The following is a 288,358-nucleotide window of genomic DNA, read 5'->3' as shown; positions in this document are numbered from 1 at the left end:
CATGCTTATTATTACAATTCTTATCCTAAAAGACTAATTACTAACACATTAAAATTTATCTCCATGCAAGGGAATAGCAGTAGAATATAAAATTTTGCATTAGCATATAAATAAGTAGAGCCGAAATCAAATAGTACATAATTATTCCTTTCACAAGTTATGAACATACCGGCAACTACATCTGAAGTCTCTGCTTCTTCCCCTCGATGCATGGCGTTCCCTCTTTCTAGTGTATTCCTCTGCTCGGGTTGGTCCATTGTGCGAGGATTACCCGAAGTGTTGTCTCTACTTCTGCCTCTGCCCATACTGACTATTAATGAGCCTCTAAAATCAGAACCTTGGACTAATTCCACTGGTGTAGTATGTGGCATAAATCGATGTGCGCTAGTATAATCTCGAGTGAAATGTCTAATTCCACCACAATTGAAGCAGGCTCCAGTGACCCTATGTCAAATACCCCCATGAAATTTTCCACAAACGTCACAGATACGGATAGGGTAGAAACTTCTGGTTCTTTGACGAATGGTTCTTGATTGCTTCCGCCCTGAAGATCCGCCTCTGTCATACTTAGGAGCTCGGGGTCCCTCAAAATCTTTTCTCTTTCTCAAATTACTACTTGAACTTTGACTGATGGGTTTCCCACTTTTCTCTTTTTCATGCTGCTCTTGAGGGGGTTGGGTTTGTATTTGGGCCTGGGCTGACAGATTATCAGCCATTTGTTGAAAGAACATGGCCATCTACTGGGCCGTTTGTGCAGTAATTTGTATAGGAGGGACTGGTGCAGTTGGACCTCCAACGCTCTGCTAAACTGGGGCCTCTCCTTGAATATTAGCTATATCAGACTGCTCTACCATTTTATCCCCCTTGTCCATATCTATTCACATGATTTTTTTTTTCTATTTCCTGTACAACCAACACAAGGAGATTTATCCCCGTTAGTTCATATTTATGATGTAAATGTACTATATGTATGAAACATTCGAGCAGTTGTACTTATCGAAAAATATTTCAAATTCACAGTTCAAAATTTACTTTAAAACCTTTGCTCTAATACCACTAAAATATGTAACACCCTACTCCTCGTGAGATGTAACATGCTTCCGTAGTACACCTAATGAATTACCGTACTTGGCCTACCGGTAACCCATTAAATATACTACAAGGGATTTTAAAACAATTTTCGTTTAGTTTTAAATTGGTGGGTCAAATTTTTTGCAGATATTAAAAACCTTTATTTAAAGTCCAAACATAAATTAAATTTCTAGATATTTAAAATCTCTGCAATTTTTATAAAAATTTTGGCAGAGTGCCGTCTGTATTTTGAGAAAACAGTTCTTCAAAACCTGAAAATAAAGACACTCCCAATATTTTTCTTAATCACAACTCCATTATTCAATCTCATTTCACAAATCAACACAAGCAACTCAATACGCAGTTTAAATTAAATCAAACATTGAAACCTCTCATTAAGGTAATGAAATTAATATTTACATTCATGGGATCATTAAAAATTTAGTAGTGCAAAACTTTATAAATACATAAAATCTCAAGATAACCTTATAATAATTTGTATTTCATTACAATCTAAAAATATATTACAAAAGAGTTGGTACAACTGCTCAAAGGAAATTTCATACATATTGTGACACCCCTTACCCGACTACAGTGTAGCCGAGCAAGTTATGCCACTCAGTGTGCCGAGCACTCTATTTTATCTTAATTCATTTTTATTCTTCCTTTTGAATATAACTTGTGAAATATAATTTATTTAAGCCATTTATCGAAATTATAATTTATTTGAGGTTTCGATAATTTTATAGAAAATCCGGCAGAGTACCGGCTAAAAATAGAGAAAACAGTTCTTCGGAACCTGTGAAAAACACTTCCTATGATCATATTCAATCATCTCATCACTCTCAAACTTCAATATCAAAATCTCAACATTTTTCACCATTCATTTCTCAATCATTTATCTCATGTGATAATCATGTACAAGTCACAGTTATGTATTCACTTTTCCTTTCACAAACACAATTTTCTTAACAATTCTTCTATTTGTCATTCATTCATTTCACATCATCATTAGACTCAAATCATAAATAAATTCTCACATGTGATTTATAATCACAAATTACAAGTACTTACATTAATACAAAATTATATTACATTTTTTTCAAATATACATGATAAAATAAGAGTTTAATTACAAAATTTACAAAAATCTCAAAATACAAAATGGGACCTAGTGTCCTACCAATGCACTGTGGATGGTGAGGTGACACGGACACTATGCAGAACTGTGAACGGCTTTACCCAATCTGTGGTCTACTGGGCCCTCTGTCCAAATCTTCAGTACCTACGGGTTGCAAAAGCGACGCGTTAAGCATAAAGCTTAGTGGTGCCAATAATACAAGAAAATATAATATGCAAATAAAAATAATAATTTCCTTGCTATTGTGTTCATAAGAGATGAATAATTACTAACTTATTGTTTAGTCGAGGGCTAATCATGTTTTATGATATTAACTTCTTCATGCATTTCGTTAATTATTTTCTTCATGATCTTGAGCTTCTTTGTATTTTTGTAATCATTCCTGATACTTAATTTTCGTATTTTCTTTAATAATCAGTTCAATCACATTTATACTTTTCCATGCCCAAGTAACCTATACTGGATGACTGGACTGGATAACGGGTCATTGGCACTGGACACCGCGGTGCCTCGGGCCGTCATACCATGGGACGCAGAACGTCAACCATGTATGCAGTCAATATGGCTAAAAAGCCATGATATCACATAATCGGGCATAAAAGCCATGCATACGGGCATAAAAGCCATGAATACGTGCATAAAGCCATGAATACAAGCATAAAGCCTTTCGCAGTACTGCTAAAATAATACCCTATTGGCATGCCAAACTATCCAAACCAATCACATTAGGGCTACTAGGGCATTTTACACTTTTAAGTTTCACAATTTTTGAATTTCAAGTCTTGGTGTCACTATTCACTTCATTGGTCAACAAAAAGTTGACTTTTGCATAGAAAATAGGTGTATTGGTTTTAACACCCCAAACATACCACATTTTGTATTTCAAACTTGTTGGTATTGGTTGCCAATACCATTTCTAAGCTTAATGCTAATTGAGCAAAATTTTCAGTTTTCATGCTTCATCTTTACTGTTCCATTTGTTATTTTTACAGTGGGAATTTGAGGAAATGGTAAACATGAAAGTTGTTCCTTATTTTGTCTAGTTGAATTTTCTTTTTTGAATCACTCCATTTGGAGTTTTGTAGCTCAAGTTATGGCCAAAATAAGTTTACTGTTCACGTGTACTGTTCATGCTGCACTTTTGGGTTTTGGCAGATTTTGGTCCAACTTTGGTCAGTAATTTGATCAAGTTAAGTTCATAATTTGGTCTAACTTTCTTCATATGAAATGTTATACCATGCCTTAGGTTTCCATCGGTTCAAGAATCGCCTAAATCTGAGTTTTCTAGAGAGAGTTATAGTCCTCCAAACATTACTGCTCAAATGAAAATCTGCAGAGTTGCAGGTTTGATAACTCAACTTTGCCCAATAATTTGAATGGGTTAATGGCATAATTTGGGGTGATGTTCTTCATGAAAGTTGTTTGTCTATATCCTATCTTGTTGCTGTAAACATTTCAGGTCAATTGACCATATCTACAGTGAGTTATGGCCAAATGAACAGTTACTATTCATTTGGTCATTTCTGCAGGTGCTTGTTGCAGGGTATCCGAAATGGGGCCAACTTTTGGTTCTCTTGCTTTGGTCTTTTGGGCATGGTTTCTTCAGAAAAAATGTGACATTACAAGCCTAGTTTCATGTCCAATTGGCCAAACACCAATTGGACCAACACAGCCCAAGATATGGCAGTCCAAGTGGACTGAAATTTCAGTCACTGGTCTTGCCCTAAGGCAGCCTACACATTCACTTTGCCATGCTACATTTCAGTCCAAATTGTGGTCAACTTACCTAAAATGGTCACTAATTGACCATTAAAATGTTCTTTAACAATTTCCTAAGCCAAGTCAAATTTTCACTTCTCAAAACCCTAATTTCCATTATGAATTTTCACAACTTACCTTAATTAACTACTAGTTCATTATCCTTATATTTATACACTTTAAACATGGTTTCTAGTTCACTCCAAGTCCATCACAAACACTCAATCCTATTCCTTCCTTAGGGCAGCCAAAATCCATGGCATACATACCCATAAGTTTCATTCATTTAATCCACAATTTCATACTCATTTTTAAGTCCTTAACATGGAACAAGAGATATACATGCATAATTAAGCACTAACCTCTTTAATGGCAGAATTTTCCAAGATTAAACTTCACTTTCCTTCACTTTCTAGGCTGCCAAACACTTCCCCAAGAGGTATGGACAAGTTTTAATAAAAGGTGTCTAGGGTTTAGTAGTGAAAATTCATGGGAAATGGAGGAAATGAAAGAAAATTTTCATGGAGGGAGGAAGAAGAGAAACTCACGTTTTTGGCTGAAGAGAAGGCAGCTGGTATTTTAATTCCTTTGGCTATGTTTATCTCTTTTATTTGTTAATTAATAGGTTGTTTAAATATGATTGGTTAGAACTTTTAAATGACATCATAAAGATGTCATAATGGGCCTTTTTCCTCATTTTCTTTTCCTTTCTTCACTACTCATTTTCAATTTAATTTCTAGTAATGTTTATTCATATTTTATGTCATATTAATTATTTACTTAACTGGACAAGTCGGCCAAAAATCACCTCTGAAGGCGAAATGACCAAAATGCCCTCCGTTTGGCTTAACGGGTCAAAATTGTCTGTACCGATTGAAAAATTTTTCTAAATATTTTCTTGGCATTCTAATGCCATAGGAACCTTAATGACCCTTCTCTAGAGTCCCAAAAATTATTTTATGAATTTTTACCCAGGTCTAGGGTTCCTAGTTGTGAGAACCACAACTTCCCTCCGGTTACCCATCGCTTGGGCACCGGCTCATTTGACTTAGTTGTATTTTATTTCTAAAATTTTTACTAAATTTTTCTTATTAATATTTGAGTTAATTATGGTCCCTCACTTTAGTTTAAATATTTTTCCGGACGTTCTAGCTGTCCGGACCGACACCGGTCGCTGGAACAGTAGAATGTACGGAGTGGCTACCGGGAGGGTGTTACACATATAATTACAGAATTACATCAAAATCTAAAGTACAAGGGTATACCTATGATATACTTGAAGATAGTCTCACTATGCCTTCAGTAATCTTGCTCAGCTGCTTTATATCTTCCTTCACCTGTGACAGCATACAAAGCTATCGCTGAGTGGTGAACTCAGTCGTGCACAAACTAATAATTTAAAACTTAATACAAGTTATGCTTGACAATTCATAAAAAATAAAATTTAAAATTTCTAAATTCTTCAAAATTCATAACATTCAGATATCAATATTTTCATTCATGCAAATTATTCATTTGAATAACATTTTGATCAAATAGTAACTATTTATCTACATTTCTTTTAAATCCTAAAACAATATAAAAATATTTTGAATTGACAAATTATTTATTTCAACCACAATTTATCAAATTATGCATAATTTAAAGGGCGTTGCCAACAATTCACACAGTTGAACCCATGACCCAAAATTCAAATAGATGCCGTGTTGTACACCATGACATTTCACACTCTCCCAATAACCGAGGCTAAAAGGGAGGAACAAAGACTGGCTAGTATATATGAGTACAAATTCAAACTCTTCCCCAACTGGTAAGCCAGAGAGGAAGGAACTCGCCCCATCTAGTGGAGGAGATATCTCACTAGACAAGCTAATGAGAATTCACAAGATATTTTGCCATGTCAACTGTGGTTTCAAATCATATTCAAAACAATTTCTATTTACAAAGTGTTTACAAATCATCAACATATTTAATCATCATAAATTCATGCTCAAGGTTGGCAACACATCAAACTTAAAATTTACAATCCTTAAAACCATGCAATAAATCCTTAAATGCATAAGAAAATTTACATTTAATTTATACAATTTCATTCAACAAATTAAAATCCTCAACACAACAAAATGATAAATCATAAAATAAACTTGTTCAAATCAATTTAGAAGTGAAAAGTAACAAAATAGTTAGTTGTGCACAAACCTTATACGAGTCGCCTCTCGGCCTTGACTCGATGTCTCGGGTTCTTTCCCAGTATTCTTTTCCACTGAAACACACAGTTTCATAGTGTTTCAGTATCACCATTTATCATAACTCCAAAAATAAATTCAAATCTACTTATACTTAGCTTTAATATGCTAAACTTGATGATCTTTAAAATTTGTATTTTGAGGTTACTATTCATGACACTATTCAAGTCAATTTGTTGACTTTCTAAGGCTTAATAGATATGGGAATTTCAACTTCACCCACATACCACATTTTGGTTACCTAATTTGTTGGTTTTGGTTATTTTCTCAAATTTTAAGTCTTTTAGGTAAAAATTGCAAATTTTCAGTTTTGGTGTCCTATGTTGCACTATCCCATTGGTCATGTTGCTGTTAGAATTTGGCTAAGTTTCCTTCACAGAAATTGTTCATTATTGTCTTAACTTTATTCTCCTTTTTGAATCACTCCAATTGGAGTTTTTTAGCTCAAGTTATAGCCATTTGAATCATAGCTGCCGGATTGGACTTAACCCAGATTTCTGGGCACCAAACTGGTTCTAGCAGTTTTAGGTCACCAAAATTGGGTGGCCAAATGACTTGGTTAAGGGCATAATTTGGGTTTTTGTTCTTCATGAAAGTTTTAGGTCTATATCTCAGCTTTCCATTGGTAACATTTCAGGTCATTTGGACCTACCTAGCCCAAGTTATGGCCAAATGAACAAATACTGTTCATTTGGTCATTTTTGTACAGGTCAGATTGCCTAATCCAGATTTGGTCAATTTGTTCACTAGGTTTTGGTCGCTTTTTGGGCATGATTCCTAAATGAAAAATGTGTCATTTTGTGTCTAGTTTCATTCCCAATTGGCCTCACACCAATTGGGCTTGTAAATTTCAGTTTTGATCCCTGAAAGGGACCTTGGTCATGCTGCCTGCAGAATGACCATATCCAATCCGAATTTCCGTTTGGTTCCAACACTTCCAACACACCACAATTGGACATACATGACCATTTTTCAGCTCATACATGGTCAAACACACCATTTGACCATTTCTCCAAATTTTGTCTCCCAAACCCTAGGTTCCAAAACCCTAACTCACTACTTTGTTACATTTAATTAATTCCAAACATACAAACACCATTTCTCAACTCATTCAAGCTTCCTAACACATTTAATTCATTCAAAACACATCATATTCTCATACATCCATGGCTGGCTGAAATTCACTAAAAGTCCCTCAACAATTGTTTCCTTTGATTTTTAGATCAAAATCTAAGTTAAATTAACTTAATACATGTGCATCAAAACTAAAATTTCAAAGTAAATTACTTACCTTCACTTGAATTCCAATTCTTCAATTTCACTCCCTTTTTCTCTTTCTTTTCTTCTTCAAATGCTTCCCCAAGTGAAGTTAACAAGTTTTTATAGATTAATTTGAGGACAAAATAAGGTTAAGTGGGTGGAATCAAGCTTGTATCAAGCTTCCATGGGAGTTGTTTCAATGGTGAGAATGGGAGAGAGTGGGGCGGCAAGATGAAGATGGACTTTTGTTTTTTTTTTTTTTCTTCTTTCTTTTATGCATTTTTAACCTTTTAGGAAGACCAAAAATTATCTTAAATTTAAATTTTCAATTATTAGGTTTATTGCATCATGCATGATGTCATCACTTTTTACTTTTTCTTTTTCTCATTTTTTTATTTATTTTTCCATTAGTTCTTTAATTTAATTCCCAACTCTGAAATTTTCTTTTCTTCGATTTTATTTGACAGTCAGGTCAGGAGTCAGCTCCAGAGGTCAATTGACCAAATTCCCCTCCCCGGTCTGATCCGGTTTGCAAGTTATTTGATATTTTTTTCTGGATCTCTGACCTAATTATTTGACCTGCTTAACAATTCTTTTTCATGATTTTCTCTTTTCTGCTGTGTTCACAATAGTCCTAATGACCGCAGCGTCACATTTTACGATTTAAAATTTGAGTTTAAATCGACTTCGCAGTCCTTCCCGAGAAGGTTACCTATCGCTGTGACTCTCGGCTTATTTAACCTTTTATGTTATGTTTTTCTTATTTTTACTTTTCTATCTGGTAATCACTATTTATTTTCAATCAGGGCTTTTCTAAGTGTCTTAAACACAGTTCTAATCCTCTTAATTGTCCGGACCGATATCGGTCACCGGAACAGTAACATATACCAGGCTATGCAAATAGGGGTGTTACAAATATGGCTCAACACAAATCAATTTTCTCAAACATAAGTCAAAATCAATTCAACATCACTTTCAGTGGTTTCAAAAATATAATGGAAAATGACTAAGTATTTCAAAGCTGAGATAATAAAATTATAGTACAACATTTTTACAGGCCAAAATAATTTATAACTTTAGTTTACAACTGCTCAAGACCAAGTACAATATATACATACAGTGCACATACATTACAATAATAATTACAAGGAAGTGGTATACTCAATATACCCGGCGAAATCCCAAAAGCATAGCACAAGCAGCCTACTTTGCTGCTTTATCTGTCTATCTACCTGCGACAGCAATGAAAAAGCTATCGCTGAGTAAAATTTACTCAGTGGTGCACAATAACAATTTAAAATGCGGTATATAAAATATTTATCGACAATTCACAATTCAAATGATTTACAATTTCATGTCATAATTTTCAAAGCTCATATAGTACAAATTTGATCAAACAATTTAATAACACAGTGTTGCCAATCAATAACACAACTTAGGTCATGACACAAACTTTTTCGAACATGCCGTGTTGTACACCACGACAAGACATACTCACCCCACTAATCGAAATCAATGAGGAAGGTGGCTAGCTAGCTAATGAACATCCATACTCACCTCAGACTGACAAGTTAAAGAGGGAAGAATATAGTATACCTACAGAGCACTTGCAGGCGTTACGTATCGCCATCCCTGCAAGCTCCTGAGTTCACGCGTGAGAGTTCCCAGGAATCGTAGACGTTACGTATTGCCGTCCCTACTTTGCTCCGATACCACTAAACACAATTTATCTCAAAATTTCCATTTGCAAAGTAGGCAACACAATAATTTCCAAATAAAATTCCCAAAGCCAAAAACAATAAAAAATTATTCATAAACTTTTCTCAAATAAATTTTCCCAAGTCATAAACTCACAACTCATTTCTCCAAATAAATTTTCTAGTAAAAGCAGTGAATATAAAAAGTATTGTGCACAGACTTCTGAAGAGTAACCTCTTGGCCCTGACTCAGTATTTCCTTCCCTTTCCTTGAGTCTTTGCTAACTAAAACACATAATTTGAAGTGTTTCAGTATTCATTTAAACTGTCTCTATCAATAAGGTTCAATAATTAATTTATTTAATTCTATTATTTTCTTTAGTTAACCTATAATGTTGACCCTTGATGCACTCTAGGTGAATTAGGTTTAATGATAACAATATTCACATTTTGCATTTCAATATGCTACCAATATAGTGCAATTTACCATTTTTACAAGTTGGAATTCATTGCCAAATTATTTCAAGCATCATTGTATGTAAATGTCAAATTCTCAATTTTTGTGTGCTAAATTTATCTAGTTTAAAGTCCTATTTCTCTTAGTTTTTAGCTTCTGGTCAAAGAAGCAAAATTGTAGCTCTATGTTTTATTGCACTCGGAGCAAAATTTCAGGTCATTCTGAGTTGTATAGACCAAGATATGGTCAATTTACTAAAGCTGGACATATTGCACTAAAATGACAACTTTAGTTCATTTATAGGTCATTTTTGGTTCTGGCATTTTTTTTATCCGAACTTGTGTAAGCCTTTTGACTTGCTTATGGTCATTTCTAGGTTTTGGTGTCTTCATAAGAGTTGTAGATCTATGGCTAATCTATTTATGGTAAAAGTTTCAGGTGATTTGGACCTATTTTGAGTGAGTTATGGCCAAAATACTAACTGTTGCCCAAAAGGATAAATTCATATCTCACTATTTTTTTTTCATTTCTCCTCACCAAAGTACTCACCTCAACCTAAACACAAGGTTTACTAAAGCTAGGGAGGAAAAATAAGCACTAAATTTTTTTTAGCTTCACCAAAACTTCATCAAATCCTCTTCTTTTTGCTTCCAACATGCTGGCCAAGGTGTGTGTGCAAGCTTTAATGAAGAAACCAAGTGGAAAGGAGACTTGAATCACGAGTGCTTGGTGGTGGAGTGAGGTTTGGCCATGGAGGATTTCCATGGTGTTTCTCTCAGCTGGTTTGTTTCCAAGGTTGAAGATAAACATTTCTATCCCAAATTGGCTTATATTTGTGTCCCAAAATCTGAGTTAGTGGAGCACTAACCATAAATTAATGATTTAATTACTTAAAGTTCCATAATTTGCACATTTACCTCATTTCTTTCACTATTTATATAATGTATCTCATTTTTATTTTTTATGACATTTTCAAAGTGTAATATCATTTATTTTGAATGGACATTGAGGTCAAAAGGCAACTATAGGTGTCAAATGACTAAAATGCCCCACTTCGGGTTATATTCTTGATTTTTCGGTAACACCGATTTTTGTTTGTTTCTCAATTTTTTTGTTTTTCTTTGTATTAATTTATTAATTTTCCTTTAATATTTCTAGTATTAATTACATGTCAATAAACCTTTACTTATGTCCCTAAATTTAATTCCGAGGGTTCCCCAAGGTCCTGGGGTTGGCAACGGCCTTCCCGGTGCGGTCACCCATCGCTATGGTGCCAGCTCGTTTAACTTAGTTTCATTTTCTCTCTTTTATTTTTCCTTAATTTTTCTCATCACATATTTCATTATTTTATGCTTGTTTACTATCACTGGAGTGTAGTTCCAGACATTCTGACTTTCCGGGTTAGACATTAGTCGTCGAAACAGTAGGACGTACGGACTACAAAAATGAGGGTGTTATAACTCTTCCCCTCTAAAAAGGAATTTCGTCCTCGAAATTCATCGGATTCAAAGAACTAAGAATATCGTTATCTCATAATTTGATTCACTCTCCCATCATTGTTTTCTTTTGCCGTTATTATTTCTACTCATGAAAGTCTAATATTCATTAGTTCTCTGATTTCTCATACTGGAATCCTTACTGGTCCTTCAGTCTCTTTTACCAATTCCAACTCTGTTAAATTACCCTTTGTCTAGTATTCTGCATTTATCTCATACAAGACCTTATAACTTGGTATCTTCATGCTTATTTAATAAATATCACTATACACAAACTCCATCAATAAAAGGTATCTATTCTTGCTTCCAAAGGGAATAGCACTACAACTTCTAAATATATTTTCAAACGCCTAAATCATTCTTTTCTGACAAAAATATAAAAATAATTATAAGACTCTATATCAATGTCTAGATATCTTTTCCCAACTCAGTTCAACGTACTGGTGTTCTGCACTTTTTCCCTTACAGTGTTTCATAGGGTACCGTTTGTATGCTAACTTGACACTTATTATTGTATACAAATTTTGTTAGTGGGAGGTATCTGTCCCATCTCCCCTCGGATTCAATGACACAAGTTCTCAGTATATTCTCGAGGGCTTATTACATTTTACAGGTTATTATTATCATTTCATTTTATTGTTTACAGAAACTCAATGAGTTTTAGAATTTACCTGAATTACTTGTTTCGACTGTCCATCCGTCTGAGGATGATAAGCCGTACTGATATCTCTAAACTTATAGCAATTACTACGGTACAGGTAGTTCACATTATTGTAACTGAGTTACTGACTCCAGCTACCTTTCAAGTGTAGTTTTTCGATAGGCTAGTTCTGAAGTTTTAAATTTTTTACTAAAATTTTCACATTTATTTTCCGTAATAGTACTCTATTCAGGCGTAACTGTATTAATTTATAGATTACTTACAAATATTCTTATTTGATTGTACCAAGAGGAAGCACGTAGCTCTACACAATAATCCCGTGTCGGTACTGTAATTTGTAGCTTACAATATAAACATCGAGAACATTACATAGTCACTACATTATAACCTCATGGACTAGGTTTTCTAACATCTTATCTATACACTTATTTCCTTCTCTGTCTTTTAAAGTCATATCAGTGGTCTCTTCATGTAATTATTTAAATTTAAAACTCATTACATATATTTATGCTCAAGTAACCTATCAAAGCGCTTGCAGGCGTTACGTATTGCCGTCCCCGCAAGCCCTTTCTCTGTCTGTTGTGGCAATTAAGGGTACCTATCAAAGCACCTGCAGGCGTTATGTATCGCCGTCCCTGCAAGCCCTTGGGTGGTACCTATCAGAGCACTTTGAAGGGCGTTACATATCGCCATCCCTGCAAGCCCCCTGATACTGATATTCATTATATTTTAAAATCATATTAACTATATATTGTCAATCCATGACTTTCCATGTAGGCAGTACTGTTATTTGTAATCCCTAATTGGTATACCAATCGATCCATACAATATACATAAGCCTAGGTTTACTTTGAGCAATTAAGCATTATCAATTGTCTAATAAAATCTTCATGTCCATGTATTATGGAAAAGGTGGGTCCCACATCACTATTTCATGTGATTTAGCATGTAGTGATAACGAAATTTCCATGTCAATGTATAGTGGGAAAGTGGTTCCCATATACATGTTTCAAGTAATTTAGTATATAGTGACTTAGTAAGGATAAGCCAATAATGTTTTTCAAGAACCTTTCTTTAGGTTCAATTTCGAGATTTTAACTTTACATATCACTTTGGATAGTTTGTGGCCACTGTTTGGCCCCATTTCCTAAAAAGAAATTATTCTTTTATGTCTTGCTTTTATTTTTCAGATGACTATTCGAGCTCTGACTCGTAGGTTTCTCCCTCTTCTCTATTTCACATTGCCCTTGTGGGGTAGGGTTTGTACTTGGGCTTAGGCTAACAGATTATCAGCCATTTATTGGGCCATTTGTGCAGTAATTTGTACAGATGGGGCTGATAAAGTCAGACTTCTGACTCTCTGAGGGGCTGGAGCGTCACCTTGTACTTTTGTCGTCACAGACTGTTCTATTGTCTTATTCTTCTCTTCCATACCTTTTCATAGGATTTTCTATTTCTTATACCACCAATGTCACACCCTACTCCTCCGTAAGGCATAATATGATCCCGTAGTATACCTAATGAATTATCAAACTTCGTCTATTGGTAACCCATTAAATACAATACAAGGGATTTTAAATCTTTTCTTACTTCTTTTTACAGTGGTGAGCACTATTAACAGGTGCTAAAAATTTTCTTTTACTGAAGTGAACCAAATAACACATTTGAAGTATTAATAATTTCTATAAAAATTTTGGCAGAGTGCCATTTGTATTTTGAATAAAACAGTTCTTCAAAAACCTGTAAAAAGTACTTCCAATATATTGCTCAATCCCAAACTCCAATAACAATTGAACAAAATAAATTTCTCAATATTTATCAACTCAGTTCAACAATCAATTTTCCAGTGTTTCCAAAAGCTAAAATAAGCGAGTTATGTCATAATATTTTTACAAGCCAAAATAATTTACAATTTTAGTTTATAGCCACTCAAGACCAGGTACAATATATACATACAGTGCACATACATTACAATAAAAACTACAAAATATGGTATACTCAATATACCCGGCAAAATCTCAAAATGTAGCACAAGCATCCTACTCTGCTGCTCTATCTGTCTGTCTACCTGCGATAGCAATGAAAAAGCTATCGCTGAGCCAATGTCTCAGTGGTGCACAACATTAAGAAAATACAATTTAAAACCATAAGCCATAAATCATATGAACTATGGATACTTAAAATCATAGTTAAATTCAAAAGACAGAGAATGTCATAAAGAATTTAAACTCCATTTCACAATATCACAATAAATATCAATAAATCACACACACAACTTAATCATGATTCCATAGTCCAATTCATCCCAAAAGTCGATGGCTAATGAGGAATAACATAGCTAGCAAGCAAATAAATGAGTACTCATCCTATTCGTCCTCAACTGACACACACCTCAACACTTCAATCAGAGAGGGAATTCAAAGCCAATTCGTCCCACTAGACAAGCTAGCGAGGAATTCAATCAATATACATGATAGCTGTGGTTTCGAACCATTTGCAATGTTTTTCAAGCAATAAGTATCCATCAAATATCATTTAAACAAATTTCCACAATTTAAACAATAACAGACAAATTGTTATAATTTATTTCAATTAAAAATTTAAAAGAAATAACTGTTGTGCACAAACTTTTGAAGAGTAATCTCTTGGCCCTGACTCAGTGCTTTCTTCCCCTTCCCTGAGTCTTTGCTAACTGAAACATGCAATTTGAAGTGTTTCAGTACTCATTTAAACTATCTTTAACAATAAGGTTCAATAATTAATTTATTTAATTCTACTGTTTTCCTTAGTTAACCTATAATGTTGACCCTTGATGCACTCTAGGTGAATTAGGTTTAATGTTACCAATATGTCACATTTTGCATTTCAATATACTACCAATATAGTGCAATTTACCATTTTTACAAGTTGGCATTCATTGCCAAATTATTTCAAGCATCATTGTACGTAAATGTCAAGTTCTCAATTTTTGTGTGCTAGATTGGTCTAGCTTAAAGTCCTATTTCTCTTGGTTTTTAGCTTATGGTCAAAAAAGAAAAATTGTAGCTCCATGTCTTATTGCACTCGGGGCAAAATTTCAGGTCATTCTGAGTTGTATAGACCAAGATATGGTCAATTTACTAAAGCTGGACAGATTGCACTAAAATGGCAACTTTAGGTCATTTTTAGGTCATTTCTGGTTCTGGCAGTTTTTATATCCGAATTTGTGTAAGCATTTTGACTTGCTTATGGTCATTTATGGGTTTTGGTGTCTTCACAAGAGTTGTAGATCTATGTCTAATCTATCCATGGTAAAACTTTCAGGTCATTTGGACCTGTTTTGAGTGAGTTATGGCCAAAACACTAACTACTGCCCAAATGGTCAATTTTCAGGCTTTCAAGTCACTAATCCGGATTTGGTCATTTTTAAGGTCAGTTTCTAGGCAGAATTTTGGCAACATTTCTACATGAAAGTTGGCCTATTTGGTGTCTATTTTCACTCTCCATTGGCCTCATACCAATTGGGTCCACAATTTTGCACTTATAATCTAATTAGGTACTGTCATCAATACACAACCTGCATAAGACACTTACACTTCCAATTTGACATTCCTTCTCCTCCTCATTACTTCATTATTCATGCATAGCACTTCTACAAATATTAAACACAATTCCAGCAAGTATATTGGGCAGAACACTCAAGTGCTCAATGCACATAATTCACCATTAAAGTCCAACATTCAATTTCCACTGAAATACCACATATTTCAACACCAATATTTCACATACACATCCAAGAAAACTATACATGCTGCCCACTATTTAACACCATCACATAGGCTGCCATTTTTTTGCACAATACTTCAACAACATTTCATGAATTTAAACACTTCAATCTTCATCATGAGGCTGCCAAAAATTACACATATATACCAAACTTTCATTTTCATTTTTCAACTTACAATCACACTTTATACATGGAAATCAACTTCAATACACTTAAACACTTAAATCAATACCCCAAATCACTAAATACATGAAAAAATAATATGTACATGATGAAGTTCCATGGCTACCGAAATGCTTCATCACCAATAATTCATCAAACCTCAAACTTCTTCCATAATTCAACTACCCTCAACCTTAGTTACACTTTTAATGAAACAAGAATTGAAAATAACCACTTAACTCTTTTGGACTTCTTCAAAACTCCACCAAAACTTATCTTTCTTGCTCCCTTATTGCTGCCTAAGGTGTGTAGGCAAAGATTAATGAAGAAACCTTAAGCATTGGCAGCTTGGATCATGGATACATGGAGGTTGGAGCTTGGACGGCCATGGGAGAGTTTAGGAGCTTTTTGGTTCGGCAATGGAGAAGAACAAAGAAGAAAAAGGTTACTTAGTGGAAGAATCTATCCCAAATGGCCTACATATGTGTCCATGAAGTGAGGTTAGTGGTGTCACACCCTACTCCCCTGTAAGATGTAACATGATCCCGTAGTACACCTAATGAATTATCGTACTTCGCCTATCGATAACCCATTAGATATACCACAAGGGATTTTAAAACAATTTTCGTGAAATTTAAATCATCGATTAAAATCGGGTGTTATAAATTTTTTTTTTTAAAATTTCGGCAAAGTGCCGGCTGTATTTTGAGAAACAGTTCTTCAATCCTGCAAAAGTAAATGCTCCCAATATTTTTTCTCAAATACAACTTCAATAACTTCATTTCAATTCACAATTCAATTCTCAATAAACAATCAATTCATTTTCAAACTACTTTCATCATAAAGAAACGTTTCATTGATTATAAGACTCAAAATTTATAATACAAAACTATTCAAGTAAATGAAATCTCAACTTTATATTTACGATAATTTACATTTAATTACATACCAAAATGTTTTACAAGAGTTTTTATACAACTGCTCAAATAATTTACATACATATTATTACATACATACATCAAAACCTATGTACATGGGTATATCTATGATATACCTGGAGCTGATCTGAATGTGTCTTCAAAGAAACTTACTCACTGCTCTATGCTCTTCTTCTTACTGCGACGACATAAAGCTATCATTGAGTGGTGAACTCGATCTTTGCACAACTATAATTTAAAACATAATACAATATACATTGACAAAATTTACAGTAAATAATTTGGAAATCTGAATACTCATCAAATTCCAAAACTCAAAATATTCATTGCCATTAATGTAAATCATTTATATAAAATGACTTTGATCACGAAATTCAATTTATCAAATCATGACTAACCATTTAAGGTAGTTCCAACAAAATCAATTATACATAAATCATAACTGAAATCACAATTCTTTACTGTTCAAAAACATTCTGTGTCTCAAAAGCCATGTTGTATCTCAAAAATCATTCTTTATCTCACTAACTATGCAAGACTAATCCGAAAGGGCCATATTCGATGTGATTCTAACTCCCTATGGTCGGGGAGGTCGAATCAGATTCTAACTCCCTATGGTCGGGGAGGTCGAATCATCATGCACAGGACCATCACAATAATGAATCTTCCGCAAGGGCCATAAAGATAAAATAAACTTAGATCTAACCTCAAATCAGAGGAAAATCTAAGCCTGTGCACGTACCATGGTAATCAAAACACAACTAACTCCATTGTCTTCTCAACAAATGAGAGAGATGGGTAATAACCTAGTCAAGCATCTATAGTGAGATATAAAACAATATCACAATCCTTTTAGTGAGCATAAATCACAATATAATTCGATTCAAGTTCAATTCCAATATCCAATAATTTTTATGCTCATCACAATTCAAATCATAAATTTGCATTTTTCCATGAAAATTACAATCACAATTCAAAACATGTTCTAGCACAATTTTCCAAAACATAATTTATTCAATCCATAACAATGCTTAATACTTGTGGAAATACCATTTCACAAAGCTAAATTCATACATACTATAACAATTTCAATAATCATTGAATTAAATCCAATGCTGGTTAAACATAATACATAAGAAAAGTATGTCATTTAATCATATGAAATATTCAAACAAAATCAGTTAAAAACTAGTTGTGCACAAACCTCTGATAACTATCTCTTGGCTCTGACTCAGTGTTTCCTTCCCCTTCTCTGAGTCTTTGCTAACTGAGAAACACAATTTGAAGTGTTTCAGTACTTAATTAAACTATCTCTAACGATAATGTTTGATAAATAATTCACTGAATGCTATTATTTGCTTAATCAACCTAACATGTCGACCCTCGATGCATTCTAGGTAAATTAGGTTTTAATGTTACTAACATGTCACATTCGATAGTATTTTTAGGGTTGGTACATGTTACCAAGTTCATTTCCGTATATACTGCATTTTCTTGCAATTTGCTGGATTCCGGGATACTAGTTTGACCTAGCCGGACGACCTAGTTTCCTCGATTTTCAGGTTTTGGTCAAAACTACAAACTTGTAGATCTATGTCTTATTGCACGCGGGGCAAAATTTCAGGTCATTCTGAGTTATGTAGACCAAGTTATGGTCATTTTACTATTGCTGGTCAAATTGCACTAAAATTGGTCATTTTAGGTCATTTTAGGTCAATTTTGGTTCGGCCAGTTTTTGGACCCGAACTTATGCAAGCTGTTTGACTTGCTTATGGTCATTTCTGGGCTTTGGTGTCTTCATAAGACTTGTAGATATGGGTCTTAACTATTCATGGTCAAAATTTCAGGTCAATTGGACTTGTTTTGAGTGAGTTATGGCCTAAACACTAACTGCTGCCCAAATGGTCAATTTTCAAGCCTCATTTGCACTTAATCCGGATTTGGTCATTTTTCAAGCTACCTTGCAAGCAGAATTTTGGCAAGCTTCCTTCATGAAAGTTGGCACATTTTGTGCTTAGTTTCACCTCCAATTGGTCTCATACCAATTGGAGCCACACACTTAAAGTTATAGGCCTAAAACTCAAACTGCCTTATTGCATTTCTTGCATACACATCAAGCATCACTTTTAACACTCACCAAACTTAACATTCAAACCAATTCTGGTTGTACCACAACCTAAACATAATTCACAACACATTATAGGTCATTTTGGCAGCTTACAATTACATTCAACATACACCAACAAGTGCAGAATTTTTCAATCCAATTTACAACAATTCAATCACCTTTTTATGCTCATTTACATGTCCCACTTCACACCACCTTACACACACTCAAACTGCCATAACAACCAACACATTTTAACATCATTATTCTATAAACCAAGCATGAATTCCAACATTCTTCAAGAGTTAGCAAACTGCCACAATGGTACACTTACATTCCATTACTTTCCAAGCTTTAAATCTCATTTTACATTTACATATACTAAGTATACATCACCCAAACAATTTCCTACACAATATACATTTAATCAATCATTTAATTCACCATTTACAAGCACAAATAAACTGCCTTCAAGATGCTTCCATGGCTACCAAAAGTACACATTCCCATTCAACATCAAAACTCAAAAATTTCTCCATAAATCAAACACCCATAATATCCTTACAAACTTTAACAAAGCAATAATCAAAAACTCAAACTTATCTATTGTTGGGACTTGCTAAATCTTCACTAAAACTTCTGAATATTGGTATCTACTTCTTCCTTGTGAAGTGGGGATAAATTTTGATGAAGAAACCTAGGTGTTTGGAGGTGAAATGAAGGAGATGATGAAGCTTGAATTTCATGCGGCAATGGAGGTTTTGGGAGCTCTTCATCTACGGCAATGGTGATTTCTAAAGTTGAAGATGATGTTTTAGTGGAGTAAGCTGCCCACTTAATACATATTATAATCCCTTAGTGGTCCACTCACATAAGAAATTGATTTAATATTATTTAAGTGCTAATTACCCAAATTTCACTCCACTTTTGGCTATTTACATTAGGTACCCCTAATTTAATTTTTCATTATATTTTCCAAGTGTAATATCATGTATTTTTAATGGACATTTAGGTCAAAAGACAATTCGGGATGTCAAATGACCACAATGCCCCTGTTCGGGTTGCATTCCCGATTTTTCGGTAACACCGGGTTTTGTCCGTTTTTCGATTTCTCACTTTTCTTTGTACTAATTGTTTAATTTTTCTTTGATATTTCTAATGATATTTATACTTCAATTGATGTCTCTTTAAGTCTTAAAATTAATTTCCAGGGTTCCCCGTGGTCCAGGGCTAGTTAACGGTCCATGCCGTGACTTCCCCGTGCGGTCACCCATCGCTAGGGTTCCCGGCTCGCTTAACTTGGTTGCATTTCTTTACTATTATTTTTCCTTTGTTTTTCTTGTATTTTCTTTTCTTGTATTTCATTATTTAATGTCTCCTCACTCATATCGAAGTGTAGTTCTAAACATCCTAGCTATCCGGACAACACTGGTCACCGGAACAGTAGAACGCATTACCGAACATAGGGGTGTTACAAGTGGAGCACTAATGTAAAAGAATAGTTATTTATTCCAAAGTTTCTAAATTCCCACATTTTTCTCATTTCTTTTACTATTTAGATTATGTACCACCATTTTAATTTTCATGATATTTTCAAGGTTTAATATCATTTATTTTTAATGGACATTTAGGTCAAACGGAAACTCGGGGTGTCAAATAACCACAATGCCCCTATTCGGGTTGCATCCCGATTTTTCGGTAACACCGAGTTTTATCGCTTTCTCGATTTCTCTTTTTTCTTTGTACTAATTAATTAATTTTTCTTTGATATTTCTAATGACATTTATACTTCAATAAGTCTTTAATTATGTCTCGAAATTAAATTCTGAGGGTTCCCTGCAGTCTTGGGGTCCGCTATTGCCTGTGCCGTAACTTCCCCGTGTGGTCACCCATCACTGCGGTGCTGGTTCGTTTAACTTAGTTTCATTTCATTGCTATTATTTTTTCTTTGTTTTTCTTGTATTTTCCTTTCTTGTATTTCATTATTTTATGTCTCCTCACTAATATTTAAATGTAGTTCTAGGCATCCTAGCTGTCCGGACAGACACTGGTCACCGGAACAGTAGAACGCACTACCGAACATAGAGGTGTTACAATTCTCCCCCCCCCCTTAAAATAAATTTCGTCTCAAAATTTTACCTGACATCAGTTTCTGAATAGCTGTGGGTGCTGTCTCCTCATGTCCTTTTTACGTTCCCAAGTAGCTTCCTGGCTTGTATGATGGTTCCATAGCACTTTTACCAGGGGTATCTGCTTATTCCTCAGTTGCTTCACCTCTGTCGACACCATATTTTGGCCGACCCCCCCGAAAATCAATAGGCTTTGCAGTCGATCCCCAGCACCAAGTCTCCATGTCGTTCAATTCATTTCTGATCTCTCTTTGCCAGTCAATTATTTTCGATCTCTCTTTAAAGAAATCGAACTGATACTAAGTCTCCCTATCATTTAAATCCTTACCAATCTCTCAAATCAATTATCAAGTCTCCTTGCCAGTCGATCACATTTCCGACCTCTCGTCAAACGAAATCAAACCAACATTGGGTCTTTGTGCCATCCAGTCTTATTTTCGATCTCCCTTTTTAAATTTTGTGGATAATCGTTTGATAAAGTTAAGGTTTCAATCCGATTTAATAATGCTTCCGATCTTAAGTGTTCAAATCAGGTTTCCAATTTTAATAATCTCAAATCCCGTTCGGTGTTTGTTCTCGGCCGATCTTATGCTTACAATGTTTTTCCGACCTATTATACCTAGACTAATAATCACTTATAAGTTTGACGTTCTAGTTGGTTCGAACAGTCAGGCGTTTGTGCAATTTAGATACTTTCCGATCTCTTCAAGTCATTGAACAAAAGAAAGAACTTCATTTCATTTCAAAGTAAAAATATATACAAGTCATTCGGCTGGAGGATCACCCCCAGCCTGTTCTACATTTTGCTCACCCTCTCTATCACCCTCAGCCTCCTCCTCGCTATCCTCTTCGTCTTGGGGAGCCAGATCCACCATCCAGGAAAAGTCCTCCTCAGGATAACGCTTCTTGAGCTCAGCCAAAAGATCCCCATGGGCATTCACATAAGCATCGGCCTCCCTCATCACTGCCTCTTCTTCTTTTGCTCTGAGCTCTTTAGTGAGGCGTGCGACATCAACGGCTCGGAGCGCCTGAGTTTCTTCAAGAACATGAGCCTGCTTGACCAATTTATCCTCGTAGAACTTCATCAGCCCCTCAATTTCAGTTATGTAGTTTTGGGAAGATGAAAGTTGGGCTCGGGCTGAAGCCGCTTCCTGACCCACCTTCTGGATCTCCTGCCTCAAATGATGAGCCTTTTCCCAGATGATATGTTGGTTCACCAAACTCTCCACGCTCAGGCTCATAGTTTGGGTCAGGATATCATCGATACTGTTCGGGGTCAGCCTATTCTGATCCTTCTGAAGGCAGATGGAGGCCCCCAAAACCTTAGCCAAACCCGGATTCTCCCGAACAGTTCGGTTCTTCTCCAGGGAGTGGATCAGCACCTGAGCACCGTGGGAAAGGGTCCTCGAAGTGGGTTGAGAAGGACCCCCTTTCGCACTCGAAGCAACTGGTGGAGGTGGTGGCGGCTCTTCATGTCGAGGAGGAGACCGAACCACTTCTATTTCAGGAACCGGCGGTCCTGAGGGCCGGGATGAGCCTCCTTGCATCTCCACTGAATCATGCCTGGGCGTCTAAGAAGCCTCGGCGCATTTCATCTCCCGTACTTTTCTGGAGACCTCTCTCTTCTGCTTTCGGCTCTCCTTGGAAGCCTCGCCCCTCGCCATGCCTGCACAAAGAAAAGGTCAGTGAGTTCGCTAAGGCCCAAAGATCAGAGATATAGAAAGTACCGAGGCCGAGGTCAGAGAGCTGAAGCCCGCGTTCTTCGCCGGTAATTAGCTGCATTGTCCAATGATGCAGTTCGGCCATCACCGCATCTAAATAGGAGAACTTCTGAGTGGCCGCCTGATCTTTCAGCTCCATCACCATTATGCCCTCTTCCCTATTCAGGGTGATGCGCTTTGGAAGTGAGGGGCCCAGATGCAGCTAGCTACGTGGGAAACCCTCAAAACCGTTCGAAATCTTGCTCCTCAGAATAAAGAAGCGATTCTTCCAATTCTTCAGTAAGGAGGGCAGATCGGTAAAAAGCCCGCAATGTGGCTTCGCCTAAAAGAACCAATACTCGTCGTCCTTTTGACGAGTTAGCCTATGTAACTCGACGAACACCTTCGCTGTTGGACTGAGTCCCTTAGCTCGGCAGAGGCCTCTGAAGGCTACTAGGATCCGCCATGAGTTCGGATGTACTTGAGTTACACATACTTAGTGGAATTTCAGAACTTTCTTGAAGAAGTCATCGAGAGGAAACCACAGCCCAGCTTTTAATTGTTCTTTGTATATCATGATCATATCATTTTCTTCGAAGAAATGATCGGCTCGAAGATCGCTATGGCATCTGATGAGTTCGTATGAGTCGGTCCGAAGGTTGTATTCTTGGCTAATCGTCTGTAGATCGGTTTCTTGAAGGATTGACGGTAGCTCATCTACGGGAAGGCTTTCTCTCCCTGAGGTATGCGTTCGTCTTGAGGGTGTCGCTTGACCACGGGCTGGAACGGAGGATGTAGGAGGTTCAGATCGCTCACTTGGGCCGACCACCTCAACCTCATCTGACGACCACGAGACGTGAATGGAAGGGGGGCTTGCCGCTCTCTGACCCTTGGCGCCGCTCATTTTCAAAGAAAAGAGAAAATTTAAACTAAAAGAAAGATCAAAACCCTTACCGGAGTGTGATCGGTGTCGGAAGAACTTGAAAAAAATGAGAGAATTTTGGAATCGCTCGCGAGATGCTGAAAATGACATAAGGGAGCAACTGGCTGACCCATCCCCTATTTATACCCATCTGAGCATTTAATGCTCACAGTGTCCCAAGCGGCGCATCGGTTAACGGGATTCGCCAGCTTTTTCTGACATGTCTCACGAATATTTCGAAAACTCCATAATTAAATTAGGGGAGATTGGCTAGTTAAAGACCGACAGATTAAGGTAGTTGTTTAGAATTATAGATTGGCGAAGGGCTATTCAGTTAGGAATCGGATCGGATAAACACATCAGAGATTAGAAAATAACCAATGCAATAATAATAAAATGATAATTGTCAAAATAAAATTTCATTTCCAACAGGTCAGATTACATCATTTGGGCGATCTCAAGAGATCGGATTACATTTCCAAAAGGTCAGATCACATTATTTGGGTGATCTCAAGAGATCGGATTACATCAAAGATCAGAGTACATCATTTGGGCAATCTCTAGAGATCGACGGTACATCTTACCTAGTAAAGGCCTATGTCAAAGCCTAGTCTTGTGGCTGAATCAAAAGATGTGTTTGATCAGGAAGCCAGCCATCGACATCGGGTAGATGTACAGCTCAGATGGGGTGACTATGACTCTCATGAGGATAGAAGAGGTCATCTTCAATGTTATCGCTCGGAACCGAGCCGCTGTCGGGATACCCAATGTGGTGAGAAGCCAAATGAACTTCAAAGTGCAGTCACCAATAATAGGAGGGAAATTAGCAGTCTTCTCGCCCGAAATTGATTCGCTGATTACATCGGTCGACCGATTCGAGGTCAACACAATCGATATTCTTGATCTGGGTTGGTAAATTAGTCCGGTTCTCTCACTATCATCAGAGGTGGCCATAGTAATTTTCTAATCATCGGGGTCATAAATTTTCAGTCGATAAATAAGGTGAACAGCCGAAAAAAGATCAAAAGCAGCTATCATGGCCGGGATTGTTGCCGGAGCGGCTAGAACAGGAAAAGTGAGAAAGCAAGAGGAGAAAATGAAATGCGGAAGGATTTCCCGTTGAAGGTATATATAGAGAAGGTCTAAGCATTTATTGCTAGCAGAAAACGAAGCGGACGCCTCGGAAACCAAAGGAATAAATGCTTTGACTGAACCAACTCGGACAGAGGAGAAGATTCTGGAATGAGAAAGATCGGGAGAGGGGCCCAGCATGAGAGATCAGAAAAGGATCTTATTAGAAAGATCGAAAGGGATGGGAGATCGGAAAGCAAGGAGAATAAGACAACTTCCAATAATTGTCGTCATAATCAGAGCCGAGGTAGTTAAAGCGCTGCAGACGAGATCAAATCTCCACCGCACGCCTCATTTGCAGAATCGCCCACATTGCTGACAGGTGCCAGAATATATCATGACAGTCCTGTACATCCCAATCTCCACTGTTGATCTTATTTGTAAGGACAAGCCTAGAGCCCTTGGATCAAAGAGAAGGCGACAAGATCGGCGCTTTTTATTCCCAGCCCTCAGATCTCCCTTGACAAGAAAATTTTGAGCCGTCAGATTAGAAAAGAGAAAGGACAAATATTCTAAAAAGGATCTCAGTCGTTCATTTTGATTCTCTTTAATTCTCAAGCATCAGATCATGTCCTTCAAAGTTCAAACCTTCCATCTCCCTCAAAGAAAATCCTGACCCTTCATTGGGAGCACCGTTCCCTATAAATACCTGCATGAAAACTGTTGAAAAAAAAAAGAACAAAAAAAGGGTGGTGATTATAGTGGAAAGGCTCTGAAAATTAATTCAGTTTTGCTACTCTACTATTTTTTAAGCTTTCAAAATAGAAAAAAAAAAACTTCAGAAACCAGTTTTCTAAAGTATTTTCTTTGAAGGAGTATTGGACATTGAAACTCTTTATTTTCAATTTGTTCATTGCTCTGCGATACCCTCTCTGAGTTTCAGTTCTGTTTTCATCACCTTTATATCCACTCTTATTTTACAAGCTCAATCTCATTCAAGCCCGATTATTTTCATTTCGCTTCAACTGCATTTTAACTTGGTACTCTTCATTACAAGGCAAGCATTAGTCCCCAGACTATTAGCGCGCAGCGTTACTATATTTGTGACTCCATAGTTAGTTCAGTAGATTCAACTCCCTACAGGTGAGTGTTTAGGCCATTTCTTTACCAAGTGCATCATTTTCTTTATATTTATTTTCTTTGTTTTCATGCTCGTAATTTTCGTCAAGCTTATGTTATGTTAAAAACCCCACGAAGGTGGTAATCCTCTTGAGTTTAATTTTTGTTCATCCGCTCATGTCATTTACTTTTTTAGCCTTTATTACCTTCAAATGTAGGTGTTTTGGTCCCGAGTAACGTGTAGGAAGCTGTTAAGAAAGTTTCTTCAAAATAATAAAAGTTTGGATAATAAATTAGAAGGAAATTATGAAGGTGAACCACTAGACTAGCTCAGGAGATAAATTGATATAGTAGGGGGATCGAGGTAAGATCGGGTCCCCGATTAGTGAACAGAAAAGATCAGATATTGCCCGTCAAGAGGTATTGGTAAGGTAATCACATAGGAGATCGAAAAGAAATTTAGTCTGTATCCCCTACATAGTTATAAGGTACTAACAGATTAAGAGAAGCCTTGTTCGGGCTCTCAGCGTCTTCGGATGTCAGAACCCTTAGTCTAAGGTCTTTACGACATACGATAGCATTAAATCTCAAGAGGTCGGGAAAAGTCCTTACCCAGCTCTCATTCCAACAAAAAGAGGTCGGAGGAGAGTTCTTATCTGGTCCTCAATCAAAATTTTTAATAAATACTTAAAGAGGTCGGAGGAGAGTTCTTATCCGGTCCTCAATCAAAATTTTTAATAAATACTTAAAGAGGTCGGAGGAGAGTTCTTATCCGATTCTCTATCCAAATTTTTAATGAATACTTAAGGAGGTCGGAGGAGAGTTCTTATCCGGTCCTCAATCAAAACTTTTAATAAATACTTAAAGAGGTCGGAGGAGAGTTCTTATCCGATTCTCAATCAAAACTTTTAATAAATACTTAAAGAGGTCGGAGGAGAGTTCTTATCCGATTCTCAATCCAAATTTTTAATAAATACTTAAAGAGTTCGGAGGAGAGTTCTTATCCGATTCTCAATCCAAATTTTTAATAAATACTTAAAGAGTTCGGAGGAGAGTTCTTATCCGATTCTCAATCCAAATTTTTAATAAATACTTAAAGAGGTCGGAGGAGAGTTCTTATCCGGTCCTCAATCAAAATTTTTAATAAATACTTAAAGAGATCGGAGGAGAGTTCTTATCCGATTCTCAATCAACTTTTAATAAATATGCGAAGATCGGAGGAGAGTTCTTATCCGAGATTCCTCACTCAAACTTTAAATAGATTATCCCCAGAGATCGGGAGAGGCTTTTACCCAGATTCTCTCAAATCCAAACTAAAATAGCACAGTACGCGAAATAACCCCCTAAACAAAAACTGATACGCAACTCACTAAGGGCCGTCCCATGTACTTATGTACCTGGGTAACCCGAACTAGTGAAAAATTAAATATTCCTTTTTATCAAAGGGATTAACATCTTTATCCTAACCCCCCTAACTTTCATTTTTGATTTATGAAGAGCATAATGTTAAATATGCTTGCCCTCATAGAGGGACGAGACGGGGTGCCTAACACCTTCCCCGCCCGTATACGGACCTCGAACCTAGAATCTCTGTTTTCGAAGTGGTTTCATTTTAATTTACATTTCACAAATGGTTTTCTTTAATTTCCCTCAAAATTAAAGTGGCGACTCCTCACTCTTTCCCACTTCGGTGAGTGTTTGTCGAAGCGACCGCAAAATACCTTGCGACAACCTCATATGCCAGAATTTCTATGGGTTCTTCCTCATATGAAAGGTCTGGATTTACCTCAATCTCTTCAACTGATAGAATGTGAGATGGGTCAGATCTGTACCTCTTTAACATGGACACATGGAAGACACTGTGTATCCTTTCTAGCTCTGGAGGTAATGCTAACCGATATGCTAAAGGACCCACTCTTTCCAGAACTTCATATGGTCCGATAAAGCGAGGACTCAGTTTCCCCTTTCTGACAAATCTCATAATCCTCTTCGAAGGAGAAACTTTGAGGAATACCTTATCACCCACTGCATATTCAATATCTCTTCTCTTCATATCAACATAGGACTTCTGATGGTCTGATGCAGCCTTGAGTCGATCTCTGATCAATCTGATCTTTTCCTCTGTCTGCTAAATAATTTCTAGCCCAATCATCTTCCTTTCACCTACTTCATCCCAATATAGGGGAGTTTTGCACTTTCTGCCATATAAAGCTTTATATGGAGGCATCCCAATGCTTGATTGGTAGCTGTTGTTATAAGCAAACTCAATCAAAGGCAAGTGTATATCCCAACTACCTTCAAACTCAATCACAGAAGCCCGTAGCATATCCTCCAATATCTGAATTACCCTCTCGGGTGGCCATGCATGCGTGGGTGGAATCTTTGTCTTTGAAGTTCTATCTAGTTCCTAGGGCTCTCTGAAGACTACCCCAGAATCTAGAAGTGAACCTAGGATCTCTGTCAGATACAATCGATACTAGTACTCCATGCAGTCTTACAATCTCATTTATGTACAATCTGGCCAATCTCTCCAGGCTATAGTCCATTCGGACTGGAAAAAAGTGAGCAGACTTGGTCAGTCTATCAACTATAACCCATACTGCATCATGACTATTCTATGTCCTCAAAAGTCCCATCACAAAATCCATAGTTATCCATTCCCATTTCCACTCTGGTACTGGTAATGGATGTAGCAAACTAGCTGAAACTTGATGTTCTGCCTTCACTTACTGACAAGTTAGGCATTTGGAAATAAAATCAGCTACATCCCTCTTCATACCCATCCACCAGTAATGCTCTTTCAGCCCTCTATACATTTTAGTTCCACCAGGATGCATAGTAAAAGGAGACTCATGTACTTCCTTCATAATGATCCGTCTTAATTCCACATCATTAAGAACGCACATTCTGCCCTGATGTAGTAGTAAACCATCATCTCTCACAAAGAATTCAGGTTTCTTGCCCTGCTGGACTTCATTCAGTAGCTTCTGATATTTTTCATCACTCTGGCGACCATTACGATCGATCGGTCAACAACTGCCGTACATGCCATGCAACTACTGTCTGTCCCTCATCATCAATCTCCAAACTGGCATGCTGTGCTTTCAACTCATGTACCATGGACAAAGAAAAAACTCTAAGACTTGCCATAGTCTTACGACTTAAGGCGTTAGCCACTACATTTGCTTTCCCTAGTTGATAGTCTATTAAACAATCATAGTCTTTAATCAGTTCTAGCCATCTCCTCTGCCTCAAAATCAATTCCTTCTGGGTGCCCAGGTACTTCAAGCTCTTGTGATCTGTGTAAATGTAGCATTTTTCCCCATACAAATAGTGTTTCCAGATCTTCAGAGCAACAACAATAGCTGCAAGCTCCAAATCATGTGTTGGGTAGTTCCTCTCATGCAGTTTTAGCTGGCGTGATGCATAAGCAATGACATTATGATCTTGCATCAATACACAGCCTAACCCATTGTGAGAAGCATCACTATAAACTATGTATTCTTTACCCGGTGTATGCAAAGTAAGGATTGAAGCTTTAGTCAAACACCTCTTCAACTCATTAAAACTCTACTGGCATTTATCCATCCATTGAAATTTTACATCTTTCCAAAGCAGCTTGGTCAGTGGAGAAGCTAACATAGAGAACCCTTTCACAAATCGATGGTAATATTTAGCTAAACCCAGAAAACTGTGAATTTCTGTGATATTCCTGGGTGGCTTCCAATTAAGGATAGCTTCTACCTTGCTAGAATCTACCTTGATCCCTTCAGCTGACACAACATGTCCCAAGAAAGAGATTTCTTTCAGCCAAAATTCACATTTTGACAATTTGGCGTATAGCTGTTTCTCCTTTAAAGTCTGCAGTACAATCCACAATGTCTATTATGCTCCTCTGCATTCCTCGAATATATCAAAATATCATCAATAAATACCACCACAAACTAGTCGAGATATGGTCTGAAGATAGTGTTCATCAGATCCATAAAAGTAGCTGGAGCATTAGTTAACCCGAATGGCATTACTAGAAACTCATAGTGGCCATATCTAGTTCTGAAAGCAGTTTTTGGAATACTCTGCTCTTGGACTTTCAACTGGTAATAACCAGATCGCAAATCAATTTTAGAGAATACAGCTGCACCCTTCAACTGATCAAACAGATCATTAATACGAGGCAATGGATATCTGTTCAACTGTTGATAGTCAATACATAAGCGAAGAGTGCCATCTTTCTTCTTAACAAACAATATTGGCACTCCCCAAGGTGACACACTAGGGCGGATGAAGCCCTTTTCAAGTAGTTCTTGCAACTGTACCTTCAACTCCTTCAACTCTGCTGGCGCCATTCTATATGGTGTTATGGAGATTGGATCCACACGAGACATAACATTAATTTCAAACTGCACCTCTCTTTCTGGAGGTAATCCTGGCAATTCATCAGGAAACACATCTGAAAAGTCATATACTGTAAGGATGTCCCTCAATGCTGGACTCCCCACTTAGGTGTTTACCACATGTGCCAAGTATGCTTCACACCCCTTTTTGATCATTTTTCTGGCTAGTGCAGCCGAAACGATGTTTGATGGCAATAGCTGCCTCTCCCCATGTATTACCACATCACTGTACTGAGGGAGACCAAAAGTAACTATCTTTAGTCTACAGTCAATCATGGCGTGATGCCTGGCTAACCAATCCATACCCAAGATGATATCATAATCTCTGAAGGGCATTTCAATGAGATCAGATAGAAAAGTATGTCCTTGGATCACCAAAGGACAATCCCTATACATTCTATTAACCTTGACCTCTTGTCCTAGCGGACTTGTTACTAGCACCTCAAAGTCCATTTTCACACACAGAACAGCAATGCAATCAATGATGCTAGTACTCACATAGGAATGGGTAGAACCCGGATCAAATAACACAAACACATCTTGATTAAAAGTTGAGAAGGTACCAGCCACAATATCAGATGTCTCAGCCTCTTCTCTCTGTCTCATTGCGTAGACTCTGACTGGAGCACTACCTTGCTCTGATTGATTCACAGTGCCTTGGCTGCCTGCTGGACTACCTCTACCCCTGCCGCTACCTCTGCTAGGTGGTTGTGAACCTCTAGTGGCAAGATTCTGAACTGACCCTTCAGCAGTAGTAGGAGGTGGCCCAACTCTTTCACATCCTACCTCTCCGTAAGGTATAACATGATCCCGTAGTATACCTAATGAATTACCAACTTCGTCTACTGATAACCTATTAAATACACTACAAGGGATTTTAAAACTTTTCTTACTTCTTTTTACAGTGGTGAGCACTAATTACAGGTGTTAAAAACTTTTTTGAACTGAAGTGAAACAGCTAACACGTTTGGACTATTAGTAATTTTTGTAAAAATTTTGGCAGAGTGCCATCTATATTTTGGATAAAACAGTTCTTTAGAAAAACCTGTAAAAAGCACTTCAATATTTTTCTCAATCTCAACTCCAATAATTAAACAACACAATATATTTCTCAACTCAAATCCACAATAGTTTTTCAAGGACTGAGATAAAAGAAATATAATACTAATTTTACAAGTCAACATAACTCATAATTTGCTTTACAACTTCAATGTACAATTTTAATTTACAACTGCTCAAGACCAAAAACAATATATACATACAGTGGTCATACATTACAGTACAAAATGCAAAATGTGGTATACTCATTATACCCAATAATCTCTCGCTGGATGTACTAGCAGCCTAGTCTATTGCCCTGTCCGTCTGTATACTTGCGACAACAATGAAAAGCTATTGCTGAAACAATGTCTCAGTGGTGCACAACATTAACCAAATACAACTTTAAATCACGAATCATAAATCATATAAATAGTGGATACTTAAAACCATAGTTAAATTCAAGACAATGAATGTCATAAGGAATTTAACACAATATCACAATAAATCTCGGTAATCAAAACATAGTTAAATTCAGAAGACAGTGAATGTCAATAACAATTTAAACTCCATTTCACAATCTTACAATACGTATCAATAAATCACACACAACTTAAAATCATGTTCCAAAGTTCAATTCATCCCAAAAGCCGATGGCTAATGAGGAATAACATAGCTAGCTAGCAAAAATATGAGTACTCATTCTATTCGTCCTCAACAGGCACACACCTCAACACTTGACGGAGAGGAATTCAATTTATCCCACTAGACAAGCTAGCGAGGAATACAATCAATATACATGATAGTTGTGGTTTCAAACCATTCTGATGCTTTTCAATCAATAAGTATCCATCAAATATCATTCAAACAATTTTTCACAGTTTCACAATTTAAAACAATAATATACAAATAGTCATAATTTATTTCAATTGAAAATAATTCAAAAGAAATAGCTGTTGTGCACAAACCTCTGATAACTGTCTCCTGGTCTTCACTCAGTGTTTCCTTCCCTTTCCCTGAGTCTTTGCTAACTGAGAAACACAATTTGAAATGTTTTAGTACTCATTTAAACTGTCTCTAACGATAATGCTTGATAATTAATTCACTGAATTCTATTATTTGCTTAGTCAACCTAATATGTCGACCCTCGATGCGTTCTAGGTAAATTAGGTTTTAATGTTACTAACATGTCACATTCGATAGCCTTTTAGGGTTGGTACATATTACCAAGTTCATTTCCATGTATCTTGCATTTTCTTGCAATTTGCTGGATTCCGGGATACTAGTTTGACCTAGCTGGACGACCTAGTTCCCTCGGTTTTTGAGTTTCGGTCAAAACTACAAACTTATAGATCTATGTCTTATTGCACGTGGGGAAAAATTTCAGGTCATTCTGAGTTATGTAGACCAAGTTATGGTCATTTTACTATTGCTGGTCAAAATGCATCAAAATTGGTCACTTTAGGTCACTTTAGGTCATTTTAGGTTCGGCCAGTTTTTGGACCCGAACTTGTGCAAGGTTTTTGACTTGCTTATGGTCATTTTTGGGCTTTGGTGTCTCCATAAGACTTGTAGATATAGGTCTTACTATTCATGGTCAAAATTTCAGGTCAATTGTGTTAGTAGTATGCCCTAGAGCATATCATTTAGTATGTATCTTGTACATATTTTTAATAATAAAAGGCATTTCCACTTTTCCGTTTACATAATATATTTATGTGTAATAGAAAAGGTCCATTGATATTTTGTTAGAAATATTATTCTTAAGTTGTTAAGAATATGAGTGACAATATTTCTAGCACAAAGTATCATAAATAGGTTCACAATCGAGGATACTTCATAATAAGGACATGACTTATCCAGAAAGATTGTATTCTTGTTTGTTCCCAAGTTATTTATATGAGATATAAATAAGATGGAATGGTGAGTCTCATGCCATATAACAAACATGATAGGCACTTATAAATGATAAGTAGGCCGAACCAGTGACACTTATGACAAGCACATGGAGTTTACTCTTGTCAATGTTTTGTCATAAATCATATCGATGCATATAATCTTTAGACTGAGATAGCCAGTTATCTTGTATATAGGTAGTTTGAGTTTGATTCTGCTTTCATACTTGTACTATGTATGGGTATATGGGCATGTGTTGGCTCCTGCTAGTTATATATGGAGGTAGGTGTTGATCAAGATGGAATCTGTTCCTCTAAGTAAATAGAGTTAAAATCCTATGTTCATTTAATTGTTCTTGATGTTTCAAGTTCCTGGCCAGGACAGATAGATTTATTCAGACAAGAGTTTCTGATGAGAAAAATCTTTTAATCAAGAACTGGAATTAAAAGAGAACATAATATTCATAGCAAATGGAGTTTGACATAAACCATGACTCGGCTTGAGTTGGGATTTTGTAAGAGAGAGATTCTAGTGCATGGTAACATATGATTATAGGTTCATTTAAGGTAAACCTTATTACTAATTGGGTGGCCATGGCATGCTATGCTAGGTGTTAACCATGGTCTATGAGGTTCATAAAATGATTTAGAGAAATCATTTATGGTAAGAAAGAGTTCTGATGATATTAAGAGTTGATATCATGTCTCATTGCCAATTAGTGATGAGCCTAGTAAGTCACACACATACACAAGTTATCACCTATTGAAATATGATTTAATTAATTAATTAAAGAGTTTAATTGATTAATTAAATAGATTTGGTTTGAAATTAAATTGCAAAGTCCTAGCATGACTTGACACCAAATCTAGATTATTGGATGTGTAGTATAAATTAAATTTATATTTAAAGTGTTTAAATATGAATTTAATTGATGAGAAATTAATTAATAGAGATTAATTAATTAATTTATATTTGATATAAATTAATTAGAAGAAGAAAATAATTATTTTGGGTTAAGAACTCAAAATTAAGACACAGGGGCATTTTGGTCATTTTGCAGTGTGACACGTGGCACCATGAGATGGTGACACATGGCATAACACATAAGCTTGCCAAATGTTTTTTAATCATGTAAGATGATTAAAATCAAGATTAAATATAGGTTTGACACTTGGCACAATGTGATTGGGTCACTTAAACCTAGAGCTAATCAAAAGGTGACATGTGGCTAGGGTTTAATGTGTTAACCTAGCTATTTAAGTGTGGTTATGAATGGAAAACATAACCAGCAGCCTCTCCTCTCAATTGTCACGCCACTTTGAGCCTCTCCAGCTATTTCTCTTCATCTCTCATCAATTCAAAGAGATTAGCCATCAATCTCTTGAATTAAGAACACTAGAAATTGTTTCTAGTGTCCTATTTACATCTCTAATCTCTTAAAAGGCAGAACTTGAATTTCTAATTAATAGAAAAGGCTTTAGAAGCTGTTCAAGGGCTTCCATAGGTGTTCTTGGTGTGGACAAGCTAGAGGGACAACATCCGTGTCTGAAGATGAATCTCAAAAGCGCAGATACGCGGCACATCAAGAGGTTAGTGTAATCGTTCTTGATTTAATCTAGGGTTCTAAAATTAATCTGATTAATTTTAAAATCTTAAATGGAAAATACAGATCCAAAAACATATTAAAAGAGTTTTAATATGTTGTTTATCATTGAAATCAAATAGATAAAAATAAATCTTGCATGGTGCATGTGACCCTAGGTGAAAATTTTTGAATTCAATGGTATAATCTTGTGTTTTCACGCTTCCGTTCCTTCAATTGGTATCGAGACACTATATTTGCCATTTAGATTGTTGATTATATAATTTAATTGTGTGTTTGATCATGAGATCAAGAGATTCATTGCTGGTTGGATCATGAGATGTGGCGTCACACATGGTGAAGCCACCATTGGTGGCGGCAACAATGGTTCCTTGGGTGGTTCAAGGTTTGGCTTTTAATTCTGCAATTGTTGTATGATCTAAGGCCTATTCTTTGACTAATTAAAGTGTTTAATTAGTTGTTTTAATCACACAATTAAATTATGATTCAAATCAGAATTTTAAAAATTGTTTGAATGTGATTCAAATCTGAATTTTAAAAGTTGTTTGAATGTGATTCAAATCTGAATTTTTAAAGTTGTTTGAATCATATTTAAATCTGAGTTTTAAAATTTGATTCAATAAAATTCAGATCTGATTTTTAAGAAATATTTGAATGTGATTCAAATCTGATTTTTAAAAATGTTTGAATGTGATTCAAATCTGAATTTTGAAGTTGTTTGAATGTGATTCAAATCTGAATTTTTAAATTTGTTTGAATGAGATTCAAATCTGAATTTTTAAATTTATTTGAATCATATTCAAATCTGGATTTTTAAGTTGAATATGAGATATTCAATTTAATTTAAGTATGTATGTTTTATTTAATTGTTAAATAGTGATATGCATGATGGATGATCATGGACTATAAAAGACCAATGTGATTGGATTTATTTCTTTTATGTTTCTTTGGGATTGTAAATTAATTAATTTATTTTAATTTATTTTGGGCATGTATTATTAAGTTTGTAATATTTTTGGGTTGTAATTTCATTTATTTAAGTTCTTGTAAATTCGCCTTGGTATGCCAAGGATTACTATGTAATATTGGATTGCAAGAAGTTCAAGGAGGTCAAGAGCATTGGTGGGACCAGTGGGAGGAATTCATTATCAAGTGTTGATTATGTACTCCTTCAGCAACTCTTGTAAAATGAATGAATGAAATGCACCTAGGAATGCCCTGATTCAATTCTTGGTGGCTCAGAATTGAATCCCTTAGAAAGTCCATGATCATACCATATTTACTGCTTATCCATGTATGCATGAGATGTATGGGAATGTATGCAATTATATGATATATGCATGCTAAATGGATAATGTGCAAAGTGAGACCTTAATAGTAATTAGGATGGCTATAAAATCTTCCAAACAAATGATTAAGTTGGAAATGCTATAATTAAAGTAATTATAACATAAGCCCTCCATTGGGGCAATTATTTTAAGAAATTTTAAATAGTTGCATGAGATGCAATTAATTTAAGAGATTTTCTTAAGAATAATTGTTAAGCATGAGATGTTGTAAATATGTAAATGGTTTGGTGGCCAATATTGGATGTACCTGAGGACATTAAAATTATTTGCATAATTACTGGCTCAATGGGATCAACTTAACTAATGCAAGATAAGTCAATAATGGATGTACCTGAGATTTTGAGCATTAGGGGCTAGGTAAAGGATTGAACCTCACATGAGATGTGATGGGCAAGGAGTTGCTCACTTATAGTTTATTGTAATTCCAATAATGGATGTACCTGAGGATGATCAATAGAATTATAAGAATTCAATCACCCACTAGAAATCCATCCAACTAGGATTTCCGTTTTCTACTTTGGAAGTGTAGGATTCGCTAAGTTAGTGGGAGGACCAATTTGATTAAAAGACCATAATCATTTTGGTTAAATACATGATACATTTACTAATTAATCTGGTTATTTTTATGAAGTTAATTATCTGATAAAAATAAGCACAGAACAACCACAATCAACCAATATCCATGCAAGCATACTTGATCACAGTTGTGAGGACCTAATCATGCGATTGGCTAAGAAATTTGAAACTTGTCTTGAACCTTGAACATATAGGATATGTTCTAGATTCAAATGTTCTGGTCCCTTACCTCCAGAGGCCACACCAGAGGAACATGAAACTTTGGACAAGTGGAAGGAGCATGATATGAGAGCTAAGTGTTACATGCTTGCTTCCATGAGTAATGAGTTACAGAAGCAACATGAGAACATGCAGAGTGCGAGTGAAATCCTCCTTCACCTACAAGAGTTGTATGGTGAGCACAGCAGGAATGCTAGGTATGAGATATCTAGACAGCTATTCCGTATGAGGATGTCTGAGGGACAGAATGTTGGGGATCATGTCCACAAGATGATTCGGCTTATTGAGCAGTTGGAACATCTTGACTTCAACATGGATTTCCAACTACAAACGGATTTGATCCTTGATCCTTCACGAGTCTTTTGGGAATTTTGTGACAAATTTCCATATGACTAAACAGGAATGCACCTTAGCTGGTTTACTCAACATGCTGGTTATTGCCCAAAAGAATATGCCAGGCAATAAAGGAAAAGAGGTAGCTTTGGTTGCATCTTCTTCTGCTGGAAAGTCCAACAAGAAGAAGGGCAATAGGAAAAAGAAACCTCAGATTCCTGGTCCTTCCAAAAAAAAATAGCTAAACAGAAAAGGAAGACTAAAGCTGATGGAGGCAAAGGAAAGTGTTTCCACTGCCAACAGGAAAGTGTTTCCATTGCCAGTAAAAAAGTGTTTCCACCGCGCAGTAAAGCAATCTAAATGAATGCAATGCCATGGTGAAAACCAACTCAAGTTCAAAATATATTTGACACTTAAGGTTATGTCATGTTGCAGAAGATAGGATTACAAAATTGGAGAAAATGGGGATTTTATCCTCATTGGGCTCTGAGCCTACTCCAACTTGTGAATCTTGCCTTCAAGGCAAAAATGACTAGATTACCCTTTGTTGGACAAGGGCTAAGAGCTGAAAATATTTTGGAACTAATACATAGTGATGTATGTGGTCCGTTTAAAGAAATGGCTAGAAGGGGTTTTCATTATTTTATTACCTTTACTGATGATAAATAAAGGTTTGAGTATTTGTATTTGATGAAATACAAACATGAATCTTTTGAAAAGTTCAAAGAATTTAAATCAAGTAGAAAATCAAGCAGAAAGAATATTAAAGCTCTTGATCGGATCGTGGAGGTGAATATTTGAGTCTTGAATTTGATGAATACTTGAGAGAGCATGGCATTGTTTCTCGGTGACTCCTCCAGAACGCCATACGGTGAATGGTGTATCTGAAGGAGAAATCGTACCCTATTGGATATGGTACGTAGTATGATGAGCTATCTTGATATGCCAATCTCTTTTGGGGATTTGCATTAGAATCGACTTTATATATTCGAATAGGATTCCATCAAAATCGGTTTCTTCCACACCTTATGAGATATGGCATGAAAGAAAACCAAGTCTTAAGCATGTTAAGATTTGGGGTTGTTCAACTTATATCAAAAAGTGAACAACGATAAATTGGAGACCGGATCGAGAAAGAGTCGATTTGTTGGATATCCAAAAGATAGTTTTGGATATTATTTTTATTTGCCTACTTCACAAAAGGTTGTGATAAGTAGAGATGCCACATTTCTTGAACAACGGTTTGTTCAAGAAGGAGGCAAAGGAAGGCAAATAGAGTTAGAATTGGAGAATTCGACCAACCAAGCAGATCGGATGGATATAGATCCATCTAGTCAACCTATACCCATTGATAAAACATCTACAATTTGTTCCTCGTAGAACAACCGGGTATCTCACCCACCGGTGAGATATGGTTTTCTTCATGAAGAAGAACAAGAGTTGTCTACTCATGAAGAAGTAGATCATGGAGATGATCCACTTACCTATGAAGAAGCTATATCGGATATAGACTCTTCAAAATGGATTGATGCTATGAAATCAGATTGATTCCATGTATAAGAATCAAGTTTGGGATCTTGTTGACCCACGAAGGTATTGTACCTATAGGGAACAAATGGGTTTTCAAGAATAAAATTGGTTACGATGGAAAGGTAGAGACCTATAAGGCAAGGCTAGTAGCGAAAGGGTTTCGCCAAAGGCAAGGAATAGACTATGAGGAGACTTTCTGCTTTGTTGCTATGCTTAAATCAATTAGGATTTTATTAGCAATAGTGCATACTATGATTATGAGATTTGGCGGATGGATGTCAAAGCGGCCTTTCTCAATGGATACATTGAAGAAAACATTTTCATGGAACAACCTAGGGATTTGAAACACAAGATGGTTCCAAGGTATGCAAGCTAAAGCGATCCATTTATGGGTTGAAACAATATTTGAGTAGTTGGAACATCCGTATTGATGAATCCATTAAATCTATTGGTTTTATCAAAAATGAGGATGAGCCATGTGTATATAAGAAGGTTAGTGACGTGCTATCACTTTCCTTGTCTTATATGTGGATGACATCGTTGATGGGTAATGATACGGTATGTTGACGACTATAAAGGTATGGTTGTCAAATACATTCTCCATGAAAGACTTAGGGAGGCAACCTATATTCTTGGGATTCGCATCTATAGAGATAGAGCGAAAGAATAATTGGTTTATCCCAAAGTCTATACTTGGAAAAGGTGTTAAAGAGGTTTAACATGATTGATTCCAAGAGAGGATTGTTACCAGTGAGACATGGTATCCACCTTTCTAAAGAGATGTCTCCAAAGACACCTGAAGAAAGAGATAAGATGGCCTAGATTCCATATGCTTGGCTATTGGAAGTTTAATGTATGCAATGTTGTGTACTAGGCCCGATATCGCATATCTTTGTTAGTTTGACTAGCGGTATCAATCCAATCCAGTTTGGAACCTTTGGATAGTATCAAGAATATCCTTAAGTACTTGAGAAGAACTAAGGATTTATTCTTCATTTATGGAGGTGGAGACTTGCAATTGGATGGTTATCGATTCGATTTCCAATCGGATATCGATGATAGAAAGTCTACCTCTGGATATGTGTTCATTTGTAATGGAGGTGCGATCGGTTGGAAGAGTTCCAAAGCGAGCACGCATTGCAGATTCCACTACTAAGGTTGAGTATATTCTTTGCATCGAGATCTTTGCAAAGGAAGTCGTTTGGATAAAGAAGTTCGTGTGAGAACTTACGGTAGTTCCTTCCATTGAGTCGTGGTTCCATTACCTTTGTGACAACAATGGAGCGATCATCTGAGCTAAGGAACCAAGGTCTCACCAGAAATCCAAACACATAGAAAGGCGCTACCACATTATCGGAGAAATAGTTGGGCGGCGATGTAGCCATGCAGAAAATAGCATCGGTGAAAATCCGGTGATCCATTCACTAAGCCTATGTCACGACTCGATTAGACCGACATCTTGAGAAGATAGGTCCAAGATATTGTAATGAATGGCTCTAGTGCTAGTGGGAGATTGTTAGTAGTATGCCCTAGAGCATATCATTTAGTATGTATCTTGTACATATTTTTAATAATAAAAGGCATTTCCACTTTTCCGTTTACATAATATATTTATGTGTAATAGAAAAGGTCCATTGATATTTTGTTAGAAATATTATTCTTAAGTTGTTAAGAATATGAGTGACAATATTTCTAGCACAAAGTATCATAAATAGGTTCACAATCGAGGATACTTCATAATAAGGACATGACTTATCCAGAAAGATTGTATTCTTGTTTGTTCCCAAGTTATTTATATGAGATATAAATAAGATGGAATGGTGAGTCTCATGCCATATAACAAACATGATAGGCACTTATAAATGATAAGTAGGCGAACCGGTGACACTTATGACAAGCACATGGAGTTTACTCTTGTCAATGTTTTGTCATAAATCATATCGATGCATATAATCTTTAGACTGAGATAGCATGATTATCTTGTATATAGGTAGTTTGAGTTTGATCTGCTTTCATACTTGTACTATGTATGGGTATATGGGCATGTGTTGGCTCTGCTAGTTATATATGGAGGTAGGTGTTGATCAAGATGGAATCTGTTCCTCTAAGTAAATAGAGTTAAAATCCTATGTTCATTTAATTGTTCTTGATGTTTCAAGTTCTGGCCAGACAGATAGATTTATTGAAAAGAGTTTCGATGAGAAAAATCTTTTAATCAAGAACTGGAATTAAAAGAGAACATAATATTCATAGCAAATGGAGTTTGACATAAACCATGACTCCGGCTTGAGTTGGGATTTTGTAAATGAGAGATTCTAGTGCATGGTAACATATGATTATAGGTTCATTTAAGGTAAACCTTATTACTAATTGGGTGGCCATGGCATGCTATGCTAGGTGTTAACCATGGTCTATGAGGTTCATAAAATGATTTAGAGAAATCATTTATGGTAAGAAAGAGTTCTGATGATATTAAGAGTTGATATCATGTCTCATTGCCAATTAGTGATGAGCCTAGTAAGTCACACACATACACAAGTTATCACCTATTGAAATATGATTTAATTAATTAATTAAAGAGTTTAATTGATTAATTAAATAGATTTGGTTTGCAATTAAATTGCAAAGTCCCTAGCATGACTTGAAACCAAATCTAGATTATTGGATGTGTAGTATAAATTAAATTTATATTTAAAGTGTTTAAATATGAATTTAATTGATGAGAAATTAATTAATAGAGATTAATTAATTAATTTATATTTGATATAAATTAATTAGAAGAAGAAAATAATTATTTTGGGTTAAGAACTCAAAATTAAGACACGGGGGCATTTTGGTCATTTTGCGGTGTGACACGTGGCACCATGAGATGGTGACCCATGGCATAACACATAAGCTTGCCAAATGTTTTTAATCATGTAAGATGATTAAAATCAAGATTAAATATAGGTTTGACACTTGGCACAATGTGATTGGGTCACTTAAACCTAGAGCTAATCAAAAGGTGACATGTGGCTAGGGTTTAATGTGTTAACCTAGCTATTTAAGTGTGGTTATGAAAGAAAACATAACCAGCAGCCTCTCCTCTCAATTGTCACGCCACTTTGAGCCTCTCCAGCTATTTCTCTTCATCTCTCATCAATTCAAAGAGATTAGCCATCAATCTCTTGAATTAAGAACACTAGAAATTGTTTCTAGTGTCCTGTTTACATCTCTAATCTCTTAAAAGGCAGAACTTGAATTTCTAATTAATAGAAAAGGCTTTAGAAGCTGTTCAAGGGCTGCCATAGGTGTTCTTGGTGTGGACAAGCTAGAGGGACAACATCTGGTGTCCGAAGACGAATCTCAAAGCGCGAACATTGCGGCACATCAAGAGGTTAGTGTAATCGTTCTTGATTTAATCTAGGGTTCTAAAATTAATCTGATTAATTTTAAAATCTTAAATGGCAAATACAGATCCAAAAACATATTAAAAGAGTTTTAATATGTTGTTTATCATTGAAATCAAATAGATAAAAATAAATCTTGCATGGTGCATGTGACCCTAGGTGAAAATTTTTGAATTCAATGGTATAATCTTGTGTTTTTCACGCTTCCGTTCCTTCAAATTGGACCTGTTTTGAGTGAGTTATGGCCTAAACACTAACTGCTGCCCAAATGGTCAATTTTCAGGCCTTATTTGCACTTAATACGGATTTGGTCATTTTTCAAGCTACCTTGCAAGCAGAATTTTGGCAAGCTTCCTTCATGAAAGTTGGCACATTTTGTGCCTAGTTTCACCTCCAATTGGTCTCATACCAATTGGAGCTACACACTTAAAGTTCTAGGCCCAAAACTCAAACTGCCTTATTACATTTCTTTCATACACATCAAGGATCACTTTTAACACTTACCAAACTCAACATTCAAGCCAATTCTGGTTGTACTATAACCTAAACATAATTCACAACATATTATAGGTTATTTTGGCAACTTACAATTACATTCAATGTGCACCATTTAGTACAGAATTTTTCAAACCCAATTTACAACAATTCAATCACCTAACCATAACACTTTTACATGTCCAACCTCACACCATCATACATACACTCAAACTGCCATAACCACTATCACAATTCAACATTATTATTCCATAAACCAAGCATGAATTCCAGCATTCTTCAAGAGTTAACAAACTGCCGCAATGGTATACCTCCATAATTGCCTTCAAACTCAAATTTTTCACTTGGTCACCATTCCATATACATGAAATTAACTTACCAAAACTTTGAATCACATTAGTCAAAGTTAATTCTCCACATTACATGTAATAATATTTCATTTAGTGTACAATCCCATGGCTGTCCATTTAGACAATCACGCATACAATTCCAAATTCAACAAAAATTTCCAATTCAAGTGTTCAATTTAACATACATCAATAATTAACCTACTAAACTTTGATTTACTTTAATCAACACTAATACCCATCAAATGCATGTGAAAATAATTCAAGTTCTTAAATTGCCTTGGCTGCCTAAACTAGTGCAATATAACAATTCACAAAACCTCAAAATTTCTTCATCAATTCATTCAACTCAAGCTTCCCACAAACTTTACATAAGAACTAAATCAATTTAAACACTTACCTATTGTTGGGACTTGTTAAATCTTCGCTAAACTCCCTTGATTTTGGTATCTACTTCTTCCTTGTGAGGTGGGGATCAAAATTAATGAAGACAAGTAAACAAAATTTAGCTTGAAAATGGGTATAATGAGCCATGCATTCGGGCGGCCATGGGAGGGTTCTCAAGCTTTTGATTTCGGCATGGTGAGTGAATTGAAGAAGATGAAGATGTTAGTGGAGATACACCTGCCCAATTAATGGTTATTCAATCCCATAGTGCTCCACTCATGCTAGGATAATAATTTAATAAGTTTTAAGCGATAATTACTCCATTTACACTCCATTTTTGCTATTTACATTAGGTACCACTAAATTAATTTTTCATTATATTTTTCAAGTGTAATATTATTTATTTTTAATGGACATTTAGGTCAAAAGACAACTCGGGGTGTCAAATGACCACAATGCCCTTGTTAGGGTTGCATTCCTGATTTTTCGGTAACACCAGGTTTTGTCCGTTTTTCGATTTCTCACTTTTCTTTGTACTAATTATTTAATTTTCATTTAATATTTCTAATGGTATTTGTATTTCAATAGGTGTCTATTTAAGTCCTAAAAATATTATCTAGGGTTTCCTGCGGTCTAGGGCTAGTCAACGGTCCACGCCGTGACTTCCCGGTGCGGTCACCCATCGCTAGGGTTCTCGGCTCGCTTAACTTGATTACATTTCTTTGCTATTATTTTTTCTTTGTTTTTCTTGTATTCTCTTTTCTTGTATTTCATTATTTTATGTCTCCTCACTCATAACGAAGTGTAGTTCAAGGCATCCTAGCTGTCCGGACAGCACTGGTCACTGGAACAGTAGAATGCACTACTGAACATAGGGGTGTTACAAACTCTACGAGTACTGGTGCAGTCCTTGGCAAAGTGTCCTGTGCCTCCACAGTTATAACAGGCTCCTATGGCCTTATAACATACCCCACCATGGCTTTTACCACAAGTTTCACATTGGCGGGGAGGGTAGGACACCAGATGGAGGAGGTTTCTGTCCAAAATATCTTCCCCTACCAGACTTTTTACCACCCCTGCTGTGTGCCCCGAAGTTCTTTCTCTTCCCAGTAGGACCACTGGAACTCTGATCAACTGACTTTCTCTCTTTCTCTTTTTCAGTCTTCTCTTATTTCTTTTTCTCTGGGGCCGCTTCTGACTCAATTCTTTCTAATTCCAGTGCTTGAGAAATAAGCTCAGAGAAGTTACTATGTTTGAATCTGACCACTGAAGGAACGGAAGCGTGAAAAACACAAGTTTATACCATTGAATTCAAAAAATTTCACCTAGGGTCACATGCATCATGCAAGATTTATTTTTATCTATTTGATTTCAATGATAAACAACATATTAAAACTCTTTTAATATGTTTTTGGATCTGTTTTTGCCATTTAAGATTTTAAAATTAATCAGATTAATTTTAGAACCCTAGATTAAATCAAGAACGATTACACTAACCTCTTGATGCACTGCAACGTGTCTGCGCCTTTGAGATTCGCCTTCAGGACACCAGATGTTGTCCCTCTAGCTTGTCCACACCAAGAACACCTATGGCAGCCCTTGAATAGCTTCTAAAGCTTTTTCTATTAATTAGAAAATCAAGTTCTGCCTTTTAAGAGATTAAAGATGTAAACAGGACACTAGAAACAATTTCTAGTGTTCTTAATTCAAGAGATTGATGGCTAATCTCTTTAAATTGATAAGAGATGAAGAAGAAGAGATAAAAACCCTCAAAGTGGCGTGACAAAGGAGTGTGGCTGCTGGTTGTGTTTTATTTTCTCATAACAACACTTAAATAGCTAGGTTAACACATTAAACCCTTGCCACATGTCACCCTTTGATTAGCTCTAGGTTTAAGTGACCCAATCACATTGTGCCAAGTGTCAAACCTATATTTAATCTTGATTTTAATCATCTTACATGATTAAAAAAACATTTGGCAAGCTTATGTGTTATGCCATGTGTCACCATCTCATGGTGCCACGTGTCACACTGCAAAATGACCAAAATGCCCCTGTGTCTTAAATTTGAGTTCTTAACCCAAAATAATTATTTTCTTCTTCTAATTAATTTATATCAAATATAAATTAATTAATTAATCTCTATTAATTAATTTCTCATTAATTAAATTCATATTTAAACACTTTAAATATAAATTTAACTTATATTATACATCCAATAATCTAGATTTGGTTTCAAGTCATGCTAGGGACTTTGCAATCTAATTGCAAACCAAACCTATTTAATTAATCAATTAAACTCTTTAATTAATTAATTAAATCATATTTAAATAGGTGATAACTTCTGTATGTGTGTGACTTACTAGGCTCATCACTAATTGGCAACGAGACATGATATCAACTCTTAATATCATTAGAACTCTTTCTTACCATAAATGATTTCTCTAAATCATTTTATGAACCTCATAGACCATGGTTAACACCTAGCATAGCATGCCATGACCACCCAATTAGTAATAAGGTTTACCTTAAATGAACCTATAATCATATGTTACCATGCACTAGAATCTCTCTGTTACAAAATCCCAACTCAAGCTGGAGTCATGGTTTATGTCAAACTCCATTTGCTATGAATATTATGTTCTCTTTTAATTCCAATTCTTGATTAAAAAGATTTTCTCATCAGAAACTCTTTTCGAATAAATCTATCTGTCTGCCAGAACTTGAAATATCAAGAACAATTAAATAAACATAGGATTTTATCTCTATTTACTTAGAGGAACAGATTCCATCTTGATCAACACCTACCTCCATATATAACTAGTAGGAGCCAACACATGCCCATATACCCATACACAGTACAAGTATGAAAGCAGTATCAAACTCAAACTACCTATATACAAGATAATCGTGCTATCTCGTGTCTAAAGATTATATGCTCTGATATGATTTATGACAAAACATTGACAAGAGTAAACTCCATGTGCTTGTCATAAGTGTCACTGGTTCGGCCTACTTATCATTTATAAGTGCCTATCATGTTTGTTATATGGCATGAGACTCACCATTCCATCTTATTTATATCTCATATAAATAACTTGGGAACAAACATGAATACAATCTTTCTGGATAAGTCATGTCCTTATTATGAAGTATCCTCGATTGTGAACCTATTTATGATACTTTGTGCTAGAAATATTGTCACTCATATTCTTAACAACTTAAGAATAATATTTCTAACAAAATATCAATGGACCTTTTCTATTACAGATAAATATATTATATAAACAGAAAAGTGGAAATGCCATTTATTAATAAAATATGTACAAGACACATACTAAATGATATGCTCTAGGGCATACTACTAACAATCTCCCACTAGCACTAGAGCCATTCATTACAATATCTTAGACCTATCTTCTCAAGATGTCGGTCTAACCGAGTCTGTGACATACGCTTAGTTAATGGATCAGCTGGATTTTCACCGATGGTATTTTCTGCATGGCTAAATCGCTTGCCCAACTATATCTCCGATAATGTGGTAGTGCCTTTCTATGTGTTTGGATTTTGGGTGAGACCTTAGTTCCTTAGCTCAGATGACTACTCCATTGTTGTCACAAAGGTAATGGAACCGCCGACTCAATGGAAGGAACTACTGTAAGTTACTCACGAACTTTTAATCCAAGCGACTTTCTTTGCAAGATTCGATGCGAGAATATACTCGACCTCTGTAGTGGAATCTGCAATGCGTGCTCGCTTGGAACTCTTCCAACCGATCGCACCTCCATTACAAATGAACACATATCTAGAGGTAGACTTTCTATCATCGATATCCGATTGGAAATCGAATCAGATAACCATCCAATTGCAAGTCTCCACCTCCATAAATCAAGAATAAATCCTTAGTTCTTCTCAAGTACTTAAGAATATTCTTGACAGCTATCTAGTGTTCCAAACCTGGACTGGATTGATACCTGCTAGTCAAACTAACAGCATATGCGATATCCGGCCTAGTACACAACATTGCATACATTACACTTCCAATAGCCGAAGCACATGGAATCCTGGCCATCTTATCTCTTTCTTCAGGTGTCTTTGGAGACATCTCTTTAGAAAGATGGAAACCATGTCTCACTGGTAACAATCCTCTCTTGGAATCAAGCATGTTAAACCTCTTTAACACCTTTTCTAAGTTTAGACTTTGAGATAAACCAATTATTCGTTTCGCTCTATCTCTATAGATGCGAATCCCAAGAATATAGGTTGCCTCCCCTAAGTCTTTCATGGAGAATGTATTTGACAACCATACCTTTATAGTCGTTAACATACCTGTGTCATTACCCATCAACAGTATGTCATCCACATATAAGACAAGGAAAGTGATAGCACTGTCACTAACCTTCTTATATACACATGGCTCATCCTCATTTTTGATAAAACCAAAGGATTTAATGGCTTTATCAAAACGGATGTTCCAACTCCTCGAAGCTTGTTTCAACCCATAAATGGATCGCTTTAGCTTGCATACCTTGGAACCATTTTGGGATTCAAAACCCTTAGGTTGTTCCATGAAAATGTTTTCTTCAATGTATCCATTGAGAAAAGTCGCTTTGACATCCATCCGCCAAATCTCATAATCATAGTACGCAGTATTGCTAATAAAATCCTAATTGATTTAAGCATGGCAACAAAGTAGAAAGTCTCCTCATAGTCGATTCCTTGCCTTTGGCGAAACCCTTTCGCTACTAGCCTTGCTTTATAGGTCTCTACCTTTCCATCAGAACCAATTTTCTTCTTGAAAACCCATTTGTTCCCTATAGGTACAATACCTTCAGGTGGGTCAACAAGATCCCAAACTTGATTCTTATACATGGAATCAATCTCGGATTTCATAGCATCAATCCATTTTGAAGAGTCTATATCTGATATAACTTCTTCATAGGTAAGTGGATCATCTCCATGATCTACTTCTTCATGAGTAGATAACTCTTGTTCTTCTTCATGAAGAAAACCATATCTCACTGGTGGGTGAGATACCCTGGTTGTTCTACGAGGAATAGCTGTAGATGTTTCATCAACGAGTATAGGTTGACTAGATGGATCTATATCCATCTGATCTGTTGGTTGGTCAGAATTCTCCAATTCTAACTCTATTTGCCTTCCTTTGCCTCCTTCTTGGGCAAATTGTTGTTCAAGAAATATGGCATCTCTACTTATCACAACTTTTGTGAAGTAGGCAAATAAAATAATATCCAAAACTATCTTTTGGATATCCAACAAATCGACCTTTTTCTGATCTGGTCTCTAATTTATCAGTGTTCAGCTTTTTGATATAAGCTGGACAACCCTAAATCTTAACATGCTTAAGACTTGGTTTTCTTCCATGCCATATCTCATAAGGTGTGGAAGAAACTGATTTTGATGGAATCCTATTCAGAATATACAAAGCTGATTCTAATGCAAATCCCCAAAAGGAGATTGGCATATCAGTATAGCTCATCATACTACATACCATATCCAATAGGGTACGATTTCTCCTTTCAGATACACCATTCAGCTGTGGCGTTCCTAGAGGAGTCAGCTGAGAAACAATGCCATGCTCTCTCAAGTATTCATCAAATTCAGTACTCAAATATTCACCTCCACGATCTGATCGAAGAGCTTTAATATTCTTTCCTGTTTGATTTTCTACTTCAGATTTAAATTCTTTAAACTTTTCAAAAGATTCATGTTGTATTTCATCAAATACAAATACCCAAACCTTGATTTATCATCAGTAAAGGTAATAAAATAATGAAAGCCCCCTCTAGCCATTTCTTTAAATGGACCACATACATCACTATGTATTAGCTCCAAAATATTTTCAGCTCTTAGCCCCTGTCCAACAAAGGGTGATCTAGTCATTTTGCCCTGAAGGCAAGATTCACAAGTTGGAGTAGGCTCAGAGTCCAATAAGGATAGAATTCCCATTTTCTTCAATTTTGTAATCCTATCTTCTGCAACATGACATAACCTTAAGTGCCAAATATATTTTGAACTTGAGTTGGTTTTCACCACGGCATTGCATTCATTTAGATTGCTATACTCTGGCCAGTGGAAACACTTTCTTACTGGCAATGGAAACACTTTCCTATTGGCAATGGAAACACTTTCCTGTTGGCAGTGGAAACACTTTCCTTTGCCTTCATCAGCTTTAGTCTTCCTTTTCTGTTTAGCTATTTTCTTAGAAGGACCAGGAATCTGAGGTTTCTTTTTCTTATTGCCCTTCTTCTTGTTGGACTTTCCAGTAGAAGAAGATGCAACCAAAGCTACCTCTTTTCCTTTATTACCTGGCATATTCTTTTGGGCAATAACCAGCATGTTGAGTAAACCAGCTAAGGTGCATTCCTGTCTAGTCATATGGAAATTTGTCACAAAATTCCCAAAAGACTCAGGAAGGGATTGAAGGATCAAATCCGTCTGTAGTTGGAAATCCATGTTAAAGTCAAGATGTTCCAACTGCTCAATCATCCAAATCATCTTGTGGACATGATCCCCAACATTCTGTCCCTCAGACTTCCTCATACGGAATAGCTGTCTAGATATCTCATACCTAGCATTCCTGCTGTGCTCACCATACAACTCTTGTAGGTGAAGGAGGATCTCACTCGCACTCTGCATGTTCTCATGTTGCTTCTGTAACTCATTACTCATGGAAGCAAGCATGTAACACTTAGCTCTCATATCATGCTCCTTCCACTTGTCCAAAGTTTCATGTTCCTCTTGTGTGGCCTCTGTAGGTAAGGGACCAGGAACATTTGAATCTAGAACATATCCTATATGTTCAAGGTTCAGGACAAGTTTCAAATTTCTTAGCCAATCGCAGATTAGGTCCTGTCAACCTATTTCGATCTAGTATGCTTGCAAGGATATTTGATGGTGGTTGTTGTTTTTTTCTCATTTTTATAGTAAAATTAACTGCAGAAAATAACCAGATTAATTAGTAAATGTATCATGTAATTAACCAAAATGATTATGGTTTTTTAATCAAATTGGTCCTCCCACTAACTTAGCGAATCCTACACTTCCAAAGTAGAAAACGGAAATCCTAGTTGGATGGATTTCTAGTGGGTGATTGAATTCTTATAATTCTATTGATCATCCTCAGGTACATCCATTATTGGAATTACAATAAACTATAAGTGAGCAACTCTTTGCCCATCACATCTCATGTGATGTTCAATCCTTTACCTAGCCCCTAATGCTCAAAATCTCAGGTACATCCATTATTGACTTATCTTGCATTAGTTAAGTTGATGCCATTGAGCCAGTAATTATGCAAATAATTTTAATGTCCTCAGGTACATCCAATATTGGCCACTAAACCATTTACATATTTACAACATCTCATGCTTAACAATTATTCTTAAGAAAATCTCTTAAATAAATTGCATCTTATGCAACTATTTAAAATTTCTTAAAATAATTGCCCCAATGGAGAGCCTATGTTATAATTACTTTAATTATAGCATTTCCAACTTAATCATTTGCTTGGAAGATTTTATGGTCATTCTATTTACTATTAAGGTCTCACTTTGCACATTATCCATTTAGCATGCATATATCATATAATTGCATACATTCCCATACATCTCATGCATTCATGGATAAGCAGTAAATATGGTATGATCATGGACTTTCTAAGAGATTCAATTCTGAGCCACCAAGAATTGAATCAGGGCATTCCTAGGTGCATTTCATTCATTCATTTTACAAGAGTTGCTGAAGGAGTACATAATCAACACTTGATCTTGAATTCCTCCCACTGGTCCCACCAATGCTCTTGACCTCCTTGAACTTCTTGCAATCCAATATTACATAGTAATCCTTGGCATACCAAGGCGAATTTACAAGAACTTAAATAAATGAAATTACAACCCAAAAATTATTACAAACTTAATAATACATGCCCAAAAAAAAAATTAAAATTAATTAATTAATTTACAATCCCAAAGAAACATAAAAGAAATAAATCCAATCACATTGGTCTTTTATAGTCCATGATCATCCATCATGCATATCACTATTTAACAATTAAATAAAACATACATACTTAAATTAAATTGAATATCTCATATTCAACTTAAAAATCCAGATTTGAATATGATTCAAATAAATTTAAAAATTCATATTTGAATCTCATTCAAACAAATTTAAAAATTCAGATTTGAATCACATTCAAACATTTTTTAAAAAATCAGATTTGAATCACATTCAAACATTTTTTAAAAAATCAGATCTGAATTTTATTCAATCAATTTTAAAAAATCAGATTTAAATATGATTCAAACAACTTTAAAAATTCAGATTTGAATCACATTCAAACAACTTTTAAAATTCAAATTTGAATCACATTCAAACAATTTTTAAAATTCTGATTTGAATCATAATTTAATTGTGTGATAAAAACTACTAATTATACACTTTAATTAGTCAAAGAATAGGCCTTAGATCATACAACAATTGCAGAATTAAAAGCCAAACCTTAAACCACCCATGGAAGCCAAACCATGCGCACCATTGATGGTATTTTTTCAAGTATGCCGCCAACTTGCTTTGCAACCAGCAATGAACTTTTGATCTCATGATCAAACACACAATTAAATCATATAATCAACAATCTAAATGGCAAATATAGTGGCTCTGATACCAATTGAAGGAACGGAAGCGTGAAAAACACAAGTTTATACCATTGAATTAAAAAATTTTCACCTAGGGTCACATGCATCATGCAAGATTTATTTTTATCTATTTGATTTCAATGATAAACAACATATTAAAACTCTTTTAATATGTTTTTGGATCTGTATTTTCCATTTAAGATTTTAAAATTAATCAGATTAATTTTAGAACCCTAGATTAAATCAAGAACGATTACACTAACCTCTTGATGAACTGCAACGTGTCTGCACCTTTGAGATTCGTCTTCAGGACACCAGATGTTGTCCCTCTAGCTTGTCCACACCAAGAACACCTATGGCAGCCCTTGAATAGCTTCTAAAGCTTTTTCTATTAATTAGAAAATCAAGTTCTGCCTTTTAAGAGATTAAAGATGTAAACAGGACACTAGAAACAATTTCTAGTGTTCTTAATTCAAGAGATTGATGGCTAATCTCTTTGAATTGATAAGAGATGAAGAAGAAGAGATAAAAACCCTCAAAGTGGCGTGACAAAGGAGTGTGGCTGCTTGTTGTATTTTATTTTCTCATAACAACACTTAAATAGCTAGGTTAACACATTAAACCCTTGCCACATGTCACCCTTTGATTAGCTCTAGGTTTAAGTGACCCAATCACATTGTGCCAAGTGTCAAACCTATATTTAATCTTGATTTTAATCATCTTACATGATTAAAAAAACATTTGGCAAGCTTATGTGTTATGCCGTGTGTCACCATCTCATGGTGCCACGTGTCACACTGCAAAATGACCAAAATGCCCATGTGTCTTAAATTTGAGTTCTTAACCCAAAATAATTATTTTCTTCTTCTAATTAATTTATATCAAATATAAATTAATTAATTAATCTCTATTAATTAATTTCTCATTAATTAAATTCATATTTAAACACTTTAAATATAAATTTAACTTATATTATACATCCAATAATCTAGATTTGGTTTCAAGTCATGCTAGGGACTTTGCAATCTAATTGAAAACCAAACCTATTTAATTAATCAATTAAACTCTTTAATTAATTAATTAAATCATATTTAAATAGGTGATAACTTCTGTATGTGCGGGACTTACTAGGCTCATCACTAATTGGCAACAAGACATGATATCAACTCTTAATATCATTAGAACTCTTTCTTACCATAAATGATTTCTCTAAATCATTTTATGAACCTCATAGACCATGGTTAACACCTAGCATAGCATGCCATGGCCACCCAATTAGTAATAAGGTTTACCTTAAATGAACCTATAATCATATGTTACCATGCACTAGAATCTCTCTGTTACAAAATCCCAACTCAAGCTGGAGTCATGGTTTATGTCAAACTCCATTTGCTATGAATATTATGTTCTCTTTTAATTCCAGTTCTTGATTAAAAAGATTTTCTCATCAGAAACTCTTTTCTGAATAAATCTATCTGTCCTGGCCAGGAACTTGAAATATCAAGAACAATTAAATGAACATAGGATTTTATCTCTATTTACTTGGAGGAACAGATTCCATCTTGATCAACACCTACCTCCATATATAACTAGTAGGAGCCAACACATGCCCATATACCCATACACAGTACAAGTATGAAAGCAGTATCAAACTCAAACTACCTATATACAAGATAATCGTGCTATCTCGTGTCTAAAGATTATATGCATCGATATGATTTATGACAAAACATTGACAAGAGTAAACTCCATGTGCTTGTCATAAGTGTCACTGGTTCGGCCTACTTATCATTTATAAGTGCCTATCATGTTTGTTATATGGCATGAGACTCACCATTCCATCTTATTTATATCTCATATAAATAACTTGGGAACAAACATGAATACAATCTTTCTGGATAAGTCATGTCCTTATTATGAAGTATCCTCGATTGTGAACCTATTTATGATACTTTGTGCTAGAAATATTGTCACTCATATTCTTAACAACTTAAGAATAATATTTCTAACAAAATATCAATGGACCTTTTCTATTACACATAAATATATTATATAAACAGAAAAGTGGAAATGCCATTTATTAATAAAATATGTACAAGACACATACTAAATGATATGCTCTAGGGCATACTACTAACAACCACTTGTAATCCGATACTAGGCTTCAAGCCGGTTTCAAACCTCTTACATCTTTCCCTGCTGGTAGCAAGGAGACTTCCTGCATAGTGGCTCAGGCGGGAAAATTCCCTTTCATACTCTGCCACTGATCTACTTCCCTGTTTCAGACTTAAGAACTCCTATAGCTTCTGGTCCACATAGGCATCTGGGACATATTTTTGTCTGAACTCTAGCAGAAAGTCATCCCAGGTTAGTACTGGAGGTTCCACCAAACTATGAAGAATGGTTTTTCGCCAGTCATATGCATCTCTCTGTAGTAGTGACACCGAATACTAAAATCTGAGCTCCTCTGTACAATGTAGTTTCTTGAACACCCTATCCATTCTCTCTAACCATTGTTCTGCCTCTAGAGGATCTACTGTCCCCTTGAACTCAGTAACCCCATATTTAATTAGCTTGTCATACTGCCTAGCTGAAGACTGTGGTTGTACCACTGGTGTCTGTAGTGGGACTTGAGTAGGCATGTTACCAGCCATCTGTTGGAACATTGCAGCCATCTGCTGTGCAAACTGAGCAGGGAACTGCGATATTGAGGGGACTGGTGCGGTTGATCCACTCACATTGTGTAGGGCTGGGGCATCCCCTTGTACCTCAGCCTCTATTGATTGATCGACTGAATGATCCCCTTCTTCCATAGTCAATTTGAGGATCTTAGACCTCCTGAACAAATAACACAAGGAGATTTCCTCCTGTTAGTGCATATTTATAATGTAATATACTGTATATATCAAACAATGACATTGAGCAGTTGTACTATGAAGAAAGAATATTCAAATTACAGGTCAAAATAAAATTTAAAAACTAGCTCTGATACCACTAAAACATGTCATACCCTACTCCTCCGTAAGGCATAATATGATCCCGTAGTATACCTAATGAATTACCAAACTTCGTCTACTGATAACCCATTAAATACACTACAAGGGATTTTAAAACTTTTCTTACTTCTTTTTACAGTGGTGAGCACTATTGATAGGTGTTAAAAAATTTCTTTTACTAAAGTGAAACCAAATAACACATTTGAAGTATTAATAATTTCTGTAAAAATTTTGGGAGAGTGCCATCTGTATTTTGAATAAAATAGTTCTTCAAAAACCTGTAAAAAGCACTTCCAATGTATTTCTCAATCCCAAACTCTAATAACAATTCAACAAAATAAATTTCTCAACATTTATCAACTCAGCTCAACAATCAATTTTCCAGTGTTTCCAAAAGCTGAGATAAGCGAGTTATGTCATAATATTTTTACAAGCCAAAATAATTTACAATTTTAGTTTACAACTACTTAGGACCAGGTATAATATATACATACAGTGCACATACATTACAACAAAAACTACAAAATATGGTATACTCAATATACCCTGCAAAATCTCAAAATATAGCACAAGCAGCCTACTCTGCTGCTCTATCTATCTCTCTACCTGCAACAGCAATGAAAAAGCTATCGCTGAGCCAATGTCTCAGTGGTGCACAACATTAAGAAAATACAATTTAAAACCATAAGCCATAAATCATATGAACTGTGGATACTTAAGATCATAGTTAAATTCAAAAGACAGAGAATATCATAAAGAATTTAAACTCCATTTCACAATATCACAATAAATATCAATAAATCACACACATAGCTTAATCATGATTCCATAGTCCAATTCGTCCCAAAAGCCGATGGCTAATGAGGAATAACATAGCTAGCTAGCAAATAAATGAGACTCATCCTATTCATCCTCAACTGACACACACCTCAACACTTCAATCAGAGAGGGAATTCAAAGCCAATTCATCCCACTAGACAAGCTAGCGAGGAATTCAATCAATATACATGATAGCTGTGGTTTCAAACCATTTGCAATGTTTTTCAAGCAATAAGTATCCATTAAATATCATTTAAACAAATTTCCACAATTTAAATAATAACAGACAAATTATCATAATTTATTTCAATTGAAAATTCAAAAGAAATAACTGTTGTGCACAAACCTCTGAAGAGTAACCTCTTAGCCCTAACTTAGTGTTTCCTTCCCCTTCCCTGAGTCTTTTCTAACTGAAACACACAATTTGAAGTGTTTTAGTACTCATTTAAACTATCTTTAACAATAAGGTTCAATAATTAATTTATTTAATTCTATTGTTTTCCTTAGTCAAACTATAATGTTGACCCTTGATGCACTCTAGGTGAATTAGATTTAATGTTACCAATACGTCACATTTTGCATTTCAATATGCTACCAATATAGTGCAATTTACCATTTTTACAAGTTGGCATTCATTGCCAAATTATTTCAAGCATCATTGTATGTAAATATCAAGTTCTCAAATTTTGTGTGCTAGATTGGTCTAGCTTAAAGTCCTATTTCTCTTAGTTTTTAGCTTCTAGTCAAAGAAGAAAAATTGTAGCTCTATGTCTTATTGCACTTGGGGAAAAAATTCAGGTTATTTTGAGTTATATAGACCAAGATATGGTCAATTTACTAAAGCTGGACAAATTGCACTAAATGGCAACTTTAGGTCATTTTTAGGTCATTTCTGGTTCTGGCAGTTTTTATACCCGAACTTGTGCAAGCATTTTGACTTGCTTATGGTCATTTATGGATTTTGGTGTCTTCATATAAGTTGTAGATCTATGTCTAATCTATCCATAGTAAAAATTTCAGGACATTTTGACCTGTTTTGAGTGAGTTATGGCCAAAGCACTAACTACTGCCCAAATGGTCAATTTTCAGGCTTTCAAGTCACTAATCCGGATTTGGTCATTTTTAAGGTCAGTTTCTAGGCAGAATTTTGGCAACATTTCTACATGAAAGTTGGCCTATTTGGTGTCTATTTTCACTCCCCATTGGCCTCATACCAATTAGGCCCACAATTTTGCACTTATAACCTCATTTAGGTACTGCTATCAACACATAACCTGTACAAGACACTTACACTTCCAATTTGACATTCCTTCTCCTCCTCATTACTTCATTATTCATGCATAGCACTTCTACATATATTAAACACAATTCCAGCAAGTATATTGGGCAGAACACTCAAGTGCTCAATGCACACAATTCACCATTAAAGTCCAACATTCAATTTCCATTGAAATGCCACATACTTCAACACCAATATTTCACATACACATCCATGAAAACTACACATGCTGCCCACTATTTAACACCATCACATAGGCTGCCATTTTTTTTGTATAATACTTCAACAATATTTCATGAATTTAAACACTTCAATCTTCATCATGAGGCTGCCAAAAAATTACACATATATACCAAACTTTCATTTTCATTTTTCAACTTACAATCACACTTTATACATGGAAATCAACTTCAATACACTTAAACACTTAAATCAATACCCCAAATCACTAAATACATGCAAAAATAATATGTACATGATGAAGTTCCATGGCTGCAGAAATGCTCCATCACCAATAATTCATCAAACCTCAAACTTCTTCCATAATTCAACTACCCATAACCTTAGTTACACTTTTAATGAAACAAGAATTGAAAATAACCACTTACCTCTTTTGGACTTCTTCAAAACTCCACCAAAACTTATCTTTCTTGCTCCCTTATTGCTGCCCATGGTATGCAGGCAAAGATTAATGAAGAAACCTTAAGCATTGGGAGCTTGGATCATGGATACATGGAGGTTGGAGCTTGGACGGCCATAGGAGAGTTTAGGAGCTTTTTAGTTCGGCAATGGAGAAGAACAAAGAAGAAGGAGGTTACTTAGTGGAAGAATCTGTCCCAAATGGCCTACATATGTGTCCATGAAGTGAGGTTAGTGGAGCACTAATGTAAAAGAATAGTTATTTATTCCAAAGTTTCTAAATTCCCACATTTTCCTCATTTCTTTTACTATTTAGATTATGTACCACCATTTTAATTTTCATGATATTTTCAAGGTTTAATATCATTTATTTTTAATGGACATTTAGTTCAAACGGCAACTCGGGGTGTCAAATGACCACAATTGTAACACCCCTATATTCGGTAGTGCGTTCTACTGCTCCGGTGACCAATGTCTGTCCGGACAGCTAGAATGCCTAGAACTATATTTAAATATTAGTGAGGAGACATAGAATAATGAAATACAAGAAAAGGAAAGACAAGAAAAACAAAGGAAAAATAATAGCAATGAAATGTAACCAAGTTAAATAAGCCAAGAACCATAGCGATGGGTGACCACACCGGGAAGTTGTGGCGTGGACCGTTGACTAGACCTGGACTGCGGGGAACCCTGGAAAATATTTTTAAGACATAATTAAAGACCTATTTAAGTATAAATATCATTATAAATATCAAAGAAAAGATTAATTAATTAGTACAAAGAAAAACGGGAAATCGAGAAAACGATAAAACTCGGTGTTACCGAAAAATTGGGAATGCAACCCGAACAGGGGCATTATGGTCATTTGACACCCCGAGTTGTCGTTTGACCTAAATTTCCATTAAAAATAAATGATATTACAATTGGAAAATGTCATGAAAAATTAAATTGGTGGTACATAGTTTAAATAGCAAAAGATAGGAGTTAAATGTGGAAATTTGAAAACTTTAGAATAAAGAAACATTAAAATGGGTGATAGTGCTCCACTAACTCCATTAAGTGGACCATTAACCTTCATTTGGACAGAAATAATCCATCTTCTTCAACATTTGAGACAACCAACCAAAATCAAAGTGAGAGAAACCTCCATGGCCAAAACCGTTCCAAGCTCCATGCAAGCTCCATTCTCCCATCTCCAAGCCAATTTTCTTACCTTTTCCTTCACTAAAGTTGTTCTACACAACTTGGGCAATAGATAGGCAGCAAGAAAATCAAGTTTTGGTGAGGTTTTGAAGAGTATCCAAATTGGCAAGTAGGTATTTTTGATGCTTGCTTCATTAAAGTTTGTGTGGGTGTTATGGGTAGTTGAATTGTGGAAGGATTTTTGAAGTTGGATGAGTTAAGGGAGAAGTATATTTTTGGCAGCCATGGAAGTAAGCTATAGTATATTAATAGATAAAAAGAGTTATGGAAGGAGAAATTTGAATAGTTAGTTCAGATATAACAACGAAATGTTACGAATGTGAGGAAGACTATTGACTAGAATGGTCAGAGGATCAATGACTAGGTAAATCATTCTAACATGACCTCAAGGGTCATTCAAGAAGGAATATGAACCGAAAAATTAGACAGCACAATAGTAAGAGAAGATTGGTGTTATACAAATAAATTAAATGTTGTATCAGATTGTTAAAAGTCTTATACAAATTCGAGGGAAAGAAGATTATACGATCATATAGAAAGGAGAAAATAAACGTATGATTATTGTAAGATGACTATTGGGTAAAATTTCATGGATGAAATTTATTTTAAGGGGGGTAGAATTGTAACACCCCTATGTTCGGTAGTGCGTTCTACTGCTCCGGTGACCAGTGTCTGTCCGGACAGCTAGAATGCCTAGAACTATATTTAAATATTAGTGAGAAGACATAGAATAATGAAATACAAGAAAAGAAAAGACAAGAAAAACAAAGGAAAAATAATAGCAATGAAATGTAACCAAGTTAAATGAGCCGAGAACCATAGCGATGGGTGACCGCACCGGGAAGTTGCGGCATGGACCGTTGACTAGCCCTGGACTGCAGGGAACCCTGGAAAATATTTTTAAGACATAATTAAAGACTATGGAAGTATAAATATCATTAGAAATATCAAAGAAAAATTAATTAATTAGTACAAAGAAAAATGGGAAATCGAGAAAACGATAAAACTCGGTGTTACCAAAAAATTGGGAATGCAACCCGAACAGGAGCATTGTGGTCATTTGACACCCCGAATTGTCTTTTGACCTAAATTTCCATTAAAAATAAATGATATTACACTTGGAAAATGTCATGAAAAATTAAATTGGTGGTACATAGTATAAATAGCAAAAGATAAGTGCTAAATGTGAAAATTTGAAAACTTTAGAATAAAGAAACATTAAAATGGGTGATAGTGCTCCTCTAACTCCATTAAGTGGACCATTAACCTTCATTTAGACAGAAATAATCCATCTTCTTCAACATTTGAGACAACCAGCCGAAATTAAAGTGAGAGAAACCTCCATGGCCAAAACCTTTCCAAGCTCCATTCTCCCATCTCCAAGCCAATTTTCTTACCTTTTCCTTCACTAAAGTTGTTCTACACAACTTGGGCAGTAGAAAGGCAGCAAGAAAATCAAGTTTTGGTGAGGTTTTGAAGAGTTTCCAAATTGGTAAGTAGGTATTTTTGATGCTTGCTTCATTAAAGTTTGTGTGGGTGTTATGGGTAGTTGAATTGTGGAAGGATTTTTGAAGTTGGATGAGTTAAGGGAGAAGTATATTTTTGGCAGCCATGGAACTTCATTAAGGGCAGTTTATCCTTGCATGTAAATGGTAGATTAAAGTGTTGATTAAGTGTTTATATGTGTAGGAATAAATTGGGTGATGTATACTAAGTATATGTGAATGTACACTTGACTTTGGAAGCTTGGAAAGCTAATTGAAGAAGATTACAATTTGGCAATTTGAAGTGTGGGCCAAAAAAATGTTGTTTCATGGTCTGGTTTATGGAATTTTATTGTTGAATTATGGTGCTTGTTATGGCAACTTGTATATATGTATAAAGGTGTGAGTTTGGACATGTAAATGAGCTAGGTTATGTGGCTAAATTGTTTGTAAATTGGACTTGGTAAATTCTGTACTATAAGGTGCATATTGAGTGTGGTTATAAGCTGCCAACAATGTGAAGTAAAATGTGTTTACGTTATGGTACAAACCAGAATTGGCATGAATGTGTAACTTGGTAATGTTAAATGTGTCCTTTGATGAGTGATGAACAATGTGCAATAGGGAAGTGTGTATTTTGGCTTAGAACCTTAAGTGTGTGGCTTCAATTGGTATGAGACCAATTGGAGGTGAAACTAGGCACAAAAAGTGTCAACTTTCATGAAGGAAACTTACCAAAATTCTGCTTGGAAGGTAACTTGAAAAATGACCAAATCCGGATTAGTGCATTTAAGGCCTAAAAATTTACCATTTGGGCAGCAGTTGATGTTTTGCCCATAACTCACTCAAAACAGGTCCAATTGACCTGAAATTTTTACCATGAATAGTTGAGACATATATCTACAAGTCTTATGAAGATACCAAAGCTCAGAAATGGCCAGAACCAAGCCAAATAGCTTGCACAAATTCGGGTCCAAAAACTGGCCGAACCAAAAGTGACCTAAAAATGACCTAAAATGACCATTTTGGTACATTCTGACCAGCAATAGTAAAATGACCATAACTTGGTCTAGTAAACTCAGAATGACCTAAAATTTTGCCCTGCGGGCAATAAGACATAGATCTACAAGTTTTTAGTTTTGACCGAAACCCAAAAATTGAGGGAACTAGGTCATCCGGCTAGGTCAAATTAGTATACTAGAATCTGACAAATTGCAATAAAGTGCAATATACATGGAAATGAATTTGGTAACATATACTAACACTAAAAGGCTATAAAATGTGACATATTGGTAACATTAGAATTGACTCACTTAGAGTGCATCAAGGTTCAACATTATAGGTTAACTAATGAAATGAATTGAAAGGAATAGTACCAAGAAAATTTAAATATTGGATTTTATTATTAGAAACAAATTCATTGAGTACTGAAACACTTTAAATTGTGTGTTTCAGTTGAAAAGGATATTGAGAAGCATAAGGAACACTGAGTCAGGGCCAAGAGGCATATATCAGAGGTTTGTGCACAATAGTTATTTCTTTTGAATTTTTCAATTGAAATAAATTATGATTATTTGTATTTTATTGTTTTAAATTGTGTTTGTGCACAATAATTTTAATTTCTCATTTTCTACTTAAAAATTTAATTGAACATTATAGTCTTAAATTGTTTCTGTCACAATACTTTTTATATTTACTGTTTTTACTAGAAATTTTATTTAGAGAAACAAGTTATGAATAATATTTGATTGTTTTGGCTTTGAAATTTATTTTGTTGCCTACTTTGCGAACGAAAATTTTGAGATAAAATGTGATTTGGGAATTGTATGAAATATTGTGATTTGGAATTATTTTGATTCACACTTGGCATGACACTGTTATTATATTCCTCCCTCTTTGACTTATCAGTCTGGGGTAAGTGTGATTATGTTCCTCCCTCTTTGACCTGCCAGTCTGAGGTGAGTGTGGATGAGTACTTATTATTTAGCTAGCTTCCTCCCTCATTGATTTCGATTATTGGGGTAAGTGTGTCTTGTCGTGGTGTACAATACGGCATGCGCGGAAAAATTGTGTCATGGCCTAAACTGTGTTATTTAGTTATTTGATCAAATTGTGTTATTGATGGGCAAAACAGTATTATTTAGTTATTTGATCAAATTGTGTTATTGATGGGCAAAACTATATTATTCAGTTATTTGGTCAAATTGTGTTATTGATGGGCAAAACTGTATTATTCAGTTATTTGATCAAATGGTGTTATTGATTGGCAAAACTGTATTATTCAGTTATTTGATCAAATGGGGTTATTGATTGGCAAAACTATGTTATTCAATTGTTTGATCAAATTTGTGTTACATGAACTTTGTAAATTGTGAAATGGAATTATGAATTATTTGATTTGTGAATTGTCAATAAAAGAATTATATATCGCATTTCAAATTGTTATTGTGCACCACTGAGTAAATTTTACTCAGCGATAGCTTTTCATTGCTGTCGCAGGTAGACAGACTGACAGGGCAGCAGACTAGGCTATTAATGCTATAATGAGAGATCATCGGGTATATTGAGTATACAATATTTTGCATTTTGTATTGTAATGTATGTTCACTGTATGTATATAGTGTTCTTGGTTTTGAGCAGTTGTAAATTAAAATTGTACATTAAAGTTGTAAACTAAATATGTAAACTATTTTGGCTTGTAAATATTGTGATATATTTCTTTTATCTCTGCCTTTGAAAATACTGAAAAATTATTGTGGATTTGAGTTGAGAAATGTTCAAACATATTATGTTGATTAAATGTTGGAGTTTGAGATTGAGAAATATATTTGAAGTGCTTTTTACAGGTTTTTGAAGAATTGTTTTGTTCAAAATACAGATGGCACTCCGCCAAAATTTTTATGGAAATTATTAATTCTTCAAATGTTTTAGCTGTTTCACTTCAGTAAAAGAAAATTTTTAACACCTGTAATACTGCTCACCACTGTAAAAAAGAAGTAAGAAAAGGTTTAAAATCCCTTGTAGTATCTTTCAATAGGAGAAGTTTGGTAATTCATTAAGTATACTACGGGATCATGTTATGCCTTGCAGAGGGGTAGGGTGTGACATGTTTTAGTGGTATCAGAGCCAGTTTTTAAATTCTGTTTTCACCTATAATTTGAATATTCTTTCTTCATAGTACAACTGCTCAATGTCATTGTTTAGTACATACAGTACATTACATTATAAATATGCACTAACGGGACAAAATCTCCTTGTGTTATTTGTTCAGGAGGTCTAAGATCCTCGAATTGACTATAGAAGAGGGTGATTGTTTAGCCGATCAATCGATAGAGGCTGAGGCACAAGGGGATGCCCCAGCCCTACACAATGTCAGTGGATCAGCGGCACCAGCCCCCTCAGTACCGTAGTTTCCTGCTCAGTTCGTTCAGCAGATGGCTGTAATGTTCCAACAGATGGCTGGTAACGTGCCTACTCAAGTCCCACTACCGACATCAGTGGTACAACCACAGTCTTTTGCTAGGCAGTATGACAAATTGATGAAATATGGGGCTATTGAGTTTAAGGGGACAGTAGATCCTCTAGAGGCAGAACAGTGGTTAGAGAGAATAGATAGGGTGTTCAAGAAGCTACATTGTACAGAGGAGCTCATATTTGAATATTCAAATCTCTGCTATAGAGGGATGCATATGACTATTGGAAAACCATTCCCCATAGTCTGGTAGAACCTTCAGTGCTAACATGAAATGATTTTCTATGGGAGTTCAGACAAAAATATGTCCCTGATGCTTATGTGGACCAGAAGCTGCAAGAGTTCCTAAGTCTGAAACAGGGGAGTAGATCGGTGGCTGAATATGAAAGGGAATTTTCCCACCTGAGCCATTATGCAATAAGTCTACTTTCTACCAGTAGGGAGAGATGTAAGAGGTTTGAAACCAGCTTGAAGCCTAGTATCAGAATATAAGTGGTCGGATTCAAACATAACAACTTCTCTGAGCTTATTTCTCAAGCACTAGAATTAGAGAGAATTGAATCTGAAGCGTCCCCTGAGAAAAAGAAATCAGAGAAGACAGAAAAAGAGGGAAAGTCAGTAGAACAGAGTTCCAGTGGTCCTACTGGAAAGAGGAAAAATTTTGGGGGACACGACGTAGGTGGTAAGAAGTCCGGTACAGATAGATCTTCTGACAGAAACCACCCCGATCAGATCAGTAAACTCAGAAGAAACCCAGAAATGCGCTGCCAGATCAACTTTGTGAAACTTGTGTTAAACCACATAGTGGGGTATGTTATAGAGCCATAGGAGCATGTTTTAATTTTGGAGAGACTGGTCATTTTGCTAGGGATTGTGTAAATCCATGTCGTTCTGGATAATTTACTACACCAAAGGGATCAACCCAAGTTTCTACCCCAAAGAGTTCACCATCAGTTAGTAGAGGCAGAGGTAGAGGTAGGGGTTGTACACCTAGAAGTCAGAGTACTGTGAATCAGCCAGAACAGGGTGATGCTTCAGCTAGAGTATACGCTATACGGCAAAGAGAAGAGGCTAAGACTTTTGACATTGTTGCTGGTACTTTCTCAATTAGTAACTAAGATATATATATATATTGTTAGACCTGGAGTCTGCATACTTTTATGTTAGTGTTAGAACTATATGTTCTATTGTTATTCCTTTACAGGGGAATAAATTTTGATGCATTAGTGATTAGTCTTTTAGGATAAGGATTGTGATAATAAGTGAAATTAGTTTTGAAAGAGTTTATAGGCGAAAAGTATTTTCTAACACACCATAAATTATAAAACTAATTGGCGAGCCTACTTAATGTAAGGCAAGAGGACGTAAAAGTAAGATGCGGTAATAGAATTGCTCTAGATGAAGGCAGAGATGTTACTGTTAGTAATTGTTAATGGATATTGTAATCATAATAAGTTTGGGATATTAGTGAATTCGAAAAGGATAAAAGATAGGAAAGCTTAATCTATTGGGATGTATCGTAGTAACTATGCAATGTTCATGATGTTTATATTGTAAGCTGCAGATTACAGTACTGACCTGAGATTATTGTGTAGAGCTACGTACTACTCACTAATACACCAAGATGAGAATAATTGCCAACGGCATCTGTTTTGGTATAGTTATACCAGGACAGAATTTAATTGTTAGAAATAAGTTTGAAAATCCTACTTAGGGATTTAAAACTCAAAAGTTAGAAAAAGGAAAGGTTATAGTTTAGTACAAAAGGAAGTAAGCTATAGTATATTAATAGATAAAAAGAGTTATGGAAGTAGAAATTTGAACAGTTGGCTCAGATATAACAAAAAAATGTTACGAATGTGAGGAAGACTATTGACTAGAATGGTTAGAGGACCAATGACTAGATAAATCATTCTAACATGACCTCAAGGGTCATTCAAGAAGGAATATGAACCAAAATGTTAGACAGCACAATAGTAAGAGAAGATTGCTGTTATACAAACAAATTAAATGTTGTATCAAATTGTTAAATGTCTTATACAAATTCGAGGGAAAGAAGATTATACGATCATATAGAAAGGAGAAAATAAACGTATGACTATTGTAAGATAGCTATTGGGTAAAATTTCGTTGGCGAAATTTATTTTAAGGGGGGGAGAATTGTAACACCCCTATGTTCGGTAGTGCGTTCTTTTCCTCCGGTGACCAGTGTCTGTCCGAACAGCTAGAATGCCTTGAACTATATTTAAATATTAGTGAGGAGACATAGAATAATGAAATACAAGAAAAGAAAAGAAAAGACAAGAAAAACAAAGGAAAAATAATAGCAATGAAATGTAACCAAGTTAAACGAGCCGAGAACCATAGCGATGGGTGACTGCACCGGGAAGTTGCGGCGTGAACTGTTGACTAGCCCTGGACCGTGGGGAACCCTAGAAAATATTTTTAATACATAATTCAACACCTATTGAAGTATAAATATCATTAGAAATATCAAAGAAAAATTAATTAATTAGTACAAAGAAAAATGAAAAATCGAGAAAACGACAAAACTCGGTGTTACCGAAAAATTGGGAATGCAACCCGAACAGAGCATTGTGGTCATTTGACACCCCGAGTTGTCTTTTGACCTAAATTTCCATTAAAAATAAATGATATTACACTTGGAAAATGTCATGAAAAATTAAATTGGTGGTACATAGTTTAAATAGCAAAAGATAGGAGTTAAATGTGGAATTTTGAAAACTTTAGAATAAAGAAACATTAAAATGGGTGATAGTGCTCCACTAACTCTATTAATTGGACCATTAACCTTCATTTGGACAGAAATAATCCATCTTCTTCAACATTTGAGACAACCAGCCGAAATTAAAGTGAGAGAAACCTCCATGGCCAAAACCTTTTCCAAGCTCCATGCAAGCTCCATTCTCCCATCTCCAAGCCAATTTTCTTACCTTTTCCTTCACTAAAGTTGTTCTACACAACTTGGGCAGTAGATAGGCAGCAAGAAAATCAAGTTTTGGAGAGGTTTTGAAGAGTTTCCAATGTGGTAAGTAGGTATTTTTTATGCTTGCTTCATTAAAGTTTGTGTGGGTGTTATGGGTAGTTGAATTGTAGAAGGATTTTTGAAGTTGGATGAGTTAAGGGAGAAGTATATTTTTGGCAGCCATGGAACTTCAATAAGGGCAGTTTATCCTTGCATATAAATGGTAGATTAAAGTGTTGATTAAGTGTTTATGTGTGCAGGAATAAATTGGGTGATGTATACAAAGTATATGTGAATGTACACTTGACTTTAGAAGCTTGGAAAGCTAATTGAAGAAGATTACAATTCGGTAATTTGAAGTGAGGACCAAAAAAATGTTGTTTCATGGTTTGGTTTATGGAATTTTATTGTTGAATTATGGTGCTTGTTATGGCAGCTTGTATATATGTATAAAGGTGTGAGTTTGGACATGTAAATGAGCTAGGTTATGTGGCTAAATTGTTTGTAAATTGGACTTGGTAAATTCTGTACTATAAAGTGCATATTGAGTGTGGTTATAAGCTGCCAAAATGACCAACAATGTGAAGTAAAATGTGTTTAGGTTATGGTACAAACCATAATTGGCATGAATGTGTAACTTGGTAATGTTAAATGTGCCCTTTGATGAGTGACGAACAATGTGCAATAGGGAAGTGTGTATTTTGGCTTAGAACCTTAAGTGTGTGGCTTCAATTGGTATGAGACCAATTGGAGGTGAAACTAGGCACAAAAAGTGCCAACTTTCATGAAGGAAGCTTACCAAAATTCTGCTTGGAAGGTAACTTGAAAAATGACTAAATCCGTATTAGTGCATTTAAGGCCTGAAAATTTACCATTTGGGTAGCAGTTGATTTTTTGGCCATAACTCACTCAAAACAGGTCCAATTGATCTGAAAGTTTTACCATGAATAGTTGAGACATATATCTACAAGTCTTATGAAGACACCAAAGCCCAGAAATGGCCAGAACCAAGCGAAATAGCTTGCACAAGTTCGGATCCCAAAACTGGCCGAACCAAAAGTGACCTAAAAATGACCTAAAATGACCATTTTGGTACATTCTGACCAGCAATAGTAAAATGACCATAACTTGGTCTAGTAAACTCAGAATGACCTAAAATTTTGCCCCGCGTGCAATAAGACATAGATCTACATGTTTGTAGTTTTGACCGAAACCCAAAAACTAAGGGAACTAGGTCATCCGGCTAGGTCAAATTAGTATACCGGAATCCAACAAATTGCAATGAAGTGCAATATACATGGAAATGAATTTGGTAACATGTACTAACACTAAAAGGCTATAAAATGTGACATATTGGTAACATTAGAATTGACTCACTTAGAGTGCATCAAGGGTCAACATTATAGGTTGACTAATGAAATGAATTGAAAGGAATAGTACCAAGAAAATTTAAATATTGGATTTTATTGTTAGAAACAAATTCATTGAGTACTGAAACACTTTAAATTGTGTGTTTCAGTTGAAAAGGATATTGAGAAGCATAAGGAACACTGAGTCAGGGCCAAGAGGCATATATCAGAGGTTTGTGCACAATAGTTATTTCTTTTGAAATTTTCAATTGAAATAAATTATGATTATTTGTATTTTATTGTTTTAAATTGTGTTTGTGCACAATAATTTTAATTTCTCATTTTCTACTTAAAAATTTAATTGAACATTATAGTCTTAAATTGTGTCTGTCACAATACTTTTTATATTTACTATTTTTACTAGAAATTTTATTTAGAGAAACAAGTTATGAATAATATTTGATTGTTTCGGCTTTGAAAATTATTGTGTTGCCTACTTTGCAAATGGAAATTTTGAGATAAAATGTGATTTGGGAATTGTATGAAATATTGTGATTTGGAATTGTTTTGATTCACACTTGGCATGACACTGTTATTATATTCCTCCCTCTTTGACTTATCAGTTTGGGGTAAGTTTGATTATGTTCCTCCCTCTTTGACTTGCCAGTCTGAGGTGAGTGTGGATGAGTACTTATTATTTAGCTAGCTTCCTCCCTCATTGATTTCGATTATTGGGGTGAGTGTGTCTTATCGTGGTGCACAACACGGCATGTGCGGAAAAATTGTGTCATGGGCTAAAATGTGTTATTTTGTTATTTGATCAAATTGTGTTATTGATGGGCAAAACTGTATTATTCAGTTATTTGATGAAATTGTGTTATTGATGGGCAAAACTATATTATTCAGTTATTTGATCAAATAGTGTTATTGATTGGCAAAACTGTATTATTCATTTTTTTGATCAAATGGTGTTATTGATTGGTAAAACTGTGTTATTCAATTGTTTGATCAAATTTGTATTACATGAACTTTGTAAATTGTGAAATCAAATTATGAATTATTTGATTTGTGAATTGTCAATAGAAGAATTGTATATCGCATTTCAAATTGTTATTGCGCACCACTGAGTAAATTTTACTCAGCGATAGCTGTTCATTGCTGTCGCAGGTAGACAGACTGACAGGGCAGCAGACTAGGCTACTAATGCTATATTGAGAGATCATCGAGTATATTGAGTATACCATATTTTGCATTTTGTATTGTAATGTATGTTCACTGTATGTATATAGTGTTCTTGGTTTTGAGCAGTTGTAAACTAAAATTGTACATTAAAGTTGTAAACTAAATATGTAAACTATTTTGGCTTGTAAATATTGTGATATATTTCTTTTATCTCTGCCTTTGAAAATACTGAAAAATTATTGTGGATTTGAGTTGAGAAATGTTCAAACATATTGTGTTGATTAAATGTTGGAGTTTGAGATTGAGAAATATATTTGAAGTGCTTTTTACAGGTTTTTGAAGAACTGTTTTATTCAAAATACAGATGGCACTCTGCCAAAATTTTTACAGAAATTATTAATTCTTCAAATGTTTTAGCTGTTTCACTTCAGTAAAAGAAACTTTTTAACACCTGTAATAGTGCTCACCACTGTTAAAAGAAGTAAGAAAAGGTTTAAAATCCCTTGTAGTTTCTTTCAGTAGGAGAAGTTTGGTAATTCATTAAGTATACTACGAGATCATGTTATGCCTTATAGAGGGGTAGGGTGTGACATGTTTTAGTGGTACCAGAGCTAGTTTTTAAATTCTGTTTTCACCTATAATTTGAATATTCTTTCTTCATAGTACAACTGCTCAATGTCATTGTTTGATACATACAATACATTACATTATAAATATGCACTAACGGGAGAAAATCTCCTTGTGTTATTTGTTCAGGAGGTCTAAGATCCTCGAATTGACTATGGAAGAGGGTGATCGTTCAGCCGATCAATCGATAGAGGCTAAGGTACAAGGGGATGCCCCAGCCCTACACAATGTCAGCGGATCAGCGGCACCAGCCCCCTAAGTACCGTAGTTTCTTTCTCAGTTCGTTCAGCAGATGGCTGCAATGTTCCAACAGATGGCTGGTAACGTGCCTACTCAAGTTCCACTACCGACACTAGTGGTACAACCACAGTCTTCTGCTAGGCAGTATGACAAATTGATGAAATATGGGGCTATTGAGTTCAAGGGGACAGTAGATCCTCTAGAGGCAGAACAGTGGTTAGAGAGAATAGATAGAGTGTTCAAGAAGCTACATTGTACAGAGGAGCTCATATTTGAATATTCAGATCTCTGCTACAGGGGGATGCATATGACTGGTGGAAAACCATTCCCCATAGTCTGGTAGAACCTTCAGTGCTAACATGGAATGATTTTCTATGGGAGTTCAGACAAAAATATGTCCCTGATGCTTATGTGGACCAGACGCTGCAAGAGTTCCTAAGTCTGAAACTGGGCAGTAGATCGGTGGCTGAATATGAAAGGGAATTTTCCCGCCTGAGCCATTATGCAATAAGTCTACTTTCTACCTGTAGGGAGAGATGTAAGAGGTTTGAAACCGGCTTGAAGCCTAGTATTAGATTACAAATGGTCGGATTCAAATATAACAACTTCTCTGAGCTTATTTCTCAAGCACTAGAATTAGAGAGAATTGAATCTGAAGCGGCCCCTGAGAGAAAGAAATCAAAGAAGACAGAAAAAGAGGGAAAGTCAGTAGAACAGAGTTGCAGTGGTCCTACTGGAAAGAGGAAAAATTTTGGGGGACACAACAGAGGTGGTAAGAAGTCCGATAGAGATAGATCTTCTGGACAGAAACCACCCCGATCAGATCAGCAAACACAGCAGAAACCCAGAAATGCGCTGTCAGAACGACTTTGTGAAACTTGTGGTAAACCACATAGTGGGGTATGTTATAGAGCCATAGGAGCATGTTTTAATTGTGGAGAGACTGGTCATTTTGCTAGGGATTGTGTAAATCCATGTCGTTCTGGATAATTTGCTACACCAAAAGGATCAACCCAAGTTTCTACCCCAAAGAGTTCACCATCAGTTAGTAGAGGCAGAGGTAGAGGTAGGGGTAGTACACCTAGAAGTCAGAGTACTGTGAATCAGCCAGAACAGGGTGATGCTTCAGCTAGAGTATACGCTATACGGTAGAGAGAAGAGGCTGAGACTTTTGACATTGTTGCTGGTACTTTCTCAGTTAGTAACTAAGATATATATATATATATGTATATATATTGTTTGACCTCGAGTCTGCATACTTCTATTTTAGTGTTAGAACTATATGTTTTGTTGTTATTCCTTTACAGGGGAATAAATTTTGATGCATTAGTGATTAGTCCTTTAAGATAAGGATTGTGATAATAAGTGAAATTAGTTTTAAAAGAGTTTATCGATGAAAAGTATTTTCTAACACACTATAAATTATAAAGCTAATTGGCGAGCCTACTTAAAGTAAGGCAAGAGGACGTAAAAGTAAGATGCGGTAATAGAATTGCTCTAGATCAAGGCAGAGATGTTACTGTTAGTAATTGTTAATGGATATTGTAATCATAATAAGTTCGGGATATTAGTGAATTCGAAAAGGATAAAAGATAGGAAAGTTTGATCTATTGGGATGTATCGTATTAACTATGCAATTTTCTTGATGTTTATACTGTAAGCTGCAGATTACAGTACTGACTTGAGATTATTGTGTAGAGCTACGTACTACTCAATAGTACACCAAGATGAGAATAATTGCCAACGGCATCTGTTTTGGTATAGTTATACCAGGACAGAATTTAATTGTTAGAAATAAGTTTGAAAATCCTACTTAGGGATTTAAAACTCAAAAGTTAGAAAATCGAAAGGTTATAGTTTAGTACAAAAGGAAGTAAGCTATAGTATATTAATAGATAAAAAGAGTTATGGAAGTAGAAATTTGAACAGTTGGTTCAGATATAACAAAAAAATGATACGAATGTGAGGAAGACTATTGACTAGAATGGTCAGAGGACCAATGACTAGATAAATCATTCTAACATGACCTCAAGGGTCATTCAAGAAGGAATATGAACCGAAATATTAGACAGCACAATAGTAAGAGAAGATTGGTGTTATACAAACAAATTAAATGTTGTATCAGATTGTTAAAAGTCTTATACAAATTCGAGGGAAAGAAGATTATACGATCATATAGAAAGGAGAAAATAAACATATGACTATTGTAAGATGGCTATTGGGTAAAATTTCATGGACGAAATTTATTTTAATGGGGGGGGGGGGGGAGAATTGTAACACCCCTATGTTCAGTAGTGCATTCTATTGCTCCGGTGACCAGTGTCTGTCCGGACACCTAGAATGCCTAGAACTATATTTAAATATTAGTGAGGAGACATAGAATAATGAAATACAAGAAAAGAAAAGACAAGAAAAACAAAGGAAAAATAATAGCAATGAAATGTAACCAAGTTAAACATGCCGAGAACCATAGCGACAGGTGACTGCAACGGGAAGTTGCGGCGTGAACCGTTGACTAGCCCTGGACCATGGGGAACCCTGGAAAATATTTTTAAAACATAATTAAAGACCTATTGAATTATAAATATCTTTAGAAATATCAAAGAAAAATTAATTAATTAGTACAAAGAAAAACGGGAAATCGAGAAAACGACAAAACTCGGTCTTACCGAAAAATTGGGAATGCAACCCGAACAGGGGCATTATGGTCATTTGACACCCCGTGTTGTCTTTTGACCTAAATGTCCATTAAAAATAAATGATATTACACTTGGAAAATGTCATGAAAAATTAAATTGGTGATACATAGTTTAAATAGCAAAAGATAGGAGTTAAATGTGGAAATTTGAAAACTTTAGAATAAAGAAACATTAAAATGGGTGATAGTGCTCCACTAACTCCATTAAGTGGACCATTAACCTTCATTTGGACAGAAATAATTCATCTTCTTCAGCATTTGAGACAACCAGCTGAAATTAAAGTGAGAGAAACCTCCTTGGCCAAAATCTTTCCAAGCTCCATGTAAGCTCTATTCTGCCATCTCCAAGCCAATTTTCTTACCTTTTCCTTCACTAAAGTTGTTCTACACAACTTGGGCAGTAGATACACAGCAAGAAAATCAAGTTTTGGTGAGGTTTTGAAGAGTTTCCAAAGTGGTAAGTAGGTATTTTTTATGCTTGCTTCATTAAAGTTTGTGTGAGTGTTATGGGTAGTTGAATTGTGTAAGGATTTTTAAAGTTGGATGAGTTAAGGGAGAAGTATTTTTTTGGTAGCCCTGGAACTTCAATAAGGGCAGTTTATCCTTGCATGTAAATAGTAGATTAAAGTGTTGATTAAGTGTTTTTGTGTGTAGGAATAAATTGGGTGATGTATACTAAGTATATGTGAATGTACACTTGACTTTGGAAGCTTGGAAAGCTAATTGAAGAAGATTACAATTCGACAATTTGAAGTCTGGACCAAAAAAATGTTGTTTCATGGTTTGGTTTATGGAATTTTATTGTTGAATTATGGTGGTTGTTATGGCAGCTTGTATATATGTATAAAGGTGTGAGTTTGGACATGTAAATGAGCTAGGTTATGTTGCTAAATTGTTTGTAAATTGGACTTGGTAAATTCTGTACTATAAGGTGCATATTGAGTGTGGTTATAAGCTACCAAATTGACCAACAATGTGAAGTAAAATGTGTTTAGGTTATGGTACAAACCAGAATTGGCATGAATGTGTAACTTGGTAATGTTAAATGTGTCCTTTGATGAGTGATGAACAATGTGCAATAGGGCAGTGTGTATTTTGGCTAAGAACCTTAAGTGTGTGGCTTCAATTGGTATGAGACCAATTGGAGGTGAAACTAGGCACAAAAAGTGCCAACTTTCATGAGAAAGCTTACCAAAATTCTGCTTGGAAGGTAACTTGAAAAATGACCAAATTCGGATTAGTGCATTTAAGGTCTGAAAATTTACCATTTGGGCAGTAGTTGATGTTTTGGCCATAACTCACACAAAACAGGTCCAATTGACCTGAAATTTTTTACCATGAATAGTTGAGACATATATCTACAAGTCTTATGAAGACACCAAAGCCCGTAAATGGCCAGAACTAAGCCAAATAGCTTGCACAAGTTCGGGTCCAAAAACTGGCCGAGCCAAAAGTGACCTAAAAATGACCTAAAATGACCATTTTTGTACATTCTGACCAGCAATAGTAAAATGACCATAACTTGGTCTAGTAAACTCAGAATGACCTGAAATTTTTCCTTGCGTGCAATAAGATATAGATCTACAAGTTTGAAGTTTTGATCGAAACCCGAAAACCGAGGGAACTAGGTCATCTGAATAGGTCAAATTAGTATACCGGAATCCGACAAATTGCAATAAAGTGCAATATGCATAGAAATGAATTTGGTAACATGTACCAACACTAAAAGGCTATAAAATGTGACATATTGGTAACATTAGAATTGACTCACTTTGAGTGCATCAAGGGTCAACATTATAGGTTGACTAATGAAATGAATTGAAGGGAATAGTACCAAGAAAATTTAAATATTGGATTTTATTATTAGAAACAAATTCATTGGGTACTGAAACACTTTAAATTGTGTTTTTCAGTTGAAAAGGATATTGAGAAGCATAAGGAACACTGAGTCAGGGCCAAGAGGCATATATCAGAAGTTTGTGCACAATAGTTATTTCTTTTGAATTTTTCAATTGAAATAAATTATGATTATTTGTATGTTATTATTTTAAATTGTATTTGTGCACAATAATTTTAATTTCTCATTTTCTACTTAAAAATTTAATTGAACATTATAGTTTTAAATTGTGTCTCTCACAATAATTTTTATATTCACTGTTTTTACTAGAAAATTTATTTAGAGAAACGAGTTATGAAAAATATTTGATTGTTTTGGCTTTGGAAATTATTGTGTTGCCTACTTTGCAAATGGAAATTTTGAGATAAAATGTGATTTGGAAATTGTATGAAATATTGTGATTTGGAATTGTTTTGATTCACACTTGGCATGACACTGTTATTATATTCCTCCCTCTTTGACTTATCATTCTGGGGTGAGTGTGATTATGTTCCTCCCTCTTTGACTTGCTAGTCTGAGGTGAGTGTGGATGAGTACTTATTATTTATCTAGCTTCCTCCCTCATTGATTTCGATTATTGGGGTGAGTGTATCTTGTCGTGGTGTACAACACGGCATGTGCAGAAAAATTGTGTCACGGCCTAAACTGTGTTATTCAGTTATTTGATCAAATTGTGTTATTGATGGGCAAAACTGTATTATTCAGTTATTTGATCAAATTGTGTTATTGGTTGGCAAAACTGTATTATTCAGTTATTTGATCAAATGGTGTTATTGATTGACAAAATTGTATTATTCAGTTATTTGATCAAATGGTGTTATTAATTGGCAAAACTGTGTTATTCAATTGTTTGATCAAATTTGTGTTACATGAACTTTGTAAATTGTGAAATGGAATTGTGAATTATTTGATTTGTGAATTGTCAATAAAAGAATTATATATCGCATTTCAAATTGTTATTGTGCACCACTGAGTAAATTTTACTCAGCGGTAGCTTTTAATTGCTGTCGTAGGTAGACAGACTGACAGGGCAGTAGACAAGGCTGCTAATGCTATATTGAGAGATCATCGGGTATATTGAGTATATCATATTTTGCATTTTGTATTGTAATGTATGTTCACTGTATGTATATAGTGTTCTTTGTAACACCCTCCCAGTAGCAACTCCGTACATTCTACTGTTCCGGTGACCAGTGTCGGTTTAGACAGTTAGAACGTCCGAAAAAATATTTAAACTAAAGTGAGGAACCATAATTAGCTCAAATATTAATAAGAAAAATTTAGAAAAAATTTTAGAAAAAAAATACAACCAAGTTATATGAGCCAGTGCCCTAGCGATGGGTAACCTAGTGAGAAGTTGCGGTTCTCGCAACTAGGAGCCCTAGACCTAGGGGAAAAATCATAAAATAATTTTTGGGACTCCAGAGAAGGGTCATTGAGGTTCCTATGGCATTAGAATGCCAAGAAAATACATAGAAAAATTTTTCAATCGGTACAGACAATTTTGGCCCGTTAAGCCAAACGGAAGGCATTTTGGTCATTTCGCCTTCAGAGGTGATTTTTGTCCAACTTATCCAATTAAGTACATAAATTATATGACATAAAATATGAATTAACGTTGATGAAAAATTAATTTGAAGTTAGTAGAAAAGAAAAGAAAAGAAAATGAAATATAATGCAAATTATGACATCATTATGATATCATTTAAAAATTCCCACCAATTACATTTAAACAACCACTTAATTAACTAATAATTCCCACCAGTAGACCACAGACTGGGTGAGACCTCCTGCAGCTCTGCATAGTGTCCGTGTCACCTCACCGTCATCAGTGCATTGGTAGGACACTAGGTTTTATTTTTATATTTTGTAATTAACTTTTATTTTCTCATAAGTAATTGAAACTTATGTAATGTATTTTGGTATTAATGTAAATAGTAGATATTGTGTTTGTGAATGAAAAAGTGAATATTTATTTATGACTTTTACATGATTATTATATGAGATGAATGATTGAGAAATGGAAATGTTGTTGAAAAACATATTGAGATTTTGTTGATGAAATGGAGTTGGGATTGTTTGGAAATGATTATTGGAAGTGTTTTTCACAAGTTCCAAAGAAGTGTTTTGTCCATTTTTAGCCGGCACTCTGTTGGATTTTCTATAAAATTTTCGGAACCTCAAATAAATTATAATTTCAATAAATGACTTAAATGAGTTATATTTCACAAATTATATTCAAAACTATAATAAAAATAAATTAAGGAAGAATAAAAATGATTGAGATGAAATAGAGTGTTCCGGTACACCGTGTGACATATCTTACTCGGATATACTGTAGACGGGTAAGGGGTGTCACATTTAGTGGTATCAGAGCACGGTTTAGGCGTTTCTGGGCCTAGATTGAGTCCATACCATGCATTGCATTTGTAAGAGTTGAGGTGACACTAATGCAGATCTGTTTGTCTTTGTTATTTTAATAGGATATGGACCCTACATCTCAGAGGGCAGTTGATGAGGAAGTGGAGAGTCATGCTCCACCTGCTGCAGCTGAGACTGGGGGTAGGGGAGAACCTGCTCCACCAGCTCCATCAGAGCCTGCTCAACCTCCACAGGCCATGTTTCAGCAAATGGCCGAATTCTTCAAACAAATAGCTAGGGTAATGCCACCACCACCACCTCCACCTCCACAACCGAAATCACATCTAGAAAAATTGAGAAAATTTGGAGCAGTGGACTTCTTTGGTAAGAGAGAAGATGATTATGTTGCAGCCGAAAATTGGTTGAACAGAACAGGCAGAGTTTTAAAATAACTCCACTGCACTCCAGAGGAAAATCTAGAAGCTGCTGTATCTCTGTTGCAAGATGATGCATATGAATGGTGGGATACGGTGACCAGTGAAGTACAACTAGAAGTAATAACTTGGGACTTCTTCCTCTTCGAATTTAAGAAGAAATATGTGGGTAGTGTATACTTGGAAGAGAGAAGAAGAGAGTTCATTAATCTGACGCAGAGACAGCTGTCAGTGGCCGAGTATGAAAAGGAATTCGTCAGATTGAGCCGCTACGGAAGGGAGATAGTCCCTAATGAGGCCGAAAGGTGTAAGAGATTTGAAGAGGGATTAAATGACAACATAAAGATCATGATCACTGCCTTGGGAATCACCGACTTCACCAAGTTAGTGGAAGCTGCAATAAAAGTTCAAAAAGTAAGAATAAGCGAGCAGACCAGAAGAGAGAGACAGCAGAAGAGGGGCCCGGGTCAGTTTAGTTCATCTCCTGCATCTGGGAAGAAGTTCAAGGGTCCACCTGCACAGAGTTTAGGTCAATCACAAGGTCAGGGTCAGTCTCAAAGGCCCAGGCCACAGTTTACCCCTAGGAGAGGTCAGTCCACACCATTAGTGGGCAACTCTCCAGGGATGGGGTTCAGGGGACCAGCCCCAGCATCTTCTGCATGTCCACATTGCCTGAAGTGGCATAGGGGGGAGTGTTGGAGAGTGCCTGGTGCCTGCTTAAGGAGTGGGTCAACAGAGCATCAGTTGAGAAACTGTCCACGCAGAACTACTACAGCTGCTCCAACACAAGCAGACAGACCTGCTCCTGCACCACAAAGAGGTAGGAAATCTGGCAAATCTGAGGTAGTGGGACCATCATAGAGGCCTGCATCTGAGCCAGTAGAGAGGCCTGAGGGCAGACCACCTGCCAGAGCCTATGCCATGAGAGCCCAGGTGGAGCAAGATGCCCCGGACGTCATCAGGGGTACGTTCTCCCTCTACAATACATCTGTGCATGCATTGGTGGATCCAAGATCCACTCATTCATACATCTGCATCAATCTACCCGTAGAAAGGGGGATATTAGTAGGGGAGAGTGACCAAGACATTCTAGTCACTAATCCATTGGGCCACAGTATAGTGGTGAACAAAGTATACAAGGGTTGCCCGTTAAGGATTCAGGGGTATGAATTCTTAGCAGACCTGATTGAGTTGCCCTTCCACGAGTTTGACGTGATTTTGGGAATGGATTGGTTGTCACGTCATCAGGCAATAGTTGATTGTAAATTGAAGAGAATTTCTCTAAAAACTCCTGAGGGTAATGAGATCACTGTTGTGGGTGAAAGGACAGATTTCCTGTCCAATGTTATCTCATCCACAGTTGCAAGAAGAATGATGAGAAAAGGCTGTGAAGCTTACCTAGCACACGTGGTTGATACTAGGCAAGTTAAGCCACACCTGAGTGATATACCTACAGTAAGAGACTTCCCAGATGTATTTCCTGAAGAGTTGCCTGGTTTACCACCGGAAAGGGAAGTCGAGTTTGCTATTGAGGTAACGTAGCAAGATCTGACACCCATTTCCATTGCTCCTTATAGGATGGCACCCACTGAATTGAGGGAGTTGAAAACTCAGTTGCAAGAGTTGCTGGATAAGGGGTTGATACGCCCCAGTGTGTCACCATGGGGAGCTCCAGTGCTGTTTGTGAAAAAGAAGGATGGGACTTTAAGGTTATGCATTGATTACCGGCAGTTGAATAAAGTGACAGTGAAGAATAAGTATCCGTTGCCTAGAATTGATGATCTGTTTGATCAGCTGAAGGGAGCAGGAGTGTTTTATAAGATTGATCTCAGATCAGGGTATCATCAGTTGAGGGTGAAAGATGCAGATGTGCCAAAGACTGCATTTAGGACCCAATATGGGCATTATGAGTTCCTAGTGATGCCCTTTGGCCTAACAAATGCACCAGCAGCATTCATGGACCTTATGAACCGTATCTTCCATCCATACCTAGATCGGTTTGTAGTGGTCTTTATTGATGATATTTTGGTGTATTCCAAGACCAAGGAAGAACATGATGAACATTTGAAGATTGTTCTGCAAACCCTGAGAGAAAAGAATCTGTATGCTAAGCTGTCCAAGTGTGACTTCTGGTTGAATGAGATTGCATTCCTTGGACACATAGTGTCAGCTGATGGGGTTAGAGTGGATCCCAAGAAAATAGAAGCAGTGATGGAATGGAAGCCTCCCAGGAATACAACTGAGGTCAGAAGTTTCTTGGGGCTAGCTGGGTATTATAGAAGATTTGTGAAGGGATTTTCCTTAATAGCTGCTCCAATGACCAAGTTGTTACACAAGAATGTCAGATTTGACCGAGAGCCCAGTAGACCACAGACTGGGTGAGACTTCCTGCAGCTCTGCATAGTGTCCGTGTCACCTCACCGTCATTAGTGCATTGGTAGGACACTAGGTTTTATTTTTATATTTTGTAATTAACTTTTATTTTCTCATAAGTAATTGAAACTTATGTAATGTATTTTGGTATTAATATAAATAGTAGATATTGTGTTTGTGAATGAAAAAGTGAATATTTATTTATGACTTTTACATGATTATTATATGAGATGAATGATTGAGAAATGGAAATGTTGTTGAAAAACATATTGAGATTTTGTTGATGAAATGGAGTTGGGATTGTTTGGAAATGATTATTGGAAGTGTTTTTCACAGGTTCCGAAGAACTGTTTTCTCTATTTTTAGCCGGCACTCTGCCGGATTTTTTATAAAATTTTCGGAACCTCAAATAAATTATAATTTCAATAAATGACTTAAATGAGTTATATTTCACAAGTTATATTCAAAACTATAATAAAAATAAATTAAGGAAGAATAAAAATGATTGAGATGAAATAGAGTGTTCCGGTACACCGTGTGACATGTCCTACTCGGATATACTGTAGACGGGTAAGGGGTGTCACATTCTTGGTTTTGAGAAGTTGTAAATTAAAATTGTACATTAAAGTTGTAAACTAATTTTGCAAGCTATTTTGGCTTGTAAATATTGTGATATATTTCTTTTATCTCAGCCTTTGAAAATACTGAAAAATTATTGTGGATTTGAGTTGACAAATGTTCAAACATATTGTGTTGATTAAATGTTGGAGTTTGAGATTGAGAAATATATTTGAAGCGCTTTTAATAGGTTTTTGAAGAACTATTTTATTTAAAATACAGATGGCACTCCGCCAAAATTTTTACAGAAATTATTAATTCTTCAAATGTTTTAGCTGTTTCACTTCAGTAAAAGAAACTTTTTAACACCTGTAATAGTGCTCACCACTGTAAAAAGAAGTAAGAAAAGGTTTAAAATCCCTTGTAGTATATTTAATGGGTTACCAGTAGGAGAAGTTTGGTAATTCATTAAGTTTACTACGGGATCATGTTATGCCTTACAGAGGGGTAAGGTGTGACATGTTTTAGTGGTATCAGAGCTAGTTTTTAAATTATGTTTTCACCTATAATTTGAATATTCTTTCTTCATAGTACAACTGCTCAATGTCATTGTTTGATACATACAGTACATTACATTATAAATATTCACTAACAGGAGAAAATATCCTTGTGTTATTTGTTCAGGAGGTCTAAGATCCTCGAATTGACTATGGAAGAGGGTGATCGTTCAGCCGATCAATCGATAGAGGCTGAGGTATAAGGGGATGCCCCAGCCCTACACAATGTCAGTGGATCAGCGGCACCAGCCCCCTCAGTACCACAGTTTCCTACTCAGTTCGTTCAGCAGATGGCTATAATGTTCCAACAGATGGCTGGTAATTTGCCTACTCAAGTCCCACTACCGACACCAGCGGTACAACCGCAGTCTTCTGCTAGGCAGTATGACAAATTGATGAAATATGGAGCTATTGAGTTTAAGGGGATAGTAGATCCTCTAGAGGCAGAACAGTGGTTAGAGAGAATGGATAGGGTGTTCAAGAAGCTACATTGTACAGAGGAGCTCAGATTTGAATATTCAGATCTCTGCTACAGGGGGATGCATATGACTGGTGGAAAACCATTCCCCATAGTCTGGTAGAACCTTCAGTGCTAACATGGAATGATTTTCTATGGGAGTTCAGACAAAAATATGTCCCTGATGCTTATGTGGATTAGAAACTGCAAGAGTTCCTAAGTCTGAAACAGGGGAGTAGATCGGTGGCTGAATATGAAAGGGAAGTTTCCCGCCTGAGCCACTATGCAATAAGTCTACTTCTACCAGTAGGGAGAGATGTAAGAGGTTTGAAACCGGCTTGAAGCCTAGTATCAGATTGCAAGTGGTCGGATTCAAACATAACAACTTCTCTGAGCTTATTTCTCAAGCACTAGAATTAGAAAGAATTGAATCTAAAGTAGCCCCTGAGAAAAAGAAACCAGAGAAGATAGAAAAAGAAGGAAAGTCAATAGAACAGAGTTCTAGTGGTCCTATTGGAAAGAGGAAAAATTTTGGAGGACACAACAGAGGTGGTAAGAAGTCCGGTAGAGATAGATCTTCTGGACAGAAACCACCCCTATCAGATTAACAAACTCAGCAGAAACCCAGAAATACGCTGTCAGATCGACTTTGTGAAACTTGTGGTGAACCACATTGTGGGGTATGTTATAGAGCCATAGGAGCATGTTGTAATTGTGGAGAGACTAGTCATTTTGCTAGGGATTGTGTAAATCCATGTCGTTTTGGATCATTTACTACACCAAAGGGATCAACCCAAGTTTCTACCCCAAAGATTTCACCATCAGTTAGTAGAGGCAGAGGTAGAGGTAGGGGTAGTACACCTAGAAGTCAGAGTACTGTGACTCAGCCAGAACAGGGTGATGCTTCAGCTGGAGTATACGCTATACGACAGAGAGAAGAGGCTGAGACTTTTGACATTGTTGCTAGTACTTTCTCAATTAGTAACTAAGATATATATATTTGACCTGGAGTCTGCATACTTTTATGTTAGTGTTAGAACTATATGTTCTGTTGTTATTCCTTTACAGGGGAATAAATTTTGATGCATTAGTGATTAGTCCTTTAAGATAAGGATTGTGATAATAAGTGAAATTAGTTTTGAAAGAGTTTATCGACGAAAAGTATTTTCTAACACACCATAAATTATAAAGCTAATTGGCGAGCCTACTTAATATAAGGCAAGAGGACGTAAAAGTAAGATGCGGTAATAGAATTGCTCTAGATGAAGGCAGAGATGTTACTGTTAGTAATTGTTAATGGATATTGTAATCATAATAAGTTCGGGATATTAGTGAATTCAAAAAGGATAAAAGATAGGAAAGTTTGATCTATTAGGATGTATCGTAGTAACTATGCAATGTTCTTGATGTTTATACTGTAAGCTGCAGATTACAGTACTGACTTGAGATTAATGTGTAGAGCTACGTACTACTCAATAGTACACCAAGATGAGAATAGTTGCCAACGGCATCTGTTTTGATATAGTTATGCCGGGACATAATTTAATTGTTAGAAATAAGTTTGAAAATCCTACTTAGGAATTTAAAACTCAAAAGTTAGAAAATCGAAAGGTTATAGTTTAGTACAAAAGGAAGTAAGCTATAGTATATTAATAGATAAAAAGAGTTATGGAGGTAGAAATTTGAACAGTTGGTTCAGATATAACAAAGAAATGTTACGAATGTGAGGAAGACTATTGACTAGAATGGTTAGAGGACCAATGACTAGATAAATCATTCTAACATGACCTCAAGGGTCATTCAAGAAGGAATATGAACCGAAATATTAGACCGCATAATAGTAAGAGAAGATTGGTGTTATGCAAACAAATTAAATGTTGTATTAGATTATTAAAAGTCTTTTACAAATTCGAGGGAAAGAATATTATACAATCATATAGAAAGGAGAAAATAAACGTATGACTATAGTAAGATGGCTATTGGGTAAAATTTCGTGGATGAAATTTATTTTAAGGGGGGGAGAATTGTAACACTCCTATATTCGGTAGTGCGTTCTACTGCTCTGGTGACCAGTGTCTGTCCGGACAGCTAGATTGCCTAAAACTATATTTAAATATTAGTGAGGAGAGATAGAATAATGAAATACAAGAAAAGAAAAGACAAGAAAAACAAAGGAAAAATAATAGCAATGAAATGTAACCAAGTTAAACGAGCCGAGAACCATAGCGATGGGTGACAGCACCGGGAAGTTGCGGCGTAGACCGTTGACTAGCCCTGGACCGCAAGGAACCCTGAAAAATATTTTTAAGACATAATTAAAGACCTATTGAAGTATAAATATCATTAGAAATATCAAAGAAAAATTAATTAATTAGTACAAAGAAAAATGGGAAATCGAGAAAACGATAAAACTCGGTGTTACCGAAAAATTGGAAATGCAACTCGAACAGGGGCATTGTGGTCATTTGACACCCTGAGTTGTCTTTTGACCTAAATGTCCATTAAAAATAAATGATATTATACTTGGAAAATGTCATGAAAAATTAATTTGGTGGTACATAGTTTAAATAGCAAAAGATAGGAGTTAAATGTGGAAATTTGAAAACTTTAGAATAAAGAAACATTAAAATGGGTGATAGTGCTCCACTAACTCCATTAAGTGGACCATTAACCTTCATTTGGACAGAAATAATCCATCTTCTTCAACATTTGAGACAACCAGCTAAAATTAAAGTGAGAGAAACCTCCATGGCCAAAACCTTTCCAAGCTCCATGCAAGCTCCATTCTCCCATCTCCAAGCCAATTTTCTTACCTTTTCCTTCACTAAAGTTGTTCTACACAACTTAGCCAGTAGATAGGCAGCAAAAAAATCAAGTTTTGGTGAGGTTTTAAAGAGTTTCCAAAGTGGTAAGTAGGTATTTTTTATGCTTGCTTCATTAAAGTTTGTGTGGGTGTTATGGGTAGTTGAATTGTGGAAGGATTTTTTAAGTTGGATGAGTTAAGGGAGAAGTATATTTTTGGCAGCCATGGAACTTCAATAAGGGCAGTTTATCCTTGCATGTAAATGGTAGATTAAAGTGTTGATTAAGTGTTTATATGTGGAGGAATAAATTGGGTGATGTATACTAAGTATATGTGAATGTACACTTGACTTTGGAAGCTTGGAAAGCTAATTGAAGAAGATTACAATTCGGCAATTTGAAGTGTGGACCAAAAAAATGTTGTTTCATGGTTTGGTTTATGGAATTTTATTGTTGAATTATGGTGCTTGTTATGGCAGCTTGTATATATGTATAAAGGTGTGAGTTTGGACATGTAAAAGAGCTAGGTTATGTGGCTAAATTGTTTGTAAATTGGACTTAGTAAATTCTGTACTATAAGGTGCATATTGAGTATGGTTATAAGCTGCCAAAATGACCAACAATGTGAAGTAAAATGTGTTTAGGTTATGGTACAAACCAGAATTGGCATGAATGTGTAACTTGGTAATGTTAAATGTATCCTTTGATGAGTGATGAACAATGTGCAATAGGGCAGTGTGTATTTTGGCTTAGAACCTTAAGTGTGTGGCTCCAATTGGTATGAGACTAATTGGAGGTGAAACTAGGCACAAAAAGTGCAAACTTTCATGAAGGAAGCTTACCAAAATTCTGCTTGGAAGGTAACTTGAAAAATGACCAAATCCGAATTAGTGCATTTAAGGCCTGAAAATTTGCCTTTTGGGCAGCAGTTGATGTTTTGGCCATAACTCACTCAAAACAGGTCCAATTGACCTGAAATTTTTACCATGAATAGTTGAGACATATATCTACAAGTCTTATGAAGACACCAAAGCCCAGAAATGGCCAGAACCAAGCCAAATAGCTTGCACAAGTTCGGGTCCAAAAACTAGCCGAACCAAAAGTGACCTAAAAATGACCCAAAATGACCATTTTTGTACATTCTGACCAGCAATAGTAAAATGACCATAACTTGGTCTAGTAAACTCAGAATGACCTGAAAGTTTGCCCCGCGTGCAATAAGACATAGATCTACAAGTTTGTAGTTTTGACCGAAACCCGAAAATCGAGGGAACTAGGTCATCCGGCTAGGTCAAATTAGTATACCGGAATCCGACAAATTACAATAAAGTGCAATATACATGGAAATGAATTTGGTAACATGTACCAACACTAAAAGGCTATAAAATGTGACATATTGATAACATTAGAATTGACTCACTTAGAGTGCATCATGGGTCAATATTATAGGTTGACTAATGAAATGAATTGAAGGGAATAATACCAAGAAAATTTAAATATTGGATTTTATTGTTAGAAACAAATTCATTGAGCACTGAAACACTTTAAATTGTGTGTTTCAGTTGAAAAGGATATTGAGAAGCATAAGGAACACTGAGTCAGGGCCAAGACGCATATATCAGAGGTTTGTGCACAATAGTTATTTCTATTGAATTTATCAATTGAAATAAATTATGATTATTTGTATGTTATTGTTTTAAATTGTGTTTGTGCACAATAATTTTAATTGCTCATTTTCTACTTAAAAATTTAATTGAACATTCTAGTTTTAAATTGTGACTGTGCACAATACTTTTTATATTCACTATTTTTACTAGAAAATTTATTTAGAGAAACGAGTTATGAATAATATTTGATTGTTTTGGCTTTGGAAATTATTGTGTTGCTTACTTTGCAAATGGAAATTTTGAGATAAAATGTGATTTGGGAATTGTATGAAATATTGTGATTTGGAATTGTTTTGATTCACGCTTGGCATGACACTGTTATTATATTCCTCCCTCTTTGACTTATCAGTCTGGGGTGAGTGTGATTATGTTCCTCCCTCTTTGACTTGCCAGTCTGAGGTGAGTGTGGATGAGTACTCATTATTTAGCTAGCTTCCTCCCTCATTGATTTTGATTATTGGGGTGGGTGTGTCTTGTCGTGGTGTACAACACGGCATATGCGGAAAAATTATGCCATGTCCTAAACTGTGTTATTCAGTTATTTGATCAAATTGTGTTATTGATGGGCAAAACTGTATTATTCAGTTATTTGATCAAATTGTGTTATTGATTGGCAAAACTGTATTATTCAGTTATTTGATCAAATAGTGTTATTGATTGGCAAAACTGTGTTATTCAATTGTTTGATCAAATTTGTGTTACATGAACTTTGTAAATTGTGAAATGGAATTGTGAATTATTTGATTTGTGAATTGTCAATAAAAGAATTATATATCGCATTTCAAATTGTTATTGTGCACCACTAAGTAAATTTTACTCAGCGATAGCTTTTCATTGCTGTCGCAGGTAGACAGACTGACAAGGCAGCAGACTAGGCTGCTAATGCTATATTGAGAGATCATCGGGTATATTGAGTATACCATATTTTGCATTTTGTATTGTAATGTATGTTCACTGTATGTATATAGAGTTCTTGGTTTTGAGTAGTTGTAAATTAAAATTGTACATTAAAATTATAAACTAAATTTGTAAACTATTTTGGCTTGTAAATATTGTAATATATTTTTTTTATCTCAACCTTTGAAAATACTGAAAAATTATTGTGGATTTGAGTTGATAAATGTTCAAACATATTGTGTTGATTAAATGTTGGAGTTTGAGATTGAGAAATATATTTGAAGTGCTTTTTACAGGTTTTTAAAGAACTGTTTTATTCAAAATACAGATGGCACTCTGCCAAAATTTTTACAGAAATTATTAATTCTTCAAATGTGTTAGCTGTTTCACTTCAGTAAAAGAAACTTTTTAACACCTGTAATAATGCTCACCACTATAAAAAGAAGTAAGAAAAGGTTTAAAATCCCTTGTAGTGTATTTAATGGGTTATCAGTAGGAGAAGCTTGGTAATTTATTAAGTATACTACGAGATCATGTTATGCCTTACAGAGGGGTAGGGTGTGACAACAATGCCCCTATTCGGTTTGCATTCTCCATTTTTTGGTAACACCAAGTTTTATCGTTTTCTCGATTTCTCTTTTTTCTTTGTACTAATTAATTAATTTTTCTTTGATATTTCTAATAACTTTTATACTTCAATAAGTCTTTAATTATGTCTCGAAATGAAATTCTGTGGGTTCCCTGTAGTCCTGGGGTAGGCTATTGCCTGCGCCGTAACTTCCCCGTGTGGTCACCCATCGCTGCGGTGCTGGCTCGTTTAACTTAGTTTCATTTCATTGCTATTATTTTTCCTTTGTTTTTCTTGTATTTTCCTTTCTTGTATTTCATTATTTTATGTCTCTTCACTAATATTTAAATATAGTTCTAGGCATCCTAGCTGCCAGGACAAACACTGGTCACCAGAACAGTAGAATGCACTACCGAACATAGGGGTGTTGCAACCAACATAAGGAGATTTCTCTCCATTAGATCATATTTATGATGTAATGTACTGTATGTATCAAACATTTGAGTAGTTGTATTTACCGACAAAATGATTTCAAATTCACAGTTCAAAATTTACTTTAAAACCATTGCTCTGATACCAATAAACGTGTCACACCCTACGCCTCCGTAAGATGTAACATGATCCCATAGTATACCTAATGAATTACCAAACTTCGTCTACTGATAACCCATTAAATACACTACAAGGGATTTTAAACCTTTTCTTATTTCTTTTTACAGTGGTGAGCACTTTTGACAGGTGTTAAAATTTTTTTTAATTGAAGTTAAATCACATATTAGGTTTATAAAAATTTCGGCAGAGTGCTGTCTGTATTTGGAGCAAAACAGTTCTTCAAAAACCTATAGAAAACACTTCCAATATATTTGTTTCTGTCCCAAACTCCAATATCGCTCAACACAAATCAATTTTCTCAAACATAAGTCAAACTCAATTCAACATCACTTTCAGTTGTTTCAAAAATAGAATGCAAAATGACCAAGTATTTCAAAGTTGAGATAAGAAAATTATAGTACAATATTTTTACAGGCCAAAATAATTTATAACTTTAGTTTACAACTGCTCAAGACCAAGTACAATATATACATACAGTGCACATACATTACAATAATAATTACAAGGAAGTGGTATACTCAATATACCCAGCGAAATCTCAAAAGCATAGCACAAGCAGCCAACTATGCTGCTTTATCTGTCTGTCTACCTGCGACAGCAATGAAAAAGCTATCGCTGAGTAAAATTTACTCAGTCGTGCGCAATAACAATTTAAAATGCGGTATATAAAACATTTATCGACAATTCACAATTCAAATGATTTACAATTTCATGTCACAATTTTCAAAGCTTATATAACACAAATTTGATCAAACAATTTAATAACACAGTGTTGCCAATCAATAACACAACTTAGGTCATGACACAAACTTTTTCGAACATGCCGTGTTGTACACCACGACAAGACATACTCACCCCACTAATCGAAATCAATGAGGGAGGTGGCTAGCTAGCTAATGAACATCCATACTCACCTTAGACTAACAAGTCAAAGAGGGAGGAATATAGTGTACCTATCAGAGCACTTGCAGGCTTACGTATAGCCATCCCGGCAAGCTCCTGAGTTCACGCATGATAGTTCCCAGGAATCATAGGCGTTACGTATCACCGTCCCTACTTTGCTCCGGTACCACTAAACACAATTTATCTCAAAAATTCCATTTGCAAAATAGGCAACACAATAATTTCCAAATAAAATTCCCAAAGCCAAAACAATAAAAAATTATTCATAAACTTTTCTTAAATAAATTTTCCCAAGTCATAAACTCACAACTCATTTCTCCAAATAAATTTTCTAGTAAAAGCAGTGAATATAAAAAGTATTGTGCACAGACCTCTGAAGAGTAACCTCTTGGCTCTGACTCAGCGTTTCCTTCCCCTTTCCTGAGTCTTTGCTAACTAAAACACACAATTTGAAGTGTTTCAGTACTCATTTAAACTATCTCTGTCAATAAGGTTCAATAATTATTTTATTTAATTCTATTATTTTCCTTAGTCAACCTATAATGTTGACCCTTGATGCACTCTAGGTGAATTAGGTTTAATGTTAACAATATGTCACATTTTGCATTTCAATATCCTACCAATATAGTGCAATTTACCATTTTTACAAGTTGGAATTCATTGCTAAATTATTTCAAGTATCATTGTATGTAAATGTCAAGTTCTCAATTTTTGTGTGCTAAATTGGTCTAGCTTAAAGTCCTATTTATCTTAGTTTTAGCTTCTGGTCAAAGAAGCAAAATTGTAGCTCTATGTCTTATTGCACTAGGGGAAAAATTTCAGGTCATTCTGAGTTGTATAAACTAAGATATGGTCAATTTACTAAAGCTGGACATATTGCACTAAAATGGCACCTTTAGGTCATTTTTAGGTCATTTTTTGTTCTGGCAGTTTTTATACCCGAATTTATGAATGCCTTTTGACCTTCTTATGGTCATTTATGGGTTTTGGTGTCTACATAAGAGTTGTAGCTCTATGTTTAGTCTATTCATGGTAAAAATTTCAGGTCATTTGGACCTGTGTTGAGTGAGTTATGGCCAAAACACTAACTGCTGCCCAAATGGTCAATTTTCAGGCTTTCAAGTCACTAATCCGAATTTGGCCATTTTTAAGGTCAGTTTCTAGGTAGAATTTTGGCAACATTTCTACATAAAAGTTGGCCTATTTGGTGTCTAGTTTTACCCTCCATTGGCCTCATACCAATTGGCTTCACAATTTTGCACTTATAACCTAATTTAATTAGGTACTGCCAAAAATATCCAACCTGCACAAGACAATTACACTTACAATTTGACATTCCTTCTCCTCCTCATGACTTCATTATTCATTCATAGCACTTCTACAAATACTAAACACAATTCCAGCAAACATATTGGGCAGAACACTCAAGTGCTCAATGCACACAATTCACCATTAAAGTCCAACATTCACATCCACCCAAATTCAATGTACATCAACACTTATTTTACACATACACTTCCATGGAAATTATACAAACTGCCCACAATTCAACACCATCATATTTCATTAATAAACTTCATATTCTCACACACAAATTCATGATATTATAGGCTGCCAAACATGGTAGTTTGCCAAAGCATCAAGGTCCCATTTCAAACCCTTAATTCAAGCACTAACATGCACATATTTGGACATTAACCTACTACAACTTTTATTTGAGTTAATCAATCTTAATTCCCATCCATTAAAGGTAAGAAAACTCAATACCACAAACCTTCATGGCTACCGAAAATGGATAAATTCATATCTCACTATTTTTTTCATTTCTCTTCACCAAAGTACTCACCTCAACCTAAACACAAGGTTTACTAAAGCTAGGGAGGAAAAATAAGCACTAACCTTTTTTGAGCTTCACCAAAACTTCATCAAATCCTTTTCTTTTTGCTTCCAACATGCTGCCCAAGGTGTGTGTGCAAGCTTTAATGAAGAAACCAAGTGGAAAGGAGGCTTGAATCATGAGTGCATGGTGGTGGAGTGAGGTTTGGCCATGGAGGATTTCCATGGTGTTTCTCTCGACTGGTTTGTTTCCAAGGTTGAAGATAAACATTTCTATCCCAAATTGGCTTATATTTGTGTCCCAAAATCTGAGTTAGTGGAGCACTAACCATAAATTAATGATTTAATTACTTAAAGTTTCATAATTTGCACATTTGCCTCATTTACCTCATTTTTATTTTTCATGACATTTTCAAAGTGTAATATCATTTATTTTTAATCGACATTGAGGTCAAAAGGCAACTCTAGGTGTCAAATGACCAAAATGCTCCACTTCGGGTTATATTTTCGATTTTTTCATAATATCGATTTTTGTCTATTTCTCGATTTTTTTGTTTTTCTTTATACTAATTTATTAATTTTCCTTTAATATTTCTAGTGCCAATTACGTTTCAATAAACCTTTACTTATGTCTCGAAATTTAATTCCGAGGTTTCCCCAAGGTCCTAGGGTCGATAATGGCCTTCCTAGTGCGGTCACCCATCTCTATGGTGCCGGCTCGTTTAACTTAGTTTCATTTTCTCTCTTTTATTTTTCCTTAATTTTTATCATCAAATATTTCATTATTTTATGCTTGTTTACTATCACTGGAGTGTAGTTCCAGACATTCTAACTTTCCGGGGCAGACATTAGCCGTCGGAACAGTAGGACGTACGGACTACGAAAATAAGGGTGTTACAAATTCAATCACATTGCCATGCCTACTGTGGTTTCAAATCATATTCAAAATAATTTCTATTCAATGGGACGGGACGACTCAAAATAAATTCTATTCAATGAGAGAGAGACAATGGAACGGCTCAAAGGCGGAAGAAGACCAAATAAAATTTTCCTTTTTAATTTGTAATTATCTCATTTTATTCTTATCTCAAAATAATTTAATTAAATTATAAATCTTTATTATATCATGCTTACCTCACTATGATGATGTCATAACCCTTTAATTTGAATTTTTTTCTTTTCTTTTCCATTTCTTTCATACACTTCTTTACCTTTAATCTAATTTTTCAAAATTTTAATTTCCTATATTTTAATGGACATTTAGGCCAAGAGTCACCTCTAAGGGTGAATTGACCAAATTGCCCCTTACCAGTCTGATTTGTTTTTCTAATAGTATTAAATTGCTTCTGAAACTCTGGTTCAATTATTTGAGCTGGTTCTCTATTCTTTCTGTGATTTTCATACTACCATTAGCTTCACAATTTTCCTTAGGCCTGAGGTGCCACAGGGTACCACACGAAATCAGGGTAGCAACTGAGCTCGTAGTCATTTCCCGGTTTGGTCACCCATTGTTATGGCCTCGGCTCATTTAACCCATATGCTTCGTAGAGTTCACCAGCAGTTGGTAGAGGCAGAGGCAGAGGTAGGGGTAGTATACCTGAAAGTCAGAGTACTGTGAATCAACCAGGACAAGGTGATGCTCCAGTGAGAGTGTACACTATAAAATAGAGGGACGAGGATGAGACTTCTGACATGGTTGCTGGTATTTTCTCGATTCTTAACTAAGATATGTATATGTGTAAAAAAAAAAAAATCAATTTTGATATGTTAGTGACTAGTCTTTTAAAAATTAATTTTGGAAGAGTTTGTCAGTGAAAAGTATTTGTTAGCACACAAGAATTTGTAAAGTTAATTAGTAAGCCTAGTTAGGTAAGGCAAGAGAACCTAAAAGTAAGTTATAGTAATATAGCTACCTTAAATGCGGGTAAAGGTATTACTGCTGATAGATGTCAGTGGGTACCATAACCAAAATAAGTTTAAGATATTAGTGGATTTGAAAGAAATAAGATAAGAGAAAGTTTGATCTATTGGGATGTATCATAGTAACTATACAATATTCTTGATGTTGTGCTGTAAGCTGCAGATTACAGTACTGACTTGGGATTTATTGTGTAGAGCTACGTACTACCCAATAGTACACAAAAATAAGAATAGTTGCAAACGGCATCTGTTTTGGTATAGTTATGATAAGATAAAGTTTTCTTATTGGAAAGGAGTTTGAAAGTCCTAACCTGGGGCTTAAAACTCTAAAGTAAGAATATTGAAAGGTTATAGTTCAGTACAAAAGAAAGTAATGAATACACATCAGTGCAAAATAAGCTATAGAATATCGATAGATAAAAAAAGAAGAGATTACAGAAGAAAATAATTGCTAAAGCAACAGTAAGAAAAGATTATGATTGTACAAACAAATCAAACGTTACATGAAATTGTTAGATGTCTTACACAGACTCAAAGAAATGAAGATTATAAGGTTATGTAAAAAGGAGAAAAACTTAGTTCTCATTATCTAGGATCACTTGAGGTCCTAGAAAAAGTGGATCCGTTAGCACACAGATTTGCTTACCTCTAAAATTGAAAAGAAATTGAATCTAACTTATGATAGAAGCTTATAAGAAACTTGACACACGAGGTAACCAATCGATGAGTAAATAGTATTGGTTAAAGTGCTACGGATCATTATTTCAATTATGAAGCTACGTAGAAATGTGAAAAAAACATGAAAAAACAAATGTATGACTATTTGAGGACAGATAATGGACACAATTTTGAGGATGAAATTTCTTTTAAAGGGGGGAGAATTGTAACACCCCTATTGGCATAGCCTAGTATATTTTACTATTTCGGTGACTAATGTCGGTCCGGATAAGTAAGAGAAGTAGAACCACGTCTAAGATACCTAGGGAAGCCTTGAATACAAATGATTAGTAATTGTCAATTAGTTAAGTATAAATAAGAAAAATAGAACACAAGAAGTTAAATGAGCCGAGAGTCATAGCTATGGGTGACCTTTTCGGGAAGGACTGCGAAGTCGATTTAAACTCAAATTTTGAACCGTAAATGTGACGCTGCGGTCCTTAGGACTATTGCGAACACAGTGGAAAAGAGAAAATCACGAAAAAGAATTGTTAAGCAGGTCCAATAATTAGGTCAGGAATCTAGAAGAAATATTGAATTATTTGCAAACCAGGTTGAACCGGCAAGGGAGAATTTGGTCAATTGACCCCTGGAGCTGACTTCTGACCTGACTGTCAAATGAAATTGGAGAAAAGAAAATTTTGGGATCAAGAATTAAATTAAAAGAATCAAAGAAAAATAAATGAAAAAGAAAAAAAAAAGAGGGAAAAGAAAAAGTTGAAAAAAATGAACAGGTTTATTACATCATGCATGACATCATGCATGATGCGATAAATTTAATAACTAAAAATTTGAAATTTTCATTGGATAATTGTGGATTAAGTTAGATTAAAAATGCATAAAAAAAAAATGAAAGTTAAAACAATTGATGACATCATCATGCATGACATAATGCATGACCTAATAAAACTATAATTTTAAATTTGAAAATTTTGGATAATTACTTATAAAGTAACCAATTAAAATTAAAAAGAGAAACTTTTGTCATCTTCCATTTCATTTTGCCGTCCCTTCTTCATCCTCACTCCTCTCTCTCATTTTTCTTTTCCTTTCTTCCATTAAAGCTCTCTTTGAGCTTTTGAAACCCTAAAACTAATCCAAAATTGTTTTAATTTCTCCACCAAAAACTCTTAAGTAGACCTAGAAAAGAAGATTGAAGAAGGAATTGGGAAGGAAAGTGGAGAGATTTGAAGATTTGGAATTCAAAGTGGAGGTTAGTGATTTTCCTTCAAATTCTTTCTATTTTTATGAGTTAGATGCATGAAATAAATTGAAATTGATGAAATTATGTAAAGAGACTTGAAAATTTATTCATTTATGGACTTATGGGAAATTTTAGCAGCCATGGGAATAGTGGAGTTTATGGTGTTTTAGTAGAGTTAAAGGTGAATGGGAGCTTGAATGAGTTGAGTGATTATGTTTATATACTTTGAATGAATAAAATGTAACAAAATTAGTGAGTTAGGGTTTTGGACCTAGGGTTTGGGAGACAAAATTTGGAGAAATGGTCAAATGGTGTGTTTGACTTTGTTTGAGTTGAAAAATGGTAATATGTGACCAATTGTGGTGTGTAGGAAGTGTTGGAATTGAATTTAAATTCGGATTGGTTATAGGCATTCTGCAGGCAGCAGGACCAAGGTCCATTTCAGGGATAAAAACTGAAAATTTACCAACCCAATTAGTGTAAGGCCAATTTGGAATGAAGCTAGACACAAAATGACACATTTTTCATTTAGGAATCATGCCCAAAAAGTGACCATAGCATAGTGAACAAATTGACCAAATCCGGAAATGGGTGTTCTGACCTGTACAAAAATGACCAAATGAACAGTGTTTGTTCATTTGGCCATATCTTGGGTTAGTCAGGTCCACATAACTTGAAAGTTTACCAGTGGAAAACTGAGATATAGACCTAAAACTTTCATGAAGAATACAAACCCAAATTATGCCCTTAACCAAGTCATTTAGCCACCCAAAGTTGGTGACCTAAAACTGCCAGAACCCAAAATTTGCCCAGAAAATCTGGGTTAGGCCAAATCGGCAGCCATGATTCAAAAGCCTATAACTTGAGCTACAAAACACCAAATGGAGTGATTCAAAAAGGGGAATAAAGTTAAGACAATAAGGAACAATTTCTATGAAGAAAACTTGGCCAAATTCTAACAGCAACATGACCAATGGAACAGTACAAAATAGGACACCAAAAATGAAAATTTACAATACTGCCTAAAAGACTTAAGTTTTGAGAAAATGACCAAAACCAACAAGTTAGGTGACCAAAATGTGGTATGTGGGTATAATTGGATTTCCCATACTATTAAGCATAAGAAAGTCAATATTTTGACTTAAATAGTATCGTAAATAGTAACTCCGAAATGAAAATTTTCAAAAACGTTAGTTTAAACATATTTGGGCTAGAATTAAGTATTTATGAATTAATTATTAGATTTATTGTGAGATAAGATACTGAAACACTATAAATTGCGTGTTTCAGCTGAAAGAGACCTGGAAAAGGATAGGGCAAACTGAGTCAAGGCCTAGAGGCGACTCACATCAAGTTTGTGCACAAAAATTTTTAAATTATAGTTTTTACAATGAAAATTGATTTGTTATACATTGTGAATGTGTTCCGTTCATTATGAATTTTGAGAATATTGTGTTTCCTATTTTACAATAGAAATTTGAAATGAAAATTATTTATTGATTTGTATGAAATATTTGAATAATATAGTTTTGAATTTGTTTAAGCATATTTGGGCTTGAATTAAGTATTTATGAATTAATTATTAGATTTATTGTGAGATAAGATACTGAAACACTATAAATTGCGTGTTTCAGCTGAAAGAGACCTAGAAAAGGATAGGGCAAACTGAGTCAAGGCCTAGAGGCGACTCACATCAGGTTTGTGCACAAAAATTTTTAAATTATAGTTTTCACAATGAAAATTGATTTTGTTGTACATTGTGAATGTGTTTTGTTCATTATGAATTTCGAGAATGTTGTGTTGCCTATTTTACAATGGAAATTTGAAATAAAAATTATTTATTGATTTGTATGAAATATTTGAACAATATAGTTTTGAATTTGGTTTTGGCCTTCGAAATTTTATTTGAGAATTTGTGTGTTGCCTACTTTAGAAATGGAGATTTGAAATGAAGTTTGTTTAATTGTTGTATCAATTATAATTGAACATCATAGTTTTAAATTGTTTTGATTTACACTTGGCATGGCAGTCCCTTATTATGTTCCTCCTCCATTTATGGGATGAGTTTGACTATATTCCTCCCTCTTTGGCTTCCCAATCAGAAGGTGAGTTTGGATGAGTACTCATTAGCTAGCTAGCCACCTCCCTCATTGATTTCGATTAATGGGGTGAGTTTGCCTTGTCGTGGTGTACAACACGGCATGTTTGGAAATTTTGTGTCATGGCTTAAATTGTGTTATTGATTGGCAACACTATGTTTATTAAATTGTTTGATCAATGTTGTGTTATACTAAGCTTTGAAAATCATGATTTGTTATGAATGTGATTTGAAAAATTGGGAAATACGATTATGAGATTTTTGAAATATAAATTGTTCATAAATATTTTATATTCTGCATTTTATACTTTGTTGTGCACCACTGAGTATTTTTATACTCAGCAATAGCTTTAACTTGCTGTCGCAGATAGGGAAAAGGACATAGCAGCAGAGTGAGCTGCTACAGTCAGAGAGGAGCACAGTTGAAGAATTTTTGTACGGGTATTTGTCTATACCCTGGTAGTTTAGTTTGATATAAATATGATAGTATGCATATGTATCTCTGTAATTTGAGCAGTTGTACAGATAAAATTGTAATAATATTATTTTGAATTTTCTTTCTGTATATTAAGATTGTGTATGTAAAATTAATTTTAATGCCACGTTTATGAATGAAATTATTTTAACAATATTTTGAAAAGTGAATTTTGATTTAAATTGTGGTTGACTGTATTGTTGGGATATTATTGGAGATTAAGGCTGTGAAATGAAATTATTTGGAAGTGTTTTTTTTTTCAGGCCTTTAAAGAACTGTTTTCTCCTAATACAAACGGCACTCTGTCGAAATTTTTATAAAATTTACGGAAAAATAAATATAGACAAAAATCTTGACTAGTTTTTAAACTTCAATTAAGTTTTTAATTTCTACCAAACGCTCACCACTTCTAAAAAGTAAAAAAATGGTTTTAAAATTCCTTGTAGGGTACTTAATGAGTTATCGATAGGTGAAGTTCGGTAGTTCATTAGGTATTCTACGGGATCATGCTATGCCTTACAGAGGGGTAAGGTGCGACATCAGACCCAACCCATGTCATCCCTATGGAGACAATTGAAGTGTAACCAGATTTGACTTATGAAGAGGAACCAGTGGCAATTTTGGCTCGTGAAGTGAAGGAACTGAGAAACAAGCAAGTTCCACTGATTAAAGTGCTATGGAGGAATCATGCAATTGAAGAAGCTACTTGGGAAACCGAGGAAGTGATGAAACAATAATATCCCCAACTGTTTAATTAAGGAACAATTTCTAATTTCGAGGACAAAATATCCTAAGAGAGGAGAATTGTAATGCCACGAATTTACAGACCGTATTCAATATATTTCAGTGAGAATTCAAATATTAAATATGGTATATAAATTGGATTAAATGAGGGGTTAAATTAAAAATTTGAAAAAGATACATATGGACTTTGTTGCAAAATTAATGAAGTTTAAGGAGGAAAATTAAAATTTTCCAACTTAGCAGATAATTGAGTTTAATTAGAATCAGTAAGTATGATTTATTAAGTTAATTAATCACTAATTAAACAAGTAAAAAAGGGGACTAATGGCAAGGAAACACATGTAAAGAAGAGATAAAAATCTAAGCATATAAAACAAAACTTAAAGTCTTATTCTTCTTCTTCAAGATTAGCCAGCCATCTCTCTCTCCCTTTCCTCCATTTTCTTTCACCCAAACTCAAATACAAACCCTAATTCAACAATCTAAGATGCTATTTTATGATGCAATTGAAGGAATTGAAGAACAAGCCATGAAATCAAAGTAAAAGTGAATAAAGAATTTAAGATTTGGTAAGCTGATTCAAGGAGGTAGAATTATTAGGGTGGAACCAAGGTTAAACACTGATTTAGCTTGTGGATTTTTAAGGAAAAGTGGTTGCTATGAGGAGTAATTTGCTGGAACTAAGTTGAGGTAAGTGCTTGTCTAATGTTGTATTAGAAATTATTACTTTATGCACCCTTGAATGGTGACTGCTAGGATAGTATATTAGTGAGCAATCTGTACTAATTTGGTTATAAGTTGAACTATAGAGCTCTAATTAAGATGTAATTTATGCTAAAATTTTCTTAAGACATAGACCTATAATTTCTATATTTTGACTGGTCCTAATTTTTAGGGCAAAGTGATTGAAATTTTAGAGAAATTTGAAATTGCGAAACTGGAATTCCTGGAATTCAGCAATTCAGCCTTGTGACCTCTGTGTAGTAAACAGGGCATATCTTCCTCTGTACAACTCCAATTGAGGTGATATAAGATACTTTGAAAACTTAAGACATAGGCCTAATATTTTGCTTTAGAGACTCTTTACAAATTCTAGGTGTAGAGTATTTGAATGTTGAGTGCAAATATGAGTTGGAAATCTAGAATTCTCAGGACTCTATATCCGTGAGTAGTAGGTTGTAATTTAGCTATAACTCATGATTTAGGCCTCCAAATTAGGTGATTCTTGAACCATTGGAAACTTAAAACATGTAGGAACATATCTTATGCTACTTTGATTGAATCTATCTTTACAATGGTCAAATTGGCCTATGAATAGGAACTATGAATTTTGATTGTATCCAGACCTGGTTAGGTAAAAACTGGACAGTATGTGCATAGCTTGAGATCTAGACTTTGAAATGGGGTGATTCTTGATTTAAATGAAAGGTAAGACACTAGGTTGTAAATTGTATGGAGACCATAGGAGCAAATTCTATCTTTAAGGTGCCCAAAGAATTGATAGAAAACAAGATATCAGATTAGTGTCCCTCCTGAAATGATAACTCACCTTTTTGAACACTTTGTGAATAAAGGGTTATAAATGAATTTCTACATATCTAAATGCTGATCAAATTGATTCCTAATGAAAGTTAAGACATAAATTGACATAGTTTATATAAATTGACATATTTTATGAAAGGAATTGATCTTGAAAATATCTTTCTCTAAGTCTAATTGTGGTTGCAATATGAGTTGGGAAAGCTACCTGTTGGAATGTGATTTGATTGATTCTAAATACTATGGAATAATATGCTACTACTTTGCCTGTAATGCCCTAAATTTACAGACCATATTCATTATATTTTAGCAAGCATATTAACTATTGAATATGGTATGTAAATTCACTTAAGTGAGATGTTAAAGTAAAAAGAGGTAAAAAAAAAAACACCTATGGACTTAGTTGCAAAGTTACTAAAGTTTGAGGGCAAAATTTAAAATTTTTTAACTTGGCACATAATTGAGTTTAATTATCATTAAGTGTGATTAATTATGTTAATGAAGTTGGATTAGTTCAATTAATCGTGATTATGAAAAATTAAGCATAATTAGTTAAGAGTCAAGTTTAATGATTAGGAATTTCTAAATATTTACAAGTTTGCCATTTTGAATTTAAAATACTATAAATATCTCTTATCTCTTAGTAGATGACAAAATCACTATCTTCTTCTTCTTCTTCTTCTTCATGGTTGGCTGAACCATCATCTTCTCCCTTTTCACCATTGTTCTTTCTTCCAAGCTTGAATTCTCACCAATTTCTCAACCTCCATCACTTCAAATAGTATAATTAAGCTTCAATTTAAGCAAGAAATTCCAAGGATTTAGGAAGGTTACCAAGTAATTAAATTGGGAAAAAGTTCAAGGTAAGGAAAAAATTGAGTTTAGCAAGCATAAATTCATGTTATAATGTCATAATCATGGCGTAAATGTGATTTGTGATGAGAAGTTTTTGAATTTCTTGAAGGAGGAAGTTCGGTCCAAGCTAGCAAGGAATAAGGGAAGGCCAATAAAGTTGATTAGAGGTGAATTTGAAGAGCTAAGCAAAGATTAGAAGCCTAATTTTAGGTATGTGCACTCTTAATACCTCCTTAAATTATTACTTAGGGTTTTCATGCCATTTAGGGGTTTTGGCTAAATTGAATATAAATGTATAATTTGTAGATAGAAAACTAATGCTTTGTGTGTGTAAATAATGTAGTGCCTATTGGGAATCATATTGCTTTGTATATGTTGAAGTATGCATTGTGTATAGACATGTAAAGCAATCTGGTTGAATTTGACCAGGCTAGACTTTATATCCAAATGACCTGGATCTTATGGCAAATTAAAGTTAAGACATAAGGCTAAAACTTTCATGGAGGAAGCTTGGTAAAAAATTGTGTAAGTAACCTTAAAATTTATTAGAAGACAGGGCACAAAATCTAGAACCTAAGAGCAGTGCGCTTTGAACAGTCCAGAGTAAAATGGGTATAACTCATAATAGGAAACTCCAAATGAGGTGATTCTTGATTCTTTGAAAAGCTAAGACATAAAGAAACAACTTTCATGAAGAACAAAATGATAAATTCTAATTGCAATGTGTTTAAATCCGTACTCCAAAAACTGTTTAGAACCTATCCTGTGATTAGTAAAATAGTACCTGTAAATACATCCTGCTTATTTAGACATAACTCACTGTATAAAATTCCAAATGAGGTGAATCTTACATTGTTGGAAAGCTAAGACATAGAGGAGAAACTTTCATGAAGACCAATTTGACTAATTATGATTGAAACTTGACTGAAATTGAGTTCTAACACCTATCCAGAATCTGCCCTGTATTCTGGAAGAAAAAGGCAGATATGAGCAGATCTTACTTATTTAGTCATTACTTGTGATCTATAAATTAGAATCAAATGATTCAAAAACCAAATGAAATTTGAGACATAAATCTAAAAATCTTATGAAGAAAGTATAGGCTAATTCTTGCATTTACTTGGTTCAATTTCTGATGGAATACTGTATATGCATTCAGGAAATTGCAAGATTTTATCATGTTATTCATTAATGCAAATTGCATATGTATTTAGTATGCTTGAATGCAAATACTATGCAAACATGGAAATGGCATGAGGATGTTGGCATACATGTTTTAATAATTATGTAAACAAAGAATGTTGAATTAATGTTAATTATGAAAGTTGAGCCAAGTAAGCCTAGACAATGAGTATAGGATTGGATAGGTGGGCTTGCTACCAATCAGAGCCACCGACTGGTCAGTACTGAGAATGAAAGTCAGTGTTATATCGGCCAGAGCCACTGAGTGGTCAATACCAAAAATGAAAGCTAGTGTTATACCGGTGAGAGCCACCGAGTGGTTAGTGTCACGAGTCCTATTATCCAATCTATATACCGTCTATCATAGGTTACTATGGGTACTGGAGTAAAGCTTCCAATTGTGATCATAAAGACAATAATTTCGAATAAAATATGATAAAGGCTGACTGGTGAACATAAAGGAGTGTTGAGTTGATAAAGTGCATTTAACCTCATTAAATGGTATGATTAATAAGTATGGATTTATTGACCTATATTTATGTCATATTGTTATATAATTGTTTTAAAACTTTTAAATACTCTCGTAGGAATATTATGAGCATATTATATATTAATGTGCATAAGGAAAATTATTTTGTTTTAAATTAAGAGTGCACCACTAAGCTATTTAGCTTAGCATGAAGATTTGTTTTCTCGTGCAGGTATAGTAGATGAAGTGTAGATTTTGGCTGACAGGAGGTAGATGAGATTTGCAGAAAAGTCTAGAGTCACATTACCTCAGACTTTTAGGTAGATGCATCATCATCATCCTCGTTGTATATTTTTACTCATATGCGAGTGTACATTTATATTGTAAACAATATTATATAAACTTTATTTTTGCAAATTGTAATCATAAGTATGTAAGTTTAATTTAACCACATGAGTTAGTTAATAAAATTATAAATTAAAGATATTTCTTGTGAGTATGCAACCTGGGTGAAGAATTGATGTTGATGAGAAATTTGATGATTATTATATAATAGAAATGATATAGTAATTGAGGATTTCATAGATTATGAATAATGTTTTAGCAGGTGAATTGTGAAAATTTGAGGGAAACTATTGCAGTTTCTCCATTTAACAAAAAAAAAACAGATTAATTATTGTAAATCAATTTGCAAGGAATTTGAGGATAATAAAAAATAGCACAGAAATAGGTGCTCAATGCACCAAACGTGACATCTCCTTACTCGGTTTCACTGTAGTCTAGATAAGGGAGTGACATTGCCAAATGAAATGATAAGTTATATAATTATGTTCTTATTGGAAATATGCAAATGATTATGTGATGAAAAGGAATAATGTTATGAGAGTCAATATCTTACTTAAATTAAATGACATGTTACATCGTTATGTCTTTATTCTAAATATGTAAACAATTATGTGATGATGACAAATGATATTAAAATGATGAATGACAATCCTTTGTAGATCTATGAATGGTTGAATTATCTAAGATCAAGTTATGAGATTGTTAAGGCCCAAAATTCCATCTAGCTTGAAAATAGAAATCGGACAGTTTGGCATGCCAAATAGGGAAGTAAGTTGGCAGATCTGTAAAACGCATTGAACCTATATCCTTGATGATTTAAAGACAGCATCTGAAAGATAATGTCACAACATATATACTAATTTTAAAACAGGCACGTAAGACGACATCTGAGAGAAGGTGTTGTAGTGGTGAAAAGGGACACGTAAGACTGAAGGAGTGGAAGCATGTAAATGGTTAGATTAGAGTATTGAATTACAAAATTTTCTTCTAGGGTTTCATGCATCATGCCACATCCATTATGTGCCTAATTAATTTCAATGCTCAATTGCATATTAAAACACTTTTAATATGTATTAGGATCTATGTTTACCATTCAAGATTGTGAATTAACAAATTAATTCATTTAAATCCTAGTTTAAAAGAGAAGTTAAAGCACTAACCTCTTTGATGCAATATGGATGTGATCGGCACCTTTAGGAAGCACTTAGGACCCCAAATGTTGTCCCTTTTGCTTTTCCACACCAAGATCACCAATGGGCAGCCCCCAATCTTACTTTTCAAGCCTTGCCAACTAATTATAAATTGGATTTTTGCCTTTAGAGAGGTTATAGATGTGTATAGGACACTAGAAACAATTTCTAGCAATTTTAATTCAAAGAAATTTAGGCAATTCTCTTTGAATTGATGAGAAAAGATGAAGAGAAGAGGGAGATGAAGAAGTGCCGCCACCTTTGAGAGAATGTGAGAATGTTGGCTGATTTTATTTTCATATAACATCACTTTATATAATTAGGTCAAGTAATCACTTAAACCCTATGTCACATATCACCATCACATTGCATCCTATTTTTAATTGACTTAATCACATTAAGCCAAGTGTCAAAGCTAGATTTAATCTTGACCTTGATCACCTTGCATGATAGGAAGATAAATGGCAAGCTAATGTGGTGCCATGTGTCACCATCTCATGGTGCCATATGTCACCTTGTGAAATGACCAAATTACCCTTATGTTTTAATTTTGAGTTCTCCACCCAAAATCATTATTTCTTCTCTTTAAATCAATTTATATCAAATATAAATTAATTAATTAATCTCTATTAATTAATTTCTCACAATTAAATTCATATTTAAACACTTTAAATATAAATTTAACTTGTACTATACATCTAATGACCTAGATTTGGTTTCAAGTTATGCTAGGGACTTTGCAATCCTATTGCAAACCAAACCTAATTAATTAATTAATTAATTAATTAAACTCTTTAATTAACAATTTAAATCACATTTTACTTGGTGATTATCTTGTGTATTTATGTGACTTACTAGGCTCATCACTAATTGGCAATAAGATATGATATTAACTCTTGATGTCATCAGAACTCTTTCTTACCATAAATGATTTCTTTAAATCATTTTAGGCATCTCATAGACCATGGTTGACACCTAGCATAGCGTGCCATGGCCACCCAATCAGTAATAAGGAATACCTTAAATGAACCTTTAATCATATGTTACCATGCACTAAAATCTCTCTATTACAAAATCCCAATTCGAGCTGGAGTCATGGTTTATGTCAAACCCCATTTGCTATGAATGTTATGTTCTCTTTTAATTCCAGTTCTTGATTAATTAGATTTTCTTGTCAGAAACTCTTTTCTGACTAAATCTGTCTGTCCTGGCCAGGAACTTGAAACATCAAGAGCAATTAAATGAATATAGGACTTTATCCCTATTTACTTAGGGTAATAGATTCCATCTTGGTCAACACCTACCTCCATATATTACTAGTAGGAGCCAACACATGCCCATATACCCATACACAGCACAAGTATGAAAGCAGTATCAAAGTCAAACCACCTATATACAAGATAACTGTGTTATCTCATGTGTAAAGATTACATGCACTGATATGATATATGACAATGCATTGACAAGAGTAAACTCCATGCGCTTGTCATATGCGTCACTAGTTCGGCCTACTTACAATGTATAAGTGCCTATCATATTTGTTATATCGCATGAGACTCACCATTCCATCTTATTTATATCTCATATAAATACCTTGGGAACAAATATGATTACAATTTTTCTGGATAAGTCATGTCTGGTGTGAAGCATTGTCACACCCTACTCCCCCGTAAGATGTAACATGATCCCATAGTACACCTAATGAATTACCGTATTTCGCCTACCAATAACCCATTAGATATACTATAAGGGATTTTAAAATAATTTTCGTGAAATTTAAATCATCGATTAAAATCTGGTGTTATAAATTTTTTTTTTCAAAATTTCGGCAAAGTGTCGGCTGTGTTTTGAGAAAACAGTTCTTCAAACCTGAAAAGGAAAACACTCCCAACATGTTTTCTCAAATACAACTCCAATAACTTCATTTCAACTCACAATTCAAATCTCAATAATTAAATCAATTCACTTTCAAACTAATCTCATCATAAAGAACATTTCATTGATTACAAGACTCAACATTAATATTGCAAAACTATTTATGTAAATGAAATCTCAAATTTTCATTTACAATAATTTACATTTAATTACATATCAAAATATTTTATAGGAGTTTTTATACAACTACTCAAATAATTTACATACATATTATTACATGCATACATCAAAACCTATGTACATGGGTATACCTGGAGCTGATCTGAATGTCTCTTCAAAGAAGCTTACTCAATTGCTCTATGCTCTTTTCACCTGTGACGGCATACAAAGCTATCGCTGAGTGGTGAACTCAGTGGTGCACAACTATAATTTAAAACATAGTACAATATACCTTAATAAAAATTACAGCAAATAATTTGGAAATCTGGATACTCATCAAATTCCAAAGCTTAAAATATTCATTGCTAATAATATAAATCATTTGTATAAAATGACTTTGATCACGAAATTCAATTTATCAAATCATAACTAACCATTTAAGGTAATTCCAACAAAATCAATTATACATAAATCATAATTGAAATCACAATTCTTTACTAATAAAAAACATTCTTTATCTCACTAACTATGCAAGACTAATCCGAAAAGGCCATCTTCGGGGTGATTCTAACTCCCTATGGTCGGGGAGGTCGAATCATCATGCACAGTACACATCACAATAATGAATCTTTCGAAAGGGCCATAACATAAAACTTAGATCTAACCTCTAATAAGAGGAGAATCTAAGCCTGTGCACGTACCATGGTAATCAAAACACAACTAACTCCATTGTCTTCTCAACAAATAAGAGAGACGGGTAATAACCTAGTCAAGCATCTATAGTGAGATATAAAACAATATCACAATCCTTTTAGTGAGCATAAATCACAATACAATTCGATTCAAAGTTAATTCTAATATCCAATAATTTTTATGCTCATCACAATTCAAATCATAAATTTGCATTTTTCCGTGCAAATTGCCCATCACAATTCAAAACATGTTCTATCACAATTTTCCAAAACATAATTTATTCAATTTGCAACAATGCTTAATGCTTGTGGAAATACCATTTCACAAAGCTAAATTCATACATACTATAACAATTTCAATAATCATTGAATTAAATCCAATGCTTGTTAAACATAATACATAAGAAAACTATGTCATTAAATCATATGAAATAATTAGAACAAAATTAGTTAAAAACTAGTTGTGCACAAACTTGATTTGAGTTGCTCCTAGGCCTTGACTCAATGTTCTTTATGCTTCTTAATATCCTTATCAATCGAAACACACAATTTAAAGTGTTTCAGTACTCAATGAATTTGTTTCCAACCATAAAATCCTATATCTAAATTTTCTTGGTAATATTCCCTTTAATTTATTTCATTAGTCAACTTATAATGTTGACCATTGATGCACTCTAAGTGAGTCAATTCCAATGTTACCAATATGTCACATTTTAGAGCCCTTTAGTGTTGGTATATGTTACCAAATTCATTTTCAAGTGTATTGTATTTTATTGCAATTTATCGGATTTGAGTGTACTATTTTGACCTAGACGGACGACCTAGTTCTCTCAGTTTTCGGGTTTCAATCCAAACTACAAACTTGTAGGTCTATGTCTTATTGCACGCGGGACAAAATTTTAGGTCATTTTGAGTTGTGTAGACCAAGATATGGTCAATTTACCAATGCTAGATAGAATGCATCAAAATGGTAACTTTAGGTCATTTTTAGGTCACTTTTGGTTCGGCCAGTTTTGATACCTGAATTTGTGCAAGCTTTTTGGCTTGGTTCTGGCCATTTTTGGGCTTTGGTGTCTTCATAAGAATTGTAGATCTATGTCTTAACTATTCATGGTAAAAATTTCAGGTCATTTGGACCTGTTTTGAGTAGGTTATGGTTAAAAAACTAACTACTGTCCAAATGGTCAATTTTCAGGCTTTCAAGTCACTAATCCGGATTTGGTCATTTTTCAAGTCACCATCTAGGCAGAATTTAGGTAAGCTTCCTTCATGAAAGTTGGCACATTTTGTGCCTAGTTTCATCTCCAATTGGTCTCATACCAATTGGAGCCACACATTTAAGGTTCTAAGCCAATACATACACTGCCCTACTACATACTTCTCATCACTTACCAATTACATATTCAACACTTACCAAATTACTTCCTTCATTAATACCTTTAACAACACAATTCTGGTTTGTACCATACCATTAACACCTTTAACAACAAATTTTTGGTCATTTTGGATAGCTTGTAACCATTCTCAATATGCACACTATAATACAGAATTTTCCAAAGTCCATTTACACCATTTAACCACATGAACATGCCCCATTTACATACCCAATTCCAAACCATTATACACATATACATGCTGCCATCAATAACAACATAATTCAATAATAATTTCATGAACTTAAACACTTCAATCTTCTTCATGAGGCTGCCACAAGTTTACACATACCCATTAACTTCCATTTTCACTTTTCCAAGCTTACAAATCAAGTGCACAATCACACATACACTTAGTCTACATTATCCAAATTATTTCTATATACATAAACACTTATACCAACATCTTAAACAACCATAAACAAGTAAAAACAAGCTACAATAGTGAGTTTCCATGGCTGCCAAAATGGTGTACCACTATTCAATCATCAACATCAAAAATTCTTCCATAAATCAACTACCCACAACCTTGGTTACACTTTTAATGAAACAAGAATTAAAAACACTCACTTACCACTTTTGAAGCTTGATCAAAACCTCACTAAACTTCTTAAAATTGCTATCAAACTCTTCCTTGCAAGGTAAGGAGCAAAATTAATGAAGGAACCTAGTGGAAAAATTGGCTAGAACATGGTGAACTTGAGCTTGGAGTGTGGACGGACATGGAGGACTCCCATGGAGTTTCGGCTGGTTCTCTTCCTAAGGTTGAAGATGAGTATTGCACCTCCCAAGTGTCCGTTTAGGTGTCCAAATGCTGAAGTTAGTGGAGCACTAAGGTGAGTTTATGATTTGTTTAATCCAAAATTTCCAATTTCCCACATTTAACCTCTTTTCTTTTACTATTTAGATTATGTACCACCATTTTAATTTTTCATGACATTTTTTAAGTGTAATATTATTTATTTTTAATGGACATTTAGGTCAAAAGGAAACTCGGGATGTCAAATAACCACAATGCCCCTATTCGGGTTGCATTCCTGATTTTTCGGTAACACCTAGTTTTGTCATTTTCTCGCTTTCTTGTTTTTCTTTGTACTAATTAATTAATTTTTCTTTGTTATTTCTAATGATATTTATACTTTAATAGATGTTTATTTAAGTCTTAAAAATATTTTCCAGGGTTCCCCGCGATCCAAGGCTAGTCAACGGTCGCAACTTCCCGGTGCGGTCACCCATCGCTATGGTTCTCGGCTCGTTTAACTTGGTTACATTTCATTGCTATTATTTTTCCTTTGTTTTTCTTGTACTTTCTTTTCTTGTATTTCATTATTTTATGTCTTCTCACTAACATTTAAATGTAGTTCCAGGCATTCTAGCTGTCCGGACAGACACTGGTCACCGGAACAATTGAACGCATTACCGAACATAGGGGTGTTACAATTCTCCCCCCCTTAAAATAAATTTCATCTCGAAATTTTACCTGCCATCAGTCTCTAAACAGCTGTGGTGCTGTCTCCTCATGTCCTCTTCCAAGGAGAAACTTTAAGGAATACCTTATTCCCCAATGCATATTCAATTTCTCTTCTCTTCAGATCAACATAGGACTTCTGACGGTCTGATGCAACCTTGAGTCGATCTCTTATCAATCTGATCTTTTCCTCTGTCTGCTGAACAATTTCTAGCCCAATCATCTTCCTTTCACCTACTTGATCCCAACATAGGGGAATTCTGCACTTTCTGCCATATAAAGCTTTATATGGAGGCATCCCAATGCTTGATTGGTAGCTGTTGTTATAAGCAAACTCAATCAAAGGAAAGTGTAAATCCCAACTACCTTCAAACTCAATCGCATAAGCCCGTAGCATATCCTCCAATATCTAAATTACCCTCTCAGACTGGCCATCTATCTGTGGGTGGAATGCCGTGCTGAAGTTCAATCTAGTTCTTAGGGCTCTCTGAAGACTACCCCAGAATCTAGAAGTGAACCTAGGATCTCTGTCTGATACAATCGATAGTGGCACTCCATGCAATTTTACAATCTCATTTATGTACAATCTGGCCAATCTCTCCAACTATAGTCCATCTGGACTGGCAAAAAGTGAGCAGACTTAGTTAGTCTATCAACTATGACCCATACTGCATCATGACTATTCTGTGTCCTCGGAAGTCTCATCACAAAATCCATAGTTATCTGTTCCCTTACAATGTTTCATAGGGTGCCATTTGTATGCTAGCTTGACACTTATTATTGTATACAAATTCTGTTAGTGGGAGGTATCTGTCCCATCTCCCCTTGGATTTAAGGACACAAGTTCTCAGTATATTCTCGAGGGCTTATTACATTTTACAGGTTATTATTATCATTTCATTTCATTATTTACAAAAACTCAATGAGTTTCAGAATTTACCTGAATTACTTGTTTCGACTGTCCATCCGTTTGAGGATGATAAGTCGTACTGATATCTCTAAACTTATAGAAATTATTGTGGTACAGGTAGTTCACATTATTGTAACTGAGTTACTGACTCCAGCTACCTTACAAGTGTAGTCTTTCGACAGGCTAGTTCTGAAGTTTTAAATTTCTGACTAAAATTTCACATTTATTTACCGTAATAGCACTCTATTCAGGCGTAACTGTATAAATTTATAGTTTACTTACAAATATTCTTATTTTATTATATCACGAGGAAGCACGTAGCTCTACACAATAATCCTGTGTTGGTACTGTAATCTGCAGCTTATAATACAAACATCGAGAACATTACAGAGTCACTACGTTATAACCTCATGGACTAGGTTTTTCTAACATCTTATTTTTCTCGAATCCACTAATATCCTAAATCGATTCTGATTATAATATCCCTTGATAATTACTAACAGTAACATCTTTGCCCTCATCTAGAGCAATTCTATTACTGTAACTTACCTTTAGGTCCTCTTGCCTTACATTAAGTAGGCTCGCCAATTAGCTTTATAATTTATGGTGTGTTAGAAAATACTTTTAGCTAATAATTCTTCCAAAATTAATGTCAATCATACTTGTTATTATAGTTTTTATCCTAAAGGACTAGTCACTAATATATCAAAATTCATTCCCATGTAAAGGAATAGTAACATAACATATAGTTCTAACACTAGCACACAACTAAGTAGTGCTGGGATAAAATAATAACTAATTGTTTCTTTCAAAAATTAAGAACTTACCAACAGCTACATCCGAAGTTTCTGTTCTTTCCCCTTGGCGCATAGTGGATGCTCTAACTGGTGCGCTACTATATTCGGGTTGATTCACTGTGTTATGGTGGTGAGGAGTACCAACTCTATTTCTATCTCGACTTTGACTGACTGTCTGTGAACTCTGGAGAGCAGATCGAGGTTCTCTAGTACAATCTCTAACAAAGTGTCCAAGCTTTCCACAATTGTAGCAAGCTCCAGAGGCCTTACGACAAATACCTCCATGTAGCTTATCACAAACATGGCAGAAACGAGTAGAATAGGAACTTCTGGCTGTTGGACGACTAGATTTTGGTGTTCTTTGCCCTGATCATCTGCCTCTGTCATATCCCTGAGCTCGGGGTTCCTCAAATTCTTTTCCCTTCCCCAAATTACTGCTCGAGTTCTAACCTATATGTTTCTCCCTCTTCTCCATTTCACACTGCCTTTATGGGGGTTGGGTTTGTGCTTGAGCTTGAGCTGACATAGTATCAGCCATTTGTTGAAAGAAAGTGGCCATTTGCTGGGCCATTTGTGCAGTAATTTATATCGGTAAAATTGGTACAGTCGGGCCTTCGACACTTTGTGGGGCTGGGGCCTCAACTTGTACTTCTGCCATCACAGACTGTTCTATTGTCTCATTCTTCTCTTCCATATCTTTTCACAGGATTTTCTATTCCTGTACAACCAACACTAGGAGATTCCTCTCCATTAGTTCATATTTATGATGTAAATGTACTATATGTATCAAACATTTGAGCAGTTGTAGTTATCGATAAAAAGATTTCAAATTCACAGTTTGAAACTTACTTTAAAACCATTGCTCTGATACCACAAAACATGTCACACCCTACTCCCCCGTAAGATGTCACATGATCCCGCAGTACACCTAATGAATTATCGTACTTCGCCTACCGATAACCCATTAGATATAATACAAGGGATTTTAAAACAATTTTCGTGAAATTTAAATCATCGATTAAAATCTGGTGTTATAAATTTTTTTTTTCAAAATTTCAGCAAAGTGCCGGCTGTGTTTTGAGAAAATAGTTCTTCAAACCTGAAAAGGAAAACACTCCCAACATATTTTCTCAAATACAACTCCAATAACTTCATTTCAACTCACAATTCAAATCTCAATAATCAAATCAATTCACTTTCAAACCAATCTCATCATAAAGAACATTTCATTGATTACAAGACTCAACATTAATATTACAAAACTATTCATGTAAATGAAATCTCAAATTTTCATTTACAATAATTTACATTTAATGACATACCAAAATATTTTATAAGAGTTTTTATACAACTGCTCAAATAATTTACATACATATTATTACATGCATACATCAAAACCTGTGTACATGGGAATACCTGGAGCTGATTTGAATGTCTCTTCAAAGAAGCTTACTCAATTGCTCTATGCTCTTTTCACCTGCGATAGCATACAAAGCTATCGCTGAGTGGTGAACTGTCACACCCTACCCCTCCGTAAGGCATAACATGATCCCATAGTATACCTAATGAATTACCAACTTCGTCTCCTGATAACCCATTAAATACACTACAAGGGATTTTAAAACTTTTCTTACTTCTTTTTATAGTGGTAAGCACTATTTGTAGGTGTTAAAAATTTTTTTGAACTGAAGTGAAACAGCTAACACATTTGAATAATTAACAATTTCTGCAAAAATTTTAGCAAAGTGCCCTCTATAATTTGAATAAAACAGTTATTCAAAAACTTATAAAAAGCACTTCAAATATATTTCTCAATCTCAAACTCCAACATCCAAATCAACATAATAAATTTCCCAACATTTGTCTACTCAATCCACAATAATTTTCCAGTGTTTTCAAAAGCTGAGATAAAAGAACTATATCACAATATTTACAAACCAAAATAATTTACAAATTTATTTTACAACTTTAATGTACAATTTTAATTTACAACTGCTCAAAACCAAGAACACTATATACATACAGTGAACATACATTACAATACAAAATGCAAAATATGGTATACTCAATATACCCGATGAACTCTCAATATAGCATTAGCAGCCTAGTCTGCTGCTCTGTCAGTCTATCTACCTGCGACAGTAATGAAAAGCTATCACTAAGTAAAATTTACTCAGTGGTGCACAATAATAATTTTAAATGCGATATATAAATCTTTTATTGATACTTCACAAATCAAATAATTCACAATTCCATTTTACAATTTACAAAGTTCATATAACACAAATTTGATCAAACAATTGAATAACACAATTTTGCCAATCAATAACACCATTTGATCAAATAACTGAATAATACAGTTTTGCCAATCAATAAAACCATTTGATCAAATAACTGAGTCATACAGTTTTGCCAATCAATAACACAATTTTTTTCGCACATGCCGTGTTGTACACCACGACAAGACACACTCACCTCAATAATCGAAATCAATGAGGGAGGATGCTAGCCAAATAATGAGTACTCATCCACACTCACCTAAGACTGGCAAGTCAAAGAGAGAGGAACATAATCACACTCACCCCAGACTGATAAGTCAAAGAGGGAGGAATATAACAACAGTGTCATGCCAAGTGTGAATCAAAACAATTCCAAATCACAATATTTCATACAATTCCCAAATCACATTTTATCTCAAAATTTTCATTTGCAAAGTAGGCAATACAATAATTTCTAAATAAGATTCTCAAGGCCAAAATAATAAAAAATTATTCATAACTCATTTCTCCAAATAAATTTTATAGTAAAAGCAGTGAATATAAAAAGTATTGTGCACAGACACAATCTAAAACTATAATGTTCAAATAAATTTTTAAGTAGAAAATAAGAAATCAAAATTATTGTGCACAAACACAATTTAAAACAATAACATACAAATAATCATAATTTATTTTAATTGAAAAATTCAAAAGAAATAACTATTGTGCACAAACCTCTAATATATGCCTCTTGGCCCTGACTCAGTGTTCCTTATGCTTCTCAATATCTTTTTTAACTGAAACACACAATTTAAAACAATAATATACAAATAGTCATAATCTTTCAATTGAAAAATTCAAAAGAAATAACTATTGTGTACAAACCTCTGATAACTGTCTCTAACAATAAGGTTCAATAATTAATTTATTGAATTCTATTATTTCCTTAGTCAACCTAAGATGTTGACCCTTGATGCATTCTAGGTGAATTAGGTTTTAATGTTACCAATATGTCACATTTAATATCCTTTTAGTGTTAGTACATGTTACCCAATTCATTTTCATTTATATTGCATTCTATTGCAATTTGTCAGATTTCGGTATACTAATTTGATCTAGCCGGATGACCTAGTTCTCTCAGTTTTTGGGTTTCGGTCAAAACTACAAACTTGTAGGTCTATGTCTTATTGCACGCCGGGAAAAATTTCAGGTCATTCTGAGTTGTGTAGACCAAGTTATGGTCAATTTACCAATGCTGGTCAAAATGCATCAAAATGGTAGCTTTAGGTCATTTTTAGGTCACTTTTGGTTCGGCCAGTTTTTGGACCTCAACTTGTACAAGCTATTTAACTTGCTTATGGTCATTTCTTGGTGTTGGTGTCTTCATAAGAGTTGTAGATATATGTCTCAACTATTCATGGTAACAATTTCAGGTCAATTGGACCTGTTTTGAGTGAGTTATGGCCAAAAAGCTAACTGCTGCCCAAATGGTCAATTTTCAGGTTTTCAAAGTACTAATCCGAATTTGGTCATTTTTCAAGTTACCTTCTAGGCATAATTTTGGTAACCTTCCTTCATGAAAGTTGGCACATTTTGTGCCTAGTTTCACCTCCAATTGGTCTCATACCAATTGGAGTCACACACTTAAGGTTCTAAGCCAAAACACACACTGCCTTGCTACACACTCTTCATCACATACCAAAGGACACATTCAACACTTACCAAGTTACACATCCATGCCAATTCTGGTTTGTACCATAACATAAACACATTTTACTTCACATTGTTGGTCATCTTGGTAGCTTGTAACCACACTCAATATGCACATTATAGTATAGAATTTTCTAAGTCCAATTACAAACAATTTAACTACATGACAAGCTCATTTACATGTCCAAACTCAAACCTTTATACACATATACATGCTGCCATAACAAGCACCATAATTCAACAATATAATTCCATAAACCAAACCATGAAAAACATATTTTGATCTGCACTTCAAGTTGCCGCTTTGTACATTTCCTTCCATTAGTTTTCAAGCTTCCAAAATCAAGTGTACTATCACATACATCTAGTATACATTATATAATTTATTCCTACACACATAAATACTTACATCAACACTTTAATCTATCATTTACATGCAAAGATAAACTGCTCTTATTGAAGTTTCATGGCTGCCAAAAATGTACCTCTCCCTTAACTCATCAAACTTCAAAAATCCTTCCACAATTCAACTACCCATAACATCCCTTCAAGGTTTAATGAAACAAGCATAAAAAATACATACTTACCACTTTTGAAATTCTTCAAAACCTCACCAAAACTTGATTTTCTTGCTGCCTATCTACTGCCCAAGTTGTGTAGAACAACTTTAGTGAAGAAATCAAGTGGAAAAATGGCTTGGATCATGGGAGAATGGAGCTTGCATGAATTCAGCCAGGGAGGTTTCCTTTCAAAAGCACTTCGACTGGTTTTGGAAGGTTGGAGAAGATGAAGTATATTCTGTCCATAGGTTGATTATATGCCCACTTAATGGAGTTAGTGGACCACTATCACCCATTTTAAGGTTTGTTTATTCTAAGGTTTCCATATTCCCACATTTAACTCCTATCTTTTGCTATTTAAACTATGTACCACAAATTTAATTTTTCATGACATTTTCCAAGTGTAACATCATTTATTTTTAATGGAAATTTAGGTCAAAAGACAACTTGGGGTGTCAAATGACTACAATGCCCCTGTTTGGGTTGCATTCCTGATTTTTCGGTAACACCGAGTTTTGTCGTTTTCTCGATTTCTCATTTTTCTTTGTACTAATTAATTAATTTTTCTTTGATATTTCTAATGATATTTATACTTCAATAGGTCTCTATTTAAGTCTTAAAAATATTTTTCAGGGTTTCCCGCGGTCCAGGGCTAGTCAACGGTCCACGCCGTAACTTCCTGGTGCAGTCACCCATCGCTATGGTTCTCGGCTCGTTTAACTTGGTTACATTTCATTGTTATTATTTTTCCTTTATTTTTCTTGTATTTTCTTTTCTTGTATTTCATTATTTTATGTCTCCTCACTAATATTTAAATATAGTTTTGGGCATTCTAGCTGTCCGGACAGACACTGGTCACCGAAGTAGTAGAACGCACTACCGAACATAGGGGTGTTACAATTCTCCCCCCCTTAAAATAAATTTCGTTCCCAAAATTTTACCCAATAGCCATCTTACAATAGTCATACGTTGATTTTCTCCTTTCTATATGATCGTATAATCTTCTTTCCCTCAAATTTGTATAAGACTTTTAACAATCTAATACAACATTTAATTTGTTTGTATAAAACCAATCTTCTCTTACTATTGTGCTGTCTAATATTTCGGTTCATGTTCCTTCTTGAATGACCCTTAAGGTCATGTTAGAATGATTTATCTAGTCATTGGTCCTCTGACCATTCTAGTCAATAGTCTTCCTCACATTCGTAACATTTCTTTGTTATATCTAAACCAACTGTTCAAATTTTTACTTCCACAATTCTTTTTATCTATTAATATTCTATAACTTACTTCCTTTTGTACTAAACTATAACCTTTCGATTTTCTAACTTTTGAGTTTTAACTCCCTAAGTAGGATTTTCAAACTTATTTCTAACAATTAAATTCTGTCCTGGCATAACTATACCAAAACAGATGCCATTGGCAACTATTCTCATCTTGGTGTACTATCGAGTAGTACGTAGCTCTACACAAGAATCTCAAGTCAGCACTGTAATCTGCAGCTTACAGTATAAACATCAAGAACATTGCATAGTTACTACAATACATCCCAATAGATTAAACTTTCCTATCTTTTATCCTTTTCGAATTCACTAATATCCGAGACTTATTCTGATTACAATATCCATTGACAATTACTAACTGTAACATCTTTGCCCTCATCTAGAGCAATTCCATTACTATAACTTACTTTTAGGTAACTAATAATTTTTTTTATTTTATATGAGGGACAGCAGAAAGGCAAACAATACTAGTACTAACATAAAAGTATGCAGACCCAGGTCAAACAATACATATAAATATTAGTTACTAGTTTAGAGAGTACCAGCAACGATGTCAAAAGTCTCAGCCTCTTCCCTCTATTGTGTAGCATATACTCTAGCTGAAGCACCACCCTGTTCTGGCTAATTCACAGTACTCTGACTTCTAGGTGTACTACCCCTACCTCTACCTCTGCCTCTACTAACTGATGGTGAACTCTTTGGGGTGGAAACTTGGGTTGATCCCTCTAGTGTAGTAAATGATCCAGAACGGCGTGGATTTATACAATCCCTAGCAAAATGACCAATCTTTCCACAATTAAAACATGCTCTTATGGCTCTATAATATAACCCACTATGTGGTTTACCACAAGTTTCACAAAGTTGATTTGATAGCGCATTTCTGGGTTTTTATTGAGTTTGCTGATCGGATCGAGGTGGTTTCTGTCCAGAAGATCTATCTCTACCGGACTTCTTACTACCTCTGTTGTGTCCCCCAAAAATTTTCCTCTTTCCAGTAGGACCACTGGAACTCTATTCTACTGACTTTCCCTCTTATTTTGTCTTCTCTGATTTCTTTTTCTCAAGGGCCGCTTCAGATTCAATTCTTTCTAATTCTAGTGCTTGAGAAATAAGCTCAGAGAAGTTGTTATGTTTGAATCCGACCACTTGTAATCTGATACTAGGCTTCAAGCTGGTTTCAAACCTCTTACATCTCTCCCTACTGGTAGAAAGTAGACTTACTGCATAATGGCTTAGGCGGGAAAATTCCCTTTCATATTCAGCCACCGATCTACTCCCCTATTTCAGACTTAGGAAATCTTGCAGCTTTTGGTCCACATAAGCATCAGGGACATATTTTTGTTTGAACTCCCATAGAAAATCATTCCATGTTAGCATTGAAGGTTCTACCAGACTATGGGGAATGGTTTTCTACCAGTCATATGCATCCCCCTATAGCAGAGACACTGAATATTCAAATTTGAGCTCCTCTGTGCAGTGCAGTTTCTTGAACACCCTATCCATTCTCTCTAACCACTGTTCTGCCTCTAGAGGATCTACTATCCCCTTGAACTCAATAGCCCCGTATTTCATCAATTTGTCATACTGCCTAGTAGAAGACTGTGGTTGTACCACTAGTGTCTGTAGTGGGAGTTGAGTAGGCACGTTACCATCCATCTGTTGGAACATTGCAGCCATCTGCTGAGCGAACTGAGCATGAAACTGTGGTACTGAGGGGGCTAGTGCGACTGATCCACTGACATTGTGTCACACCCTACCCTTTTGTAAGGCATGACATGATCCCGTAGTATACCTAATGAATTACCAACTTCGTTTACTGATAACCCATTAAATACACTACAAGAGATTTTAAAACTTTTCTTACTTCTTTTTACGGTGATGAGCACTATTTACAGGTGTTAAAATTTTTTTCTTTTGAACTGAAGTGAAACAGCTAACACATTTGAAGAAATAATAATTTCTGTAAAAATTTTGGCAGAGTGCCATTTGTATTTTGAATAAAGTAGTTCTTCAAAACCTGTAAAAAGCACTTCAAATATATTTCTCAATCTCAAACTCTAACCTTTAATCAACACAATATGTTTCTCAACTCAAATCCACAATAATTTTTCAGTATTTTGAAAGGCTGAAATAAAAGAAATATATCACAATATTTACAAGTCAAAATAATTTACAAATATAATTTACAACTTCAATATACAATTTTAATTTATAACTTCTCAAAACCAAGAACACTATATACATACAGTGAACATACATTACAATACAAAATGCAAAATATGGTATACTCAATATACCTGATGATCTCTCACTGAAGCACTAGTAGCCTAGTCACGCTTCTGTCGATCTGTCTACTGCGGCGATAAAGAATGAAAAGCTATCGCTGAGTAAAATTTACTCAGTGGTGCACAATAACAATTTGAAATGCGATCTATAAATCTTTTATTAACAATTCACAAATCAAATAATTCACAATTCCATTTCACAATTTACAAGGTTCATGTAACACAAATTTGATCAAATAACTGAATAATACAGTTTTGCCAATCAATAACACCATTTGATCAAATAACTGAATAAAACAGTTTTACCAATCAATAACACCATTTGATCAAATAACTAAATAATATAGTTTTGCCAATCAATAACACAATTTGATCAAATAACTGAATAATACTGTTTTGCCAATCAATAACACAATTTGATCAAATAACTGAATTATACAGTTTTGCCAATCAATAACACAATTTAGGCCATGACACAATTTTTTCGCAAATGCCGTGTTGTACACCACGACAAGACACACTAACCCCAATAATCGAAATCAATGAGGGAGGAAGCTAGCTAAATAATGAGTACTCATCCACACTCACCTCAGACTGGCAAGTCAAAGAGGGAGGAACATAATCACACTCACCCCAGACTGATAAGTCAAAGAGGGAGGAATATAATAACAGTGTCATGCCAAGTGTGAATCAAAACAATTCCAAATCACAATATTTCATACAATTCTCAAATCACATTTTATCTCAAAATTTCCATTTGCAAAGTAGGGAACACAATAATTTCCAAATAAGATTCTCAAAGCCAAAATAATAAAAAATTATTCATAACTCATTTCTCCAAATAAATTTTCTAGTAAAAGCAGTGAATATAAAAAGTATTGTGCACAGACACAATCTAAAACTACAATGTTCAAATAAATTTTTAAGTAGAAAATAAGAAATCAAAATTATTGTGCACAGATACAATTTAAAACAATAACATACAAATAATCATAATTTATTTCAATTGAAAAATTCAAAAGAAATAACTATTGTACACAAACCTCTGATATATGCCTCTTGGTGTACAAACCTCTGATATATGCCTCTTGGCCTTGACTCAGTGTTCCTTATGCTTCTCAATATCTTTTTTAACTGAAACACACAATTTAAAACAATAATATACAAATAGTCATAATTTATTTTAATTGAAAAATTCAAAAGAAATAACTGTTGTGCAAAAACCTCTGATAACTGTCTCTAACAATAAAGTTCAATAATTAATTTATTGAATTCTATTATTTCCTTAGTCAACCTAAGATGTTGACCCTCGATGCATTCTAGGTGAATAAGGTTTTAATGTTCCCAATATGTCACATTTAATAGCCTTTTAGTGTTAGTACATGTTACCCAATTCATTTTCATGTATATTGCATTTTATTGCAATTTGTCGGATTTCGATATACTAATTTGATCTAGCAGGATGACCTAGTTCCCTCGGTTTTCAGGTTTCGGTCAAAACTACAAACTTGTAGGTCTATGTCTTATTGCACGCGGGGCAAAATCTCAGTTCATTCTAATTTGTGTAGACCAAGTTATGGTCAATTTACCAATGCTGGTCAAAATGCATCAAAATGGTAGCTTTAGGTCATTTTTAGGTCACTTTTGGTTCGGCCAGTTTTTGAACCTGAAATTGTGCAAGCTATTTGACTTGCTTATGGTCATTTCTTGGTGTTGGTGTCTTTATAAGAGTTGTAGATATATGTCTCAACTATTAATGGTAAAAATTTCAGGTCAATTGGACCTGTTTTGAGTGAGTTATGGCCAAAAAACTAACTGCTGCCCAAATAGTCAATTTTCAGGCTTTCAAAGCGCTAATCCGGATTTGGTCATTTTTCAAGTTACCTTCTAGGCAGAATTTTGGTAAGCTTCCTTCATGAAAGTTGGCACATTTTGTGCCTAGTTTCACCTCCAATTAGTCTCATACCAATTAGAGTAACACACTTAAGGTTCTAAGCCAAAACACACACTGCCCTGCTACACACTTTTCATCACATACCAAAGGACACATTCAACACTTACCAAGTTACACATCCATGCCAATTCTGGTTTGTACCATAACATAAACACATTTTACTTCACATTTTTTGTCATCTTGGCAGCTTGTAACCACACTCAATATGCATATTATAGTACATAATTTTCTAAGTCTAATTACAAACAATTTAACCACATGACAAGCTCATGTACATGTCCAAACTCAAACCTTTATACACATATACATGCTGCCATAACAAGCACCATAATTCAACAATATAATTCCATAAACTAAACCATGAAACAACATATTTTGATCTACACTTCAAGTTGCCGCTTTGTACATTTCCTTCCATTAGTTTTTAAGGTTCCAAAATCAAGTGTACTATCACATACATCTAGTATACATTATCTAATTTATTCCTACACACATAAATACTTACATCAACACTTTAATATACCATTTACATGCAAAGATAAACTGCTCTTATTGAAGTTTCATGGCTGCCAAAAATGTGCCTCTCCCTTAACTCATCAAACTTTAAATATCCTTCCACAATTCAACTACCCATAACATCCCTTCAAGGTTTAATGAAACATGCATAAAAAATACATACTTACCACTTTTGAAATTCTTCTAAACCTCACCAAAACTTGATTTTCTTACTGCCTATCTACTGCCCAAGTTGTGTAGAACAACTTTAGTGAAGAAATCAAGTGGAAAAATGGCTTGGATCATGGGAGAATGGAGCTTGCATGAATTCGACCATGGAGGTTTCCTTTCAAAAGCACTTCGGCTGGTTTTGGGAGGTTGGAGAAGATGAAGTATATTCTGTCCATAGGTTGACTATATGCCCATTTAATGGAGTTAGTGGACCACTATCACCCATTTTAAGGTTTGTTTATTCTAAGGTTTCCATATTCCCACATTTAACTTCTATCTTTTGCTATTTAAACTATGTACCACCAATTTAATTTTTCATGAAATTTTCCAAGTGTAACATCATTTATTTTTAATGGAAATTTAGGTCAAAGGACAACTTGTGGTGTCATATGACCACAATGCCCCTGTTCGGGTTGCATTCCCGATTTTTCGGTAATACCAAGTTTTGTCGTTTTCTTGATTTCTCGTTTTTCTTTGTACTAATTAATTAATTTTTCTTTGATATTTCTAATGATATTTATACTTCAATAGGTGTCTATTTAAGTCTTAAAAATATTTTCCAGGGTTCCCTACGGTCCAGGGCTAGTCAACGGTCCACGCTGTAACTTCCCGGTGCGGTCACCCATCGCTAAGGTTCTCGGCTTGTTTAACTTGGTTACATTTCATTGTTATTATTTTTTCTTTGTTTTTCTTGTATTTTCTTTTCTTGTATTTCATTATTTTATGTCTCCTCACTAATATTTAAATATAGTTCTAGGCATTATAACTTTCTGCACAGACACTGGTCACCGGAGCAGTAGAACGCACTACCAAACATAGGGGTGTTACATAAACTCAGTGGTGCACAACTATAATTTAAAACATAGTACAATATACCTTAACAAAAATTACAGCAAATAATTTGGAAATCTGGATACTCATCAAATTCCAAAGTTCAAAATATTCATTGCCAATAATATAAATCATTTGTATAAAATGACTTTGATCACTAAATTCAATTTATCAAATCATAACTAACCATTTAAGGTAATTCCAACAAAATCAATTATACATAAATCATAATTGAAATCACATTTCTTTACTATTCAAAAACATTCTTTATCTCACTAACTATGCAAGACTAATCCAAAAGGGCCATCTTCGGGGTGATTCTAATTCCCTATGGTCGAGGAGGTCGAATCGGATTCTAACTCCCTATGGTCGGGGAGGTCGAATCATCATGCACAGTACACATCACAATAATGAATCTTCCGAAAGGGCCATAACATAAAACTTAGATCTAACTTCTAATAAGAGGAGAATCTAAGCTTGTGCACGTACCATGGTAATCAAAACACAACTAACTCCATTGTCTTCTCAACAAATGAGAGAGACAGGTAATAACCTAGTCAAGCATCTATAGTGAGATATAAAATAATATCCCAATCCTTTTAGTAAGCATAAATCACAATACAATTCGATTCACAGTCAATTTCAATATCCAATAATTTTTATGCTCATCACAATTCAAATCATAAATTTGCATTTTTCCATGCAAATTGCCCATCACAATTCAAAACATGTTCTATCACAATTTTCTAAAACAGAATTTATTCAATTCGCAATAATGCTTAATACTTGTGGAAATACCATTTCACAAAGCTAAATTCATACATACTATAACAATTTCAATAATCATTGAATTAAATCCAATGCTTGTTAAACATAATACATAAGAAAAATATGTCATTAAATCATGTGAAATAATCAGAACAAAATTAGTTAAAAACTAGTTGTCTACAAACCTGATTTGAGTCGCTCCTAGGCCTTGACTCAATGTTCTTTATGCTTCTCAATATTCTTATCAACTGAAACACACAATTTAAAGTGTTTCAGTACTCAATGAATTTGTTTCCAACCGTAAAATCCAATATCTAAATTTTTTTGGTACTATTCCCTTTAATTTATTTCATTAGTCAACTTATAATGTTGACCCTTGATGCACTCTAAGTGAGTCAATTCCAATGTTACCAATATGTCACATTTTAGAGCCCTTTAGTGTTGGTATATGTTACCAAATTCATTTTGAAGTGTATTGCATTTTACTACAATTTACTGGATTTCAGTGTACTATTTTGACCTAGACGGACGACCTAGTTCCCTCAGTTTTCGGGTTTCAGTCCAAACTACAAACTTGTAGGTCTATGTCTTATTGCACGCGGGGCAAAATTCCAGGTTATTCTGAGTTGTGTAGACCAAGATATGGTCAATTTACCAATGCTGGACAGAATGCATCAAAATGGTAACTTTAGGCTATTTTTAGGTCACTTTTGGTTCGGCCAGTTTTGGTACCTGAACTTGTGCAAGCTATTTGGCTTGGTTCTCGCCATTTTTGGGCTTTGGTATCTTCATAAGAATTATAGATCTATGTCTAAACTATTCATGGTAAAAATTTTAGGTCATTTGGACCTATTTTGAGTAAGTTATGGTCAAAACACTAACTACTGCCCAAATGGTCAATTTTCAGGCTTTCAAGTCACTAATCCAGATTTGGTCATTTTTCAAGTCACCATCTAGGCAAAATTTAGGTAAGCTTCCTTCATGAAAGTTTGCACATTTTGTGCCTAGTTTCACCTCTAATTGGTCTCATACCAATTGGAGTCACACACTTAAGGTTCTAAGCCAATACATACACTGCCTTACTACACACTTCTCATCACTTACCAATTACATATTCAACACTTACCAAATTACTTCCTTCATGCCAATTCTAGTTTGTACCTTACCATTAACACCTTTAACAACACATTTTTGGTCATTTTGGACAGCTTGTAACCATTCTCAATATGCATACTATAATATAGAATTTTCCAAAGTCCATTTATACCATTTAACCACATGAACATACCCCATTTACATACCCAATTCCAAACCATTATACACATATACATGCTGCCATCAATAACAACATAATTCAACAATAATTTTATGAACTTCAACACTTCAATTCCTTTCATGAGGCTGTCACAAGTTTACACATACCCATCAACTTCCGTTTTCACTTTTCCAAGCTTACAAATCAAGTGCACTATCACACATACACTTAGTATACATTATCCAAATTATTTCTATATACATAAACACTTATACCAACATCTTAAACAACCATAAACAAGTAAAAACAAGCTACAATAGTGAGTTTCCATGGCTACCAAAATCGTGTATCACCATTCAATCATCAACATCAAAAATTCTTCCATAAATCAACTACCCACAACCTTGGTTACACTTTTAATGAAACAAGAATTAAAAACACTCACTTACCACTTTTGAAGCTTGATCAAAACCTCACTAAACTTCTTAAAATTTTTATCAAACTCTTCCTTGCAAGGTGAGGAGCAAAATTATGAAGGAACCTAGTGGAAAAAGCGGCTAGAACATGGTGAATTTGAGCTTGGAGTGTGAACGGCCATGGAGGACTCCCATGGAGTTTCAGCTGGTTCTCTTCCTAAGGTTGAAGATGAGTGTTGCACCTCCCAAGTGTCCCTTTAGGTGTCCAAATGCTGAAGTTAGTGGAGCACTAAGGTGAGTTTATGATTTTTTTAATCCAAAATTTTCAATTTCCCACATTTAACCTCTTTTCTTTTACTATTTAGATTATGTACCACCATTTTTATTTTTTATGACATTTTCTAAGTGTAATATCATTTATTTTTAATGGAAATTTAGGTCAAAAGACAACTCGAGTTATCAAATGACCACAATGCCCCTATTCAGGTTGCACTCCCGATTTTTCGGTAACGCCGAGTTTTGTCATTTTCTCGATTTCTCGTTTTTCTTTGTACTAATTAATTAATTTTTCTTTGTTATTTCTAATAATATTTATACTTCAATAGATGTTTATTTAAGTCTTAAAAATACTTTTCAGGGTGCCCCGCGGTCCAAGGCTAGTCAACGGTCCACGCTGCAACTTCCCGATGCGGTCACCCATCGCTATGGTTCTCGACTCGTTTAACTTGGTTACATTTCATTGCTATTATTTTTCCTTTATTTTTCTTGTACTTCCTTTGCTTGTATTTCATTATTTTATGTCTCCTCACTAACATTTAAATGTAGTTCTAGGCATTCTAGCTGTCGAACAGACACTGGTTATCGAAACAGTTGAACGCATTACCGAACATAGGAGTGTTACAAGTATCCTCGATTGTGAACCAATTTATGATACTTTATGCTATAAATACTGTTACTCATATTCTTAACAACTTAAGAATAAAATTTCTAATAAAATATCAATGGACCTTTTCTATTATACATAAATACATTATGTAAATGGAAAAGTGGAATTGTCTTTTATTAATAAAATATGTACAAGATACATACTAAATGATATGCTCTAGGGAATACTACTAACAAAACATGTCCTGACATGTAAAAAGCATCAGGTACATATAAAATATTATCCAAACACAAAACATGTCCTGAAATGTAAAAAGATTTAGAACCTATGGCTAAAGCTTCAACAGTTGAGCCATTGCCAATCCGGACTCTAACATCTCAAGAACGCAAGCTGCTACTATTTGCTAGTTCCTGCATATCATAAGAAATGTGAGAACTAGCACCAGTATCTAAAACCCAAGTCGTAGATGAATAATGAGTATCATCAGAATCTAAATAACAAGATATGGACATAGCTTTCGAAGGTCTATCCTTTTTGTCCTTCAGAGAAGCAAGATACTCTGGGCAGTTCCTCTTCCAGTGCCCATCCTTCTGGCAGTGGAAACACTTTCCTTTTGCCTCCATCATCTTTAGTCTTCCCTTTCTATTTAGCTATTTTCTTGGAAGGACCAGGAATCTGAGGTTTTGTTTTCTTATTGCCCTTCTTCTTGTTGGACTTTCTAGCAGAAGAAGATGTAATCAAAGCTACCTCTTTTCCTTTATTGCCCGACATATTCTTTTGGGCAATAACCAGCATGTTGAGTAAACCAGCCAAGGTACATTCCTGTTTAGTCATATAGAAAATTATCACAAAATTCCCAAAAGACTCAGGAAGGGATTGAAGGATCAAATCCGTCTGCAGTTGGAAATCCATGTTAAAGTCAAGATGTTTCAGCTGCTCAATTAGCCGAATCATCTTGTGGACATGATCCCCAACATTCTGTCCCTCAGACATCCTCATGCGGAATAGCTGCCTAGATATCTCATACCTAGCATTCCTACTGTGCTCACCATAAAACTCTTGTAGGTGAAGGAGGATCTCACTCGCACTCGGCATGTTCTCATGCTGCTTCTGTAACTCATTACTCATAGAAGCAAGCATGTAACCCTTGGCTCTCATATCATGCTCCTTCCACTTGTCCAAAGTTTCATGTTCCTCTTGTGTGGCCTTTGGAGGTAAGGGACTAGGAACATTTGAATCTAGAACATATCTTATATGTTCAAGGTTCAGGACAAGTTTCAAATTTCTCAACCAATCAGATAGATTAGGCCCTGTCAACCTATTTCGATCAAGTATGCTTGCAAGGATATTGGATAGTGGTGGTTGTTCTGTGCTCATTGTTATCAGAAAATTAATTGCAGAAAATAACCAGATTAATTAGTAAATGTATCATGTAATTAACCAAAATGATTATGGTCTTTTAATCAAATTGGTCCTCCCACTAACTTAGTGAATCCTACACTTCCAAAGTAGAAAACGAAAATCCTAGTTGGATGGATTTCTAGTGGGTGATTGAATTCTTATAATTCTATTGATCATCCTCAGGTATATCCATTATTGGAATTACAACAAACTATAAGTGAGCAACTCCTTGTCCATCACATCTCATGTGAGATTCAATCCTTTACCTAGCCCCTAATGCTGAAAATCTCAGGTACATCCAATATTGACTTATCTTGCATTAGTTAAGTTGATCCATTGAGCCAGTAATTATGCAAATAATTTTAATGTCCTCAGGTACATCCAGTATTGGCCACCAAACCATTTACATATTTACAACATCTCATGCTTAACAATTATTCTTAAGAAAATCTCTTAAATTAATTGCATCATATGCAACTATTTAAAATTTCTTAAATTAATTGCCCCAATAGAGGGATCATGTTATAATTACTTTAATTATAGCATATCCAACTTAATCATTTATTTAGAAGATTTTGTGGTTGTCCTAATTACTATTATGGTCTCACTTTGCACATTATCCATTTACCATGCATATATCATATACTTGCATACATTCCCATACATCTCATGCATTCATGGATAAACAGTAAATATGGTATGATCATGGACTTTCAAAGGGATTCAATTCTGAGCCACTAAGAATTGAATCAGGGCATTCCTAGGTGCATTTCATTAATTCATATTACAAGTTGCTGAAGGAGTACATAATCAACACTTGATTTTGAATTCCTCCCACTGGTCCCACCAATGCTCTTGACCTCCTTGATTTTCTTGCAATCCAATATTACATAGTAATCCTTGGCATACCAAGGCGAATTTACAAGAACTAAATAAATGAAATTACAACCCAAAATTATTACAACCTTAATAATACATGCCCAAAAATAAATTAAAAAAAATTAATTAATTTACAACTCAAAGAAACATAAAAGAAATAAATCCAATCACATTGGTCTTTTATTGTCCATGATCATCCATCACGCATACCACTATTTAACAATTAAACAAAACATACATACTTAAATTAAATTGAACATCGCATATTCAACTTAAAAATCTGGATTTGAATATGATTCAAACAAATTTAAAAATTTAGATTTGAATCACATTCAAACAAATTTAAAAATTCAGATTTGAATCACATTCAAACAACTTTAAAAATTCATATTTGAATCACATTCAAACAACTTTTAAAATTCAGATTTAAATCACATTCAAACAGCTTTTAAAATTCAGATTTGAATCACATTCAAACAACTTTAAAAATTTAGATTTGAATCACATTTAAATAATTTTTAAAATTCAGATTTGAATCAAAATTTAATTGTGTGAATAAAACTCTAATTAAACTTTAATTAGACATAAAATGGACATAATTATGAGCATTAGATCATACAACAATTGCACAAATATTGCCTAAAACCATGCGCACCATAAGGGATGAACAAACCTTGCTCACACATGGTGTCCCATCTAAGCCGCCACCTTTTTCATTGCAACCAGCAATGGATCTTTCATCTCATGATCACACCACAAAATTAAATCATATAATCAACAATCTAAATGGCAAATAGTGGCTCTAATACCAATTGAAGGAGCAGAAGCATGAAAAACATAAGTTTATATCATTGAATTCAAAAATTTTCACCTAGAGTCATGCATTATGCAAGATTTATTTTTATCTATTTGATTTGAATGATAAACAACATATTAAACTCTTTAATTATATTTTTGGATCTGTATTTGCCATTTAAGATTTTAGAATTAATCAGATTAATTTTAGAATCCTGAATTAAATCAAGAACAAGTGCACTAACCTCTTGATGCGCTGCAGTGTGTTTGGCACCTTTGGGATGCGTCTTTAGGACACCAGATGTTATCCCTCTTGTCTACACCAAGATCACCTATGGCAGCCCTTGAATAGCTTCTAAAGCTTTTTCTATGAATTAGAAAATCAAGTTTTGGATTTTGAGAGATTACAGATGTAAACAGGACACTAGAAACAATTTCTAGCATTTTTAATTCAAGAGATTGTTTGCTAATCTCTTTGAATTGATGAGAGATAAAGAAGAAGAGGGGAGAGGGCAGCCAAGGGTGGCGGCACAAAGAGAGAATGGCAGCTTCAAGGGTGGCGGCACAAAGGGAGGCAGTAGCTGGTTGTGTTTTGTTCTTTCATCCTTACACTTATATAGCTAGGTCACCACTTAAAACCCTTGCCACATGTCACCTTCTGATTAGCTCTAGGTTTAATTGACCCAATCACATTGTGCCAAGTGTCAAACCTATATTTAATCTTAATTTTAATCATCTTACATGATTAAAAGACATTTGGTAAGCTTATGTGTAGTGCCATGTGTCACCATCTCATGGTGCCACATGTCACCATGTGAAATGACCAAAATGCCTCTGTGTCTTAATTTTGAGTTCTCAACCCAAAATAATTATTTCTCTTCTTCTAATCAATTTATATCAAATATAAATTAATTAATTAATCTTTATTAATTAATTTCTCATTAATTAAATTCATATTTAAACACTTTAAATATAAATTTAACTTACACTATACATCAAATAACCTAGATTTGGTTTCAATCCATGCTAGAGACTTTGCAATCTAATTGCAAGCCAAACCAATTTAATTAATCAATTAAACTCTTTAATTAATTAATTAAATCATATTTAATTTAGTGATTACTTGTGTATATGTGTGACTTACTTGGCTCATCACTAATTGGTAATGAGACATGATATCAACTCTTAATATCATCAGAACTCTTTCTTACCATAAATGATTTCTCTAAATCATTTTATGCACCTCATAGAGCATGGTTAATACCTAGCATAGCATGCCATGGCCACCTAATTAGTAATAAGGTTTACCTTAAATGAACTTATAATCATATGTTACCATGCACTAGAATCTCTTTGTTACAAAATCCCAACTCAAGCTGGAGTCATGGTTTATGTCAAACCCCATTTGCTATGAATTTTATGTTCTCTTTTAATTCTAGTTCTTGATTAAAAGATTTTCTCATCAGAAACTCTTTTCTGATTAAATCTATCTGTCCTGGTCAGGAACTTGAAACATCAAGAAAAATTAAATGAACATAGGATTTTATTCCTATTTACTTAAAGGAACAGATTCCATCTTAATCAACACCTACCTCCATATATAACTAGTTGGAGCCAACACATGCCCATATACCCATACACAGTACAAGTATGAAAGCAGTATCAAACTCAAACCACCTATATACAAGATAACTGTGCTATCTCAGGTCTAAAGATTATTTGTACTAATATGATTTATGATAATACATTGACAAGAGTAAACTCCATGTGCTTGTCATAAGTGTCACTGGTTCGACCCACTTATCACGTATAAGTGCCTATCATGTTTGTCATATGGCATGAGACTCACCATTCTATCTTATTTATATCTCATATAAATAACTTGGGAACAAACATGAATATAATCTTTCTAGACAAGTCATGTCCTTATTGTGAAGTATCCTCGATTGTGTGTAACACCCCTATTTGTATAGCTTGGTATATTTCACTGTTCCGGTGATCGGTGTCGGTCCGGACAATTAATGGGATTAGGGCCACACTTAAGACAACATGAGAAGCCATAAACACAAATAATTAGTAATGTTTAATTAGTTAACTATAAATAAGAAAAACAGAACATAAGAGGTTAAACGAGCCGAGAGTCATAGCGATGAGTGACCTCCTCGGGAACGACTGCAAAGTCATTTTAAACTCAAATTTTGAACCGTAAAAAGTGACGCTGCGGTCCTTAGGACCCTTATAAACATAGTGGAAAAAAGAAAATCACGAAAAAGAACTATTAAGCCAGTCAAATATTTAGGTCAGGGAGCCGGAAGAAATATGGAATTATTTGCAAATCGGGATGAACCGGCGAGGGGCAATTTGGTCAATTGACCCCGAGAGCTGACTCCTGACCTAACTGTCAAATAAAATCAGAGAAAAGGGAATCTCGGAATCGAGAATTAAATTAAAGAACTAATAGAAAAAAATAAAAAAATAAAAAAAAGAGAGGAAAATGAAAAAGTCAAAAGTGATGACATCATGCATGATCTCATGCATGATGCCAAAAATAAATTAATTAGTTGAATTATTTAATTGGACTTTTTGTGGTCTTCCATAAGCCTAAATAAATAAAGAAAAGAAAAGAAAAAAAAACAAAAATCCTTTCTTCTTCCTTCCCAATTGTTGCCCCACTTCCTTCCCAAAAACCCTCCATGAAAGCTTTTTCTTTAAGCTTACTTTTAAGCTTAATTTGCTTCAACCAATCAACATAACTTCCCAAAAACTTCATTAAAGCTTGTTATTACAACTTGAGAAGAAGAATTACAAGAAGAAAGAAGAGTTAAAGATAGGGTTTGAAGGATTTAAGAAAGGTTAGTGTGCTAACTTACCATTTTACTTCTTTAAATGCATAATTAGTTGTGAAAGAGAGCTTAGAACTTGATTAAATGAAACAAATATGGGGGAAGGACCATTGCTGAAATTTTGGTCTGGTTGAAGGGAGTATGAATTGCATGAATTTAATGAGTTTGAATGAATGTAGAAACCTTAATTAGTTGAATGATTAGCATTAAAACCATTAATGTAGTTAAATACAATGAATTAGTGAGATTAGGGTTTGAATGTTAGGGTTTGTGAACTAAATTTTGGAGAAATGCATAAATGATATTTTTGACCAATTGTGGACTGAAAAATGGTCAATAATGACTAAAGGAAATGTATGGGAATTGTTAGAATGGAAGACAAATTCGTAGGTCAATTGGTCATGCTGCTAGCAGCATGACCAAACCAACTTTGAAGGATCAAAACGGAAATTTTACAAGTCCAATTGATATGCCACCAATTGGAGATGAAAATAAACATAAAATAGCACAATTTTCATTAAGGAACCATGCCCAAAAACTGACTAAAACTTGGTGAACCAATTGACCAAAGTGAAATGAAAGCAGGCTGCCACTGCACCAAACTGACCAAATGAACAGTATCATAATTCGAGCTAGACAGGTCAAATTGACCTACAATTTTACCAGTAATTACATAAGATATAGATCTAAAACTTTCATGAAGAATACCAATCCAAATTATGCCATTAACCCATTCAAATTGTTGAGCAAAGTTGAGTTACTGTACCTGCAAAACTGCAGGATTGCCAATTGAGCAGTAATGTTTGAATGGCTATAACACTCTCTAGAAAACTTTGATTTAGGTGATTCTTAAACCGATGGAAACTTAAGACATAGTAGAACATTTCATATGAAGAAAGTTAGACCAAATTATTAACTTAACTTGATCAAATTACTGAACAAAATTGGATCAAAAACCTGCCAGAACCATAGTTGCAGTATGAACAGTGCACGTGAACAGTAATTGTATTTTGGCTATAACTTGAGCTACAAAACTCCGATTGGGGTGATCCAAAAATGAGAATACACTTAAGACAATAAGGAATATTTTCTATGAAGGAAGTTTTGCCAAATTCCAACAGTAGATTGACCAATGGAACAGTGCAACTTCAGAGCACCAAAACTGAAAATTGGCAATTTTGCCAAAATGACCTAAACTTTGAGAAAATGACCAAAACCAACAAGTTTAATGACCAAAATGTGGTATGTGGGTGAAGTTGGAGTTCCCATACCTATTAAGCCTTAGAAAGTCAACTATTTGACTTGTATAGTGCAGTGAATAGTAACCCGAAACACAAAATTTAAAGAACATCGAATTTAGCACGTTAGAGCTAGGTAATTGTGAAGCGAAATTTATTTTGGATTTATGTTAAGTTCTAGTACTGAAACATTGTAAAATTGTGTGTTTCAGTTGAAAAGAATATCGAGAAGGAACCAGAGGAACCGAGTCGAGGCTAAGGGACGACTCGCTTGAGATTTGTGCACAATAAACCCTATTTAAGCATTTTATCTTTGAAAAATTGATTTAATACGCATTATGAATTTATGAACTTTTGTGTTGCCACCTTGTGATCAAATTGTAACTTTGGAAATTGATTTGATTTTTGTATGCAATATTTGAATGAAATGTTTGAAATGGATTTTTGATTCACACTTAGCATGACAGTTACTTATTATTCCTCCTCCATTTATGGGGTTGAGATCGTTTATTTTCCTCCCTCTCTGGCTTGCCAGTTGAGGTTGTAGATCGGATGAGTACTCATTAGCTAGCTAGCCACCTCCCTCATTGGTTTCGATTAATAAGGTTGAGATTGCTTTGTCGTGGTGTACAACGTGGCATTGATCGGAAATTTTGTGTCATGGCTTAAGTTGTGTATGACTTTGGCAACACTGTGTTTATGAAATTGTTTGACTAAACTGTGTTTAATAAATTATTTGACAAAATGGTGTTATTATGAACTTTGATCATTATTGAAATGTGATTGAGAAACATTTGAATTGTGTTTGGCAATGAATGATTTATTTATTGCATTTTAAATTTTTATTGTGCACCACTGAGTATTTTTATACTCAATGATGGCTTTTTCTTGTCGCAGATAAGAGCAAGGAAAAAGTAGCAGAGTGAGCTGCGATTAAATCGAGGATTACATTGATCTTTTGTACGGGTATTATTTTATGCCCTTGTAGATAAATTTTGATGTAAATATGGAAATGTTGTATGTATCAATATAAATTCGAGCAGTTGTAAATAAATTGTAATAATATTATTTTGGATTTTCTTCTGTAAATTTAATATTTGTACATATGAATTTCCTGCTTTATGTTTTGTGAATGGAATTATTAAATATTCTGAGTTGACAAATTTGATTTGGATTGTGGAACTATTTTGGAATGAATTGATTTGAGTTAAATTGTGAATTATTGGAGGTTGGGAGTTGTGAAACATTTTTGGGAGTGTTTTTCTCAGGTATTTGAAGAACGGTTTTCTCCCAAAACAAACGGAACTCTGTCAAAATTTTTATAAAATTTGCAGCAAAATTTAAAATGGACAAAATTTTTACTAGTATTTAAGCTTTGAATAAATGGTTTTTAATTCTCACTAAAATGCTCACCACTTCCAAAATGTACGAAAATCATTTTAAAATCCCTTGTAGGGTACTTAATGGGTTATCGGTAGGTGAAGTTCAGTAGTTCATTAAGTATTCTACGGGATCATGTTATGCCTTACAGAGGGGTAAGGTGTGACATGTTTTAGTGGTATCAGAGCATGGTTTTTCAATAAATTTTGACTATGTATGTGAATATTTCTTTGATAAGTACAACTGCTCAAGTGTCTTTAATTGATACACATGACGTATTTACATCATGAATATGCACTAACGGAGGTCAACCTCCTTGTGTTTGATCTCAGGAAGTAAAAATTTTGAGAAAACGGAATGGAAGGAGGATATCATTCCGAAGAACAATCTGTTGAGGCTGAGGTTCAAGGGGAAGCCCCAGCACTCTAGAACGTGAGTGGGTCAGCCACTCCGGCTCTGCTCAAAGACCGCGCGATTTCTGCTCAATTTGTACAGCAGATGGCTGCGTTCTTTCAGCAAATGGCGGGTAATGTGCCACCCCAAGCTCGGATGCGATGCACATAGCACAACCACAGCCCTCAGCTCGGCAATATGAAAAGTTGATGAAATTTGGGGCCACCGAGTTTAAAGGCACTGTGGATCCACTGGAGGCAGAACAGTGGTTGGAAAGAATGGAGCGAGTTTTTAGAAAGCTGCAGTGTACGGACGAGCTGAAGTTCGAGTATTCAGTATCTCTTCTCCAAGGGGATGCATATGAATGGTGGAAGACCATCCCCTACAGCCTGGTTGAGCCACCTGTCCTTACATGGACAGATTTCTTGAGGGAGTTTCGACAGAAATGGGTTCCTGATGCATATGTGGATATGAAGTTGCAAGAATTTTTGAGTTTGAAACAAGGGGACCGAACTGTAGCAGAATATGAGAGAGACTTCTCAAGACTAAGCCACTATGCTGGAAGCTTAGTCTCCACCCCTAGAGACAGATGCAAGAGGTTTGAGTCCGGGCTAAGGCAGAGTCTGAGAATGCAAGTTGTGGGTTTTTGGACATCGAATTTTCTTTGAATTGATCTCACAAGCCTTAGAATTAGAAAGGATAGAATTCGAAGGGGCAGTGAAGAAGGGTTCACAAGAGAAAGAGAAGGCTGAAAAGACTACTGGACAAGCATCTGAAAGTGGTTCTGGCAAGAGGAAACAATTTGGGGGATCTAGCTCCCGTAGAGGCAGAGGCAGATTTTCTGGCCAAAGACCACCTCGGTCTTGTCAGCCAACCCAACAAGCTTCTTGAGGATCTCTATCGGTCCGACAGTGTGAAACGTGTGGTAGAACTCATGGTGGGGTTTGTTTTAAGGCTACTAGTGCATGTTTTAATTGTGGAGGGAGCGGACATTTCGCTAAGGATTGCACTAGTCCGCGCCGGTCTGGACCTCCTACTACATCTGAGGGATCAGCCCAAGTCTCTGCACCTAGAGGGTTACAGTCAGCTGCTAGAGGTAGAGGCAGAGGTAGGGGCTCTGGTAACACTCCTGGAAGTCAAAGCACTGTTAACCAGTCAATATCCAGTGGTGCACCAGTCAGAGTGTATACCATGCGTCAGAGGGAGGAAGCTGAAACATCAGACGTAGTAGCTGGTATTTTCTCCATCCTTGACCAAGATGTGTATGTGTTATTTGATCCTGGCTCTACACATTCGTATGTTAGTGCTAGTGTGATGTGTTCTACTGCTATTCAGTGTGTACCAATGGACTATGATGTGTTAGTAACTAGTCCATTAGGCTAGGAGGTCAGGGTAAATAGGCTATATAGAGACTGTCCTTTGGTGATCCAAGGACACACTTTTTTGTCTGATTTAATTGAAATGCCTTCAAAGATTATGACATTATCTTGGGCATGGATTGGTTAGCCAGGCATCATGCTATGATTGACTGTAGACTGAAGACAGTCACTTTTGGTCTTCCTCAGTATGGTGATGTAGTAATACATGGGGAGAGGCAGTTATTGCCTTCAAACATCATTTCAATTTGCCGGCGTAAAAATGATTAGAAAAGGGTGTGAGGCGTACTTGGCACATGTGATAGACACCCAAGTGGGGAGTCCAGCATTGAAGGAAATTCCTACTGTATGTGACTTTCTGGATGTGTTTCCTGATGAATTGCCAGGATTACCTCCAGAAAGAGAAGTACAGTTTGAAATTGATGTTATGCCTGGTGTGGACCCAATCTCCATAACACCATACAGAATGGCACCTGCAGAACTAAAAGAATTGAAAGTACAATTGTAAGAGTTGCTTGATAAGGGCTTCATCCGCCCTAGTGTGTCACCTTGGGGAGCGCCAGTATTGTTTGTTAAGAAGAAGGATGGCACTCTCCGGTTATGCATTGACTATCGGTAGTTGAATAAGGTGACAATAAAGAACAGATACCCATTGCCCCGTATTGATGATTTGTTTGATCAGTTGAGGGATGCAGCTGTGTTTTCCAAAATTGACCTGAGATCTGGTTATTATCAGCTGAAAGTACAAGAGCAGAGTATTGCTAAAACTGCCTTCACAACCCGTTATGGCCATTATGAGTTCTTGGTCATGCCATTCGAGTTAACTAATGCCCCGGCTGCTTTTATGGATCTGATGAACACTATCTTCAGACCATACCTCGACCAGTTTGTTGCGGTATTTATTGATGATATATTGGTCTATTCGAGGTATGCAGAAGAGCACGATAGACATCTGCGGATTGTACTGCAGACTTTGAGGGAGAAACAGCTATATGCCAAATTGTCGAAATGTGAATTTTGGCTGAAGGAGATATCCTTTTTGGGGCACATAGTATCAGCAGAGGGTATTAAGGTAGATCTTAGTAAGATTGAAGCTGTCCTTAATTAGAAGCCACCCAGAAATGTCACAGAGATTCGCAGTTTTCCGGGGTTAGCTGGATACTACCGTAGATTTGTGAAGGGATTCTCCATGTTGGCATCTCCATTGACCAAGCTGCTTAGAAAGGATGTGAAATTTCAGTGGACGGATAAATGCCAGCAAAGTTTTGATGAATTGAAGAGATGTTTGACTGAGGCTCCAATCCTAACTTTACCTACACCGGCTAAAAAATATACAGTTTACAGCGATGCTTCTCTTAATGGGTTAGGTTGTGTGTTGATGCAAGATTGAAATGTCATTGCCTATGCATCACGCCATCTGAAACCGCATGAGAGGAATTATCCAACACATGATTTGGAGCTTGCAGCAATTGTGTTTGCTCTTAAGATCTGGAGACATTATTTGTATGGGGAGAAGTGCTACATCTACACAGATCATAAGAGTTTGAAGTATTTGGGCACACAAAAAGAGTTGAATTTGAGACAGAGGAGATGGTTAGAGTTAATAAAAGACTATGATTGTCTGATAGACTATCAACCACGAAAAGCTAATGTTGTGGCTGACGCCCTAAGTCGTAAGACTATGGCAAGTCTACAAGTTGCTCCTTTGTCTTTGATACATGAGTTGAGATCATTACATGCCAGTTTAGAGATTAATGATGAGGAGCAGACAGCAGTTGCATGGCATGTACAGCCAGTGTTGATTGATCAGATTAGAATGACTGCTCAGAATGATAAGAAGTATCAGAAGCTGATGGAAGAAGTCCAGCAGGGTAAGAAACCAGAGTTCTCAATCAGAGATGATGGTTTACTGCTACATCAAGGCAGAATGTGTGTTCCTAATGATGTTAATTTGAGGCAGATCATTTTGAAGGAAGCACATGAGTCTCCTTTTGCTATGCACCCTGGTGGTACAAAAATGTATAGAGGGCTAAAGGAGCATTACTGGTGGATGGGTTTAAAAAGAGACGTGGCAGAGTTTGTATCCAAATGCCTAACTTGTCAGCAAGTAAAGGCAGAGCATCAAGTACCAACTGGGTTGTTACATCCACTACCAGTGCCAGAATGGAAATGGGAGAGAATAACAATGGATTTTGTAATGGGACTTCCGAGGGCACAGAAGAGTCATGATACAGTATGGGTCATTATTGACAGACTGACTAAGTCTGCTCATTTTCTGCCAGTCCGAATGGACTACAGTTTAGACAGATTGGCCAGGTTGTACATTAATGAGATTGTGAGACTTCATGGAGTGCCAGTACCCATTGTATCAGACAGAGATCCTAGGTTCACTTCTAGATTCTGGGGTAGTCTTCAAAGAGCCCTAGGAACTAGATTGAACTTTAGTACTGCATTCCACCCACAGACAGATGGCCAGTCTGAGAGGGTAATTCAGATTTTGGAGGACATGCTATGGGCTTGTGTGATTGAGTTTGAGGCTAGTTGGGATACACACTTGCCTTTGATTGAGTTTGCTTACAACAACAGCTACCAATCAAGCATTGGGATGCCTCCATATGAAGCTTTGTATGGCAGGAAATGTAGAACCCCATTGTGTTGGGATGACATGGGTGAAAGAAAAATGATTGGACCCAAAATTGTTCAACAGACTGAAGAGAAAATCAGGGTGAACAAAGGTCGACTTAAAGCTGCATCAGACCGTCAAAAGTCCTATGTTGATTTAAAAAGAAGGGATATTGAGTATGCAGTGGGTGAGAAAGTGTTCCTCAAGGTTTCTCCTTAGAAGAGAATTATGAGATTCGGCAGGAAGGGAAAACTAAGTCCTCGTTTTATCGGGCCATATGAGGTATTGGAAAGAGTGGGTCCTTTGGCTTATCGTTTGGCACTACCTCTAGAGTTAGAGAAGATACATAACGTCTTCCATGTGTCGATGTTGAGGAGGTATCGATCAGACCCATCTCATGTACTACCAATAGAAGAAATAGAAGTGAATCTAGACCTCACATATGAAGAAGAACCCATAAAGATTCTGGCTTATGAGGTGAAGCAGCTACGGAATAAGCAGATACCATTGGTAAAAGTGCTGTGGAACCATCATTCGGGCCAAGAAGCTACTTGGGAACGAGAGGAGGACATGAGGAGACAACACCCACAGCTATTCAGAAATTGATACCAGGTAAAATTTCGAGACGAAATTTATTTTAAGGGGGGGGGGGGGGAGAGAGAATTGTAACACCCCTATTTGTATAGCCTGGTATATTTCACTGTTCCGGTGACCGGTGTCAGTCCGGACAATTAATGGGATTAGGGCCACACTTAAGACAACTTAAGAAGCCATAAACACAAATAATTAGTAATGTTTAATTAGTTAACTATAAATAAGAAAAACAGAACATAAGAGGTTAAACGAGCTGAGAGTCACAGTGATGAGTGACCTCCTCGGGAACGACTGCGAAGTCATTTTAAACTCAAATTTCGAACCGTAAAAAGTGACGCTGCGGTCCTTAGGACCCTTATAAACATAGTGGAAAAAAAAATCACGAAAAAGAACTGTTAAGCCAGTCAAATAATTAGGTCAGGGAGCCGGAAGAAATATGGAATTATTTGCAAACCGGGATGAACTGGCGAGGGGCAATTTGGTCAATTGACCTCGAGAGCTGACTCCTGACCTAACTATCAAATAAAATCGGAGAAAAGGGAATCTCGGAATCGAGAATTAAATTAAAGAACTAATAGAAAAAAATAAAAATAAAAAAAAAGAGAGGAAAATGAAAAAGTCAAAAGTGATGACATCATGCATGATCTCATGCATGATGCCAAAAATAAATTAATTAGTTAAATTATTTAATTGGACTTTTTGTGGTCTTCCATAAGCCTAAATAAATAAAGAAAAGAAAAGAAAAAAAAAATCCTTTCTTCTTCCTTCCCAATTGCCGCCCCACTTCCTTCCCAAAAACCCTCTATGAAAGCTTTTTCTTTAAGCTTACTTTTAAGCTTAATTTGCTTCACCCAATCAACATAACTTCCCTAAAAACTTCATTAAAGCTTGTTAGTACAACTTGAGAAGAAGAATTACAAGAAGAAAGAAGAGTTAAAGATAGGGTTTGAAGGATTTAAGAAAGGTTAGTGTGCTAACTTACCATTTTACTTCTTTAAATGCATAATTAGTTGTGAAAGAGAGCTTAGAACTTGATTAAATGAAACAAATATGGGGGAAGGACCATTGCTGAAATTTTGGTCTGGTTGAAGGGAGTATGAATTGCATGAATTTAATGAGTTTGAATGAGTGTAGAAACCTTAATTAGTTGAATGATTAACATTAAAACCATTAATATAGTTAAATACAATGAATTAGTGAGATTAGGGTTTGTGAACCAAAATTTGGAGAAATGCACAAATGATATCTTTAACCAATTTTGGACTGAAAAATGGTCAATAATGACCAAAGGAAATGTATGGGAATTGTTAGAATGGAAGACAAATTCGTAGGTCAATTGGTCATGCTGCTGGCAGCATAACCAAACCAACTTTAAAGGACCAAAACAAAAATTTTACAAGTCCAATTGATATGCCACCAATTGGAGATGAAAATAGACATAAAATAGCACAATTTTCATTAAGGAACCATGGTCAAAAACTGACTAAAACTTGGTGAACCAATTGACCAAAGTGAAATGAGAGCAGGCTGCCACTGCACCAAACTGACTGTTCATTTGGTCATAATTCGAGCTAGACAGGTCAAATTGACCTGAAATTTTACCATTAATTAGATAAGATATAAATCTAAAAACTTTCATGAAGAACACCAACCCAAATTATGCCATTAACCCATTCAAATTATTGAGCAAAGTTGAGTTACTGTACCTGCAAAACTGCAGGATTGCCATTTGAGCAGTAATGTTTGAATGGCTATAACTCTCTCTAGAAAACTCTAATTTAGGTGATTCTTAAACCGATGGAAACCTAAGACATAGTAGAACATTTCATATGCAGAAAGTTAGACCAAATTATGAACTTAACTTGATCAAATTACTGAACAAATTTGGATCAAAACACGCGAGAACCATAGTTGCGGTATGAGCGATTACTGCGTGAGCGAATTGTATTTTGGCTATAACTTGAGCTACAAAACTCCAATTGGGGTGATCCAAAAATGAGAATACACTTAAGACAATAAGGAATATTTTCTATGAAGGAAGTTTTGCCAAATTCCATCAGTAGATTGACTAATGGAATAGTGCAACTTTGGAGCACCAAAACCGAAAATTGGCAATTTTGCCACAATGACCTAAGCTTTGAGAAAATGACCAAAACCAACAAGTTTAATGACCAAAATGTGGTATGTGGGTGAAGTTGAAGTTCCCATACCTATTAAGCCGTAGAAAGTCAACTATTTGACTTGTATAGTGCAGTGAATAGTAACCCAAAACACAAAATTTAAAGAACATCGAATTTAGCACGTTAGAGCTAGGTAATTGTGAAGCTAAATTTATTTTGGATTTATGTTAAGTTCTAGTACTGAAACATTATAAAATTGTGTGTTTCAGTTGAAAAGAATATCAGGAAGGAACCCGAGGAACCGAGTCGAGGCTAAGAGACGACTCATTTGAGGTTTGTGCACAATAAACCCTATTCAAGCATTTTATCCTTGAAAAATTGATTTAATACGCATTATGAATTTATGAACTTTTGTGTTGCCACCTTGTGATCAAATTGTAACTTTGGAAATTGATTTGATTTTTGTATGCAATATTTGAATGAAATTTTTGAAATGGATTTTTGATTCACACTTAGCATGACAGTTACTTATTATTCCTCCTCCATTTATGGGGTTGAGATCGTTTATTTTCCTCCCTCTCTAACTTGCCAGTTGAGCTTATAGATCGGATGAGTACTCATTAGCTAGCTAGCCACCTCACTCATTGGTTTCGATTAATGGGGTTGAGATTGCTTTGTCGTGGTGTACAACGAGGCATTGATCGGAAATTTTGTGTCATGGCTTAAGTTGTGTATGACTTTGGCAACACTGTGTTTATAAAATTGTTTGACTAAACTGTGTTTAATAAATTATTTGACAAAATGGTGTTATTATGAACTTTGATCATTATTGAAATGTGATTGAGAAACATTTGAATTGTGTTTGGCAATGAATGATTTATTTATTGCATTTTAAATTTTTATTGTGCACCACTTAGTATTTTTATACTCAGCGATGGCTTATTTTGCTGTCGCAGATAAGAGCAAGGAAAAAGCAGCAGAGTGAGCTGCGATTAAATCGAGGATTACATTGATCTTTTGTACGGGCATTATTTTATGCTCGTGTAGATAAATTTTGATGTAAATATGGAAATGTTGTATGTATCAATATAAAGTCGAGCAGTTGTAAATAAATTGTAATAATATTATTTTGAATTTTCTTCTGTAAATTTAATATTTGTACATATGAATTTCCTGCTTTATGTTTTGTGAATGGAATTATTAAATATTCTGAGTTGACAAATTTGATTTGGATTGTGGAACTGTTTTGGAATGAATTGATTTGAGTTGAATTGTGAATTATTGGAGGTTGGGAGTTGTGAAACATTTTTGGGAGTGTTTTTCTCAGGTATTTGAAGAACAGTTTTCTCCAAAAACAAATGGAACTCTGTTAAAATTTTTATAAAATTTGCGGTAAAATTTAAAATGGATAAAATTTTTACTAGTATTTAAGCTTTGAATAAATGGTTTTTAATTCTCACTAAAATGCTCACCACTTCCAAAATGTAAGAAAATCATTTTAAAATCCCTTGTAGGTTACTTAATGGGTTATCGGTAGGTGAAGTTCGGTAGTTCATTAAGTATTCTACGGGATCATGTTATGCCTTACGGAGGGGTAAGGTGTGACATTGTGAACCTATTTATTATACTTTGTACTAGAAATACTGTCACTCATATTCATAATAACTTAAGAATAGAATTTCTAACAAAATATCAATGGACCTTTTCTATTATACATAAATATATTATGTAAACGGAAAAGTGAAAATGCCTTTTAATAATAAAACATGTATAAGATACATACTAAATGATATGCTCTAGGGCATACTACTAACATCTATGACATGATACGCGGGTCGTGTATCACTACACGGGTCCTGACCTGGAGACCCGTGTAATCTTTTATCTGAGATTTTTCTTTTTCTGTCGAGTTACACGGCCCGTGTAACTTTACTTAGGGACCTGTGTAACTTTCTGTCCGAGAATGGTAATGGTAGATGAATTACACAGCAGTGTACTTTTGATTTGGGGCCCATGTAACTTTCTATCTCCTTCAAATTTAAAGTTTCTTTTTCTATTATCAAAGCACGACCCGTGTAATGTTACACGGTGTCACACCTTACCCCTCTGTAAGGCATAACATGATCCCGTAGAATACCTAATGAACTACCGAACTTCACCAACCGATAATTCATTAAGTACCCTACAAGGGATTTTAAAACAATTTTCTTACTTTTGATAGGTGGTGAACATTTTCTAATAAGTACTTAAAACATTTAGTTAAAATTAAAACTAGTTAATATTTTTGGCCCATTTTATTTTTACGCAAATTTTATAAAAATTTTGACAGAGTTTCCTCTGTATTTTGAGAAAACAGTTCTTCAAATACCTGTAAAAAGCACTTCTAAAAATTTTCCTCAACAACTGCTTCAATTTCATACTCAATCTCAATCAATTTCTCAACACATTTATCAACTTTCAAATTTCAAATCCACTATCCAATGATCATCAAAATACTAGCAATCCATTTCATTCAAATTAAATAAAATAGTTCCATTCATAAGTCATTAGAAATAAAACAATTTAGATACATCATTTACAAAATTTACATTAAGAGAATTTCAAACTACAATATATATTACAACTTTATACAAATTTTATACAAACTGCTCAAGACTCATTTTTACATGTCCATACATTTATGTGCAATATATACATCAAAAGAAATAGTTACAGTTAGGGTATAAATTATACCCGAAGACTTTAAGCTGATAGCTCCTCACCCCTCAGCAGCTCAGTCTGCTGCTCTTCTAGTATCTGTATCTGAGACAGCAATAGAAGCTATCACTGAGTACTAGGACTCAGTGGTGCACAACATACTAAAATAATCTTTATGCAAAACTTAAATCACATTTATTCAAAAATTTGACTGAACATGAGAATTAAATACAAATCATGCATTATGAGATTTTAATCCCAAACAATTTCATTTTGAAGTATCAAATCACATTTCATAAAACCCACAGTTAGATCATGCCATTCGAAACAAATAGAATCTCAATAGCCAGAGGCTAAAGAGAAATCACATCACAAGGCTAGCTAGCTCAAATAAATGGATATCCATTCACATCCTCTTCTACTGGCACACCTCAACACTTCTCCAGAGAAGGAATCAAAATTCGAAACTAATTACCCCCACTAGTCGTGCTAGTGAGATGTTCAAATATATGGTCATGACACTGTGGTTTCAAAACTTATCTTAACAATTTGCTAAACATTGTCATTTCAAATATACACAGTAACTTTCACAATTTAAATCAAAACATCATAAATAAGGTCAAAATACTTTCAAAAATTCAAAGCAAAAGTAAAATGCATATTTCATTCACTTAATCAATGAATTTTAAAGCATAGTGATGTTGCGCACAAACCTCAAGCGATTCACCTCTTGGCCTTGACTCGGTTCCTCGGGTTCTTTCCCGGTATTCTTTTCAGCTGGAACACACAATTTTACAGTGTTTCAGTACCATAACTTAGCATAAATCCAAAAATAAATTTAACTTCACTTTTACCTAGCTCTAACGTGCTAAACTCGACATTCTTGAAATTTTGTGTTTCGGGATTACTATTCACTACATGATTGTAGTCAAATTGTTGACTTTCTAAGGCTTAATAGGTATGGAAATTCTGACTTCACCCACATACCACATTTTGGTCACTAAATTTGCTGGTTTTGGTTGTTTATTCAAATTCTAGGTCTTTTAAGAAAAATTGAAAATTTTTAGTTTGGGTGCCTTAGGTTGCACTGTTTTATTGGTCATTTTACTGTTAGAATTTGACAAAACTTTCTTCATAGAAAATGTTTCCTATTGTCCTAAGTTTATTTTCCTTTTTGAATCACCCCAATTGAAGTTTTGTAGCTCAAGTTATATCCAAAATATGATTACTGTTCATGCTGTAGATTTTAGTTCTAACAGATTTATTGATCCAACTTTGCTCAGTAATTTGATTGGGTTAATGGCATAATTTGGGTTGGTGTTCTTCATGAAAGTTTTAGGTATATATCCCATCTAGCCACTGGTAAAATTTCAGGTCATTTAGACCTACCTAGCTCAAGTTATGGCCAAATGAACAAATACTGTTCATTTGGTCAATTTGTACAGGGCAGCCTGTGATTTTCCAAGTTTGGTCAATTTGTTCATTAGGTTTTGGTCACTTTTTGGGCATGCTTCCTAAATGAAAATTGTGTCATTTAGTGTCTATTTTTATTCCCAATTAGTCTCATGCCAATTGGACTTGTAAAATTTCATTTTTGATCCCTCAAAAGTAACTTGGTCATGCTACCAGCAGCATGACCACACTCAATCCGAATTTGCTTTTAATTCAAGCACTCCTAACATACCTCATTAGGTCACAATTGACCATTTCTCTCCTAAAACTAGGTCAAAGACATCATTTACAAATTTCTCACATTTTTGTCTCTAACCCTAAGTGTCCAAATCCTAGGTTACTAATTCTTTGCATTTGATTGATTCAATGCCTATATACATGTTTCTTCGTCTTAAATAAGATCACATATACTTTTAAATCTATCAAACCATGCAAATATACCCTCATACACATGCTGGCTGAATTTCAGCTTAGTCCCTCAACAATTTGTTTCATTTCATTTTAAATTTATTTACAAGTAAATCAAGCTAAAAACACAATAAATAAATCTCAAACTTTCAAATTGATGTGCTTACCTCACTTGAATTTGAATTCTCTAATTTCTCTCTTCTTTTCTTCTTTCTTTGATGATCAAGCTTCTTCTCAAGTGACTAAAACAAGCTCTAATGAGGTTTTCATGGAAGTGATTAAGGTTTAATGAAGAAGTTTAAGCTTGAGTGCAAGCTTTAATGGAGGACTTTTCATGGGGATGGGAAGGAAAGTGGGGCGGCAACTTAATAAGGAGGATGACTTTTTATCTTTTTTTTTTTTTTTCGTTTCTTTTTATCTTATGGAAGACCATAAATTCCAATTAATTAAATATATTAATTATTATTTTTATGGCATCATGCATGATGTCATCACCTTTTTAACTTTTCATTTTCTTTTTTTTTCTATTTATTTTTCTATTAGTTCTTTAATTTAATTCTCGATTCCGAAATTTTCTTTTCTCCGATTTTATTTGACAGTTAGGTCAGGAGTCAGCTCTCGTGGTCAATTGACCAAATTGCCCCTCGCTGGTTCAACCCGGTTTACAAATAATCCAATATTTCTTCCGACTCCCTGACCTAATTATTTAACTGGCTTAATAGTTCTTTTTCGTGATTTTCTCTTTTCCACTGTGTTTATAATGGTCCTAAGGACCGCGGCGTCACATTTTACGGTTTAAAATTTGAGTTTAAAATGACTTCGCAGTCGTTCCCGAGAAGGTCACCCATCGCTGTGACGCTCGGCTGGTTTAATTTCTTATGTTCTGTTTTTCTTATTTATACTTAACTAATTGGACATTACTAATTATTTGTGTTTATGGCTTATCTAGTTGTCTTAAGTGTGGTTCTAATTCCCTTAATTGTCCGAACCGACACCGATCACCGAAACAGTGAAATATTCCAGGCTATGCTAATAGGGGTGTTACAATTCTCCCCCCCTTAAATAAATTTCGTCTCGAAATTTTACCTGGTATCAATCTCTGAACAGTTGTGGGTGCTGTCTCCTCATGTCCTCCTCTCGTTCCCAAGTAGCTTCTTGGCCCGAATGATGGTTCCACAGCACTTTCACTAATGGTATCTGCTTGTTCCGTAGCTGCTTCACCTCATAAGCCAGAATCTCTATGGGTTCTTCTTTATATGTGAGGTTTGGATTCACTTCAATTTCTTCTACTGGTAGTACATGAGATGGGTCTGATCGATACCTCCTCAACATAGACACATGGAAGACATTATGTATCTTTTCCAACTCTGGAGGTAATGCCAACCGATATGCCAAAGGACCCACTCTTTCCAGAACCTCATATGGCCCAATGAAACGAGGACTCAGTTTCCCCCTTTCTGCCGAATCTCATAATTCTCTTCCAAGGAGAAACCTTGAGGAATACTTTCTCACCTACTGCATACTCAATATCCCTTCTTTTCAAATCAATGTAGGACTTCTGACGGTCTGATGCAGTCTTAAGTCGATCTCGGATCACCCTGATCTTCTCCTCAGTTTGCTGAACAATTTCGGGTCCAATCATCTTTCTTTCACCCACGTCATCCCAACATAACGGGGTTCTACATTTTCTGCTAAACAAAGCTTCATATGGAGGCATCCCAATGCTTAATTGGTAGCTATTGTTGTAAGCAAACTCAATCAAAGGCAAGTGTGTATCCCAACTGCTCTCAAACTCAATCACACAAGCCCGTAGCATGTCCTCCAAGATCTGAATTACCCTCTCAGACTGGCCATCTATCTGTGGGTGGAATGTAGTATTGAAGTTCAATATAGTTTTTAGGGCTCTCTGAAGACTACCCCAGAATCTAGAAGTGAACCTAGGATCTCTGTCTGATACGATGGATACTGGCACTCCATGCAGTCTCACAATCTCATTAATGTACAACTTGGCCAATCTTTCTAAACTGTAGTCCATCCGAACTGGCAAAAATGAGCAGACTTAGTCAGTCTGTCAACAATGACCCAAACTGCCTTATGACTCTTCTGTGTCCTCGGAAGTCCCATCACAAAATCCATCGTTATTCTCTCCCATTTCCATTCTGGTACTGGTAGTGGATGTAACAACCCAGCGGGTACTTGATGCTCTGCCTTTACTTGCTGACAAGTTAGGCATTTAGAAATAAACTTTGCCACATCTCTTTTCATACCCATCCACCAGTAATGCTCCTTTAGCCCTCTATACATTTTTATACCACCAGGGTGCATGGCAAAAGGAGACTCATGTGCTTCCTTCAAAATGATTTGCCTCAAATCGACATCATTAGAAACACATATTCTGCCCTGGTGTAGCAGTAGACCATCATCTCTAATTGAGAATTCTGGTTTCTTGCCCTGCCGTACTTCTCCCAACAGTCTCTGATATCTTTCATCCTTCTGAGCAGCCATACTGATCTGATCAATCAACACTGGCTGTACATGCTATGCAACTGCAGTCTGCCCATCATTATTAATCTCTAAGCTGGCATGTAATGATCTCAACTCATGTACCAAAGATAAAGGAGTAACCCGCAGATTTGCCATAGTCTTGCGACTTAAGGCGTCAGCCACAACATTAGCTTTCCCTGGCTGATAGTCTATTAGACAATCATAGTCTTTTATCAACTCTAACCATCTCCTCTGTCTCAAATTCAACTCTTTCTGGGTGCCCAAATACTTCAAACTCTTATGATCTGTGTAGATGTAACACTTTTCCCCATACAAATAGTGTCTCCAGATCTGAAGAGCAAACATAATAGCTGCAAGCTCCAAATCATGTGTTGGATAGTTCCTCTCATGCGGTTTTAGCTAGCGTGATGCATAGGCAATGACATTTCGATCTTGCATCAATACACAGCCTAACCCATTGTGAGAAGCATCACTGTAAACTGTGTATTCTTTACCTGGGGTAGGTAAAGTCAGGACTGGAGCTTCAGTCAAACATCTCTTCAATTCATCAAAACTCTATTGGCATTTATCCGTCCACTGAAATTTTACATCTTTTCTAAGCAGCTTGGTCAATGGAGATGCCAATATGGAAAATCCCTTCACAAATCTACGGTAGTATCCAGCTAAACCTAGAAAACTACGAATTTTTGTGACATTTCTGGGTGGCCTCCAATTAAGGATAGCTTCAATCTTACTTGGATCTACCTTAATGCCCTCTTCTGATACTACATGCCCCAAGAAAGATATTTCTTTCAGCCAAAATTCACACTTCGACAATTTGGCATATAGCTGTTTCTCTCTCAAAGTCTGCAGTACAATCTGCAAATGTCTATCATGCTCTTCTGCATTCCTCGAATAGACCAATATATCATCTATGAATACCACAACAAACTGGTCGAGGTATGGTCTAAAGATAGTGTTCATCAGATCCATAAAAGCAGCCGGAGCATTAGTTAACCCCAATGGCATGACTAGGAATTCATAATGGCTATAACGGGTTCTGAAGGCAGTTTTAGGTATACTCTGCTCTTGTACTTTCAGCTGATAATAGCCTGATCTCAGGTCAATTTTGGAGAACACAGCTGCACCCCTCAACTGATCAAACAAGTCATCAATGCGAGGTAATGGATATCTATTCTTTATTGTCACCTTATTCAACTGCCGATAATCAATACACAAGCGAAGAGTGCCATCTTTCTTCTTTACAAACAACACTGGCGCTCCCTAAGGTGACACACTAGGGCGGATAAAGCCCTTGTTAAGCAATTCTTGCAACTGCACTTTCAACTCTTTCAATTCTGCAGGTGCCATTCTATATGGCGTTATGGAGATTGGGCCCACACTTGGCATAACATTAATATCAAACTGCACCTCTCTTTCTGGAGGTAATTCTGGCAATTCATCAGGAAACACATCCGGAAAGTCACATATAGTAGGGATGTCCCTCAGTGCTGGGCTCCCCACTTGGGTGTCTATCACATGTGCCAAGTATGCTTCACACCCCTTTTTTATCATTCTTCTGGTTAGTGCAGCCGAAATGATGTTTGATGGCAGTAACTGCCTCTCCCCATGTATTATCACATCACCATACAGAGGGAGACCAAAAGTGACTACTTTCAGTCTACAGTCAATCATGGCATGATGCCTGGCTAACTAATCCATGCCCAAGATGATATCATAATCTCCGAAGGGCATTTCAATCAAATTTGACAGGAAAACATGTCCTTGGATCACCAAAGGACAGTCTCTATAAATTCTGTTGCCCCGGACCTCTTGTCCTAACGGACTAGTTACTAGCACTTCAAAACCCATTTGCACACATGGAACAACAAGTAAACTGACTATGCTAGCACTAATATATGAATGGGTCGAACCCGGATCAAACAACACAAATACATCTTGATCAGAGATAGAGAATGTACCAGCTACCACATCGGAAGTCTTAGCCTCTTCTCGCTGTCACATTGTGTAGACTCTGGCTGAAGCACTTCCTTGTGCTGATTGACCAATTGTGCCCTCGATCACCGGCAAAGGCCTCTACCTCTGCCTCTTCCTCTGCCAAATGACTGTGAACTTCTGGGAGTGGGACTCTGAATAGATCCCTCAGCAGTAGTAGGAGCTGGACCATATCTCGAAGACGGAGCACTAGTGCAGTCTCTTGCTAAATGACCCTTGCCTCCATAGTTAAAGCAGGCTCCAGTGGCCCAATAACACTCTCCCCCATGAATCTTGCCAGAAGTCTCACAGGGGCGGGCAGAATGTGAACCCCTACTCGACTGCTGACCAGACCTAGGGGGTCTCTGTCCGGAGAATCGGCCCCTACCAAATCTTCCACCTTGACCCCTGTTGGGTCCACTAAACTTCTTTCTCTTTCCAGAGGTAGCACCAGAACTCTGTTCAACTGATTTTTCCCCCTTGTCTTTTTCTGATTTCTCAGCTTTTTCTGATTTTTCTTTCACTGGGGTTGCTTCTGATTCAATTCTCTCCAGTTCAAGTGCTTGAGACATAAGCTCTGAGAAGTTGCTGTGTCGAAATCCCACAACTTGCATCCTTATACTGGACTTCAAACCCGTCTCAAATCTCTTGCACCTTACCTTGCTGGTAGTAAGGAGACTCCCAGCATAATGACTTAGGCGGGAGAACTCCCTCTCATACTCTGCCACTGATCGATTTCCTTGTTTCAAACTCAAAAATTCTTACAGTTTCTGATCAACATATGCATCTGGGATGTATTTCTGTCTGAACTCTCTGATGAAGTCATCCCAGGTCAGCACTGGTGGTTCAACCAAGCTGTGGGGGATGGTCTTCCACCAATCATACGCATCCCCTTGCAGTAGCGACACAGAGTATTCAAACTTCAGCTCATCTGGGTAGTGCAGTGTAACACCCCTAAGTTCGGTAGTGCGTTCTACTGCTCCGGTGACCAGTGCTGTCCGGACGGTTAGGAAGCCTAGAACTACACTTCAATATGAATGAGGAGACATAAATAATGAAATACAAGAAAAGAAAATACAAGAAAAACAAAGGAAAAATCATAGCAAAGAAATGTAACCAAGTTAAGCGAGCCGAAAAACCTAGCGATGGGTGACCGCACCGGGAAGTCACGGCGTGGACCGTTGATCGTACTGATCATGAGGAACCACTGAAAACATTTTTAGGACATAAATAGACCCTTATTAAAGTATAAATCTCATTAGAAAGATTAAAGAAAAATTAAATAATTAGTACAAAGAAAAGTGAGAAATCGAAAAACAGACAAAACCCGGTAATACCGAAAAATCGGGAATGCCACCTGAACAGGGGCATTATGGTCATTTGACATCCCGAAGTGTCTTTTGACCTAAATGTCCATTAAAAATAAATAATATTACACTTAGAAAATGAAATGAAAAATTAATTTGGTGGTACATAAAGTAAATAGCCAAAAATGGAGTGAAAAATGTGTAAATAACACATTTAAGCATTATTATATAATTAAATGAGTAAGTGGACCACTAAAGGATTAAATTAAACATAAAATGTGGCTGATGTAAGTCCACTAAACCCATCAGAATGTTCATCTTCCTCATTTCATAAACATTGCCGAATTGAAGAAAATGGGAACCACCATGGCCATTTTTCATTCAAGCTCATCTAACCACTCATTTCACTTCTAATCACTTGAGTTCCTTCATCAAAAATGGTCTACACATCACAAGGAAGATATTGATACCAAATTTGAGAAGTTTGGTGAAGGTTTAGCAAGTTACAATCAAAGGTAAGTTTACATTTTTGAGAATTCCTTTGTTAAACTTTATGTTCATGTAATGGGTGTTAGTTTGGTGAAGGAAATTTTAAAGTTTAAATAGTTATTGAGATAGCCATTTTTGGACAGCCATGGGGTCACGCATTTAATGATTTATTATGCATATAATTGATGAGAAATAATGTTGATCTTGGTGATTTAATATCCTAGTGAATTATTTCACATATATATGGTGATTTATGCACTTGGATAGGAATTGGTAAATTGTAGGGCACTTTGATGTTGAAGGAAAATTTTCGGCAGCTTGGGAACACTTGAGTAAATGTATGTATTCATGGAAGGGTAGGCAGAATATTGACCTAGAAGGATTGATGGATATGTATGTAGATTGATATTGTAAAGTGTATGTAAGATTTGTAATGGTTAGGTGGGTATGTAATGGTACTTAGAACTTGTAAATGTGAATTATATTTGGTGTGTTGAGGGTAATTGTAATCTACCCAAAGTAATGTTAATGTAAAGTAGAATATGCTTTTGGTAATGTACCAAAACAGATTGGTAGGGAAGTAAACAAATTGCAAGGTAAATGTGTGTAATTGATGTGTGTTAAGCAAAGTAACCAAGGGCAGTGTACATTTTAGCCAATAAGTTTAAATGTGTAACCTCAATGGGTATGAGACCAATTGGAGGTGAAACTAGGCACAAAATGTGCCAACTTTCATTGAGAAAACATACCAAAATTCTGCTTGCAAGGTGACCTAAGAAAATGACCAATTCGGATTAGGTGCAATTAGGACCTGAAAAATGACCAATTGGGCAGCAGTGAGTGTTTAGGCCATAACTCACTCAAACCAGGTCCAATTGACCTGAAATTTTGACCAAGAATAGTTAAGACCCATACCTACAAGTCTTATGAAGATACCAAAGCCCAGAAATGACCATAAGCAAGTCAAACAACTTGCACAAGTTCGGGTCCAAAAACTGGCCGAACCAGAGTTGACCAAATTGACCTAAAATTGACCTAAATTGGTACCATTTGACCAGCAGTAGTATAATGACGATAACTTGGTCTACTTAACTCGGATTGACCTAAAATTTTGCACCGCGGTCCATAAGACCTAGATCTACAAGTTTGTAGTTTTGACTGAGACCCAAAAACCTAGGGAACTAGATCGTCCGGCTAGGTCAAACCAGTGTCCCGGAATCCAGCAATTTGCATTAAAATGCACTAAACAAGGAAATGACTTTGGTAAAACATACCAAACCTAAAACCTATTGAATGTGACATATTAACGACACTAAAAACTAATTTACCTAAAACGCAACGAGGGTCGGTATATTAGGTGATTAAGTGAATAATTGAGTTCAGTGTATTATTTACCAAACACCATCGATAGAGACAATTTAATTTGGTACTGAAACACTTCGAATTGTGTTTCTCAGTTAACAAGGACTCAGCAAAAGGGAAAGAAATACTGAGTCAAGACCAGGAGACAGTCATCAGAGGTTTGTGCACAACGGCTATTTCTTTTGAATTATTTTCAATTGAAATAAATTGTGACTATTTGTATATTATTGTTTTAAATTGTGGAAATGTGTTTGGTGGACACTTATTGATTGAAAAACATTGTGAATGGTTTGAAACTGTGAAAAATTGTTTGAATGATATTGATGGATACTTATTGATTGAAAAGCACTGTAAATGGTTTTTGTGGAAATTGAAGTGAATTACGAATTGTGTTGCCATTTTGTGAATGAAATTATAACTTTGAAAATTTATTGGATTCTTACAGATCATTGAATAAAATGTTTGGAATTGATTTGACTCACAATTGGCATGACACTGATACTATGTTCCTACTCCATTAATGGGGTGAGTGTGATTATTCCTCCCTCTTTGACTTATCAGTCTGGGGTGAGTATGATTATGTTCCTCCCTCTTTGACTTCCCAGTCTGAGGTGAGTATGGATGAGTACTCATTAGATAGCTAGCTTCCTCCCTCATTGATTTCGATTATTGGGGTGAGTGTGTCTTGTCGTGGTGTACAACACGGCATATATGGAAAAAATTTGTGTCATGACCTAAATTGTGTTATTGATTGGCAACATTGTATTGTTCAATTATTTGATCGAATGGTGTTATTGATTTGCAAAACGATATTATTCAGTTATTTGATCAATTGTGTTATTGATTTGCAAAACGATATTATTGATTATTTGATCAATTGTGTTATTGATTTGCAAAAGCGATATTATTCGATTATTTGATTGAATTGTGTTATTGATTTGCAAAAGCGATATTATTCAGATTATTTGATCGAATTGTGTTATTGATTTGCAAAAGGTATTATTCATTATTTGATCAAATTGTGCATGAATTGGCATATCTGGTATTCTTAAACTATTTGACTAAATTGTGTTATTATGAATTTTGATAATTTGTGAATTGGAGTTTAAATTCCTTATGACATTCATTGTCTTGAATTTAACTATGGTTTTAAGTATCCACTATTGATATGATTTATGAATTGTGAATTAAAATTGTATTTGGTTAATGTTGTGCACCATTGAGACATTGTCTCAGCGATAGCTTTTTATTACTGTCGCAGTAGAGAGCAGACGGTAGCAGACTAGGTGCTAATACATCCGATGAGGATTACAGTATAATGAGTATACCAATATTTTGCATTTTGTCTTGTAATGTATGACATTTGTATGTACATTTTGTTTTTGGTTTTGAGCAGTTGTAAATTCAAATTGTACCTTGAAGTTGTAAATTTATTATGAGTTATTTGACTTATAAAAATTGTATTATATTTCCTTATCTCAGACTTTGAAAAATTTCTATGGAATTGAGTTGAGAAATGTGTTGTATTGAGAAAAATGTTGGAGTTGAGATTTGGAAAATAATTGAAGTGCTTTTCTGAGTTTTCAAGAAGCTGTTTTGTGCAAAATACAAATGGCACCTTGCCAAAATTTTCTGAGATATTCCAAATAAATCAAAAGAGTTAGTTCTTTCACTTGATTCACCAAAGTCTTTAACACCTGTAAATAGTGCTCACCACTGTAAAAGAAGTAAGAAAAGTTTTTAAAATCCCTTGTAGTGTATTTAATGGGTTATCAGTAGACGGAGTTGGTAATTCATCAGGTATACTACGGGATCATGTCATGCCTTACAGAGGGGTAGGGTGTGACATGCAGTTTCTTAAACACTCTGTCCATTCTTTCAAGCCATTGCTCTGCTTCCAAAGGGTCCACTGTACCCTTAAATTCTGCAGCCCCATACTTTAGTAATTTATCATACTTTCTGGCTGGAGGCAGTGGTTGTGTCACAGGTATCTGGGGTGGAGCTTGAGCAGGCATACCCCCAGCCATTTGCTGAAACATCGCAGCCATCTGCTGTACGAATAGTGCAGGAAACTGCGGTATTTGGTGGGCTGGTGCTACTGACCCACTGTCATTCGGTAAAGCTGGGGCTTCCCCTTGTGCCTCAGCTTCAACAGATTGCTCGACTGAGTGATCTCCTTCTTCCATTTCAATCTGAAGTTAGGGTATCTCCTGAACAAGTAACACCAGGAGATTTCCCTCCGTTAGTTCATATTTATGATGTAATGCACGGTATGTAACAAATATGGACATTGAGCAGTTGTACTTAATAAGAAAGACACAAATTCTCAAGTTTAAATATACTTCAAAAATTTTACTCTGATACCACTAAAACATGTCACACCTTACCCCTTTGTAAGGCATAACATGATCCCGTAGAATACCTAATGAACTACCGAACTTCACCTACCGATAATTCATTAAGTACCCTACAAGGGATTTTAAAACAATTTTCTTACTTTTGATAGGTGGTGAACATTTTCTAATAAGTACTTAAAACATTTAGTTAAAATTAAAACTAGTTAATATTTTTGGCCCATTTTATTTTTACGCAAATTTTATAAAAATTTTGACAGAGTTCCCTCTGTATTTTGAGAAAACAGTTCTTCAAATACCTATAAAAAGCACTTCTAAAAATTTTCCTCAACAACTGCTTCAATTTCATACTCAATCTCAATCGATTTCTCAACACATTTATCAACTTTCAAATTTCAAATCCACTATCCAATGATCATCAAAATACTAGCAATCCATTTCATTCAAATTAAATAAAATAGTTCCATTCATAAGTCATTAGAAATAAAACAATTTAGATACATCATCACAAAATTTACATTAAAAGAATTTCAAACTACAATATATATTACAACTTTATACAAATTTTATACAAACTGCTCAAGACCCATTTTTACATGTCCATACATTTATGTGCAATATATACATCAAAAGAAATATTTACAGTTAGGGTATAAATTATACCCGAAGACTTTAAGCTAATAGCTCCTCACACCTCAGCAGCTCAGTCTGCTGCTCTTCTAGTATCTGTATCTGCGACAGCAATAGAAGCTATCGCTGAGTACTTGGACTCAGTGGTGCACAACATACTAAAATAATCTTTATGCAAAACTTAAATCACATTTATTCAAAAATTTGACTGAACATGAGAATTAAATACAAATCATGCATTATGAGATTTTAATCCCAAACAATTTCATTTTGAAGTATCAAATCACATTTCATAAAACCCACAGTTAGATCATGCCATTCGAAATAAATAGAATCTCAATAGCCAGAGGCTAAAGAGAAATCACATCACAAGGCTAGCTAGCTCAAATATATGGATATCCATTCACATCCTCTTCTACTGGCACACCTCAACACTTCTCCAGAGAAGGAATCAAAATTCGAAACTAATTACCCCCACTAGTCGTGCTAGTGAGATGTTCAAATATATGGTCATGACACTATGGTTTCAAAACTTATCTTAACAATTTGCTAAACATTTTCATTTCAAATATACACAATAACTTTCACAATTTAAATCAAAACATCATAAATAAGGTCATAATACTTTCAACAATTCAAAGCAAAAGTAAAATGCATATTTCATTCACTTAATCAATGAATTTTAAAGCATAGTGATGTTGCGCACAAACCTCAAGCGATTCGCCTCTTGGCCTTGACTCGGTTCCTCGGGTTTTTTCTCGGTATTCTTTTCAACTGGAACACACAATTTTACAGTGTTTCAGTACCATAACTTAGCATAAATCCAAAAATAAATTTAACTTCACTTTTACCTAGCTCTAACGTGCTAAACTCGACATTCTTGAAATTTTGTGTTTCGGGATTACTATTCACTACACGATTCAAGTCAAATTGTTGACTTTCTAAGGCTTAATAGGTATGGAAATTCTGACTTCACCCACATACCACATTTTGGTCACTAAATTTGTTGGTTTTGGTTGTTTATTCAAATTCTAGGTCTTTTAAGAAAAATTGAAAATTTTTAGTTTGGGTGCCTTAGGTTGCACTATTTTATTGGTCATTTTACTGTTAGAATTTGACAAAACTTTCTTCATAGAAAATGTTTCCTATTGTCCTAAGTTTATTCTCCTTTTCGAATCACCCCAATTGGAGTTTTGTAGCTCAAGTTATATCCAAAATATGATTACTGTTCATGCTGCAGATTTTAGTTCTGGCAGATTTATTGATCCAACTTTGCTCAGTAATTTGATTAGGTTAATGGCATAATTTGGGTTGGTGTTCTTCATGAAAGTTTTAGGTATATATCTCATCTAGCCACTGGTAAAATTTCAGGTCATTTAGACCTACCTAGCTCAAGTTATGGCCAAATGAACAAATACTGTTCATTTGGTCAATTTGTACAGGGCAGCCTGCGACTTTCCAAGTTTGGTCAATTTGTTCATTAGGTTTTGGTCACTTTTTGGGCATGCTTCCTAAATGAAAATTGTGTCATTTATTGTCTATTTTCATTTCCAATTGGTCTCATGCCAATTGGACTTGTAAAATTTCATTTTTGGTCCCTCAAAGGTAACTTGGTCATGCTACCAGCAGCATGACCACACTCAATCCGAATTTGCTTTTAATTCAAACACTCCTAACATACCTCATTAGGTCACAATTGACCATTTCTCTCCTTAAACTAGGTCAAAGACATCATTTACAAATTTCTCACATTTTTGTCTCTAACCCTAAGTGTCCAAACCCTAGTTTACTAATTCTTTGCATTTGATTGATTCAATGCCTATATATATGTTTCTTCATCTCAAATAAGATCACATATACTTTTAAATCTATCAAACCATGCAAATATACCCTCATACACATGCTGGCCGAATTTCAGCTTAGTCCCTCAACAATTTGTTTCATTTCATTTTAAATTTATTTACAAGTAAATCAAGCTAAAAACACAACAAATAAATCTCAAACTTTCAAATTGATGTGCTTACCTCACTTGAATTTGAATTCTCTAATTTCTCTCTTCTTTTCTTCTTTCTTTGATGATCAAGCTTCTTCTCAAGTGACTAAAACAAGCTCTAATGAGGTTTTCATGGAATTGATTAAGGTTTAATGAAGAAGTTTAAGCTTGAGAGCAAGCTTTAATGGAGGACTTTTCATGGGGATGGGAAGGAGAGTGGGGCGGCAACTTGATAAGGAGGAAGACTTTTTATCTTTTTTTTTTTTTTCTTTTCGTTTCTTTTTATCTTATGGAAGACCATAAATTCCAATTAATTAAATATATTAATTATTATTTTTATGGCATCATGCATGATGTCATGCATGATGTCATCACTTTTTTAACTTTTCATTTTCTTTTTTTTTCTATTTATTTTTCTATTAGTTCTTTAATTTAATTCTCAATTCTGAAATTTTCTTTTCTCCGATTTTATTTGACAGTTAGGTCAGGAGTCAGCTCTCGTGGTCAATTGACCAAATTGCCCATCGCCGGTTCAACCCGGTTTATAAATAATCCAATATTTCTTCTGGCACCCTGACCTAATTATTTGACTGGCTTAACAGTTCTTTTTCGTGATTTTCTCTTTTCCACTGTGTTTATAATGGTCCTAAGGACCGCAGCGTCACATTTTACGGTTCGAAATTTGAGTTTAAAATGACTTCGCAGTCTTCCCGAGAAGGTCACCCATCGCTGTGACTCTCGGCTCTTTTAATTTCTTATGTTCTGTTTTTCTTATTTATACTTAACTAATTGGACATTACTAATTATTTGTGTTTATGGCTTATCTAGTTGTCTTAAGTTTGGTTCTAATTCCCTTAATTGTCCGGACCGACACCGGTCACCGAAACAGTGAAATATACCAGGCTATGCAAACAAGGGTGTTACACACGGGGTCAACTCGTGTAAGTTTCTAGGGCTTGTGCAGGGGCTTTTCCCGGATCTCAGAAGTTTACATGGGGTGTGTAAAACTAATACACGACTCGTGTAATTTTCTAACTCTCCAATTCTTCCCGTATGAAAAAGTAATGCTTACCACTATGCATAAAATGAATGAAAAAGTTAGAAACAGAGTTATTTCCCTGGTTTTGTATGGTCTCCTCTTGTTTGGTTTAGACTTAACGTCTCCTCTCTTTTATTGCCCTCAGTTTTTGCTTTTTGTAGATTTGAGGCTTGGGGTGTCTACAAAATAAAGCATGAATAAACAAAAATAAGAGTTGAAATAAAGAAAATTACATAAAATAAAGTAAAAGTAAAAATAAAAATAGAAATTTTGGGTTGCCTCCCAAAGAGCACTTGTTTATAGTCATTAGCTCGACTTTGCCTTCATTTTATCACGGTTTGTCTGGAGGGTTATTGAAGGTACAGTTGGTTGCCTCCTCTATGGGTTCTCCTTGAAAATATGATTTCAGCCTTTGCCCGTTCACTTTGAATGCTCCTAAGGTTTCACTCAAGATTTCCACAACTCCATACGGGAGGATTTGCCTAACCTTAAAATGGACTTAACCATCTTGATTTCAGCTTCCCTAGAAAAAGTTTTAGTCTGGAGTTGAGGAGTAGGACAAGGTCTCCTTCTCTTATTTCTCTTCTTGCAATGCATCTATCATGCCATCTTTTGGTCTTGTCTTTGAAGATTTTGGCATTCTCATACGCATCCTGTCGGATTTCTTCCAACTCATTGAGCTGTAGCAATCTTTTTTCACCAGCAGCCTTGAGGTCAAAATTTAGGGTCTAAATCGCCCAGTAGGCTTTGTGTTCAAGCCCGATAGGGAGGTTGCATGATTTCCCATAAATTAGTCGAAAGGGCATTGTTCCAATTGGAGTTTTATATGCAGTGCGGTATGCCCATAATGCATCATCTAACTTCATAGACCAATCCTTCCTTGAGCGGTTTACTGTTTTCTCTAGGATTCGTTCCAACTCCCTGTTTGAAATTTCTACTTGACAACTGGTTTGAGGATGATAAGATGTGGCCAACTTATGAGTCACTCCATACTTTTTTAATAGTGTTTCGAATTGTTGGTTACAGAATTGACTTCCTCCATCACTGATTATCGCTCGTGGTGTACCAAATCTTATAAAGATGTTCTTCTTAAGGAACTTTGTGATCACTCTGGCATCATTGGTTGGCATGGCTATTGCTTCTACCCATTTTGACACATAATCAACACCAACTAAAATATACTTATTTCTAAAAGAAGAGGGGAATAGGCCCATGAAGTCTATCCCCCGCACATCAAATAGTTCTACCTTAAGTATACCGTGCAGTGGCATTTCATTCCTTTTACAGATGTTACCTATTCTTTGGCATTGATCATAAGCTAGCATGAAGGTTCTCACATCCTTAAACAGGTTAGGCCAGTAAAATCCTGCTTGTAAAATTTTAGCTGCTATTTTTATGGTGCTAAAGTGTCCCCCATATGGTGATGAATGGCAGTGTTGGAAAATACTCTCTATATCTTCTTCTAGTATGCATCGTCTTATGAGCCTGTCATTGCATCTCTTATATAGCAGAGGTTCCTCCCATGTATAGTATCACACATTATGCAGAAATCTCTTCTTTTGCTGGTAAGACATGTTAGGTGGTAAGACCCTGCATACAAGAAAATTCACAAAATCAGCAAACCAAGGAACTAGGGATAAGGCTAATAATTGCTCATCGGGAAATGAATCATCAATTAGCAAATCCTCGATATCTCTTGTGTATTCTAGATTCAGCCTGGAGAGATGGTTAGCCACTATATTTTTAGATCCCTTTTTGTCCTTGATTTTAAGGTCAAATTCTTACAGAAGTAAAATCCATCAAATCAACCTTGGTCTTGCCTCCTTCTTGTGTTAGTAGTATGCCCTAGAGCATATCATTTAGTATGTATCTTATACATATTTTTATTAATAAAAGGCATTTTCACTTTTCCATTTGCATATTATATTTATGTGTAATAGAAAAGGTCCATTGACATTTTGTTAGAAATTATATTCTTAAGTTGTTAAGAATATGAGTGAAAATATTTCTAGCACAAAGTATCATAAATAGGTTCATAATCGATGATACTTCATAATAAGGACATGACTTATCCAGAAAGATTGTATTCATGTTTGTTCCCAAGATATTTATATGAGCTATAAATAAGATGGAACGGTGAGTCTCATGCCATATAACAAACATGATAGGCACTTATACATGATAAGTAGGCCGAACCAGTGACACTTATGACAAGCACATGGAGTTTACTCTTGTCAATGTATTGTCATAAATCATATCAGTGCATATAATCTTTAGACCTAAGATAGCATAGTTATCTTGTATATAGGTGATTTGAGTTTGATTTTGCTTTCATACTTGTACTATGTATGGGTATAGGAGCATGTGTTGGCTTCTACTAGTTATATATGGAGGTAGGTGTTGATCAAGATGGAATTTGTTCCTCTAAGTAAATAGAGATAAAATCATATGTTCATTTAATTGTTCTTGATGTTTCAAGTTCCTGGCCAGGACAGATAGATTTAATCAGAAAAGAGTTTCTGATGAGAAAATCTTTTAATCAAGAACTGGAATTAAAAGAAAACATAATATTCATAGCAAATGGGGTTTGACATAAACCATGACTCCGGCTTGAGTTGGGATTTTGTAACAGAGAGATTCTAGTGCATGGTAACATGTGATTATAGGTTCATTTAAGGTAAACCTTATTACTGATTGGGTGGCCATGGCATGCTATACTAGGTGTTAACCATGGTCTATGAGGTGCATAAAATGATTTAGAGAAATCATTTATGGTAAGAAAGAGTTCTGATGATATTAAGAGTTGATATCATGTCTCATTGCCAATTAGTGATAAGCCTAGTAAGTCACATACATACACAAGTAATCACCCAATTAAATATGATTTAATAAATTAATTAAAGAGTTTAATTAATTAATTAAATAGGTTTGGTTTGCAATTAGATTGCAAAGTCCCTAGCATGACTTGAAACCAAATCTAGGTTATTGGATGTATAGTATAAGTTAAATTTATATTTAAAGTGTTTAAATATGAATTTAATTAATGGAAAATTAATTAATAGAGATTAATTAATTAATTTATATTTGATATAAATTGATTAGAAGAAGAGAAATAATTATTTTGGGTTGAGAACTCAAATTTAAAACATAGGGGCATTTTGGTCATTTCACAGGGTGACATGTGGTACCATGAGATGGTGACACATGGCAGTACACATAAGCTTGCCAAATATTTTTTTAATCATGTAAGATGATTAAAATTAAGATTAAATATAGGTTTGATACTTGGCACAATGTGATTGGATCAATTAAACCTAGAACCAATCAGAGGGTGACATGTGGCAAGGGTTTTATGTGTTGACCTACCTATATAAGTGTTGTTATGAAAAGAAAAATAACACAAGCTGCTACCTCATCCATGGTGCCGCCACCCAAGAGACTCTCCCTTCTCTTCATCTTTTTCTCTCATCTATTCCAAGAGATTAGCAAACAATCTCTTGAATTAAAAATACTAGAAATTGTTTTTAGTGTCCTGTTTACATCTCTAATCTCTTAAAAGGCAAAACTTGATTTTCTAGATAATAGAAAAAGCTTTAGAAGCTGTTCAAGGGCTGCCATAGGTGTTCTTGGTGTGGACAAGCTATAGGGACAACATCTGGTATCCTGAAGATGCATTTCAAAGGCACAAATTCACTACAGTGCATCAAGAGGTTAGTGTATTTGTTCTTGATTTAATCTAAGGTTCTAAAATTAATCTAATTAATTCAAAAATCTTAAATGACAAATACAGATCCAAAAACATATTATAAGAGTTTTAATATGTTGTTTATCATTGAAATCAAATAGATAAAAATAAATCTTGCATGATGCATGTGACCCTAGGTGAAAATTTTTGAATTCAATGGTATAAACTTGTGTTTTTCACACTTTTGCTCCTTCAATTGGTATCAGAGCCACTATATTTGCCATTTAGATTTTTGATTATATGATTTAATTGTAACACCCTCATTGTAGCAATTACGTACATTCTACTGTTTCGGTGACCGGTGTCGGTTCGGACAGCTAGAACGTTCGGAAAAATATTTAAACTAAAGTGAGGAACCATAAATAACTCAAATATTAATAAGAAAAATTTAGTAAAAAATTTTAGAAATAAAATACAACTAAGTTAAACGAGCCGGTGCCCTAGCGATGGGTAACCCAGTGGGAAGTTGCAATTCTCGCAACTAGGAGCCCTAGACCCGGGGAAAAAAATATAAAATAATTTTTGGGACTCCAGAGAAGGGTCATTGAGGTTCCTATGGCATTAGAATGCCAAGAAAATATTTAGAAAAAGTTTTCAATCGGTACAGACAATTTTGACCCGTTAAGCCAAACGGAGGGCATTTTGGTCATTTCGCCTTCAGAGGCGATTTTTGGCCGACTTGTCCAGTTAAGTAAATAATTATTATGACACAAAATGTGAATAAACATTACTAAAAATTAAATTGAAAATGAGCAGAGATGAAAAGAAAAGAAAATGAAAGAAAATATCTAATAATGACATCATATGATGTCATTAAAAACCTATCCACCAATCACAATTTGTTAAACTCATTAAAAGAGATAAAAGTGACCAAAAATTTGAAAAAACAATCTGCATCTTCAACCTTTGGGCAGCCTAAAAAACGTTGAGAGAGAGAGAGAGAAGAGGTTCCACCATTAAAGCTCCCTTAAGCTTCATTTCCCACTTCAAACCACCTCAAAACCTTGTCCTCCCTTCACTAAAAATTTCCCTTACCACTAGAGCAAGACTTGGGCAGCAATTAGAAGAAGAGAAAGTGGAAGAAAGTGAGGTGTGAACAAGCTTAGAAAATCACCAAAGAGGTTAGTGCCATAACCTTTGCTTTTACATCTTTCTAATCATGAATTTGAGCTAAGTTAAGTTAAAAATTTGACAAAAATTGAATTAATGAAGCATGGTTATATTCCATGAATTTTTGGCAGCCTTGACATGAGTTAGGGTTAGGAGAAATCTTTGGTTTAAAGTGACATATTGCTACCCCTCTTATAAATTATATGATTAGTATAGCAAATTAGGAGTGGGATGCATGAATTGGAGGCTTGGTCAATTAGGGTTAGGGTTTTGGAGAGAAACTTGGACCTTGTTTAGGTAATGGTGAATGAACATTTTAATGGTCAATTAGTGACCATTTGAAGCAAGTTAATCATAATTTGAAGTGAGCTAATGCATGGCAAAGTGAAATGTGCAGGCTGCCTAGAGACAGCAGCAATGAGGCTGTGATTCCAGCCCACTTAGACAGCCATAACTTTGGCTGTGTAGGTTCAATTGGTGTTTGGCCAATTGGACATGAAACTAGACTTATAATGTCACATTTTTGCTGAAGAAACCATGCCCAAAAGACCAAAACAAGAGGACCAAAAGTTAGCCCCAATCCGGATACCCTGCAAACTGATTCTGTAGAATGACCAAATGAACAGTAACTGTTCATTTGGCCATAAATCACTGTAGATATGGTCAATTGACCTGAAATTTTTACAGCAACAAGTTAAGACATAGACAAAAAACTTTCATGAAGAAACCTACCCCAAATTATGACCAGAACCTATCCAACAAGGCAGTGGCAGTCACTGTTCATGGTACTGTAGATTTGGTAAATTCTGCAGAATTGAAATCCTGCCAGCAGTGGTTTTTGGACCATATCTGGAGCTACAAAACTCCAAATGGAGTGATGCCAAAAAGGAAATTCAACTAGACAAAATAAGGAACAACTTTCATGTTTACCATTTCCTCAAATTCCCACTGCAACAGGACCCAATGGAACAGTAAATTTGGGTCACAAAAACTGAAAATTCTGCCCTCTTGGTTTTAGATTTGGAAATGGATTTTGTGGTTAATTCCAACAAGTTTTAAATGTAAAATGTGGTACATTAGGAGTGCTAAAACCAATATACCTATTTTCTATCCAAAAGTCAACATTTTTGTTGATCAATGAGGTGAATAGTGACACCAAAACTTGAAATTCAAAATTTGAAATTAGAAATGCATCTAGGGGACTTTAAATTGCAATTGGCAATTAATACTAGCAAATGTAAAACTCAAAATGTGGGATCTTGGTGTAATTAGAATTAATATATCCACTAAGTATGAAAAAGTCAACATTTTGGTTGACTAGTAAAGTGAATAGTAATCAAAATGATTAGTAAATTAAGATGAAAACCTAGAACCAATTCTAAGCTTAAATGCTTAGAATTGTATGACAAATGTAGACTATGCATCCTAGTCAAAATTATTAAAAAGAAATTAAGGCCATAAATTAGAAATCCATGAAATATTCATGGATTACTTGAAACATGAAAAATAAGTCACCTAATTGATGTGAATAGATAGTTAGGGCTTATATGCCCATCACAAATGGAATTCATAAAATATTAGTAACTCAACTTGAAATATAAAATTTATAATTACATAAGTAGATTCTTGAATGTATAAATGAGAAAGGAAAAATGTTTTGAATACAATAGTACATGTGAACCATTGTTTAGAATTGTGATCAATATGAATAACATAATGAATGAATAAATGAACTATATTAATGTATGAATGAGACATTAGTTCTCATTATTATAGAAAGGAGAAGTATTTTGAGTACAATGGTATAAAAGGATAATTGATGTGAATTGTGATCATATAAATGATCAAATGAATGTATGAATTATAATTGAAATTTATCATGAAATAATGAAGTCATAAAACACAATATATTAATATTTAATGATATTATGTGCCCGTGTATTGCCTAGACATGTGTGTCAGATTGGATAGTTTGGCATGCCAATAGGGTATTGTTTTAGCAGTACTGCGAAAGGCTTTATGCCTATATTCATGGCTTTATGCCCGTATTCATGGCTTTATGCCAACATTTATGGCTTTTATGCCCGATTGTGTTATCATGGCCCTTTTAGCCATACTGACTGCATACGTGGTTGACGTTCTGCGTCCCATGGTATGACGGCCCGAGGCACCGCGGTGTCTAGTGCCAACGACCCGTTATCCAGTTTAGTCAGCCTGTCATAGGTTACTTGGGCAGTGAAATTTATTGAAATAAGTTAAGAATATTAGCAATTAAAAATATTAGATATGAAATAAAAGAAATGAGTAAGATGACTTAAAATAAATTAGAATAGTTATTTATTAAAAAGAATCGAAATGAACTGGACCGATATCAAAATTTACTTATTATGAAATAATCTGAGACAACCTAGGAAATATTGAGAAAAAGCTAAAAGATTAGCAAGAAAATTATAACACACATAAATATTGCAAATGTGACTTACATGATAATATAAGCATATATTTATTATTTTTAAATCATTTTTCTTTGTACATTATTTCTGTACATTGGCGAAATAAACACTTTCAAAGAAGACTAAATTAGGATAAAACATATCAAATTTTAGAAACCGCATGTGAAGTATAAATAAATCTTAATTATTTAAATTATGTTTTATTTCTATCTTTATTTGTATATTATTTCCTTGTTATATTATTGCACCACTAAGCAGCAATGCTTAGCGCGATGGAATTGTTTCCTCGCGCAGGTACTGAAGTTAAAGCCCAGCAAATACTAAACAGAGATTTTGGAGATTCGATCTGCAGAGCGTTCAAGGTTGTCACCTCCTCAGCAATGCATGTAGATAGGGCTCACATTAAGCATATCATGTATTTTGTGAATGTTATTTATTTCTTATATTGTAATGTAAATTAGCAAATTGTAATTAATTTGTATATCATGTTAATTAATGATCTATTTAATTATTGCATATGATGTAAATTAATGCAAATTTGAGAATTTTGCTATAAGAATGGAGCATGAATGAATTTGTACAAATGAGTATAGATTTGAATTACATAATGATTTTTCAAATGATGATATGAGTGTGGAAATGATTATGAAATTGAAATGTATGGATAAGATTTTATTTTAGAAATATTATTGAATTTCAAACAGGTGAATATTGAAATACGCCAAACGATAATAAAATAGGGGAAACTCCGCTGGTTTCTCCGTTGAAAAATAATTGATATTAAATTAAATGAATTCAAAATTATTTAAGAAAAATAAGGTAAGATAAGTTATGGTGCTCCGGCACTGATTGTAGCATGCCTTGCTCGGCTACACTATAGCCGGGTGAGGGGTGTTACATTAATTGTGTGATTTGATTATGAGATGATTTATCCATTGCTGGTTGCAATGGATGTGTGGCGGCATGCTTGATGAACTCCAACATGGTGCGCATGGTTTGCCTTCATGGGTGGCGCAAGGTTTGGTTTAAAATTCTGCAATTGTTGTATGATCTAAAAGCCTATCCTATGACTAATTAAAGTATTTAATTAGTAGTTTTAATCACCCAATTAAATTTTGATTCAAATCAGAATTTTAAAAATTGTTTGAATGTGATTCAAATCTGACTTTTAAAAGTTGTTTGAATGTGATTCAAATCTGAATTTTTAAAGTTATTTGAATCATATTCAAATCTGAATTTTAAAAGTTGTTTGAATAATATTCAAATCTGAATTTTTAAAAATGGTTTGAATGTGATTCAAATCTGATTTTTCAAAATTGTTTGAATGTGATTCAAATCTGAATTTTAAGGTTGTTTAAATGTGATTCAAATCTGAATTTTTAAATTTGTTTGAATCATATTCAAATCTGGATTTTTAAGTTGAATATGAGATATTCAATTTAATTTAAGTATGTATGTTTTATTTAATTGTTAAATAGTGATATGCATGATGGATGATCATGGACTATAAAAGACCAATGTGATTGGATTTATTTCTTTTATGTTTATTTGGGATTGTAAATTAATTAATTTATTTTAATTTATTTTGGGCATGTATTATTAAGGTTGTAATAATTTTTGGGCTGTAATTTCATTTATTTAGTTCTTGTAAATTTGCCTTAGTATGCCAAGGATTACTATATAATTGGATTGTAAGAAGTTCAAGGAGGTCAAGAGCATTGGTGGGACCAGTGGGAGGAATTCAAGATCAAGTGTTGATTATGTACTCCTTCAGCAACTCTTATAAAATGAATGAATGAAATGCACCTAGGAATGCCCTGATTCAATTCTTGGTGGCTCAGAATTGAATCCCTTAGAAAGTCCATGATCATACCATATTTACTGTTTATCCATGAATGCATGAGATGTATGTGAATGTATGCAATTATATGATATATGCATGCTAAATGGATAATGTGCAAAGTGAGACCTTAATAGTAATTAGGATGACCATAAAATCTTCCAAACAAATGATTAAGAATTAAAGTAATTATAACGTGGGCCCTCCATTGGGACAATTATTTTAAGAAATTTTAAATAGTTGCATAAGATGCAATTAATTTAAGAGATTTTCTTAAGAATAATTGTTAAACATGAGATGTTGTAAATATGTATATGGTTTGGTGGCCAATATTGGATGTACCTGAGGACATTAAAGTTATTTGCATAATTACTGGCTCAATGGGATCAACTTAACTAATGCAAGATAAGTCAATAATGGATGTACATGAGATTTTGAGCATTAGGGGCTAGGTAAAGGATTGAACCTCACATGAGATGTGATGGGCAAGGAGTTGCTCACTTATAGTTTATTGTAATTCCAATAATGGATGTACCTGAGGATGATCAATAGAATTATAAGAATTCAATCACCCACTAGAAATCCATCCAACTAGGATTTCCATTTTCTACTTTGGAAGTGTAGGATTCGCTAAGTTAGTGGGAGGACCAATTTGATTAAAAGACCATAATCATTTTGGTTAATTACTTGATACATTTACTAATTAATCTGGTTATTTTATGCAGTTAATTTTCTGATAATAATGAGCACAGAACAACCACCACCATCCAATATCCTTGCAAGCATACTTGATCGCAATAGGTTGACAGGACCTAATCTGTCTGATTGGCTAAGAAATTTGAAACTTGTCCTGAACCTTGAACATATAGGATATGTTCTAGACTCAAATGTTCCTGGTCTCTTACCTCCAGAGGCCACTCCAGAGGAACATGAAACTTTGGACAAGTGGAAGGAACATGATATGAGATCTAAGTGTTACATGCTTGCTTCTATGAGTAATGAGTTACAGAAGTAGCATGAAAACATGCAGAGTGCGAGTGAGATCCTCCTTCACCTACAAGAGTTGTATGGTGAGCACAGCAGGAATGCTAGGTATGAGATATCTAGACAACTGGTCCACATGAGGATGTCTGAGGGACAAAATGTTGGGGCTCATTTCCACAAGATGATTCGGCTGATTGAGCAGTTGGAACATCTTGACTTCAACATGGATTTCCAACTACAGATTGATTTGATCCTTCAGTCCCTTCCTGAATCTTTTGGGAATTTTGTGACAAATTTCCATATAAACTGGAATGCACCTTAGCTGGTTTACTCAACATGCTGGTTATTGCCCAAAAGAATATGCTGGGCAATAAAGGAAAAGAGATAGCTTTGATTGCACCTTCTTCTACTGGAAAGTCCAACAAGAAGAAGGGCAATAAGAAAAAGAAACCTCAGATTCCTGGTCCTTCTAAGAAAATAGCTAAATAGAAAGGGAATACTAAAGCTGATGGAGGTAAAGGAAAGTGTTTCCACTGCCAGAAGGATGGGCATTAGAAAAAGAACTGCCCAGAGTATCTTGCTTCTCTGAAGGACAAAAAGGATAAACCTTCAGAAGGTATGTCCATATCTTGTTGTTTAGATTCTGATGATAGTCATAGTTCATCTACAGCTTGGGTTTTAGTTACTGGTGCCAGTTCTCACATTTCTAATGATATGCAGGAACTAGCAAATAGTAACAGCTTGCGTTCTCAAGATGTTAGAGTTCGGATTGGCAATGGCTCAACTGTTGAAGCTTTAGCCATAGGATCTAAATCTTTTTACATGTTTGGACATGTTTTGTGTTTGGATAATATTTTATATGTACCTAATGCTTTTAAGAACATCATTTTTATATATAGTTTGACTAAAAATGGCTATGAAGTTCAATTTACAGATGATGTTTGCAATATTTATTTTGGAAATAAATATGTTGGTTCTGGTTTTATGAATGAAGGACTTTATTATTTAGATAATAATGACAAACACAAAATGAATGCAATGCCATGGTGAAAACTAACTCAAGTTCAAAATATATTTGGCACTTAAGGTTATGTCATGTTGCAGAATATAGGATTGCAAAATTAGAGAAAATGGGGATTCTATCCTCATTGTGCTCTGAGCCTACTCCAACTTGTGAATCTTTCCTTCAGGGCAAAATGACTAGATCACCTTTTGTTGGACAAGGGCTAAGGGCTGAAATATTTTGGAGCTAATACATAGTGATGTATGTGGTCTATTTAAGGAAATGGCTAGAGGCGATTTTCATTATTTTATTACCTTTACTAATGATAAATCAAGGTTTGGGTATTTGTACTTGATGAAATACAAACATGAATCCTTTGAAAAGTTTAAAGAATTTAAATCTGAAGTAGAAAATTGAGCAGGAAATGTATTAAAGCTCTTCAATCAGATCGTGGAGGTGAATATTTGAGTACTGAATTTGATGAATACTTGAGAGAGCACGGCATTGTTTCCTAGCTGACTCCTCTAGGAACGCCACAGTTGAATGGTGTATCTGAAAGGAGAAATCGTACCCTATTGGATATGGTACGTAGAATGATGAGCTATACTGATATGCCAATCTCCTTTTGGGGATATGCATTAGAATTAGCTTTGTATATTCTGAATAGGATTCCATCAAAATTAGTTTCTTCCACACCTTATGAGATATGGCATGGAAGAAAACCAAGTCTTAAACATGTTAAGATTTAGGGTTGTCCAGCTTATGTCAAAAAGCTGAACACTGATAAATTGGAGACCAGATCAGAAAAGGGTCGATTTGTTGGATATCCAAAAGATAGTTTTGGATATTATTTTTATTTGCCTACTTCACAAAAGGTTGTGATAAGTAGAGATGCCACATTTCTTGAACAACAGTTTGTTCAAGAAGGAGGCAAAGGAAGGCAAATAGAGTTAGAATTGGAGAATTCTGACTAACCAACAGATCAGATGGATATAGATCCATCTAGTCAACCTACACCCTTTGATGAAACATCCACAGCTGTTCCTCATAGAACAACCAGGGTATCTCACCCACTAGTGAGATATGGTTTCCTTCATGAAGAAGAACAAGAGTTGTCTACTCATGAAGAAGTAGATCATGGAGATGATCCACTTACCTATGAAGAAGCTATATCAGATATAGACTCTTCAGAATGGATTGATGCTATGAAATCCGAGATTGATTCCATGTATAAGAATCAAGTTTGGGATCTTGTTGACCCATCTGAAGGTATTGTACCTATAGGGAACAAATGGGTTTTCAAGAAAAAAATTAGTTCTGATGGAAAGGTAGAGACCTATAAGGCAAGGCTAGTAGCGAAAGGGTTTCGCCAAAGGCAAGGAATCGACTATGAGGAGACTTTTTCGCCTATTGCCATGCTTAAATCAATTAGGATTCTATTAGCAATAGCTGCATACTATGATTATGAGAATGGCAGATGGATGTCAAAACATCTTTTCTCAATGGATATATTGAAGAAAACATTTTCATGGAACAACCTAGGGGTTTTAAATCCCAATATGGTTCCAAGGTATGCAAGCTAAAGCGATCCATTTATGGGTTGAAGCAAGCTTCGAGGAGTTGGAATATCCGTTTTGATGAAGCCATTAAATCATTTGGTTTTATCAAAAATGAGGATGAGCCATGTGTATATAAGAAGATTAGTGATAGTGCTATCACTCTCCTTGTCTTATATGTGGATGACATACTGTTGATGGGTAATGACATAGGTATGTTGACAACTGTAAAGGTATGGTTGTCAAATACATTCTCCATGAAAGACTTAGGGGAGGCAACCTATATTATTGGATTTGCATCTATAAAGATAGAGCGAAAAGAATAATTAGTTTATCCCAAAGTTTATACTTGGAAAAGGTGTTAAAGAGGTTTAACATGCTTGATTCCAAGAGAGGATTGTTACTAGTGAGACATGGTATCCATCTTTCTAAAGAGATATCTCCAAAGACACCTGAAGAAAGAGATAAAATGGCCAGGATTCTATATGCTTCGGCTATTGGAAGTTTAATGTATGCAATGTTGTATACTAGGCCGGATATCACATATGCTGTTAGTTTGACTAGTAGGTATTAATCCAATCTAGGTTTGGAACACTGGATAACTGTCAAGAATATCCTTAAGTACTTGAGAAGAACTAAGAATTTATTCTTGATCTATGGAGGTGGAGACTTGCAATTAGATGGTTATACTGATTTTGATTTCCAATCAGATATCGATGATAGAAAGTCTACCTCTGGATATGTGTTCATTTGTAATGGAGGTGCAGTCAGTTGGAAGAGTTCCAAACAGAGTACGACAGCAGATTCCACTACAGAGGCTGAGTATATTGCTGCATCGGATCCTGCAAAGGAAGCTGTTTGGATAAAAAAGTTCGTGACAGAACTTACGGTAGTTCCTTCCATTGAGTCAGCAGTTCCACTACACTGTGACAACAATGGAGCGGTCATACAGGCTAAGGAACCCAGGTCTCACCAAAAATCCAAATACATAAAAAGGCGCTACCACATTATCAGAGAAATAGATGGGCGAGGCGATGTAGCCATGCAGAAAATAGCATCAGCTGAAAATCCAGCTGATCCATTCACTAAGCCTATGTCACAAACTTAGCTAGATCGACATCTTAAGAAGATGGGTCTAAGATATTGTAATAAATGGCTCTAGTGCTAGTGAGAGATTGTTAGTAGTATGCCCTAGAGCATATCATTTAGTATGTATCTTATACATGTTTTTATTAATAAAAGGCATTTTCACTTTTCCGTTTACATAATATATTTATGTGTAATAGAGAAGGTCCATTGATATTTTGTTAGAAATTCTATTCTTAAGTTGTTAAGAATATGAGTGATAGTATTTCTAGCACAAAGTATCATAAATAGGTTCACAATCGAGGATACTTCATAATAAGGACATGACTTATCCAGAAAGATTATATTCATGTTTGTTCCCAAGTTATTTATATGAGATATAAATAAGATGGAATGGTGAGTCTTATGCCATATAACAAACATGATAGGCACTTATACATGATAACTAGGCCAAACCAGTGACACTTATGATAAGCACATGGAGTTTACTCTTGTCAATATATTGTCATAAATCATATCAGTGCATATAATCTTTAGACCTGAGATAGCACAGTTATCTTGTATATAGGTGGTTTGAGTTTGATACTGCTTTCATACTTGTACTATGTATGGGTATATGGGCATGTGTTGGCTCCTACTAGTTATATATGGAGGTAGGTGTTGATCAAGATGGAATATGTTCCTCTAAGTAAATAGAGATAAAATCCTATGTTCATTTAATTGTTCTTAGTGTTTCAAGTTCCTGGCCAAGACAGATAGATTTAATCAGAAAAGAGTTTCTGATGAGAAAATCTTTTAATCAAGAACTGGAATTAAAAGAGAACATAATATTCATAGCAAATGGGGTTTGACATAAACCATGACTCTGGCTTGAGTTGGGACTTTGTAACAGAGAGATTCTAGTGCATGGTAACATATGATTATAGGTTCATTTAACTTAAACCTTATTACTGATTGGGTGACCATGGCATGCTATGCTAGGTGTTAACCATAGTCTATGAGGTGCATAAAATGATTTAGAGAAATCATTTATGGTAAGAAAGAGTTCTGATGATATTAAGAGTTGATATCATGTCTCATTACCAATTAGTGATGAGCCTAGTAAGTCACACACATACACAAGTAATCACCTAATTAAATATAATTTAATTAATTAATTAAAGAGTTTAATTGATTAATTAAATAGGTTTGGTTTGCAATTAGATTGCAAAGTCCCTAGCATGACTTAAAACCAAATCTAGGTTATTGGATGTATAGTATAAGTTAAATTTATATTTAAAGTATTTAAATATGAATTTAATTAATGAGAAATTAATTAATAGAGATTAATTAATTAATTTATATTTGATATAAATTGATTAGAAGAAGAAAAATAATTATTTTGGGTTGAGAACTCAAAATTAAGACACAGGGGTATTTTGATCATTTCAAAGGGTGACATGTGGCACCATGAGATGGTGACACATGGCAGTACACATAAGCTTGCTAAATGTTTTTTAATCATGTAAGATGATTAAAATTAAGATTAAATATAGGTTTGACACTTGGCACAATGTGATTGGGTCAATTAAACCTAGAACCAATCAGAGGGTGACATGTGGCTTGGGTTTTATGTGTTGACCTACCTATATAAGTGTTGTTATGAAAAGAAAAATAACACAAGTTGCTGCCTCATCCTTGGTGCCACCACCCAAGAGACTTTTCCTTCTCTTCATCTTCTTCTCTCATCTATTCCAAGAGATTAGCAAACAATCTCTTGAATTAAAAATACTAGAAATTGTTTCTAATGTCCTGTTTACATCTTTAATCTCTTAAAAGGCAAAACTTAATTTTCTAAATAATAGAAAAGGCTTTAGAAGCTGTTCAAGGGCTTCCATAGGTGTTCTTGGTGTGGACAAGCTAGAGGGACAACATCTGGTGTCCTGAAGATGCATCTCAAAAGCACAAATACACTACAGTGCATCAAGAGGAGTATTTGTTCTTGATTTAATCTAGGGTTCTAAAATTAATCTGATTAATTCTAAAATCTTAAATAGCAAATACAAATCCAAAAACATATTAAAAGAGTTTTAATATGTTGTTTATCATTGAAATCAAATAGATAAAAATAAATCTTGCATGATGCATGTGACCCTAGGTGAAAATTTTTTAATTCAATGATATAAACTTGTGTTTTTCACGCTTCCGCTCCTTCATCTTGTTCAAAAGGTACCGGATGACAGCATGATCTATGAATATAATGACTTTTGACCCAATTAAGTAGGATATGAATTTATCAATTACAAACACTACTGCTAGGAATTCCTTTTCCATGGTAGCATAATTGATTTGTGCGTCATCAAGTGTCTTGCTGGTGTAATAGATGGCATGGAGCTTTTTATCTTTCCTTTGTCCAAGTATTGCTCCCACATCATAATCACTTGCATCGCACATGATTTCAAATGGTAGCTCCTAATTAGGTGGTTGTATAATGGGTGCTGAAATCAAGGCTTCTTTTATCCTGTTGAAAGAAACAAGGCAATTTTCATCAAAATCAATGGGACCATCTTGACTTAATAGATTTTTCAATGGTTTAGCTTTTTTGGAAAAATCTTTGGTGAATCTTCTGTAGAAGTCTGCATGTCCCAAAAAGCTTCGTACTCCTTTGACTGATATTGGTGGTGGCATTTTTTCAATGATTTCAATTTTTGCCTTGTCAACTTCAATTCCTCTTTCTGATATTAGATGAACAAGAACTATGCCTTCTCTTACCATGAAGTGGCATTTTTCCCAATTTAGGACTAGGTTTGATTTTCACATCTTTGTAACACTTTGGATAGGTTAGCTAAGCAATCATCAAAAGTGGTGCCATAAACAAAAAAATCATCCATAAATACTTCCATGATATTTTTAATATAATAAAAAAAAATAGCCATCATGCATCTTTGAAAAGTAGCAGGGCATTACAAAGACCAAAGGGCATTCTTCTATATGTAAATGTTCTATAAGGGCATGTGAATGTGGTCTTTTCCTGGTCTTTTGGGTGAATAGGAATTTGAAAGAATCCAGAATACCCATATAGATAGCAAAAGTAGGAATGTTTTGCTAATCTTTCTAGCATTTGGTCATTGAAAGGAAGTGAAAAATGGTCCTTTCTGGTGGCATTATTCAATTTCCTATAGTCTATGCACATGCGCTAACCAGTAACTACCCTAGTAGGGATTAATTCATCTTTTGCATTTTGAATGATAGTTGTCCCACCTTTCTTATGCACTACATGCACTGGACTAACCCATTTACTATCAGAGATTGGGTATATAATACCTACATTTAATAGTTTCAAGATTTCCTTTTTTACTATTTCTTTCATGTTTGGGTTAAGTCTTCTTTGATGTTCAATAGTGGGTTTACTATTTTCTTTCATAGGTATCCTATGCATGCAAATGGAAAGATGAATCCCTTTCAAGTCTTCTATTTTATACCTTATGCTCTTACTATGTGTCCTAAGCACCCTTAGTAATTTTTCCTCTTCAATTTCAGATGGACTGGCATTGATAATAACAAGATATTTAGAATTTGAGTCTAGGAATGCATACCTTAGCATAGAGGGAAGAGGTTTGAGTTTTACCTATTTAGTATTTTTCTTTAGCTTGCTTTTGGTTTATTCCTCCTTCAGCTCCTTTACCTTGAAAGCTTGAGTTAAGGGTAGGAGTGGATCAGCTGCTAAATGTTTTGCACAGGCTGCTATTTTTATGTTCTCATCATTCGCTGTGTGGCTGTGCACAATGCATACTTCAAGAGGATCTTTAGGATGGGTCTTATGAAATTCTTCCTTAACTTGCTTGTCAACTATGTCAACCCTAAAGCATTTATCAGGTTCAAATTTGTGTTTCATCGTGTCAAACAAGTTGAATTCCACTTCTTCATCCCCTACCTTGAGAGTCAGCCGCCCATTTTTGACGTCTATGATTGCTCCGGTGGTTGCCAAGAAAGGTCTTCCCAAGATGATAGGGATTTGAATATCCTCTTCCATCTCAAGGACAACAAAATCAACTGGAATGAAGAATTAACCCACCTTGATAGGAATGTTCTCAAATATTCCCATAGGATATTTAAAAGACCGGTTAGCCAATTATAATGAAATTGTTGTGGGTTTCAGTTCTCTGACTTTTAGCTTTTAGCATATTGATAGAGGCATTAAACTCACACTTGCCATAAGATCGCAGAGGGCCTTATTTATTTTCTTGTCACCAATGAGAGAAGGTATGGAGAAGCTTCCTAGGTCTTTCAGCTTTGGAGGCAATTTATTTTGCAGTATGGTGCTGCATTCCTCTGTTAGAGCAACAGTCTCATAATCTTCCAGCTTTCTTTTCTTTGACAGAATTTCCTTAAGGAATTTGGTGTAGGATGGCATCTAAGAGAGTGCTTCAGTGAAGGGAATGTTGATATACAGTTTCTGTAAAACTTCTAAAAGCTTCCCAAACTGCTTGTCCAATTTGGCTTTCTAGAATCTCTGAGAAAAAGGTAGGGGAGGCTGATATGGCTCTGTTAGCTTCTTTTTCTTCCTTGTTTCCTCCTCTTGATCCTTCTTAACTTCTTCCTCTTTCTTCTCTGTTTGGTTTCAGATTTTTCAGAAGTTTCCTCTGTTGGCACTTCCTCTGACTGCTCTAAAATTCTTCCACTTCTTAATGTAACTACCTTACAATGCTCCTTTGGGTTCATCTCTGGTTGACTAGGCAGTTTACCAGCAGCTTTGCATGAAGAGGTTGCTTACTGAGCAATTTGATTTTCAAGCATCTTATTGTGGGTGGCAAGTTGGTCCATTCTGGAAGCTAGCTGTTTGATCATTTCATTTTGCTGTTGCTAGGCTTCTTGGAAGCTTTCCATCATGGATTCCATAGTTGACCTTGATTCAGGCTATTAGTTCTGAGGGAGTGGCGGTGGCTGTGTAGGGTTTTGTCCCTTATTCTGAAATCCGAGGGTTACTGGTGGTTTATACCCTTACTGTTTGTTTATTGGCTGATTCTGAAAATTTGACAATGAGAAATTTGGGTGGCTTCTCCATCCAGGGTTGTATATATTTGAATATGGGTTGTGGGGCTGTCTCTGGTTGAAGTTTCCTCCATTATTCACATAGTTCATCTATTCTGTGGGGAGTTCATTAAAGCTGTTGTACTCTAAACCCATATATCCTCCTCTGTAGCTATTATCATATTGACTGTTCATCCCTATAGCATTGACCTGCATTTTATCAAGCCTCTTTATGAGCTGGTTAAATTGAGCATTTATCATGCTTAGGGCATCCACTTTTAGAATTCCTGCTGTTCTCCTTGTATTTCCCCTTTCATTTGACCACTCGTAATTGTGATATGCGACCCTTTCTAGAAGTTCAAGTGCTTGATCCACTATTTTCTCCATTAGGTCACCTTCTACTGTTGAATCTACTGTGCTCCTTGTAGAGGGCAGTAGCCCATTATAGAAGTTCTGAACCAGGAGCCAATCTTCTATGCCATGGTGGCGGCATTCTCTCTGTAGGTCCTTATAGCTCTCCCATGCATCATAGAGTGATTCACCTTCCCTTTGCCTAAAGGTGTTGAGTTCAACTCTCAACTTTGTAGTCTTTGTAGGTGGGAAGTACCTTGCTAGAAAAGCTTGTGAGAGGTCTTCCCATATGGTGAATGTTCCAGCTGGTTGAGAAAATAACCACTTTCTTGCTCTATCTCGAAGGGAAAATGGAAATGCTCAGAGTTATGGCTTGATCAGAGACCCCATTCATCTTGAATGTGTCACAAAGGGCAAGAAAGCACTAGAGGTGGTAGTGCAGATCTTCTATTGGTCAACCCCCAAACTAGGTTTATTGGATCATCTGGAGCCATGCTGGTTTTAGTTCAAAATTGTTGGCATCCACTGTGGGTCTTGTTACACTAGGTTAAAATCCTTGTATCGAGGGAGCTCCATAATCCTTCAAGAGTCTTGGCCTGTTATTGTTATTATTGGCCATATTTGGAATTTCTGGATTTCCTTGATCTTGTCCTTCATATTTCCTCTCCCTCCTGATAGTTCTTATAGTTCTGTCTATCTCTGGATCCAAATCAAAGACTTTTTCCTCTGGCCTTGTTTTGGTCATGTACCGAACCAATCACCTGAGAAAGAATAAGAGAATAAAACAATGTAAACAAAATTAAATAATAAATGAAAATGCCCAAATCAGCTAAATTACTTATCACCTAATATTAATAAAATTAAAATTCCTCGGCAACATTGCCAAAAACTTGTTTGCTGGTTTTTCAATGTAATTCCCTCACTGTAGCAATTCTGCACATTCTACTGTTCCAGTGACCAGTATTGGTCTGGACAGCTAAAACGCCTGGAAAAATATTTAGACTATAGTGAGGAGTCATAAATAACTCAAATAAGTATAAGAAAAATTAAGGAAAAATTTTAGAAATAAAATACAACCAAGTTAAATGAGCCGGTGCCCTAGCGATGGATGACCCAGTGGGAAGTTGCAGTCTTCGCAACTAGGAGCCCTGAACTTGGGAGAAAATTCATGAAATAATTTGGGACTCCAGAGAAGAGTTATTGAGGTTTCTATGGCATTAGAATGCCAAGAAAAGGCTTAGAAAAATTTTTCAATCGGTATAGACAATTTTGGTTCAATAAGCCAAACAGAGGGGCATTTTGGTCATTTCGTCTTCAGAGATGATTTTTGGCCGACTTATCTAGTTAAGTAAATAATTATTATGATCTAAAATATGAATACATATTGCTAAAAAATTGAATTGAAAATGGGTAGTAAAGAAAAGAAAAGAAAATGAAAGAAAAAAGGAAATATGACATCACATGATGTCATTAGTTAGGTCTCCACTAATCACAACTCAACAAGCCAATTAAATGGAGATAAATTAGACAAAAATGGACAAACAATCTGCAACTTCTCACCATGGACAGCCAAACCAAAGAGAAAAAAGAGAGGAAGACCACCATTAAAGCTCCAAATGAGCTTGATTCCCTAGCTAACTACACCATAAAACCTCACCCTCTCTTCACAAAAAATTCCCCTTACCACTAAAGTAAGACTTGGGCAACAATTAAAAGAAAAGAAAGTGGAAGAAAGTGAGGTGTGAACAAGCTTAGAAAATCACCAAAGAGGTTAGTGCCGTATTCTTTGCTTTTACATTTTTCTAAACATGAATTTGAGCTGAGTTAAGTTAAAAATTTGATAAAAATTGATTTAATGAGGCATGATTATGTTCCATGAAATTTTTGCAGCCTTGACATGAGTTAGGGTTAGGAGAATTCTTTGCTTTAAAGTGACATATTAGCTGCCCCTAGTATAAATTATATGATTAGTATAGCAAATTAGGAGTAAGATGCATGAATTAGAGGCTTGGTCAATTAGGGTTAGGGTTTTGAAATTTAATTTTAGTGGTGGATGAAAATGGACATAAACTAAAGTTGTAATGGTCAATTAGTGACCATTTGGCTATGTTTGATTAGGAAATGAAGTGATTTGTGCCATGAGAATTGAGGTTATGTATGCTGTCCAGTGTGCACTACAGGTCTAGATGTGAGTCCAGCATGTTTGGGCAGCTATAACTGGAGTTGTATAGGTTTAATTGGTGCAAGGGCACAACTTTGGTGAAGAAACCCTGCCCAGAAAACCAAACCAAGTTGACCTAAAAATTACCCTAATCCGGGTGACCAACATGCTGTCCTTGGAAAATGACCAAATGAACAGTATTTGTTCAAATGGTCATTACTCAGTGTAGAAAAGTTTAATTAATTTGAAATTTTACCAACAGAAAGTTGAGACATAGCTTACAACTTTCATGAAGAACACAAACTCAAATTTTGAACCTAACCAATTCAAATTGCCAACCAAACTTAGGTCACCAAATCTGCCAGAACTAGTTTTGCCCAGAATTCTGAATTCTATCCAATCCGGCCAGTTATGGTAAAATGACCATAACTTGGGCTACAAAACTCCAAATAGAGTGATTCAAAAAAGGAAATGTAACTAAACACAATAAGGAAGAACTTTCATTAAGACAATTTTGTCAAATTTCCACTGTAACAATAACTAATGGAACAGTAAACGTAAGGTATGAAATCTGAAAATTTTGAATAACATAAGATAAGCTTTGAAATGGTATTGGAAATCAATACCAACAAAAATAAAATGCAAAATGTGGTATCTTGGAGAACTTAAGTTCAATAAATTTATTATGTATTAAAAAGTCAACAATTTGAGTGAATAGTAATGTGAATAGTAGTACAAAGACACAAAGTGTAAGAACTAAATTGGTAGAGGAAATTAAGATATGAAATTTAGAATCCATGAAATGTTCATGGATTACTTGGAATAGAAATAGTAATTTACCTAAATGATTTAATGAATATTTAAGTTATGTGAATATATCATTAAGATTTGTATTCCCATTACTAGCAGGTCTAATAAAACATGAGTGATACCACTTGAATATGAAATGAAATTAACCTAGATGGATTGTTGAGACTTATACTCCCAACACCAATGGAGTTCATAATATATTAGCAATACAACTTGAAGTATGGAATGTACTTTACATGAATAGATTGTTGAATGAATAAATATGATAAAAGTGCCATTTGGGATTTAAGTTCCCATCAAGAGAGAAAGGAAAAATGTTTTGAATACAATGGTACATGTGAACCATTGTTTAAAATTGTGATCAATATGAATAGCATAATGAATGAATAAATGAACCATATTAATGTATGAATGAGACATTAGTTCTCATTATTATAGAAAGGAAAAGTACTTTGAGTACAATAGCATAAAAGGATAATTGATGTGAATTATGATCATATAAATGATCAAATGAATATATAAATTATAATTGAAATTTATCATGAAATAATGAAGTCATAAAACGCATTATATTAATATTTAATGATATTATGTGCCCTTGTATTACCTAGACATGTGTGTCAGATTGGATAGTTTGGCATGCCAATAGGGTATTGTTTTAGTAGTACTGCGAAAGGCTTTATGCCTGTGTTCATGGCTTTATGCCCGCACTCATGGCTTTTATGCCCGATTATGTGTTATCATAGCTTTTAAGCCATACTGACTGCATACGTGATTGATGTTCTGCGTCCCATGGTATGACGGCACGAGGCATCACGGTGTCCAGTGCTAACGACCCGTTATCCAGTTTAGTCAGCCTGTCATAGGTTACTTGGGCAGAAAAAAAATTATTGAAATAAGTTAAAAATATTAGAAACTAAATAAATCAGTAAGAAAAATACGAAAGGTATTAAACTAGTATTAAGAATTTAATTATTACGAAATAATCCACAACACATAGAAAATATTAAGAGAGTAAATGAAAGACTAGCAAAATAAGCAAAACATAAGTAATTATTAGAAATGTATCCTCCATAATAATATAAACATAAACTAAATATTTAGATTTATTTGTACATTATATAAATGATTATTGTAAACTTATGATAGAAGAGATTCTAGAGAGCAATATAAATGACGAAAAATATACTGTATAGCAAATTTCATATGAACCCAGTAAAATTCTTGAGCATATAGAAAATATGCTCCAATTATTTTTTTTTTGTATACATTATTTCATGTTATATTATTGCACCACTAAGCAGCGATGCTTAGCACGATAGAATTGTTTCCTTCGCGCATGTAATGAAGCTAAAACCCAATGGACATTTGACTGGGAATTTTGGGAGTCCAGATCTGCAGAGTGTCAAAGGTTGTCACCTCCTCAGCAATGCATGTAGCTAGGGCCCATGTATATCACTTTATGCATTTTGTATGTTATAAATATTTCGTATATTGTAATTCGTATGTTGTAATATAAATTAAGAATTTGTAAGTAATATTTATGTGATGTAAATTTATAAATTAATTATTTCATATGTAATTAAATTGTATATCATGTAAATTAATGATGATTGAAAATTATCATATATCAGTTGAGAATGAATGGAAATGAATATGAAATTGAATTATATAGAAGATGTTCGAATTGATGAGATAATTATGATTCATATGGATAAGATTTTATTATGAAAATATTGTTGAATTTTTAAGCAGGTTAATAATGAAATGCGCCAAATAGAAATAAAATAGGGGAAACTCCGCTGGTTTCTCCATAGAAAAATAATTGATATTAAATTAAACGAATGCAAAATTACTAAAATAATAAAGTAAGATAAGATAGGGTGCTCCGGCACCGAGTGTGACATGCCTCGCTCAGCTACACTGTAAACGGGTGAGGAGTGGTACATTTATTGGTATCAGAGCGCGGTTTAGGCATTTTTGGACCCAGATAGACTTCATATCATGCATTGCATTCATAAGAGTCGAGGTGACACTATTGCAAATATGTATTTCCCATTTATTTTAGGTTAAGGTATGGAATATGAGAGTGAAGAAAGAAGGAGACTATATTTAAGATGAAAAAGGATGAGTACAGAACTGTTTGAGCATAGGATTGAGACTAAGAAGAAAGTGAAGTATGATAACACGGAAAGGTGAAGAAATAAGGAGGTAGTAGCTCCTCAACTATTTACACTGGGTAAATTTCGTGGACGAAATTTTTTGTTAGAGGGGAAGAATTGTAACACCCTCACTGTAGCAATTCCGTACATTCTACTGTTTCGGTGACTGGTATCAGTCTGGACAGCTAGAACGCCTGAAAAAATATTGAGACTAGAGTGAGAAGTCATAAATAACTCAAATATGTGTAAGAAAAATTAAGGAAAAATTTTAGAAATAAAATACAACCAAGTTAAATGAGTCGGTGCCCTAGCGATGGGTAAACTAGTGGGAAGTTGCGGTCTTCGCAACTAGAAGCCCTGAACTCTGGAGAAAATTCATGAAATAATTTTTAGGACTCTAGAGAAGAGTCATTGAGGTTTCTATGGCATTAGAATTCCAAGAAAAGGCTTAGAAAAATTTTTCAATCGGTACAGACGATTTTGGTTCAATAAGCCAAATAGAGGGCATTTTGGTCATTTCGTCTTCAGAGATGATTTTTGGCCGACTTGTCCAGTTAAGTAAATAATTATTATGATCTAAAATATAAATAAATATTGCTAAAAAATTGAATTGAAAATGGGTATCATGTAAATTTATAAATTAATTATTTCATATGTAATTAAATTGTATATCATGTAAATTAATGATGATTGAAAATTATCATATATGAGTTGAGAATGAAAGGAAATGAATATGAAATTGAATTATATAGAAGATATTCGAATTGATGAGATAATTATGATTCGTATGGATAAGATTTTATTATGAAAATATTGTTGAATTTTCAAGCAGGTGAATAATGAAATGCGCAAAATAGAAATAAAATAAGGGAAACTCCGCTGGTTTCTCCATAGAAAAATAATTGATATTAAATTAAACGAATTCAAAATTACTAAAATAATAAAGTAAGATAAGATAGGGTGCTCCGGCACCGAGTGTGACATGCCTCGCTCAGCTACACTGTAGACGGGTGAGGGGTGGTACATTTATTGGTATCAGAGCGCGGTTTAGGCATTTTTGGACCTAGATAGACTTCATATCATGCATTGCATTCATAAGAGTCGAGGTGGCACTATTGCAGATCTGTATTTCCCATTTATTTTAGGTTAAGGTATGGAATATGAGAGTGAAGAGAGAAGGAGACTATATTTAAGATGAAAAAGGATGAGTACAGAACTGTTTGGGGATAGGATTGAGACTAAGAAGAAAGTGAAGTATGATAATACGGAAAGGTGAAGAAATAAGAAGGTAGTAGCTCCTCAACTATTTACACCGGGTAAATTTCAAGGACGAAATTTACCCGGTGTAAATAGTTGAGGAGCTACTACCTTCTTATTTCTTCACCTTTTTCAAGGACAAAATTTTTGTTAGAGGGGAAGAATTGTAACACCCTCACTGTAGCAATTCCGTACATTCTACTGTTTCGGTGACCGGTATCGGTCTGGACAACTAGAATGCCTGGAAAAATATTTAGACTAGAGTGAGGAGTCATAAACAACTCAAATAAGTGTAAGAAAAATTAAGGAAAAATTTTAGAAATAAAATACAACCAAGTTAAATGAGTCGGTGCCCTAGCGATGGGTAACCCAGTGGGAAATTGCGGTCTTCACAACTAGGAGCCCTGAACTCGGGAGAAAATTCATGAAATAATTTTTGGGACTCTAAGAAGAGTCATTGATATTTCTATGGTATTAGAATGCCAAGAAAAGGCTTAGAAAAATTTTTCAATCGGTACAGACAATTTTGGTTCAATAAGCCAAATAGAGAGCATTTTGGTCATTTCGTCTTCAGAGATGATTTTTGGCCGACTTGTCCAGCTAAGTAAATAATTATTATGATCTAAAATATGAATAAATATTGCTAAAAAATTGAATTAAAAATGGGTAGTAAAGAAAAGAAAAGAAAATGAAAGAAAAAAGGAAATATGACATCACATGATGTCATTAGTTAGGTCTCCACCAATCACAACTTAACAAGCCAATTAAAAGGAGATAAATTAGACAAAAATTGACAAACAATCTGCAACTTCTCACCATGGGCAGCCGAACCAAAAAGAAAAAAGAGAGGAAGATCACCATTAAAGCTCCAAATGAGCTTGATTCCCTAGCCAACTACACCATAAAACCTCACCCTCTCTTCACAAAAAATTTTCCTTACCACTAGAGCAAGACTTGGGCAGCAATTAGAAGAAGAGAAAGTGGAAGAAAGTGAGGTGTGACCAAGCTTAGAAAATCACCAAAGAGGTTAGTGCCATATTCTTTGCTTTTACATCTTTCTAAACATGAATTTGAGCTAAGTTAAGTTGAAATTTTGATAAAAATTGATTTAATGAGGCATGATTATGTTCCATGAAATTTTGGAAGCCTTGAATTCTTTGATTTAAGGTGACATATTAGCTACCGCTAGTATAAATTATATGATTAGTATAGCAAATTAGGAGTAAAATGCATGAATTGGAGGCTTGGTCAAATAGGGTTAGGGTTTTGAAATTTAATTTTAGTGGTGGAAGAAAATGGACATAAACTAAAGTTGTAATGGTCCATTAGTGACCATTTGGGTATGTTTGATTAGGAAATGAAGTGATTTGTGCCATGGGAATTGAGGTTATGTATGCTGTCCAGTGTGCACTGTAGGTCTGGATGTGAGTCTAGCATGTTTGGGTAGCTATAACTGGAGTTGTATAGGTTCAATTGGTGCAAAGCCAATTGTACATGAAATTAGATACATAATGGCACAACTTTAGTGAAGAAACTCTGCCCAGAAAATCAAACCAAGTTGACCTAAAAATTACCCTAATTCGGTTGACCAACATGCTGTCCCTGGAAAATGACCAAATAAATAATGTTTATTCAAATGCCCATAACTTAGTGCAGACAAGTTCAATTGATCTAAAATTTTACCAACAGAAAGCTGAGACAGAGCCCTACAACTTTCATGAAGAACACAAACTCAAATTCTAAACCTAACTAATTCAAATTGCCAACCAAACTTAGGTCACCAAATCTGCTAGAACCAGTTTTGCCCAGAATTTTGGATTCTATCCAATCCGGCCAGTTATGGTAAAATGACCATAACTTGAGCTACAAAACTCCAAATGGAGTGATTCAAAAAAGGAAATGTAACTAGACACAATAAGGAAGAACTTTCATGAAGATAATTTTGTTAAATTTCCACTGTAATAATGATCAATGGAACAGTAAACTTAGGGTATGAAATCTGAAAATTTTGAATAACATAAGATAAGCTTTGAAATGGTATTAGAAATCAATACCAACAAAAATAAAACGCAAAATGTGGTATTTTGGAGAACTTAGGTTCAATAAATTTATTATGTGTTAAAAAGTCAACAATTTGAGTCAATAGTAATGTGAATAGTAGTACAAAGACACAAAGTGTAAGAACTAAATTGGTAGAGGAAATTAAGATATGAAATTTAGAATCTATAAAATGTTCATGGATTACTTGGAATAGAAATAGTAATTTACTTAAATGACTTAATGAACATTTAAGTTGGGTGAATATATAATTAAGATTTGTATTTCCATTACTAGTAGGTCTAATAAAACATGAGTGATATCACTTGAATATGAAATGAAATTAACCTAGATGGATTGTTGAGACTTATACTCCCAACACCAATGGAGTTCATAATATATTAGCAATACAACTTGAAGTATGGAATGTACTTTACATGAATAGATTGTTGAATGAATAAATATGACAAAAGTGCCATTTGGGATTTAAGCTCCCATCAAGAGAGAAAGGAAAAATGTTTTGAATATAATGGTACATGTGAACCATTGTTTAAAATTGTGATCAATATGAATAGCATAATGAATGAATAAATGAACCATATTAATGTATGAATGAGACATTAGTTCTCATTATTATAGAAAAGAAAAGTACTTTGAGTACAATGGTATAAAAGGATAATTGATGTAAATTGTGATCACATAAATGATCAAATAAATATATAAATTATAATTGAAATTTATCATGAAATAATGAAGTCATAAAACACAATATATTAATATTTAATGATATTATGTGCCCTTGTATTGTCTAGACATGTGTGTGAGATTGGATAGTTTGGCATGCCAATAGGGTATTGTTTTAGCAGTACTGCAAAAGGCTTTATGCCTGTATTCATGGCTTTATGCCCGCACTCATGGCTTTATGCCCGCATTCATGGATTTATGCCCGCACTCATGGTTTTTATGGCCGATTATGTGTTATCATAGCTTTTTAGCCATACTGACTGCATACGTTGTTGAAGTTCTGCATCCCATGGTATGACGGCCCGAGGTACTGCGGTGTCCAGTGCCAATGACCCGTTATCCAATTTAGTCAGCCTGTCATAGGTTACCTGGGCAGAAAAAAAATTTATTGAAATAAGTTAAAAATGTTAGAAACTAAATAAATCAGTAAGAAAAATTGGAAAGGTATTAAACTAGTATTAAGAATTTAATTATTACGTAATCCACATAGAAAATATTAAGAGAGTAAATGAAAGACTAGCAAAATAAGCATAACGTAAGTAATTATTAGAAATGTATCCTCCATAATAATATAAACATAAACAAAATATTTAGATTTATTTGTACATTATATAAATGATTATTGTAAACTTATGATAGAAGAGATTCTAGAGAGCAACATAAATGACGAAAAATATACTATATGGCAAATTTCATATGAACTCAGTAAAATTCTTGAGCATATAGAAAAGATGCTCCAATTATTTTTTATTTGTATACATTATTTATTGTTATATTATTATGCCACTAAGCAGCAATGCTTAGCGCGATGGAATTGTTTCCTTCACGCAGGTACTGAAGCTAAAACCCAATGGACATTTGACTGGGAATTTTGGGAGTCTAGATCTGCAGAGTGTCAAAGGTTGTCACCTCCTCAACAATGCATGTAGCTAGGGCCCATGTATATCACTTTATGTATTTTGTATGTTGTAAATATTTTATATGTTGTAATTTGTTTGTTGTAATATAAATTGAGAATTTGTAAGTAATATTTATGAGATGTAAATTTATAGATTAATTATTTCATATGTAATTAAATTGTATATCATGTAAATTAATGATGATTGAAAATTATCATATATGAGTTGAGAATGAATAGAAATGAATATGAAATTGAATTATATAGAAGATATTCAAATTGATGAGATAATTATGATTAGTGTGGATAAGATTTTATTGTGAAAATATTGTTGAATTTTCAAGCAGGTGAATAATGAAATGTGCTAAATAGAAATAAAATAGGGGAAACTCTGCTGGTTTCTCCATAGAAAAATAATTGATATTAAATTAAACGAATTCAAAATTACTAAAATAATAAAGCAAGATAAGATAGAGTGCTCCGGTACCGAGTGTAACATGCCTCGCTCGGCTACACTGTAGACGGGTGAGGGGTGTTACATTCAACCACTGTAAGTGCACGGATCACTAAGATCACTAACAAGTAATAAAGTGATGAGTTAAGTTTCATTCCCATGAGGAATTTAATTAGCAAGTACCAGGCTACAGGCAATTTTGACTGTTTAGGCTACCGAATATAGATGGAAAATGAGTTAAACCTATTTTAGATGCTCAAAAATAATTTTTTGAATTAAACTATTTATAAAAGTAATTTCAGAATTAAGATTTCACACTACAACCTTACTATGAATTTTAATCTTATCTATTCATCGGATTGAGAATAATTGCTTTAGTGGAAATTTATCCTAGGATATCCTAAGTCCTCTCTCAAGGCACTTAAAGTGTATTTTAATTAACCTAAACCCTACTTTCATGGTGATTAAATTGATTAAAATCCTTCAAGATCTATGATTAATTTTGGAACTCCACAAAGGTATCAGCCTATCTCTAGGTCAGATTTCCTACGTTCAAGTTCTCGATTTTCTAATATTAAGCTTTACCTTTTAGTCCTTCAATTAATATATGCAATCAACACTAAGTGGGTAACGACATACAATATGCATTAAGATCACAAGAAATTGAATCAAAGAACTAAGCTCAAATCCAATAAATAAAACTCAATATTTATCCATAATAATAATTGCAAATGCTACTCTCCTAATTCCAGAATAAAGGAGTTACTCACTCATGGTGAGTTTAACAAACATAGAGAAAATAAAATAAAAGAACATAAAGAGTCCAGTTAGAGAAATAGAACAAAAGAACTGAAGAGGAATGACTGCAGTCTTGATCCTTGTGGAACTTTGGCTGAGGGTTTCCCTTTTGTGCTGGTGTTCTACTATTCAAGAAGGCTGTGGAGAATAAGTATGAGATAGTGAAAACCCTTCTGAAAATCTCCAAAAAGCTCTGCAAAAAAGGTTGAACTAAAAAAGGGCTCCTACTGTTGTCATTTTCTGCTTCTATTTATAATAGCTGGTCTAGGGTTAGGTCTTTCGAATCCCAAAAGTATTAGGAGTCTGTTTGGAGTGTGTAAACAGGAGCTAGAATTCGGATTAGGAAATTGGCTGCTGCATGGTCCACAGCCCATGTGTCACTACATGGCCGAGGGCCGTGTAACTTACTAGAGCTGAATGGTTGCATCTTGCATAGGTATAAGAGTTTACAAGGGTCTGCGCTAGTCACACAGGTCTCATTACATGACCCGTGTTCTTCTGTTCTTAGAAAATTCTTCAAGCCTGTGCCCGGCAGAGACTTACACGGGTCTCTATAGCTTACATGGGTCTGATTATATGACCCTTGTACTTTTGCTTCTTCTTTGGCTCTCTAGCTTTCTTCTGGCAGTAGGTTACACCTATCTGTTGCTTTGCTTACATGACCCATGTAATGTGTATCAGCAGTTTTTTTCAATCCTTTGGCCTTTTCAAGTTTCCTTCTGCACTCCTATGCCCTGGGACTTCACCCAAACACCTGAAATGATGCAGAAAACATGGAATTTAGAGCTTGGCAATGGAATTTACAGAAGTTAATGAAATTAATGGTTATGCATGAGATTACCATTCTAAATGCTATGAAATACTATACAAATGTACTTAAAAACATGTATATAATACAACTATATCACACCACTACACTAAGTGAGAAGGGTTTACATGCTGAATTATTATCACATGATATAATGGTAACTAATCCTATAGGATATAGTGTGACTGTAAGCAAGGTGTTTAGAGACTGCCCAGTTAGGGTACATGATAGGGAATTTCCTACTGACTTGATAGAATTACCTTTTCATGAATTTGATGTTATCCTAGGTATGGATTAGTTAACTAAACATCAGGCTGTGGTTGATTGCAAATTAAAAAGGGCATGTTGAAAGCTTCTAATAATGCTGATGTGGCTGTATATGGTGAGAACTAGAATTTATTGCCAAATATGATTTAGCTATTACAACCATGAAGCTAATTAGAAAGGGGTGTGAGGCATTTTTAGCACATGTCATAAACACTAGCAAGGAGGGTTTGAATATTCAGGATATTCCTATAGTCAATGAATTTTAAGATGCATTTCCTAAAGAATTACCTAGGCTACCACTAGACAGGGAGGTAGAATTCTCAAATGATGTGCTCCCTGATACCGCACCAATATCAATAGCACCCTATAGAATCGCTCCCACTGAATTGAAGGAGTTGAAATTGCAACTACAAGACTTACTTGACAAGGGGTTTATATGCCCTAGTGTGTCACCTTGGGGAGCGTTAGTATTGTTTGTCAAAAAGAAAGATGGCAACCTTGGGCTATGCATTGATTATAGGCAACTAAATAAGGTGACAGTCAAGAATAAATATCCTTCACCCCGGATTGATGATTTGTTTGATCAGTTAAAAGGGGTTGGGTTCTTCTCCAAAATTGATGTGAGGTATGGTTATTATCAGTTGAAAGTTAAGGAACCTGATGTTCCTAAGATTGCATTCAGAACCCGATATGGCCACTTTGAATTTCTAGTGATGCCATTTGGGCTAACCAATGCCCCAGCTGCCTTCATGGACTTGATGAAATGAATTTTCAGACCTTATTTGGACCAATTTATAGTTGTTTTCACTGATGACATACTAGTCTATTCTAAGATAAGAGAAGAACATGCTCAGCAACTTAGAATTGTGTTACAGATTTAGAGGGACAAGCAGTTGTAAGCAAAGTTGAGCAAGTGTGACTTTTGGCTGAATGAAGTTTCCTTCCTAGGCCACATTGTATCCTCAGAAGGCATGAGGGTAGATTCTAAAAAGGTAGAAGCTATTTTGGAATGGAAGCCACCTAAGAATGTGACAAAAATTAGAAGTTTTCTGGGATTGGCTGGATACTATAGAAGATTTGTGAAGGGGTTTTCCATGATAGCTTTTCCAATGACCAAATTGCTGCATAAAGGTGTTAAGTTTGAATGGACATATAAGCATCAGGCTAGCTTTGATAAATCAAAGGCTATGTTTACAGAAGCTCCTATGTTAACGCAGCTTACATTAGGAAAGGATTTTGTGATCTATAGTGATGCCTCATTAAATGGACTTGGCTGTGTGTTGATGCCAGAAGGAAAGATGATAGCTTATGTTTCCAGACAACTGAAGCCACATGAAAGAAATTATCCTACTCATGATTTGGAGCTAGCAGCCATCATCTTCGCTTTGAAAATATGGAGGCATTACTTATATGGGGAAAAACGCTATATTTATACAGATCACAAAAGTCTAAAGTACCTGCCTTCATGAAAAGAACTAAACCTGAGACAGAGGAGATGGATGGAATTACTTAAAGACTATGATTGCATCATAGATTACCATCCAAGGAAAGCCAACATAGTAGCTGATGCCCTCGGCTAAAAGTTATTGCCAGTCTTAAAGGCAATGAATGCTTATCTGATGTTGACAACTGATGTTGTGATTATGGCTGAACTAAGGATTAAATCTAGTCTAATTCAATAGGTGCAAGATGCACAGAATACCGATGAGAATTTAATGGCAATAGTCAGTAAATTATTAGATGAGAAGGAAGGTGAATATGTGGTAAAAGAAGATGGTTAATTGTATTACAAAGACAGACTCTATGTGCCGAATGTAAGTGATTTGAAGCAGAGTATCCTTAGTGAAGCACACACTGCTACTTATGCTATGCATTCGGGCAGTAACAAGATATACTAGGATCTGAAGCTACATTACTGGTGGCCTGTGTCACACCCTACCCCTCCGTAAGATGTAACATGATCCCGTAGTATACCGAATAAATTACCGTACTTCACCTACCGATAATCTATTAAATATACTACTAGGGATTTTGATAAAACAATTCCATTTAGCAATTTGGCGTAGTGATAAAAATTTAAACTAAGTGTTTTCAAGTCCAATATCTATCATAAAACTTTTTAGGAATAATTAAGCATTTTTTAAATTTTGCGGCGATGCCATAAACTTTATTTGAAATTAATTTAACATTTAAAAATTTTACAAAAATTTCGGCAGAGTACTGGTTAGAAATTTAGAAAATAGTTCTTCAAAACCTACAGAAAAACACTTCCTATAATTTATTTCAGCTAAAATTTCTTTTAAAGCAACACAACCCAATCTCATCATAAAGAAAATAATTCATTATGCACAATACTCAAAAATAAACTTAAATACTTGCATTCATTGAGGTAACAAAATTTATATTACAAAAGAAATTTAGATAATTAAGTCCCTAAATAATAGTACAAATTTTTTTTCTTTTTTTTTATTACAATCCCAAAATAATATTACAAGTGTTTCTGTACAACTGCTCGAATGTAGTTATATACATATAATTACATGATTACACCAAAACTTAATATACAATGGTATACCTAGGCTATACTCGTAAATAACTTCAATCCACTGCTTCAAGTGGCCTCACTCAGCTGTTATATCTTTACTTTCACCTGCGACAGCATACAAAAGCTATCGCTGAGCGGTGAACTCAGTGGTACACAACAAATAAATTAAAATTTAATACAAAATATACTTTGACAAATCATAGCAAAAAGGCTCAAAATATTTAATTTCTTCAAAATTCATAAAATCAAAATCGATAATTTCAATCACACAAATTATTTGATGAATAACGTTTGATCGAGTAATAACAATTTATCCAAATCATAATAAAGCAATTGAAATATTTATATTTTTCTTGAACCATGAAACAATATATCATTTTTCAACCACTAACAAATATTTGTTTCAATCACATTTTATTAAAGTATGCATGATTTAAAGATGTTGAAAACATTCACATAACTTAGAGCATGATAGTAAAAAAATGTGAGTACTTATTCATTCCTTCCTCAACTGGTACACCACGACAAAGCCAATTCTCCCAATAACCAAAGGTCAATGGGGTATACACTGGCTAGCTAGCAAATATGAGTACTTATTCATTCCTTCCTCAACTGGCACACACCTCAACACTTCAGCCAGAGAGGGAATAACATGTTCATCCCATTAGACAAGCTAATGAGAAATTCTGTCACCCCCTACGCCTCTGTAAGATGTAACATGATCCCGTAGTATACCTAATGAATTACCAAACTTCGTCTACTGATAACCCATTAAATACACCACAAGGGATTTTAAACCTTTTCTTATTTCTTTTTATAGTGGTGAGCACTTTTGACAGGTGTTAAAAATTTTTTAATTGAAGTTAAATCACATATTAGGTTTATAAAAATTTCGGCAGAGTGCCGTCTATATTTGGAGCAAAACAGTTCTTCAAAAACCTGTAGAAAACACTTCCAATATATTTATTTCAGTCCCAAACTCCAATATAGCTCAACACAAATCAATTTTCTCGTCAAACTCAATTCAACATCACTTTCAGTAGTTTCAAAAATAGAATGCAAAATGACTAAGTATTTCAAAGCTAAGATAAGAAAATTATAGTACAACATTTTTACAGGCCAAAATAATTTATAACTTTAGTTTACAACTGCTCAAGACCAAGTACAATATATATATACAATGCACATACATTACAATAATAATTACAAGGAAGTTGTATACTCAATATACCCGGCAAAATCCTAAAAGCATAGCACAAGCAGCCTACGCTGCTGCTTTATCTGTCTGTCTACCTGCGACAGCATTGAAAAAGCTATCGCTGAGTAAAATTTACTCAGTGGTGCACAATAACAATTTAAAATGCGATATATAAAACATTTATCGACAATTCACAATTCAAATGATTTACAATTTCATGTCACAATTTTCAAAGCTCATATAACACAAATTTGATCAAACAATTTAATAATACAGTGTTGCCAATCAATAACACAACTTAGGTCATGACACAAACTTTTTCGAACATGCCGTGTTGTACACCACGACAAGACATACTCACCCCACTAATCAAAATCAATGAGAGAGGTGGCTAGCTAGCTAATGAACATCCATACTCACCTCAGACTGACAAGTCAAAGAGGGAGGAATATAGTGTACCTATCAGAGCACTTGCAGGCATTACGTATCGCCATCCCTGCAAGCTCCTGAGTTCACACGTGAGAGTTCCCAAGAATCATAGGCGTTATGTATCGCCGTCCCTACTTTGCTCCGATACCACTAAACATAATTTATCTCAAAATTTCCATTTGCAAAGTAAGCAACACAATAATTTTCAAATAAAATTCCCAAAGCCAAAATAATAAAAAATTATTCATAAACTTTTCTCAAATAAATTTTCCCAAGTCATAAACTCACAACTCATTTCTCAAAATAAATTTTTTAGTAAAAGCAATGAATATAAAAAGTATTGTGCACAGACCTCTGAAGAGTAACCTCTTGGCCCTGACTCAGTGTTTCCTTCCCCTTCCCTGAGTCTTTGCTAACTGAAACACACAATTTGAAGTGTTTCAGTACTCATTTAAACTGTCTCTGTCAATAAGGTTCAATAATTAATTTATTTAATTCTATTGTTTTCCTTAGTCAACCTATAATGTTGACCCTTGATGCACTCTAGGTGAATTAGGTTTAATGTTAACAATATGTCACATTTTGCATTTCAATATGCTATTAATATAGTGCAATTTACCATTTTTACAAGTTGGAATTCATTGCCAAATTATTTCAAGCATCATTGTATGTAAATGTCAAGTTCTCAATTTTTGTGTGCTAAATTGGTCTAGCTTAAAGTCTTATTTCTCTTGGTTTTTAGCTTCTATTCAAAGAAGCAAAATTATAGCTTTATGTCTTATTGCACTCGAGGCAAAATTTTAGGTCATTCTGAGTTGTATAGACCAAGATATGGTCAATTTACTAAAGTTGGACAGATTGCACTAAAATGGCAACTTTAGGTCATTTTTAGGTCATTTCTAGTTCTGGCAGTTTTTATACCCAAACTTGTGCAAGCCTTTTGACTTGCTTATGGTCATTTCTGGGTTTTGGTGTCTACATAAGAGTTGTAGCTCTATGTCTAATCTATTCATGGTAAAAATTTCAGGTCATTTGGACTTGTAATTCCATTCATATTGCATTATAATAAATTCACTTTACATTAATCAACCAAACATTACATTTACAAATCCAAAATACTATTATTACAAACTCTATACAACTGCTCATGACCTGTTATTACATGTACATACATTTACAAACATCAAAATAAATATTACAAACAGGGTATAAAATATACCCGACAGAACTTCAGGGGGTATAGCTCCAAGATCTTCAGCAGCTCACTCTACTGCTCCTCTAGTCTCTATATCTGCTATAGCGATAACAGCCATCGCTGAGTACTATGACTCAGTGGTGCACAACATACTAAAAATAACAGTTTATGCATAATTCAAATCACATTTATTCAAATATTGAACTGAACATGAATAACAGATACAAAACATGATTTATAAATTTTTAGTCCAAACAATCTCATTTAGGAAATCTCAAAACGAATTTCATAAAAACACAAATTTATATCATGCCATTCGAAACATATTTATCTCAATAGCCAGAGTGTAACACCCCTATGTTCAGTAGTGTGTTCTACTGTTCCCGTGACCAGTGTTGTCCGAACAGCTAGGATGCCTAGAACTACACTTAGATATGAATGAGGAGACATAAAATAATGAAATACAAGAAAAGAAAATACAAAAAAAAACAAAGGAAAAAAATAGCAATGAAATGTAACCAAGTTAAACGAGCCGAGAACCCTAGCGATGGGTGACCGCACCGGGAAGTCGCGGCGTGGACCGTTGACTAGCCCTGGATCGCGGAGAACCGTAAAAAATATTTTTAGGACTTAAATAAATGTCTATTGAAGTATAAATACCATTAGAAATATCAAAGAAAAATTAATTAATTAGTACAAAGAAAAGTGAGAAATTGAGAAAATAACAAAATTCGGTGTTACTGAAAAATCGGGAATGCAACCCGAACAGGGGCATTGTGGTCATTTGACACCCCGAGTTGTCTTTTGACCTAAATTTCCATTAAAAATAAATGATATTACACTTAGAAAATGTCATGAAAAATTAAATGGGTGGTACATAGTTTAAATAGCAAAAATTGGGAGTTAAATATGGGAATATGAAACCTTAAGAATAAACAAAGATTAAATTCTAACTTAGTGGTCCACTAACACCTAAAGTGGACAATTAATCTTCATTTTGGACAGAAAACTTCATCTTCTTCAACCTTTCCAAAGAGCAGCCGAAACCAAGAAGAAAGAACCTCCATGGCCGCATTGTTTAGAAGCTTCATGCAAGCATGATCCAACCATGGAAACTTCAAGCATCTTTCATTAAAAGTTGTCCATACACCTTGGGCAGTAGATAGGCAGCAAGAAGATCAAGTTTTGGTGAAGTTTTGAAGAGTTTCCAAAGTGGTAAGTAGGTATTTTTGATGCTTGCTTCATTAAAGTTTGTATGGATGTTATGGGTAGTTGAATTGTGGAAAGATTTTTGAGGTTTGATGTTTAAGGGAGATGTATATTTTTGGCAGCCATGGAAACTCCATAAGAACAGTTTATCCTTGCATGTAAATGGTAGATTAAAGTGTTGATTAAGTGTCACACCCTACCCCTCTGTAAGGCGTAACATGATCCCGTAGTATACTTAATGAATTACCAACTCCGTCTACTGATAACCCATTAAATACACTACAAGGGATTTTAAAAACTTTTCTTACTTCTTTTACAGTGGTGAGCACTATTTATAGGTGTTAAAAACCTTTTTGAACTGAAGTGATAGAACTAACACATTTGAATTATTTGGAATTTCTGTAAAAATTTTGGCAGAGTGCCATCTGTATTTTGGATAAAACAATTCTTCAGAAAAACCTGTAAAAAGCACTTCAATATATATTTCCAAATCTCAACTCCAACATGTTTCTCAACACAACATATTTCTCAACTCAAATCCATAGTAATTTTCCAAAGACTGAGATACAAGAAATATAATACAATTTTTACAAGTCAAAATAACTCATAATTTATTTTACAACTTTAATGTGCAATTTTATTTTACAACTGCTCAAAACCAAGAACACTATATACATACAGTGAACATACATTACAGTACAAAATGCTAAATATGGTATACTCAATATACCCGATGATCTCTCAATGTAGTACTAGCAAATCTAGTCTGCCGCTCTGTCATCTGTCTACTGCGACAAAGAATGAAAAGCTATCGCTGAGTAAAATTTACTCAGTGGTGCACAATAACAATTTGAAAGGCGATATATAAATCTTTTATGGGCAGTTGACAAATCAAATGATTCACAATTCCATCTCACAATTTACAAAATTCATCTAACACAAATTTGATCAAATAACTGAGTAACACAGTTTTGCCAATCAATAACACAATTTGATCACATAACTGAATAATACAGTTTGCCAATTAATAGCACAATTCAATCAAATAATTGAAGAATACAGTGTTGCCAATCAATATCACAATTTAAGCCATGACACAATTTTTCCACACATGCCGTGTTGTACACCACGACAAGACACACTCACCCCAATAATCAAAATCAATGAGGGAGGAAGCTAGCTATATAATGAGTACTCATCCACACTCACCTCAGACTGGCAAGTCAAAGAGGGAGGAACATAATCACACTCACCCCAGACTGATAAGTCAAAGACGGAGGAATATCACACTCACCCCATAAATGGAGGAGGAACATAGTAACAGTGTCATGCCAAGTGTGAATCAAAACAATTTCAAATCACAATATTTCATACAAACCATAAATCACATTTTATCTCAAAATTTCCATTTGCAAAGTTGGCAACACAATAAGTTCCAAATAATATTCCCAAAAACAAAGAAATCAAAAATTATTCATAACTCATCTCTCCAAATAAATTTGCTAGTAAAAGCAGTGAATATAAAAGTATTGTGCACGGACACAATTTAAAACAATAACATACAAAATAGTCATAATTTATTTCAATTGAAAAATTCAGAAGAAATAGCTGTTGTGCACAAACATAATTTAAAACAATGACATACAAATAATCATAATTTATTTCAATTGAAAAATTCAAAAGAAATAGCTATTGTGCACAAACACAATTTAAAACAATAACATAGAAATAATCGTAATTTATGTCAATTGAAAAATTCAAAGAAATACTTATTGTGCACAAACCTCTGATAACTGTCTCTTGGCTCTGACTCAGTGTTTCCTTCCCCTCCCTGAGTCTTTGCTAACTGAGAAACACAATTTGAAGTGTTTCAGTACTAAATTAAACTGTCTCTAATGATAATGTTCGATAATTAATTCACTGAATACCTTTATTTGCTTAATCAACCCATATATCGACCCTCGATGCTTTCTAGGTAAATTAGGTTTTATCATTATTAATAGGTCATATTCGATAGTATTTTAGGGTTGGTACGTTTTACCAAACTCATTTCTATGTATACTGCGTTTTCTTGCATTTTGCTAGATTCCGGAATACTAGTTTGACCTAGCCGGTCGACCTAGTTCCCTCGGTTTTCGGGTTTCGGTCAAAACTACAAACTTGTAGATCTATGTCTTATGGAACGCGAGGCAAAATTTTAGGTCATTCTGAGTTAAGTAGACCAAGTTATGGTCATTTTACTATTGCTGGTCAATTGGCATCAAATTAGGTCATTTTAGGTCAATTTGCTCAACTTTGGTTCGGCCAGTTTTTGGACCCGAACTTGTGCAAGCTGTTTGACTTGCTTATGGTCATTTCTGGGCTTTGGTGTCTTCATAAGACTTGTAGATATGGGTCTTAACTATTCATGGTTAAATTTCAGGTCAATTGGACCTGTTTTGAGTGAGTTATGGCCTAAACACTAACTGCTGCCCAAATGGTCAGTTTTCAGGCCTCATTTGCACTTAATCCGAATTGGTCATTTTTCATGTCACCTTGCAAGCAGAATTTTGGTATGCTTTCGAAGTGAAAGTTGGCACATTTTGTGCCTAGTTTCACCTCCAGTTGGTCTCATACCAGTTGGAGTTATACATTTAGAGTTATAGGCCAAAATGTACACTGCCCTTAATTACATTTGCTTAAACATCTATTCATTACACATTTACCTTACTCTAAGTTCACTTCCCTTACCAATTCTGTTTTGGTACATTACCAAAACCATATACCACCTTACCTTAAAGTCATTTTGGGCAGATTACAAACATCCTTAACACACCAAATAAAATTCTAATTCACAAGTACAAATACAATCACATATACACATAAACATTTCTAGTTTTTACATACACTTTACACAACTAGTTTATATACATATCCATCAATCCTCAATGCCATAATTCTGCCAATATCTTCATGAACTCATACATTTATCAAAGAGTCCCAAGGCTGCCGAATTGTTCCACAATGCCAAAGTGTCCTACAATTCATCAATTTCCATTCCAAGTGCACAATTACCATATACATGTGGAATTAATTTACTTGGACATTAAATCACCCTAATCAATATAATTTCTCATCAAATATACGTATAAACATTTCATTAAACATATAACTCCATGGCTGTCCAAAATGGACATATCAATAACTCCTCAAACTTGAAAATTTTCTTCACAATTCAAACACCCATAACAAGTATACAAAGTTTAACAAAGCAATGTTCAAAAATACAAACTTACCTCATATGTGTGACCCTTGCTGCCCTTGATAACTCCACTATTTCCTCTTCTAATGGCTGCCCAAGGATTGTTCTTGATGTGAGGATAAACTTTCATGAAGGGACTTGTTGGATTTATGGCATGAAAGTGAAGATTGGAGTTCATGCATGGAGCTTGGAAGCTTTGGCCATGGAGTTCTTCTTGGAGGCTCACGAATTTTTGAGGTTGAAGAAGGAAATGAATCTGCTATCCAAATGCAGATTAAGTGGTCCACTTTAGGTGTGAGTGGAGCACTAAGTGGAAAGATAATGTTAATTTATTCAAAAGTTTCAATTTCCCACATTTAACTCCCCATTTTTGCTATTTACATTAGGTACCCCTAAATTAATTTTTCATTATATTTTCCAAGTGTAATATTATTTAGTTTTGATGGACATTTAGGTCAAAAGACAACTCGGGGTGTCAAATGACCACAATGCCCCTGTTCGGGTTGCATTCCCGATTTTTCGATAACACCGGGTTTTGTCTGTTTTTCGATTTCTCACTTTTCTTTGTACTAATTATTTAATTTTCATTTAATATTTCTAATGATATTTATACTTCAATAGGGGTCTATTTAAGTCCTAAAAATATTTTTCAGGGTTCCCCGCGGTCCAGGGTTAGTCAACGGTCCACGCCGTGACTTCCCGGTGCGGTCACCCATCGCTAGGGTTCTTGGCTCGCTTAACTTAGTTGCATTTCTTTACTATTATTTTTCCTTTATTTTTCTTGTATTTTCTTTTCTTGTATTTCATTATTTAATGTCTCCTCACTCATATCGAAGTGTAGTTCTAGGCATTCTAGCTGTCCGGACAACATTGGTCATCGGAACAGTAGAACGCACTACCGAACTTAGGGGTGTTACATTAAGTGTTTATATGTATAGGAATAAATTGGGTTATGTATATTAGATGTATGTGAATGTATACTTGATTTTGGAAGCTTGGAAGTTAATTGAGAGAGGTGTATGAATCGGAAACTTGAAGTGTGAACCAAAAAGATGTTATTTCATGGTTTGGTTTATGGAATTATATGGTTGAATTATGGTGCTTGTTATGGCAGCATGTAGATGTGTATAAGAATTTGAGTTTGGACATGTAAATGAGCTATATTATGTAGTTAAATTGTGTGTAATTTGGACTTGGTAAATTTTGTACTATAAGGTGCATATTGAGTGTCATTACAAGCTGCCAAAATGACCAACAATGTGAAGTAAAATGTGTTTATGTTATGGTACAAACCAGAATTGGCATGAATGTGTAATTTGGTAAGTGTTAAATGCATCCTTTGATGAGTGATGGATAATGTGCAATAGGGTAGTGTGTATTTTGGCTTAGAACCTTAAGTGTGTGGCTCCAATTGGTATGAAACCAATTGGAGGTGAAACTAGGCACAAAAAGTGCCAACTTTCATGAAGGAAGCTTACCAAAATTCTGCTTGGAAGGTAAATTCAAAAAAGACCAAATTCGGATTAGTGCATTTAAGGCCTGAAAATTGACCATTTGGGCAGCAGTTAGTGTTTTGGCCATAACTCACTCAAAACAGGTCCAATTGACCTGAAATTTTTACCATGAATATTTGAGACATATATCTACAAGTCTTATGAAGACACCAAAGCCCAGAAATGACCATAAGCAAGTCAAATTGCTTGCACAAGTTCGGGTCCAAAAACTGGCCGAACCTAAAATGACCTAAAGTGACCAATTTTGGTACATTCTGACCAGCAATAGTAAAATGACCATAACTTGGTCTAGTAAACTCAGAATGACCTGAAATTTTGCCCCGCGTGCAATAAGACATAGATCTACAAGTTTTTAGTCTTGACTGAAACTCGAAAATCGAGGAAACTAGGTCGTCCGGCTATGTCAAATTAGTATACCGAAATCTGACAAATTGCAATAAAACGCAATATACATGGAAATGAATTTGGTAACATGTACCAATACTAAAAGGTTACAAATGTGACATATTGGTAACATTAAAATCTAATTCACCTAGAATGCATCGAGGGTCGACATCTTAGGTTGACTAAGGAAATAATAGAACTCAATGAATTAATTATTAAGTATTATCGTTAGAGATAGTTTAAATGAGTACTGAAACACTTCAAATTGTGTTTCTCAGTTACCAAAGACTCAGGGAAAGGGAAGGAAACACTGAGTTAGAGCCAAGAGACAGTTATCAGAGGTTTGTACAAAATAGTTATTTCTTTTGAATTTTTCAATTGAAATAAATTATGACTATTTGTATATTATTGTTTTAAATTGTGGAAATGTGTTTGAATGGATACTTATTGCTTGAAAAGCATTGTAAATGGTTTGAAACTATAAAAAATTGTTTGAATGATATTTGATGGATACTTATTGATTGAAAAGCATTGTAAATAGTTTGAAACCACAGCTATCATGTATATTGATCGAATTCCTTGCTAGCTTATCTAGTGGGACGAATTGAATTCTCTCTCTGGCTAAAGTGTTGAGGTATGTGCCTGTTGAGGACGAATAGAATGAGTACTCATATTTTTGCTAGCTAGCTATGTTATTCCTCATTAGCCATCGGCTTTTGGGACAAATTGAATTCCTCATTAGCCATCGGCTTTTGGGACAAATTGAATTCCTCATTCGCCATCAGCTTTTGGGACGAATTGAACTTTGGAACATGATTAAGCTGTGTGTGATTTATTGATATGTATTGTGAGATTGTGAAATGGAGTTTAAATTCTTATTGACATTCACTGTCTTTTGAATTTAACCATATCTTGATTTTTTGAGATTTATTGTGATATTGTGAAATGAAGTTTTAATTCTTATTGACATTCATTGGCTTTGAATTTAACTATGGTTTTAAGTATTCACTATTTATATGACTTATGATTTGTGATTTAAAGTTGTATTTGGTTAATGTTGTGCACCACTGAGACAATATCTCAGCGATAGCTTTTCATTGCTGTCGCAGGTAGACAGACTGACAGGGCAGCAAACTAGGCTGCTAGGGCAACACTGAGAGATCATCGGGTATATTGAGTATACCGTATTATGCATTTTGTATTGTAATGTATGTTCATTGTATGTATATAGTGTTCTTGGTTTTGAGCAGTTGTAAATAAAAATTGTACATTGAAGTTTTAAAATAAATTGTGAATTATTTTGGCTTGTAAAATTTATACTATATTTCTTTTATCTCAGCCTTTGGAAATATTGAAAAAAATTATTATGCAATTGAGCTGGCAATTTTTGAGAAACATATTGTGTTGATTAAATGTTGGAGTTTGAGATTGAGAAATATATTTGAAGTGCTTTTTACAGGTTTTTGAAGAACTGTTTTATTCAAAATACAGATGGCACTCCGCTAAAATTTTTACAGAAATTACCAATAATTCAAATGTGTTAGCTGTTTCACTTTAGTTCAAAAATTTTTTAACACCTGTAAATAGTGCTCACCACTGTAAAAAGAAGTAAGAAAAGTTTTAAAATCCCTTGTAGTGTATTTAATGGGTTATCAGTAGACGAAGTTGGTAATTCATTAGGTATACTACGGGATCATATTATACCTTACAGAGAGGTAGGGTGTGACATGTTTTGGTGGTATAAGAGCAAAGTTTTTAAATTATATTTTCACATGTTATTTGAATATTCTTTCTTCATAGTACAACTGCTCAATATCATTATTTGATACATAAAGTACATTACATTATAAATATGCACTAACGAGAGGAAATCTCCTTGTGTTAATTGTTCAGGAGGTCTAAGATCCTCGCATTGACTATGGAAGAGGGTGATCGTTCAGTCGATCAATCGATAGAGGCTAAGGTACAAGGGGATGCCCCAGCCCTACACAATGTCAGTGGATCAAGGCTGACCCCTTGATCTGCAGTTCCTGCTCAATTCGCTCAGTAGATGGCTGCAATGTTTCAACAAATGGCTGGTAATATGCCTACTCAAGTCCCACTACAGACACCAGTGGTACAACCACAGTCTTCTGCTAGGCAGTATGACAAATTAATGAAATATGGGGCTACAGAGTTTAAGGGGACAGTAGATCCTCTAGAGGCAGAATAGTGGTTAGAGAGAGGATGGATAGGGTATTCAAGAAGCTACATTGTACAGATGAGCTCAGATTTGAATATTCAGTATTTCTGCTACAGGGGAATGCATATGACTGGTAGAAAACCATTCCCCACAGTCTGGTAGAACCTGCAGTGCTAACATGGAATGACTTTCTCAGGGAGTTCAGACAAAAATATGTCCCTGATGCTTATGTAGACCAGAAGCTGTAAGAGTTCCTAAGTCTGAAACAGGGGAGTAGATCAGTGGCTGAATATGAAAGGGAATTTTCCCGCCTAAGCCATTATGCAGCAAGTCTACTTGCTACCAGCAGGGAGAGATGCAAAAGGTTTGAAACCGGCTTAAAGCCCAGTATCAGATTACAAGTGGTCGGATTCAAACATAACAACTTCTCTGAACTAATTTCTCAAGCCCTAGAGTTAGAAAGAATTGAATCTGAAGCGGCCCCTGAGAAAAAGAAATCAGAGAAGACAGAAAAAGAGGGAAAATAAGTAGAACAGAGTTCCAGTGGTCCTACTGGAAAGAGGAAGAACCGTGGGCGACACAACAGAGGTGGCAAGAAGTCTGGTAGGGGAAGATATTCGAGACAGAAACCTCCTCTATCTGGTCAGCAGAGTACCAGAGGTTCCTATCCTCCCCTCCAATATGAAACTTGTGGAAGAAATTATGGTGGGGTATGCTACAAGGCTATTGGAGCCTGTTATAACTGTGGAGGCACAGGGCACTTTGCCAAAGACTGCACCAGTACTCGCAGAGTTGGACCACCTCCTACTACTGCAGAAGGGTCAGTTCAGAGCCTTGTCACCAGAGGTTCACAACCACCCAGCAGAGGTAGAGGCAGGGGTAGAGGTAACCCAGCAGGCAGCCAAGGCACAGTGAAACATTCAGAGCAAGGCAGTGCTCCGGTCAGAGTCTATGCAATGAGACAGAGAGAAGAGGCCGAGACATCTGATTTTGTGGCTGGTACCTTCTCAACTTTTAATCAAGATGTGTTTGTATTATTTGATCCGGGTTCTACCCATTCTTATGTGAGTGCTAGCATCATTGATTGCATTGCTGTTCCATGTACAAAAATGGACTTTGAGGTGCTAATAACAAGTCCGTTAGGACAAGAGGTCAGGGTTAATAGAATGTATAGGGATTGTCTTTTGGTGACCCAAGGACATACTTTTCTGTCTAATCTCATTGAAATGCCCTTCAGAGATTATGATATCATATTGGGCATGGATTGGTTAGCTAGGCATCACGCCATGATTGACTGTAGGCTGAAAACAGTCACTTTTGGTCTCCCTCAGTACAGTGATGTGGTAATGCACGGGGAGAGACAGTTATTGCCATCAAACATCATTTCGGCTACACTAGCCAGAAGAATGATAAGAAAGGGGTGTGAAGCATACTTGGCACATGTGGTAGACACCCAAGTGGAAAGTCCAGATTTGAGGAACATCCCTACAGTATATGACTTTCCAGATGTGTTTCCTGATGAATTGCCAGGATTACCTCCGGAAAGAGAAGTGCAGTTTGAAATTAATGTTCTGCCTAGTGTGGATCCAATCTCCATAACACCATACAGAATGGCGCCAGCAGAGTTGAAGGAGTTGAGGATACAGTTGCAAGAACTACTTGAAAAGGGCTTTATCCGCCCAAGTGTTCTCACCTTGGGGAGCGCCAGTATTATTTGTTAAGAAGAAGGATGGCACTCTTCGCTTATGTATTGACTATCGGCAGTTGAATAAGGTGACAATAAAGAACAGATATCCATTGCCTCGCATTGATGATCTGTTTGATCAATTAAAGGGTGCAGCTGTATTCTTCAAAATTGATTTGCGATCTGGTTATTATCAGTTGAAGGTACAAGAGCAGAGTATTCCAAAAACTGCTTTCAGAACTCTGTATGGCCACTATGAGTTTCAAGCAATGCCATTCAGGTTAACTAATGCTCCAGCTGCTTTTATAGATCTGATGAATGAAGGAACGGAAGCGTGAAAAACACAAGTTTATACCATTGAATTCAAAAATTTTCACCTAGGGTCACATGCATCATGCAAGATTTATTTTTATCTATTTGATTTCAATGATAAACAACATATTAAAACTCTTTTAATATGTTTTTGGATCTGTATTTGCCATTTAAGATTTTAAAATTAATCAGATTAATTTTAGAACCCTAGATTAAATCAAGAACGATTACACTAACCTCTTGATGCACTGCAGCGTGTCTGTGCCTTTGAGATTCGTCTTCAGGACACCAGATGTTGTCCCTCTAGTAGCCCTTGAACAGCTTCTAAAGCCTTTTCTATTAATTAGAAATTCAAGTTCTGCCTTTTAAGAGATTAGAGATGTAAACAGGACACTAGAAACAATTCCTAGTGTTCTTAATTCAAGAGATTGATGGCTAATCTCTTTGAATTGATAAGAGATGAAGAAGAAGAGATAAAAACCCTCAAAGTGGTGTGACAAAGGAGTGTGGCTGCTGGTTGTGTTTTATTTTCTCATAACAACACTTAAATAGCTAGGTTAACACATTAAACCCTTGCCACATGTCACCCTTTGATTAGCTCTAGGTTTAAGTGACCCAATCACATTGTGCCAAGTGTCAAACCTATATTTAATCTTGATTTTAATCATCTTACATCATTAAAAAAAACATTTGGCAAGCTTATGTGTTATGCCATGTGTCACCATCTCATGGTGCCACGTGTCACACTGCAAAATGACCAAAATGCCCCTGTGTCTTAATTTTGAGTTCTTAACCCAAAATAATTATTTTCTTCTTCTAATTAATTTATATCAAATATAAATTAATTAATTAATCTCTATTAATTAATTTCTCATTAATTAAATTCATATTTAAACACTTTAAATATAAATTTAACTTATATTATACATCTAATAATCTAGATTTGGTTTCAAGTCATGCTAGGGACTTTGCAATCTAATTGCAAACCAAACCTATTTAATTAATCAATTAAACTCTTTAATTAATTAATTAAATCATATTTAATTAGTTGATAACTTGTGTATGTGTGTGACTTACTAGGATCATCTCTAATTGGCAATGAGACTTGATATAAAATCTTAATATCATCAGTTATCTTTCTTACCATAAATAATTTCTCTAAATCATTTTATGAACCTCATAGACCATGGTTAACACCTAGCATAGCATGCCATGGCCACCCAATTAGTAATAAGGTTTACCTTAAATGAACCTATAATCATATGTTACCATGCACTAGAATCTCTCATTACAAAATCCCAACTCAAGCCGCCGAGTCATGGTTTATGTCAAACTCCATTTGCTATGAATATTATGTTCTCTTTTAATTCCAGTTCTTGATTAAAAGATTTTCTCATCGAAACTCTTTTACGAATAAATCTATCTGTCTGGCCAGAACTTGAAACATCAAGAACAATTAAATGAACATAGGATTTTATCTCTATTTACTTAGAGGAACAGATTCCATCTTGATCAACACCTACCTCCATATATAACTAGTAGGAGCCAACACATGCCCATATACCCATACACAGTACAAGTATGAAAGCAGTATCAAACTCAAACTACCTATATACAAGATAACTGTGCTATCTCAGGTCTAAAGATTATATGCACTGATATGATTTATGACAAAACATTGACAAGAGTAAACTCCATGTGCTTGTCATAAGTGTCATTGGTTCGGCCTACTTATCATTTATAAGTGCCTATCATGTTTGTTATATGGCATGAGACTCACCATTCCATCTTATTTATATCTCATATAAATAACTTGGGAACAAAAATTAATACAATCTTTCTGGATAAGTCATGTCCTTATTATGAAGTATCCTCAATTGTGAACCTATTTATGATACTTCGTGCTAGAAATATTGTCACTCATATTCTTAACAACTTAAGAATAATATTTCTAACAAAATATCAATGGACCTTTTCTATTGCACATAAATATATTATGTAAACGGAAAAGTGGAAATGCCTTTTATTAATAAAAATATGTACAAGATACATACTAAATGATATGCTCTAGGGCATACTACTAACAATCTCCCACTAGCACTAGAGCCATTCATTATAATATCTTAGACCTATCTTCTCAAGATGTCGGTCTAACTGAGTCTGTGACATAGGCTTAGTGAATGGATCAGCTGGATTTTCAGCTGATGCTATTTTCTGCATGGCTACATCGCCTCACCCAACTATTTCTCTGATAATGTGGTAGCGCCTTTCTATGTGTTTGGATTTCTGGTGAGACCTTGGTTCCTTAGCTCAGATGATCGCTCCATTATTGTCACGAGTAGTGGAACTGGCGACTCAATGGAAGGAACTACCGTAAGTTACATCACGAACTTCTTTATCCAAACACTTCCTTTGCAACATCCGATGCAGAATATACTCGACTCAGAGTGGAATCCGCAATGCCCCTCTGCTTGGAACTCTTCCAACTGATTGCACCTCCATTACAAATGAACACATATCCAGAGGTAGACTTTCTATCATCGATATCTGATTGGAAATCAGAATCAGTATAACCATCCAATTGCAAGTCTCCACCTCCATAAATCAAGAATAAATCCTTAGTTCTTCTCAAGTACTTAAGAATATTCTTGACAGCTATCCAGTGTTCCAAACCTGGATTGGATTGATACCTGTTAGTCAAACTAACAGCATATGCGATATCCGGCCTAGTACACAACATTGCATACATTAAACTTCCAATAGCCGAAGCATATGGAATCCTGGCCATCTTATCTCTTTCTTCAGGTGTCTTTGGAGACATCTCTTTAGAAAGATGGATACCATGTCTCACTGGTAACAATCCTCTCTTGGAATCAAGCATGTTAAACCTCTTTAACACCTTTTCCAAGTATAGACTTTGGGATAAACCAATTATTCTTTTCGTTCTATCTCTATAGATGTGAATCCCAAGAATATAGGTTGCCTCCCCTAAGTCTTTCATGGAGAATGTATTTGACAACCATACCTTTATAGTCGTCAACATACCTGTGTCATTACCCATCAACAGTATGTCATCCACATATAAAACAAGGAAAGTGATAGCACTGTCACTAACCTTCTTATATACACATGGCTCATCCTCATTTTTGATAAAACCAAAGGATTTAATGGCTTCATCAAAACGAATGTTCCAACTCCTCGAAGCTTGTTTCAACCCATAAATGGATCGCTTTAGCTTGCATACCTTGGAACCATCTTGGGATTCAAATCCCTTAGGTTGTTCCATGAAAATGTTTTCTTTAATGTATCCATTGAGAAAAGCTGTTTTGACATCCATCTGCCAAATCTCATAATCATAGTACGCAGCTATTGCTAATAAAATCCTAATTGATTTAAGCATGGCAACAGGCGAGAAAGTCTCCTCATAGTCGATTCCTTGCCTTTAGCGAAACCCTTTCGCTACTAGCCTTGCCTTATAGGTCTCTACCTTTCCATCAGAACCAATTTTCTTCTTGAAAACCCATTTGTTCCCTATAGGTATAATACCTTGTGGGTCAACAAGATCTCAAACTTGATTCTTATACATGGAATCAATCTCGGATTTCATAGCATCAATCCATTTTGAAGAGTCTATATCTGATATAGCTTCTTCATAGGTAAGTGGATCATCTCCATGATCTACTTCTTCATGAGTAGACAACTCTTGTTCTTCTTCATGAAGAAAACCATATCTCATCAAGGGTGAGATACCTGGTTGTTCTACGAGGAACAGTGTAGATGTTTCATCAACGGGTATTGGTTGACTAGATGGATCTATATCCATCCGATGCATTGGTTGGTCGAATTCTCCAATTCTAACTCTATTTGCCTTCCTTTGCCTCCTTCTTGAACAAACTGTTGTTCAAGAAATGTGGCATCTCTACTTATCACAACCTTTGTGAAGTAGGCAATAAAAATAATATCCAAAACTATCTTTTGGATATCCAACAAATCGACCTTTTTCTGATCTGGTCTCCAATTTATCAGTGTTCAGCTTTTTGATATAAGCTGGACAACCCCAAATCTTAACATGCTTAAGACTTGATTTTCTTCCATGCCATATCTCATAAGGTGTGGAAGAAACTGATTTTGATGGAATCCTATTCAGAATATACAAAGATGATTCTAATGCAAATCCCCAAAAGGAGATTGGCATATCAAAATAGCTCATCATACTGCGTATTATATCTAATAGGGTACGATTTGTCCTTTTAGATACACCATTCACCGTATGCGTTCTGGAGGAGTCAGCTGAGAAACAATGCCATGCTCTCTCAAGTATTCATCAAATTCAGTACTCAAATATTCACCTCCACGATCTGATCGAAGAGCTTTAATATTCTTTCCTGTTTGATTTTCTACTTCAGATTTAAATTCTTTGAACTTTTCAAAAGATTCATGTTTGTATTTCATCAAATACAAATACCCAAACCTTGATTTATCATCAATAAAGGTAATAAAATAATGAAAACCCCCTCTAGCCATTTCTTTAAATGGACCACATACATCACTATGTATTAGCTCCAAAATATTTTCAGCTCTTAGCCCTTGTCCAACAAAGGGTGATCTAGTCATTTTGCCCTGAAGGCAAGATTCACAAGTTGGAGTAGGCTCAGAGCCCAATGAGGATAGAATCCCTATTTTTTCCAGTTTTGCAATCCTATCTTCTGCAACATGACATAACCTTAAGTGCCAAATATATTTTGAACTTGAGTTGGTTTTCACCATGGCATTGCATTCTTTTAGATCACTTGCATTCAATTTGTGTTTGTCATTATTATCCAAATAATAAAGACCATCATTCATATAACCTGAACCAACATATTTATTTCCAAAATAAATATTGCAAACATCATCAGTGAACTGAAATTCATAGCCATTTCTAGTCAAACTAGATATAGAAATGATGTTCTTAAAAGCATCAGGTACATATAAAATATTATCCAAACACAAAACATGTCCAAACATGTAAAAAGATTTAGATCCTATGGCTAAAGCTTCAACAGTTGAGCCATTGCCAATCCGGACTCTAATATCTTGAGAACACAAGCTGCTACTGTTTGCTAGTTCCTGCATATCATTAGAAATGTGAGAACTGGCACCAGTATCTAAAACCCAAGCTGTAGATGAACTATGAGTATCATCAGAATCTAAATAACAAGATATGGACATACCTTCCGAAGGTGTATCCTTATTGTCCTTCAGAGAAGCAAGATACTCTGGGCAGTTCCTTTTCTAGTGCCCATCCTTTTGGCAGTGGAAACACTTTCCTTTGCCACCATCAGCTTTAGTCTTCCTTTTCTGTTTAGCTATTTTCTTGGAAGGACCAGGAATCTAAGGTTTCTTTTTCTTATTGCCCTTCTTCTTGTTGGACTTTCCAGTAGAAGAAGATGCAACCAAAGCTACCTCTTTTCCTTTATTGCCTGGCATATTCTTTTGGGCAATAACCATCATGTTGAGTAAACCAGCTAAGGTGCATTCCTGTTTAGTCATATGGAAATTTGTCACAAAATTCCCAAAAGATTCAGGAAGGGACTGAAGGATCAAATCCGTCTGTAGTTGGAAATCCATGTTAAAGTCAAAATGTTCCAACTGGTCAATCATCCGAATCATCTTGTGGACATGATCCCCAACATTCTGTCCCTCAGACATCCTCATACGGAATAGCTGTCTCGATATCTCATACCTAGCATTCCTGCTGTGCTCACCATACAACTCTTGTAGGTGAAGGAGGATCTCAGTCGCACTCTGCATGTTCTCATGTTGCTTCTATAACTCATTACTCATGGAAGCAAGCATGTAACACTTAGCTCTCATATCATGCTCCTTCCACTTGTCCAAAGTATCATGTTCCTCTTATGTGGCCTCTGGAGGTAAGGGACCAGGAACATTTGAATCTAGAACATATCCGATATGTTCAAGGTTCAGGACAAGTTTTAAATTTCTTAGCCAATCAGACAGATTAGGTCCTGTCAACCTATTGTGATCAAGTATGCTTGCAAGGATATTGGATGGTGGTGGTTGTTTTGTGCTCATTTTTATCAGAAAATTAACTGCAGAAAATAACCAGATTAATTAGTAAATGTATCATGTAATTAACCAAAATGATTATGGTCTTTTAATCAAATTGGTCCTCCCACTAACTTAGCGAATCCTACACTTCCAAAGTAGAAAACGGAAATCCTAGTTGGATGGATTTCTAGTGGGTGATTGAATTCTTATAATTCTATTGATCATCCTCAGGTACATCCATTATTGGAATTACAATAAACTATAAGTGAGCAACTCTTTGCCCATCACATCTCATGTGACGTTCAATCCTTTACCTAGCCCCTAATGCTCAAAATCTCAGGTACATCCATTATTGACTTATCTTGCATTAGTTAAGTTGATCCCATTGAGCCAGTAATTATGCAAATAATTTTAATGTCCTCAGGTACATCCAATATTGGCCACTAAACCATTTACATATTTACAACATCTCATGCTTAACAATTATTCTTAAGAAAATCTCTTAAATAAATTGCATCTTATGCAACTATTTAAAATTTCTTAAAATAATTGCCCCAATGGAGGGCCTATGTTATAATTACTTTAATGATAGCATTTCCAACTTAATCATTTGTCTGGAAGATTTTATGGTCATTCTATTTACTATTAAGGTCTCACTTTGCACATTATTCATTTAGCATGCATATATCATATAATTGCATACATTCCCATACATCTCATGCATTCATGGATAAGCAGTAAATATGGTATGATCATGGACTTTCTAAGGGATTCAATTCTGAGCCACCAAGAATTGAATCAGGGTATTCCTAAGTGCATTTCATTCATTCATTTTACAAGAGTTGCTGAAGGAGTACATAATCAACACTTGATCTTGAATTCCTCCCACTGGTCCCACCAATGCTCTTGACCTCCTTGAACTTCTTGCAATCCAATATTACATAGTAATCCTTGGCATACCAAGGCGAATTTATAAGAACTTAAATAAATGAAATTACAACCCAAAAATTATTACAAACTTAATAATACATGCCCAAAATAAATTAAAATAAATTAATTAATTTACAATCCCAAAGAAACATAAAAGAAATAAATCCAATCACATTGGTCTTTTATAGTCCATGATCATCCATCATGCATATCACTATTTAACAATTAAATAAAACATACATACTTAAATTAAATTGAATATCTCATATTCAACTTAAAAATCCAGATTTGAATATGATTCAAATAAATTTAAAAATTCAGATTTGAATCTCATTCAAACAAATTTAAAAATTCAGATTTGAATCACATTCAAACAACTTCAAAAATTTAGATTTGAATCACATTCAAACATTTTTTAAAAAATCAGATTTGAATCACATTCAAACATTTTTAAAAAAATCAGATCTGAATTTTATTCAATCAATTTTAAAAAATCAGATTTAAATATGATTCAAACAACTTTAAAAATTCAGATTTGAATCACATTCAAACAACTTTTAAAATTCAGATTTGAATCACATTCAAACAATTTTTAAAATTCTGATTTGAATCATAATTTAATTGTGTGATAAAAATTACTAATTAAACACTTTAATTAGTCAAAGAATAGGCCTTAGATCATACAACAATTGCAGAATTAAAAGCCAAACCTTAAACCACCCATGGAAGCCAAACCATGCGCACCATTGATGGTGTTTTTTCAAGTATGCCGCCAACTTGCTTTGCAACCAGCAATGAACTTTTGATCTCATGATCAAACACACAATTAAATCATATAATCAACAATCTAAATGGCAAATATAGTGGCTCTGATACCAATTGAAGGAATAGAAGCGTGAAAAACACAAGTTTATACCATTGAATTCAAAAATTTTCACCTAGGGTCACATGCATCATGCAAGATTTATTTTTATCTATTTGATTTCAATGATAAAAAACATATTAAAACTCTTTTAATATGTTTTTGGATCTGTATTTGCCATTTAAGATTTTAAAATTAATCAGATTAATTTTAGAACCCTAGATTAAATCAAGAACGATTACACTAACCTCTTGATGCACTGCAGCGTGTCTGCGCCTTTGAGATTCGTCTTCAGGACACCAGATGTTGTCCCTCTAGCAGCCCTTGAACAGCTTCTAAAGCCTTTTCTATTAATTAGAAATTCAAGTTCTGCCTTTTAAGAGATTAGAGATGTAAACAGGACACTAGAAACAATTCCTAGTGTTCTTAATTCAAGAGATTGATGGCTAATCTCTTTGAATTGATAAGAGATGAAGAAGAAGAGATAAAAACCCTCAAAGTGGTGTGACAAAGGAGTGTGGCTGCTGGTTGTGTTTTATTTTCTCATAACAACACTTAAATAGCTAGGTTAACATATTAAACCCTTGCCACATGTCACCCTTTGATTAGCTCTAGGTTTAAGTGACCCAATCACATTGTGCCAAGTGTCAAACCTATATTTAATCTTGATTTTAATCATCTTACATGATTAAAAAAACATTTGGCAAGCTTATGTGTTATGCCATGTGTCACCATCTCATGGTGCCACGTGTCACACTGCAAAATGACCAAAATGCCCCTGTGTCTTAATTTTGAGTTCTTAACCCAAAATAATTATTTTCTTCTTCTAATTAATTTATATCAAATATAAATTAATTAATTAATCTCTATTAATTAATTTCTCATTAATTAAATTCATATTTAAACACTTTAAATATAAATTTAACTTATATTATACATCTAATAATCTAGATTTGGTTTCAAGTCATGCTAGGGACTTTGCAATCTAATTGCAAACCAAACCTATTTAATTAATCAATTAAACTCTTTAATTAATTAATTAAATCATATTTAATTAGGTGATAACTTGTGTATGTGTGTGACTTGCTAGGCTCATCACTAATTGGCAATGAGACATGATATCAACTCTTAATATCATCAGAACTCTTTCTTACCATAAATGATTTCTCTAAATCATTTTATGAACCTCATAGACCATGGTTAACACCTAGCATAGCATGCCATGGCCACCCAATTAGTAATAAGGTTTACCTTAAATGAACCTATAATCATATGTTACCATGCACTAGAATCTCTCTGTTACAAAATCCCAACTCAAGCCGAGTCATGGTTTATGTCAAACTCCATTTGCTATGAATATTATGTTCTCTTTTAATTCCAGTTCTTGATTAAAAGATTTTCTCATCGAAACTCTTTTACGAATAAATCTATCTCTGTCTGGCCAGAACTTGAAACATCAAGAACAATTAAATGAACATAGGATTTTATCTCTATTTACTTAGAGGAACAGATTCCATCTTGATCAACACCTACCTCCACATATAACTAGTAGGAGCCAACACATGCCCATATACCCATACACAATACAAGTATGAAAGCAGTATCAAACTCAAACTACCTATATACAAGATAACTGTGCTATCTCAGGTCTAAAGATTATATGCACTGATATGATTTATGACAAAACATTGACAAGAGTAAACTCCATTTGCTTGTCATAAGTGTCACTGGTTCGGCCTACTTATCATTTATAAGTGCCTATCATGTTTGTTATATGGCATGAGACTCACCATTCCATCTTATTTATATCTCATATAAATAACTTGGGAACAAACATGAATACAATCTTTCTGGATAAGTCATGTCCTTATTATGAAGTATCCTCGATTGTGAACCTATTAAGAATAATATTTCTAACAAAATATCAATGGACCTTTTCTATTACACATAAATATATTATGTAAACGGAAAAGTGGAAATGCCTTTTATTAATAAAAATATGTACAAGATACATACTAAATGATATGCTCTAGGGCATACTACTAACAATGAACACTATCTTTAGACCATATCTCGACCAATTTATGGTGGTGTTTATTGATGATATTTTGATATATTTGAGGAATGCAGAGGAGCATGATAGACATCTGCGGATTGTGCTGCAGACTTTAAGGGAGAAACAGCTATACGTCTAATTGTCGAAATGTGAATTTTGGCTAAAAGAAATCTCCTTTTTGGGACATGTTGTGTCAGCTGAAGGGATCAAGGTAGATTATAGCAAGGTAGAAGCTATCCTTAATTGGAAGCCACCCAGGAATATCACAGAAATTCGCAGTTTTCTGGGTTTAGCTGGATATTACCGTCGGTTTGTGAAAGGGTTTTCTATGTTATCTTCTCCACTGACCAAGCTGCTTCGAAAAGATGTAAAATTTCAGTGGACAGATAAATGTCAGCAGAGTTTTAATGAGTTGAAGAGGTGTTTGACTGAAGCTCCAGTCCTTACTTTACCTACTCCGGGTGAAGAATATACAGTTTATAGTGATGCTTCTCACAATGGGTTAGGCTGTGTACTGATGCAAGATCGGAATGTCATTGCTTATGCATCACGCCAGCTGAAACCGCATGAGAGGAACTACCCAACATATGATTTGGAGCTAGCAGCTATTGTTTTTGCTCTGAAGATCTGGAGACACTATTTGTTTGGGGAGAAATGTTACATTTACACAGATCACAAGAGCTTGAAGTACTTAGGCACCCAGAAGGAATTGAATTTGAGGCAGAGGAGATGGTTAGAACTGATTAAAGACTATGATTGCTTAATAGACTATCAGCTAGGAAAAGCAAATGTGGTGGCTTACGCCTTAAGTCGCAAGACTATGGCAAGTCTTAGAGTTTCTCCTTTGTCCATGGTACTTGAATTGAAAGCACAGCATGCCAGTTTAGAGAATGATGATGAGGGACATATAGTAGTTGCATGGCATGTACAGCCAGTGTTGATTGATCAGATCAGAATGGCTGCTCAGAGTGATGAAAAATATCAGAAGCTACTGAAAGAAGTCTAGCAGGGCAAGAAACCTGAATTCTCTGTAAGCGATGATGGTTTATTGCTACATCAGGGCAGAATATGCGTTCCTAGTGATGTTGAATTGAGACAGATCATTATGAAGGAAGCACATGAGTCTCCTTTTGCTATGCACCCTGGTGGAACTAAAATGTATAGAGGGCTGAAAGAGCATTACTGATGGATGGGTATGAAGAGGGATATAGCTGAATTTGTTTCCAAATGCCTAACTTGTCAGCAAGTAAAGGCAGAACATCAAGTTCCAGCTGGTTTATTACATCCATTGCTAGTACCAGAGTGGAAATGGGAACGGATAACTATGGATTTTGTTATGGGACTTCCAAGGACACATAATAGTCATGATGCAGTATGGGTTATAGTTGACAGACTAACCAAGTCTGCTCACTTTTTGCCAGTTCGGATGGACTATAGCCTAGAAAGATTGGCCAGATTGTACATATATGAGATTGTAAAATTGCATGGAGTGCCAGTATCAATTATATCTAACAGAGATCCTAGGTTCACTTCTAGATTCTGGGGTAGTCTTCAGAAAGTCCTAGGAACTAGATTGAACTTTAGCATAGCATTTCACCCACAGATAGATGGCCAGTCTGAAATGATAATTTAGATATTGGAGGATATGCTACGGGCTTGTGTGATTGAGTTTGAAGGTAGTTGGGATACACACTTGCCTTTGATTGAGTTTGCTTATAACAACAGCTACCAATCAAGCATTGGGATGCCTCCATATGAAGCTTTTTATGGCAGAAAGTGCAGAACTCCCCTATGTTGGGATGAAGTAGGTGAAAGAAAGATGATTGGACCAGAAATTGTTCAGCAGACAGAGGAAAAGATCAGATTGATCAGAGATAGACTCAAGGCTACATCAGACCGTCAGAAGTCCTATGTTGATTTAAAGAGAAGAGATATTGAATATGCAGTGGGTGATAAGGTATTCCTCAAAGTTTCTCCTTGGAAGAGGAATATGAGATTTGGCAGAAAGGGAAAACTGAGTCCTCATTTCATCGGACCATATGAGATTCTGGAAAGAGTGGGTCCTTTGGCATATCGGTTGGCATTACCTCCGGAGCTAGAAAGGATACACAGTGTCTTCCATGTGTCCATGTTAAGGAGGTACAGATCTGACCCATCTCATCGACTATCAGTTGAAGAGATTGAGGTAAATCCAGACCTCTCATATGAGGAAGAACCCATAGAAATTCTGGCTTATGAGGTGAAGCAGCTGAGGAACAAACAGATACACCTAGTTAAAGTGCTGTGGAACCATCATTCGGGCCAAGAAGCTATTTGGGAACGTGAAGAGGATATGAGGAGACAGCACCCATAGCTGTTCAGAGACTAATGCCAGGTAAAATTTCGAGACGAAATTTATTTTAAGGGGGGGGGGGGAGAATTGTAACACCTCTATGTTCGGTAGTGCATTCTACTGTTCCAATGACCGGTGTTGTCTAGACAGCTAGGATGCCTAGAACTACACTTAGATATGAATGAGGAGACATAAAATAATGAAATACAAGAGAAGAAAATACAAGAAAAATAAAGAAAAAATAATAGCAATGAAATATAACCAAGTTAAACGAGCCAAGAACCCTAGCGATGGGTGACCGCAGTGGGAAGTCGCGGCGTGGACCGTTGACTAGCCCTGGACCGCGGGAAACCCTGGAAAATATTTTTAGGACTTAAATAAATGTCTATTGAAGTATAAATACCATTAGAAATATCAAAGAAAAATTAATTAATTAGTACAAAGAAAAGTGAGAAATCGAGAAAATGACAAAACTCGGTGTTACCGAAAAATTGGGAATGCAACCCGAACAGGGGCATTGTGGTCATTTGACATCCTGAGTTGTCTTTTGACCTAAATTTCCATTAAAAATAAATGATATTACACTTAGAAAATGTCATCAAAAATTAAATGAGTGGTACATAGTTTAAATAGCAAAAATTGGGAGTTAAATGTGAAACCTTAAGAATAACCAAAGATTAAATTCTAACTTAGTGGTCCACTAACACCTAAAGTGGACCATTAATCTTCATTTTGGACAGAAAACTTCATCTTCTTCAACCTTCCCAAAGAGCAGCCGAAACCAAGAAGAAAGAACCTCCATGGCCGCATTGTTTAGAAGCTTCATGCAAGCATGATCCAACCATGGAAACTTCAAGCATCTTTCATTAAAATTTGTCCATAAACCTTAGGCGGTAGATAGGCAGCAAGAAGATCAAGTTTTGGTGAAGTTTTGAAGAGTTTCCAAAGTGGTGAGTAGGTATTTTTTATGCTTGCTTCATTAAAGTTTGTGTGGATGTTATGGGTAGTTGAATTGTGGAAAGATTTTTGAGGTTTGATGTTTAAGGGAGATGTATATTTTTGGCAGCTAAGGAAACTCCATAAGAATAGTTTATCCTTGCATGTAAATGGTAGATTAAAGTGTTGATTAAGTGTTTATGTGTGTAGGAATAAATTGGGTGATGTATATTAGATGTATGTGAATGTACACTTGATTTTGGAAGCTTGGAAGTTAATTGAGAGGGGTGTATGAATCGGCAACTTGAAGTGTGAACCAAAAAAAATGTTATTTCATGGTTTGGTTTATGGAATTATATGGTTGAATTATGGTGCTTGTTGTGGCAGCATGTAGATGTGTATAAGAGTTTGAGTTTGGACATGTAAATGAGCTATATTATGTAGTTAAATTGTGTGTAATTTGGACTTGGTAAATTATGTACTATAAGGTGCATATTGAGTGTTATTACAAGCTGCCAAAATAACCAACAATGTGAAGTAAATTGTGTTTATGTTATGGTACAAACCAGAATTGGCATGAATGTGTAATTTGGTAAGTGTTAAATGCATCCTTTGATGAGTGATGGACAATGTGCAATAGGGCAGTGTGTATTTTAGCTTAGAACCTTAAGTGTGTGGCTCCAATTGGTATGAAACCAATTGGAGGTGAAACTAGGCACAAAAAGTGCCAACTTTCATGAAGAAAGCTTACCAAAATTCTGCTTGGAAGGTAACTTGAAAAATGACCAAATTCGGATTAGTGCATTTAAGGCCTGAAAATTGACTATTTGGGCAGCAGTTAGTTTTTTTGCCACAACTCACTCAAAACAGGTCTAATTGACCTGAAATTTTTACCATGAATAGATGAGACATATATCTGCAAGTCTTATGAAGACACCAAAGCCCAAAAATGACCATAAGCAAGTCAAATAGCTTGCATAATTTCGGGTCCAAAAACTGGCCGAACCTAAAATGACCTAAAATGACCTAAAGTGACCAATTTTGGTACATTCTGACCAGCAATAGTATAATGACCATAACTTGGTCTAGTAAACTCAGAATGACCAGAGATTTTTTCCCCGCATGCAATAAGACATAGATCTACAAGTTTGTAGTTTTGACTGAAACCCGAAAATCGAGGGAACTAGGTCGTCCGGCTAGGTCAAATTAGTATATCGGAATCCGACAAATTGCAACAAAATGCAATATACATGGAAATGAATTTGGTAACATGTACCAATACTAAAAGGCTACAAATGTGACATATTGGTAACATTAAAACCTAATTCACCTAGAATGCATTGAGGGTTGACATCTTAGGTTGACTAAGGAAATAATAGAACTCAATGAATTAATTATTAAGCATTATCGTTAGAGACAGTTTAAATGAGCATTGAAACACTTCAAATTGTGTTTCTCAGTTAGCAAAGACTCAGGGAAAGGGAAGGAAACACTGAGTCAGAGCCAAGAGACAGTTATCAGAGGTTTGTGCACAACAGTTATTTCTTTTGAATTTTTCAATTGAAATAAATTATGACTATCTGTATATTATTGTTTTAAATTGTGGAAATGTGTTTGAATGGATACTTATTACTTGAAAAGCATTGTAAATGGTTTGAAACTGTGAAAAATTGTTTGAATGATATTTGATCGATACTTATTGATTGAAAAGCATTGTAAATGGTTTGAAACCACAGCTATCATGTATATTGATCGAATTCCTCGCTAGCTTGTCTAGTGGGACGAATTGAATTCCCTCTCTGGCTAAAGTGTTGAGGTGTGTGCCTGTTGAGGACGAATAGAATGAGTACTCATATTTTTGCTAGCTAGCTATGTTATTCCTCATTAGCCATCGACTTTTGGGATGAATTGAATTCCTCATTAGCCATCGGTTTTTGGGACGAATTGAACTTTGGAACATGATAAAGCTATGTGTGATTTATTGAAATGTATTGTGAGATTGTGAAATGCAGTTTAAATTCTTATTGACATTCACTGTCTTTTGAATTTAACCATGTTTTGATTTATTGAGATTTATTGTGATATTGTGAAATGGAGTTTAAATTCTTATTGACATTCATTGCCTTTGAATTTAACTATGGTTTTAAGTATCCACTATTTATATGACTTATGATTTGTGATTTAAAGTTGTATTTGGTTAATGTTGTGCACCACTGAGACAATGTCTCAGCGATAGCTTTTCATTGCTGTCGCAGGTAGATAGACTGACAAGGCAGCAGACTAGGCTGCTAGGGCAATACTGAGAGATCATCGGGTATATTGAGTATACCGTATTTTGCATTTTGTATTGTAATGTATGTTCACTGTATGTATATAGTGTTATTGGTTTTGAGCAGTTGTAAATTAAAATTGTACATTGAAGTTTTAAAATAAATTGTGAATTATTTTGGCTTGTAAAATTTGTACTATATTTCTTTTATCTCAGCCTTTGGAAATAGTGAAAAAAATTATTGTGCAATTGAGCTGGCAATTTTTGAGAAACATATTGTGTTGATTAAATGTTGGAGTTTGAGATTGAGAGATATATTTGAAGTGTTTTTTTACAGCTTTTGAAGAATTGTTTTATTCAAAATATAGATGGCACTCTGCCAAAATTTTTACAAAAATTACCAATAATTCAAATGTGTTAGCTATTTCACTTCAGTTCAAAAAAATTTTCACACCTGTAAATAGTACTCACCACTGTAAAAAGAAGTAAGAAAAGTTTTAAAATCCCTTGCAGTGTATTTAATGGGTTATTAGTAGACGAAGTTGGTAATTCATTAGGTATACTACGGGATCATGTTATACCTTACGGAGAGGTAGGGTGTGACACAGAGGCTTATGAGAAATTACAAGGCTAGCTAGCCCAAATATATGGATATCCATTTAATTTCTTCTTCTACTAGCACACACCTCAACACTTCAACCAGAGAAGGAATCAAAATTCGAAACTATTTCTTCCCACTAGTCATGCTAGTGAGGTATTCAAATATATGGTCATGACACTGTGGTTTCAAAACTATCTTAACCATTTACTAAACATTTATTACCATTTCAACCACGTACAAGTAAACTTTCAACAATTTAAGTCAAAAGCATAATACACATTTTGCAATATAAGTAATTCATTTCATGCACTTTGTAAATGAATTTTAAAGAATATTGATGTTGTGCACAAACCTTAAGCGAGTCACCTCTTGGCCTTGACTCGATGCTTCGGGTTCATTCCCAGTATTCTTTTTAACTGAAACACACAATTTTATAGTGTTTTAGTACCATAAATTATCATAGGTCTAAAAATAATTTCAAATCTATTTATATCTAACTTTAATATGCTTAACTTGACGTTCTTTAAAATTTGTATTTCGGGGTTACTATTCACAATACTATTCAAGTCAATTTGTTGACTTTCTAATGCTTAATAGGTATGAGAATTCCAATATCAGCCACATACCACATTTTCATTACCTAATTTGTTGGTTTTGGTTTTTTCCTCAAACTTCAAGTCTCTTAGGCACAAATTTCAAATTTTCAGTTTTGATGTTCAGTTTTGCACTATTAAATTGGTCATGTTGCTGTGATAATTTGGCTAAGTTTTCTTCATAGAAGTTGTTCCTTATTGTCTTAACTTTATTTCTCTTTTTGAATCACCCCATTTGGAGTTTTTTATCCCATGTTATAGCCATTTGAACATGGCTGGCTGAATTTGGTTTTACCCATAATTCTGAGCAAATTCTGGATTTTGACAAATTTTGTGGTTGACTGCAGGTGGATTTTCAAATAGGTTATGGTCTAAATTTGGGTTTATTTTCCTCATGAAAGTTGTAGGAATATGTCTCAGATTTCTACTAGTAAAATTTCAGGTCATTTGGACCTTCCTAGACCAAGTTATGGTCATTTGCGTAACTACTATTCATTTGCTCATTTTTGCACAGGTCAGTTTGCCTAATCCGGATTTGGCCAATTTGTTTACTAAGTTATGGTCACTTTCTGGGCATAATTCCTAAGTGAAAAATGTGTCATTTTGTGTCTAGTTTCATTCCCAATTGGCCTCACACCAATTGTGTTGATAAATTTTCAGTTTTGGTCCCTGAAAAGGACCTAGGTCAAGTTGCCTATAGATTGACCCTCACCAATCCGAATTTAAACTTGTTTCCAACAATTCACACACACCACAAATGGTCACAATTGACCATTTCTCATCTCAAAAAAGGTCAATAACATCATTTGGCCAATTCTCAAATTTTTCTTCAATTTTTCCTCCAAACTTCAAAGTTCAAGAACCCTAAATTTTTGAAATCAATCAATTCACTTTAAATTCAATGTATAATTCACTTAATCCACCTCAAGTAAGCTTAATCTCATGTCCAATTTAACTTAAACATACTAAACCCTAATCCTCTAGAGTTGACCGAAATTTACACTTCTTTAAATTCTTTATGATTACTTTCATTTCTTACTTATTTAATTACATCTACACTAGTTTACAAGGCATACATACAAAATAAAGTGTAATAGTTACTAACCTTTCTTTGATTTTCACCTCTTCAATTTCCTCTCTTTTCTTCCTTTCTTTTCTTCCTCAATCTCCTTGCCTAGTGTAGATTGGAAGTTTTTTAGGGTTTAGGGTTAGAATTTATGGGACAAAACTAAGTTATTCAAGCTTAAAAAGCTTGTTAATGGAGGAAACCATGGGAAGAGAGAGGTTTGAAGAGTTTGGCTAGCTGATGGTGGAAGAAGGAATGATATTTTCTTTTAATTTTTTGTATTTTTATGTCTAAATGAGTTGAATTTGACTTGGTCAAAAAAATTGGGTAATTAAAATTTAATTTGACATCATGGTGAGGTCACAAAATGATGTAATAATCCATTTCTTTTCCTTTTTTTTCATTAGTTCTTTAATTTAATTCTTAATCCTAAAATTTTATTTTCTCCAATTTTATTGGACAGTTAGGTTAGGAGTCAGGTCTAGGGGTGAATTGACCAAATTGTCCCTCACTGGTTCAATCCAGTTTACTAATTATTCGATATTTCTTTTGGATCCCTGACCTAATTATTTGACCTGCTCAACAACTCTTTTTCATGATTTTCTCTTTTCCACTGTGTTCGCAATGGTTCTAAGGATCATAGCGTCACATTTCACAGTTCAAAATTTGAGTTTAGACTGACCTCGCAGTCATTCCCGAGAAGGTCACCCATCGCTATGACTCTCGGCTCATTTAACTTTTTATGTTCTGTTTTTCTTATTTATACTTAACTATTTGGCAATCACTAATTATTTGTGTTTAGGGCTTATCTAGGTGTCTTAGTTGTGGTTCTAATTCTCTTAATTGTCCAGACCGACACTAGTCACCGGAACAGTGAAATATACCAGGCTATGCAAATAGGGGTGTTACATTTGAGCTTGTGAAAAATTAGAAAAAAAATTAAGAATTAGTCAATTGATGTTATTGACCTTATTTGAGTTGAGAAATGGTCAATTGTGACCATTTGTGGTGTGTATGAATTGTTGGAACCAAGTTCCAATTCGGATTGGTGAGGGTCAATCTGCAGGCAGTTTGACCTAGGTCTATTTCAGGGATCAAAACTAAAAATTTACCAACCCAATTGGTGTGAGGCTAATTGAGAATGAAATGTGACACAAAATGGCACATTTTTCATTTAGGAATCATGCCCAGAAAGTGACCATAACTTAGTGAACAAATAGGCAAAATCCAAAATTGAGCACACTGACCTGTATAAAAATGACTAAATGAATAGTAGTTACGTAAATGACCATAACTTGGTCTAGGAAGGTCCAAATGACCTGAATTTTATATTGATAGAAAGCTGAGACATAGCCCTACAACTTTCATGAAGAAAATAAACCCAAAATTTGACCATAAGCTGTCCAAAAACTTACCTGCAGTCAATCCACAAAAATTGTCAAAATCCAGAATTTGCCCAAAATTCTGGGTAACACCAAGTCTGGCCAGCCATGTTCAAATGGCCATAACTAGGTTTAAAAAACTCCAAATGGAGTGATTCAAAAAGGAAAATAAAGTTAAGATAATAAGGAACAACTCCTATGAAGAAAATATAGCCAAATTTCAACAGCAACTTGACCAATGAAACAGTGCAAAATAGGGCACCAAATTTGAAATTTTGGAAGTTTCACCTAAGAAACTTAAAGTTTGAGAAAAAAACCAAAACCAACAAATTAGGTAACCAAAATGTGGCATGTAGGTGAAATTAGAATTTCCATACCTATTAGCATTAGAAAGTCAACAAATTGACTTGAATAGTAACCCAAAAATACAAATTTTAAAGAATGTCAAGTTAAGCATATTAAAGTTAGATATAAATAGATTTGAAATTATTTTTGAATTTATGATAAATTATGATACTGAAACACTGTGAAATTGTGTGTTTCAGTCAAAAAGAATACCAGGAAAGGACCTGAGGCTTCAAGTCAAGGCCAAGAGGCAACTCGTATAAGGTTTGTGCACAAAAATTTTTAAATTATGGTTTTCACAATAAAAATTGATTTCTTATACATTGTGAATGTGTTTTATTCATTATGAATTTCGTACATGTTGTGTTGCCTATTTTACAATGGAAATTTGGAATGAAAACTTTTTATCTATTTGTATGAAATAATTGAACAATATGGTTTTGAATTTGGTTTTGGCCTTGGAAATTTTATTTGAGAATTTGTGTGTTGCCTACTTTAGAAATGATGATTTGAAATGAAGTTTGTTTGATTATTGTATTAGTTATAATTGAACATTATAGTTTTAAATTGTTTTTTATTCACACTTAGCATGGCAGTCCCTTATTATGTTCCTCTTCCACTTGTGAGGTTGAGTTTGATATTTGATCATTTCCCCCCCCCCCCCTCCCCTCTGGCTTGCCAGTCTGAGGTGAGTTTGGATGAGTACTCATTAGCTAGCTAGCCACCTCCCTCATTGATTTCGATTAGTGGAGTGAGTTTGCCTTGTCGTGGTGTACAACATGGCATGTTTGGAAATTTTGTGTCATGGCCTAAGTTGTGTTATTGATTGGCAATACTGTGTTTATTAAATTGTTTGATCAAATTTATGTTATATTAATCTTTGAAAATTGTGATTTTGTTATAATGTGATTTGAAAAATTGTGAAATGCGATTGTGAGATTTTTGAATTATGAATTGTTCATAAATGTTTTATATTATGCATTTTACAATTTATTATGCACCACTGAGTATTTTTATATGCAGCGATAGCTTTCTTTTGCTGTCGTAGATAGGAGCAAGGAGAAAGCAGCAGAGTGAGCTGCTGTTGATAAAACTACGCTGACTTTTTGTACGGGTATTTATTTATACCCTTGTAAATTTGACTTGATGTAAATAATCTTTTGTTCATATGTATCTAAGTAGTTAGATGAGCAGTTGTACATTAAAGTTTGTAATAATATTATTTTTTATTTTCCTTTTGAAAATTAAGACTTGTGTATGTAAACTTAATTTAATGCAATGTTTATGAGTCTATCGAATTATTTTGAGAAGAAAAAGTTTGAGTTGTGAATCTTGAATTGAAAATTGGTTGAATTGTATTGATTTTGAGAATATATTGGCGGTTGGGGTTGAGAAATGAATTATTTGGAAGTGTTTTTCACAGGTTTTGAAGAACTGTTTTTCCCAAATATAGACAGCACTCTACCGAAAATTTTTCAAAATTTGCATAAAAATAAAAATATACAAAAATGTTAATTAGTCTTTAAACTTTAAGTAAATATTTTTAATACCTGCTATAAAAGCTCACCACCTTCGAAAAGTAAGAAAATTGTTTTAAAATCCCTTGTAGTATATTTAATGGGTTACCGATAGGCGAAGTATGATAATTCATTAGATGTACTACGGAATCATGTTACATCTTACTGAGGGGTAGGGTGTGACATGTTTTAGTGGTATCAGAGTATGGTTTTAAAATGAATTTTGATTGTGCATGTAAATATTTCCTTTGATAAGTACAACTATTCAAGTGTCCTAAAATGATACATATGACATATTTACATCATAAATATGCATTAATGGAGGTCAACCTCCTTGTGTTTGATCTCAGGAAGTAGAATTTCTAGAAAACGGAATGGAAGAGGAGAGACATCTCCTAGACTATGATAAATTATAAAGTTAATTAGTAAGCCTAATTAGGTAAGGCAAGAGGACCTAAAAGTAAGTTATAGTAATATAGCTACCTTAGATGTGGGTAAAGGTATTACTGCTGATAGATGTCAGTGGGTACCATAATCAAAATAAGTTTAAGATATTAGTGGATTTGAAAGAAATAAGTTATAAAAAAAGTTTGATATATTGGGATGTATTGTAGTAACTATGCAATATTCTTGATGTTTGTGCTATAAGCTGTAGATTACAGTACTGACTTGAGATTATTGTGTAGAGCTACGTATTACCCGATAGTGCTCTAAAATGAGGATTATTGCAAACGGCATCTGTTTTGGTAAAATTCTGCTGGGACAAAATTTTATTATTGAAAGGAAGTTTGAAAATCCTAACCCGGGATTTAAAACTCTAAAGTTAGAATATCGAAAGGTTATAGTTGAAGACAAAAGGAAGTAATGACTATACATCAGTGCAAAATAAGCTATAGAATATCAATAGATAAAAAAGTTATGGAAGTAAAACTTAGAATAGTTGGTGCAAATGTAATAAAGAAACATTATGAATATTAGTTAAAGTGTTGACTAGAATAGTCAGAGGACCAAATCAAAGTAATATTGAAGTATAGTGGATTTATTAGGGATGATAAGAGGTACTAAATCATGACTCGACAGTCAAGTTAAGGAAGAAGATAAGATTGAGGAATAAAATAATTAAAGTTAAGTTGTGGAATGAAAAAAGAAACAAATAGAACAGTAAGAAATGAGAAAAACACTAGATGAGGAATTACCACCAGGGCAAACAACCTACTTAAAACACGTAATGAAGTCCCGAACTATTTTATCAAGAAGGAAATAAGTTAAACAAAAGCAAACAAGATAGTGCAAAATGGCACATAGGCCTTGGTCATAAATGGAGATGGTAAGATAATGGTTATGGACCTATGGCCAATAAAGAGATAAGCAATTCATTTATGACCAACAAGGTCATTTAAAAAAAAAAAAAAAGACTACATAGGAAAATAATTGCTAAAACAACAGTAAGAAAATACTAAAATATTCTAAACTAAACTGAAGGTTGCATTAAATGATTAAGAGATTTGATAAGAAAAGAGTAAAACTAAGTTCTCACCCATAGGATCATACGAGGTCCTAGAAAAAGTGGATCCACTAGCACACAGATTTGCTTACCTCTAAAATTGAAATGAATTTGAATCTAACTTATGACAGAAACTCATAAGAAACTTGGCACACAAGGTGAGTAATCGATGAGTAAATAGTATTGGTTAAAGTGTTGTGGAACCATCATTCAGGCTAAGAAGCTACTTGGGAGCGTAAAGAGGACATGAGGAGACAGCACCCACAGTTGTTCAGAGACTGATATCAGGTAAAATTTTGAGATGAAATTTATTTTAAGGGGCGGAGAATTGTAACACCCCCATTTACATAGCTTGGTATAGGTTACTGTTCCTGTGACCAGTATCGATCTGGACAAGTAAGAGGATTAGAACTACATCTAAGACACCTAGATAAGCCCTGAACACAAATAATTAGTAATTGCCAAATAGTTAAGTATAAAGAAGAAAAATAAAACACAAAAAGTTAAATGAGCCAGGAGTCACAGCAATGGGTGACATTCTTGGAAATGACTGTGAGGTTAGTCTAAACTCAAATTTTGAACCATAAAATATGACGCCGTGGTCCTTAGAACTATTGCAAACACAGTGGAAAAGAGAAAATCACAAAAAAGAATTGTTAAGTAGGTCAAATAATTAGGTCAAGGATATGGAAGAAATATTGAATTACTTGCAAACCGAATTGAACCAGTGAGGGGTAATTTGGTCAATTCACCCCTAGAGCTGACACCTAACCTAACTATCCAATAAAATTGAAGAAAAGAAAATTTCGGGATCAAGAATTAAATTAAAAAACTAATGGAAAAATAAATACAAAAGAAAAAAAAAAGAAAGGAAAAGATATATTTACATCATGCATGACATAAGCATGATGCAATAAATCTAATATTTAAAATTTGAAATTTGTGGGATAATTATGTATTAAAAGAGCATAAAATAACAAAAAGAAAAGAAAAAAAATTACACTTCTTCTTCCATTTCAGCCGCCCCATCCCTCTCTCACTTCTCTCTCTCTCAAACTCCATTGAAACCCAACTCCAAGCTTTGTGAACCCAAAAATCAGCCATAGAAATCATAGATTTCTTAATTAAATCTTGTCTTCGGACCTTGCTAAGCAACTTAGGAGCAAAAAGAAGAAAGGAATCAAAGAGTTGAGAAGAGGAAATTTTGTCTAAACAAGGTTAGTAATCTAAACTTAGAAATTGTAGTTAAATGTTTATGCTCTAGTTTAATTAACTTAGAAATTGTGTAAAATCAAACAAAAATAATTATTGAGGGACCAAACATGAATTTTGGCCAGCTAGGGTTGGGATTTGAAATGAATGAGTTTGAGGTGTTTGAATGGTTATTTGAGATGAATTAGGTGTATAGATCATGAATATACACTTTGAATGCATTAGATTGAACTTTATGTGTAGCTAGGGTTTTGAGCTTGTAAAAAATTGGAGAAAAAGTTAAGAATTGGTCAATTGATGTTATTGACCTTATTTGAGTTGAGAAATGGTCAATTGTAACCATTTGTAGTGTGTATGAATTGTTGGAACTAAGTTCCAATTCAGATTGGTGAGGGTTAATCTGTAGGCAGGTTGACCTAGGTCCCTTTCAAGGACCAAAAATGAAAATTTACCAACCCAATTGGTGTGAGGCCAATTGGGAATGAAACGTGACACAAAATTTCACATTTTTCATTCAGGAATCATGCCCAGAAAGTGACCATAACTTAGTGAACAATTAGGCCAAATCTGGAATTGAGCACACTGACCTGTACAAAAATGACCAAATGAATAGTAGTTACGTAAACGACCATAACTTGGTCTAGGAAGGTCCAAATGACCTGAATTTTATACCAATAGAAAGCTAAGACATAACCCTACAACTTTCATGAAGAAAACAAATCCAAAATTTAACCATAAGCTTCCAAAAACTTACCTGCAGTCAACCTACAAAAATTGCCAAAATCTAGAATTTGCCCAGAATTCTGAGTAACACCAAGTCTGGCCAGCCATGTTCAAATGCCCATAACTAGGGCTAAAAAACTCCAAATGGAGTGATTCAAAAAGGCAAATAAATTTAAGAGAATAAGAAACAACTCTTATGAAGAAAACTTAGCCAAATTTCAACAGCAGCTTGACCAATGGAACAGTGCAAAACAGGGCACCAGATCTGAAATTTTGGAAGTTTCACCTAAGAAACTTAAAGTTTGAGAAAACAACCAAAACCAACAAATTTGGTAACCAAAATGTGGTATGTAGGTGAAATTAGAATTTTCATACCTATTAAGCATTAGGAAGTCAACAAATTGACTTGGATAGTGTAGTGAATAGTAACCCAGAAATACAAATTTTAAAGAACATCAAGTTAAGCATATTAAAGTTAGATATAAATAGATTTGAAATTATTTTTGAATTTATGATAAATTATGATACTGAAACACAGTGAAATTGTGTGTTTCAGTCAAAAAGAATATTGGGAAAAGACCCGAGGCTTCAAGTCAAGGCCAAGAGGCAACTCGTATAAGGTTTGTTCACAAAAATTTTTAAATTATGGTTTTCACAATAAAAATTGATTTCTTATACATTGTGAATGTGTTTTATTCATTATGAATTTCGCAAATGTTGTGTTGCCTATTTTACAATGGAAATTTGGAATGAAAACTTTTTATCGATTTGTATGAAATAATTGAACAATATGGTTTTGAATTTGGTAAGCCTTGGAAATTTTATTTGAGAATTTATGTGTTGCCTACTTTAGAAATGAATTTGAAATGAAGTTTGTTTGATTATTGTATCAATTATAATTGAACATTATAGTTTTAAATTGTTTTTTATTCACACTTGGCATGGCAATCCCTTATTATGTTCCTCCTCCACTTGTGGGGTTGAGTTTGATATTTGATCATTTTCCTCCCTCTCTGGCTTGCCAGTCTGAGGTGAGTTTGGATGAGTACTCATTAGCTAGCTAGCCACCTCCCTCATTGATTTCGATTAGTGGAGTGAGTTTGTCTTGTCGTGGTGTACAACACGGCATGTTTAGAAATTTTGTGTCATGGCCTAAGTTGTATTATTGATTGACAACACTAAGTTTATTAAATTGTTTGATCAAATTTATGTTATATTAAGCTTTGAAAATTATGATTTGTTATAAATGTGATTTGAAAAATTGTGAAATGCGATTGTGAGATTTTTGAATTATGAATTATTCATAAATATTTTATATTATGCATTTTACGTTTTATTGTGCACCACTGATTATTTTTATACTCAGCGATAGCTTTCTTTTGCTGTCGCAGATAGGAGCAAGGAGAAAGCAGCAGAGTGAGCTGCTTTTGATAAGATTACGCTGACTTTTTGTACGGGTATTTATTTATACCCTTGTAAATTTGACTTGATGTAAATAATCTTTTGTTCATATGTATCTAAGTAGTTAGATGAGCAGTTGTACATTAAAGTTTGTAATAATATTATTTTTTATTTTCCTTTTGTAAATTAAGACTTGTGCATGTAAACTTAATTTAATGCAATGTTTATGAGTCTATCGAATTATTTTGATAAGAAAAATTTTGAGTTGTGAATCTTGAATTGAAAATTGGTTGAATTGTATTGATTTTGAGAATATATTGGCAGTTGGGGTTGAGAAATGAATTATTTAGAAGTGTTTTTCACAGGTTATGAAGAACTGTTTTTCCCAAATATAGATGACACTCTGCTGAAAATTTTTCAAAATTTGCGTAAAAATAAAAATGTACAAAAATTTTAATTGGTCTTTAAACTTTAAGTAAATGTTTTTAATACCTGCTATAAAAGCTCACCACCTTCGAAAAGAAAGAAAATTGTTTTAAAATCCCCTGTAGTATATTTAATAGGTTATCGGTAGGCGAAGTACGGTAATTCATTAGATGTACTATGGGATCATGTTACATCTTACTGAAGGGTAGGGTGTGACATTCCCGCTCTTGTTTACATATTCAAATCAGACTCCTAAGGCTTTTGGGACTCAAAATGACCTAACCCTAGAAGAGCTATTATAAATAAAAAAGAGAAAACATCCAAAAGACGGAGGATCCTTTGACAGCACTTTTAGGAGTTTTAGAGAGACTCGCATTCTACACTCTCTCTAGCCGTCTTGAGGAGAAGAATATCAGTATCAAGGGGAGTTCTCCAGCCGAAGTCCCACAAGATCAAAATTGCAAACTCTCTTCGGTTTCGTCATTCCATCTCCTTAAACGGATTTTTATTGTTTTATTTCTTCTATATGATTTCTTTTTACTGTCTTTACCTTTTTATCATGATGTTTGCTGAACTCATGAGTGAGTAGTTTTTATATTCTGGAATTGGGAGAGTAATGCTTGTAATCATTATTATGGATAAACATTAAATTTTATTTATTGGATTTGAGATTTATTCCTTGATTTAATTTCTTGTAATCTTGATGCATGCTATGTGCTGGTACCCACATAGTGTTAATTGTAGATATTAATTAAAGGACTGAAAGGTGAAGATTAATATTAAAAAATCAAGATCTTGAACCTAGGAATTCTGACCTAGACATAGGCTGATACCTTTATGGAACTTCAAAATTAGTCAAAGACCTTAAGGGATTTTAATTAATTTGATCGCCACGAAAGTCAGGCTTAAGTTAATTAGAATACACCCTAAGTACCTTGAGAGAGGACTTAGGATACCTTAGGACTGATTTTCATCAAGGTAAACGATTCTCAAAACCAATAAATAAATAAGATAACACCCGTAGCAAGATTCAGGTGTGAAATCTTAATTCCGGAATTGTTCCAAAATAGATTACTTCATTTTAAGTTTATCATTTTAGTGTTTAAAATAGACAACTTCCATTCCTTCATTGTTCGATAGCCTAAAGAGTCAAAATTACTGTGTAGATTGGTACTTACTAATCAAATTGCTCATGGGAATGATACTTTACTCATCACTTTATTACTTGTTAGCGATCTATGCACTTGCAGTGGTTGTAAAATCAGTAAATAAGTTTTTAGCGCCATTGCCGAGGATTTTGGTTTCAGTAATATCTAGCCATAGGCATTTTAGTTGATTTAGGCAATTATATTTATTACCTAATTTTGTTTGATTTTTTTTATTCTTTTTCTTTTCTCTCAGGTGCCTGATCTGGTATATGACCAGAACAAGGCAAGAAGAAGAAATTTTGGACTGTGATCCGGAGATAGACAGAACTCTGAGAGCCATTAGTAGAGAAAGGAAACATCAAGAGCACGATCAAGAAGATCCTGAAATTCCAACCATGGTCGATAATAATGACAGACGAAGACTCTTAAGAGACTACGGAGCTCCATCTGTCCAAGGATTTTAGCCCAGTGTCACTAGACCCACTGTGCAAGCCAACAACTTTGAATTAAAACCAGTATGGCTTCAAATGATTCAACAAACCCAGTTTGCGGGTTCACCAATAGAAGATCCACATTATCACCTCTAGTGCTTTCTTACCCTTTGTGACACATTTAAGATGAATGGAGCATCTGATCAAGCCATAAGACTCAGAGCATTTCTATTCTCCCTTCAAGACAGAGCAAGGAAGTAGTTACTTTCTCAACCAACTGGAATATTCACCACTTGGGAAAACCTCTCACAAGCTTTTCTAGCAAGGTATTTTCCACCTGCAAAGACTGCAAAACTGAGACTTGAGCTCAACACCTTCAGACAAAAGGAAGGTGAATCACTCTATGACGAATGGGAAAGATATAAAGACCTACAGAGGGAATGTCCACCATGGCATAGAGGATTGGCTACTAGTGCAAAATTTCTATAATGGGTTACTACCCTCTACAAGGAGCACAGTTGATTCGGCTGCAGAAGGTGACTTAATGGAGAAAACATTAACACAAGCACTTGAACTGCTAGAGAGGGTTGATACCATAATTATGAGTGGTCAAATGAAAGAGGAAATGCGAAGAGAACAGCAGGAGTCCTGGAAGTGGATGCCCTAAGCATGATAAATGCTCAATTTGATCAGCTCACAAGGAGGCTTGATAAAATGCAAGCGAATGCAGTAGGGATGAATACTCAACATGAGGACATCTATGGAGGAGGATATTCAGAATATAACAGCTTTAATAAACCCTCTACAGAATAGATGAACTATGTGAATAATGGAGGAAACTTCAACCAGAGATAGCCCAACAATCCATATTCAAACACTTATAACCCTGGATGGAGGAACCACCCAAATTTCTCATGGTCCAATCAACAGAACTAGCCAATAAATAAGTAACAGGGGTACAAACGGCCAGCACCCCTTGGATTTCAGAACAAAGGCTAAAACTTTGCATAGCCACCACCGCCTCCTCAACCTCAACAACCTGCACCGAAGATGACCATGGAATCCATGATGGAAGGGTTCCTAGTAGCTCAACAACAACAGAATGAATAGATTAAATAGCTAACTTCCAGAATGGATGAACTTGCTATCCATAACAATATGCTAGAGAATCAAATTGCTCAGCAAGCAAGTTCTTTAAGTAAGGCTGCTGGTAAACTGCCTAGTCAACCGGAGATGAACCCAAGGGAGCATTGAAGGTAGTTACATTGAGGAGTGGGAGAACTCTAGTACAATCAGAAAAAGAACCAACAGATGAGACCTTAGAAAAATCTGAAAGCCAAGCAGAGAGAAAGGAGGGAGAAGCCAAGAAAGATCAAGAAGAGGAAGTAGGGAAGAAAAAGAAGTTACTAGAGCCATATCAGCCTCCCCTACGTTTTCCTCAGAGATTTCAAAAAGCCAAATTAGACAAGCAGTTTGGAAAGTTTTTAGAAGTTTTACAGAAACTTTATATCAACATCCCCTTCACTAAAGCACTCTCTCAGATGCCATCGTATGCCAAATTTCTTAAGGAAATTCTGTCGAAGAAAAGAAAGCTGGAAGACTATGGGACAGTAGCTCTAACAGAGGAATGCAATGCCATACTGGAAAACAAACTGCCTCCAAAGTTGAAAGATCCAGGAACCTTCTCCATACCCTGCCTCATTGACAACAAGAAAATAAACAAGGCCCTCTGTGATCTTGGGGCAAGCGTGAGTCTAATGCCTCTATCAATATGCAAAAAGCTGGAGATCGAAGAACTGAGGCCCATGGTAATCTCATTACAATTGGCTTATCGATCTGTTAAATATCTAGTGGGCATACTTGAGAACATCCCTATCAAAGTGGATAAATTCTTCGTTCCAGTAGACTTTGTTGTCCTTTAAATGGAAGAAGATGTTCAGATCCCTATCATTTTGGGGAGAACATTCTTGGCAACCGCCGGAGCCATCATAGACATAAAAAATGGGCAACTAACCCTCAAGGTAGGAGAATAATAAGTGGAATTCAACTTATTCGACACAATGAAACACAAATTTGAACCTGATGAATGCTTTAAGGTTGACATAATTGACAAACAAGTTGAAAAGGAATTTCATAAGACATATCCTAAAGATCCTCTTGAAGCATGTATTATGCACAGCCACACAGTGAATGATGAAAAAACAGAAATAGCAGCCTGTGTACAACAGTTAGCAGCTCATCCACCCCTAGCTAAAGCCTCCGAGATAGAGGAGTTAAAGGAGGAACAACCCAAGATCAAGCTCCAGGAAAATGCTAAGCAAGTAGAGCTTAAACTTCTCCTGTCGAGCTAAGGTACACATTTCTAGACCCAAACTCTAAATATCCTGTTATAATTAATGCTAGCCTGTCTAAGTTAGAAGAGGAAAAATTGTTAAGAGAACTTAGGATCTATAACAAGGCCATAGGGTATAAAATAGAAGACCTAAAAGGAATCAACCCCTCGATTTACATGCATAGGATACCCATGGAAGAAAATAGTAAACCCACTATCGAACACCAAAGAAGACTTAACCCAAATATGAAAGAAGTAGTCAAGAAAGAAATTTTAAAACTATTAGATGCAGGTATCATATACCCAATTTCTGATAGTAAATGGGTTAGTCTAGTACATATAGTTCCTAAGAAGGGTGGGTCAACTGTTATCCAAAATGCAAACAATAAACTAATCCCTACTAGGGTAGTCACTGGTTGGCGAATGTGCATAGATTATAGGAAATTGAAAAGTGCTACCAGAAAAGACCATTTTCCTCTCCCTTTCATCGATCAAATGTTAGAAAGGTTAGCAAAGCACTCTTATTTCTATTATCTAGATGGGTATTCGGGATTCTTCCAAATTCCCATTCACCCAAAAGACCAAGAAAAGACCACATTAACTTGCCCTTATGGAACATTTGCATATAGGAGAATGCCTTTTAGTCTTTGTAATGGCCCTGCTACCTTTCAAAGATGCATGATGGCTATTTTTTCTGATTATATTGAAAATATCATAGAAGTTTTTATGGATGATTTTTCTGTCTGTGGAACTACTTTTGATGATTGCCTAGCTAATTTATCTAAGGTATTGCAAAGATGTGAAGAATCAAACCTGATCCATTGGGAAAAATGCCACTTAATGGTAAGGGAAGGCATAGTTCTGGGACATTTGATATCACAAAGAGGAATTGAGGTTGATAAGGCAAAAATTGAGATCATTGAAAATATGCCACCAACACCATCAGTCAAGGGAGTGCGAAGCTTTTTGGGACATGCAAGGTTCTACAGAAGATTCATTAAAGATTTTTCCAAAATAGCTAAGCCACTTACTAACCTGTTAAGCCAAGATGTTCCCTTTCATTTTGATGAAAATTGCCTTGTTTCTTTTAATAGGATCAAAGAAGCCCTGATCTCAGCACCAATAATGCAGCCACCAGATTTGGAGCTACCATTCAAAGGTGATGTGCGATGCGAGTGACTTTGCAGTTGGAGCGGTGCTCGGGCAAAGAAAAGATAAAAAGCTCCTGCCATTTATTATGCTAACAAGACACTCGATGATGCGTAAATCAATTATGCTACCACAGAGAAGGAATTCCTAGCAGTAGTGTTTGTAATGGAAAAATTTAGATTTTATCTAATTGGGTCAAAAGTCATTGTATTCACAAATCATGCTACAATCCGGTACATTTTAAACAAGAAAGAAGCAAAACTAAGGCTGATTTGATGGATTCTACTCTTGCAAGAATTTAACCTTGAAATCAAGGATTAAAAGGGATTCTAAAATGTAGTGGCTGACCACCTTTCCTGGCTGAAATTGGAGTACATAGGAAACTTTGAGGATTCGCCAATTGATGACTCATTTCCTGATGAGCAATTACTTGCATTCTCCAAGGCTCCATGGTACGCTGACTTTGTTAAATTTCTTGTATGCAGGGTACTGCCTCTAAACATGACTTATCAGCAAAGGAAGAAATTCCTACATGATGTGAGATATTACATATGGGGGAAACCTCTACTGTACAAAAGATATAATGATGGACTAATAAGAAGATGCATACCAGAGGAAGATATGGAAAGTATCCTTCATCACTGCCATTCAACACTATATGGAGGACAATTTGGTACCTTAAAAACAGCAGCCAAGATCTTGCATGCAGAATTTTACTGGCCACATTTGTTTAAAGATGTGAGATCCTTTGTCCTAGCTTGTGATCAATGCCAAAGAACATGTAACACTTCAAGTATGAATGAAATGCCACTGCATGGTATACTTGAGGTAGAATTGTTTGATGTATGGGGGATAGACTTCATGGGGCCATTCCCCTCTTCCCATGGAAACAAGTATATTCTCATTGGTATTGATTAAGTGTCAAAATGGGTAGAAGCAATAGCCACACCAACCAACGATGCTAGAGTGGTCACAAGGTTCCTTAAGAAGAATATCTTCACAAGATTTGGCACACCTTGAGCAATAGTCAGTGATGGAGGAAGTCACTTATGCAACCAACAATTCGAAACACTAATGAAAAAGCATAGAGTGACTCACAAGGTGGCCACACCTTATCATCCTCAAACTAGCAACCAAGTAGAAATCTCAAACAGGGAACTGTAGCGGAGTTTAGAGAAAACTGTAAACAGATCTAGGAAGGACTGGTGCATGAAGTTAGATGATGCACTATGGGCATACCGCACTGCATATAAAACCCCAATTGGCACAAAACCCTTCCGACTGGTTTATGGAAAATCATGCCATCTCCCTGTCGAACTTAAGCATAAAGCTTACTGGGCAACTCAGATCCTAAACTTTGAGCTCAAGGCTGCTAGTGAAAAAAGGCTCCTACAACTAAATGAGTTGGAACAAATCCGACAGGATGCATATGAAAATGCTAAAATCTTCAAGGATAAAACCAAAAGATGGCATGATAGGTGCATAGCAAGGAAAGAAATAAAAGAAGGAGATCTTGTCCTGTTATTCAACTCTAGATTGAAACTCTTTCCAGGGAAGCTGGAATCAAGATGGTCTGGACCTTTTAAGGTCACTCAAGTCTTTCCACATGGAGCAGTAGAAGTATGGAGCGAAACCTCAAGAGCATTTAAGGTCAATGGGTAGAGGCTAAAGCCTTACACCCTCAACCATCCTACTAACAGACCATAAATAAGCAAAGTCCAGCTAAATACTATAAACAAGCACTTTTTGGGAGGCAACCCGAAATTTTTTCTGAATTTTTCTTCTTTTCCTTTTTCATATTGATTTTTTGCTTCATACTCATTAGTATTTCATTTTGTAGGACCTTCTGGAAAAAGAAAAAAAAAAGGGAATAGAGAACAAGAGAGGAGAGGAATCACCAAATCAAAACCACAAAAGAGAATATTGAACAAAACCAAGAAAGTAGCTCTATTTGCTAATCTTTGCATCCATTTCATGTGTTGTGATAACAAAAATTTTCATTTGGGAAAAATTTTGAAAATCAGAAAGTACACGGGTCGTGTACTGGTTTCACACGCCCCGTGTAACTTTTTAGAAGTCCGTAAATTTCTTACAATTTTAGCTCTGAGGGAGACAGAAAGTTACATGGGTCCATAGTCCAATTTACATGGACCGTGTAATGTTGCTAGCAGAATAGCTTGAAGACAGAAAGTTACACAGGTCCTCTTTGTACTTGACATGAGCCATGTAACACGTTCAGCAAAGCAACTCAAGAGGCAGTAAGTTACACAGGTCTCAGAGCTTCATTTACACGAGCCATGTACTATGATAGAATTTGAAATTTCCGGATAGAAATTTACACGGCCCTGCATGTCGGGACCCATATCGCCAGGAGTCGCATCTACGACATGATACACGACCCATGTATCATGTCGCAGACGCGACTCCTGGGGCGTGAAACGTGCGAAACGAAGAGTCCTAACAACTCTTTAAATGCACCCCTCACATTAAACTTGTTCATAAAGGCAAAACCCTTCATCTCCACCCCTTCTAGTCTATAAAAACCCCTCAAATATCTCCTCCCTTCACCAAACCTGAAGAATGGGCTCTTCCTCAAGGCACGGAGGGGAATCCTCACCTTCTCCCCCTCAGCCGGCACCCCAACGCCCAAGAACAAGGGTAGCCTCTCCTCAACCCTCTCAACCAGCCCATCCTCCACCGCAACACCAACCACAAGCGTTCACCAACCATAAATCTCCATTCATTGGGGATTCCATGATGATGCCCACAAGGCAATGTGCACCCGACTTTACACCCAGAAAATAAGCTCCACAAAATACATGGATTTTGCACTGCTGGAGCAAATTGGGCTGCAGAATGAGATTAACGGGCTACTCGATAGCATCAAGTGGATAAGGTTCGCCCAACTCCAGTTTCCAACATATCGGGACACCACATTAGAGTTTTTGGGCAGTTTTATGGCCACCTTATGGCCTACCGATAGGGAAGACAGAGGTAGAATTGAATTTCGCCTCCTGGGTGTCGACTGAGTAATGAACATAGATGAGTTCAACACCATCTTCGGCTTTGACAGCACCGGCCACCAAGAGATCCCTAGGAACTGCATGCTTTATAACAACATCAACTTCTAGAGTTCCATTGCCTCGAACACAGACCCGTATAACTCCAACAAGTCCAAATCTACAAGCATCATAAGTCCAGCCCTGCGCTACATGCATCGGTTTACAGCCCACACCATCATGGGCCGTGGTGACAGCCTTGACGTGGTAAATGCAAAGGAGCTATTCTTCTTGTGGTGTATGGTTACTAGGCAGCGCTACAGCACCAGCTTCTTTTTATGTAACCACCTCCGCCGCCTCTATCATCAGCCTACCGAGCACATCATGCTTGGTGGCCTTGTCACAACTATCGCGCTCCACTTCAAATTCGTTCTAGGACATCAAAGGTTGCGTTCTGTCACTGGAAAATCAAGAATAGATCAAACCATCTGCATATCCATAGGGATATGTAAAAAGGTGGGCAACACCTGCTACCTGCTGGATGCCGAAGGGAATGCCATCCCTCTGAGAGATAAAGCACAACAAGGACCTGGCGAGACTTCGCAGCCACAAGCGAAAACTCAAGAGCCCATGTTTCAGGAGTCCCCCGCTCGAGTGCCTCCATACACACCACCACCCATAGATCCGGTACTTGCATACCAACAGCACATGGAGACCACAATCAACAACAGGATGCGAGCAATCGAGGACAGCCTCCAGGAAGCCCACAATGAGTTGGACATGCTAATAAAGAGGGTCGATAAAGAGGAGCCAGCATCACCATCAAAGACCTTTTAGACCTAGGACTTTAGGATAGGTTCTTTATTGTAAAATCTTGAATACCTTAGTCCTAGATTGCAATCATAGGTCTCTTTTATTTGCTTTATGTTCAAACTTTTCAATACTTAATAAATAATATGCTTTCTTATAATTTGTGTATGTTTTCTCTAATTTTGCATATTATGTTAACATTGAGGACAATGTCCAGTTTGAGTTTGGGGGGGTACAAGTGCAGTGCATATCATTACATGCATATCATTACGTTGTTTAAATTCAGCTATAATATTCTTGTGTATCAAAATTCTAAAAACTAGAAAAATATTGAAAATTTTTGAAAATTTTGAACTTTGAATTGTGAAACTTAGAACTATAACCAATTTCTAGTAAGCTAATAATTAAACTTCACGGGATAGAGGAATGAACATATCTGGATAGGCAAAAAGGGATTCTAACATGTTGTCTGTGAAAAACCTAATCTCATTAGTGGAACTAGACTAGCTACACCCCTTCATAGCCATTAATCTGCCACATTGAACTTGTGAAATTAGGAGAAATTTTTTGAAATACAAGCAAACTTAAGAATGCTTTAGTAGCTGTAGAACATGTCTCTTGTGTAGGAGCAGAAGCATGAAAAACATAAGTTTAGATCATTGAAATTCAAAATTTTTCATCTAGGGTCACATGCATCATGCAAGATTTATTTTTATCTATTTGGTTGCAATGATAAACAGCATATTAAAACTCTTTTAATATATTTTTGGATCTACATTTGCCATTAAAGATTTTAGAATTAACAGATTAATTCATTAGAACCTTATATTAGATCAAGAACAAGTGCACTAACCTTTTGATGCACTACAGTGTGTTTGGCACCTTTGGGATGCGTCTAGGACACCAGATGTTGTCCCTCTAGTTTGTCCATACCAAGATCACCAATTGTAGCTCTTGAACAGCTTGTAAAGCTTTTTCTATGAATTAGAAATCAAGTTTTGCCTTTGAGAGATTACAAATATAAACAGGACACTAGAAACAATTTCTAGTATTTTTAATTCAATAGATTGTTTGCTAATCTCTTTGAATTGATGAGAGATGAAGAAGAAGAGAAGGGAGAGGCAGCCAAGGGTGGCGGCACCAAAGAGAATGAGCAGCTTATTTTTTTTGTTCTTTCATCCTTACACTTATATAGCTAGTTCACCACTTAAAACCCTTGCCACATGTCACCTTTTGATTGGCTCTAGGTTTAATTGACACAATCACATTGTGCCAAGTGTCAAACCTATATTTAATCTTGACTTTAATCATCTTACATGATTAAAAGACATATGGCAAGTTTATGTGTAGTGCCATGTGTCACCATCTCATGGTGCCATATGTCACCCTATGAAATGACCAAAATACCCCTATGTCTTAATTTTGAGTTCTCAACCCAAAATAATTATTTCTCTTCTTCTAATCCATTTATATCAAATATAAATTAATTAATTAATTAATCTCTATTAATTAATTTCTCATTAATTAAATACATATTTAAACACTTTAAATATAAATTTAACTTATACTATACATCCAATAACCTAGATTTGGTTTCAAGCCATGCTAGGGGCTTTTCAATCTAATTGCAAACAAAACCTATTTAATTAATCAATTAAACACTTTAATTAATTAATTAAATCATATTTAATTTGGTGATTACTTGTGTATGTGTGTGACTTACTAGCCTCTTCACTAATTGGCAATGAGACATGATATCACATCTTAATATCATCAGAACACTTTCTTACCATAAATGATTTCTCTAAATCATTTTATGCACCTCATAGACCATAGTTAACACCTAGCATAGCATGCCATGGCCATCCAATAAGTAATAAGGTTTACCTTAAATGAACTATAATCATATGTTACCATGCACTAGAATCTCTCTGTTACAAAATCCCAATTTGAGCTGGAGTCATGGTTTATGTCAAACCCCATTTTCTATGAATATTATGTTCTCTTTTAATTCCAGTTCTTGATTAAAAAGACTTTCTCATCAGAAACTATTTTCTGATTAAATCTATCTGTCCTGGCCAGGAACTAGAAACATTAAGAACAATTAAATGAACATAGGATTTTATCCCTATTTACTTAGAGGAACAGATTCCATCTTAATCAACACCTACCTCCATATATAACTAGTAGGAGCCAACACATGCCCATATACCCATACACAGTACAAGTATGAAAGCAGTATCAAACTCAAACCACCTATATACAAGATAACTGTGCCATCTCAAGTCTAAAGATTATATGCACTGATATGATTTATGACAATGCATTGACAAGAGTAAACTCCATGTACTTGTCATAAATGTCACTGGTTCGACCTACTTATCATGTATAAGTGCCTATCATGTTTGTTATATGGTATGAGACTCACCATTCCATCTTATTTACATCTTATATAAATAACTTGGGAACAAACATGATTACAATCTTTCTGGTTAAGTTATGTCCTTATTGTGAAGTATCCTCGATTGTGAACCTATTTATGATACTTTGTGCTAGAAAAACTGTCACTCATATTCTTAACAACTTAAGAATAGAATTTCTAACAAAATATCAATGGACCTTTTCTATTACACATAAATATATTATGTAAACAAAAAAGTGAAAATGCCTTTTATTAATAAAACATGTACAAGTTACATACTAAATGATATGCTCTAGGGCATACTACTAACAATCTCCCACTAGCACTGGAGCCATTCATTACAATACCTTAGACCCATCCTCTCAAGATGTCAGTCTAACTGAGCTTGTGACAAAGGCTTAGTGAATGGATCAGCTGGATTTTTCAATTGATGCTATTTTCTGCATGGCTATATCACCTTGCCCAACTATCTCTCTGATAATGTGGTAGTGCCTTTTTATGTTTTTGGATTTCTAGTGAGACCAGGGTAGCAATATACTCCTTTTTATGTTTTACAGCATCTGATGTAGCAATATACTCGGCCTTGGTAGTGGAATCTGCAATCGTGCTCTATTTGGAACTCTTCCAACTAACTGCATTTCCATTACAAATTAACACAAACCTAGAGGTAGACTTTCTATCATCGATATCTAATTAGAAATCAGAATCAGTATAACCATCTAATTATAAGTCACCACCTCCATATATCAAGAATAAATCCTTAGTTCTTCTCAAGTATTTAAGGATATTCTTGACAGCTATCCAATGTTCCAAACCTGGATTGGATTGATACCTGCTAGTCAAACTAATAGTATATACGATATTCGGCCTAGTACACAACATTGCATACATCAAACTTCCAATAGCTGAAGCATATGGAATCCTAGCCATTTTATCTCTTTCTTCATGTGTCTTTAGAGACATCTCTTTAGAAAGGTGGATACCATGTCTCACTGGTAACAATCCTCTCTTGGAATCAAGCATGTTAAACCTCTTTAACACCTTTTCCAAGTATAGACTTTGGGATAAACCAATTATTCTTTTTGCTCTATCTCTATAGATGCGAATCCCAAGAATATAGGTTGCCTCCCCTAAGTTTTTCATGAAGAATGTATTTGACAACCATACCTTTACAGTTGTCAACATACCTGTGTCATTACCCATCAATAGAATATCATCCACATATAAGACAAGGGAAGTGATAGCACTGTTACTAACCTTCTTATATACACATGGCTCATCCTCATTTTTGATAAAACCAAATGACTTAATGGCTTCATCAAAATGAATGTTCAACTCCTCGAAGCTTGCTTTAACCCATAAATAGATCGCTTTAGCTTGCATATGAAGGAACGGAAGCGTGAAAAACACAATATTATACCATTGAATTCAAAAATTTTCACCTAGGGTCACATGCACCATGCAAGATTTATTTTTATCTATTTGATTTCAATGATAAACAACATATTAAAACTCTTTTAATATGTTTTTGGATCTGTATTTGCCATTTAAGATTTTAAAATTAATCAGATTAATTTTAGAACCCTAGATTAAATCAAGAACGATTACACTAACCTCTTGATGTCTTTGCAGCGTGCCTTTGAGATTCGTCTTGAGGACATCGATGTTGTCCCTCTAGCTTGTCCACACCAAGAACACCTATGGCAGCCCTTGAACAACTTCTAAAGCCTTTTCTATTAATTAGAAATTCAAGTTACGCCTTTTAAGAGATTAGAGATGCAACAGACACTAGAAACAATTTCTAGTGTTCTTAATTCAAGAGATTGATGGCTAATCTCTTTGAATTGATGAGAGATGAAGAGAAATAGCTGGAGGCTCAAAGTGGCGTGACATATGAGAGGAGAGGCTGCTGGTTGTGTTTTCTTTTCATAACCCCACTTAAATAGCTAGGTTAACACATTAAACCCTAGCCACATGTCACCTTTTGATTAACTCTAGGTTTAAGTGACCCAATCACATTGTGCCAAGTGTCAATCCTATATTTAATCTTGATTTTAATCATCTTACATTATTAAAAATAATTTGCAAGCTTATGTGTTATGACATGTGTCACAATCTCATGGTGCCACGTGTCACACCGCAAAATGACCAAAATGCCCTCTGTCTTAATTTTGAGTTCTTAACCCAAAATAATTATTTTCTTCTTCTAATTAATTTATATCAAATATAAATTAATTAATTAATCTCTATTAATTAATTTCTCATCAATTAAATTCATATTTAAACACTTTAAATATAAATTTAATTTATACTACACATCCAATAATCTAGATTTGGTTTCAAGTCATGCTAGGGACTTTGCAATTTTATTGCAAACCAAATCTATTTAATTAATCAATTAAACTCTTTAATTAATTAATTAAATCATATTTAAATAGGTGATAACTTGTGTATGTGTGTGACTTACTAGGCTCATCACTAATTGGCAATGAGACATGATATCAACTCTTAATATCATCCTAACTCTTTCTTACCATAAATGATTTCTCTAAATCATTTTATGAACCTCATAGACCATGGTTAACACCTAGCATAGCATGCCATGGCCACCCAATTAGTAATAAGATTTACCTTAAATGAACCTATAATCATATGTTACCATGCACTAGAATCTCTCTGTTACAAAATCCCAACTCAAGCTGGAGTCATGGTTTATGTCAAACTCCATTTGCTATGAATATTATGTTCTCTTTTAATTTCAGTTCTTGATTAAAAGATTTTTCTCATCAGAAACTCTTTTCTGAATAAATCTATCTGTCCTGGCCAGGAACTTGAAACATTAAGAACAATTAAATGAACATAGGATTTTATCTCTATTTACTTAGAGGAACAGATTCCATCTTGATCAACACCTACCTCCATATATAACTAGCAGGAGCCAACACATGCCCATATACCCATACATAGTACAAGTATGAAAGCAGTATCAAACTCAAACTACCTATATACAAGATAACTGTGCTATCTCAGGTCTAAAGATTATATGCACTGATATGATTTATGAAGTAAACTCCATGTGCATGTCATAAGTGTCACTGGTTCGGCCTACTTATCATGTATAAGTGCCTATCATGTTTGTTATATGGCATGAGACTCACCATTCCATCTTATTTATATCTCATATAAATAACTTGGGAACAAACATGAATACAATCTTTCTGGATAAGTCATGTCCTTATTATGAAGTATCCTCGATTGTGAACCTATTTATGATACTTTGTGCTAGAAATATTGTCACTCATATTCTTAACAACTTAAGAATAATATTTCTAACAAAATATCAATGGACCTTTTCTATTACACATAAATATATTATGTAAACGGAAAAGTGGAAATGCCTTTTATTAATAAAATTATGTACAAGATACATACTAAATGATATGCTCTAGGGCATACTACTAACAATCTCCCACTAGCACTAGAGCCATTCATTACAATACCTTAGACCCATCTTCTCAAGATGTCGATCTAACTGAGCTTGTGACAAAGGCTTAGTGAATGGATCAACTGAATTTTTTAGCTGATGTTATTTTTCTGCATGGCTATATCGCCTTGCCCAACTATTTCTCTGATAATGTGATAGCGCCTTTCTATGTGTTTGGATTTCTGGTGAGACCTTGGTTCCTTAGCTCAGATGATCGCTCCATTATTGTCACTAGTGGAACCGCTGACTCAATGGAAGGTACTAATGTAAGTTCTGTCACGAACTTATTTATCCATACTACTTCCTTTGCAGATCCGATGCAAGAATATACTCGACCTCGATGGTGGAATCTGCGTGCTCGCTTGGAACTCTTCCAACCGATCGCACCTCCATTACAAATGAACACATATCTAGAGGTAGACTTTCTATCATCGATATCCGATTGGAAATCGTAATCGATAACCATCCAATTGCAAATCTCCACCTCCATAAATCAAGAATAAATCCTTAGTTCTTCTCAAGTACTTAAGGATATTCTTGATACTATCGATGTTCCAAACCTGGATTGGATTGATACTTGCTAGTCAAACTAATAAAGATATGCGATATCCGCCTAGTACACAACATTGCATACATTAAACTTCCAATAGCCAAGCATATGGAATCTGGCCATCTTATCTCTTTCTTCAGGTGTCTTTGGAGACATCCCTTTAGAAAGGTGGATACCATGTCTCACTGGTAACAATCCTCTCTTGGAATCAAGCATGTTAAACCTCTTTAACACCTTTTCCAAGTATAGACTTTGGGATAAACCAATTATTCTTTTGCTCTATCTCTATAGATGCGAATCCCAAGAATATAGGTTGCCTCCCTAAGTCTTTCATGGAGAATGTATTTGACAACCATACCTTTATAGTCACAACATACCCGTATCATTACCCATCAACATGTCATCCACATATAAGACAAGGAAAGTGATAGCACTCACTAACCTTCTTATATACACATGGCTCATCCTCATTTTTGATAAAACCAAAAGATTTAATGGCTTCATCAAAACGGATGTTCCAACTCCTCAAGCTTGTTTCAACCCATAAATGGATCGCTTTAGCTTGCATACCTTGGAACCATCTTGGGATTCAAATCCTTAGGTTGTTCTATGAAAATGTTTTCTTCAATGTATCCATTAAGAAAAATTGTTTTGACATCCATCCGCCAAATCTCATAATCATAGTATGCAATTGCTAATAAAATCCTAATTGATTTAAGCATGGCAACAAAGTAGAAAGTCTCCTCATAGTCTATTCCTTGCCTTTGGCGAAACCCTTTCGCTACTAGCCTTGCCTTATAGGTCTCTACCTTTCCATCGTAACCAATTTTCTTCTTGAAAACCCATTTGTTCCCTATAGGTACAATACCTTTAGGTGGGTCAACAAGATCCCAAACTTGATTCTTATACATGGAATCAATCTCGGATTTCATAGCATCAATCCATTTTGAAGAGTCTATATCCGATATAGCTTCTTCATAGGTAAGTGGATCATCTCCATGATCTACTTCTTCATGAGTAGACAACTCTTGTTCTTCTTCATGAAGAAAACCATATCTCACCGTGGGTGAGATACCAGTTGTTCTATGAGGAGCAGTGTAGATGTTTCATCAATGGGTATAGGTTGACTAGATGGATCTATATCCATCCGATCATGGTTGGTCGTAATTCTCCAATTCTAACTCTATTTGCCTTCCTTGCCTCCTTCTTGAACAAACGTTGTTCAAGAAATGTGGCATCTCTACTTATCACAACCTTTGTGAAGTAGGCAAATAAAAATAATATCCAAAACTATCTTTTGGTTATCCAACAAATCGACCTTTTCGATCCGTCTCCAATTTATCAGTGTTCAGCTTTTTGATATAAGCTGGACAACCCCAAATCTTAACATGCTTAAGACTTGGTTTTCTTCCATGCCATATCTCATAAGGTGTGGAAGAAACTGATTTTGATGGAATCCTATTCAGAATATACAAAGCTGATTCTAATGCAAATCCCCAAAAGGAGATTGGCATATCAGTATAGCTCATCATACTACGTACCATATCCAATAGGGTACGATTTCTCCTTTTAGATACACCATTCAATTGTATGCCTGGAGGAGTCACCGAGAAACAATGCCATGCTCTCTCAAGTATTCATCAAATTCAGTACTCAAATATTCACCTCCACGATCTGATCGAAGAGCTTTAATATTTTTTCCTGTTTGATTTACTACTTCAGATTTAAATTCCTTAAACTTTTCAAAGGATTCATGTTTGTATTTCATCAAATACAAATACCCAAACCTTGATTTATCATCAGTAAAGGTAATAAAATAATGAAAGCCCCTTCTAGCCATTTCTTTAAATGGACCACATACATCACTATGTATTAGCTCCAAAATATTTTCACTCTTAGCCCTTGTCCAACAAAGGGTGATCTAGTCATTTTGCCACAAGGCAAGATTCTCAAGTTGGAGTAGGCTCAGAGCCCAATGAGGATAGAATCCCCATTTTCTCCAATTTTGCAATCCTATCTTCTGCAACATGACCTAACCTTAAGTGCCAAGTATATTTTGAACTTGAGTTGGTTTTCACCATGGCATTGCTTTCATTTAGATTGCTACACTGCCGGTGGAAACACTTTCTTCGCAATGGAAACACTTTCCTTTGCCTCCATCGACATTTAGTCTTACTTTTCTGCTTAGCTATTTTCTTGGAAGGACCAGAATCTGAGGTTTCTTTTTCTTATTGCCTTTCTTCTTGTTGGACTTTCCAGTAAGAAGATGCAACCAAAGCTACCTCTTTTTCTTTATTGCAGCATATTCTTTTGGGCAATAACCAGATGTTGAGTAATTCAGCTAAGGTGCATTCTGTTTAGTCATATGGAAATTTGTCACAAAATTCCCAAAAGACTCGTGAAGGGATCAAGGATCAAATCCGTTTGTAGTTGGAAATCCATGTTGAAGTCAAGATGTTCCAAGCTGCTCAATCACCAATCATCTTGTGGACATGATCCCCAACATTCTGTCCCTCGGACATCCTCATACGGAATAACTGCTTAGATATCTCATACCTAGCATTCTTGTGCTCACCATACAACTCTTGTAGGTGAAGGAGGATCTCACTAGCACTGCATGTTCTCATGTTGCTTCAGAACTCATTACTCATGGAAGCAAGCATGTAACACTTAGCTCTCATATCATGCTCCTTCCACTTGTCCAAAGTATCATGTTCCTCTTGTGTGGCCTCTGGAGGTAAGGGACCAGAACATTTGAATATAGAACATATCCTATATGTTCAAGGTTCAGACAAGTTTCAATTTCTTAGCCAATCGCATGATTAGGTCCTGTCAACTGTTGTGATCAAGTATGCTTGCAAGGATATTGGATGGTGGTGGTTGTTTTGTGCTCATTTTTATCGTAAAATTAATCGCAGAAAATAACCAGATTAATTAGTAAATGTATCATGTAATTAACCAAAATGATTATGGTCTTTTAATCAAATTGGTCCTCCCACTAACTTAGCGAATCCTACACTTCCAAAGTAGAAAACGGAAATCCTAGTTGGATGGATTTCTAGTGGGTGATTGAATTCTTATAATTCTATTGATCATCCTCGTACATCCATTATTGGAATTACAATAAACTATAAGTGAGCAACTCCTTGCCCATCACATCTCATGTGAGGTTCAATCCTTTTACTAGCCCCTAATGCTCAAAATCTCTGGTACATCCAATATTGACTTATATTGCATTAGTTAAGTTGATCCCATTGAGCGATAATTATGCAAATAATTTTAATGTCCTCAGTACATCCAATATTGGCCACCAAACCATTTACATATTTACAACATCTCATGCTTAACAATTATTCTTAAGAAAATCTCTTAAATTAATTGCATCTCATGCAACTATTTAAAATTTCTTAAAATAATTGCCCCAATGGAGGGCTTATGTTATAATTACTTTAATTATAGCATTTCCAACTTAATCATTTGTTTGGAAGATTTTATAGCCATCCTAATTACTATTAAGGTCTCACTTTGCACATTATCCATTTAGCATGCATATATCATATAATTGCATACATTCCCATACATCTCATGCATTCATGGATAAGCAAAATATGGTATGATCATGGACTTTCTAAGGGATTCAATTCGAGCCACCAAGAATTGAATCGGGGCATTCCTAGGTGCATTTCATTCATTCATTTTACAAGAGTTGCTGAAGGAGTACATAATCAACACTTGATCTTGAATTCTCCCACGGTCCCAACAATGCTCTTGACCTCCTTGAACTTCTTGCAATCCAATATTACATAGTAATCCTTGGCATACCAAGGCGAATTTACAAGAACTTAAATAAATGAAATTACAACCCAAAAATATTACAAACTTAATAATATATGCCCAAAATAAATTAAAATAAATTAATTTACAATCCCAAAGAAACATAAAAGAAATAAATCCAATCACATTGGTCTTTTATAGTCCATGATCATCCATCATGCATATCACTATTTAACAATTAAATAAAACATACATACTTATATTAAATTGAATATCTCATATTCAACTTAAAAATCCAGATTTGAATATGTTTCAAATAAATTTAATAATTCAGATTTGACTCTCATTCAAAGAAATTTAAAAATTCAGATTTGAATCTCATTCAAACAACTTCAAAAATTCAGATTTGAATCACATTCAAATATTTTTTAAAAAATCAGATTTGAATCACATTCAAATATTTTTAAAAAATCAGATCTGAATTTTATTGAATCAATTTTAAAAATCAGCTTTAAATATGATTCAAACAACTTTAAAAATTCAGATTTGAATCACATTCAAACAACTTTTAAAATTCAGATTTGAATCACATTCAAACATTTTTTTAAATTCTGATTTGAATCATAATTTAATTGTGTGATTAAAACAACTAATTAAACACTTTAATTAGTCAAAGAATAGGCCTTAGATCATACAACAATTGCAGAATTAAAAGCCAAACCTTGAATCACCCATGGAACCATTGTTGCATACCATTGGTGGCTTCACCATGTGTGACGCCACACCTCTTAACCCAACCAGCAATGAATCAATCATCTTATGATCAAATCACACAATTAAATCATATAATCAACAATCTAAATGGCAAATATAGTGGCTCGATACCAATTGAAGGAACGGAAGTGAAAACACAATATTATACCATTGAATTCAAAAATTTTCACCTAGGGTCACATGCACCATGCAAGATTTATTTTTATCTATTTGATTTCAATGATAAACAACATATTAAAACTCTTTTAATATGTTTTTGGATCTGTATTTGCCATTTAAGATTTTAAAATTAATCAGATTAATTTTAGAACCCTAGATTAAATCAAGAACGATTACACTAACCTCTTGATGTCTCAGTCGCCTTTGAGATTCGTCTTCGTGACATCAGATGTTGTCCCTCTAGCTTGTCCACACCAAGAACACCTATGGCAGCCCTTGAACAACTTCTAAAGCCTTTTCTATTAATTAGAAATTCAAGTTCTGCCTTTTAAGAGATTAGAGATGCAAACAGGACACTAGAAACAATTTCTAGTGTTCTTAATTCAAGAGATTGATGGCTAATCTCTTTGAATTGATGAGAGATGAAGAGAAATAGCTGGAGAGGCTCAAAGTGGCGTGACATATGAGAGGAGAGGCTGCTGGTTGTGTTTTCTTTTCATAACCCCACTTAAATAGCTAGGTTAACACATTAAACCCTAGCCACATGTCACCTTTTGATTAACTCTAGGTTTAAGTGACCCAATCACATTGTGCCAAGTGTCAAACCTATATTTAATCTTGATTTTAATCATCTTACATGATTAAAAATATTTGGCAAGCTTATGTGTTATGCCATGTGTCACCATCTCATGGTGCCACGTGTCACACTGCAAAATGACCAAAATGCTCGTGTCTTAATTTTGAGTTCTTAACCCAAAATAATTATTTTCTTCTTCTAATTAATTTATATCAAATATAAATTAATTAATTAATCTCTATTAATTAATTTCTCATCAATTAAATTCATATTTAAACACTTTAAATATAAATTTAATTTATACTACACATCCAATAATCTAGATTTGGTTTCAAGTCATGCTAGGGACTTTGCAATTTTATTGCAAACCAAATCTATTTAATTAATCAATTAAACTCTTTAATTAATTAATTAAATCATATTTAAATAGGTGATAACTTGTGTATGTGTGTGACTTACTAGGCTCATCACTAATTGGCAATGAGACATGATATCAACTCTTAATATCATCGAACTCTTTCTTACCATAAATGATTTCTCTAAATCATTTTATGAACCTCATAGACCATGGTTAACACCTAGCATAGCATGCCATGGCCACCCAATTAGTAATAAGATTTACCTTAAATGAACCTATAATCATATGTTACCATGCACTAGAATCTCTACATAAAATCCCAACTCAAGCCGAGTCATGGTTTATGTCAAACTCCATTTGCTATGAATATTATGTTCTCTTTTAATTTCATTCTTGATTAAAAGATTTTTCTCATCGAAACTCTTTCAATAAATCTATCTGTCTGCCAGAACTTGAAACATTAAGAACAATTAAATGAACATAGGATTTTATCTCTATTTACTTAGAGGAACAGATTCCATCTTGATCAACACCTACCTCCATATATAACTAGCAGAGCCAACACATGCCCATATACCCATACATAGTACAAGTATGAAAGCGATATCAAACTCAAACTACCTATATACAAGATAACGTGCTATCTCGTCTAAAGATTATATGCACTGATATGATTTATGACAAAACATTGACAAGAGTAAACTCCATGTGCTTGTCATAAGTGTCACTGGTTCGGCCTACTTATCATGTATAAGTGCCTATCATGTTTGTTATATGGCATGAGACTCACCATTCCATCTTATTTATATCTCATATAAATAACTTGGGAACAAACATGAATACAATCTTTCTGGATAAGTCATGTCCTTATTATGAAGTATCCTCGATTGTGAACCTATTTATGATACTTTGTGCTAGAAATATTGTCACTCATATTCTTAACAACTTAAGAATAATATTTCTAACAAAATATCAATGGACCTTTTCTATTACACATAAATATATTATGTAAACGGAAAAGTGGAAATGCCTTTTATTAATAAAATTATGTACAAGATACATACTAAATGATATGCTCTAGGGCATACTACTAACAGCATACTTTGGAACCATCTTGGGATTCAAAACCCCTAGGTTATTCCATGAAAATGTTTTCTTCAATATATCCATTGAGAAAAGCTATTTTGACATCTATCTGCCAAATCTCATAATCATAGTATGCAGCTATTGCTAATAGAATCCTAATTGATTTAAGCATGGCAACAGGCGAGAAAGTCTCCTCATAATCGATTCCTTGCCTTTGACGAAATCCTTTCACTGCTAGCCTTGCCTTATAGGTCTCTACCTTTCCATCAGAACCAATTTTCTTCTTGAAAACCTTTTGTTTCCTATAGGTACAATACCTTCAGGTGGGTTAACAAGATCCCAAACTTGATTCTTATACATGGAATCAATCTCAGATTTCATAGCATCAATCCATTTTAAAGAGTTTATATCTGATATAGCTTTTTCATAGGTAAGTGGATCATCTCCATGATCTATTTCTTCATGAGTAGACAACTCTTGTTCTTCTTCATGAAGGAAACCATATCTCACTGGTGGGTGAGATACCCTGGTTGCTCTACGAGGAACAGCTATAAATGTTTCATCAATAGGTGTAGGTTAACTAGATGGATCTATATCCATCTAATCTGTTGGTTGCTCAGAATTATCCAATTCTAACTCTATTTGCCTTCCTTTGCCTCCTTCTTGAACAAACTATTGTTCAAGAAATGTGGCATCTCTACTTACCACAACCTTTTTGTGATGTAGGCAAATAAAAATAATATCCAAAACTATCTTTTGGATATCTAACAAATCGACCCTTTTCTGATCTGGTTTCCAATTTATTAGTGTTTAGCTTTTTGATATAAGCTGGACAAGCCCAAATGTTAACATGCTTAAGACTTGGTTTTCTTCCATGCCATATCTCATAAGGTTTGGAAGATACTGATTTTGATGGAATCCTATTTAGAATATACAAAGCAGATTCTAATGCAAATCCCCAAAAGGAGATTGGCATATCAGTATAGCTCATTATACTACGTACCATATCCAATAGGGTACGATTTCTCCTTTCAGATACACCATTCAACTGTGATGTTCCTGGAGGAGTCAACTGGGAAACAATGCCTTGCTCTCTCAAATATTCATCAAATTCAGTACTCAAGTATTCACCTCCACAATCTGATCGAAGAGCTTTAATACTTTTTTCTGTTTGATTTTCTACTTTATATTTAAATTCTTTGAACTTTTCAAAGGATTCATGTTTGTATTTCCTCAAATACAAATACCCAAACCTTGATTTATCATTAGTAAAGTTAATAAAATAATGAAAACCGCCTCTAGCCATTTCTTTAAATGGACCACATACATCACTATGTATTAGCTCCAAAATATTTTCAGCTCTTAACCCTTGTTCTATAAAGGGTGATCTAGTCATTATGCTCTGAAGGCAGGATTCACAAGTTGGAGTAGACTCAGAGCCCAATGAGGATAAAATCTCCATTTTCTCCAGTTTTGTAATCCTATCTTCTACAACATGACCTAATCTTAAGTGCCAAATATATTTTGAACTTGAGTTGATTTTCATCATGGCATTGCATTCTTTTAAATTGCTTGCATTAGATTTGTATTTAATATTATTATCTAGATAATAAAGTCCATCATGTATATAACCTGAACCAATATATTTATTTCCAAAATAAATATTGCAAACATCATTTATGAATTGAAATTCATAACTATCTCTAGTCAAACTAGATATAGTAATGATGTTCTTAAAAGGCATCAGGTATATGCAAAATCTTATTTAAATACAAAACATGTCCACACATGTATAAAGATTTAGATCCTATGGCTAATGCTTCAACAGTTGAGCTTTTGCCAACCCGGAGTCTAATATCTCATTACCGCAAGCTGCTACTACTTGCTATACTCTGGGCAGTTCCTATTCTTGTGCCCATTCTTTTGGCAGTGGAAACACTTTCCTTTGCCTTTGTCAGCTTTGATCTTTGTTTTTCCGTTTGGCTATTGTCACACCCTACCCCTTTGTAAGGCATAACATGTTCCCGTAGTATACCTAATGAATTACCAACTCCGTCTACTGATAACCCATTAAATACACTACAAGGGATTTTAAAAACTTTTCTTACTTCTTTTACAGTGGTGAGCACTATTTACAGGTGTTAAAGATTTTGGTGAACTGAAGTGAAATAACTAACTCATTTGATTTATTTGGAATTTCTGTAAAAATTTTGGCAGAGTGCCATCTGTATTTTGGACAAAACAGTTCTTCAGAAAACCTGTAAAAAAGCACTTCAATAATTTTCCAAATCTCAACCCCAATACATTTCTCAACACAACAATTTATTAACTCAATTCCATAGAAATTTTTCAAAGTCTGAGATAAGGAAATATAATACAATTTTTATAAGTCAAATAACTCATAATAAATTTACAACTTCAAGGTACAATTTGAATTTACAACTGCTCAAAACCAAAAACAAAATGTACATACGATGTCATACATTCTGATTACAAAATGCAAAATATTGGTATACTCATTATACTGTAATCCCTCATTTGGATGTATATGCGGCCTAGTCTCTGCCTCTGCGTCTCTCTACTGCGGCAATAAAAGCTATCATTTGAGACAATGTCTCAATGGTGCACAACATTAACCAAATACAATTTTAATTCACAATTCATAAATCATATCAATAGTGGATACTTAAAACCATAGTTAAATTCAAGACAATGAATGTCATAAGGAATTTAAACTCCAATTCACAAATTATCAAAATTCATAATAACACAATTTAGTCAAATAGTTTAAGAATACCGTATTGCCAATTCATGCACAATTTGATCAAATAACTGAATAATACCTTTGTGCAAATCAATAACACAATTTGATCAAATAACTGAATAATATCGTTTTGCAAATCAATAACACAATTCAATCAAATAACTGAATAATATCGTTTTGCAAATCAATAACACAATTGATCAAATAACTGAATAATATCGTTTTGCAAATCAATAACACAATTCGATCAAATAACTGAACAATACAATGTTGCCAATTAATAACACAATTTAGGTCATGACACAAATTTTTCCATATATGCCATGTTGTACACCACGACAAGACATACTCACCCCAATAATCGAAATCAATGAGGGAGGAAGCTAGCTATCTAATGAGTACTCATCCATACTCACCTCAGACTGGGAAGTCAAAGAGGGAGGAACATAATCATACTCACCCCAGACTGATAAGTCAAAGAGGGAGGAATAATCACACTCACCCCATTAATGGAGGAGGAACATAATATCCGTGTCATGCCAATTGTGAGTCAAAACAATTCCAAACATTTTATTCAAATGATCCATAAGAATCCAATAAATTTCCAAAGTTATAATTTCATTCACAAAATGGCAACACAATTCGTAATTCACTTCAATTTCCACAAAAACCATTTACAGTGCTTTTCAATCAATAAGTATCCATCAATATCATTCAAACAATTTTTCACAGTTTCAAACCATTCACAATGTTTTTCAATCAATAAGTGTCCACCAAACACATTTCCACATTTTAAAACAATAATATACAAATAGTCAATATTTATTTCAATTGAAAATAATTCAAAAGAAACAGTTGTTGTGCACAAACTCCTGATATTTGTCTCCTGGTCCTGACTCAGTATTTCTTTCCCTTTTGTTGAGTCCTTGTTAACTGAGAAACACAATTTGAAGTGTTTCAGTGCTAAATTAATTTGCTTCTAACGATAATGTTAGATAAACAATTCACTGAATACCTTTATTTGCTAAGTCACCTAATATACCGACCCTCGATGTGTTCTAGGTAATTTAGGTCTTAGTGTCATTAATATGTCATATTCGATAGGGTTTTAGGTTTGGTATGTTTTACCAAAGTCATTTCCTTGTTTAGTGCATTTTAATGCAAATTCTTTGGATTCGGGACACTGGTTTGACCTAGCTGGACGGTGTAGTTCCCTCGGTTTTCGGGTCTCGGTCGAAACTACAAACTTGTAGATCTAGGTCTTATGGACCGCGGTGCAAAATTTTAGGTCAATCCGAGTTAAGTAGTCCAAGTTATGGTCATTACACTATTGCTGGTCAAATGGCATCAATTAGGTCATTTTTTTTTGGTCAATTTGGTCAACTTTGGTTCGGCCAGTTTTTGGACCCGAAATTGTGCAAGCTTTTTGACTTGCTTATGGTCATTTCTGGGCTTTGGTGTCTTCATAAGACTTGTAGGTATGGGTCTTAACTATTCATGGTTAACATTTCAGGTCAATTGGACCTGTTTTGAGTGAGTTATGGCCTAAACACTCACTGCTGCCCAATTGGTCATTTTTCAGGTCCTAATTGCACCTAATCCGAATTGGTCATTTTCTTAGGTCACCTTGCAAGCAGAATTTTGGTATGTTTTCTCAATGAAAATTGGCACATTTTGTGCCTAGTTTCACCTCCAATTGGTCTCATACCAATTGAGGTTACACATTTAAAGTTATAGGTCTATTTGCACACTGCCCTCTATATGTCTTTCAAACCCCAATTCAAACACACATTTAACTTGCTCTACTTTAAATCTCCATACCTAATTCTGATTTTATACCATTCCATATTCATTTATCACTTCTTACTATGGTCAATTTGGACAGAATAAAAACATTCTCAATACATCAAATACAACCCTAAACCACAAAGTCCAAATTTAGCAATATATGTACATAAATACACCTATTCATTACATATAATTTCCACTACTAATTTACATACACATTCATCAATTCTTCTATGTCAACATTCTGCCAACACTTCCCTCAATACATACAATTATTCAAGGGTTCCCAAGCTGCCGAAAACCTTCTTCAACACCACATTGCCCTACAATTCATCAATTCTCATCCAAGTGCCAAAATCACCATATAAACATGAAGTAATTCACTAGGTTATTAAATCATCATGATCAACACCATTTCTCATCAATTATATGCACAAATATCTCATCAAAAACGTGACTCCATGGCTGTCCAAAATGAAAACAACAATAACTCTTCAAACTCAAAATTTTCCTTCACAAAACCAACACCCATAACATGCACACAAAACTTAACAAAGCTATCTTCAAAATTATGAACTTACCTTATGGTTGGAGCTTGTTAAACCTTGCTTAAACCTCTCAAATTTGGTATCAAACTCTTCCTTGTGATGAGTAGACAAAGTTTCATGAAGGAACCTAAGTGATTTGGGGTTGAAATGAAGGAGTTAGGAGAGCTTGATGAAAACGTCAATGGTGGAATTCTTCACCTCTTCATTTTGGATGGTTTTATGGAAATGGAGAAGATGAAGTATCCAGCTTCATATTAAGTGTACACATGTCCCACTATGTGTTTAATTAATTCCCTTAGTGGTCCACTTAGTCACTTAATCATATAATAAGCTAAATTCCCACTTATTCCACATTTAACCTTTAATTTCTACTATTTACTTTAGGTACCACTAAACTAATTTTTCATTTTATTTTCTATGTGTAATATTAATTATTTTTAATGGACATTTAGGTCAAAAGACACTTCAGGATGTCAAATGACCATAATGCCCCTGTTCGGGTGGCATTCCCAATTTTTCGGTATTAGCGGGTTTTGTCTGTTTTTCGATTTCTCACTTTTCTTTGTACTAATTATTTAATTTTTCTTTAATCTTTCTAATGAGATTTATACTTCAATAAGGGTCTATTTATGTCCTAAAAATGTTTTCCAGGGTTCCCCATGATCCAGGCAGATCAACGATCCCACGTGACTTCGGTCAGTCTGATCACCATCGCTAGGTTTCCCGGCTCACTTATTCGGTTACATTTCTTTGCTATGATTTTTCCTTTGTTTTTCTCGTATTTTCTTTTCTTGTATTTCATTATTTATGTCTCCTCTCTCATATCAAGGTGTGGTTCTAGGCATCCTAGCTGTCCGGACAGCACTGGTCACCTAGCAATGAGAGCACTACCGAACTTAGGGTGTTACAATTCTCCCCCTTAAATAAATTTCGTCCACGAAATTTTTACCCTTTATCAATCTTACAATAGTCATACGTTTATTTCTCCTTTCTATATGATCGTAAGACTTTTAACAATCTAATACAATGTTTAATTTGTTTGGATAACACCAATCTCCTCTTACTATTATGCTGTCTAATATTTTGGTTCACGTTGCTCCTTGAATGACCCTTGAGGTCATGTTAGAATCATTCATCAGTCATTGGTCCTCTGACCATTCTAGTCCATAGTCTTCCTCACATTTTTAATATTTCTTTGTTACACATGAATCAACTGTTCAATTCTCTACTTTCATAACTCTTTTTATCTCACAATATTCTATAACTTACTTCCTTTGTATTGAACTATAACCTTTTGATATTTTAACTTTTGAGTTTTAGATCCTAAGTAGGATTTTCAAACTTATTTCTAACAATTAAATTCTGTCATGGCATAACTATACCAAAGCAGATGCCGTTGGCAACTATTCTTATCTAGGTGTACTATCGGGTAGTATGTAGCTCTACACAATAATCTCAAGTCGATCTTGTGTCTGCGACTTACGAGATAAACATCAAGAACATTGCATAGTTACTACGATACATCCCAATAGATCAAACTTTGTTATCTTTTATTCTTTTTGAATTCACTGATATTCGAATCTTATTCTGATTACAATATCCATTAGCAATTTCTAACAGTAACCTCCTTGCCCTCATCTAGAGCAATTCCATTACTGCATCTTACTTTTACGTCCTCTTGCCTTACATTAAGTAGGCTCGCCAATTAGCTTTATAATTTATGGTGTGTTAGAAAATACTTTTCGCCGATAAACTCTTTCAAAAGTAATTTCACTTATTATCACAATCCTTATCTCAAGGACTAATCACTAATGCATCAAAATTTATTCCCCTGTAAAGGAATAACAACAGAACATGTAGTTCTAACACTAACATAACAGATATGCAAACTCGTGTCAAACAATACATATATATATCTTAGTTGCTAATTGAGAAAGTACCAGCAATGATGTCAAAAGTCTCAGTCTCTTTTCTGTCATATAGCGTATACTCTAGTTGAAGCATCACCCTGTTTTGGCTGATTCACAGTAGTCTGACTTCTAGGTGTACTACCCCTACCTCTACCTTTGCCTCTACTAACTGATGGTGAACTCTTTGGGGTAGAAACTTGGGTTGATCCCTTTGGTGTAGTAAATGATCCGAACGACTGGATTTACACAATCCCTAGCAAAATGGCCGTCTTTCCACAGCTTAAAACATGCTCCTACGCTCTATAGCATACCCCACTATGTGGTTTACCACAAGTTTCACAAAGTCGATCCGACGCATTTACGGGTTTCTGTTGAGTTTGCTGATCGGATCGAGGTGGTTTCTGTCCAAAAGATCTATCTTTACCGGACTTCTTACTATCTCTGTCGTATCCCCCAAAGTTTTTCCTCTTTCCAGTAGGACCACTAGAACTCTGTTCTGTTGACTTTCCCTCTTTTTCTGCCTTCTCTGATTTCTTTTTCTCAAGACCCGCTTCAGATTCAATTCTTTCTAATTCTAGTGCTTAAGAAATAAGTTCAGAGAAGTTGTTATGTTTGAATCCGACCACTTGTAATCTGATGCTAGGCTTCAAGCCGGTTTCAAACCTCTTACATCTCTCCCTCTTGGTAGAAAGTAGACTTCTTGCATAATGGCTTAGGCGAAAAATTCTCTTTCATACTCACCACCGATCGCCCCCTGTTTGGACTTAGGAACTCTTGCGACTTCGGTCTACATAAGCATCGTGACATATTTCTACCGAATTCCCGAGGAAGTCATTCCATGTTAGCATCGCAGTTCTACTGCATCGTGGGGAATGGTTTTCCACCAATCATATGCATCTCCATGTAGTAAGGATACTGAGTACTCAAATCTGAGCTCTTCTGGACAAAGCAACTTCTTGAATACCCTATCCATCCTCTCTAACCATTGTTCAGCTTCTAGAGGATCTACTGTCCCCTTAAACTCTGTAGCCCCATACTTCATCAATTTGTCATATTGTCTAGCAGAAGACTGTGGTTGTACCACTGGAGTCTGTATTAGGGCTTGAGTAGGCACATTACCATCCATTTGTTGGAACATTGTCTGCTGAGCGAACTGAGCAGAGAACTGCGGTACTGCAGGGGCTGGTGCTACTGAACCACTAACATTATGCAGGCATGGGGCATCCCCTTGCACCTCAGCCTCTATCGATTGATCGACTGAACGATCACCCTCTTCCATAGTCAATTCGAGGATTTTAGACCTCCTGTATAATAATACAAGGAGATTTCCTCCCGTTAGTGCATATTTATAATGTAATGTACTGTATGTATCAAACAATGATATTGAGCAGTTGTACTGTGAAGAAAGAATATTCAAGTAACAAGTGAAAACAGAATTTAAAAACCAGGCTCTAATACCACTAAAACATGTCACACCCTACCCCTTTGTAAGGCATAACATGATCCCGTAGTATACCTAATGAATTACCAACTCCGTCTACTAATAACCCATTAAATACACTACAAGGGATTTTAAAAACTTTTCTTACTTCTTTTACAGTGGTGAGCACTATTTACAGGTGTTAAAGATTTTGGTGAACTGAAGTGAAATAACTAACTCATTTGATTTATTTGGAATTTCTGTAAAAATTTTGGCAGAGTGCCATCTGTATTTTGGACAAAACAGTTCTTCAGAAAAACCTGTAAAAAAGCACTTCAATAATTTTCCAAATCTCAACCCCAATACATTTCTCAACACAACAATTTATCAACTCAATTCCATAGAAATTTTTCAAAGTCTGAGATAAGGAAATATAATACAATTTTTATAAGTCAAATAACTCATAATAAATTTACAACTTCAAGGTACAATTTGAATTTACAACTGCTCAAAACCAAAAACAAAATGTATGTAACACCCTCCCTGTAGCAACTCCGTACATTCTACTATTCCGGTGACCGGTGTCGGTCCGGACAGCTAGAACGTTTGGAAAAATATTTAAACTTAAGTGAGAAACCAAAATTAACTCAAATATTAATAAGAAAAATTTAGTAAAAATTTTAGAAATAAAATACAACCAAGTTAAACGAGCCAGTGCCCTAGCGATGGGTAACCAGAGGGAAGTTGCGGTTCTCGCAACGAGGAGCCCTAGACTCGGGGGAAAAATTATAAAATAATTTTTGGGACTCCAGAGAAGGGTCACTGAGGTTCCTAGGGCATTAGAATGCCAAAAAAATATTTAGAAAAATTTTTCAATCGGTACAGATAATTTTGACCCGTTAAGCCAAACGGAGGGCATTTTGGTCATTTCGCCTTCAGAGGTGATTTTTGGCCGACTTGTCCAGTTGAGTAAATGATTAATATGACATAAAATATGGATAAACATTACTAGAAATTAAATTGAAGATGAGTAGTGGAGGAAAGAAAAGAAAGTGAAGAAAAAGCTTATTTATGACATCATTGTGATGTCATTTAAAATTGCCAACCAATCACCATTAAGTAACCATTTGACTAACTAATAAAAGAGCTAAATAAAGACCAAGGAAGACCAAAAACCAGCTGCCTTCTCTTCAGCCAAAAACGTGAGTTTCTCTTCTTCCTCCCTCCATTGATGTTCAATCAAGCAAGCTTAATTTCCTACCTTGTTTCACCATAAAACCCTAACCCCACTTCATTAAAATTTTACCTTACACCTTAAACAAGCTTTTGGCAGCCAAGAAGAGGAAAGAAAGAGAAGTTTGAGTTGGGAAAAAAACTTCCCTATTCAAGGTTAGTGCACTATATACCTAAAACTCTTTAATTTCATGAAATGGAACTTGAATTTAGTAAGAAAATGTAATTTAAATGAACAAAATTCATGTGTATGTGTACATGAGTTTTGGCTACCCTAGTGAAGGAATAGGAAGGAGTGTTTTTTATGAGCTTGAAGTGAACTAGAATCATGTAGGAAGTTTATAAACATAAGAATAATAAGTTGGTATGCTAACTAAGGCATTTTGTAGAAAACCTAATGTGAAGTTAGGGTTTTGGGGAGTGAAAATTGACTTGGCTTAGGAAATTGTTAGAGCACATTTTAATGGTCAATTAGTGACCATCTTAGGTAAGTTGACCATAAAATGGACTGAAAAATAGGATTGCAAAGTGAAGTTGCAGGCTGCCCTAGGACAGCAGAGGGACTGAAAATTCAGTCCACTTGCACTGCCATAACTTGGGCTGTGTTGGTCCAATTGGTGTTTGGCCAATTGGACATGAAACTAGGCTTATAATGGCACATTTTTGCTGAAGAAACCATGCCCAAAAGACCAAAGCAAGAGGACCAAAACTTGGCCCCAATCCGGACACCCTGCAACAGCCCCTGCAGAATTGACCAAATGAACAGTAACTGTTCATTTGGCCATAACTCACTGTAGACTTGGTTAATTGACCTGAAATTTTTACAGCAACAAGATAAGATATAGACAAACAACTTTCATGAAGAAACCTACCCCAAATAATGCCATTAACCCATTCAAATGATTGGGCAAAGTTAAGTTATCAAACCTGCAACTCTGCAGATTTACATTTGAACAGTAATGTTTGGATGACTATAACTCCCTCTAGAAAACTCGGATTTAGGCGATTCTTGAACCGATGGAAACCTAAGGTATGGTAGAACATGTCATATGAAGAAAGTTAGACCAAATTATGAACTTAACTTGGTCAAATTACTGACCAAAGTTGGACCAAAATCTGTCAAAACCCAAAATTTCAGCATGAACAGTACACATGAACAGTAAACTTATTTTGGCCATAACTTGAGCTACAAAACTCCAAATGGAGTGATTCAAAAAAAGAAATTCAACTAGACAAAATAAGGAACAACTTTCATGTTTACCATTTCCTCAGATTCCCACTGTAGAAATATCAAATGGAACAATAAAGATGAAGCACCAAATCTGAAAATTTTGTTCAATTAGCATTAAGCTTAGAAATGGTATTGGCAACCAATACCAACAAGTTTTAAATACAAAATGTGGTATGTTTGGGGTGTTAAAACCAATACACCTATTTTCTATCCAAAAGTCAACATTTTTGTTGACCAAGGAGGTGAATAGTGACACCAAAACTAAAAATTGGCAATTTTGCCAAAATGACCTAAGCTTTGAGAAAGTGACCAAAACTAACAAGTTTTAAATTCAAAATGGGGTACATTGGGATTGTTAAAACCAATGCACCTATGTTCTATGCAAAAGTCAACTTTTTGTTGACTATTGAAGTGAATAGTGACATAAAAACTTGAAATTCAAAAAAAATTAAAGAATTCAAAAGTATCAAATGCCCTAGTAGGCCTAATGTGATTGGTTTGGATAGGTTGGCATGCCAATAGGGTTCTGATAGCAGTACTGCGTATGATATATGGCTTCATTGCCATTATGTGATGTGATAGCCTATGGCTATACTGATTATGATGTTTTACTTGGCTTTATGCCTTATTGCTTATATGGCTTATTAGCCATTCTGTTTGCACACCGGGAGACACATTGTGACCGATGGTGTGACGGCCTGAGGTACAGTACCGGTGCTAGTTTACCCGTTTATCCAGTCCGGTCGATTTGTATAGGTTACTTGGGCATGGAAAAGTATAACTGTAATTGAACTGATTGTTAAAGAAAATACGAAAACTAAATATCAGGAATGATTACGATAGAATACAATGAAAACTTAAAATTCATGAAGAAGTAAATATCATAAAACGTAATTAGCCCTCGACTAAACACTAAGTTGGTAATTATTCAGTTATTATAAACACAATGGCTAAGAAATTATGATTTTTATGTTGCATATTATTTCTTTCTATTTTATTATTTGCACCACTAAGCTTTATGCTTAGCGCGTCGCTTTTGCAATGCGTAGGTACTGAAGATTGGACAGAGCGCCTGTAGACCATAGATTCGGTAAGGCAGTTCACAATTCTGCATAGTGTCTGGGTCACCTCACTGTCAGCAGTGCATTGGTAGGACGCTAGATGTCATTTTGGTATTTTGTAATTGATTTTATTTTCTCATATGTATTTGAACTTATGTAATATATTTTGATATTCATGTAAATAATGAAAAGTGTGGTTGTAAATGGAAAAGTGAATGTTTATCGATCATATATGCATGGTATCAAATGAGATGAATGATTGAGAATTGAAATTGAGAAATGAATGGTTGAAAAATGTTGAGATGATGATTATTGGAGTTTGAGAGTAATTGAATACAAATATATGAATATTGGAAGTGTTTTTCACAGGTTCCGAAGAACGGTTTTCTCCATTTTTAGCCGGTATTCTGCCGGATTTTCTATAAAATTCTCGGAACCTCAAATAAATTATAATTTCGATAAATGGCTTAAATAAATTATATTTCACAAGTTATATTCAAAAGGAAGAATAAAAATGAATTAAGATAAAATAGAGTGCTCAGCACACTGAGTGGCATAACTTGCTCGGCTACACTGTAGTCGGGTAAGGGGTGTCACAATGTACATACAGTGTCATACATTACAGTACAAAATGCAAAATATTGGTATACTCATTATACCAGGTAATCCCTCGCTGGATGTATATGCAGCCTAGTCTGCTGCCCTGTCTGTCTCTCTACCTGCGACAGCAATAAAAAGCTATCGCTGAGACAATGTCTCAGTGGTGCACAACATTAACCAAATACAATTTTAATTCACAATTCATAAATCATATCAATAGTGGATACTTAAAACCATAGTTAAATTCAAGACAATGAATGTCATAAGGAATTTAAACTCCAATTCACAAATTATCAAAATTCATAATAACACAATTTAGTCAAATAGTTTAAGAATACCGTATTGCCAATTCATGCACAATTTGATCAAATAACTGAATAATACCTTTTTGCAAATCAATAACACAATTCGATCAAATAACTAAATAATATCGTTTTGCAAATCAATAACACAATTCAATCAAATAACTGAATAATATCGTTTTGCAAATCAATAACACAATTGATCAAATAACTGAATAATATCGTTTTGCAAATCAATAACACAATTCGATCAAATAACTGAACAATACAATGTTGCCAATCAATAACACAATTTAGGTCATGACACAAATTTTTCCATATATGCCATGTTGTACACCACGACAAGACATACTCACCCCAATAATCGAAATCAATGAGGGAGGAAGCTAGCTATCTAATGAGTACTCATCCATACTCACCTCAGACTGGGAAGTCAAAGAGGGAGGAACATAATCATACTCACCCCAGATTGATAAGTCAAAGAGGGAGGAATAATCACACTCACCCCATTAATGGAGGAGGAACATAATATCCGTGTCATGCCAATTGTGAGTCAAAACAATTCCAAACATTTTATTCAAATGATCCGTAAGAATCCAATAAATTTCCAAAGTTATAATTTCATTCACAAAATGGCAACACAATTCGTAATTCACTTCAATTTCCACAAAAACCATTTACAGTGCTTTTCAATCAATAAGTATCCATCAATATCATTCAAACAATTTTTCACAGTTTCAAACCATTCACAATGTTTTTCAATCAATAAGTGTCCACCAAACACATTTCCACAATTTAAAACAATAATATACAAATAGTCAATATTTATTTCAATTGAAAATAATTCAAAAGAAACAGTTGTTGTGCACAAACCTCTGATATTTGTCTCCTGGTCCTGACTCAGTATTTCTTTCCCTTTTGCTGAGTCCTTGTTAACTGAGAAACACAATTTGAAGTGTTTCAGTGCTAAATTAATTTGCCTCTAACGATAATGTTCGATAAACAATTCACTGAATACCTTTATTTGCTAAGTCACCTAATATACCGACCCTCGACGTGTTCTAGGTAATTGAGGTCTTAGTGTCATTAATATGTCATATTCGATAGGGTTTTAGGTTTGGTATGTTTTACCAAAGTCATTTCCTTGTTTAGTGCATTTTAATGCAAATTGCTGGATTCCGGGACACTGGTTTGACCTAGCTGGACGGTGTAGTTCCCTCGGTTTTCGGGTCTCGGTCGAAACTACAAACTTGTAGATCTAGGTCTTATGGACAGCGGTGCAAAATTTTAGGTCAATCCGAGTTAAGTAGACCAAGTTATGGTCATTACACTATTGCTGGTCAAATGGCATCAATTAGGTCATTTTTTTTTGGTCAATTTGGTCAACTTTGGTTCGGCCAGTTTTTGGACCCGAACTTGTGCAAGCTTTTTGACTTGCTTATGGTCATTTGTGGGCTTTGGTGCCTTCATAAGACTTGTAGGTATGGGTCTTAACTATTCATGGTTAAAATTTCAGGTCAATTGGACCTGTTTTGAGTGAGTTATGGCCTAAACACTCACTGCTGCCCAATTAGTCATTTTTCAGGTCCTAATTGCACCTAATCCGAATTGGTCATTTTCTTAGGTCACCTTGCAAGCAGAATTTTGGTATGTTTTCTCAATGAAAATTGGCACATTTTGTGCCTAGTTTCACCTCCAATTGGTCTCATACCAATTGAGGTTACACATTTTAAGTTATAGGTCTATTTGCACACTGCCCTCTATATGTCTTTCAAACCCCAATTCAAACACACATTTAACTTGCTCTACTTTAAATCCCCATACCTAATTCTGATTTTATACCATTCCATATTCATTTATCACTTCTTACTATGGTCAATTTGGACAGAATACAAACATTCTCAATACATCAAATACAACCCTAAACCACAAAGTCCAAATTTAGCAATATATGTACATAAATACACCTATTCATTACATATAATTTCCACTACTAATTTACATACACATTCATCAATTCTTCTATGTCGACATTCTGCCAACACTTCCATCAATACATACAATTATTCAAGGGTTCCCAAGCTGCCGAAAACCTTCTTCAACACCACATTGCCCTACAATTCATCAATTCTCATCCAAGTGCCAAAATCACCATATAAACATGAAGTAATTCACTAGGTTATTAAATCATCATGATCAACACCATTTCTCATCAATTATATGCACAAATATCTCATCAAAAACGTGACTCCATGGCTGTCCAAAATGAAAACAACAATAACTCTTCAAACTCAAAATTTTCCTTCACAAAACCAACACCCATAACATGCACACAAAACTTAACAAAGCTATCTTCAAAATTATGAACTTACCTTATGCTTGGAGCTTGTTAAACCTTGCTTAAACCTCTCAAATTTGGTATCAAACTCTTCCTTGTGATGAGTAGACAAATTTTTATGAAGGAACCTAAGTGATTTGGGGTTGAAATGAAGGAGTTAGGAGAGCTTGATGAAAACGTCAATGGTGGAATTCTTCACCTCTTCATTTCGGATGGTTTTATGGAAATGGAGAAGATGAAGTATCCAGCTGCATATTAAGTGTACACATGTCCCACTATATGTTTAATTAATTCCCTTAGTGGTCCACTTAGTCACTTAATCATATAATAAGCTAAATTCCCACTTATTCCACATTTAACCTTTAATTTCTACTATTTACTTTAGGTACCACTAAACTAATTTTTCATTTTATTTTCTATGTGTAATATTAATTATTTTTAATGTACATTTAGGCCAAAAGACACTTCGGGATGTCAAATGACCATAATGCCCCTGTTCGGGTGGCATTCCCGATTTTTCGGTATTACCGGGTTTTGTCTATTTTTCGATTTCTCACTTTTCTTTGTACTAATTATTTAATTTTTCTTTAATCTTTCTAATGAGATTTATACTTCAATAAGGGTCTATTTATGTCCTAAAAATGTTTTCCAGGGTTTCCATGATCGAGCGATCAACGGTCCACGCCGTGACTTCCCGGTGCGGTCACCCATCGCTAGGTTTCCCGGCTCACTTATTCGGTTACATTTCTTTGCTATGATTTTTCCTTTGTTTTTCTTGTATTTTCTTTTCTTGTATTTCATTATTTATGTCTCCTCTCTCATATCAAGGTGTGGTTCTAGGCATCCTAGCTGTCCGGACAGCACTGGTCACCGGAACAGCAGAACGCACTACCGAACTTAGGGGTGTTACAGCTATCTTCTTGGAAGATCCTGGAACTTGAGGTTTTTTTTTCCTAATTGCTCTTCTTCTTGTTGGACTTTCCAGCAAAAGAAGATGCAATCAAAGCTACCTTTTTTCCTTTATTGCCCGGCATATTCTTTTGGGCAATAACCAGCATGTTCAGTAAACCAGCCAAGGTGCATTCCTGTTTAGTCATATGAAAAATTGTCACAAAATTCCCAAAAAACTTAGGAAGAGACCGAAGGATCAAATCCGTCTGCAGTTGGAAATCCATGTTAAAGTCAAGATGTTCTAGCTGCTCAATCAGCCAAATCATCTTGTGAACATGATCCTCAACATTCTGTCCCTCAGACATCCCCATGCGGAACAGCTGCCTAGATATCTCATACCTAGCATTCCTGCTGTGCTCACCATACAACTCTTGTAGGTGAAGAAGGATCTCACTCGCACTCTGTATGTCCTCATGCTGCTTCTGTAACTCATTACTCATAGAAGCAAGCATGTAACACTTAGCTCTCATATCATGCTCCTTCCACTTGTCCAAAGTTTCATGTTCCTCTTGTGTGGCCTCTGGAGGTAAGGGACCAGGAACCTGTGAGTCTAGAATATATCCAATATGTTCAAGGTTTAGGAAAAGTTTCAAATTTCTTAGCCAATCAGATAGATTAGGTTCTGTCAACCTATTGCGATCAAGTATGCTTGCAAGGATATTGGATGGTGGTGGTTGTTCTGTGCTCATTATTATCAGGAAATTAACTGTAAAAAATAACCAGATTAATTAGTAAATGTATCATGTAATTAACCAAAATAATTATGGTCTTCTAATCAAATTGGTCCTCCCACTAACTTAGCAAATCCTACACTTCCTAAATAGAAAATGGAAATCCTAGTTGGATGGATTTCTAGTGGGTGATTGAATTCTTATAATTCTATTGATCATCCTCAGGTACATCCATTATTGGAATTACAATAAACTATAAGTAAGCAACTCCTTGCCCATCACATCTCATGTGAGGTTTAATCCTTTACCTAGCCCCTAATGCTCAAAATCTCAAGTACATCCATTATTGACTTATCTTGCATTAGTTAAGTTGATCCCATTGAGCCAGTAATTATGTAAATAATTTTAATGTCCTCAGGTACATCCAATATTGGCCACCAAACCATTTACATATTTACAACATCTCATGCTTAATAATTATTCTTAAGAAAATCTCTTAAAGTAATTGCATCATATGCAAGTATTTAAAATTTCTTAAAATAATTGCCCTAATGGAGGGCCCATGTTATAATTACTTTAATTATAGCATTTCCAACTTAATCTTTTATTTGGAAGATTTTGTGGTCGTCCTAATTACTATTAAGGTCTCACTTTGCACATTATCCAATTAGCATGCATATATCATATACTTGCATACATTCTCATACATCTCATGCATTCATGGATAATAAATAAATATGGTATGATCATAGACTTTTCTAAGGGATTCAATTCTGAGCCACCAAGAATTGAATCAGGGCATTCCTAGGTGCATTTCATTCATTCATATTACAAGAATTGCTGAAGGAGTACATAATCAACACTTGATCTTGAATTCCTCCCACTGGTCTCACCAATGCTCTTGACCTCCTTGTTCTTCTTGCAATCCAATTACATAGTAATCCTTGGCATACCAAGGCAAATTTACAATAACTAAATAAATGAAATTACAACCCAAAAATTATTACAACCTTAATAATACATGCCCAAAATAAATTAAAATAAATTAATTAATTTACAACTCAAAGAAACATAAAAGAAATAAATCCAATCACATTGGTCTTTTATAGTCCATGATCATCCATCATGCATATCACTATTTAACAATTAAATAAAACATATATACTTTGAATCACATGCAAACAACTTTTAAAATTCAGATTTGAATCAAAATTTAATTGTGTGATTAAAATACCTAATTAAACATTTTAATTAGTCATAGGATGAACCTTAGATCATACAATAATTGTAGATTCAAAAACCCAAATCTTGCGCACACCATTGGAGACCACAAAGTGTGCGCACCATTGGTGTTCATCACCATGCCGCCACCTTTCCTTTGCAACCAGTAATGGATCTATCATCTCATGATCAAACCACACAATTAAATCATATAATCAACAATCTAAATGGCAAATATAGTGGCTCTGATACCAATTGTAGGAGCGGAAGCATGAAAAACATAAGTTTAGATCATTGAAATTCAAAATTTTTCATCTAGGGTCACATGCATCATGAAAGATTTATTTTTATCTATTTGATTTCAATGATAAACAGCATATTAAAACTCTTTTAATATATTTTTGGATCTACATTTTCCATTTAAGATTTTAGAATTAACAGATTAATTCATTAGAACCCTATATTAGATCAAGAACAAGTGCACTAATCTTTTGATGCATTGCAGTGTATTTCGCACCTTTGGGATGCGTCTAGGACACCAGATGTTGTCCCTCTAGCTTGTCCACACCAAGACCACCAATTTCAGCCCTTGAACAGCTTCTAAAGCTTTTTCTATGAATTAGAAAATCAAGTTTTGCCTTTTAAGAGATTTCAAATGTAAACTGGACACTAGAAACAATTTCTGATATTTTTAATTCAAGAGATTGTTTGCTAATCTCTTTGAATTGATGAGAGATGAAGAAGAATAGAAGGGAGAGGTAGCCAAGGGTGGCGGCACCAAAGAGAATGAGCAGCTTATTTTTTTTGTTCTTTCATCCTTACACTTATATAGCTAGGTCACCACTTAAAACCCTTGCCACATTTCACCTTTTGATTGGCTCTAGGTTTAATTGACCCAATCACATTTTGCCAAGTATCAAACCTATATTTAATCTTGACTTTAATCATCTTACATGATTAAAAGACATATGGCAAGCTTATGTGTAGTGCCATGTGTTACCATCTCATGGTGCCATATGTCACCCTATGAAATACCAAAATACCCTTGTATCTTAATTTTGAGTTCTCAACCCAAAATAATTATTTCTCTTCTTCTAATCAATTTATATCAAATATTAATTAATTAATTAATCTCTATTAATTAATTTATCATTAATTAAATTCATATTTAAACACTTTAAATATAAATTTAACTTATACTATACATCCAATAACCTAGATTTGGTTTCAAGCCATGCTAGGAACTTTGTAATCTAATTGCAAACCAAACCTATTTAATTAATCAATTAAACACTTTAATTAATTAATTAAATCATATTTAACTTGGTGATTACTTGTGTATGTGTGTGACTTACTAGGCTCATCACTAATTGGCAATGAGACATGATATCAACTCTTAATATCATCAGAACTCTTTCTTACCATAAATGATTTCTCTAAATCATTTTATGCACCTCATAGACCATGGTTAACACCTAGCATAGCATGCCATGGCCACCCAATCAGTAATAAGGTTTACCTTAAATGAACCTATAATCATATGTTACCATGCATTAGAATCTCTCTGTTACAAAATCCCAATTCGAGCTAGAGTCATGGTTTATGTCAAACCCCATTTGCTATGAATATTATGTTCTCTTTTAATTCCAGTTCTTAATTAAAAAGATTTTCTGATCAGAAACTCTTTTCTGATTAAAACTATATGTCCTGGCCAGGAACTTGAAACATCAAGAACAAGTAAATGAACATAGGATTTTATCCCTATTTACTTAGAGGAACATATTCCATCTTAATCAACGCCTATCTCCATATATAACTAGTAGGAGCCAACACATGCCCATATACCCATACACAGTACAAGTATGAAAGCAGTATCAAACTCAAACCACTTATATACAAGATAACTGTGCTATCTCAGATCTAAAGATTATATGCACTGATATGATTTATGACAATGCATTGACAAGAGTAAACTCCATGTACTTGTCATAAATGTCACTGGTTTGACCTACTTATGATGTATAAGTGCCTATCATATTTGTTATATGGCATGAGACTCACCATTCCATCTTATTTACATCTCATATAAATAACTTGGGGACAAACATGATTACAATCTTTCTGGATAAGTAATGTCCTTATTGTAAAGTATCTTCGATTGTGAACCTATTTATGATACTTTGTGCTAGAAAAACTGTCACTCATATCCTTAACAACTTAATAATAGAATTTCTAATAAAATATCAATGAACTTTTTCTATTACACATAAATATATTATGTAAACGGAAAAGTGAAAATGCCTTTTATTAATAAAATATGTACAAGATACATACTAAATGATATGCTCAATGGCATACTACTAACATCTTGGACCTATCAAGGTGAAATCTTATCATATGCTTAGTGAAGAAATGATTAAGGCATTCTTTGCTATAGCCTCACTAAGCCTTAGCCACCCCTAATTAAAATGTATATCCCTTGTAGCCAACTTGAAACCTATATTTATCCCTTAGATTTTCATTACTTACCCATATTATTTACCTAGCCCCTAGCCTAAACACATACCTACCCTTTTGAGGAAGCTAAATGCATAAGTAAAAAGTATATTAAAGTGCAAAAAGGAAATGGAGAGAGGATGAAGAACTTGAGAAAGAGTGTAAGTGTGAAATTGAAACCAAAGAAAAGTCTGCCTTCCTAACCCAACAAAAGCAATGAGTTTAGGGGAGAAGACAAAAGGGACTTAAATAAATAAATAAAAAATAAAAAAAAAGAGAGAGAGAAAAAGGAAGTCTCAAGAATCATGGAAGCATGCTTGGCACTATAAAAGCTAAAAGCCCCTCCTCTCCATACAAAATCAGTAGAATAAACTTAGTATACTTGATATTTTATACATACATGCTATCCTTATATTTGCATTCCCTATAAACCTTTCATTGGCAACCAAGTCATTATCCCTTTAGCCCCATTACAACCATTTTAAAGACCTTTTGATCTTTTGAAAAGTGGATGCTACATTAGTGGAGATAGGAAATTGAGATATGCCTATAGAGTTGGAATTGAGTTACTTCATCACAATTACTCACAAAAGAGGCAAATTTGGGGGAGTAAGTGTTTCTCAAGTTTACCCTAATAAAACAGGTTATTTGTGACTTATTAATGGCCTTGCAAAGAAGAATAATTAGTTGAAGCACTAAAAAGGAGGTGAAGTTCTAAACAGGCAGCTATTAGAACCCTTATGTCTTGAAAAAGGGTAATTGGCATAAAGGTTAGAGGAGTTCAATTTTGTGCTTATTAAATTGTTAGTTATATTCCTAAGTATCCCCTGAAATGTGTTTTAAAACAGAGTTTTGTTTTGCTTAAGGACAAGGAAAAGTTTGAGTTTGAGGGTATTTGATTCACTTGAATTGTATAGATATTTTTAAGCATAATTGTATACTATCTCATAGCAATTAGGTAAGTAATCTCGTGCATAGTAGTTGATTTCATTAGTTTTTGTAATTTCTATTATCAAGCCCTTAATTCTATGTTTTCTGCATCATTTCAGGTGTTTGGGTGAAGTCCCAGAGTATAGGAGTGCAAAAGGGAAGCTTGGAGAAGTCAAAAGGCTTAGAATTTCTGCTGATACAAAGTACACGGGCCGTGTAAGTCAAGCCACAGACCCGTGTAACCTTCTGCCAGACGAAAGCCAGAGAGCCAATAGAGAAACAAAAGTACACGAGTCGTGCAATTGGACTCGTGCAATTTGCAGAGACCCATGTAAGTCTCTGCAGGGCACAAGCTTAAAGAACTTTCTGAGAACAAAAGTGCATGGCCCGTGTAACCAGGCCCGTGTAGCTAGCGCAGACCCCTGTAAGTCTTTGTGCCGATGCAAGACTCCGCAATTCCGCTCCAGTAAGTTACACGGCCCTAGGCCGTGTAGTGACACACGGGCCGTGTACCTTGCGGCAGCCAGTTTTCAAACCCGAATTCTCACTCTTGTTTACATATTCAAATCAGACCCCTAAGGCTTTTGGGACTCAAAATGACCTAACCCTAGAAGAGCTGTTATAAATAAAAAGAGAGAACATCCAAAAGAGGGAGGATCCTTTGATAGCACTTTTAGGAGTTTTAGAGAGACTCGCTTTCTACATTCTCTCCAGCCGTCTTGAGGAGAAGAATATCAGTATCAAGGGGAGTTCTCTAGCCGAAGTCCCACAAGATCAAAGCTGCAAACTCTCTTCGATTCCGTCATTCCATCTCCTTAAACGGATTTTTATTGTTTTATTTCTTTTATATGATTTCTTTTTACTGTCTTTACCTTTTTATCATGATGTTTGCTAAACTCATGAGTGAGTAGTTTTTATATTCTAGAATCAGGAGAGTAATGCTTGTAATCATTATTATGGATAAACATTAAATTTTATTTATTGGATTTGAGATTTGTTTCTTGATTTAATTTCTTATGATCTTAATGCATGCTATGTGCTGGTACCCACTTAGTATTGATTGTAAATATTAATTGAAGGACTAAAAGGTTAAGATTAATATTAGAAAATCAAGATCTTGAACCTACGAATTCTGACCAAGACATAGGCTGATCCCTTTGTGGAACTTCAAAATTAGTCAAAGACCTTAATGAATTTTAATTAATTTGATCGCCATGAAAGTCAGGTTTAAGTTAATTAGAATACACCCTAGGTACCTTAAGAGAGGACTTAGGATACCTTAGGACTGATTTCCATCAAGGTAAACGATTCTCAAAACCAGTAAATAAATAAGATAAGATCCATAGTGTAACACCCCTATGTTCGGTAGTGCGTTCTACTGTTCCGAAAACCAGTGTTGTCCGGATAGCCAGGATGCCTAGAATTACACTTAAATATTGATGAGAAGACATAAAAGAATGAAATACAAGAAAAGAAAATACAAGAAAAACAAAAAAAAAATAATAGCAATGAAATGTAACCAAGTTAAATGAGCCGAGAACCATAGCGATGGATGACCGCACCGGGAAGTTGTGGCGTGGACCGTTGACTAGCCCTGGACAGCAGGGAACCCTGAAAAATATTTTTAGGACTTAAATAAACATCTATTGAAGTATAAATGTCATTAGAAATATCAAAGAAAAATTAAATAATTAGTACAAAGAAAAACGAAAAATCGAGAAATAGATAAAAATCAGTGTTACCGAAAAATTGGGAATATAACCCGAAGTGGGGCATTTTGGTCATTTGACACCTAGGATTGCCTTTTGACCTCAATGTCCATTAAAAATAAGTGATATTAAACATTGAAAATGTCATGAAAATAAGAAATGTGATACATAATATAAATAGTAAAAGTTTAGTGGCATAATTGCAAATTATGGAACTTAGGATTAATTAACTCATTAATCCAAAGTTAGTGCTCCACTAACCATGAATTATGGGACCTATATAAGCCTTGTGGATAGAATTATTTCTTCATCTTCGATCTCCCAACACCAAGCCGAAGTGAGCCTCCATTGAAACACCATGGCCGAAGCTTCATCACCTTCCATGCACCTCAATTCTAACCACTTTTCACACTAGTTTCCTTCATTAAACCTTGCATACTCAACTTGGGAAAGCTATTAGGAGTAAGAAAGTTAAGTTTTGGTGAGGTTTTGAAGAATTTCAAAAGTGGTAAGTATGTATTTTCAATTTTTATTTCATTAAAAGTGTAACCAAGGTTATGGGTAGTTGGTTTATGGAAGAATTTTTGAAGTTTGATGTTTAATGGAGATATACATTTTGGCAGCCATGGAACTTCAATATGAAAATCTTATTCTTGCATGTAAATAGTGGTTGGAATGATGATTTAAATGTTTGATTGTATTGTAGTTGAATTCCATGTGTAAGGTTTGATTTGGAAGATTGAAAAGTGAAAATGGAAATTGATGGGTATGTGTAAACTTGTGGCAGCCTCATGAAGAAGATTGAAGTGTTTCAGTTCATGAAATATTGTTGAATTATGTTGTCATTGATTGCAGCATGTGTATATGAATAGTTGTTTGAATTTGGATATGTGTATAGTGGTTTGAATTTGGACATGTAAATGAGGTATGTCTTGGGGTTAATTGTTGTAATTGGACTTGGAAAATTTTATATTATATTGTGTATGTTGAGTGTGGTTAAAGGCTGCCAAAATGACCAAAAATGAGTTGCTAAATGTGTTAATGTTATGGTATAAACCAGAATTGACATGGAAGAGTGAACGTGGTAAGCATAGAATGTGTAATTGGTAAAGGATGAACAAATTGTAATAGGGCAGTGTATGTTTTGGCTTAGAACCTTAAGTGTGTGGCTCCAATTGGTATGAGACCAATTGGAGGTGAAACTAGGCACAAAATGTGCCAACTTTTATGAAGGAAGCTTATCAAAATTCTGCTTAGAAGGTGACTTGGAAAATGACCAAATCAGGATTAGTGCTTTGAAAACCTGAAAATTGACCATTTGGGCAGCAGTTAGTGTTTTGGCCATAAGTCACTCAAAACAGGTCCAATTTACCTGAAATTTTTACCATGAATAGTTTAGACATATATCTACAATTCTTATGAAGACACCAACACCCAGAAATGACCATAAGCAAGTCAAATAGCTTGCACAAGTTCGGGTATAAAAACTGGCCAAACCAAAAGTGACCTAAAAATGACCTAAAGTTACCATTTTGGTGTATTCTGTCCAGCATTGGTAAATTGACCATAACTTGGTCTACACAACTCAGAATGATCTGAAATTTTGCCCCGCGTGCAACAAGACATAGACCTACAAGTTTGTAGTTTGGACTGAAACCTGGAAACCGAGGGAACTAGGTCATCCGACTAGGTCAAATTAGCATACCAAAATTCGACAAATTGCAATAAAATGCAATATACATGAAAATGAATTGGGTAACAATTACCAACACTAAAAGGCTATAAAATGTGATATATTGGTAACATTAAACCTAATTCGCCTAGAATGCATCGAGGGTCAACATCTTAGGTTGACTAAGGAAAATAATAGAATTCAATAAATTAATTATTGAACCTTATTTTTAGAAACAGTATAAATGAGTACTAAAACACTTCAAATTGTGTGTTTCAGTTAGCAAAGACTCAGGGAAAGGGAAGAAAACACTGAGTCAGGGCCAAGAGACAGTTATCAGAGGTTTGTACACAATAGTTATTTCTTTTGAATTTTTCAATTTAAATAAATTATGACTATTTGTATATTATTTGAATGATATTTGATAGATACTTATTGATTGAAAAGCATTGTAAATGGTTTGAAACCACAGCTATCATGTATATTGATTGAATTCCTCGCTAGCTTGTCTAGTGGGATGAATTGACTTTGAATTCCCTCTCTGGCTGAAGTGTTGAGGTGTGTGCCCGTTGAGGACGAATAGAATGAGTACTCATATTATTGCTAGCTAGCTATGTTATTCCTCATTAGCCATCGGCTCTTGGGATGAATTGGACTTTGGAACATGATTAAGCGGTGTGTATGATTTATTGATATTTATTGTGATATTGTGAAATGGAGTTTAAGTTCTTTATGACATTCACTGTCTTTAAATTTAACTATGGTTTTAAGTATCTACTATTTATATGACTTATGATTTGTTATTTAAAGTTGTATTTTGTTAATGTTGTGCACCACTGAGACATTGGCTCAGCGATAGCTTTTCATTCTTTATCGCAGTGAAATGACAGGGCAGCAGACTAAGCTGCTAGTACTACACTGAGAGATCATCGGGTATATTGAGTATACCGTATTTTGCATTTTGTATTGTAATGTATGTTCAATGTATGTATATAGTGTTCTTGGTTTTGAGCAGTTGTAAAATAAAGTTGTACATTAAAATTGTACATTGAAGTTGTAAACTAAGTTTGTAAATTATTTTGGCTTGTAAATATTGTGATATATTTCTTTTATCTCAATTTTTGAAAACACTGGAAAAATTATTGTGGATTTGAGTTGCCAAATGTTGAGAAACTTATTGTGTTGATTTGATGTTGGAGTTTGAGATTGAGAAATATATTTGAAGTGCTCTTTACAGGTTTTTGATGAACCGTTTTATTCAAAATACAGATAGCACTGTGCCAAAATTTTTATAAAAATTATTAATACTTCAAATATGTTATCTAGTTTCACTTCAATTAAAAAGAAAATCTAACACCTGTAAATAGTGCTCACCACTGTAAAAATAAGTAAGAAAAGGTTTAAAATCCCTTGTAGTGTATTTAATGGGTTATCAGTAGACGAAGTTTGGTAATTCATTAGCTATACTACGAGATCATGTTATGCCTTACAGAGGGGTAGGGTGTGACATGTTTAAGTGGTATCAGAGCTAGTTTTTAAATTATGTTTTCACCTGTAATTTGAATATTCTTTCTTCATAGTACAACTGCTCAATGTCATGGTTTAATACATACAGTACATTACATTATAAATATGCACTAACAGGAGGAAATCTCCTTATGTTATTTGTTTAGGAGGTCTAAGATCCTCAAATTGACTATGGAAGAGGGTGATCGTTCAGTCGATCAATTTATAGAGGCTGAGGTACAAGGGGATGCCCCAGCCCTACACAATGTTAGTGAATCAGCTGCACCAGCCCCCTCAGTACTGCAGTTTCCTGCTCAATTTGCACAGCAGATGGCTGCAATGTTCCAACAAATGGCTGGTAATATGCCTACTCAAGTCCCACTACAGACACCAGTGGTACAACCACAGTCTTCTGCTAGGCAGTATGACAAATTGATGAAATATGGGGCTACGGAGTTCAAGGGGACAGTAGATCCTCTAGAGGCAGAACAGTGGCTAGAAAGAATGGATAGGGTGTTCAAGAAGCTACATTGTACAGAGGAGCTCAGATTTAAATATTCAGTGTCTACCTTTCTGAGGATGCATATGGTAGTGGAAAACCATTCCCCATAGTCTGGTAGAACCTTCAGTGCTAACATGGAATGATTTTCTACGGGAGTTCAGACAAAAATATGTCCCTGATGCTTATGTGGACCAGAAGCTATAAGAGTTCCTAAGTCTGAAACAGGGGAGTAGATCGGTGGCTGAATATAAAAGGGAATTTTCCTGCCTAAGCCATTATGCAGTAAGTCTACTTTCTACCAGCAGGGAGAGATGTAAGAGGTTTGAAACCGGCTTGAAGCCTAGTATCAGATTACAAGTGGTCGGATTCAAACATAACAACTTCTCTGAGCTTATTTCTCAAGCACTAGAATTAGAAAGAATTGAGTTAGAAATGGCCCCAGAGAAAAAGAAATCAGAGAAGATAGAAAAAGAGAAAGAGGGGAAGTCAGTAGATCAGAGTTCCAGTGGTCCTACTGGAAAGAGGAAGAACTTTAAGGGACACAACAGAGGTGCTAAAAAGTCTGGTAGGGGAATATATTCAAGATAGAAACCTCCTCCATCTGGTCAGCAGAGTACCATAAGTTCCTACCCTCCCCGCCAATGTGAAACTTGTGGAAGAAATCATGGTGGGTAGTGCTATAAGGCCATAGGAGCCTGTTATAACTGTGGAGGCACAAGGCACTTTGCCGAAAACTGCACCAGTACTCGTAGAGTTGGACCACCTCCTACTACTGCTGAAGGGTCAGTTCAGAATCCTGTCACCAGAGGTTCACAACCATCTAGCAGAGGTAGAGACAGGGGTAGAGGTAGTCCAGCAGGCAGCCAAAGCATAGTGAATCAATTAGAGCAAGGCAGTGCTCCAGTCAGAGTCTATGCAATGAGATAGAGAGAAGAGGCCGAGACATCTAATGTTGTGGCTGGTACCTTCTCAACTTTTAATCAAGATGTGTTTGTGTTATTTGATCCAGGTTCTACCCATTCTTATATGAGTGCTAGCATCATTGATTGCGTTGTTGTTCCATGTACAAAAATGGACTTTGAGGTGCTAGTAACAAGTCCGCTAGGACAAGAGGTCAGGGTTAATAGAATGTATAGGGATTGTCCTTTAGTGATCCAAGAACATACTTTTCTGTCTGATTTCATTGAAATGCCCTTCAGAGATTATGATGTCATCTTGGGCATGGATTGGTTAGCCAAGCATCACGCCATGATTGACTGTAGATTGAAGACAGTCACTTTTGGTCTCCCTCAGTACAGTGATGTGGTAATAAATGGGGAGAGGCAGCTATTACCATCAAATATCGTTTGGGCTGCACTAGCCAGAAAAATGATCAGAAAGGGGTGTGAAGCCTACTTGGCACATGTGGTAGACACCCAAGTAAGGGGTCCAGCATTGAGGGACATCCCTACAGTATATGACTTTCCATATGTGTTTCCTGATGAATTGCCAAGATTACCTCCGGAAAGAGAAGTGCAGTTTGAGATTAATGTTATGCCTGGTGTGGATCCAATCTCCATAACACCATACAGAATGGCACCAGCAGAGTTGAAGGAGTTGAAGGTACAGTTGCAAGAGCTACTTGAAAAGGGCTTTATCCGCCCTAGTGTGTTACCTTAGGGAGCGTCAGTATTATTTGTTAAGAAGAAAGATGGCACTCTTCACTTATGTATTGACTACCGACAGTTGAATAAGGTGACAATAAAGAACAGATATCCATTGCCTCGCATTGATGATCTGTTTGATCAGTTGAAGGGTGCAGCTGTATTCTCCAAAATTGATTTGCGATCTGGTTATTATCAGTTAAAAGTGCAAGAGCAGAGTATTTCAAAGACTGCTTTCAGAACTTGATATGGCCACTACTGTCTGTCCTTCATCATCAATCTCTAAACTGGCATGCTGTGCTTTCAACTCATGTACCATGGACAAAGGAGAAACTCTGAGACTTGCCATAGTCTTGCGATTTAAGGCGTCAGCCACCACATTTGCTTTCCTTGGCTGATAGTCGATTAAGCAATCATAGTCTTTAATCAGTTCTAACCATCTCCTCTGCCTCAAATTCAATTCCTTCTGGGTACCTAAGTACTTCAAGCTCTTGTGATCTGTGTAAATGTAGCATTTCTCCCCATACAAATAGTGTCTCCGGATCTTTAGAGCAAAAACAATAGCTGCTAGCTCCAAATCATGTGTTGGGTAGTTCCTCTCATGCGGTTTCAGCTGGCGTGATGCATAAGCAATGACATTCCGATCTTGCATCAGTACACAGCCTAACCCATTGTGACAAGCATCACTATAAACTGTATATTCTTTACCCGGTGTAGGCAAAGTAAGGATTGGAGCTTCAGTCAAACACCTCTTCAACTCATCAAAACTCTGTTAGCATTTATCTGTCTACTGAAATTTTACATCTTTTCAAAGCAGCTTAGTCAGTGGAGAAGATAACATAGAAAACCCTTTCACAAATTGACAGTAATATCCAGCTAAACCCAGAAAACTATGAATTTCTGTGATATTCCTGGGTGGCTTCTAATTAAGGATAGCTTCTACCTTGCTAGAATCTACCTTGGTCCCTTCAGCTGACACAACATGTCCCAAAAAGGAGATTTCTTTCAGCCAAAATTCACATTTCGACAATTTGGCGTATAGCTGTTTCTCCCTTGAGGTCTGCAGCACAATCCGCAGATGTCTGTCATGCTCCTCTACATTCCTCGAATATATCAAAATGTCATCAATAAACACCTCCACAAACTGGTCGAGATATGGTCTGAAGATAGTGTTCATCAGATCCATAAAAGCAGCTGGAGCATTTGTTAACCCGAATGGCATTACCAGAAACTCAAAGTGGCCATACCGAGTTCTGAAAGCAGTTTTTGGAATACTCTGCTCTTACACCTTCAACTGATAATAACCAGATCGCAAATCAATTTTGGAGAATACAGTTGCACCGTTCAACTGATCAAACAGATCATCAATGCGAGGCAATGGATATTTGTTCTTTATTGTCACCTTATTCAACTATCCGTAGTTAATACATAAGCAGAGAGTACCATCTTTCTTCTTAACAAACAATACTGGCGCTCCCCAAGGTGACACACTAGGGCGGATGAAGCCCTTTTTAAGTAGTTCTTGCAACTGTACCTTCAACTCCTTCAACTCTGCTGGTGCCATTCTATATGGCATTATGGAGATTGGATCCACACCAGGCATAACATTAATTTCAAACTACACTTCTCTTTCCAGAGGTAATCCTGGCAATTCATCAGGAAACACATCTGGAAAGTCATATACTGTAAGGATGTCCCTCAATGCTGGACTCCCCATTTGGGTGTCTACTACATGTGCCAAATATGCTTCACACCCCTTTCTGATCATTTTTCTGGCTAGTGTAGCCGAAATGATGTTTGATGGCAATAGCTGCCTTTCCCCATATATTATCACATCACTGTACTGAGGGAGACCAAAAGTGACTGTCTTCAGCCTACAGTCAATCATGGCGTGATGCCTGGCTAACCAATCTATGCCCAAGATGATATCATAATCTCTGAAGGGCATTTCAATGAAATCAGACAGAAAAGTGTGTCCTTGGATCACCAAAGGACAATCCTTATACATTCTATTAACCCTGACCTCTTGTCCTAACGGACTTGTTACTAGCACCTCAAAGTCCATTTTTGTACATGGAACAGCAATGCAATCAATGATTGTAACACCCTCCCGGTAGCAACTCCGTACATTCTACTGTTCCGATGACCGGTGTCGGTCCGGACAGCTAGAACGTCCGGAAAAATATTTAAACTAAAGTGAGGGACCAAAATTAACTCAAATATTAATAAGAAAAATATAGTAAAAATTTTAGAAATAAAATACAACCAAGTTAAATGAGCCGGTGCCCAAGCGATGGGTAACCAGAGGGAAGTTGCGGTTCTATAACGAGAGCCCTAGACCGGGGAAAAATTATAAAATAATTTTTGAGACTCCAGAGAAGGGTCATTGAGGTTCCTATGGCATTAGAATGCCAAGAAAATATTTAGAAAAATTTTTCAATCGGTACAGACAATTTTGACCCGTTAAGCCAAACGGAGGGCATTTTGGTCATTTCACCTTCAGAGGTGATTTTTGACCGACTTGTCCACTTGAGTAAATAATTATTATGATTTAAAATATGAATAAATATTACTAAAAATTAAATTGAAATTGAGTAGTGATGAAAAGAAAAGAAAAATCAAAGAAAGGCTCATTTATGACATCTTGATGATGTCATTAAGAGCTCTAACCAATTACCTTTAAACAACTATCAAATTAACAAATAAAAGAGACAAAATGAAGGCTAAAGGAATTAAAAACCAGCTGCTCTTCTTCTTCTTCTTCCTCAAGACGCGAATCTCTCCCTCTTCTCACTCCATTGATTTTCAAACAAAAGCTTCATTTCTCATGCTTCCTCACCATATTTCCTCAAGACCCCAACACTAAAATGAATCCTTGGACCTAGAGGAAGTGTTTGGCAGCCAAGAGAGTACAAGGAAAGTGAAGTTAAGCTTGGAGAAATTCTGCCACTTAAAGGTTAGTGCACTAAAACCTTTTCTTTCAATTTTAGGTGTAGTATGCATGCCAAATTAAGTGGGAAATTCAAGAAATTGAAAGAATTAGTTAAGGAATTAAACATCCCTAATTCAACAACCTTGGGAACCTTATGGGGTTTGATGAATTCCTGCATATATACATGATTAGTGATGATGATTGATGAGGTTATATGCATGAGAAGTGATAGGAATTCAATTGATTAAGTTTTGAAATTTGAAATTAGGGAAATTGTGAAAACTTTGAAATTTAGCTAGGGTTTAGGAATGAAAATTTGACTTGGCTTATGAATTGGTTAAAGAACATTCTAATGGTCAATTAGTGACCATTTGAGGTATGTTGACCATAAATTGGACTGAAAAATGGCATGGCATAGTGGAATGGTAGGCTGCCTAAAGACAGCAGCATGATGGCTGAGATTTCAGTCCACTTGGACTGCCATATCCTTGGCTGTGTTAGTCCAATTGGTGTTTGGCCAATTAGAAATGAAACTAGGCTTATAATGGCACATTTTTGCTGAAGAAACCATGCCCAAAAGACCAAAGCAAGAGGACCAAAATTTGGCCCCAATCCGGATACCCTGCAACCAGCACCTGCAGAAATGACCAAATGAACAGTAACTGTTCATTTGGCCATAACTCACTGTAGAATGGTCAAATTGACCTAAAATTTTTACAGCAACAAGATAGGATATAGACAAACAACTTTCATGAAGAACATTACCCCAAATTATGCCATTAACCCATTCAAATTATTGGGCAAATTTAAGTTATCAAACCTGCAACTCTGCAGATTTTCACTTGAGCAGTAATGTTTGGATGGCTATAACTCTCTCTAGAAAACTCGGATTTAGGCGATTCTTGAACCGATGGAAACCTAAGGTATGGTAGAACATTTCATAAGAAGAAAGTTAGACCAAATTATGAACTTAACTTGATCAAATTACTGACCAAAGTTGGACCAAAAATCTGCCAGACCCAAAATCTCAGCATGAGCGATTACACGTGAACAGTAAACTTATTTTGGCCATAACTTGAGCTACAAAACTCCAAATGGAGTGATTCAAAAAAGGAAATTCAACTAGACAAAATAAGGAACAACTTTCATGTTTACCATTTCCTCAAATTCCCACTGCAACAGTGCTTAATGGAATAGTAAAGTTAAGTTTCAAAAACTGAAAATTTTGTTTCCCTTGGTTAAAGCTTAGAAATGGTATTAATGCTTAATGCCAACAAGTTTTAAATGAAAAATGTGGTATGTTTGAAGTGCCAAAGTCAGTGTACATATTCTCTATGCAAAAGTCAACTTTCTTGTTGACCAATGAAAAGAATAGTGACACCAAAACTTGAAATTCAAAAATGTGAAACTTAAAAATGCAAAATGCCCTAGTAGGCCTAATGTGATTGGTTTGGATAGTTTGGCATGCCAATAGGGTATTGTTTTAGCAGTACTGCGAAAGGCTTTATGCCTGTATTCATGGCTTTATGCCTGTATCCATGGCTTTTATGCCCATATTCATGGCTTTTATGCCCGA

This window comes from Hevea brasiliensis, chromosome 14, assembly GCF_030052815.1.
Source record: "Hevea brasiliensis isolate MT/VB/25A 57/8 chromosome 14, ASM3005281v1, whole genome shotgun sequence".
NCBI lineage: Eukaryota > Viridiplantae > Streptophyta > Magnoliopsida > Malpighiales > Euphorbiaceae > Hevea > Hevea brasiliensis.
The sequence above is the reverse complement of the archived record's forward strand: the minus strand, read 5'-3'. Positions refer to the sequence as shown.